The sequence below is a fragment of the Chaetodon trifascialis genome, chromosome 11 (genome assembly GCF_039877785.1).
Source record: "Chaetodon trifascialis isolate fChaTrf1 chromosome 11, fChaTrf1.hap1, whole genome shotgun sequence".
Classification (NCBI taxonomy): domain Eukaryota; kingdom Metazoa; phylum Chordata; class Actinopteri; order Chaetodontiformes; family Chaetodontidae; genus Chaetodon; species Chaetodon trifascialis.
Genome location: NC_092066.1, coordinates 6,053,270 through 6,291,182, shown reverse-complemented (window position 1 = coordinate 6,291,182; position 237,913 = coordinate 6,053,270). Strand labels below are relative to the sequence as shown.

Genomic DNA, 237,913 nt, shown 5'->3' with positions numbered 1-237,913 from the left:
CAATTAGAGCCTCTCCCTGCTGTATAGAAGTAAGTACATAAACAGACGTAGAGACGTATGTAGGTGAGGTCAAAGGACTGAAAACAAACGATTAAAAGCTGCTGAAAACGTTTGACCTGCATGACTGCAGCCTCACTACACACAGGAAGCTGCAGCAGTGGTTTATTTTCTGAGTGGCTTTATTTCACTTAATCTGCATCACTGAGTCTGAGATGTTATCCACAAACATCTAATCACACTTAACATCAAGCTGACTGGATGTGCAGTGCTGAGTGCAGCGACATCTACTGGCTGAGGACAATCCTGCATCAGAAGAACGCTTACTGCAGTTTCTGAAGGTAACAGCTTTCAATCTTTTGTTTTGTCTGAGCTAAAAAAAACTCAGAATATTCTATTTACATAAAACACTTCACATTTGAGAAGCTGAAACCAGTGAATTAGCTGTTGTTGCTTCATAAAAGACAAACTGATTTCAGCTCTAATGTCTTGAGCAGCCTTCAGATGAATGACACCAAAACCAACTTTTAATTTCACAACAAATAAAATTTATTCAATTATATATTACAAATATGTACAAGTCATGTAACAAGTAAATATTAAAATAGACATTTTTTAGAACTATCGTTCAAAAGGCATTATGTTGAAAAAATAGGTTTTGTTGTTGTGATCTCACATTGAAACTTTAAAAGTTGTTGTTTTTTTTTTAGTTTTTTTTTTTTTTTTCCTTGGAAGCCACAACAGACTTTAATGCGCTTGAGACACAATGGACAACACATGAGGAGTGAGGCCGCAAAAAGGACATGACACAATGGCGCAAAAAAAGCTGGAACACTTCAGTAAACCTCACAATTAAGTCCACAGTACAGCTTTTTAGGAAAAAGTACAAACAACGCAACACATGCACAGCATTTAATTGCCAAAGTCAAAAAACACCAGCTGTGGCGTGGAGCTCCAGATGAGGAAGGAAGAGAAACAGTAAAAACGAAAAACACAACAAAAGCCAACACATGCTTAAGAGTTTAAGCCAACAACAACAAGAACATCACGGACGAAGAGGACACTCGATATAAAAACCAACTTTGGTCCATTAAAACATAAGACAGAACGAGTTTACAATCAAAATATCTATTATTTTTTGTTTTTACAGGTTTAAAACAATAATTACATGACTATTTACAAATGCACAATTGTTTATGTATAAAATAAGTTAAAAAATTAAGAGCACAGTCTGTACACAATGTATGAACACGCACTTTGAAAACATTGAAATCTTTCAGTTGTGTGACCCTGCTTGATGAGGAGCAGTAGCAGGTGGTCGTCGTCCACGCTTTGCTTCGTGCTGCAGCTCCCGGCACCGCCCACCCAGCTTTTGGTCTCTGCTCCCTGGGCTTCATCTGTGGCCTGGACCCCCGTGTTTTGTGCCAGGCACCGTCGGTCCCCATCCCCCCTCCTCGTGGTGGGCGTGCCGTTTTTGGACTGTCAGAGCTCAGGAGTAAAATCGTCTCTTTTCTAAGTGCTCTTTTGTGTTACCGCCGCATTCTAAGTGCTACACATTTCCTTTTCCTCGAACGTGCGGGCTGCCTCTCGCGTCCGTAACGTGGCCGCCGCTGTGGCAAAGCGCGTCTGTCCTACAGCTCATATCGGGGTGAGGTCAAAGTCGTCGTTGACCTCCACGAGCGGGATGTAGAACTCGGGGATCTCGAAGATACTGGTGGACTTGTAGGTGGCCGGGTCCAGCTCCTGCAGTTTGAGCTGCCACTCCAGACGCTGCACGGCGTTCAGGGCCGCCGCCTCGTGCTGCTGCCTCATTAGAAGACACGTCTGTGGAGGGAAAAGGCTCCAAATTATCCTCTTATCCAAACAGATGTTCTTATTTAGTACAAGAAAGTCTATTTGTCCCAAAAAAAGCGCAAAGACGAATCCAAAAAAAACATACACAAAATCCACCATAAAGGCCAGGATGGACAAGAGGAGTTATCACAGCGAGCATGATTTATGGTCACCTGACTGCTGTTTAAAGGCAGATTTAGAAAATTAGGTTTTGCCTGCAAAAAAGCAATAACTGAAAACTAGAGTAAAAAGGACCCTCCCAGTCTAAAACAAAGGATGGACACGGTAAAGGAGACATGATGGAGGTCTTCCAGGGACAGTATGGGCATAGAGACAGTCAGTTGTTTTGTAATATACTGTATACAGTGGTGGAACTGGTCACAATTAAAGCTGGGAACCTCTAAAATAGACCACAACACAATCAATTATCAATCGTTCTTTGCTTCCAAGATAACAAAAATCTCCACGTTTCTATTGAACTCTTATGAAACTACAAACTTTAAGAAACAAGCACAGCGTGACGCAAAGACACAGGATAACCTAATAATCTGGATCAAGTGTTCACCGAATGCCACAGACTGCACTGTTTACATTTTCAGCTCTGCCAGAAGCTCAGTTTACTCGCACAGAGAACAACATGCACTGCAGACTGCTGTTTGTTCCACTGATCCTGTTTTCAGTTAATACAGTTGTCAAAACAGGCCACTGAAACCTGTGCTGACTGAGACACACACAGCTAGGATGTCCCTTCATTTAACGAGCTGCTGTGGTTTGTACACGAGCACTGCTGGATGTTAGCGTCTGTAGTCCAAAGCTTCCTCTGAACTGACTTCAGACTTTTTGCCTTTCATGTGTTTCCTGCAGCAGACTTCATGCGCAGGCAGCTGGAGGCTGGCGTTCCTGCCATCTACGAATCCTTTTTGTACGAGGTAAAATAAGTGAAACTTGTAAAATCAAGCCGTCTATCAGCAACACCAAGCTGATTATGGCTGGAGTAAAAGAAAGACAGTGATCAGAAGGATCGTGTTCAGCCTCTTTCCAGAATATCAACGGTATGTAAACAGCATTTCAATAAGAACTTAGCCAGGGCAAAATTAATCAGTGCAAATAAGCAGATTCAGGGACTGGATGAGACGTTTTCTCCCCAGTATGATGTGCCAGTAATGACTGGCCAATATTTCCCATCACCAATCAACATCCAAACATTTAAAGCACCAGTGTTTGGGAGATCACTCGTGGCTCCACGCTGAGTTTAAAGCGTGTCCTTCTTTACGATTGTACCTCGAGTTAAATGGAGGCGGGCGGTGAAAGCAGTCGCAGCGATCTTACCTTCAGTTTGTCAAACTTGTCATCAACATCTTGTAACCAGGACATGAACTGCCTGGCGTTGAATCTGTCCCTCACTGACGTTTTGCCATCATCGTTCTGTGAACCAAAGACAACAACCTGTCAAACACAGAACGTTTCCACACACTGTGTAGAAGCTGCTGAAGACCCTCACAGGTGTGATTTTGGGCCGCTGCTCCGTGACGCTTACCTGGACGTCTTGAGGCATGTTGTACACTTCAGCATCCAGCAGAACTGTACAGGCACTGAAAGGCAGAGTCTGATTGGCCAATGTTCTTGCCGCCCGGTAATGGACTCGTAAGACTTCCTGTTCGTTTGAGACAATCAGCTTTTCCTGATGGAAGGAACAAGACAAGCCATTAATCCTGAGACTCAGACCTTAAATGTAGCGTTAAAACATGCGGTCAGTATCTTGAGCACTGATGCCCCATTAAAGTCTGCAGCACACAGCTTCAAAATGTGGAGAGGGTTTCCAAAAATGTGTTCTGCAGCTACAAGTGGCAATAAAATGTCTGGAGGTGATCAACCGAACCAAAACAAGGAGCTCCCAGAATAAAGCTACGTACCCTTTCAATGCTGTGCTGCAGTCGCAGTTTCATGCGGACCACCTCCTGCTGTTTGAACATCTCCTTCAGCTGCTCAGGTAATGACGGAGGTGGAGTGATCTGTTCAAACAGTGGAGAGGAAGACGGTTCAAAACGCATCATCAACGCTGCAACGTGATGTCTGATGAGTCACCGTGCCGGTATCGGAAGAATATACTTATTAAGTCAGTTCAGTTTACTTTCCCTCCTCTTGGCAATATTTGCTCAACGCTATATAAACTGCTAATGTGGCTGATGTCTGAACAGACTGAAACAAATAAATTAGGGCTCTTTCTCACTGTAGTTCAGTTCATTGTCAGTTGTTTCCTTTACTTTCCAAGAGGAGCAAACATTCAGAAATATAACTGTCATCCTGCATCACCACAACTACGTTTCTGAACCAAGCAGGTTCGGTATGAAATGGACCTGAGGGACAGGAGGATCTCAGATTAGTCTTACAATAACTGTACGAGTTTACCTTTGACACACAACATTAGCCTGAATTAATCAAATTAGAGTCAATAATAGACATCATTGTTATTTTGAACCTGTTGGAGTACGGCGCCAAACTCTCACAAAAATGTGTGCAAAATTAGGTAAAAGAGTCGTTTCCTACAAATAGAACAGGCCAATTTATGGGTTAGAGTTAAAACTAAAACTCTGCCCCAGTTTTACAAAAGAAGAAGAACTCACAGTTGGTATACAGAGCTTGCTGAGTGGGTTCCCATCTAAGAGGTAGGATCCATTGAAGGTCACATATTCATCATAATACTGTGGTGGCTGGGGGGTGACGCTGCACAACACTTTGCGCTTCTCCTCGATCTTCCTCCGGATGTGCAGGAACTCGTAGTAAGGGTTGGCCCTCTCTGTCTGGTAGGGCTGGATCTCCTCCAGCTTTATGGAGTCCACAATAGCAGCCAGAGACTGCTGGCCTCTCTCCCTCTCCTGCTGAGTGGAGGAGCCTGACTGGGAGGTGGACACTTTAGGCATCTTTCTCTTGCGTGGGTGGGGCACGTGGATGTCCACGTCCTCATCAGAGTGAATCTTGACCTTAGCCCCCGAAGAGTCAGAATCCCGGTCTCCAGACTGCGGAGAGGAGCTCCCCGAGGCGCTGCTGCTGAAGTCGGTCTGAGCTGCTGACTGGATGGTGCTTTGACTCTGCTCCTCTCCAGATGAAGAGGACTCGGGTTTCTCATCGGCAGAGGTCACCTCCATAGGCTCTGAGCTGGCCTCTGGTCTAGATTCAGAGGAGCTCTCTGCAGCCAGGCTGCCCTCAACTGATGCGCTCTCTGCTGGAACAAAACCAGTAGCACCTCCGTTGTTCTCCGAGCTCTGCGGGACGTCGGCCACCTCCTCAGCCTTCTGTTCAGGACTCGCGCTGTAGGACGGCGCCGGGGTCAAACCGTCCCTTTTCTCCACCTGAGCATCGAGACACGCACCTGCAGCGTCACTGGAAGCTCTCGGTTTCTTGCAGTCCTGGTTGTTTACATCCATGTCCTCTTGAGTACATTCAGACTCCGAGCTCGATTTGCTAAAACCTGGCAAGGAGTCCCCTGAAGTGGAGCTGGGAATGTGCGAACTGGTGGACGGTACAGGACTTCCTGCACCCTCTGCTCTGAAGCTTTCTGTATCAGTTTGCTGTATCTCTTGTTCTGCTCTATCAGCACTGTCCAGAGGTTTGTCTTTAGGGTCAGAAACATGTGTGGTACCCGATTCCGTCTGCTGTAAGCTCTCCATTCCAGAAACAGCGAGTGGTTCCCTTTGCTGGAAGGCTTTTGTGGTTGTGAGCGCTGACGGCTCTGCAGGTAGACAAGCTGTAGGTATCGATAGCTGATCAGAATCCTTGTTGCTACATTCTGCCTGTGAGTTCTCTGGCAGACACGGGGTGTCCCTCACAACAGGAGGATCAGAAGAGGAAAGAGGTTTCTGCTCTGTTGACCCTGGTTGAGATCCACCACACTCTGGAAGTGTCTGGTTTTTACTTTCAGGGTCTTTGTTTGACATTTGTGGCGTTAAACCACCAGCAGTGGCGCCTTCTCTCTCTGTGACTGAGTCAGAAACTGAATTCATACATTGCTGGCTCGTGAGGCTCTCCTCTGGGTCTGCTGAGGTCTCTCTTGTCTTCGGCTCCTCAGTAGGCTGGCTGGGTTTTGGCAGATTTTCAACAGCTTTACCTTCAGTTGATGAGTTGGCATCCTCGTCCAGAATAGCCCTGAGGTACGGTGATTCATGTCTGCCGGACAGCAGCGTCCGGTTACTTTGCAGCACATCTGGAAGACTGTTGCAATCTTTATCGTGAACAGACGGCGATCTGGTGGCTTGAATGACGAGGGAAGACTGGAGGAATGCGGGTTGAGAGTCTGAGGCTTCCAGGTTCATGTCAGAGTCATATTCAACATGTTTGGGTGTTAATGTCGTCGCCTGACACGAATCCTCCGAGCTAGCGACAGAAACCAAGGACACGGACCTGGACATGAGGCCGCAGCGTTCGCTCTCTGGTCTGGGTGATCTGGTCAGACAGTTTTCAACAGCTGACATGACCTTTGCGCTGATAGAGGGCAGAGTCTTTCCATCAAGCGACACTGTTCTGGAGCTGGTGCCGTCCTTCAGAGGTTTATCTCTGCTGTGGACGTCGGAGGCTTCAGAGCTTTTAGAGCGAATGAGCTCTTTACTCAAACACGCTTCAGTCTTCATTCGGTCCTTCGGCTTGGACTTGCCTGGATCTGCCAGGGGCCTCTGTTTAAGCCTTTCCCGCTCTTTTTGCTTGATTTTCTCCAGGTGTTTGCGATGCCACTGCTCAATCTCCTGGTCCTTCAGACTGAGCATGCGCTCAAAGCTGGTCTGCATTAAGTCATCATTCACAAGCCTTTTCTCTTTGGGCTTGGCGTCTCGTGTTGCCGGCGAGGCTTTTGATTTGGCCTTGTCTGCATCTGTCTCGCTGGATTTGGCCTTGCTGATTTTGGCCTGCTGGGAGCGGTCTTTGTGCCGGTCTTTATCCTTGTCCTTGTGTTTATCTGAGTCTCTGTCCCGGTCTCTCCGGTCACGATCCTTCTCTGGTGTTCTCACAACTTCCTCCTTTGATTTTGTAGATAAGGACTTGCTGCTCTCGGACAGATAGCTCTTCTTCTCCTCTAAAAGTAACTTCAGGTTCGAGGAAGTCCCGTCTTTTATTTTCTCCCTCTTTTTGCGGTCACAGTCCTTTTCTTTTGAACGATCAGATTTACTGTGATCTGCGGTCTTCTCCGCAGGTTTTCCTTTCTTATCAGAGGTTGTGCGTTCCTTCTCCCTGTGATCTCCAGCACCATATTCTCTGTCCTGCCTGTCCCTGTCAGACCGCTTGTCGAACTTATCTTTATTTTTTCTGCTGTCCTCGTGCTTTTTTGTTGTGGATAAAGATTTCAGTTTTTCATTCTCTTTGTAGTTCTTATCGCCAGGCGAGTGGGAAGAAATTGCTCCCGTTCTTTCTTTTTCCTTCCAACGATCGACTGAATTCTGTGGCTCGGCTTTGTCAGAGTGCTCCGCTTTAACCTTTTTTTCCTTGTCAGGATGCCTTTTCTCCATTTTTTCTGAATCCTTCTCCTTTCCTGGGAGCCTCTTGTCAGTTTTCTCGCGTGAGCCCTTCTCAGAGGGCTCCAGCTGTTCTTGATCAGCTGTGATCCCACTTATGGGTTTCTCCTCCGTCTCCTCTTTCATGCTGTTGCTCTGCAGCGTCTCCTCAGGAATCCGCCCTGAGCCGTGGCAGTCCACCTTCTCGTCACGCTCGCTCAGCTTTGAATCCTTTACCTTCTCCTCTTTACCAGCAGCCTCCTTCCGCTCTTTTTTCACCGCCTTGTCTTTTTCTCGCTCCTCTCTCGGCCTCTTTTCCTTGCTGCTGGAGTGTTTCTCCTTCGTGTTTCTCTCATCTTTGACAGGAGAGGCGTCAGAGGTCTTCTGAAGTGAGCTATTGTCTTCACCTTCCTTTTTCACTGGCAGAGATTCATCCGTCTCATCACTTTTGAAAAAATTTTCTTTCCAGAACTCTCTGTCAAACTCCAAATTCCTGTGGCTGTCTTTCCTGGCCTCCTTCTGCCTGTGGCGGCTCCTCTCTGCCTCGTACTCCCTCCTGTGTTTGTCTTTCTCCTTGTGTTTAAGTTTATGCTTCTTGACTACTTTGCCGTCTAAGTCGGTCTTCCGTAAGGCACCTTCAGCGCTGTCTATACTGTTTCCTATGCTGCCGTCTTTGTAAGGACTGTCGTCTCCGTCTACGCTGGGGTCTTTCTGCTGATGTTTGCTCTTTTCCTTGTGCTTACACCCCTTGGTGCTGGAGCCTTCAGTGCAGTAGTCTGTGTCTGTGTAGTGGTTGTATTTGACACCGTCCACCGGACATGAGCTGTCACTGATGGAAATGCACATCTTAGTATTTTCCTGTTTGAGTGGTGTTTGTTTGTCAGTCAGGCTGTGGTTCATTTTTGGAGACTTTATGGATGACAAATGAAAGAGGTGGACGGATGAGTCATCTTTAGGACTGAAAGACATCTTGAAGGAGTCTTCCTCCCGACCCTTTTCTGTGCTGTCAGACACAGTCGCGAGAGAGAGGACCAAGGTTTTGCTGTTCTCTTTCCCGTCTTCTTGGTTTTCCTTGTTTTTATTCTGGCTTTTACTCTTCCTCTTGACTTTGCCTTTCTCCTTTTGCTCAGCATTCTCCTTTTTAGATCTCGTGTCCGCCTTGACGCCCTCCGAGCTCTGAGAGCAGGTGGGGGAGTTCCTTTTCTCTGGAAGGCTCTCCATTTCATCGCTGGAGGTATCGGAGCTGCAGTGGACACGGGACGTCTTCTGCTTTTTGGACTTGGAGGAGGAATCCCCTTTGCCACTCTGCTTTCCGGCCACATGATTCCTATCTTTGTCCTCCTTCTCCCGCTGCCGTAGTTCCCTCCGGAGGATGTGTCTGTCATTAAGGGCTTTGCTGAGGTCCTCCTCCTCTTCTTCGTCCTTGAACTCATACTCATCCAGCCCTGGAACGGACGACGATGCTTTTGTGGGCGCTTTGCCATCTGAGTCCTTTTCAGTATCAGAGTCTTCCATGTTGTCATCCACGCTGGATGGATTGACAGACGGTGGGTCCTCAGACTCTGCAGAGGGGGGATGATCAGTGTTAAAACAACATAGTGAAAGTCAATGAAGCACTTTAATACAAACAGAAGCAGCTGTTGAAGATGACATGGTGTATCCAACGCACGACTTATTTCTCTATGACAAGTTCAATCATGTCATTAATTTTCCCTTGTGGAAAAAGCCCTGGACAGTCAATAAAATGTTTTATAGTGCATGTAAATTTTCAAAATTGTGACTGCATATCAGTCCATAAATATAGGTAAAGACCTGAACACACTGTAGACATTTGATTTTAAAGCCCCATCTGGTCCATTTAAAATAAAAAACACATTGTGCTTTGAGGTGCAGCAGCTACGAACGTTCTGTCATGTCAAAGTTAGCATGTTAATATTTGACTTTAAACAGGAGGTCAGTCAAATGCTACACCATTCTCTGCATACCTGAAGAGCTGTCGTCTTGGTCCGACAGCGGCACTTCTCCCTTCAATAGCTGTTCCAGCTCCTGAGAGTCCGCCACATCCACCGGGCGCTCGCCGCGCTTGTTCGCCTGGAAGGCGTTACCACCGTGTCGAAGTAGCAGTTTCACGATCTGTATAAAACAGAGCAAGAAGTGAGACCGAGAATCTCAAGACGAACATTACGTTTGTAGAGAAACATACAAAAACAAAAAACTTCAAAGTTACCAGTTTCCTTTTCCACTCAATTCAAACAAACGCTTTTAATACAGTCTGACCGTCTGCTGCTAAACACAGCTAAGAATAACTGAGTGAGTTAGGAGATCATCTACTGGGGGCGGAAAACAGTTTATAATTTGATTAATGAAGGGGAATAAATGCACACACAATCACAAATATTAACAGAGATGCACCTTTCTTCCATTATCCATTTTGACCAGTTGTACAGGCAGACATTGTGATTAAGGCAGTTTTGCTGTCAAAATGACATATCACTATCCCTCTAATGTCTACATTACATTCACGTCACTGTGGCAGGACAAACTTCACGTGAAGCTCTCACATCTTTATGCCCGCTGCTTGAGGCATCATGAAGTGGCGTGTCGTCATCCAGACCCTGCGTGTTCACCTCCGCACCCGCTGCTATTAAGACCTTGGCCACATCGTAGTAACCGAGATTACAGGCTTCATGAAGAGGAGTCCAACCTGGTGACAGCAGAAAACAGCAACACCCAAGAGTTTTAAGAATTTTGCATAAAAATGAAATATTTACAGATTTCTGTTGGGAGATGAGAGTAAAAATGAAACCATGTAACAAAAAACATGTGCACACATGATAGTATCAAGCACACAGATGTCTGTCTAACTGTTAGTCAGCTTCATGCTATCAATAGCTTCCATACAGACATGATGAAAGCTGTTAAATGATCACCTCCTGGGAGCATCATACCTGCAAAGTCTTTGACGTTGACATCAGCTCCCATACTAATGAGCTCTTTAACTTGCTTAGCGTCTCCCCGGATGGCAGCCATGTGAAGGGGAGTCTCCCCTCGCTCGTTCCTCTTATTGACCTTGTCTTTCTGTCGAGACGAGGCACTGCTGGGGACTTTCTTCTGCACAGGGGTCGTCTGTGAGGGGTGACTGGGAGTAGAGTCTGGACACAGGCGGGCGCAGAGAAAATGACTTAACTGATGCTTGATGCAAAAGCCTCCCACAGGCTGAGATAACTACCTGCACTAATGTCCAAGGTACTGTAGTGAGTAACCGCAGTGAAACTGGTTTTACTGGGAACTTGAAAGACAGTGCTTATATGTGATTGTGTGTTTTAGTAGGTATTCATTGTTGAACAGTGAGGGAAATGAGCTTATTTGCTTTCTTGCTGAGTTAGATGAGGATCATGCTGATCTCTACGATAAATGTTAAGCTACAGCCAGCAGCTGGCTAGCTTAGTTTAGCATAGATACAGAAAAGCTCTGTCCAAAGGTAACAGTCCCACAACAAAAACCCTCTGTAAAACACACAAATTACCATATTTACACTGTCTAAGCTAAGCTAACTGACTCCAGCTTCATACCGAACAGACAGACATGAAAGTGATATCAACTCATGGCATAAGCGCATAAGCGAAGGAGCTCATCTCCCAAAATGTCAAACTGCTCCTTTAAGCAAGGCATTCAATTGAGCAACACTGACACTGGTTTTACTGGAACCCTGTGCTTACTTGTGTCTGTACTTTCAGCAGGTACGTACTAATTGACATTGTCTTACAACTACTCAGGACCAGTTATGTACTTCATGTCAACAGCACAACATCACTGGGAAAGTACACAGAGCACCTTTCCATCCAGTTGAGCAGCTACATAAATATGAGACATTTCCTTATTCTCAAACAAGCCTGAAATATTATGGAGCATGTTTGTCAAAACGTTTGGAAGCACAACTCATCCAACAGTAAATACACTGTGAGGCATCCTGACGATTGAAAGTGAGAGGGCAGGCACACAAACCTGGGCTGTTGGCAGTCATCTGCATCAGGAGAGCCATCTGTTTGCGCTCTGACAGAGGATACCCAAACAAAAGGTTGGCCTGGGACTTCTTGCCCCCAGCCTCCTTTTTCACCTTCTTCTTGTCCGGTCCATCTTTATCTGCAACAAAAACGAGAAAAATCTTAGTGTACAGTCCAAAAAGGGTCCAATTTCATTTCAAGCAGCAATTTCATTGTCAGAGTGACATCGCTTTCCTCCTTCTCTTGTATCTGCACGTGGAGAAACAGATGACAAGCATGAGGTTTGAAAAAAGGACAAAAAAAGACAGCATTCTCTTAAGCCAGCCAAGTGCAGACAGCACTCCTCGAACCCCCCTCCCCCGGTCTCCGTCGGTCGGTGGTTACTAAACACAGACATGCGTGAGCTGCAAAGGGGCGGATGCAGGGCGAAAACACACACACGTGCATGTGTGTATGTGTGTTTATAGCAGCATAGTGGCGCAAAGTGGGTGACGTGACTCGTAGAGGACACGGGGCTGAGAATCGGGCTGCAGCGATTACCTGCGTATATCCTGCAGGGAGGCACTAATCTCTCTCCCCAGGTCTCACTCGACTGGCCTGGGTCTGAGTCATCTACAGTGCAAAGCAGAGAGGATGGGAAGGGGAGGGGGAGGGGAAAGCAAGGGGAGTGTGGGAGGGGTGGAAGGGTGGGAAAGCACTGCATTAACGCTCACTCTCTCTCACCCTCCTCATCTCACATGTTCTCAAATACAGACAGGCACAAAGGCAGACTCGCACTCCACGCACAGATTATGAGTCATGGCAACACAGGAGACAGGAGAGAAGATCCGATCCGAGGCGGTCAGCGGAGTCATTACTTCCCTTATTCCCACAGCTGCTGCTCAACACAGGAGCTGAGAGGCAGGAGGGAAAGGCTGCTGAAAGGAAAAGCCACCCTCCGTGCTAGTTTAGCTTTATAACCTGTGCAACATAAATTATACTTGGTGAATTCAAAAGTGATGGTTTTCGTCTGTTACAAAGACGCAGGACCACACAATGAAAATCATCACGTTGAACGTTGCTCTACAGAGGAGATGAAAGTCAATCTACCGGACCTCAAGGCTGTATAACTGGCCTATTTTTAGTTCTCAAGTCTAATCCAAACATACAGTTAAACTTGTAAAATGACAGAAGAACAATAGTCTGTTTACACAGGTAAGAGAGGCAAGATTAAGACTTCAGGTTCACAGTGTCTCCAGTGTGAAGCTGAGCAGTTATCTTCAGCATGACAGTTACCAGGAACTCAAACAGAGCAGTTATCACCACACAGCTGCACAGACAGTACTGGGGCTGAAAGGATGAGGATGCTGTTCTATATTTTTGCATTTATGTTTTATATTAATGTCAACAAATTCCATAAAAAGACCAAAGCAAACACATTTGTCAGCTCTCAGGCTCTCAACCCAAAGCCGACTGGTTTCTACTGATGACGTACATCTTTAAGAACAGGTCACAAATGTACAGTGGACAAGAATAATATGTGACCACTAGTTTTGTTTCATAAAGAGTATCTGTAATATCCAAAAAGCATGCATTTGTCAGGTGCATTAATCTACTGTTTTCAGCGGTAGATTAATATGCATTTAGTGCCCGAGATATCTGCAGCAGCAGGACCATGTATGTGCAAACTCCGGTATCAATGTTCAAAGCAATGAAGGAACAAGTGACCCTGTGCAACAGTGGTGCTCACTGATGTGTTTTTAATAGATTTTGGGCAACAATGGAGCTTTGTGACACAGAAAAAATATGCTACGTCAGGCTTTGGCTGCACAGGCTACATTTGTTAGTGGGAGCAGTTCATTGTCGGTTTTGGTCTTTTCAAGGGATTTGAATGTTGCATGCATTCATATCAAGAACGAGAGAGCAATCTACTTTTTACGTGACAAAAGGGTTGGGGGACCCCGAAGTTAGCACTCAAACATAACTACATTTAGAAAGGCTTCATATGTTCCCTTTCGCTTTTTTCCCTCTAGTCTCATCATACAACTCTGTTTATATGCTGTTATTCAACACAACAGTCACAGCTTCCTCAGCACTGTCATATTTGGATCCAGCTCCGGAACAAGCCCGTGAGTCCCTTAAGAAAATGTTCAACAACGGGCCACCAGGGGGCAGTGTGAGGACATGGCAGCCAGCCAACAGCGTGGCTTTTGAAAAGGGGAGCAGGGAGGAGCAGCAACAGTTCTTACCGGTGTCAGAGTCTCGCTCCTCGGTCCGGAGCGGACTGGTAGTGAAGGAGAGCTTGCGCTTCATGGAAGACTTGGCTTTCCCTTCCTTCCCCAGCAATTCACTCCGGTCCAGCTTCGGAGTTTTGGTGAAAGGGGACAACTTGTCTTTGCTCTGTTTGAGGTGAGGAGGAAATAAAAAGCAAAAATCAGGCATGTCAAATGCTGCAAAGGTGTGGCCACATTTGTGAATTATGTGTATATGTAAACAGTCAGGACGGTAAATAAACTGAGGCGAGGCTATTAAAAAAGGTCTGTTTGCTAGCTCGGCTAAAAAAGGGTCAAAATTAGTTTGCAGGTCGTATTTCAGATGAAACCAAAGCTTGCTTAAACATGACACTAACATGAGAAAAGTGCAGATGATTATATTACATGCTGTGTTGTTTCTCTGCAACATATTGTTTGGGTCTTGCAGGCAGCCGGTTTGCCTGCATGACTCACTAAAATCTTACTCCCAAGGCAGGGTCCTCGCCAAGTGAAGGGCTAAAGATCAGGAGCGACTTTTTTGTTTGTTTGTTTTTTTAACACACAGAAATACAGAAGAGTCAGAGGTTTATTCTAATGCCACTCGGCTTGTGGCAGCGTGAGAATTTTCACACTTGTGCAAGTCAAACTAAAATAGCTTTAAATACTAATAATTATTAGATTAATGGCTTCACTTAAGTCAGAGAGGCGTTGCCGGTCTAACTGTTAAGTAACTGAGACAAGACTCTATTGGTATACTTTAATGAAATAGAGGATTCACAATAAACTATAAGTGCTGAACACAAGTACTGGAGGCTCAATGCTAAACAAGTCCTGCCACACTTGGGTTGGTTACATTTTCTTTGGTGTCTAAAGTCTGGGCTATAACAAAGCTAAAAACAACAACAACTCCCACATCACAAGAAAGAAAATGTTAAATCTGATCCATCCCACTTGCAGCTGCTATTTATTTTTATGGATGTAACTTTGCTTTTCACTGCATCAATTAAAATTTTTTTTTGCATGTGCATGGAGAGGATTCTTCAGAAAACAAAAAACTTATGGCAGGGGTGGCGATGAGGAAAAGTGCATCATATGCACCCAGTGATGGCACCCACTGCATCAGGTTACCTCCTGTTACTGGGTTCTTGCACTCATGATGTGCAGACAAAGCTTTTTTAGTACCAGCATTATAGTGAGCTGCACTTTGCTGCAGTAAAATACATTTCTGGCAGGAGGAAAAATGTCTGCAGTGTGGTGCCTCTTTGATCTCAGTGAAGCAATGTGCCAGCTGTGCAAAGCTGAAGTGTCTGGCAGCGTTTAAAGTAGAAGAGCATTAGGATGAGACACACTTCTGCCTTAAATATAAAAGCAGACAATAACTGCCTCTCTCATTTATGGATAAAATGATAAATAAGTGGTGTCGGTATACCAATTCGGAGGATTGGGTTTTAAAAAGCTCACACCCTCATACATGCTACATATTCCATCAAGTACCTTGTACTTAAACACGTTGTTTTATGATCGACACGCACAGGGAGGCATGAATAAACATTCGTGAGTGCTCCTCACAATGTGTCGTGGCATTAGTGAACCTCCCATCAACTCACATGTTAAAGCGTAGTGTTAGCTCACTGGTGAATACCATCTGATAAAGTTACAACGTTAGCATCAATGTCAACGTGTACACGTATGGCTGTCGGAGGGGGTGCATTTGTCTACTGAAAATTTCCGAAAGAATACATTTCAACATTTTAATTGTACTTAATTCGCCACCTTTTTTCAGTGTTTACTCAACAACTAATTTAATCTGCTCCCCCCGCCCTTACTGCACACACAGCAGCTTGCCCCACCCACCTCTATCTCTCTACCTGTGTGTCTGCGTGTCACTGAAGAGTGAAGTTAAGGGGTTTGATGTGTTTCCGGTGTGTTCCAGTGAGTGGGTAACATGTGCGCTTACAACAATGCAGAGAAATTTTTACAAATGTCTGTGAGGAAAATCTTATCATCATGTTGAAACAAGAGCTGACCAGGTGCAAAAATATGCCAAGACATAAAACAGACAAACAGATATTTCAGCTCTGCCTAAACAGACGAATCTCGATAAAAAGTCAATCCACCTGGCATTTGTACATCTCCTTGTCCTCCACGTTAACACGGACTAACCCAAACGTCCAATATTACGACTGCTGTCTCAGGTAAATAATGCAAGATTTACATATTGATATTGCTGACTGACTTAAGTACTCAAACATGACTCGGGACCCTGGACAGCTACTGAATGGACCTGAAGCGAGTTCGTTTTCTCAACTGCTGTTTCCAAAATTATACGTCAACATGGAGAAGATATCCCTTAAGCACTCCAAAAAACGTGAAATTTGAACACCTACAGCTCCATGAGAACTGGGCGAACTCCGTTTGCTGATGAAGATTATGTCCTATGAGCTTCATCTGCTAAATAGACCATGAGGTCAGCTGGTTTCGAGATCTTAATTAGACTTAAAAAGACTTAATTTTGAGCCTCAGCTTTGGATCTGATTTTGTGCTATATATCTCTATAGAGTAGATCAGAATTGCAAATTGCAAAGTGAATAAACACAGATATACAGTTGGTACGCTTCTTTCTCAAGTGTTATCTTCAGGCCTATTTTGTGTCTGTGCTCACATACCTTCTTCCCCGCCTGCTTATCCACCATGGCTCCATCTCTGTCGCTCCCAGGTTTGGCCATGGTGTGGCACCTGACTAGCTTTGACAGCTACAGCACAGTAAGTTCATCATGCACCTGGAGACAAAAGACAGCAGCAATGAGAAGGATTTCAGCATTGCCACATGGCAGTCTGAGTGGATGATTGGCCAAGTGTTGTTGCACCAGACATGGCCAAGAAAAGGCAGGTACAATTAAATGACAATTCTTGACAGAGACTGTTTATAGGCTATGCTTTCAGTCTGCATCACAGAGGAAACAAGAGCTAAGTACAGAAAGGTCACTTAACCCCAGAAAGGAGCGGAGGGCAGCATATGAAACGGGACTGCTACAAAGTGACACTCAGCTGTGTTTCAGGATGTAGGTTGAGTGGATCAGTAATCTGGGATTTTTATTGAAATTTCCATTCCACTACTTGAGACTGACATTAAAAATCAGGCAGGAAACAACTACACAAGGCAGCATGAATCACAGCTACAGGGACTCTTTAAAGTTCTGCAAGGAAAACGTTCCCCCTGCTTGTTGTCACTATGGCCTACTCATCAGTATAACCAAGCTTTTCTCTGATGTGGTTTGTGTCAGTGTAGTAACACACGCAGCAGAGTCAATGGGGGCACTGTGGACGCCTACCGGAACCGAAAAAAGCATAACACTCAGCTGAACATGCGCAACGAAGCTGACATGGCATGTGTCAGTTATCCCGTCACATGAAGATCACCATTTTCAGTCACAAGACCCTTTTCTCGGACAACTTCAGTGAACTCTCCCTTCTTCTTTTATTAGATGCTTTCTCACAAGCAGCACTGCGTCTGATTCCACAGAAATAGCATCTCTCAGCCCTATGAAAGTACCGCAAACAGTATCATCTATATTAGGAAATCTGAGAGCCACTGATAAGTTGTGAAGGTCTCCAAAATGAATGGGACAGCCCCATTACTCAATATGCATCCAATTACAACTCAACTACGATCAATAAAGATTTCATTTACCAAGAAAAGTTTTTTTGTATTGCACTTTCTCACGCAGTAATCAGGACTGGGGGTGACCTACCTTACGAAAAAGTACAGTACACATTTTCACAAAAAGTCTGGGGATTTCTTCCAATCAGAAGCTTGTTTCCTCTATCGGAGGAGTGCCGTTACATTCAAATACAAGTAATCAATTAATCCTTTGCTTGTCTTTTTTTGCTGGTTCCAGCATCATTGTCAAATGAGGATATTTGCTGTTTTCTTAGAGAATAAGTCCAAAGAGGGGCATCTTCATTATGTTTTGTTTTGTTGGACCCCATGTCCACAGTGCAAAGAAAGCAGTAAATTCCCACATTGAAGATGCTGGAACCATCAAAAGGTGAGCATCTTTGCCATAGGTTTTAAAAACACATCAATTTCACAACCCATTTCACCTTGCCAGGTTTCCAGAAACATCCAGTGAACTTGTACATGGACTACTTAGGTACGTAGGCATTTGGGTCTTTGTGCCCATGGGAGGGGCTGCAGAGCAGTTATCCTATGAGGCTAAGCTACACGCCACACTATCCTATATGCAGTACATGTAAGGCTAGCAATTATAACTACGGCCGACAGACTCAAAGGACAAAGGTAATGTTGCAAGCAGCCCCTGGACTAAAAATGTGGAGCTTAATGACTTGAGAACCAAACATGTCAGTCCTACGAACAGCACACGCAACAGTGACACAATAAACTACCATGTGCGTATAATCAATCCATGCCTATGCATGATACAAAAAACACAAACGCAACCACTGAAGCTAAATGGATCAGAACAGACTGCAGACCTTCAATTATCATCAAGATCAGCACGTTCTGGCATTACATACACATCACCTTCACATGGGGCAATTACACGGTGCATCCAGGATTTATGTGAAAGCCACAAGTCTTACAAGTTTAAGCAGCTAAAGCACTTCAAGACAGAGGCATCAACAGCAAGAAAGGAGGAGGAAACGGCCGCTGTTGCAATCTATTTTGCGGTTGACACTTTTAAATGCCCGCGCCGTTAGATATTAGTTTATCTTTCAGAATATGTGATTCTCTGTGATTTTCGTATAGTTTTTTCCACGGGGTGAAGTATGATTTTAGAACTGAAAAGATGTTCATGAATTGACCAGTCGACTTATCTGAATGAAAAAGCTTTGGGTTTTGGACTGTTAGTCAGATAGAATAAGTGATTTGAAGACGTCGCCTCGGTTTCTGGGAAGCTGTGATCACCCTCTCACAATCATGTAATAATTTATTGAACAAACAATCAATGTGCAAGTAATCATTATTAGTTTCTGGGATTGAATATATAAACAGTACAACGTTATTAAAATGGTTTAATCTTTATTAGACAGCAGGGCATGTTCTCAAAGTTACACATGCCATTTGACTTTCCAAACAGCTTTCAGTCAGATTTGTTTTCAGCACTAAATTATCCTGAATCAAAACTCCAGACTTCTCAAAGGATTCCAACATTCTGTGTCTTCAGGTACTTTTGCAACCTTTGCTGATCCTGAGTAATAGCACAGTGTTGACAGGTATCGTTTTCCCAACACGCAGCCCTGCTGCTCAGCCGAGGCCACAGAGAGGTCCATCATTAGTCAGCAGAAGGCAAATATGCAGCAGCACTGTCATTCAGGCAGCATGAAAGGGGGAATTGAGCAGCCCACAGTGAACATGTTGGTGTAAAGAGGCTAGTGTATTGGGGGTATTAAAGCGGTATGGACAGCCTGGGACCAGACCAGAAAACAAACGCTGACAGGACTCCAATCTGGTCCAGAGACGAGGCGAGGAGGGTGTGACTATAATTACAGAGGTATTTGGGCTCTCGCCAGTTTGGCATTCGCATTCACTGCGTTTCATGAGCAGCTCAGGGCTGCATAAGCCCCCGCAAGCTCTGCCATTAACCTTGGGCTGTTTCAAGCCTAGATCAAACCCTGCCTTGATGACTACTACAGTTCACAGAGACTAAAGCTGAGATTAGTTTGACATTGGATCCCGTGCAGTGAAAACAGTGATAACAACAATCACCTTACTCACTTAATTCCAATGAAACGGAGTATCAAACTGCAAAATCATGACTAGAAAAGGGTGAGAGTGCTATCGAGAAAGATGTGACACCAGGGACACTTGGGATGGCTGGTTCCCACAGCCTCAACGTCGGCAATGCCGTAAATAATTCAGCATCCAAGGCGAAGACACTGAAGAGAAAACAAAATATATTTGGGCTGCAACTAACAATTGAACCATTACTGATTCACCTGTATTGTATTGTATAAACTAATAGAAAAAACATTTGATCAATAAAATGTTTTACTCTAGCACCAGTCGAACATTCAGTTTACGATGGGATGGGAAACAGGGAAAGCAGCAAATAATTAATTTGGAGATGTCCTTTGCTATAATACTGACAATTAACAATTCACCCATGATCAAACAATTGCAACTACTTGATCAATAGTGCACCTGAAACAATCAATTACAGTCAATAGGTTGTTTGCAGATGATGTCACGTCACTCTTTTGTTGTGACGTGAACTGCAAATGGAGGGCCAGATGTGACTGGTCATAGGAAGCACTATAACACACTGAAAATGCCTGTTTTGCGTCATTTACGATTGCTCGGATCAATCAAACCAAGAAACCAGAAGGAGCTTTTATTGAGTACCAAATGTTGCCGTTCATAAGGGTGAAAAATGCAAGAAGTTGACCTAAAAGCACCAGAAAAAATGTCTTGTAAACGATCTGTGGTCGGGAGGAGCCAAATCGGATAATAAAGTAATAGCTACTAGCAACACGACCAACACTTGTTAAATCAGCGTTAACGGTTTCACATAAGACAATTGAACGTCAATAACGTACCCTGTCTTGTTACGAGACAATCCACGTCTTTAGTGGCGTTTCACTGGACCTTTGCGAGTGGTTAACCCAGCAAACACTCGTAACATAAACGTCAACATTTAGCACTGCAACGCTTAAGGTTTGCTGCTAGGTTAATCCACAGGACAATAAAAGCTACGCACCCTTGAAAAAAACCAAACGACAGCGATCCCGGAGCGCTTTGGTAATGAGGACGTGGACCCAACCACTAACAAGAAAGTTGTACTAGTTTTAGGGCTGGAGGTCAATGTATTTTTAACATTCTGTGAATTATAAACATAGCAAAGTTTCTAAACTACCCTCTCTAGGCCTGGACATGACAAACCACTAGTAATGAAAAACTGTGGCTCAGAGGTTTTCAGTTTCTAAATATCCACCTGCACTGACTGAACCCTTGGTGAAATCCCAAGTTAAGTGTGCTGGCTGCACCACTGGTCCTTCTGAGGAACAGATGTCTCTGTATTTATTTATAACCTGATGTTCCTGCACTTAGACTCCACTGGTTCCTAACTAACAACAATAACAACCATTTCCCTGTAGTGCTGGAGCATGTTGGCCCTGACAGCAGAGGCGGCTGCTTCAGTGCATGTCATTGCGTGAGTGTAGTGGTTGGGAGGGAGCTGGTGTGGAGATGTATGGTGGGGTGGAGGTGGGGGGTGTGGGGGGCTGTTGAAAAGTGTGGTGTAGCTGGAATAGATGAAGAGCACACACAGTACGGTAACCTGATCCACAGACTGCAGGATGGGACGGGGAGGGAAGAGGGCTAAGAATAGCACTGAGCCTGACACACAGAGCGCAGAGTACGCCGCCGTCGACACCACCACCACCACCACCACGACCAGCAGCAGCAGCAGCAGCAGCAGCAGCAGCAGCAGCAGCAGCAGCAGCAGCAGCAGCAGCAGCAGCAGCAGCAGCATTACTCCTCTACAGCTTCCAGAGTACTGCCTGCTGCGTGCTCTCACACACACCATGTGGAAAATGCATGTGATTTTCCCCTGGTCTCCCATGTGGCTGCACACACAAAGGAACCTACTGGAAAACAAGCTCTGCGTGTCACTGCGTTTAAAATGTTACACAGCGGAAGAAATAAAACCAAGTGGATTATTAGCAAGAATATGTGAAATCTATATTAAAAGCTAGATTAATTTTTTCATACAACAGGAGGCAGGGAAATCTTGTAATGCACTCAAGGAGACGCACTACGCTTGCTGCGACAGTAAACAGCCAGTCACGTGATGTGGCCCTGTATGCCGTCAGGCTAAATGATGGGGGAGGTCTCTCTCAGCTGCGCATCCACTCCCAGCCTTCATCTCCTCCTCCTCCGACTCCCTAATGAGTTGCAGGACAAAGCCAGGCGCAAAGGCCCGATTATGGAGACTATAAGAGAGGCGCAGTAAAGGCAACAATATCCAGCAAAGAGCCAGCCATCCTCAACATGATCACACACAAAGACAAGCAGCATTCACTGTTTTTATTATTGAACAATTTATGTGCCTGTAATATATAAATACCTCACACTTTGTATACCAAATCTCACAAATCTGTCATGTACCCTAGAAATGTCCGGTCCAATTATCTTCCTGTGGACAAAAAAAAAAAGAAAATCCCACTCCCCAGCATGTCAGTAATCCTAATTATTTCTAAAATGATGGAAAATTGACCATTGTATTGAAGATGAATTATTCATTGAACGTATTAATCTCATGTTTTTAACAATGAATTATTCATTCAATTTATTTATAATGTAATAATGTCAATTATCTTCTGGATTCTGGAGTTTATTCTTAATGTTTTTAAAAATAGAGCACTGGATTTGTGGCTATTAGTCAGACAAAGTAAGCAATTTAAAGCATCAAAATGAAATATCTGCTAACTTTTGCTGTTCATATTTAATGGAGCAAGAGATTCACTGAATAAAAGAATACTGGATTAATTGGAAATGAAAATAATAGTATGACTAACAAATACCCTGTATTAATAAGTTCTTGTTGTAGCATTCATCAAAGACACAAGTAAGGAGTAAAAGTCCACAAAATCACAGACATGCTAATTATTTCTAAATATACAATGATAATTATCTATTTGTGACATCCATGCACTCAAATTCAAAAGCAAAAAATTTCCCACAAAACCTAAGTGCGGTTCGTCCCTGTCGCTTGGGTCGTCTGAACTGAAGGCATATTTCAACACAGCCAAACAAACTGCAAGCGACACTGGATGCCTCAAGGCGTCTGTTCACCTCTCACTACCCTAACCCCAGACAGACAAAACACGCCTCCTCCGACCAGAGCGTCTGGCCTTCATTCCAGTCGCTGTTCGGTTGCACAAATGAGCCAGTCATGTTCCTGGGAAGAGGTGGAGAGCTCTGGTTCAGTGTCTCCCACATGGCAAAAGCATGGGCTGCCAGTGCAAGCAGTGGTGAGCAAGCATAAGTCAACCAAGTGGACAAAATGGTTAATTTTCTGCCCAATCTACAGTACATGAAGCACATTCTACAATTTAAGGACAAATTGTGTTGGTTTGGCAAAAATACTTTCAGGACAACAAAATTTTCTGGCTTGATTCATAATAATCCAAGCATTAAGCTGTTGTAAGACCCAGACATAATGTACTTTATGTGTCCTAAATGTGTATTCTTATGTAAGAATGAGTGCTGAACTGTTTCACAGCCTTATCCATCACTTAAAAGCTTCCATAAAAACAGGAATAGCCTTAAATTTACAAGGCAGGGGTTCAGGGCATGGCTCGCACACAAATCAAACGCCTCATAAAATGGCTAATGTTTGTACACGAGAGGCGTCAATAGGGTTAACTTTACTGGCAGGAAAAAAGGCTCAGCCCACTTAAACACGCCCATTAAATTGGTCTGAGGGAGACTCAGAGGGCCGTAAGGAGCCTATCGCCACCGCTCTGAATGTAGGTCAATGATCAGATACCCAAGAAACAGACAAGAACAATGAGGCCTTTACTACTGATTACGGGTTAAACAGGAGGGGGGAGGGAGTGGGGGAGGGATTAGAGCAAAGGTTAGGACCTAGGCGTGGGTCTTGTTCTTATTTCCACCACAGCATCAAGCTCACATGACTGAGCCAAACACTGGAGAACTGTTGCTGTTCAACTTTCAAAGAAACCGCTCAACAGGAGAAATCAAGTTTGAAAACCTAATTCAAAATTGCTAAATAAGCATGAAGAACACCTTAGCATCAATGTCAGGTAAACAAAGCTTAATTATTTTTAAAATACTGGTCAGTTTTCAACTCATGCTGACAAGAACAAGCGCAACAATAAAACATTCAATTTAATATTTTTTACACCAAGCAAATGAATAAAATTGCTTAGTCATCTTTGTCCCTGAAGGCACTTGCATGACTATAAAGGAAACACATCGCCAACAGAGTGTCACAACCACAAGGAATCATCAAGGAAGTTAATATGAGCAACTAGCAGGCCTCAGTCTTACAAATAAACCGGGGGGGAAATGCTGTGTCAGTTTTCATTACGACATTCAAGACATGACTCCATCTACACCTGCCACATCCTATTAGGCTTGATGAGATGCCGATCCGATCACGGGCCTGACACATGTTCGCCTGAGCTGTGCCAAAACCACAGCTTCACAGTGCCAGACTAAGCCTCGGCAAGGCCAGCGTGTAAAGGTTGACACAGCATCTACATCTTCAGACTGGGAGGAATAAACAGCGTACTGAGCAAACAAAGTCTTTCATCGTGCAGCGTGCAAGATAAGTAGTAGTTTCGTTTCAGTGTATTCACTATTGGACTGTTAAGGTGCTGCAGATAAACCAGTCATACAGTTAATAAAACACGTTCAGCAGGTTCACACGGACGACTTTATCGTGCACATTAATCTCAATAATAAAACATACAACGTAAACACACAGATTATTTGCTTTATTAACTGATAGTCGGAAAAATGCCTATCACCATTTGGTTCATCGCAATACTACATCTAGGTGCTAGGATCTGAGTTGTATTTGTACAGTCAACACAACCAGCATATTCATTATCAATATTTCTATACTTATATGGTTTCTCAAGTTAAAGGACATAATCTCAGACAGCGTGAAAGAGATGAGCTTCCGTGCCAAAGATGCAAGTTTAAAACTGAATTGCTGTTTATCTGCTGTATCAGGGGGTCAAGGCTTTACCTTCCTTTCACCATTCCACGTTGCCTGCATTTCAAACATGAGACCTTGGGCATAATTTATTCCAACTGCTGCTGAACTGCTATAAACAGCTGGTGTGACAACCTCACGTTTTGACACTCAAGTGCACTCAGTGTGTGGAGACACAATAAACACCATTTCAGATACAAAAGAAGCCTCGTTCATTGTGATTTCAGATTATGCGTTCTTTTGTGTGCTGCTGAAGTGGCCAATAAAGGCAAAAAATAAATCTATCCCTCCCTCATCTAAATATATCACCAAAAACTTTCAAACTCTTACTAGTTACCAAATACATACATGACGTAGTAGCTACTGGCAGCACTAGAGGGCTTTTACTGTGAAGCAGCTGCAGCCATGAGACATATATCAAATTGTTAAGTAAACAAAGCCACTAAAGGCCAGCTCAGTTCTAACTAAAGGTTGCTCTTAATCTAGATCTGGATATTTTTCCATGCTTTTTTGTCAGGAGGGAGAACAGGGCATGTATGCTCTTATCTGGACATGAGAAACAATTACTCGATGTTACGCAGCAACTACAGGGGCTGATGCACAAAGACACACTCAATGATGATAAATGACGTTTAACCACAGTGCTAATACGAGTATACAAACATAACCTGAGGTGTTGTCATCTTTTTCAGCCACCAACATAAACTTGAAATCTGCCATCATTATCCAAGATGTGGATTCATTTTAACGCTGCTCTCTCTGAATTTGTTTCAGAGACTGTTTGAATTCGTTTGAGTTCGGATTTCATTATACTCAAATTAGCTACCATGTTGTGCAAATTTGAACAAACCAACTGTTTTCAATTCCTATTGCAGTTTAAATGTCTAAAACACTTGAAACAAGCCTTTGCATGAATTGTGCTAAACAGTATACTAAATACTGTTCTAAGTTAGGCTAAAATAGCTGATAAGACATTCAGAAAGCAACCAATTGAAAACCTATTCTTAAAACAACTTTAATTTTGATCAGTGTTGTTAGAGTACAATACATATTGCTTTCTTGATGTACACCTTGATACATGCAGCTGATCTGAAAACTATTCGTAGACCATGGCCATGCTGTTTTAACTTCAGTTTAAATATATGCTAACTGAAACAAGCAGACCTGCATAGTGTTGATGCAGCACCAATAGTAAACCATACCAGTGTCAAAGATTAACCAACTTTGACCACATTTCCAAAATATAGTTCAAGGTCAGAGAAATACTATGCTTAGTCCCACACAGCAGGAAGAGATGCAACAAATCCAATCAAACCATAAGAAATGTACAGAAATTGTCCTGTGAATGAAAAACTCATTAACCTTTTTTGCAGCAGGAGGGTCCTCGACCTTCAGCAAGCATGGTCACTGTGAGCCAGAGTAAACAGGATATGACTGCTTTCTTAGGCATCAGTTCAGTGAACGCAGCCAAGCAATGAAGAAAGCAAGCCACACACCTATCGTCAAATTGTCTTTCCCCCTAAACTGTCAGTGCACTCTTATGTCTCTCACTACTCATTCATAAAAGGAAACTGTAAGAGCTCATTAATAATTAAAAACCAAGAACACTGGAATATTACAACCCAGCCTTTCCTTCTTCCTTTCTGCGCTGTCATGCTGTATTCTTCTGCAGGAAGGTCACAGGCTCTCAAATTGTCAGTCTTTCAAAGCACATGGTGGATTATCACGGCACCATCAGCCGTTACACACCGAGATATGCACTCAACGTACCAAACAAAAACAACACTCTGCACACATTCAGCTGCTGGCAAAGGCTAGCACATGTTGTGTAATCAAGAGGCTCCACCCTCTTCACACAAAGATACACACACACAAACGCACATTTGCAGGGCCTCTCGAAGACGCAGACGCTCAATTGATTGAGCCAACTGCACTCAGGCTAGAGGCACGATAGCATAAACAGCACTAGCGTTTTAGGTCTTGTTTGTACTGCAACACAAATGAGGAGCGTAACTTGAAGAGAAAGTGATGCAGAGCAGAATAAGGCTGTGCGACATGACGACATACATAATTTGACAATGTGGTTTCATATCATGTTCCATCACAAGGGTACTCAAACTTATCACTCAAAGGTCAGCAGCTGATTAATTCAAGGTCAGAGTTCCGGAACGATTGGCGATAACATTAAATTTGATCAATTAATTAACATCACATCTCATGATTGGGTCGGCACGAAATCGAGGAAGACAAGCCTCAGACAGTTACTCCACATTCATTTCTGACTCTGATTTCAGACATATTCTTATGCCTACATTTACATTTGTTGCAGAACTAGAGAAAAGGAGACACATTCAGTATCTGCAATTTAGGAACTAATAGCAAATTCTCCAGTGTAATGTTAACGTGCGAACTCAGCAGCAACAGCACACGACACCGTCTCCAGCAGTTAACGTTGCCATGAGAACAATGTCAAAGATAGGGAAATAAGCCACATTAAAACCACGTTCATGTCGGTACAGGGCCACTGTGAATGATCTCCAGCTATACTGTATATTCAACATTATTAACAATTTATTGATCAATAGAAAATTTCAAAGTAGAAAACATTACATTTCATAACATACTGTAGCCGATTCATAGTACAAAGTACAGGCAGGGGTTCTCAACTACATTTGTGCGGGGTCAGGACTTTGGAATAAAGAAAATGTTGGACTAATTAGGCTATCATTGTTACATTTTTTGAGCTTATATCAGTGTGAAAAATTCATAATGATACCTAGATACACAACTAGAAAAAGCTCTCCATATAGGAGGCAGTCAGTGCCCAATACAAAACCCCCAAAACTACCAATGAATGAGTCCTTATCTCAACAAAAAATTCCTTCTTGGGAAGCCTGAAAGCAAACAAAAATACTCAACTGGAGACTCAATACAACAGTTGGCCAACAAAAATAAATCCAAGTGTGTCACTTCTTGCATGTAACAGACAAGCTTAGTTATTCTCCTTCAACTCTGGTATTACCATCAGTATCCACAGAGCGCTCTGCTGTCAGCTCCAGGGAATGGCGAGCCTGGGAGCTGAGCGGTTTGATGGTGGGTCCATGTGTAGAGAGGATGAGAATAATCTGATTCTGAATAACAGGTGTACGGATTACCTATGGACTTTTCAGTTCGTTGCCAGAGGTTGGTGAGCCAACTGACAAGAACTCTCAGGACAGACTTGGCCCCCCTCCACCAGTGATACCAGTTGATGATGACTGAGTTATGGGCTGCATCTGGACTGACTTGCCATTCAGTCCCAATGTGAACTGAGGTCAGGACTTTGAGAAGTCCTGCACTATCACTTATTTCACTGTGTTGCAAATAACACTCTTTTCAGCGATACTGTGGTGAGCAATGCGGAATGAGAGACAGGAAGCAGCTCTCAGCAATGTCAAACTTTAATGACATTCACCACAGTACAAGTACCCAAAAACATAGCAGTAAAATACTGCTGGGGCCAAGACATTTGACAGCAACCTCACTATTAGTTAAAACTAGGGTTGGGTGATATGACAGTATATGCCATGCAATGGCAGAAATGTGTCCACCAGTGGAGATTTGGCAGTGACTGTTTACCACGTTATCGCCTGACGTGAGCGTTGCAGTTCATGGTGATAATACACCTCTATTGCATCTGTTCTCATTTGAAACCTTAAAACATCCATTTTCCATTTTGTCTTACTGTTTCGAGTCTTTTGGTTTTAACTCAAGTGTTATTTCACGTGAGGCAAATTTTTTTGTACAGAAATCCCAAATAAAAGGAGGAAATAATCAAATGTGATGAAGAATGGCAGAGTATGGTTATCTTAAACCATTTCTTAATTGAATTTACAAATATTACTGTTCAATAACATAAAATTACATACACCATGATAGAAGATTTTGGCCATATCGCCCACCCCTGGTTAAAACTACACATCACCAGCATAAACTATCATGTTCTGAACAGATACGGTTCAAACACTAACAAAAATAATCGTTTGTATTATCAAACATAAATCTGCAACCTTAAACTACTCAGTCCAGCACAAGGGATGATGGGAAACTTGGGCCGTCGCTATAACACTTTGCATTCTTCCCCAAGGCACGCAGGATACGCGCATGAAGGCAACACAAGCAAACATGGAGGAGAGTGAATGTGACACAGAACAGGGAGAGGAGAAGAGGAGAAGGACGACCAGCAAAGAAAACACGAGGTCGTGTACCTCAAAGAGGGGCTGCTTCTGTCACATGGAGTTCGGTTTGTCAGCAGGATTACAGAAAATCGACTGGCCAGATTTTTATGGGCCGTGGTGAAAAGGTGATGCATGGATCAAGGAAGAACCCAATATATGCTGGAACGGATCTGAATCATGAGCCAGATACACAAATTATGTTTCACTTTGGTTAACATTGGGAGAAACAGGCCTTTCCATGTAGTCATTTTAAAGTAATTATTTAATTACAGAAAATGTGCTATAGCGTAAGATGTGTCGTTATCCGAATGTATGATATATATTTTGGCTATATGGCACAGGCCAACAGCACAATTTTAGGTTGCCTGAAATAGAGGAATCAGATCCTTTCTGCCTTTAGCTCTCTGTCTTTGGGGTAGTTTAAAATCTACTCCAACCTTTCTTAAATGTTGCAGTGACTACCAATGTTTAAGGTCAAGGAATTCTTAAAGAAACACCTGAATTATGACCGAAACAGGCCACTATAAGTCAGTGACAGTAATTCGGTAACAATGATGGGGCGCTGGTCTTCACTTTGCTGAGGGGGAAGATGAATAAAAAAACTTTAAAAAACTCTCTGACCGTTTTTGGGGGGTTTCCCTGAAGAAACTGCTCTGGTGTGATCACTCAGAACAAAAAAGAGGAACTGCAGTATACTATAACATACGGTAGTATTATGTAAAAGGTCAATACTTTCATAGCTTTATTATGGCCAAATTCATTTCTCTGTGCTCCAAGATGGCATAAGGATTAGACCTACAAGATAAATCCAAACATCTCATAGCCAGCTAGGATTAAGTTGCCATGAGAAAGGTCTTTAGCACAAAGGGTGGCACCTTCATGAGTCATACTGAGCCCAAACATTCAGCGAGCTGAGGTTCACACTGGAGGCAATTTGTTTGTCCACCATTACAGACCTGTGTAATTTCTTACATTTCATAAGAATTTCTATCTTTTCAGGGAGAATAATGATTGTTAAATTGCTTAACACCTTCTTTTCCATTTCAGTGATTTGCATTTATACCCTGCCACAGCTTTCTCATTGTGAAGGTCACTTTCCTACCCTGCCACCTCTCATTTTGCTTCTCCGATTACGCAATATACCATCCAAAAATGTGCGATGCATAAAAAACTTTTAACATGGACAGATTCATCAGCCTGTTACGGTATGCAACAATCTATAAATGTGTCAAAACTGGTTATGTCGGGCACAAAAGCAAATGAATAATAATAATAAATACTAAGATAGGAAAGCATGTTTGGTCTTATTGACAGCGACAAATCCACTGTAAATCCATCCCTATGAAAAAGTAGCACACTAGGGAATACTGTATGTACTTACATAATTGTTCCTGCTTTACAGCACCTTGGTCAATACCCTATTCTCTAACAAAGAGGCTTAAAGTATGTCCAGAAAGCCTTCAGTAGCCATGGTATCGTTCCCAGTCATACGTACAGTGGGACCTTTATGTGCTAGTGCTTGGTTCAGTTTGACTAGAGTGGATATCAGCTTGTAAAGAATATGTTAATGGTCAAAATTTCAAGTCAAACTGTCCATTCCGTTATTGATGAGGTTGTATTTCTTTACATGCATCTGCATCGCTTTTTCACACTCTCTCCTTTCCTGTGCTTGTATGAACATTTGCCTGGACTGCACGTGTAAAACTGATGTGACTGGATACCCTCCCTCATCTGATTTTCACGATCTGGCAGAAATTAGAGGAAAATCTGATTTTTGTGCATCCAGACCTGTCACTCAACACATCCGGGTGAGATCAGAGGATGAATGTTGGCACTGAATGTTGCCAAGGTAGACAGAAAAAATAATTTTTCAAAAAGACCAAATATACTCCCTGGCTGAATGTCAAGGTTTTTCAGACGAACACCACAGCAGGACTGCAACAAACAATTTTACACTAGTGTTTACATTATTATTCCATGTATCTAGTTAGTCTAGATTAATTGATAAATAGTGTTATTTCAAAGCACAAATAAAATGCTCTAATCTTCGAACTGACAGATACTGACTTTGACAGATTTTTTTGTCAATCAGATAATAATAATTAATAAATTATTCATTTCTGCACTGCACCACAGATGACAACAACTAAAAGTGTGTTTGCATTCGTTCGAGATCCTTCAAATCGAATGATCCCAATTGCTCCCCAACAAATGACAAGACTACGTTACACCATGTGACAAACTGTGCAAAGACGCTGTGGGTACCACTAAAAACAAATGGATAAATAAAAGTGAAAGAAAAGGATTTGGAGGAGCAACAAATACAAGATCAAAATGAGTCAAATAAGGAAACCCTGCCACAAATGATGACAAAATGACAAAGATACTACTCATATTTTATCCACAGTAATCAGTCAAGGTCGCCTGATGTTTGGCCAGTGGCTGTTGTTAAATTTACCCTACACATGTGGTGCGCATGAAGAGTTAATGGTGGCATTAGTCAGCTGGCCATAACAGTCAAATGCACATACTGTGAAAGTAATGTTTTGTAATTGCTGCACCACATGGCACTGCTTGTCGTAGTATCACTTTAAAATACAATGTGATGAAGTTACCAAGGCCATTAAAACTGCCAAACCACTGTCAAGCAGTGGGTCTTACCTGTTGGAGTTAACAGGAGAAAAAAATGGTTTCTATAATGACAGGCACTGGCAGTCTCCCAGATTAACTGGACAAGGCTTCAGTGTTTTGGGTACAGTCTCCATCTGGCTCGAGGTGAACTATTTATCACAAATTATCATTTTCAAGAGTCTGCACTACACTGTAGTAAAGCAACATGTTTTACCACAGTACAATAACATAATGCAGTGACATTGGTCCTGTAATAAATACTACTTCTGTCAGAGAGGTATTGGTTCAGCCTTTAAGTTTAACACAGCTGCATCGCGTCATTTGATATGCAACATCGATGCCCTAGAATTCAGACAGCTGAAGTGATAAACATACGGTAACCAGAATGTGCCAATCCCAAAAGCAAAAGTGATACATTTGCTCCTCGTCTGGAACACCAACATGAGATTTGTAGTAAGTGGATTTTAGAACTAAAGTCATACAGCGGTAGAAAGTAGAAATATTTCCCCACAAATTACAAGAGAAAATTTGCTACAAAGGTATACAGTGTATTACAATATTAGCTAGACTAAAGAGTAACATATACCTTTACAGACACAAGTTTAAATAGAAATTAGTTTGATGGAGGTTTATATAGAAGCTTAGACATTTTCTACACACATAGCTATGTGCTATAAACACGTGTTATCATTTCAATGTCAAACACCTCTACACCAGCAGAAGATTGAACTGTCAGACAGCCTAGCACTTAAGAGTAACTGCAGAAAAGATAGGGATACACCTCTACTTCAATGACACCAAAAAAAGGTACCATGGTACAGATGCCAGAGTACCCACAACACACTGTAAGATCCCGTACGGTTTAGTCCAATTATCCAGGTGTGAGTCAAGTACGCAGAGGAAAGACAGTTTCTCCAGCTGCTCCCAGGTCTTTGAAAGGCTTCTTCCTTTGAAGCGAGTAATTGCAACGTAGTGTGTAATGTAACTTTCTTTTTGTTAAAATGGATTTTATGAAACTGGTGTTGAAAAGGTGTCGTTCAGGAACCAGTATCAAAGTCAAGTCACTGGTACCAACAATTTCATAGCGATATACAGCCCTTCCTAACCTTATTCTCAAACTATAACCTTTTGCAATGCGGAACTTCTTCATTCGCAGCCAAATCACCATCTGATACGTCATCAGTTGCCAAGTATACCTGCAAGATCTTAATGCATTTTTATTTTGGACCAGCAGTTGAGTATTGAAATTAGCATTAACTCATTGTGGACACTAAAGGAATACCTACTAAAAACATGCAACGCGGTGAATGTGAGTTAACCTGATTACACTGGCACATTAACGAAAAGCTTGCTTATCACAGCACAAACAATTAACTAAGACCTGACACTAACGGCAGATATCCTTCTTGTATGATACACATTCACAATAACAAGAGAAGAATGAGATATAGTTTGTTTTTTCCTATAAAAAACAGTCTATGGTCTCTGCACTGCCAGTGCTATGACTTGCATCATTTTTGTTAGAGCTGTGCTGACAGTCTCTACCTCTACTGGTGGTGTCATTTATAGGTGGGCTCTTTCTGTGTTTGGCCGTCTGTATCAGTCTGACACACAGCCACAATGATGAGAATAAAAAACATTCAAATTTACTGTATGTTTGATCCTTAAGTACACTTAAGAGCAAATGCGTCAGCAGAATTTTGAGTGTGAGACTTCTTGAACTGAATAACCATTGATCAATATGTTAAAATAATTTTGGTTCAAATTTTTCTCCATCCTCTTCTTTAGGTTTGTATTCAACTTAATGCCTTATTATCGCAATGAAATGTACTGGAACAAATGTATTTGTGGGACAAAAAGGCAATTTATCATTTTTGCCAGTAAAAAACAATATGCTTGCCCGGTGGATTTTTTCATGTCAAAAAGTTTATTTTAGACATTGACTGAACGTATGCTGGTTGTCATTCAACCCCAACTACATTACCACAATTTCATCAATGAGTTTCTTGTCTCTGGTCTCATCTCTCTTAACGTGCGATAATGAGTGAAATGACTAAATGCAGTTTTTAGTTTTAGCTGAAACTACAAACTCTCCATCTTCCATGCTACTTTGACAACGCTACAGCTTTTTGAAATGACTGTATGTCAAACCCTGTAAGAATATGTGGTGACTAATTAGACAAAAAACACAGAATGCCACCAACCAACTGCCACGCAGAGCACTGTATGAATTTAACTGCAAATGCCCAAATATTGGTTGGCTTTCTTGATTGTGAATTTTCACAATTTCTTTTAAAGATATCTGGAAGATATGTTGTATACAAATACTCCCTGTGGCTGATAATGCCTTCCTGGGCAGTCAAATGTTAATTTTACATGAATTCTAATATTAGGTCCAGAAAGACCATGGGTTAAGGGGTTTTATTGTGGGGGGTGGGATGGGGGGCTTTTGTGGCTATAAACCATATTTTGATGACTCACTAAGACTCCTCTGTGAATAAACTGTTTAGACTGTTTTAATAATGTACCATTTCCTTTCAGTAGTTATATTGTACATGGATTGCATCTATGCCAAAATGTAATATAACTCTTTGGCAAAAAATTTATTTCCCCTTCCAGTTTTAATAGTAGACGACCATATGAGCGTGAGATGACTGGCATTTAAAATACTGGCAATTTTGACACGATCTGGTACTGCTTGTGATGTATTGAAGGGTTTTATGAGCTTCATTAAAGTGTATATAAATGCTGTCTTTACAATAAAGCTATTTAACTTTAGTTATTTTAAATTTAAGGCTGACGTTTTGTTGGTTCAGAGCGGTCGTTGTACGGCCAGCCATCTAAAAACAGGCAGCTTTTGTATCAGGCAACACACCCCCAAGATGTCACAGGCACTGGCTGGGAGGCGCAAGCTCTTGGTTATTCAAGCTATGCTAGTTCCTTGTATGAATTAGCAAGCCATAACTATATTTTACACTAAATTGTATAGCTAGTATGCCTTCACCTAAGCTGGGTATTAATAAACGGTGGCGTTTGCGAGATCGTTGCAGACAACACCACCCACCTCACGGTAATGTCGCTCGTACTTGCCTTCAATGCACAGACAGAAATATGTTGTTGAGCGCTAAAATTCTCAACTTGGCTATGGTTAGTAAACACAACGAGCTAATGTACGTAATGTCCTGTAATACGTTCCACGAGTAAATGCACTGAGTAATGTAACTCTGGACAAAGAATAATCAAGTTCATGCTTAAATGACCAATATTCAAGACGAGAGCACAGCACAGCCCGAGACAAAAGCCCACTGCAGCCCCTTCGCTGCCCTCACAACGTTCCCCCTCCCCAGCGCTTAATCTAGCTAGCTAGCAAGCTCGTTTCCAGCCCGATACAGCCTCGCTGGCTGGCTGACTGGGGCTAACCCAGCTCACTCCGTTTCGCCCCGACATTTTCCTATCGCCTGTCTGTACTCTCGCTTCAAAGGCAGTGAGTTATTAAAAGCAGATACGGGTGAAATTTCAGTTAGCGAAGAGAAAGTATTGAATGCGTGTAACGCACGTGGCACACAACTATACCGAACCCACGCAGACACATAACATTCCATTTTCGCACGCAGTTTACTTCACGTTACATTCACATTAGCCTGCTCGCTACAGAACTTAGCCAGATGGCTAACGTTAACTAGGATTTTTAGCCCTTAAGATCCGAGGCAAGGAAACAACAAACCTTGTTTAGCGCTTACCTTTACACTGGGTAACACGTTCCCACCGACTCATTCGAGTTCAGCTATATGTGAATATTGCGCAATGTAACAGTTATTTCCTAAATATTGGACGTTAACCGTAGCCTACGGCTGTGTGACGTTCATCGCTGGTTTTGAAAACATCCCAGCCGTTCGTCGCCCGTCCTCTCGGAGAAAAGCCGAGCAAAACATGCAAGCGTCGCTCTCATTGGCCGAGAACAGTCACGTGACCCGTTGAGCCCCACCGAGCTTATAAGGTCTACGTCTGCTGGATAGACTGAGAAGGGTATGTGTCAAACGATTTAACTCTATCTTATCGACGCTGTGAGTAAATACGCACCTTTTATGTTGAGAATGTTCTCTGTGCTTTCACATTTCGTCAGCTAGTGGCGTGTAAGACATCTATCGATGGCTATTAGCGTGTGAATCTGGACTGAAGGGAATGGAGAGGGAGAGCAGTAATGGGCACTTGACGTCATCTTTTCCGCTGCTGTGTTGCGGTCAGTGGGAATTTTCTCGAAGATCACGGCTGAGGTTATCAGTGGAATGGCGGCTCCTTCTTTCTTGTGAGCATGGCTACAGAGTTTGGCCCCACTTTCTTTAGGAAACTCATCACGTAAATTTCACTTTTGGCCCGCCAACTCATTGTATCGGCCAGCCCTGACTTGGTTGCGCAGTGACATTTGCATCGCGCTGTGCGTTCCGCGCATGCGCCGTGATGCATCGTGTTGTATGTTGCAGAGCAGGCTTGAAAGTCGCAAGAGGAAGCCGGGGTGGGGGAGGGGCACCGGCTAGACACGAAAACGCCACCCGGGCGTGATGGAGATGACAGGAGCGGCTGTAGGAAGGGGGCTGTGTGTTGAGGGCATATAACAGCCTGACCGGATTACCCTTAAAAACACTGGTGGAAGTCTGTGGAACACGTGTAGGCTTAATTCAAATCTAAGATATCCTTAATTACATTTTGACTTGTTAAAGTGATAATTTAAGATACCAGTAATTACATTTTGGTTGGTAAGTTACTTCTGCCATTAAGTTGTAGCAACTAATTAATGATATCCAGTTTAGTTTATTAATTGTTGTTAATTGTAGACATCTTCATTAATCAAGACCACTTGACACACAAATAATTTAAGGTATCTCCAGTGTACTTCTAACTAGTGATTAATGTCTTTAGAAACAATTAATCAGTTACATCCTGTTACCCTTTCTGGATATTTGATACTGGGATGATCATCAAAAATGGAGTTGGGTAGTCCTAGATGAAAAGCAGAAAGCCCACCTGTGATCTGAGTTTGGTCAAACTAACGTGATAAAATAACATCATCACATTAGAAAATTCTGTCTGAAAACATTTATTTGGATATATTTTGGCTTTTTTGTGACCAAGTTTGTACTAAATGATTTCTGTTTTGGAAGGTGGACCAGTTTTCTAACATTTTATGTGGCACGATAAACGCAGGACTCTTTGAAATGTAGTTGTATGTTTATGCTGTTTGATTGATCGTCACATTGAACCCTTTATAAGCTCGGCAGAGAAGGCTGTCACTTAAGTAGCCTTAACAATGGAAACTGTAAGCTTCTTTTGTTTTAAAGCACAGTATTATGTGGTCAAGATAGGTTATACTTAAAATAAAATAGTATTTTCCTCCAACACTATATATTACAGAATGTTAATTGTAGTCCAGAGCAGAAAATTGCCAAACGTAACTGCATTAAATCTTTGAGACCATGAAAACACACAACAGAATCATTCTAGAAAATACCAGATTGTTAATGACCCCAGAAAATATCTACAAGATACATAGTTTCACGTCTGTGTACTGATACGTCGAGCTCTGTTGTCAAGTGGACCTAATGGATGCTCTAGTTGTCGTCATAGACCAAATTATAAATGTACAACCTGTACCATTAGATCTGCTTTCAGTTATTTTATCTTTCCTGTGTTAGATCCTGTAAGTGACACACTGAGGCCAAGAGCAGAGGTACATGAACAATTTATTTACACAGTATATTTTTAGTTAAACGTAATTATCAGCTTCAGGGACAAACTGATTTTGAAAACGATGGCTGAAAATGTCTACAGGTCCGCTCTTACACCGAAGCCTGGTCCTTTCGGAGGCTCTGTCAGAGAGGTCAATCCACCTGCAGGCTCACATGAAAAACGCCCGCTCCTGTAGAGAAAGGAAACGACAATATGTAATATCAGTGCATATACAATGTTTTGGTAAATATTACAAACAAATGTCATTGGTATGCACCTTGGCCCGGGTGGTGGGACTCTGCCTGCTTTAAGTTCATCAATAATGTCCTCAATGTCTTTAGGTGTGAGGTCCTCCTGGAAACAAGATGAAAGGAGAAATGAGGAGAAAGAATCTGTCTCGTGCTGGATTATTAAGATCTTAACAGTTACATTCACTCAGAGGGAGAGAGCAGGAAAGGGCAGTAGCCAATACTTCAAATCCAACTTTTGCAATACTGCAAGAAGCTTATGATGATTATAATTTATTTTAAGAAAGCAATAATGTTTCAGACATATGAAAGCAGGTTTTAACTCTCAAAATCAAAATGACTAGACTTGCTAAATAATAACCCTTTTAAAATTTCTAAATAACTGTGCTGTCAGGGATAAAATGTCACCTAAAATAATTCAGTCCAAAACTGAATTAGATATACTGTTTGTCAGTATGTTGCCTGATTTTTTTCTTTTATTTTTTAATTAGTTAATTAAGTTTTTTTTGTTCCTGGAAAAATTTATTATCCAGAATCAGTTCAAATCCACATCATTAAATAACTGTATGGTCTTCGTAAAGTCAGTGATGAAGAGGTTAAAACTGGATGACCAAAGCAGGTTTGCTTATGAAAGATTCCACACAACAGAATCACACAAGGTAGTGTTTTAACTCCTGATGAACATGTCATCTTCTCCAACGACACTCGCATTAAATAAGGCTCAGTTACTGCATGATCTTTATCTAAAAACAGCTGTGTTAATGCACATTAAGACTGACACGGACATTTAAATTGTGCCTGCTTTCCACATTTAGAAGCTGTAAACAACCTGTTCACAACCTGTACCATCTTGAAAAAACTAAATGCATGTAATCAATGACTGAATTAATCTAATACCCAGAAAGACTGCTCGGAGAGTGCTTATTACTCACATAAGATGCTAAACTGAGTACCACCTTACGTTTGCTGTTTACACTTTCTACCTTTTCTACCTCTAATGATCACACCTCAGCGATTTGAGGTGTTGTGAGAAATTCGTCCTTTTCTCAGTCCTATTTACTTTAATTGGGTCATTCACTTGTGCTCGGCTTGCAATAACTTAATTCCCCACGGCAGTTCAGTGCAGTATTAGTTGCAGATCATTTTAAACCACAAATCCAAAAATCAAGGATTTCATATTGCATCTGGCTCATAAGGCTGATCTTTTTCCAAACTGAGGTCATGGATGAGACAACACTGTTATTCCTGCCATATTATTATTAATTTAATGATTCTTTTTTTCATTTCCCCTCTGTGTTTTTTTTTCATTAGTTTTGAGCCTTGCAAGTGTCAACTGTACCACACCTGCACTGGCTTCCAAGGGAAAAAAAAGAAGCAGCTCTTGAAATGGGGCTGAGAGATGTATTCTCTGCAGACATGCTCATTTCAGGTTTTAACCTAATTTTGTTAATTTAGTTATGATACTGAAAACCATCCGCACAGAGTTGTCGAGCACTCACGTAATAGTTGTCATTGATCTGGACCATTGGCGCATTCACACAGGCGCCCAGGCATTCCACTTCTATTAGTGTGAACATCTTGTCTGCAGTAGTCTCTCCAACCTTGATGCCTGTGGAAAAACAAATAAAAGCGTGCTGATAAGCTGCAGATGATGTATAACTCAAGATGTGTTCCCTGACACTACACAGCAGTTACAGAATGTGTGCGTTATAGCAAAAAGTTTAACAAATATGGAGGTGGTCTATGAAATGCCACAGACTGAAGTCGGTTAGCAGTCATCTGGCTTGATTTCAATCTTCTATGTCTTCTTGTTTGCTGCTACAGCTCACTGTTGTTTGACTTGCAGAGACAACTGTATATTTACATGTTTGTTCCCAATTTCTGTTTATCTCAAATATACACAATAAAAAAAAGATTGTTTTCATCTGCGTTTTCATCTCTTAATTGGTGTCCCGCCGTAAAATGGAAACTCGCCCTCCTACCCAGTTTGTTTTGGATGGCCTCCAAGATGCTGTCTGAGTTGCACAGCATGCAGGGTGTTGTTGTGCAGATCTGAATGAAGTATTTTCCCACGGGTTGACGCAGGAACATTGTATAGAATGTTGCTACTTCATACACTCTCATTGGAGGGATTTCCAGCACCTCAGCGACCTAAATGAAGACAATTACAGACATTCAGAGAAGTCCCCGAATGTGACACATAAGGCATTGTGGATGTAAAACATTTAGCAGCCAATTTCATAAAAATGTTCAAAGTGGTATCACACAGCTGTAAAACATCACTGTGCCTTGTTCATGGCGGAGATGGGGAGCCATCCGTGTTGCCTCTGGGCTACATCCAACACTGGGATGGTGGCTGCTTGCTTGTGTCCAACAGGGTACATTGAAATGATCGCCTCAATCCTCTACAGGGCAAAAGAAGACATTTCACCACGATTGTGGAGTTGCTCAGGATGAGAATTACTGCATTCCTCTTTTGTACGTCAACAATATGACCAATTAAAACTATCATGTGATGCTCACAAAGCAGCACAAATATTTACAAGAGAAGCAGTTAAACTGGAATATGGATTGACCAGCTTTAAAGAGCAGAAGAAGAAAAGTTGAACCTAACAAAATAATCCTTGTGTTATCTTGGTGACAATGATCAGGTGCTGGTATTTTACAGTCCATTATAGTGGTAAATATCAACACAGACGTCAACCTCACCTTTTTGTTCTCCACAGTAAACTCAAAAGGAGTATCGGGGTTGTTTTCAGGAGTATCTCTGTGCTAGAACAGAAAGACCACAGTGTTAAAGGACTTTAACACCAAAGGTATCATTAGCCCCAGTCATCTTTGAGTAACATTTAGCAGCCAATTTACAGTCATCCTGTTCAGAAGATATTGATGTTGAGGTTGCTGCTTTGTATGAGTTTTTACTCCCAAACTACCACTTTCCTGTAACAGGCTGATGAGCAGTAGTATCTGATAAAACGTGAAGAACCTATCCTGCAAGCCCACAGGGGGAAACAGTTGCTGATATCAGGCTGTACAAAACCCCCAACAAAGATAACAATTATTTCTGCTTCTGCATACACTGCCCCCTTGTGAGCAGCAAACACACTTTGGCAATTAAGAAAAAGAACAGCTTTAAATTTAATGGTGTTTGAAGTTAAAGATGTCAAAAACAGCGTTAATGATTGAAGAGGACTGGTTCAAAGACAAACCAGCCACACTGAATTTTCCCCAATCACAGACCAAAAACATCTTTACCATCAAGGGACACTGAAACCATGGCATGTTTCCATTACATGAAAATATCACCGGTGATGTTTTTGTTGCAAAGCATGGCTCTAATGGGCTCCAAAGGCTGCTCCCATGATAAATTATGAGCTTTTGGAAAACGGAGGCCTTTGGGATTATTTCAGCAAAAATTGAAGCACAAACACTGCTGAGTTTGTATTGATCATATTTACACACCAGCTTTATTGGCTAATTAGTTCTGAAACAAATACAAATGATATGACTTGTAAATAAAAGGTAAATATGATGTATACAACTCAAATGATTTAAGTTTGTGGTTGTGAAAGATTTGTGTTTACTGGTATTATGCATTAATGCTTGAGTAAAACAGGCCTAATGCATAAAGAATAAATCAGATGTACAAATACTCCATCTCCTAAATATGGAATACAGAATGAAGCAAGGAAAGCTGGTTTTGATTCATCCCTGTTGTTTCATCAGGTTTCATGAGATCCCAGCCCCACATCTGTTTTCTGAAGATAAAATGTTGCAGTTGATTTCTGTTCGAACTGGTGGCTCAGTGTCTTCACTGCTTTCCATCACAATAGTCATCCCTGATTTAAAATTCAATTCAATTCAATTCCTTTATTAGTCCTGCGAGGGGAAATTCCAGTTTACAGCAGCACCAATAAAGTGGATAGAGTAGTGTAACAAGTGCATGCAAATTAAAAGCAAGTGTAAGAGTGGGATAAAATGAGAAAGCTTCGTCCTAAGAAATTGTAAATCGTATTTACAGACTGTTTTTACATGTTGGATTGCACAGATTATTGTACAAGATAATTCACAGATTACTTGGAGCAGTTCTTGTTGTGTAGTCTGACAGCTGCAGGAAGGAATGACCTGCGATACTGCTCCTTCACACACTTTGGATGTAGCATCCTGTCACTGATGGAGCTCCTCAGTGCAGTGAGTGTGTGTTGGAGGGGGTGGGAGACATTGACTGTCATGGAGGGGGTTGAAAAGCTTGAATGAAGTCCGAGAGAACTGAAAACCCCTAATGTCTCTGGCCCCAATGATCCATTAACTTAACCATTTATCTCACACATAGGGGGAAGCACACTGACAACATGATAATTAATTCTTACAATAATAAACTTTCTCTGCCGACAACATGATCATCAGCTCTTGAACAACAAACTCCTTGTGCACTGCTCTTAACTTTGGCAAAGAAACTGCAACTCACCACAAAGATGCCACCAGCTCCAGCGCGCACAGCAGACCGATGCAGATTCCTGACCTGCCTGGCCTGCAAACACAGAGAGAAAGAAGACTGCTAAAAAAAACCGTGGTAGTAAATGAAATGAACTTCCCTTGAGAAGGGCTTTAGTGGGTATGTCTTGTTTCATAGCTGAGAAGGACTATTAATGGAGAAACTAAATGGAAAAAGAATAACGGGTAATACTGTCAATGTCTCGACAGGACAATACAATTCTCAGGTCAATAAAGACAAAAATCGAACTGTTTTGGTCATACTATGTCACTCTTTACCTGTAAGAAGCCTTAAACATCACATCATGAGTTACCCGCACATAAACATATCTTGAGCGTGGCCGATTGATATTAGCTTCAAAGGTAGATGTCAATAATCCACACAATGTCAATGATCCAATGGTCGGAGATTAGTAGAAGTTAGATACTGGTGGAGTTGCATCTTTACTCATTACAGTAGTTGAAATACTGGAGTCATGAAATAGTATTAAGCTAAGCATTTGTTAAGCAATTGTATCATTGTCATCTAGTGAGTTTTCAGTAAAGCCAACCTCGCAATCCACAAAGTGTGGGGGAAAAGGCTTTTGGGACTGAGTACTGACACTGATTCAAATACTGCTTTGCCATGTCGTACAACTACAATATCCACTGACACACTCACACAAGCTAACCCGAGTTACGTGTTTTAATCAACTCACAGTTGCTCTGTGTGAAATCAGAGTGATAGTCATAGTCATACAACTTAGGAAATAAACTTAATTCTATTATGTAATTAATCACGTCGAGAGTAAATTTTCCTTTGCAAAGCTAATTTTGTCCAAAGATCACCTTGTTTGTCAGCAGAAAGCTAAAATAGCTAACATGCTAATGTTACCCAACGGTAGTTAGCTTAGCGGCCTGCAATGCTTGCCCTTGTGAAGAGTCATAGCTATTTCTCTCCTGATTATCAAAAATGGCATTGAAATTATTACTCAGAGCCATAAAGAATAGCACAATCTTACCGTCTGCGACACTGCAGAGCGAACAGCAGCAGACAAAAACATCTTGGGGCTTCAACTTTGGTCCCTGTGCGTTAGCAAATGGACGGGACTGCGGCAGCCGACATCAACAGAGGCGCTCACGCTCGATTAAGAGAGTCTTACGTGAGACGCAACGTCTGTCAGTTGCTGTCCAAGTGAATCGATCCCAGATTGAAATGTGAGCTCAAAAACAAACGATACCAGCAGCCATTTGGACATTTCCTCTGAGCTATGTTATGTAACCTGCACAGTAGTTCACGTTGCATGTTTACCAGCGTTTGCCAAGGACAAAACTTATTATGTATTATATTTCTCGTGTGCATTACGACATAGACTACAATAGTAATTTAAATAATAATAGTAATAATAATAATAATAATATTTTTTTTTACATTTTTAAAAGTAATGCCACGAAGTGCTTATCTTACGTACATACATACATATATGTACTTACGTGTACTTACGTACATACATACATATATATCTATATGTATGTACCTATATGTATGTACCTACAAAACACTTCAGGTGCTATTTCAAGAGCATTTAGTGACAAGGTCAAGAGGCTCAGGCATTTGCTTTTTTGTTTTTTTAATACAGTGTTTCTTCTCTCTCTCATCACCCTCCATGTCAAATATAAAACTCCCTGTGCCTGCCTGAATCCCTGGCATTCATCCTGCTGCACACGTCCTTCTCCTCCTCCACCTCCACCTCCTTGCTTGGAAAAATAATGCCACCACCAGGGCAGGGAGGGCTCATCCAATGAAAAAGTGGGAGTGCTGCGCCATGTCTGCTGATTGGCTGCTCTAGCCCTAAGCAGACATGGAGAGAGCCTGCAGCTCAGGGATTAGAGGTGGGTCTTATGCATGCTAAATTGTGTTGCTTCAGTGCAGAGGGCCTTGCTGTGTTCTTACCTTACCCAGGAGGATCCAGACAGATCAGCAGTGACTCCAGATTAACCCATATTCTGACCCTCAGATGATATAGGCCCGTCGACATCTGTCCTTTCACAATGGTTGTACCTGAATCTCAGGACAAAATGTACTACCCTCCTGATGACATGAAGAGAGATGCTCATGTGCCTGATTTCAACTCCTATCTGGCACTGTACAGGAAGTCTCTTGAGAATCCAGAAGGTAGGTCAAACACAACTGTATTTTTAGTGCACTGCTTGCAGTGTTTTCTTGCATTTTCCCTCCATCAGAGCCTTTCTGTATTCAGATTCTCTGTGTTTATCTGCTCTGTTTGCTGCCTGTAACACTGACATGAAGACACTTTGTTTCAGCTTTCTGGAAAGAGATTGCTGATGAGTTCTTTTGGAAGAAGCCAGCAACAGGGCCAATGATGCAGTACAACTTTGACGTGACAAAAGGGAACATTTATGTCAAATGCATGGAAGGGGCCAAAACCAACATGTGCTATAATGTCCTGGACAGGCTTGTGAAGGAGAGGAATCTCGGTGAAAAAGTTGCCTATTACTGGTAAGCAACAACGTCTGACTGGGATAAATGATGGCTTTGATGGGACACACTGCCTGCAGTTATGTCAGGTATTCCAGTCAACAGCAACTGTTGTTCCCCCTGAGCCAACCCATGTGCACCAAAGCAAACCTCAGCTAGCACAAGTGCTTCAGTGTTTCCACCCTCTGAATCAACAGAGAACATTTACTAGGATTTGTTGCCAACTATTCTCACATTTCATCTGGTTTTTGTACAACACTGTTTTACAATCTAACATTACAGCAATTTGTAGGAGTCATCTAAGTCTTGTGAAAACAAGATTTTGGTGTTTTATTACAATACAAAAGCTGACGTCGACTTAGATTTTGCCAGAATCTTCCAATATGAAAAATCCAATAAGATCCTAATGGATTGTTTGCAGAACGTGACTGTTTTCATTGGCTATGCTTTGGATGTAAACCCATAAATCTTCTCACAGAAGGCTTTGAAGCTTCTGACTTCACTTGAAATTACTTTTTAACTTACAGTAACGTGCTGCTTACAGTCGAGTCTCACATCCTCGACTACCCACCATAGATGTTTTATGATGCTTTGAGTTGATATTATGACACATCTTCGCTCTGTCAAATGAAGAGGCTTCGCAAACAAGAAATAGTGGTGCAAGCTCAGCAGCAATAGGGGTTCAATGGAACTGGGTACAGTGGCAACCAGCCATCACCCATACAAGTGTCTGAACACTGTTTGGATTACATAAAGCACTTGTATAATGTATCTGCTCCAGTGTTTGCCATGCCATTTTCTGCACACCATGGGAGGAGGATGTAGTCTGTGTCAGCTGTGTTATGACCATGTTTATATTCAAGTTATCAGTAACCAGATGGTTTGGCGTCATCTGTTAAACATTTACATGACTCACACCTTGACCAAATAGCACTTATAAAATCTAAAATGGTACAACGCTGCAAAAAATAAGACACCAGAAAGTATTTAAAAGTAAAATGTCGGTCATTTTGTTTGACCTTACATCTATTATTTGCAGCTACTATAATCTACTGTCATCTAATGTCAGTGCTCAACAACAAGTGGTTGTTGTGGGTTCTATAGTCCTGATTCCAAAAACGTTGAGATGCCGTGTAAAATACAAACAAAACAACATTTTACAGGTAAACAGGTTCATTGGTAACAGGTGATAGTATCATGACTGGGTATGAAAGGGGTATCTTTGAAGGTTCAGTCCTTCACAAGTGAGGATGGAGCGAGGTTTACCACTTTGTAGACACATGAGTAGATGAGGAATAAAAACGGTTGTCAGAAACACAGTTTGCAAATGATTGCATTCTGTTTTTATTTACATTTCCCACAGTGTCGCAACTTTTTGGAAACTGAAATGAATCAAATGCAGACTAAAAGAAAAATGAAGTTGAGAAAATGGAAGAGCATAATAAACAAAAGACTGAAATTCATGTTGCTTATACAAACACTGCACAAAGTCCAAAGGCAGTGGTAAGCATTCAGTGTATTTGGAGCTTTGATTTATAAGTATTAAGTGTGGACTGGAGTCTGAGATATTCTGGAATTTTTTCAAGATGTCTGCAGCACATCAGCTAAAAGCAGCTTCACCATGTTTGGATTTTATGGATTGGTGGATTGATACTGTACCTGCAGTGTTCTGCCTATAAATCATTGATTTAATATAAATCATTTGGTGATTTATAACTGTTGTATTAGTCAAATATATTTGGTCATTCACTGCAGAGATTTTGAGAACTGGAGTAATGTGCTAAGCTTTCTTGATCTTTGTTAGATCTTAAGCAGCAGCAGACAGCTGTCAAGGAGGATTTTTAGAAAAACCTGAGAAAATCCTATTAGAGCAATCCAGTCTACCAGAGATAAAGACTTGGATTAGTTTTCCTAAATCTTGTTTGTAAATACAATCTCTAATTCATGCTATATTTTAATGTGATAACAGGCTGCTCTGTTTTTGTCCCAGCAGGGCCATTAAAATTAAGGTCTGAATAAGTTTTCTCAGTTACGTTTTAGTATTCAGCAGCAGACAATAACAACTTTCAGTCATCTCTAGCAGCACACATAAAAAAGTAGAAAACCAGTTTTATCCTCAATTAAATGTAGGAGCAACACATCTAATCCTTGCTTTTCTGGATGCACATTCAGAGCTAAAGGAAGCATTTCAAACTGGAGTGAGAGCGTTCCAAGGATTGAACCCTGTGGAACTCCACATTTGATTTGTTTTGCGCTGCTAAAGATTAGCAAATTAACACAAAGCACTAGATAAAATTGTTCATATGTTGACATTGTCTAGAGCAGTACAGAGCTCTTTAGCACTACTGTTGGATCATCAGTGCACTTAATCAATAGCTGTTTCATCACTGTAATGATTCATTTCACCACTGTCAGTCTGGAGATAAAGCTGATGTCAGGTTGTTGTAATGTTTTGGCCTCTATCCCGCACCAGAGGCCTACCATGCTGTCTGTTGGCCTGTAAAACATTGTGAGACATAGTTTTCCAAACAACTGTACTGACAAACATCCAAACCTAATATAGACCCAGCAAAAATGGGAACAGGTTATCTCCCCCGTGAACTCATAGAGCTTACTGAGAAGGTTATTTTGCAGTAAAGAGTCTGGGAGGTTTCTGTGTCTGTAATGAATTTACTGAAAGGCCAAACCCCTCTTACAGACAGAGCTTCACACCATCTCAGACAGATTTTGCATTACAATAACAGATTTGGATTGTGTTTCTCCTCCTGTGTGTCATCTTCTCAGGGAGGGGAACTCACCTGACCACCACCAGGCCATCACCTACCACCAGCTGCTGAGCCAGGTCTGCCGCTGTGCTAATGCTCTCAAGCAAATGGGTGAGAAGTTCAAAATCTTACATGTAAACATTATTGCCTAAATATGAACTGCCTAATGGCAAAAAAATAGAGTTGCATGATCATTAGAAATTATCTGTTGTCAAACTCATTGCATAATTCCAATGTGTTTTAGCTTGTGGATTCATGAGGGGCAAAAAGACAATAAGCACCTCAAAAAGAGTCTGAAACATTAGCATTTTATTTTCATGTAAACTGTAGTCTATATTTCAAGTATACAGCTTCATAGATATAAAAGCATCATCTAAAATCTTTCAAACATTGTGAAATTACAAGAACAAATATTGGCATTGTCATTTGGCTCATAACCAACATGGTGCAACTCACCAGATATGGCTCTATGCCCTGCCTGCCCAGCATGCCCAGTGTACGTGTTACATATCAGACATACAGTACAGTATCTGGTCCACATCCAACATACTTAAACTCACCTTAAAGCTACATTGCTATTGCTAGTTTGAGTTAAGAAGTAACCTAAACCTTGCCCAAATGAAAACCTTAAGTCTGCGTTTTCTTTGTTCAAGGTGTAAAAAAGGGAGACAGGGTGTCCATCTACCTTCCCATGATCCCAGAGCTTGTCTACACTATGTTGGCCTGTGCAAGGATAGGAGCTGTTCACTCCATTGTGGTAAGCAGCATGATGAACAGCCTCTTTCATGATGCAAATGATGTTCAGCCTCTGTTTCACCCATTTTGGGGAAGCAGATGAGCAGGGTTTGCTACAAACGCAGCATTATTTAATGTCTGCACGTTAAAGAATCCAGGATTTCTTGCAGAGACAGTCATCATGCAGGTTAGCGGTATTGCTAGCATTTGCTGCGTTGACCCTATTTCATGCAGAGAACATCAGCTGAACTTAGGCTCCTGCTTCAGTTGGTCCTGACTGCTCTGCTCCTGCAGTTATCAGCTGCTCCCTGTGTGAACACAGCGCTGGCAGCACCTGCACTCAATATATGGGTCAGACATTTACTGGCTGTATCCAGCTTGGGAAGGCATCAGAGTCAGTGCAGTTTTGCAAGCAAGCAAACGCTATTTTAGCTTTTTAACCTTCCACGCCTGTGCAAAGGTTAGCAGCCTTGTTAAAAATATCTCCAGGTTGCTCCAAGGTGGATTTTTTATGGCTTGCAAAGGCCTGTTTCTGGAAGGCTTAAGAATCAGCGACCTTGTCTGTGCTCCCCCAATGCTGCAAATTTTCCATCCATGAGTTTTTATTGTATTTGACATGAACATCGGTTAGCAACATGAGGATCTTTGGGGTAGCGCCAGCTTTTTGGATTCTCATGTGACCATTAATATTAATCGTAAATTAGGTTGGCATGAAATTAAATCATAGATGGAGCCAGGCAGGACAGCCAGTGCCACTCATGCAGTGACATTTTGCTGAGTCCAGAGTCGTCAGTGACCTGATTCATAATGCTGTCATCAACACTGAAACTTTATGCTCTGTGAACCATTAACCTTCAGCAGAACGCAACTGTCTGGCAGGAGATGATCATACACAAGATTAGATATAAATGTCTGGTTCATTATGTAACACTAAACAAGGTGACATTACACGGTAATGAGGAGGAACAGCATGCATTAGACCGTCTGTTTGCTCTTTAAGCTGAGACTGTGTAACGTCTACAGCCACAAGCAACAATTAAGACATAATGGAAGCTAAAACACAACTGGCTTATTATCGACAGTTACACAACAGCACACATAAGCTAAATTTGAGCAAACACTGAGCTAAAGGTTCAGCTTTAATCGAATGTGAAAACCTAAAGCTTCTGAAGTACATTTTGTTGCTACTTGGGGCTTTTTTTGTTGCGTTTTTGGAAATGCAACAACATTGATGACATGGCGTCTGACATGAACAGTCTGATTGCACTCACCTTTGATTTTACCTCCAAATAAAGTGGTTTAAATAATTTGCCTAATCTTTTAGTTTGTTTCTTGGCACATTGCACTTTGCTGTGTGTCACCCATGTTGCCAGGTTCCCAATGTTGGACAAAACTATGTCAATAAGACTCAGTGGTCATGAACCAGAATCACCCTTTAGAGATTAGAAATGCTACGACATCTCATTTTCTGTCTTGTCTTTCTCCTGTTCAGTTTGCAGGTTTCTCCTCTGAGTCGCTGTGTGAGAGGATCATGGACGCCCAGAGCAGCGTCCTCGTGACAGCAGGTGGGTCCAGAAACCAACACAGCAACACCACAATGTGATGTGTTGCAGCACTCAGAGGCTGTAAAGATGGTTTTCAAGTTGTAAAGTGACTCAGTGTTTAAATATCTTCTCCCTGCTGGTTCGTAGACATCATCATCTGTCTCTCCATCCACTCGTCCCTCATTGTCTCTCCCTCCATTTATTTCTAATATACAGATGGTGTTTATAGAGGAGAGAAGCTGATCAACCTGAAACAGATTGCAGATGAAGCTCTGGAGAGGTGCCGGGAAAAGTAGGTCCTGCTCACAAGGCCAACAGTGTCTCGCTTCTCAACAACCGCCCTTGTTTACACTAGCTGCTGGTGATGGGACCCTGTCATATGAGTTACTGAACACACACACACATACAGGCGTGGCAAAGCCCTATCAGCTGTTATCAGGGAGGATGAGGACGCACACTGCCCAGTTTACACATTATGGGGCTGCCGGGCAACAGAGGCCACTCTGATTCATCAGGGAAGCCCAAGCTGCTCGTCCCCCCTGGCAACATGAGCCTGAGAGGGATGTGAGCTGAGAAACACAGCATGCTGGGAATGGTTATCCGGGGTGGGGGGTGGCAGAGTGTCAGGGGTGTGGATATGTTTAGGGTTATCATCTCAAAATAACCTGTACAGTGATATTTACTGTCATACCGAAGCCTCATGTGACAAAACAAAGTTTCCCTGGAAGTACTGAACCCAAACCTCTGTTTACTACAAGCATGCCACTGGTACCTTTTCTGTAGAGTTTTTCCTCATACGAAGGGTCAGGGGACAGAGGGGTTTTACTCCGTGTCACACCTTTTTTCCATTTCTTCACAGAGCATCATCAAGTGTCACGAAATGCCTCGTCGTCAAGCACCACGCACTGAGGACGAAAAGCGGAGCTGCAAGCAACAAACTACAGGTAGATACGACAGCATCTGTGACCAGTGGTCTGATATAATGTTCAGATAAAGGTATAAAAACTCTGCAGTAGCACAGTGCAGAAGTACAGAGCTCTGATTGTCAGCTCCAGCGTCACCTTAGTAGAAAATACAGAGTGAATGCAGTTTTCTGTGGGCTGTTTTTCTTCGCTCGTGAAAAGGGACCTTTTGGAGATAAATAGGTTTCACACAACAACAAGGAAAATATAAAATAAACATGTAAAAACAGTCTTTGTTTAAATGAGTCATTCTTTCTGTCTGTCTGTAGAAATCTATGTATTAAAGAACAGACAAGAGTCGCTGCTGCAAAACTAGAGGTTAAAAATCAGGTTTGGCCCTTTTTTAAGGCTGTTACTGTTTTCCTTAATTTCTCCTAGCATCATGATTAAACTATCACTGTTCAGCGAATAAAGAGTCTGACTGATGTTTTCATGAGCCAATCTTAGAGCCTCTCAGGGCGTCGCACTGAAAGGTGCACATGGTTAAGTCCTCTCCCGCAGTCGGGTGGACAAAAATAGTTTGCCTCCACAGAAAAGACTCCCAAGGCGGCACCACTCTGACACAGATGCTGAAGACTTCAGGTGAACTTTGAAGAAATCATGTCTTTAAAAACGAAAGTAAAATCAAGCTAGAAACGGGGAAAAGAAGGAAAACAATCAGAGGGAAAGCAGCCGATGACCAAGTTCTTCTAAATGCAGATGAACGAGGTCCTTGTTTTTGTGCTACTCCACTTTCCACAGACCATCCAATAAAATTTCTCCTGAGGCTAACACAGGAAAAGAACATCACCAAAAAACACGTCTTCCAATTTAGGATTCAGAATATGCCTCCAGGGGGCACAGTGAATTACAGCGGGTGCAGAATTGACATGGTGTGTTGCTATCTGAGCTTTTGGTGCATGGCGTGCATAGATGTAATGAGGGTTTTTATGTGTTTCATTTGTTCCATGTTGCTCTGGCGCGTTCAGACCCCCTGGGACGCAGAGTGCGATGTGTGGTGGGATGAGGTGATGAGACACTCTCCTGAAGAGTGCGAGCCCGAGTGGCTAGACGCTGAGGACCCTCTGTTTATCCTCTACACCAGCGGCTCCACCGGCAAACCCAAGGTAAGACACAGCCGTAGGCAGAAACCCGTTTTATAGTAGCTGAGCAAAAGAAAACAAAAAAAACGGTCCTATAAATCACAGCGTCTATTTTCTACTCTGATAAGCCTGTAATGGTGTTAACCATGCTGGCTTTTACATAATCTGCTGTCTCTGCTGTGAAATAGTGAGGATTGATGGGTTTCTAATGCTAAGAGGCATAAATGCAACCCTGGAAAGTTAGAAGCGCCGTAATTGCATATGTGTTTTGTATTTTGTGTGTATTATGGGAAATGTTATTATTACATAAAACACAGGGCTCAGAGCATCAGATGGCATGAAATCAGCCCCGTCACACACACACACACACACACACACACACACACACACACACACACACACACACACGCATGCATGTCTCTTCTGCCAGCACCCTTATTTTTGCTGTCTTTGTGTTGACCATTTACTTCCTCGCTCATGTTCCTGTCCTCGTGTGCGGTACAGGGTGTCCTCCACACTGTTGCAGGGTATCTGCTCTACACATCGCTGACCTTCAAATACGTTTTTGATCATCACCATGACGACGTCTACTGGTGCACGGCCGACATCGGCTGGATCACCGGCCACTCCTACATCACCTACGGCCCCCTTGCGAATGGCGCCACAAGTGTCCTGGTGAGTCTGAAAGAGACTTTATTCCTTTTTTTTCATTACAAATCACCACAGTGCCATTGGATGACATGTTTAGCACAGAGGCCCCGCGGCATGACAAACCATGACGGTGTTTTTCACTCTTTTCTCCAGTTTGAAGGTATTCCCGTCCACCCTCATGTCGGCCGGTTCTGGGAGGTTATTGAAAAGTACAAAGTGACCAAGTTTTACACGGCTCCCACGGCCATCCGCCTGCTGATGAAGTACGGACGGGAACCGCTGCAGAAGTAAGAGAAATCCTGATTTTCCAGAAGCTACAGCCGGAGTTTCAAAACACGGCTCGACCTGATAGGTGGTCCGAGTGCGTTTTTAAAACGGTTTCCCAGATTTCATATGGAAATCTCCAGCTTTAATTTCGAAAGCCTCCTCTGGTTTCACTTCTTATGCAACAGAGTCCTCGGTGGTGAGGTGAAGAAATCAAACTGTATGAATAATGATGATGATTCAGTGTGAACATGCCTTGTTTTCCCTTATTCAACACAACCCCCATTGAAACCACAGGTTGTCGTTTTTCCACCTCAGGTCTTCAACAAGTTGTGTTAGTCAATGAGTTTTAGAGGTAGTGCCTGGCACCTCCGGACAGAGCTAACAAAACGCCAAAGGAAGTAAAAGATTGATATCTAAGTTATTCAACCAGTTCGCCTCACTGAGATCAAAATCTCTTTTACATGAGGCCTGAGTACCATAGTCAGAGAGCCACACAACCAGCAAACAAAAACAACACATATATGACAAACAACCAACAATCCAAGCACAAATACAGGAGTCATAGAAAGTTAGAGCATATCTGAAGGTTTCTCTCCTTCCTCTACCAGGCATGACCTCTCCAGCCTGAGGATTCTGGGTACTGTTGGTGAGCCGATCAACCCGGAGGCGTGGCTGTGGTACCACGAGGCCGTCGGTCAGGGCAGATGTCCCGTGGTCGACACTTTCTGGCAGACAGAGACCGTAAGCGCCGGCCATCTGCCTGCAATTAACGCACACCTCAGCTGGTCGTAAGTTAGATTTCAGGAGTCCAGATGTCAGGATGGGACGAGCGTTTCAGTTAGACTCCAGTAAAATCAAAGACGACTGCAGAAGCAACAAGGCCTCATGCTGTTGTTTGTGGTTTGCACAGCGGAGAGTGAACGGATCTCACAGCCTTGAACTGAATATTAGAGACAGCGGAGCAGCTCCATCGAGTTCAGTCCAACAAGAAACCACATTCAGTTGTTTTTAGTGCTTTATCAATACACAAATCCACCCAACAACTCCAAAAATGAAGCTCTGCATTGCTCTGACCTGATAATATGATGTTTTTCATTAACATTAATAATCGTTTTTCTTTTTATCATTGTTCCGCATGCTTATAAATGATGTAAATAGAGTGACTTTGTAGCACCTGTGGCATATTTACGGCAATGTTTAACCTATAATAGGAGTTTGCTGTATTTCTCTACAGGGCGGCCATGTTTTGACTCCTCTTCCTGCTGCCACGCCGCTGAAACCAGGCTCTGCTGTAAGTGACAACACCTCCTTCAACACTGGTTACGTCACACTCTGACATGTTTATGTAAATGTAAAACACGCCCTTATATGAGCTTCATCTATACATGCCCATACGGCAGCGTTTGACCTCTGTGTGTGAAAACAGATCCATCAGTACGTTGAATTAAACCAAAGCAGGAGCCTGTTTTTGTTTTCATTTGGCTTTTCCTCGTGGAGATTATGATCCAGGTTATGATGTGAAAGAGACGCTGTCGCCATGCAGGAGCCGCTTAATGAAAAAACACAGCTATCTGACATTAAATCTCATGTTTCAGACGTTTCCTTTCTTCGGGGTCGAGCCCACGATCCTCAGCGAGCACGGAGAGGAGCTGGAAGGCGAGGCTGAGGGTTATCTCGTAAGTTTCAATTCAGCTCTGCAGAACTTTATTTATCCCTGGAAGACAACTGTATGCAGCAGCTCGCCACCCAGATCTACAGATACTGCACCGTAGACCCGAGAGCAAGAAGAATAATCAGCGTTCAAAGGCTATAAGCTTAAAAAAACTGTATGTGGAACTAGTTATGAACAACTTTAAGTAAGAAGTTCACCTTAACGCCTCAGTTTTATTTTCTGTTTCATTCTTATCCTTCATATCCTTTATTCAGTTTATTGCTAATTATGGATGTGATTGTACTACTACTACTACTACTACTACTACTACCATAAATTCTTATCTGCTTATTCCCCTCTTTTGCATATTTTATGGCATTGTCTGAATCTGTGCTCGCTTGATTTGTTTTAACTGTAGTTCTGAATTGTTTTAATCATGATTTTCCCTTGTAAAGCACTTTGTAGGGCTGATAAATTAAGTTTATTATAAGGTTTATTATTATTAATAGTAGCAGTAATGCTTCTTTTTTTTTTTTTAACACTTTTATTTTTTTGTTTTTACCATAAGACAACACACAAACGAACAAACAAAAGAGGTCTGGGACAATACGTGATAGAATCTATAGGTAAAATAAAAAGGGAAAACAGTCACAGATACATATTATCAAGTTCAAGAAGTGTCCAGGAGATACAGCAGTCACTCATTGTCTATTTGGTAACAACAGTCCCACTTGTTCCACAATATATCTCCCTTCTCTTTTTGTAGTCGGAGGTTAAAAGTCATTTTCTCCATCAGACGGATAGAGTTGATCACACCGGTAAGGGGGCTCTTTTGAAGCCAGCATTTAGTTATTGTTTTCTTACTGGCCACAGTAAATATCTTCAGGAGATATCTGTCGCTTTTACAGAGGTCTTGGGGGATGCGCCCAAGGCACAGCACATTGAAAGAGAGGCCAATGTCCAGGTCCAGGATTTTTAATATCAAGCTACTCACTCCCCTCCAAAAGGGCTGAACCCGCGGGCACAGCCAGAAGATATGCGCATGATCTGCCCTATCAGAACCACATTCCCTCCAGCAAAAGTGTTGTATCCCACTTGATTTTGATTTTTGGTAAGGGGTAATAAAAAAACAAATCAAAACTTTCCAGTAGAAGTCTCTCCAGAAGAATAAACTTGTAGTAGTAGACCGGGTTCCCCAAGCATTGCTCCACATATCCTCAGTTATTGCAATGTTTAATTCCTTTTCCCAGCGTTCCTTTATATAACCTGTTGAAGATTTATTCATCGAAATAAAAGCCTTGTATAGGTTACCCACGATGCCTTTGATGTTCTTTAAGTTATAAGCATCAATAAATACCCCAATTATTTTGGAGTGCTCCAGAGAGTCATTACTCCTGACTTCTCTTAGAGAAAAGTTGCGGATCTGTAGGCACCGAAAGAAATCTCCTTTGTCCAGCTCATAAGTCCGACATATGTCCTCGATGTCATTAAAGTTCCCATTTGTTACTATCCGACACAAAGAGGTTATGCCCTGTCCGGCCATCCTTCTGTATCTATGGTCCAGTAGAGCTGGAATGAAGTGCGGGTTGTATGCGGGCCAGCACAGCAGCTTCATCTCTCTGTGGAGGTTAAATCTCTTGACCACTTGTAGCCACAGATTCACTGAAAAAGCAACCCACTGATTGTGGAGCTGGAGAACTTCACTTATTCTAGTGAGGCATCCCAGTGCCGACTGTATAGGTATGTCCATTAATGACAACTCAATCTCTTTCCATTTTGCTTCATAAGCTGGATTACACCAGCACCATAGGGGCCTCAGTTGAGCTGACAAATAGTAATCCCTAAGACAAGGCAGAGCCATGCCCCCCCCCCCCCCCCCCCCAGGCAGCTGTAATGTTGAGTATTTAACCCTGGGCCTTTTCTTGTTCCAAATAAATCTAGATAAATGCCGATCCCATGCCCTAAACTGTTTCAAAGGTACTTCGACTGGAAGTGCTGTGAACAGGTATAATAATCTTGGGAGGATGTTCATTTTTATAGTCCTTATTCTGCTAGCAGTAATGCTTCTTGTGTTTTCTCTGTGTTTCTCAGGTATTCAAGAGGCCCTGGCCTGGAATAATGCGCACTGTGTACAGAAGCCACGAACGCTTCGAGAACACCTACTTCAAGAAATTTCCTGGTTTCTATGTAACTGGTGATGGTAAGCCACAAAAATAATATCTGCTGTCTGGCCAATCAGGAATGACAGAAAGTCAAGTTCAGATTGTAAATCACTGTGGATTAAGCAAGAGTCTAAATACCAAACACACATGTTGATTTCTCACTAAAATACCGGAGAGCCTCTGGAGGGGAGAGAAAAGATGCTGTAAAAACTCTTTTGGAGGTTATGCAACTTGTTTTCTCCTCTCTCAGGCTGCAGGCGGGATAAAGACGGCTATTACTGGATCACAGGACGAATAGACGACATGCTGAATGTGTCAGGTACTGTACTGCCTCAGCTGCTTCTGTAAAAAGGTTATTACAGTACCAAACTCTTCACTCTGTTATGCAATATTCCAACAATAACTTAATATCACATCATCACTCGCAGCCTCAGCGCATCCTTCCCTCCCCAGAAACCTTCAGTTTATTCATCTCTCACATGATTATGTTTCGTCTGTCATGACTTTGTACCTTCTGGCGTCTCTCAGGCCACCTGATGAGCACAGCGGAGGTGGAGGCGGCTCTGACGGAGCACTCGGCCGTGGCGGAGGCTGCGGTGGTGAGTCGGCCTCACAAGGTGAAGGGCGAGTGTCTTTACTGCTTCGTCAGCCTCAAGAGCAGCAGGGAGTTCAACCACACGCTGGTGGGGGAGCTCAAGACTCTGGGTGAGGCTCCCACAGGCGAGGGTTACATCAATAAAAAAACCTGCTGTAATTACAGGCTTCATGATACACTTTTAAGCTGTATTTATGCTCATAAAAATGTAGGTAATTGATCCTTATTCCTCTTTTCTGTATTCTTCTTCCAGTGAGAGAGAAAATTGGACCAATCGCCACACCGGACTTCATTCAAAATGCTCCTGCGCTCCCGAAAACTCGTTCAGGTAACAGCTCGACACCTGTTTAAGCCGACACCTCCTCCTCTGCTCTCCTCCTCCCTAACCTCTCCTCCTCCTCCTCCTCTTCCTCCGAATCGTATCCCTTCAGGGAAGATCATGAGGCGAATCCTCCGGCAGATCGCCCGCAACGAGAAGGACCTGGGCGACCTTTCAACCCTGGCCGACCCGAAGGTGGTGGAGGTGCTGTTCAGCCAGAGGTGTGAAGCTGCAGCCTGAACAGACACCTCACCCCACACAGATGAAGGCCTTCACACACTGCTGGTCCTGGATCAGTGATTGTGTGCACTCTTTGGGACTGAATGAAGGGGCTGGGATGAGAAAATCACACCACTGACATTGAGATGTTTAAATTTGTTGTTTAATGTGGAGAAATGAAAGTGAAAATCTGTTGTTGCTGTTTGAGCCAAAATGGGCCAAAAAATGTATTTTATATTCTGTTAGAAGTCTCTTAGCTCCATGTCTCACATGGAAAATCTTGGCATTTAAAAGTCGGCTTGTGTTCGAATGACCACTGATGTATATTTTCAATCTGTGCTGCATTTCTATGACCTGAGAATAAAGTGTTTAATCTGTTTTCTGTCCTTTTACCTCCAAGCTCAGCAGCTGATCGTCGCCCTCATGTGGCAGGAATCGTCCTCTGCAGCTGCTATCAGATGCTTTACTGTAAAAGCCTTCTTGCTCTCCTGCTAAGGCTTTCTGCCTTTTGTCTTTTACGCACACAGACACACACACGCCTTTGATGATGTGAAGTGCAGCAGGGAGCAGCGATTATGGGGGACAGGCAGATTGAGAGAAAAGAGAGGGCTGTTTTATCTTTAGTGCACTGGATTCTTTTGAAATGACAAGCATCAGCGGTCTTAAAAAAAGGAAAGACGGAACAATAATCTGTTTTTTAAGAGATTAGAGTTCAGCAGGTTGTTATGAAAGTGGCTCAGAGAGACCGCTCTCATCTCTTTCTGTTAATGTCAGGTCGTTTACAGTGTGTGGACTTTCTCTGGTGTCTCCATGTCACACACAGCGATGTGTGTGTGTGTGTGTGTGTGTGTGTGTGTGTGTGTGTGTGTGTGTGTGTAGGTGGGGTGTACGAGGAGAAAAGAGCCCAGAGACACAGCGATGGGCAACGTGACATCATCACCCCCAGCAGCAGAGGAGTGGTTACCATGGTAACCTCTTCATTCCACCCCCCAACCACCACCACCACCACACCGTCATCGCCCCCTCAACCCTCCTTCTTCCTCTGACCACAACAGCAGTCTGCAGATGTTTTGTAACCCGACAGCACACACACACACACACACACACACACACACACACACACACACACACGTGCACGTGCACGTGCGCGTTGTGTTTTTATCACTTGTGGGCACATTACATAGACTTAGATTAATTTCCTGGAGCCTTACCCTAAGCCTTACCTAACCCTAACCCTAACCCTAACCATAACCACTATTTGCCTATCCCTAACCCTGTACCTACCCTAACCTAACCCGTAACCCTGTCCTCAGTCTGCACCCTAAAATTTAATGGTTTACGTTAAGGGACCTGCATTTTGTCCCCATAAGGGAAGTGAGTCCCCACAATGTGACTGTGTAAACAGATTTTTGTCACACACACACACACACACACACACACACACACACACACACACACACACACAGTCATGTATACATAATTTAGTGGGACATTACATAGACTTGGAGACTTACCCTAACCATGACTTGCCTAAACCTAAGCCCAGTCTTCATCCTAAAATTTAATGCTCTACATTATGGGGACCTGTGTTTTGTCCCCCCAGTGTGACAGATGTATGTCCCCATAATGTAATGAGTAATACATGGGCACACACACACACACACACACACACACACACATGAAGGAACGTGCCAACATTTCCTGCATTTCTTGACCTTCTTTCTGTGAATTAAACCAACCAAACCAACCAACCAAAAAAATAAATAAATAAAAAATCCCAAATTGGGATCAATAAAGAAGCCATCTAAGTCATCTAACACTTTGGTGAATATTGTTTTGTTTTTTTTTCCCCCATTGTTTTTATTGGAGTTTTTGTTTCCATTCAACAAAACAAACAGTGTCTACAAAAACTAGACACACAACAAAACAAACACAGAACAAATACGACAGCTCTTACATGAGAGATGAACATTAAGCGTAATACAAGAGTGACACAAGAGGTGGTGGATCAGTCTCACAGTGGATCAGTCTCACAGTGGATCAGTCTCACAGCACACAAATGTCGCTCACAGCAGTCCTTTCAATAGGATGGAGGAGAGGTCCAGTCTGATATAGTCTGTTGAACTGATCTACACTGTGATGTATGACGTTGGTAGATATTCTAGGGGGATCAGTTCAAAAATTATTTTATGCCAACCACAGACAGAGGGAACCTTGTCACTGACAAAAGAACATTTTTCTAGCTGCAAACATTAGAATATTATACAATCTTTTGTTGACTGCTGCTTTCAAATAGTCACTTGTCAGACCTAGAATCAGGGACATTTCTATGTTAAAAATTCTCTCCATTTCACTTATAATTTCAACCCAGTATCTTTGAAGTTTAAGAAACAATGAGTTAAAGTTCCTACATCAGTTTTACACTTGAGACACGGAGGGGAAAGCGAGCGGTTGAAGGAATGCCTGCGGTGAGGGGGTATATGTAATCTGTGTAAAATCTTAAGTTGTATCGCTCTTGTCCGAGTGCAAATGAAATCTTTTTTTGCCAGAGACCAAATGGTGTCCCACTTTTCTTCATCTGTGGTCACAGACAGCTCCTTCTCCCACACACCTCTAACCATCAGTGGTAGAAAAAACATTAAGTTCACGGTAAAATGAGCTCAAAGACACTGTCAATTGTTGTTGAAACAGAATTTTCTTGACAGCAGATATTTCAGGGTGATCAATAAGGGTTGTGCTGTGAATGATAAAAGCCTTATTTGCAAAAAGCAAAAGAAATCTTGTTTTGCCAATTTGTAACTGTTAGTAAGCTGTTTAAATGACATAAGCTGGTTTAAAAAATGAGTCTGTTTTAGTGAAGTGTGTTCGGCTTTAAGGACATTTTATGGTGCTGCTGAGCTGTAGTGCATTATGAGGAGAGGTGCACTCCTGTGAGCATTTTCTCATTCATCAAGTGATAAGTTCATGACAGTTCATCCTCCAAATACACACAAATCAAAACGTCCATCCCATCCACACAAAACCTAAAATATAATGAAAATAACATCAGCAAAGCCGATGGAGAAAGACAAACATGTATACAAATTTCATACGAAAGTCCTCAATAGCTTGACAACAAAAACGAGCGGATACGCCCAAGAACAAAATCTGCTCGAGCGATTCGATAATCCCTCCAAAACTGGAATCCTCACAACTGAAAATGATGATCCAGATCTGGAAGAAAAGGCAGCCAAAAACCTGCAAGCATCCAGCGCACCGACAGCTCTGCTTCGCCAAAGGTCATTTGACAAATGCCAAGAGCTGTGGTGACTGTTCGGGGAATAACCATGAATGTTTTTCCCTGCACAGTCATCAAATACATGTCTTATCTGCTGCATGGCGTTTAAGAGACAGACAGACAGACAGGCAGGCAGGCAGGCAGGCAGGCAGGCAGGCAGGCAGGCAGGCAGGCAGGCAGGCAGGCAGGCAGGCAGGCAGGCAGGCAGGCAGGCAGGCAGGCAGGCAGGCAGGCAGGCAGGCAGGCAGGCAGGCAGGCAGGCAGGCAGGCAGGCAGGCAGGCAGGCAGGCAGGCAGGCAGGCAGGCAGGCAGGCAGGCAGGCAGGCAGGCAGGCAGGCAGGCAGGCAGGCAGGCAGGCAGGCAGGCAGGCAGGCAGGCAGGCAGGCAGGCAGGCAGGCAGGCAGGCAGGCAGGCAGGCAGGCAGGCAGGCAGGCAGGCAGGCAGGCAGGCAGGCAGGCAGGCAGGCAGGCAGGCAGGCAGGCAGGCAGGCAGGCAGGCAGGCAGGCAGGCAGGCAGGCAGGCAGGCAGGCAGGCAGGCAGGCAGGCAGGCAGGCAGGCAGGCAGGCAGGCAGGCAGGCAGGCAGGCAGGCAGGCAGGCAGGCAGGCAGGCAGGCAGGCAGGCAGGCAGGCAGGCAGGCAGGCAGGCAGGCAGGCAGGCAGGCAGGCAGGCAGGCAGGCAGGCAGGCAGGCAGGCAGGCAGGCAGGCAGGCAGGCAGGCAGGCAGGCAGGCAGGCAGGCAGGCAGGCAGGCAGGCAGGCAGGCAGGCAGGCAGGCAGGCAGGCAGGCAGGCAGGCAGGCAGGCAGGCAGGCAGGCAGGCAGGCAGGCAGGCAGGCAGGCAGGCAGGCAGGCAGGCAGGCAGGCAGGCAGGCAGGCAGGCAGGCAGGCAGGCAGGCAGGCAGGCAGGCAGGCAGGCAGGCAGGCAGGCAGGCAGGCAGGCAGGCAGGCAGGCAGGCAGGCAGGCAGGCAGGCAGGCAGGCAGGCAGGCAGGCAGGCAGGCAGGCAGGCAGGCAGGCAGGCAGGCAGACGATCTTTAGGATGCAGCAGCAGTTTATTAATAATTCACTGTGTGCCATTATGCCATCCTCCTCTTTTGTTTGCAGTCTGATGTGTCGTCTCCTGTCGACATCCAGCTGACTGACACTTCGTCAGTGCTGCTCCGTCAGCACTGACCGGCTCCTCCCTCCAGCCAGCGATGCTTTAAAGTTCGACTTTGTGAAATTCAACCTCCTTAATTCACAAACGACCGATAACTGAGGCGGATAACAGACTGCAGAAAGTGAACAACGGATGCCAAATATGTGTCTCCCCCTTGAACTCAGGGGCAAATCAAAGTATACTGATTGATTGATTTATCAGTATCAGTCTTCAGAAACTCATATCACTGCAATCACAGTGTACTTGTATTACACGCACTGTGGGGACAAACATTTGGTCACAGGTTAGGGGCACTTCCCAAAGGTCCCAAAAGGTTCATTATTAAATATTAGGATTAAAACTTGTGCTGAGTCCCAATTATACACTACAAACTAACTCTATACAGTATGTACTTATCTTAGCAGTGTGCTGTTTATATGGTTTATATGGTTTTTCCAGGACTTTAATTGCCATCTTTTGGCCTTCTGAGATGTTCCTGCAGCTGTTTCATCACCTTCCACTTGTTTTTTTCCAGCTGGGAGCAGCTTCATTGCATTATGGGAGAAAACTACCACATCACACTTAAAAATCAAGTGTTTTTCGGCCTGTGCACAGACTGTTTTTGTCTCTTTTCCAGTGTGAACAAACAACACACTCTAAACCTGCTTAGAATTAATATGCAGATGGATTTGGGACATGGCTTTGTTTTTCTGTGTATGGTTAGAGATGAAGCAGTGAGGGTTAAAGTTCGGTCAATTCTCCAAAGGATGAACGTAAGTCAATGCGTTCATAATACGTATGGAAAACTGGGAATATTGCAAATACAGTTTCATATGTTTCTGTCCTCATCTGAGAGAAAAGCAGAGCATTATTCTCAAACCTTCGTCAACCCTGAGCCGCCGGAGGATTACGGCCCAAAATCCCTCGTCATTGTTTTTGATGTGGCATCACAGAGAGAGAGAGACTCAGCCTCAGATGCTGTGGGACCCGGAGGTTTCACCACTATACATCCCAGCCTGTGCCGAGGCAGAGCCCCACTGTGAGCGACACAAAGATGTGAGCTGTGTGTGTGTGTGTGTGTGTGTGTGTGTGTGTGTGTGTGTGTGTGTGTGTGTGTGTGTGTAAGACTGGGCACATCCAAAGCAAATTACAGAGACAAAAGAGGAATCAAGGAGGCACCAAATGAATGGCGTCTTTTTGTTTTTGCTCTTCAAAAGACAGACAGATGGTCCAACTGAACTTCAGGCCCGCTGGATATTTTGTTATTTTGAAACGGTCTGTATGTTGAAGAGGAGGTGGAGGTCAGTCGCAGGTCAAAGATCAGCCAAAAACTGAAGGCTGCACTGGTTAAAGTGAGCAGGTTTTAATAATAGAGAGCGTTTCGTTTTTCCCATTTGGGAATACTCCATTTTTTGGCTCCTTGTACTTCTTCTCCACCACATTTCAAAAGGAAATATTGGACTTTTTACTCCACTACAGTTATTTGGCAGCTATACTTACCAGTTGCCGTACAGGTTGAGGTTTCATGTTAGAAATATGAGTTCATAAAATATGATCATTTTTAAAGATTAAATCAGTGGTTGCCAACCTTTTTGGCTCACAGTCATAAACTGTATAAAGAGTGGACGCTGCTTCTGGGTTTGAAGAGTGAAGCCAATGTTGGAGTGTCCTAAACCTGCATTCTTTCTAATGGCCAGCAGGGGGTGACTCCACTGGTTGCAAAAACAAGTCCAATTGTGCGTAACCTATGAGAAAATAACCATAAATCTCACTTGATTTATTACCTCAATAAACATTTTGCTAATGAGTTCATGGTCTCACTTGCTAGTTTCAAGTCTTCTTCAAGGCAACATGACGTTAATTGTGTAAATTATGGTCCCATTCAGAATAAAATCGAAGATAAAGGAGGGTATGCTTTAGGGAGTGGCTACATTGCGCTTGAAGGTAGCAACTCAAGGCTATTAGCTGCTACTAGCATAACACATCTGAATCTCTGACTCTCAAATGTCAAGTTGCACTGAGGGTAATGTAGGCGCCATGTTCTGATGAGGAGGATAAATGTATGGAATAAAAAACAAAATTTCTGGTTCTGCTGTATTGATTTGAATACGTGGAGATCTCTTTTAAACCTTTCTGATTGTTTCTGTTTGAGGCCAAAGAGGTGAATGTATCCACAATCTCACAAAAAGTAAAGTTAAAGAATAGTTTGTGCTGCAGAATTACAATTCTTCATCTTTCCTCCCTCATAAATCATCTCACAACCCCTCAGATTTATCTTGTGACCCTTTGAGGGGCCTGATCCCCACATTGGGAAACACTGGACTACCAAACTGTATATAAAGGAAGTTTAAATTAGCTCCATCTCGACCTGCTACAGCTTTAAAATCCAGCTAACACACTGATGTGTCAGTATTAATATTAATCTAATAAAGTCATATATGATAATAATACATCAGTCAGTGTAATCAGATATCTTTTTCATTACACACATTTTTCTTTGTCAAACATTGGCACCTTCATTGCTCACAGTAATGTAGTTTTCAGCCACAAAAGTACATTTTCCTTCACATGTGAAGCACCACCTTTAAGCACATTGACTTCCTTCTGTACTTTCACTCAGGTGGAATCCACTGCTTTCTACTGGTAATGGAGTATTTGTAGATTGTTGTATTGGAACGTCCTCCTCTCCTGATTTCCACGACAAATCACTGCTAAAATATTCTGTCATATTTCTTGTTCAGCCGCCTTCATGTTCTCTGACAGCGCTTTCCTTGCTGAACAGATTGTTTCTGATTCGTCGCCAGCCCAGCGACAGTCCTGCTGGTTCAGTTCAAGGATCAAGCGCTCGTCACACTCCTCAGCACAATGGGGCTGTCTGTTTACTCGTACAATGGTGCATTTTTTGCTGAGCTAAAATCCACCCCAACCAAAAAGAAAAAAGTTGACATCCAGCCTCTGGCGCGCTGTTGTCCCAGCTTGAACACCCTGGTAGCTGCCACCGCTCCGGTCCGCAGGCCTCGACGGGAGCCTGAGGAGGACGATGGGCCTTTTTTCTCACATGAATAATGATGTAACAAAAAGTAAGAAGAAGTGAAGGGCCTCCAGGCAAAGCTCTCACTCAATGTGAATTCTCCTCGCGGTCAAACCTTTAGCTCGCGCCGAGCGTGGGGCTTTTTGTACTGTTGGCATGACAACCTCTCCGTTAATGGCGCAGCCAGGCCCATTGTGCCGCTCATTGTCTAAATGAGGCCTGCGCACAGCTGCAGCCATGTGCAATTTGAGGTCCAATTTTTGACAGATTGGATGCTGAACGAGGCAGCGTGGAGCCTCAGAAAGGTTAATTCTGTCAGCGGGACGCATGAGGAGCGAGAGCAGTTTAGTAAAATTGATTAAAATACGTCTTTATCCAGATCAGATTGTACATGCTGTTATTTAACTGCCTGGACAGCAGGTTACTTTACTTTTAGTACTTCTAAAGAGTGAAAAAAGGCCCTGATTCTTTCACTGCTCAAGAGGATTAATGTGTTCTTGATATTTTAATTTTCTAGCAAGATATACTTTGGTGAAGGTGAAGCCTACAAGTAGTTACTAATGGTGTTAGTAAACATGAACACTTATAACTCAGCAGTAAGCTGTTAATGAGGACAATTTGGGGATGCTAATGGTTGAAAATCCAGTTGGTTGAAACCCTACTCACAAATACTCGCATTAATGAATAATTTATGATTGATTAAGCTGTTACAAGGGACAGTCTGGATAAAAACTTTGGGTTATCTAATGTTCACAAAAACAAAAAGACAAAGCAATGTTAGCAGCTCTCTCTCTCAATGCTAACATCAGCATGCTAACATGCACACAGCAACAATGCTAACATGTGGATTTGTAAAGGCTAAGTTATGCACACTTGAGTTAAAGTTACTTTGCTTGAAACTACGATCAAAAAACGGGCTTAAAGCAGCCATAATGAGTATTTTTACAAAAACAGTGTGTGAATGAATGTCCATCAGCTCATTGTTTAGCTGTCCAACCAGCAAAGTTTGCTGTTTTGGTTCAGTCTCACAGAGCAATTTTCAGCCAGCTTGTTTTCAGTGAAAAAGCTCCAAAACAAAGTACACAACCTGCTCAGGACTGGACAGCAGACAGACGTAGTTGGCGACCAGCTGGTGAGCATAGTGGAGCATTTAGCAGCTAAAGAGCCAGATATTTCCCTCAGGAGTTGGTAAAGACCAAAAACAGAGCTAAAAGCTAGAAGGTGAATATGTCAATGTTGTGGTCTCAACTTGTTTCCGCTGCCACCTAGTGGCCAAAAAATCAGTTAGTGCAGGTTTAAGTTGTGGTCTCATTCATGCAAACATTTGCTCCGTCTCCAATTCACTTGAAATGAAGCTCGTATGACTTTTGAATTGTTTGACAAAGGAGATGTGCGTGGTTTAACAGCGGCAACACGCTGCATCCTGACAGCTGAAAGGTAAAGACTGCAACATCCCCAGTTTGAGTCCAGGCACCTTTGTTACATGGGGGGGTTACCCCTTGCTCTCTATTCCTGTTTCCTGTCTGCGTCCATAATGTCCACTGTCTGAAAAGTAAGGCGAACAAGATCGTCCCTTCAGAGCAACATGTCAAACAAATCCAAAAGGACCAAGACAGGAAGTAGATCACAGGCTCATCAGAAACAGGATGGAGCTGCTGGACCACAAAGGCAGCAAAGTAATACTGACAATCCAGCTGATGACCAGAGTAACCAGGCAGGTCCCTGCACACATAATGCGGGGCTAATGGGGAAATGAGGAGCAGCTGTGCAGGGAGGAACAGGGTCAGGTGAGTGGGGGCAGCTGGTGGACAGGTGTGGAATGAAAGTGCATGAAAATACAGCGAGAAGCGACCATTTTTAAAAGGCTAAAGGTCAAAAAACTTCTTTTTCTGATGTCAGGATGTGATTTTAAAAAATGTTGTTGTTCCTGCCAGATATTTTGATGTCAGGAAGCAGAGTCCTAATGAGACCTGATGGGAGACTCTGCTCAGCTGCAGTCTGACTTTGTGATTCATTTAATAAGATTGTATATTTCTGCTGCTTATAAGTAAGCTATCTGCAAAAGAAACACATCTGTCTGCCCTCACGGAGGCCGAGGTTGCTGTGATACCCACCGAGCTGCACATCGATCCCCCAGCGTTCAGATTTAACCGTCAGCTGACTCCTCAGACAGCAGCTGCAAACTCCACAAAACAAGGAACCCGAGGCTCGTCTCATCTGTTTAAGCAAACACACAAAGATTTGGGAACACGAGGGGAAACTGCTCTAAACAATGTGACAGCGACGCCCAGACAGCCGCCGCTGCATTATTCATCACAGCCGGAGAGGGAAACGCCGCTCTCTCTCTTTTTTTTTATCTCTTTCAATCACAGTCAAATGTCGGAGCACATATTCAAAAGCAGCTTCATTTATAGAGGTGGTTTAATGCTGAGGAAGGTTAGACACACACGGTTTAACTCCGCATACTTCAAAAGCCCATCTGAACTATTTGTCACCCCTGCCTGGCGAGAGGGAAAACAAATTCATATTGGTTATTCTGTCAGAGTTTTTCCTACCAGTGAAATTAGATTTAGTTTGCAACAAGCGTCCTGCAGCTTTGATTTATTCATGGATCAGCATTTTCTGGTTCCAAACTGTCGTCTCCACATGATCAAAGCGGTGAAGACAAAGCAGTGACCCATTAGAAAGTTTTCACACGTCTGAAACTTTCTCATAAGACTAAGTCACTTTCTAGATAACTGGAGCGTCCTGTCAAAGACGCAGTAATCGCTTTGGATCAGCAGATATTTGTCACCGAATGTCCTGACGGTCCTCCAGTAGCCGTTCTGATGCCTCATTTATTTTTCTTATCATTTAATTGGATCAGTTTCAGGTGACTTTGTAAAGTAGTGTGTGATTTCAGACATGCAATAACCTGAGAAGTATATGCTATTGCTAAGCCACTGTGCAACACTCAATGACGCTCTTAAAGAGGAGGTGACGGCATTAAACTGAACATCAGTTCAGCAAAGATGGCCGTGGGATGTCTTTTGTATTTAGCCTTTGTTGCACCGGCACTTATTGTTAGATATGACTTTTTAACTTTGAGAAAGCAGCTGAAGCTTGTAGCATGTGATCAGATTTGGAGGCACACAAAGAAGACATTCAGACATTCATCACTTTCCCATTTTTGATTCTGGCACTAACTACCGTGGATTTTTATCTTAACAGTGATTCAACGCCTCTGCAACTCCTTTACAGCGTCTGAGGGAGCTCAACCCACTGCTTCACTGAAGGAAAGGACAAGCGAATGAAGAGATCGTCACCGGTTTGATAATGAATGCACAACAAATACAGAACGTATGAGTTAGTGCTGCTGGTTCTGCAGACCAAAGTGGACTTAAGACACAGAGGAGCTTTCCAGGAGACACTGAAAATGTATTTTGTTTATGTTTGCAGTGTTTCAGGCCACTGTGCAGTTAATATTTGTGGTTCCAAACAATCAGTGTCTGATTAATCTTTTCTACAAAAACCTCGTCAAAACCTCTCTGTCATATGAAACTCTAATAAGGAACCAAAGTCGAAGTAGCGTAACATAAAAAAAAAAAAACTAGCCTGGAAGGTGGAAGCTGAGATGTCACAACAGATAATCTGGAACTAAAGCTAAAGAGGTGGTATATATACTGGAGGGCTGATGAATTGGGTTCAGGTGTGCAGGCGGGTGTGGAGGACTGGAGGTAATGACCAGCAGAGGGACAACAGAGCAAAAGAAGACTGTGGCCATGACGTGTCAGTGCAGCTGGGAAGTGAAGCTCAAAGTGCGTTACAGAAATATACGTCCAAACTCCAAAGAACTTTACTGTTCGACCCACAGCAGAAACAACGGGAGACTAAAGCAACAGAAAGATAAAACACACAAAGGTTTAAGCAGAAGTCAGCCTCAAGTCTTGGCAAAGTCAAGTTGTGAACTGAGTCTCAAGCGTGTGTTCGGTCCAGATCCGGCTGTTCTCACTGGGAGGCTGCTGAGCCCGATTCTGTCGACCACTGCGTAAACACCAACGCGGCCCTGGCTATTAGGCCATTAGCGCCACTAGCTGCACGGCTAACAGCAGCTAGTAGCTACAGCAGAGGGTATAGTGAGCAGCAGTTAGCGGTCACTCTGGTGTCATGCTGCCCCCTGTTTGTTTGGAGCGGCCAGTTCTTTCACCCCGTGCCTTTAACAATTTATGTCTTCAGTCAGAACAAGAAGAATTACAGATGGACTGGTTCAGTGCTGGTGTTGGATTCTTTGCAGGATTCAGAAAAAATATTGAATAATGTTAACCTTATTTTTAAAAGTAAGAGAAGCAACAAAAGACAAATATCCAAAAACAGGAGTTTAATCTTGAAGATATAAACACTTTCAGCCGCCGTCGGTCGTCCAGCAGGAGGAAAGCTAAACGCTGCCACACATAAACAGCAGCAGAGCTGATCATTCAGCGTGAGCGCCACCTACTTTACTGCCTGAGAAAGTCACACATTCAATTTACAGCAGCCTCGTCCCTCTCCATGCACTTCAGGACGTCGACTGTATTTGGGTGCGTCTTCTTTCACAGAGGTCACCCCCTTCTCGCTGCAGCTGACATTAAAGCAGAGTCCAGTGTTTAGAGAGTAGCAGTGTGTGTGTGTGTGTGTGTGTGTGTGTGTGTGTGCCAGGACTTCAGGGCTGCTCTAAATTATTCAGCAGTGGTGGGTTTCTCTCAGGGTGGATGGAAGTAAAAAGCAGAGCATCTTCTTCTTCCCTTCGCTGACCCGCTCAGTGCCATCAGCAGCGTGCAGCTGGGTCGCATTAATTATTCATGGTAATAACTCTGTGAAAGGTATACGGAGGCCTTCAGCTCTGTGTCTCTCCCTCTTTATCCCCCCCCCCCCCCCCCCCCCCCAGCAGCCAGCCTCGCTCCCTCAGAGCCAATAAAAGCTCGGGGTTCTTCAGTAACGGTAGAAACGTTTGAGCTCACACGTTTAATTCTTGAGCTGTATTTTCTGCTCAGACGTGAAAAGCTGAAAATGAGCAGAATAAAGAAAGAAATCGGTGTTATTTGTCTCGATTAGCTGGCGGCTGCACCTCACACATTTTAGACTTTTTCTGTCCATTAGAGGATCAGTTCTGCTGAATTACAAAAAGACATATTCTCTCATTTACCTCTCGTCAGCGGTGGAGTGTAAATACTCAAGTACTGTACTCAAGTACAAGCGTGAGCCAGCTTCACCGGAGTCTTTTCATGCTGCTTTATACTTCTGCATTTCAGAGGGAAATCATGATAATCTAATGATACTGCATATAATAACATAGCAGTCACAGGGGACATTTTTCTGCATTGAATAGTTTGACTTTAGTTTGTTTTTTGTGTTATTTGTCCAGTTTTGAAGACGTGTGTCTCTGAGATTTGATGCCTGCTGTCCTCGGCATCACCAGAAAAACTACAGCACTGGTGGTTTTTTAATATTTAAAAGAAAAAAAATTGTTTACAGTTTCCTTACAAGTCACCTCTTGAGGTTGTGGAAATAGTAACTGTTGCTTCTGAGGAGGAAGGACAGAAGTAGGCTGACATCATAACTCCATAAAAACCTCTTACAACCAATACAATAACAAGCGTTCCTGAGTCCATCCAGTCACATCCTTTATCCAATCATGTGTTCACAAAGTGGTGAACCTCGCTCCATCCTCGCTTGTGAATGACTGAGCCTTTCCAGGACGCCCCTTTCATACCCAGTCATGATGCTATCACCTGTTACCAATCAACCTGTTTACCCGTGGAATGATCCAAACTGCTGCATCAGATTCAGAATAAGCAGATATTTACAAAAATCAATAAAGCTGATGATGGAAAACACTAAATGTATTGTCTTCGTTCTTTTTTCTACCACATTTCTACCTCTTCTGATTCACACCACACCGTTTCTGGAATCAGAGCTGTAGGAAAGAGGCTGTAAAAGGCGCTCTGACTTTGAGACTGGAGGTCTGCTACCAGCAGTCAAACCACGATCATCATCTTTTTCCCAACTTTAACCAGCAGTTTCACCCACCTAAACATAACCACACCTTAACCCTTGAGGTGACAGACTGGAAAACACTCACTGACCTTATTTTTGTCATTCAGGAAGGCTTTAACAAATAGTTTTTGGGGACGGAGCCGTCGTTAATGTTATTAGTAACAGCTGTGTGACAAGTCAAAATGTCTGCAGGTGTGGAGGAGAAGGCAAATTCCTCAAACTGTTGCACAGAAAAGCAGAAATATTACATAAAATAGCATTATATATAGATAAGAGGCTCTTTAAATGAGCTAGTCTGGGTTGTTATTACTGGCCTGTAACTTGCGTGACAAGCTGAGTAACATGAGTAAGGTGGCACATGTATGACCGTGATGCAAGAGGATTTGACTTCTGGGAGGACACAATCTTCTTATTCACATTCTGTGTGTGTGTCTGTCCCCCCTGACCCACTGTAATCCTGTGGTCTGCAACTGTAATCCACACACACACACACACACACACACACACACACACACACACACACACACACACACACACACACACACACACACACACACACACACACACACACACACACACACACACACACACACACACACGCAGTCAGGATCAGTCTCTGCCAAGAGCACAAACTCAGGTCTAATGAAAGAGCATGTAATCTATCATGAGCTGTATCTAACCTTTATTATGGAGAGATAAATATACAACATGACTGACACACACACACACACACACACACACACACACACACACACACACACACACACACACACACACACACACAGAGAGATAGGAGGAGGTCTTGTAAATACACATTCATGTTTATTACCATTTACTATTTACATAAGACTATAGATCATTAGACTTTTTGACATAGACTTTTCATTTAAAACATTCAGATTTTTTTCCCCACAATCCCTTTTTCCTGTCAAAAGAAAAAAGTTATTCATATCCAATAGTAACAACTGTACAAAGACAGCCCGGTAGGTACAATAATTTACTTAAAAATTCTTATTTCAGTCAATGCAAATCATGTGACAACAAAAACAACAGCTCAAGAGTTCCCATCACGACGTTTTTTATCTTTTTCCCCACAGCGGAGCCGAGTGATCACAAATGACTAGAGCTCATATGTACATGCACTAAAGTGCTAGTGTTCAAAAGGCATGCAAATATTTGACTGATATTTGTACAACTGCCTTCCAGTTATGCATAAGGTTATTCAGTTTGTCGTCGGCCGTCTTCTACACGTTCACGGAGCCAAACCTTCATCCCAACGTGAAAACAATCGACATTAGCATCAGAAATGACATCATGTGTCTCTGCTTCAGACCCGATGAAGCAGAGGTTGGTTGGTTTTTGTTTGTTTGCCTGTGTTGTCTTTCCTCTCCTTCAAGCTAAACAGAAAAGTCGAGGCTGGCAACGCAGAGATGGAGCTACGCTCCTCTCTGACCGACACGGGACGACGTAAAAGATGTTTTATGTAGAAAAAGAAAAGTGTAAACAGATGAGAAAAGAAGGTGTAAACTTCATACAAATGCAACAGCTGACCGACAGTTTTCACCTGAACAAAGGTTCAGAATGGAGACAAAAATCAACATATATGTATTAAATACATGTATACACACATGTGGGGCGATGAGTAACTCAAGCGTGTGCAGGCACCTCTTATGGAAATGTAGTTTATGTCTTTTCTTGATATTACAGTACATTCCAGGCTCTTCTGAAGAGAAGCTCTGGTTCCTCGATGGTCAGCTGGTGCTACTGGGTGGATCACGCCCCCCCCTTTAGGCTCCGTCTTTTGGGAGTCTCTAGATGTGGAGGGGGTTTCTGAGGTACTGGGTCTTTTAGGCTGAGGTGGAGGAGGGTGAGAGGAGGTAGAGGACGGCCTCACGCTGGCTCCTCGCCCTCCAGGATGGTCTTCCGGTGTCCCGGCGGCGGGAAGGTGAACCTCCTCTTCGAGCCCTCGCTCCACTTAGGGGAGGAGGAGGGGGAGCGGGCGGCCCAGCGTGAGGGGGGTCGGCGGTTGGCCGGGCGGGCCGGTCTCAGGAAGCAGGAGTCCAGGGGTGGAGCCACCGGAGAGCGAGGCAGGTCCTGCCAATGACAAGCAGGTGTCAGAGAGGGGGCGGGCTGGTCGGCCAGCAAAGAAACAGGAAGTGAACAGATTTAAAGTGAGAAACAGAAAGAAAGTGAGAGAAGAATGAGCAGGGCGAGATGTAGAAATGATGCAACCAAAAAAAACAGGGACTGATCTCCCACTTCAACCAAAAAAGAGCTGAGAAATGCATGAAAAAAGGACAAGAAAGACATTTTCTCATCTTTCTACAAGCATCACTTTGAACTGGAGGAGAACCTGTTTATGTGGTACACCTGCCCAATCTAAAGCTGCAGTAGATCCTGATGAGGAAGTGTCAACTGCTGTTTCCGAGGTCAAGAAGGAAGTGCCTGTCTACATCAACACTTTTGGTTGACAGGCTTTTTAGACATCTAGATCACATATATGAGCATTGTTTTAATGGAGTTTCACTGATGACGGCCTGCTGCACAACAGAAATTCAATATAAATCTACAAATTTTTCAAACAAATTTGATCATAATCACATTTACACCTTTCAACCAAATCAGTACTTCAGGGTGACTTAACATTTGAGGCTGCAGGGCCTGATTCCAGACGTCTAACGTTCTGTTCCCCTCATGTATGAAAGAGAGGGCCAGAAGATTAGAGACAGCTTTAAACAGATGCAGCGCCGGCAGCCCGCACGAAGGGGTGAAGAGCGATGGAGCGGCCGTGGGTGAAACTGAAGAAACAAACCTCAGAAAGTTCAGCAAACCAACTAAAAGCGGCGGGAAAATGAAGCAGTGAAGCCTCGCAGCGAGCGGTGTTTTAATTTCTCAGCCTCACCTAACTGGAACTTACCATCTGCTCAGGTAAGCATGGGGTCAGCTAAACAGGTGCAGGCGTGCAAATAATACACAAATAAAACAGTCATTTAGGGTTCCCTAGTTACTGCTGACACTGACATTTACCTGTGGACGCGCACGCACGCACCCACACACACACACACACACACACACACACACACACACACACACACACACACACACACACACACACACACACACACACACACACACACACACACACACACAAGCTTTCTCCATCTGTACTGCAGGACAGTTGCACCTGTCCCTCCACACCTTGACGGTGCTCAGTCACTCGCTGATTAGAGGAGCTAAGGATCTACTATTTGTGTAGCTGCTTAACTGGCGAAGCAGTGGAGTAAAAGAAATGATTTAACACAAGAATAATGTCGGGGAACAAGGCTGATGTTCATTTCATATCGTTTATTTCACCTCATTGAAGTTGGAATTACTCAGACTGTTCAGATAGCGGTGATATATTCCACTTGGCACCTATTAATGGAGAAATATCTGGAAACCAACAAGGTTGCCTCAAATCAGCCAAAATCCCTCGTTCAAAGTATTTAAAGCCACATTTTAATGGATATAAAGTTACACTGTCAATGCACACAACCTGCTCTGCAGCCACGACATGATGACATGTGGCATTTTGTGACATCTGAAGGAAGCAGCCTTTTCAAAATAAAGTTCAGAGAAACACCAGCACACAAACTGCAGCCTCAAAAATGACTGAATCAGCACTTTTCTGTCTGGTTCATACAGGTGTGCAAGAACACGCAAGCTGCTTCGGTGCCGTTTGCCCTGCTGGAGTCCCGGGTTACGTCCGAACATGGATGCAGTGTGTTCACATCCATTTATGTACGAGGCAAACACAGAGGTATGAGGCGTAAAGTCACACTGGCAGAGATGTATCACAGAGAATAATGCAAACACAGTGCTTATCAATCTGGTTCAAGGCTGCGTTTGCATATTCCTGCTGTGGTTTATACACAGATTAATGCTGAAATTACTTTTATGCATCTGTCCCCTGCATGAAAAAAGAAAAAGCGAGGAAAAGAGGACGATAAGACGAGAGGAAGGAGTCTGTGGGCGAGTCTCTTTCCCCCTCAGAACGATGTCGGAGTGTGACTGAGTGAACGATCACACCAGGACATCACACCACTGTCCTGGTTTATAAATAGCTCATCTCCAGGCGTTAGATTTCGGCTGAAGGATGGTGGGACACCGAGCTCGCAAAGCAACAATCTAGTTCTGCTAAAAATACACGGCATTGAGGCTGCGGTGGCGTGAGAGAGGATGAACTGAAGGAAAAAGGAGTCAGATGGATGAAAAGATGGATCCACCAGAGAGCGATGCGTTACACAAAGTCACAGAGACGGATGGGCGGCGTCTCCATCAATAAATAATTTGTTTGTGAACGTAAGCGATGGATTGTGTTCACACCGGAAACACACACAAGTGGTTGTTTAATGGGCGGCTTGTGGGTTAATACAAGATCCCCTCTGTGATGCTAATACATCAGATCACACCACGCCACGGATCATGCACCAGTAATGCGTACAGGAAGTCAGTGTGCAGGAGTGGCTACTGAGGACAGCAACGCACACAACTTCACATCAACCCTGACTTCTCAGTAGCTTCTACCTTAAAGGAGAAATCCACCTTAAAACACTCTGACACCGTTCAAACAGATCATGAGATCGCACCTGAGGGCACATTTTGTTTCTCACTGATAAATCAACATTGGAGTTATGCAAACAAATACAAAGACAAAATAAATGGAAATCATTATCAGGTCTGGTGAGTCTAGACTGACCATGAAGACAGGAAGAGCTCCGTTTCCTCACTGGCAGCACTAACACAGTAGGCCTGCTTTAAGATCGCCACAGTCGGGGCTGTACAGTACATCAGGGTGTGAAGTAAAAGCAGCAGCAGACTCTGTACAAATATCAGCAACGGCGACAGAAAGTTCAGATCTGCTGCGGCTTTTCTGCTTTCGTTGTGCAGAATTTAAAGTAGAGATACTGAATTGTATTCCATCCATCTGCAGGTTCATGGATATACTTTTTGTCACTTCAGGTACGCACGAATTATGCAGGGAAATGGTGAACAAGCAAGCGAATATGTGGCAAGACTTCAGTTTCAGAAAGAGCCCGCAGCATTTTACATCAAATTCACATCATCTTTCTCACAATAGCCATGTTTTCATTTTGTCTGTAAGTTTGACTTTTGCTTAAACAAATTCAAATAATGCTTTTTAGCTGCCGACTCTCAAATCTCAAAAGTTCTCCAAAGCCCTTGAGCTGATCAGCGAGGGGAGATCAAAATGAGACTCCTCGCTCCAGCCACCTCCCACATCTAAACACCAAAAGTTTTGATGCTTTTTTCTGCATATTTTGTGTCTAAATTTTGTGTAATGTCAGAAATCGCTAACTGAATAACAAGCAGGCGAGGGAGGTTGAGGAAAAGCAGAAAACTAAATACCTGCTCTCTTCATAAACAATCGCTGACAGGCTGTAATGTGTTGTATAACAGTGTTAAAGTATCCGATGGTGGATTTTTCCTTCAAGCATGCAAAATGAACCAGAGTGACCAGTTAATATCCACCGGGCCTCAAACACAACCCCGACAGGTAACAGAGTATAGAAAGTGATGAGTGTTAGCAGCTGTCTTCTTCAGTTAGTCTTTGGAGGACTTGTTAGTGTGAGAGGACATGGCTAAGGGGAACTGTAAGAGGGAAAAGGAAAGAAAACACTGTGTGGACAAAAGAGTGAAAAAAGTAAAACATCACAAGAAAACGCCACAGTCCATCCAGTCGCACACATGGTGACACAAAGAGAAGGACCTGGTAGAAACACAGTGTTAGCATAATCCAGATAAAGCCATACAGGTCCCAAAAGACAACAAACAACCTGCGCCGAGGAATGAGCCGTCCAAGAGTCGTCTTTCTCTGAGTCGTGTTTACTGGTTCATAGCTTTTATGATCAGTAATCAAGACACAATCTGGTGACTCTGTGAGTCACGTGAGCTGAGTTTGTTTTAAAGGACCATACCGGCGGTTTTGCAGGATCTATTGCATTAATTGCAAATTAAAACAGGTTTCATTTCTTTTCTGTGTGGTATGACAATCAACTTGCTGAAACTCGAAAGCTGCTTTAGATTCACGCTCTAGAACAGTTAAGGTTTCAGGTTTTTGTCAAAGTAACGTTGCTAAAATGTTAATTTAGTGCACTGAGGTGGAATTATACTGAAAATTCAACCTTTTAATGACTTTAAGTGCTCACTGGAAAATCCCACATCACAGTTTTGATCACAAGAAACTCAGATTCACATTGATGTTAGCTTATTGTTTGTCTTTTGGGTTTGTCTCTAAGAACTAGCCACCTTGCGCTAGCTAGCAATGAACATTTACACGTCAGCTCAGGTAACACTAGCTGGCTAATGTCAACGTTAGCTATGTTTCTTTTTTAAATCAACTTTCTGTCCACAGTTATTTAGTTACCCTGAGTTTTAGCTTAATCTAAGCAAGAAGCCTGAAAAAGCATTTGACAATAACTTGCGCTAAAGCTAATGTTACCTCACATTTTTCCAACTATTCTTTTTAAAATTGTGTGCGACTTTCTGGTGCTAGGCTAACATTAGCTAACTACATGATGTCAAATCAGAAATATTTTTTACAAACAGATGATAGCTGTGCTTGAAATATAGTCAACTGTAGCATGTTTGCTATTCAGTAGTGTTGTTTAGCTTGTTCGCCAGCATTTAGCTTACATCGCACATTGTAAAAACAAAAATAATTAGATGCATAAAGATTAGTGTCCAAAATTGACTGTCACATATTATTGTCTTCCAGGTTTGCCTGTAGGGACTAGACATGGCTAATGTAAGCAGTCTATGTTTGCTAGTCGTCAGCTAAGCTAGTGCATGTGGGCTATTGCTAGCTGTGCTTTTTGACTCTATAAAGTAATGAACTGTGAGTGAGTTGATGGTTTCAGATGCTGCTGTCGACATAGTTTATGAAGCTGTCCTGTCAACATTTCTCACATTTCTGGCTCTCACTGAAACCCGACTTCATAAATGTTTGCTGTAATTGATTACTCATCTCACGCTAGTGTCCCAAAGTTGATTTTCATACCAATATTACTGGTGGGATATTTGATTTAAATCATTATTCTACAAATGTATGGTATGGCATTGGAAAACAGTAGATGTGATTTATGGTTAATGGACTAAAACATGCAAAAACACTATTATGGTCCTTTAAAAAAACAGATGATCTATACTAAAACTGAGCATGCGTGCATTAACACGAAGAAACAGATGGATGGCCGTCGCACAACTTTTGACACCACTCCGATGGCTTCACACACTGTCACTCTGCTGTCCTGTGAAGCATGCATTAATGAAGAGAGTGAAGAAGGGGGGAGGTCTGCGGGGCGTGAGGTGAGAGGTCCGTGTGGCTTGTGAACCCACCGCCAAAGGTCGTAGAGGAAGAGGAGGAGGAAGAGGAACTTACATCACGGAGACAAGCAGAGTTAGAGTCCCCAAGGAGTTGTTAGTATGACAGTGTGGTTCTGGATCGGAGCACAGCGGACAGGGAGGAGGAGGAGGAGGAGGAGGAGGAGGAGGAGGGAGAGATAAAGCCCAGAGGGGAGGAGAGAGGGGGGAGGAGGAGGAGGAGGAGGAGGAGGGAAGATAGAGCGGGAAATGTTAATCGGTAAAATCGGGCAAAGAGGAAAATAAGTCTGGCATATCAAAGGCAGAGAGGTTGACCAGGAGTAATAAGGTGGCTGATATCAGCCTGCAGACCACAAACAGACAGCAGTAAACACACACCCATTCGCTTTAGACCTGGAAAAAACACGAGGGGAACTGGGACGCTGACCCTGACGCAGATGCAGGCAGGCCAGTCACACAGCGCTGGAGATAACCAGATATTCTATGTGAACGGCTGAATAGAGCTGAGTTGGGTGATGTGACGCAGGCGGCTAGCTGCAGCTAACAGAAGTACCTTGATTTTACAGGTATTTCAGTGCTGCTCGTCCTCACACTGATGTTTCAGTTTGGTACATTTCAAAAGTTTTCCTTTCCTTATGAGATCCATATCCAGGTCTGCGTTACAATATTCACACTTTGCTTCCTGAAGGACAGTCCCAATCCATTACTTTGGTCAGTTCAAGCTGTGACCATCATCCACTGAAGTCACAGCATCATTTAACGAATGACTGGAGGAGACACACACTCCGCTATCTTCCATAAAATCCCATATCGGACTGTAATCTCTCCCTGTTCTGCAGATCAGCGAACAGCAGCTGGTGAAACCCTGATGTTAGTGGCCATACTAATCACCATATGTGGGATTATGTTGCTTACTGTTCATGTTATCATTTCACATATACAGTACGTGTTTGGTACATTGTTTTAATGTACAGCTTTAGCACTGCGTGACCTACTTTTTGGAAATTTTAATCTGTGTCTGCAAATAAGAGGCGTGCCAGCACATACAGTAAAGTGGATGCATTTCTCTGTCTGTTTCATCTTTTAGACATGAGCAGAAAGATGGTTTCCTGTCTGCCATTTATTGTTGCCACAGGTCAGCTGAATGGGTGGTGACACGTGTCCGACCGACGTGTCCGTGCGCTGATTTCACAAGTAAAAGTTTCGCTTTTCTTGGTTTGTTTTGCTACAGGGAAGATCAAATCGCTCCAAAAACAGGAGCTATTTAAATTGCGGTTGAGGATTTAATTGGAGAGTGCTGATAATGACGAATTATGTAACTACGATCCCACTTAGATCATTACTGTGAGATCATTCATTTCATTTCTTGTTATCAGGCACATAGATCAGGTTTCGGTCGGGCCTCAGTGAAAGTGAAAGCAAAGAAATAAAAGCCACATTACAAGAAAGTCACTACAGTGAAGAAGAAAGTACAGATGATGAAGAAACCTTAAAGAGTGTCTATATACAGAAATGAAGGAAAGCTCAGTATTATTGAAGAGGGTCAAATATTTTGACATTACCATTGCATCAGTCAGTGCTTTCGATCTGAGAAAAGAGCATTAACATTTTAGTGATATTGTAACGTGACTGATAGGCTTTTTAAAGTTTGTCTTCAACCATTACAAGGAACAATCCCAGGCAAAGTCATAAATATCTCTGTGTCATAAAACACGGGCCCCAGATCAAATGAATGATGAAGCGGTGAATCCAGTGCGCCTGTATATTTACCTCCATACATCCAGACTGTCCTCTGTCTGAGTCGGCCTGCCTGCTGCTGTCTCTGCTGTGGCTGCTCTGTCCTCCAGCCTGCAGCCTCCTCTCCTCTCTAAAGCCCTGCTCCTGCAGCTTCTTATTAAGGATGCGGGCTGCGTTTTCAGCCAGCGTGTAGCCCGGCGGGGCCGACAGGTCCTGCCGTATGCTCACCACCTCTGGGTTTTTGTCCCCCTGCGTCTCCACTATCAGCTGCACGGGGCTGGGCGAGCGCCCGCGAGCCGTCCGCAAGCACTCCTGCACGTTCCTGGGGTCGGTGGCGAGGGCCCCTTGAGCGGGGCTGGGCTCTGCGGTGGAGGGAGGGGTGGGGCGGGAGCGACTGGGGGACTTGTTGAACTTCTGCATGGACTCGTAGGCCACTGGGGTGTGGTCGATGATGTTGAAGAGGCTGGAGAGGCCGTCGTTGATGGTAGTGTGGACGGGGCTGTCGCGTGTGGTGGTGGAGCGGGCCCACGCCGACTCGCTGTTGCCCTTCTGCGGTGTGGTGGGGGTGGGAGCACGGCTGGTGTTGGGTAGATCAGCCTTGTTGGACGTGGACAGTTTGCGTTGGAGCTTGGGCGAGCCGTACTTTGGCGAGCAGCAGGGTCGCTCAAACTTGCTCTGGACGACGGGAGAGTACTGAACCTTCCTCACGCTGCGTGACGGGGAAGATATAGGCGTGCCGCCGCCTTTCGGGGTGAGGCAGCGGTGGGGGCTGCTGGTCAGGTTCCTCAGCAGGTCCGTTTGCAGGCCCACACTGATAGTCTGGGTGGTCTGAGTGCCTCGCGTGGTGAATCCGTTGGTCTGGCAGGCAGTGTCCCTCACGGCGGGCCCTGGCGGAGAGCGGATGGCGTTCCTCACAGAGATTGCCACCTCCTTCATGTCGTCACTCATGTTTCTGGAGAGCTGAAGCTCCAGAGAGGAGGTGTAGCCCACTGTGGGACAGATAGGAGACTGGTTGGGTGAAGTCCTCAATCCCCCACCGTCCAGAAGCCCACATGCCCACCGCCCACTGCTGAACACCTCTTCTGCCCCGCTGGCTCCCACCCCAGCCTCTCCTCTGCCCCTGGCTTTGGTCCCTTTGGCGTACAGGAAGTCCGGGTCTTGGGCAGTAGGATGCTCAGCTGCCCCAGATCTGGTGGGGCTATGGAGGATGTGAACCCCACAATGCTCCACTCCCACCCCTGCTGCCCCTGCTCCATTGCCCCTCAGCGGGGACTTGTGGCAGTGCTCAGGGCTGCTCAGGGTGCTGGTGGTCAGGGTGGCGCTGGTGGTGAGGAACCAGGAAGCTGGCTGGAATGGATCAAGAACGGGCTCCCCTCCCCGGGCCTCTGGGTTTTTTTCTGTCCACGCTTCCCGGGCGGGACCCGGGCCAGAGGTGGATGATGGGAAGTCCCAGCCCTTATTGTTGAACTCCTCAATGTACTTGAGGTCGTCCGGGGACAGAGGCGGGGTGACGTCGTCTTGGCCTTGGTCACCATGGCGAGTCTTGTCAGGCAGGAACGGCGAGCTGTCCATCAACCTCTGGAAGTCACTCATGGAGCACACTGACTTGGCTCTGCACAGGACACACACACACACACACACACACACACACACACACACACACACACACACACACACACACACACACACACACACACACACACACACACACACGCACAGTTAATTTCAGAGTTCATTAATATCAACCTCTGCTGCCACACTGAAACCAAACATCACCAGTCATGATATCACCTCCTTTATGTTCCTGCTGCACAAAAAGTTTCTCGTGTATTGTCTGTCGTATTTCGTGTGTATGTCTTTTAAAAATCAACTTACTGCCTTTAAATGTTTTAACTCTGAATTATTTAACGACACAGTGCTCTGGATCACTTCCTAAGAGAAACTTTCAAAGAAAAGTCACCGGGGGGAAACTCACTGTCACTTCAAGTAACAGTTCATAGAATCAACAGCCGATCTCTGCGGGGATCAATGTGTATGTATGAGCAACAAAAATGCAGCAGGAAGCTGAATAATCCACCACCAGTCAGACCACTTGGTGGCGATGCATTTACTATTGACATCTATGAAAATGCATCAGCTTTTAAAGAATAATTTGACTGTTAAAACTCTCTTTGAACTCAGTCTGACTCGGAGCCTCGTCATGAGGTTACCTGAGCAGACTCCCGCCGCCCATCTCCTCCTCTGGGTACTCGGTATCACCTTCTCTCTCCGAAATCTCATTTAGAGCCTGAAACGCAACAGACAGAACAATCGTATCATGAGGCAGTAAAAGAATGGCAGCAGCATATTTTGAAAAGAGTGAATATCTACCACTGAAGAACAGGGAAATCTATAAGAAAACAACATTAAGATCAGTTGTGCTCGCTCTTTGGATCATTTTAGCACCACAGTTTAAAGAGGATTTAATGTGAGAGACAGATTTTCATCCACCTCCAATTGTAATATACTTTTAATTTACTCCTTAAAGTCTTACTTGAAGTTAATAGCTTCTCAAGATCTCAAGATACTTCAACTTACTTTGGTAAAGCAGGCAATGAAAATCAAATGAAGAGATGAACCAGTTACTTGTATGCTACACACACAATCAGTAATGAGGATACTTCTCTCAGTGTGAAGGCTCTGTTCCAAAGGGTCTATTTTAAATTAGACTTTGCGTTTAGATAGATTTCTATGAAAGAGGAGAATCTTCCACCTGAGCTCCTAAGACCTGGTTTTCTCCACAGGGGAACATTTTATGTTTACTCTGGGCTGTGAAGTCCTTCAAGGACAGTAAATTCAGTTGGAGTGTTGAGATGGAGAGACATAAAATGTTTATTTTCTATTGTCTATTAGCTTTTGTCTTTATGTGACCTTTTTATTTTTCTAACTTTTTTTTTAGGTCTGGCCAGCAGCTCTACAGCTCAGTTTGTTTCTCAGTCCACAGAAATTTACCTGCGTATTTGCAGCCACGTCTGTCGCCCTCTGAGGCTGAAACTTGGCGTGAAGGTCAAGTGTGTGTGTGCGTATGTATGTGTGTGTATGTGAGTGAGTGTGAAGGTGTGTGTTTGTGTTCATACAAACTGGCTAAAAGGGGTGTGGCACTTAGAGCGGCCAATCACAAAAAAGGCGTGTAACTTCCAATTGGATTCACGGACATTTTGTTGAAAAGTTGGTCATGAGCCAAATGACAGCTGATTATCAGGTAACACCATGTGAGTGTGTGTGTGTGTGTGTGTGTGTGTGTGTGTGTGAATGCACGGATGCGTGCACATATGTGGTCGCAGCTACTGCGAATCTGCACTTGCTGTTCATTTTATTGAGCTGTTTGAGGGCTTCAGCTGATGAAACTGTCAATAGTTATCAACTAATCCACCAATTATTGTCATGACTAATGATTTTGTCTATGAAATGTCACAGAAACTGCCTTTACCTTCATTACATAATGGCAATGTGCAATACATTACAGTCTAAAACCCAAAGATGATAACTTTACTTTCACGTCTGACTAAGAAAAGACGAAGACGAAGAGTCGACAGACTGCTTCGTGCTCGCAGCTCTCCGAGGCTCTGCAGCACAGCTTTGAGCTAAATGCTAACAGCAGCCTGCTAACATTCTGACAATGATGTTTAGCAGGTGTAATGTTTGCCATGTTTGCCACCTTAAATTACAGTGTTAGCATGCTAACACTTGCCAATTAGCACTAAACACAAAATACAGCTGGTGCTAATGGTAATGTCATTAGTTTTACAGTATTTGGCCTTAAACCCATGAAAGTTTTGACCTGACGAACAGATCACAAAAATGACTGCAGTTCATCCTGAAGGAGAACATGGAACATTTATGTGCTAAAGCACGACATGCTTATCTGGTGCTTGTGTTACCTCCTTCATGCAGGGGAACCTCTTCTCGCTCTCCAGCCTGGACGGTGATGGGACCTCCAGGCCACTGAGGGGGTCCAGAGACAGCGCGTCCAGGAACAGGTTCTCCGTGGGGCCTTTCAGCCTCATCGCGGCCCCCTGCTCCTCCAGCATGGCCTCAGAGTCAGAGTGGGAGCGCATGGGGGGGACGGGGACAGGGGTGGACATACAGGGGGAGCGTGGGGAGCGAGGTGACCGGGGGGCGTTGCGGGGACTGTCCTGAGGGGAAAACACACCCCTGTGGCCCGAGCCGCCATCTTTGGCGTCTATGCTCTCGCCTCGCCGGGTGTTCAGCTCTCTCTGCATCTGCACAAAGAGTGACATACGAGTATGAGGAGCCCATCGTGGTGACTGGGGTTAAGTGGCTTGCGTGAGGCTCAGGGTTAAAGGAGAACAGCCGCATCTCTCGGTCCGAGCAGTTGTCGACTTGTGCTTTATCGTTTGCTGCAACATCGCTGAATAATGCATCTCTGCTTCCTGCTCTGTCTCTATTCAACGGTGCATCAGCATTTTTTTAACTGTAAAACTGATCCAGAGTGTGTTCCCGTTATTATTCCAGCCCCTGCTTTATATGTTAATACTCTGACGCTCATCTCATATTAAACCAGTGCTTGTTCCTGCCTCCTGCCCCGAACATCACACACTAGCGAGGTGAGACGCTGCAGTTCGTCTAATTAAATCTCACAAAGGACATCAATTATTCAGTAATCCTCTGTATTTTTTTTATCGCCTTGGGTGCTTTGTCACTGCTTCTCGTATCTGCTCGAGCACAAACAGCCCCATGCATCGCTTAACAAGGAAAGGCATCAGATTTTTAGCTGTGCAGTATTTTTCTGTGAAGTTTGTGAGTGTTTCATATACTGCAGCTACAGACGGCTTTTATTATCCATTGTTCTGTTGATTACGTTTGTTAATCGTCTGCAAATAAAATGTGAACATAGTCAAAAACTGTGATTAAAAAAAACCCATCAGCAAGTGAAATTTTAGATGGTGCCTTTAAATGACTTGTTTTGGCTCATTTCCAGTGATATCAATACTCCACCCTCTCACTCCTTCTTCTCTTTATCCTTTCCCCTCCTCTCATCCCTGCCTGACCCCGACCTTCCTCTTCTTGTTTCTACTTAAACTCTCCTTCCTCCTCTCTCCTTCCACCTCCTCCCTTCCCTCACCCTCTCCATCTTGCGGTGGAGCTCCCTCATGCTGCCGTCCCACTCCTGCCGCTCCCGGTCGAAGCGCTCCAGCAGTTCGGCCCTCTCGCGGCCCCACCTCTTCTCTCCGTGCTGCAGCTTCCAGCGGAGGTCCAGGGAGGTGCTGTGGCTCTCGGCCAGCAGACGCCGGTGCTCCTTGCGCTCCTGGTTCAAGGCCCACTCGGGGTCTCTGGCGAGTTCCCCTTCGCCTCCCTGCGCTTCGCCTCGCACCATGCCATGCGCCTCCTCCTCCAGCTGGTCGAAGAGCAAAGACACAGCAGTGGTTGGGTTAATTAGTCATTATTCAATAGTTATTATTCTGTACAGTACATATACGGAGAAATAATGACGATTAAGGCAAAGAAAAACAGCAGGTGCGTGAAAAAGATTCAACTTAAAGGATCAGTTCACCAAAAATACAACACAATTTTTATTGGAACTACTTTTTCCTGAAGAAATAGTCCCTAGAAAACAGCAACAAGGACACTAGTGAGATGTTAAAGATGCTGCTGTTGAATTACTAACTGCAGTTTTGAAATTCTGTGCAATTCTTAAGATCAAATAAAACCAAAACTCCTGTATCTGCATAAGGCTGAAGGTACGCAAGAACATCTGAGCCTCTGCTAAAAAGAGCCTCGACAAACTTGTTCTGGTCTGTTTTTGTTGCCGTCCACCCTGAAATCAATACAGCTGTGTCTGAGATACTGCACATGACCTGCAGACAACAACCTTTGGCTCTTCTGATCTTTACCTTTTGATCTATTATCTGTCTTTTGGTTTAATTAAGTTATGTTGAATGTTCACAGCACTACAGAAAAATAAACTAGTGTCAAAGCAGATTAGATCAGGAACGAAGAAAGTGCTGCTTATTGTGAACAAATTAATTAAAAGCAAATCACTGAGAGACAAACAGCTGAAACAAACAGGACAACAAATGAAAAAGTCTGTGAAGATCAGTTCCTGACGTCCTGGATCGTATTTCAGCGTCAACACCAGAAGTGGAAGACGTATTCAGATCCTTCACTGGAGTAAAAGCACTCATACCACAAATGAGTATTCAAGAATAAAAGTATTATCAGCAAATAAGGTTAAAGAATTAAAAGTGACAGTACTCATTGTGCAGTAAAATGTCAGTGTTTTCTATCATATCTCTTGTTTTTGTATTGATATTACTGCTGTTTTAATGCGTGTGTTGAATTTTCCTGGTGGAAATGTTGAAGGTTGAGCTCATTTTAACTCCTTCACAAACTGTTAAGGAGTAGACGGCTAGTTTAAGCTACAGCGATTCATCATCTTCTATAAGATGCTGGATAATAAAGTCAACTTTTCATGAGAAAACGCCTGTTTTCAGCTTTGTGATGACGCATTTCGCAGCTGATCCGAGAGGCTTAGAGTTAGAGTTTATTTATTTTCAGAAACAGGAGAAGTTTTCTGGATCTGAACAGTAACTAGTATCTGAATCTGTCAGACAAATGTAGGGGAGTAAAAAGTACAACGTGTTCCTCAGATGCAGAGTATAAAGTAAGTATAAAGTTGCACAAAATGGAAATCTTCATGTAAAGTACAAATACATCAGATTCGTACTTTATGCACTGCACTTGAGTAAATGTACTTAGTTACAATCCTTCACCGGCCAGCACACGCACGCACGCACGCACGCACGCACGCACGCACGCACGCACGCACGCACGCACGCACGCACGCACGCACAGAGCTGCTCTCAGTCTAAATTTCTCAGTGTTTGTTTTGTAGCCGACAAGGACGCACGGTTCAGACGTGAGCGAGAGCTGCAATCCTAATTTCATATTTCACACCACTCGCTGGTGAGGGGACGTGAACCGAGGATTCGGATGCACTGCGGAAATCTTCAAAGTTGCAGGGCGACAGAGCGAAGCCACTCTGGAAGCTTCTCTTCTCCGGGCAGAACGCAGCTTTGTAATCTTCTGACGGGCTTTGATCCCTCCACATAATGGTCCAGACCAGCGTCTGTGGTACTGGAGCTGTGTGAAGAGCGAGTCAAGGCTGTCTTTAAACGTCAGCTTACATAACTCCATTCATAAATGTTTGTCTTGTAGACTTTTATATGGGGGTTTTAAACTGATTACACACTGCAGAGGATAACGTGCAGTAATAGCTGCTGACTGAATGGCGAGAGCCGAGATGTAAGACATTATAAATATAGACAGTTATTTAGGAGACTTCACACTGGGACCAAACCAGAGAACGAAACATGAGCCAGCCGGAGCAGCGACGCTAATATCTGGCGACAAAAATACTCACTACTCATATCCACATATAAATACACAGGTGAGGGTAATCTCCAGTTCTGCTCTGCTCTGCTGGACTGTGTAATAATCACGGATAAAAAAGCCGGCGGCTCGGAGGAATACTCCCGACGTCTTAATCAGGATGAAGCACGGTGAAGAATTCAACATTATCAGAGGAAACTAAGCACATTAGTTCTCCTTGAGGCCCTCGGCGACCTCTGCTCTGAGGAAGGATATGAACCATGCGCTCGCCGTAAAGAGCAGGAGCCTCCTGTAACTCCAACTGCCTAATTGGCTCCAAAAGCTGAAGCTCATCAGATAAAGCTGAGAAAAGACGCTGATCTCTGGTCTCAAATTTTATCTTCCGACGCTGTGGTCAAGAAACAACATGTTCAATATCCTCAAATTGATTCTAAGCTTTGTTTTCTTCTTCCCCACACTGCTGGCTTCCAGTCCCCGCCGTGCTCTGCCTCTCAGAGGGGAAAGAAAATCTGGAGCTTAAATCAGACACGGCAGACGACGAGGCCTCCGACGGCGATGCCAATCTGTACCGCAAAACAACGCGCATTCGATATCCCTCTGAGCACACCGGCAGATAGATTCACTTCCTCTCGCGGCAAACGAAAGCAGCAGACATACAGTCTGATGTCCACTGCCAATATAACAACGGCACAGCAGCAGTCTATACATGGAAAGGTGTGTAACTCTGACATCACTCTGTGTAGAATTTCCTATTTTCCCACAGTGCTGACGCCCCATGAACGTGACCTGGGGACACTGAGACGAGTGGGCTGAAAGCAACGCATGCGACTGCACCAAATGGTCTCAGACTGCTGTTAACAGGTGGTAACGTGAGCAGGGTTATTCAACAATTAAACAAGTATCACTGCACAAACTTTGCAGAGCTGCAACATCCTGTCTCACTATATTATAAACTTAAAACTCCTTGTGTGTTTTCATGGTGTGTTTCTGCTCTTTTGGCCTGAGTGTGAGTTTTAGCGTCCCACTGTAAATGTTGTTTTACACAAACAGCATCAGAGACAAAGAACGCTTCACTGTAATTTCAAATTTAAATATTTTTGATATTGACATAAACTCATCTCTCGGACGCCTCCGCATGAAGTGACTGGTACCAGCTTTCATGTGCTCCTATCAGTGGAGATGAACACAGCCTGCTCTTAATCTACAAAGTATTTACACTCCCATTAGGAATATAAAAGAGTGCTTTCGCAGCTGTTTTGAGGTCGGTAAGAAACGCTTAGAGGCATATCAAACAATTAGGCACAGTGCTGAATTAATTAGTTTGCACAATGACAGAATATACCCATTACATAGCGCCAAGGAAGTGATTCATCATTTTTTGTCTTATCAGAAGCTGTCCTTCCGCTTTTAATTTAATTATTGAGGGCTGTGTGATATGGACTAATACACAACTGCTGCTCTTTCAAAATGACACTGATTGGCCCAGGAGGGGAGGCTGAAACGACGGGTCGGAAAACACAAAGATTTGTTGTTTTCGACTTGTTGGCGGTTTGACCTGAGTGGGAATTCACCCGTGGAGAAGGCAACATGTTCACTGTCGCCTTGCTGCTTCCTGAATGCACCACTAGTTCGCTACGCCAGACTGTGTCCTGTCCCTTTAAGGTGGGCGCTGAGACGCCATCTGTACCTGGGCGACCTGGCACTTCATCTCTGCCCACTTGACCTCCCAGGCGGCTTTGTCATTGGCGTAGGACTGCTGCAGTTGGCACCGCCGCGTCTCCTCCTCTTGCAGCTCCTCCCGAAACTCCTCCAGCAGCGTCCGCAGGGCCTGCAGCACCTGCCGGTTCTCCCCAAACTGCGCACAGGGAATTGAGAGGAAAAACATCAGTGTGAACACAGTTAAGGAAGGTTAAACCAGCACACACTCAGACACACCTAAACATGGCACGTTCAGCCGGTTCTGTCCTTATCTCGATGTCTCGTGTTTTTATCTGCTCTGTTGTCCTTTGTTTCTCTTTAAAGGCCTTCAGGACAAACCTGCTTTCTAAGTGCTCTATAAATCAATTTGACTTGAACTTCTCCATCATGTTTCATATCTCTCGTCTTGTTTTTTTAAACCCTCGTCCTTTCCCACCTGCCCTTGCATGACTCCCACCATTAAAGAATTAAAACGTGCGTATGGAGGGGTGTAGAAAGAAAGATGCTCTCAAAAATCCGAACTGAAATGAAGTGAAATCCCTTGAGAACCTTGCAGCAATTAAAGCTGCAACAAAAACCTGTTGATGACGACTTATTTCAGTCCAACTGTGATGCAGGGGGTTTGAGGAAGCTTCGACATTGAAGATCCACATTTGGGTTTCTAACGGCTTCGGGCAGTATGAGTAAACGACATGGGCTGGGTCACAGAGAAGAGAACAGCGTGTTATTCCTGGGGTGTCTGCTCAGAGAGCTGTTTGCCTCTGGTGGTCCTGCTGTAGACAGTCTTCAGGTCTTGGCAGGAGGCAGTGAAGCACAAAGGAGTCTGGAGTAAAACTTCACCTCGAGGTATCACTACAGCGCCGCCGGCTCTGCCAGCCGAGGCTGAGAACACGATATAAGCTCAGGTGCGAAAAGGCCAGTGTGCTTCAAAACAGTCTAAATATAACAGGAAATACATGTAAGTGGAGCTCACTTGGGTTTTCTTTTATGAGGGCAGATACAACCACACCATTATTCTGAGCGTTCTACTGTTGTGTATCTAAATACACATCCTACGAGTGGCTATAAATCTTTATATCGAGGCCTTTTACTATATTTATCATTTCAGGTCCTGTGTAATATCCATGTTTGCACTGAATTACCCACTGAAGCAGCTCAATCTTTGCACTACAGGAGAAAGCAAGACTCTCATTGGCTATTGTTGGCAATATAAATGAAATGAAAGATCTTAATTGGTCAAGCCAGGGGTCAATCATAAGGTCAGATTGAGGCGGCCATCTTGAGACCAACATGTGGCCTATGTTTGCAGGCTTACTGAGGAGGATTAGCACACTGCTAATTTGCAGAGCTAATTTGAAAAGATAAAACAGATTTTTGAGTTTTGGACTAAATATTTTACTGAACTGCCAACGACCCGCTTACCACCTGTAGTATGGCTCAGCAGCTAACTAGCTCCACTGACTCCACCAATGTTTGTTAGGTAGCAGCAGCAAAGACATTCAGGCTTTGTTTGACACGTGGAACAGAAAGGTGACTGAAAATGAAGAACTGGACTGGTTTACATTAATAAGAGTCTTAAACACCTGGACCACCAGAATCAGCCTTCTTCTTCTTTGGTGTTTTATGGAGGTTAGCATCGATACGTCTTAAACTATCGCCACCTACTGGACTGTAGTAGCTTGCCCATTCACAGCGTCCATCCAAAGTGATCCCACTCACGACACTGTCCATCCTACACCCTGATCCAATCGTCTGAGTTGGTGTAAATCCTCCCCTCAGTGTGGTGTCAAGAGCTTTTTCAGATCCGTCCACTACATCCAGGAATCTCCTGGCGGCATAAAGCACCACCATAATTCTTCCTGACCTCCTCTGTAATTCACAGTTTATCACCATGCCAATAAATGCCAAAAATCACCTTCTTGTCCATACAGATGTTCTCCTCAGACCCATTTCTCTCTCAGACAGCCTCACCCTGCAGCACACACAGTGAAGATACACTCACTCTGGCAGTTCCCCTTCCAGCGAGCCGTCTTCTGTGAGCGTTGTATTAAAGCTCAAAATACTCGTCAAAATAGTTCATTAGCACCAAATGGTCGAAAGGTCCACAGCGTCCCTTTCATCTAAAATTTCCAACTTGGGCACCAAGTGGTTACATCGAAAAAAGACACCGTGCAGACAACATCAGGCAGATTCCACCCAATGATTGGGCTGAAGGCAGCACAGACAAAAACTGAGAAAATTCATCTACTGCAACTATTAAGGAGCAGCAGTCAGCATCCGCGAGCTTTGGCAAGATGCAGTGAGTATGCTTAATAATTCACATGCATGTCTGTTGATATGGGAGGAAACTCGTGTGCCACCCGGCTAAAAACATCTCTGATGAATTCAAATTTCCATTCTAAGTGTTGTTCTAGATATTTCAAGCTGATCTGAGAACTGTGATGCCACTGTGAAGACGTCGCTGAGCCGTTTGGAGTCACTGAGCAGAGTGAGCTGCACTGAATGAGATGAAAGTTCACAACCACTGTGGGAAAAGTCTCATCATCTCATCCACAGTGTTCACAGTATTTATATATACTTCAGCAGTGTCACACATTGGCAGTACCAGAGCGGATGAATCAGGATTTTTCCCTCACTGTTGCCAGACAGAATCATGTCCAAGTCTTGACTGAAAACTTTCAATGACCTCTTTATGGCCGAACATATCATTATCTCACCGTGGCTGCAGGAATCATCAGCTGTGCTCTGCTCTGCTGTAGTAGCCATGTGTGCTTACTAAAGCAAGACCGCATTTCTGCTCTCATGCATAAAGCTTAATATAGTCTACTGGGCACGCTTGTTAAGACTGCTCGCAGAGTAAAGCCACGACGTCAGATCGCTGTACGAACCATTTTCAAGATGTCGTGGAAAAATCAAAACATTAGACAAAGTAGAGCACTTAGGGCTGTTTAATAATGCATCCAAGCCAAAACGCTTACATACTTTCTTTAGTTTTATAGAGGGACAAAGTGGCTGTCAGACGTGCCGAAAGCAGATCTGAACACACGCTATGTGTGAGTGAAACATCGTCCTCTGAAACGCTGGACAGAAGCAGGAACACAGCTCCTTTTGTCTCCTTTGCATGTGACTGAGAGTCCATGTTTTTGTTTGAACAATGAGCCTAAAACCGGGTGTACTCAAAATAATTAGTGCCTCAAACTGGTTATCTAGGCCAGAATTCTCATCTGCATAGCATGCCAAACAGCTCCAACGAGCGGCTGCCAAACGTTCATTTGAACACAATTAAAATGAATGAGGAAAATAATGAAAGGCTACGACTAATGTCCAAACTCTCAATACAACAATTTACAATTTAACAGAACTTCATACTAGTTCAGTTTATTTATATACATGTATGTCGCTGTATAACAGTCTTCTCTTGTAAATAGTGTTTTTTTAATTGTATTTTAGTATTTTTTCCCTATTTTAATATATTTTTTGTCTTATACATTTTCGATGTGTCTAGTATGAAGTGTTAAATCCTGTATTTTGAAATGACAACATGGCTTAATAATAATAAGAGTAATCTCTGAGCGCTGTAACATTGCTGTTAGAGAAAAGGAGGGAGTAGTGGACTGGGCAGATTTTTAAAAATACTGTAAATTTAATGGGAGGTTTGTACGACGTTTTGAGGGAATGCCATCAGTCGCTACTGTAATGCAAACCTGTGAGCGTCCCTGCAGCTGTGCCACATTTTAAACTTCAAGATCAATTTATCTAAAAACCGGCAGCCAGGAAATGAAGCGTCTGCTCCACAAAATATCTTACAAATGTGAAGAACTCTGGAGGGATGACCTGCACATGCCGGCCGCTTTCTCAACATGCCATAGGTTCAGGTTCAGGTGAGTTTATCTGCATGAAGGCTTCTAGATCACAACACCGCTGATCACCTTAGACTTGCAAGTACCTGTCTTTGATGCTGCAGGTGTCGATCAGGTGACGGCAGAGGGATGATGGGCCCGGTGTCGGGGACGTCCCCCGGGGTTTGTGGCAAACACAGTCTGTCGTCTCGATCCGACTCTCCCTCCGCCTGCTCCATAATCACTCCCAACTCTGGGATGCCCTCCAACTTCTCGAACTGGAACAGATGATGCAGCCATGAAAAGCCTGTGTTTTCATTCATGAGCTCGTTTTTTTCCTGTTCCAACATGGTCTGCTTCAGGCTCACAGTGGCTGAGCCCTTCCCAGCATGCATTGGGCAGAAGGCAGAGAAGCACCCTGGATGCGTCTCCAGTCTTTTACCAGCATGGGGCCAATACACACCAACAACCTGTCACATTCATTCAGACCTGTGGGCCAGTACAGTCACACAGCAGGATTTTATTCATCTGTACACTAACTGGATGCTCCCTGTAAGACTCTGCTAAGCTGCTCCTCGTTTGTCTAAATGTTACATGTGAGGTAAAAGTCTGTAGAGAAGGGAATTATGGGAAAAATCTGCAGGAGGAGCAGAGTGAAATCACTCTTTCCTAAAGCTGAAGCGCTGAACTGTAACATGATCTAACCGAACTATGATGGTGTCTTCATGTGATGAAGAGCTAGACGTACTGTAACGCCTGCGACTGTGTGCTTTAGAGGTTTTGGATCATCTGAGACATCAGGCGACGGCTTTAGGACTCGCTCGTAGGCTGGCCTTCTCACTCATTAGAGCAGATTTATGAAGCCTTTCTTGGAAAACAGCCAGAACTCTTCCACAGTAGACAAACTGACTGATTTACTACGAAGAGTGTCTCATCCTGGAGGTTCCCAAAGCAGAGCTCTGAGTGAATAAACTGCAGCAGAAAATAATGAACCTTAACTTGTTCTTGTGTGTGTGCGATTTTATGATTTCAGATTTCGTCTGCAATTAACATCAGAGCGCTATGGCTCCGTAATGACTCCATGAAAGTCTGCAGTATGGCAGACTTACAAGTTTCAAAACATCGACAAGTAGACTTCTAGAGGCACTGAACCCTTGCAGACAAATCAGGAACGAGCATCAATTTGTCAGAGTCGTTCTTTCTTGTTTCCACCGGGTTCGTAGAACTGAGAGGCCCTTTGAAACTGTAACCGTGATTAAAAATAAACCCGACTTGAGAAAATGTTCTGTTGGGATTCAATGTCAAGTCAAGGATGTGCGGTAAATATCCAGCAAGGTACACGTGGGCTCCTCACTGCTGCACCATCTGTAGGCGCAAATTAGGTTTCACGACGACGTACTGCATGATTAAACTGATGAGTCAGCACAGCATCAAGAGACATGAAATTCATTTCAATCTAAGCAATATAGAATTGCATGAAAAGCGCCCTGAAGAACAAAATTACACAGCAAACCACGAAAGCAGTTTGCTGGGTATAAACTGGAGGAACTGGGTTGACAGTGTGAGCAGTGATACTCAGCACAGGTGAGAAAAGAGCAGCAATTACAGGAATTCAGAGGAAAACACTTCATCGTGCCGGCCAAAGTGCTCCGTGCTCTCTGGGGAGGTGCTGTGCAGAGACACGAACGCTCATCGTGCGAATATTCCCCCAAAAGCAAAACCAGCAAAACACGAATCCCACAGATTACGAGTTTAATCAACCAGGAGCTCGAGAGTGAAGCATCGAACGCGAATGAACAAGATGAGCACCAAACGGAGTCGCTCGATCAACCAGACTATCACTCAGTCCTGCAGACGTTCCTGCATCCTGGTGGGAGTGATTCAGGATGAGTCACTGCATGCTGCCATTTTCGCCATCTTGTTCCGGATGATTGACTCAAAGAACAACCTGATGTGGTGTGTGGGTGACCCCACCTATCGAACCCAGGACTCACCTCGGGGTGCACGGGTTCCTCTCCGGAGCCGTCCTTGCGGCCAAGCCTCCAGTGCATAAGGATCCACCTGAGCTTCATGTAGAAGATGATGGTGTTGCGTCTGAAGAGTCGGACCTCTTGTTGCAGCATGGCTCTCTCCTGAGACCAGGGCACCTCGTGAGTCTGGAGTCCCTGCAGCTCCAGAGCTCCGCGCTGGGCCTCCAGACGCAAACGCTCGTCTTCCTGCTGTTGGACAGATTGAAGAAAAGACTGATTCACACAGTCAGTAGCAGATATGTGAGCATCTTGTTCCTCTTGATATGTGGCCTCACACAGTTTTTGGTCATTCTGATGGTTTGAAAGGGGCTTTACCAGGAATTTATCTGTCAATGTTCAAAATATTAACATAGTTTTTAATATTTTAGCCCAAAAGGATGTTAAAGCTGAAAACTTTCCCCTCTCTCTGCTGACGACACTTAATTAAAATTATGTTCAAGCGTCAGCAAAGACTGCAGAGCAGGCGAGGTGAGGCGCGATTCCTCTGTTCCTTCGTCATAAAGTCTTCAAACATGGCGTGACTGACTGCATTACTGTACCTGAGGCAGAGACACGACAGCCTCCCGCTCCTCCGTCGCCGCTCGCAGCCTTCGTTCGTGATCCAGACGAAACTGGATGTCGGACGCAGGCGTGTCCCGGAGCTGAACCCACAACAGCACAGAGCACAGTTACTTCACCGACACTTTGGACAAATTCCACCACATGTTGATAATTCGATATCGCTCTGTTTGTCTCTCTGTAAAGCTTTATTTGGTCATCACACAAAATCACAAGGATTTGTGTGTGAGACGCTTGATTATATTTGTTCTCCTTAATTTCCACTGAAAAACAAAAATTCACTGAGCGGGGCTGAAAAACCTCAAACGAGATCTGACTTTCACACAAGCGGAGACCCATTCTGCTCCTCTCCTGTAACGTCTCAGGAGATGATTAAAATTTAACGCCGCACATTTTGAGCTTGATTACATATTTCTTCATCGGGCAACATCAAAGCTTTTTGATCAAACCTCAAACAAAGTTTATCAGCCTTGAAGTTATGGCCCAACTTTGTGGGAAATATGATTGATTGATTGCGTGTCTGTCCGTTAAATATGAGGCTGGAGCCAGCAGCCAGTTAGCTTAGCTTAGCATAGAGAGTGGAAACAGAGGGAAACAGCTAGCCTGATTCTGTCCAACCAACACATCTAAAAACTGAGGTGTGAAGACAACTTCCTGGAGTCTTAATACCACTGTGAGGTTGCTTTGCAACCAGTTTAGACCTGTTTCCAGTCTTTGTGCTAAGCTAAGCTAATTGCCTGTTGACTGCAGCTTCATAATTAATGTAGAAATATGAGAGCGGTATCGATCATTTCATCTAACTCTAAAGCGAATAAGCGTATTTCTCCGAATGTCAAACTCCTACCTTTTATTGAATTATCAAAAGATAACTGTTAACCTGTAGTGAATGAATGAGCTGCACAACACTGACGAGTTCACTGCAGTTCAAAAACAGGGTTTCTATCTCCAAAATATTAACATTACTAACATGTTACTGGTAAATAATCAATCTTCGGTGTCAAATACAGCAGCCACATTAGGAAGTGAATGCGTGTGAGGTTTGATTTGATTACTGCGGGTGGAAAAATGCTCATAGGGAAATGAGATGCTTATGTTTATGGTTTTGGATGTAATGATTCTTCTTCAGCTCGTTGACAAGACATTGCTGTCTGTCCTTATGAAAAAACTCAAAGTGCAGCCTCTGACAATTTGGAAATTGCGGCGGCTTATAATGCGATTTCCTTAGTCTATCCTGCGTGCTGGCGTTCTGCAGCCTCCAACAGTAAGTTGAGCTGTTCAGTGTGTACTGACCCTGGATCACCTCCCTGTCAGCCCAATGTCAAATGCAAATCACACAGGCCGACAGTGCAGTGCTAATCCTGCCATATCCAAGCTGCTTTCCCATTCATTCATTTCACCTCGCAGATTACACTGCGGCAGAGAGCACCGGGACACAAAGAAATCCACACGAAAGTGCTATAACTGTAACTGTAAGAGCAATGTGTCACATCACCGCTGCCAGTACTCTGCGTTACATAACAGCCAGCAATTTCTCTATGAACACAAAGCATGAGGCAGCGATTATGAATCAGCGTCCTGCTTTTACACAGCCGGTTTATTGAACAGCCGAGTCACCGAAGGGTTTAACAGATCTGAGCTGATGTGTGCGGCACACTCGCCTCTTTGATTGCGCTCTTTGATTTTCTCAGTGTGCTGTTTAAAGCGTGCTGTGACACTTCTGTGTAAGCTGCACTTTTACATACGTTTAATTTGCTGAGTCGAGTCATGACAGCGCACTCGGCGGTGATGAGCCGGTGCCAGAGGGCTTCGCTACCGAGTGTGCTGTGTGCAGACTCAGCCGTGATCCACTGAGTGCATGCATACGTCTAAAGATCAATATGCTGTAGCTGTGCATGGCTGCTGTCTCACACTGTTTAAGAGGGCAACAGACTGTCGACCAGCAGATGTATTTTTCACATAAACGAGCTAAACTTTCAGAACTTTGGAAGACTTTGCAACCTACTTCCTGCTGGTTTCTTCAAAGGAAGTAACTCAATCACAAAATGTCCAGGGGCACATGGTACGAATTTAAAAAGCAATAAAATGATGTTAAACCAAAAGAGTAAATAAAATAAAGATCAGTGGCCGTAGGAGTGGATATTTAGTGTGAAAGTAGAGTGACTGAATGAAGTGAGAAGTGTTCAGCATCAAAAAGTGACCGTGGCTGGAGTGTCACTAGACATGCTGGACTGAGCGGCCTTCTGAAAATTTGATCCCCTGTACTTCAAAATCAGCCAAATTTACAGTGCATTGTGCTCGGAAACACTTCATATGTTGTGGCTGAGATGTGAGAAGGCTCATAGTTATATATTTGGAAGTACATTAGATAAATGCTTCCATCTTTTTTCATTTTTTCTTCAGCAAATAAACTGTAAAGCTCAGTATTTCTTGCCGTGGTGCACTGATTCCCAGGCCAACAGACACTCCAAAAACAAAACCCAGAAGCTCCAAATCCTTTTATTTTTCAGTCCAGAGACTCTCATTCTGTGCCCACATTTACTCCATTTCATTTTAGGTCTGACCATGATGCAAAATGGAAATATGAAAACCCATAAAATTAAAAATGAGACACTTTGGGTAGTTTTGGAGCGACCACCGGCTCACCACAGGAAAGAAAGGACTAGTCGCTCACCAGATTTATCTTTGAATCAGTTTAAATGATTAGAAAATCAAGTCCGGGTCGGCAGAAGGCCCGTGTACGGGGCTCATGGTGGAGTCAGTGTCAACTCAGTCCCACAGGTGGAAGGGAGATGGAGGAGGGAGGAGGCACTGACCTCTGCTCTTAAAGCCAGGGGCCTGTGGTACCTAGTGAGTCCCGTGGCTCCCCTGCTCTGGGCCTGGCCCCCACCCTGGCTCTGGCTCTGGGGCTCCACGCCTCGCTCCTGTCCTAGACGCCACTCCAGCTCATCCCTCTGACCGGACTGTGAGTGACGTGGGGTGGGGGAGGGAGGGGAGGGAAGGGGGTCGAGGACGGTGTGAGTGTAAGGGGTTAGGGGGATGGGTGACGGGTGCAGGATACAGGGGTGCAGGTATTGGTGGTGGTGGAATCGGGGGAGATGTGTGAGGTGGATCGTGGACAAAACAGACAGAAGACAACAAACGGGGTGAGGGGACGAGGAAAGAAAGCGGGCGGGGAAAACAAACGAAAATAAAACAGAAAATGGGTAAAGAATATAAGCAGAGGGGGGAAATTAACTAACAGACTACACGGTGTGGAGAAGAACAAACGGACTAGAGTACGAAGAAAAGCGCAAAGAGAAAGACCAACTTAAAGATGACGGCGTATGAGAGAGATGAGAAGAGAACGAGAATGAGGATGAACAAAATCATGGGCTGAAACATCTGGCGGGAACACAAAGAGGAACAAAGAGAGGGAGTTGGGGGGGAAAAGAATGCAAAACACTTGTTATGAAGCGCATGCAATGAGGGATACATGAGTCCAAACCAACAGCTGAGAGATACCACGGCAAACTGCAGAGCGAGAGCTAGCACGCTAAAGGTTTCAACACATGCCGGTGCACAGCCGTGTGTGTTGGAGAAGCAGTCAACTAAAGAGAGTTGAGCCTTTGTGATGCACACTGTTTTCAGACATTACAGCATTGAAAGTACACTGGAGGCATTTGAGGCTTCAGTCGAGCTTTAAGACAGCGCCATGCTAGTAGCCGTGCCCACATTTTATTTCCTCATGTGAGGATTTTTCCTAGCTAGCTGGAACTTTATGCTATCATGCCAAATAGGTACCCACAGAGGCGCATGACATTCACCAGAGTTAAAAAAAGGAGGCATATTCTCATTATTATGACTTAGCACCTTGAAATTATTGAAGCTATTGTCTCACATTTCCGATGTTTATCTCACAATTACAAGCCTTTGAATTTTATCTGACATATATCAATATAATAATGAAATAATAAGAATAAAGTGAGGCTGACGAGTCCAGTTTTGTCATAATTAGGAGATGCTAATTCATGCTAATGCTAATTCATATTTTAACAGAGAGGAGCCAAATTGAAAGACGAGATAAGACAAGACAAATATATCTTATAACATTATGCACTTATGAAAAAGTAATATTTCATATTTATACTTTTAGCTCAAATTATCTTGTGAGATTAGAAGATCTGAGTTGTCTTCATGTTCTGATGGTCTGGGCACTGAAATGTGATCGACGCTGTGCAGGATACTTTGGTAATCTCATGATCTGCATCTTCTGGCTCAGACACAGAATCTGGTGCACCTGAATGCACCACGCCACTGAAAGCTAAGGCTGACTTACTCTGAGTTGGGCGTTTCTGGCTAATCCATTTTCAACATGGCTGCCAGGTCACCAGCTTTCTCATATTACAGCTAAACAGTAAACTATGTTTGTGAAACAGGAAATGCAGGAACAGAATCCTGACTCATACTTTCTTAGCACTGCCTAGTCTGATGCTTTGATCTGATTTTGCGAGCCTGGTACGTCGTGGACTCATCTGCATGAAACAAAGGTCAAGTTGTGATTGTGCAAATTCAGACACGGTTCGTTAACTCGCCGCGCCGAATCCATCATGCGGATCGCCTGCTCTCCATAGACCCCGACCTGACGTCCGTCTACAGATCCAGCGTGTCTGCACCATCGTTATTATTATTATTATTACAAGATAGTAAATTCACACTAACAAGGAAACATTTTCACATTTTCCGAAATAATTTGGGACTCTGAAGTAATAATTGCAAGAACACATCTCAACTTTTCCTCTGGTGAATGCACTTCTGTACATATCTTCATTTTCTTTATGTATTTATGTACCTTCACCTTCACCCGACTCTCTGCTGCTGCAGCGACAGTTTTTGCTTTGTAGTCTGTTACATTTAAAACTCCGCTATTCTACAACTTTGATCATCTTCAACAACTCTGAACGGACGAAGGCCTTATTGCTTTGAGCAGGTGTGAGTTGTTAGTACAGTGGTTAGCGTCGACTAAACCACCCAGCTTCACCCAGACTAACCAGCGATCCTACAGGCAGAGGAGCAAAGCAGAAACAAGTCATTGGATAGAATGAGTATGGAGGCAGCTTCACTCTATTATCTCTACAAAGCACATCGGGTTCGTGAAGAGAGAAATGTTTGAAGAGCTGTTTGCTTTATTCCACACGACAGTCTGGCCGATTAGAAATGACATCCAAGATGTCTGCCTGATCATGCAGCGCAGAGATAATGAACCTGCTTTGGAGGAGTGTACACAGTATGTTGACAAGTTGACTGAGCTGCAGTAAAACAAGGACAGAAAGCAGGATGCCAGCCAGAGAGGTTCTTCCACAGGCAGCTCACACAGCTCCATGCAACTCTGGTTCAGACTCTTTTTTTATTGAACCAAGGTTATTTTAGACAGTGTGCACATTTTTATGGTTCGTCTCCCTGGCAACACCATGGAGGAGCCAACCCCACGTGTGTCTGTGTGTGTGCATGATGATATGTTGAGCAAACATAATAGCTACACCGTTTATGTGTCATAATGAGTCATACAAATGATAGCATGGTGTAGCAAAGCTGTCAAGAGAAAAATATTTACTGAACTTCACCATGCAACATTTCATCATGTCAGGAAAAGCTTTGAATTGAGCCAAATGGAAGAAGCTGCCATAACTCCTTTGGTACTTACTCCATTCACACCAAGCACCCTTTCAAGCACCCTCCGAAGCACCCTGGCTGACTGGAAGCAGGGCAGCTGCAGACAGTGAGTGCAGGGAGAAGGAGGCGGGCAGGGCTGCTGGCTATGAGGATGTGCATGGAGATGCAGATGTGAATGTGGCGGCAGCGGGAAGCAATGTTGGTGGCGGTGGGTCAGAGGAGGGGCGGTGGTGGCGATGGTGCCAGTGCGGTAGAGCTGGGTGGCTCATGTTGGAGCAGGGGCCCTGTTATGTCACCCTGTGCTGACGCTGAATGTCTCCTTGAGGCTTTGAATGATGGGTTCGGATTCTTTCAAGTCTATCTAACCCGTCTCATGATGGTCTTATCCCTCACTTTGCCTGCAGGTGGGCGACCAATCCAATGCTTGGTGAACTCACAAAAGCCGACAGTGAAGCATTACATTACAGTCGATTACAGTGTGGATTCATACTGAAAATCAAGATCGAGCAAGCTTTTGCCCTTCTGCTCCACGGGAGGTGTCTGTCCTCCCTGAGCTCGCCTTAGGACATCTGTGTTACCATCTGACCAGTGACAACTCCCCACCTGTTGTAGCATGACATAATCCACAGTCCTCGCTCCATGCAAACATGCATGCTTAATTTTAGACAAAGTTAATACAAAGCCTCAGCAGCCGAATTAAGATAGTAATTTAGTCCTTGTAAGACATATCCCTCCACCTCATCTCAGAGAGGAAACACTGTCCAGGGAAACAAATGGGGAAGATATCCACTCAATTTGGCTAACACAACACTAGAGCCTTGTATTAGCCTGGGTGACTTTAAACGAGCACTCGGCTGATTTAGCACAGCAGTCATGTAACATTAAAAACTAGGACAGTTTTTAAAAGAAGAATTAAGACTGATGCAGCAGAACCAGAGACATCATCTTTTCTATGCACATATTCTTCTTCCTTCTCAACCTCATTTCCAGCAGATGTTCGGGTGTGTTATGCTAGTAGCGGCTAATGTAGCCACAACTGCTAACGTCAAACAGAGATGAGGAGCGGCTGCAGAGGACTGTGGACTTCCATCACATTTCTCTTTCAACCTACATACGAGACGCCAATACTGTATTAAGATAGACTTGAAAAAATCCGAACTTATCCTTAATGTTTGGCTGCATCTTATTGAGATTCCCATTGACAAGGCGAGGCTGTGGATAGTTTGTGCTCTGCTGAAGATGTGCGGCGCTGCCACTGTCTTTAATTAGAGCTGATTTTTTGCACACAGTGCTGACTTTGGATCTCATTTAGTTTATTTTGGCTTTAAATGGTCTACTAACGACTGCACACTCGGGGCCCTTTAAATCAAACTTAAATGGATTCTCACTTTTACAAATACACCAGTGGGTTTCATGGCCATCCATCTAAACGTATAGCTGCCTGATACTTTAGCATATTTTTGCGTACTGCTGTTTTAAAGCAACGAAAACATCCATCTTTTCTTTCCTGTGACATGATATCTGGACAACCAGGTGGGATGCTTTTGAGGATGAATACTAATCAATGTTCTTATGCAAGATTTAAAAAGAACACAGTTTGCAACGGTCTTAAGAAAATCTAAAGCATTGATTTTTCTCCCCACCATGGCTGACAGGCCTTCTCCATGATTATTGATATTTCTCTCTTGTGCAAAAGAACAAAGCAGCCACAGAAAGAGAACATCCAAATGTACAGAGTGGTCACCTTAAGAACAACAGAAAGGTCACAGGAAGTCTGTCCATTGAACTCACCTGGAAGTCCGTCACCAGGTCTCTTCCAAAGGTGCCAATGGGAGAGTCACGGGACATGGAGGTGACTGTGGACAGGAAGCTGCTGGACTCTGTGAGGTTTGGCATGGGTGACAGGTCATCTGTCCTTTCTCTCAGCCCCTCCCCTATGTGGTCTAGCTTCTCTACGAAGATGTGCAGCTCGGTGCGGAAAGCCTTCATGCGAGTGTTGATGGTGTCCAGGACTTGGGTGTCTGGTTTGTTTCCAGACGGCGCCCCTCCTTCCAGGCTCTCTCCTGTCGTCACCAGCAGCCTGCCCTCAAAGATCAGACTGTCGGTGTCAGTGATCAGCCGGTCCACCGTCTTCCCGAGCCTTTCCGCCTCACGTTTCACGTTGGTGAATGACTCCCGCTCTTCCCTCCTGCGGTTGGCCAGTTCAGTGGCGCTGAGCTCGCTGCCATCTGAGGGTTTGATGCTTCCGAACCCTGAGGTGGTTGTTGTTTTCTCAAACAGGTCTTCAGAGTCACTCTCGCCCCCAATAGGGCCCTCCCTCTTGGGGTGGAGGAGAAGAAGTCGCCCTGCCTCTTCTTCCTCTGCCGCTTCTCTCCGGCCCGCATCGCTCTCTGCGTCGCTGTCTCGAGGGCTGCCGGTGCGCAGGCCCAGGTGTGCTGCCAGGTCGCAGCGCTGGACGTTGGACATGAGGACTCGGTTCTCGTACTGCAGCTTCATCACTTTTCCGCTCAGCTCGTTTATCTGCATCCTGGCTGATTTAAGCTCCTCCATCATCATCCCGCTGCCGGAGCCATTACCGTTCCCTCCATTACCAGGTTTGAATAATCCTCCCTCGCCGCCCTCCTCGCCAACGAGGCCAGAGCTGCTGCTGGGGCCGAACTTGAAGCGATTGAGTTCAGATGTCAGCTGCCTGTTGTGGTCCTCAATCTCTGAGATGGAGCGGCGCAGCAGCTCAGCCTCCTCTTCCACGAATTGGAGATGGCGACGTAGCTCACTAGCCGACTCCAGCGCATCGCCTCCGTACGGCGACGAGGGCATGCTGGAGAAGGGTTCCCGCCCAAAGCAGTCTCTCTCATACTGACAGCGGATGTCTTCGTTCTCCGCCCGCAGGCTGCGGTTCTCCACTTCCAGCTCCACGATCTTTCTGCCCAGGATGTTGGCCTCCTCCTCCACCAGCTTGAGCCGTAATCGCAGCTCAGCCTCTCGAGTGGTGTGAGGACCTCCACCAGAGCACTCGGCCAGGGGGAGGGGACTGTCCACGTCCCCGTAAACTGACTTGTACTTCTGCAGCTCCTGCTCCAGCTCATCCTTCTCCCGGCCCAGCTTGGCCATCTTTTTTCTCATCAGGCTGGACTCCTCCTTGGCAAACTGGAGCTGGCACCTGAGGTCTGCACTGTCCTCCTAGCGGGGCGAGAGGGATGAGGAAGCCTCCATTAAACACTTGGTGATATTTTATACTTTTGTTATTGTCTACAAATCCCTGGAAAAACCAAAACAAACAATGTGGCACCTCCAAGCCCATTTATCTTACTGACAATGTAGATCTTAAAAAACAGGTCACGACTTTCTAGTTTAATTTCTAAAAAAAAAGGTGAAATAATTGGAATTGACTCTAAATAAATTACTCTGTGTGTGTGTGTGTGTGTGTGTGTGTGTGTGTGTGTGTGTGTGTGTGTATGTGTGTTGGCATTAACTGATGTACATCTCATCCATTCTAACAGTGCGATGTGTTTGCGGGCTAAAATTACGCTTTATGGTTTGTGGCTTTTGCTACACAGCCAATACTTTTCAGTAGGATAAAACCAGTGTTGGTTTTGGTCTTTTCGCAGGATTTGTTGACAATAATAAAAAGAGGGAAGGGACAGAAAAATATTTTTAGAATTGTGTTTACCTGACTCATGGACTTCTTGTCTTTAAATGTCTCCCTGCTTCCTCGTCTCCTCAGTGCAGTCTGTAAAAAAGAAAAAACATACATTTTACCGACATTAAAATATTCCTCCAACATTCAGTGGAGCCGCAGCAGCGAAACATATAGAAACCAACAGACGGCACACTGATGAAAACAATAAAAGGGGCTTTGTGAATTCAATAGTGAGGACCTCTGCAGTTTTAAGATGCTATTGATATTTCTATAGATCACATTGCCAGAGTTTATACAGGCATGCGCAATAACTGTCAATCTCAGTAATGACGGTGCAGCAATGCAGAGGAACAAATGTGTTGGCCAACATGTTTGTTAACGTGAAGCAGACCCTGCAAAGGACATTAATCTATGTGGACGTCTTACATAACATTTCCATCATCAGGTCAAAGCTACTGGAAGTCTAATAAGGAAGTATTTACTCTGATGCATATCACATGACATAATTACTGCCTGATTTATGCACACAGTGATGGTAATAGCCAGTATCAAAGGCTAACATCTGGTCGCCATGTCAGTGTTGAGGGGCAGAGCGAATGCACTCTCACACGTGTGATTTACATGTTGTAAAGTTAATCGTCCCTTCAGGCAATTCTGGAAAACCCCAGAGTGCCGATGATGAGGATGCTCGCTCGTGTCTTCTGATGAAAGATGCACCGGGGTGCTTTAGATCCCATTCAGAGCTCAGTGCGACAGACGTCTTATCCCGGCTCAGATTCAGTGACACATGGCGCTTCTACATCGCTCTGGGGGGGAAGCATCTGTCTGTCCAGCGGTGAAATCTGTCCTGTGGCTAATACTAGGCATCGCACGCAAAGCCGGGATAAAACAGGGACTTCTGCATGCAGCTTAGTCTTACCGACTAATAAAATCGTTCATTTTTATCAAGTCTGTGCACTTTCTTTCAGCATCAGCTGCAGCAGGGAAACGACTGACGAGCACTGAGTGAAAGGACGGAGAGAGGAAATGAAGACAGGATGAGAGAGGGGAGAGGAAGAAATCCCCCTCTATAAATGCAGAGTGCAGAGCTTTCAAGTGTGAACCTTTTTTCCAGGAACAGATTGCTGCCCCGGCAGAGTTATTTAAAGGGGCTGATGATCAGTTGAGCCGGGCTCCTTTCTAGGAAGCATGACTCCATATTAATATTTCGATCTCCAAGTCACAATCATATTTCAAGGGTCTTCCTCAGACGCCAAACAGGACAACCGCAAATCATTTGTGGTAATTTTACCGAAGCTGCAACAAGTGATTAGCTTTCATATCATTTCTTCTATTAATTGTTTCGTCTTCTGTAAGTGGAAAATGACCGTTGACTTCCTGAAATGGTCACATCTGAGGGGCCAGAATCAGTGAATGTTTGTATTTTTGGTTGATAAATGACTAAAGAAATTGCTGTTGGTAAATTGTCCACTGTTTTATATCTCTTTTATTTGAAGTATTTGAACTTTTAGCATTTCCAGATGATGACACATGATTATCATAATGGTTTATACATGGAAACATCTGTTAATATATCATCAGATTACTGTAAAGGAACGAGCATGTATGAAAGGGAAAGTTTGGTTTTACTCCAGCAGACAAGAGAGGGTCTGTTTACTGGTGTATGATGGATAAATGCACTTATACTTTTGACATTATTTGCCTTTGTGATTCAGGATACTGTTGGCCAAATATGGACATTAACCCTGGTGTTTTTCTTGTTTTTCCGGGACCATATTTTCTACGTTAAGATTTGATTTTGCCTGCTTTTCTGCAGTGAATGAAATGTTTTTGTTTTTGTGTTTGCAAACCCACTTTCCTCAAATTGCCACTTGAGGGATGAATTAAGTATTTTAAACAGAATTAAAAGTTAAATGTGAAGAGAAAATTATCCATCAGCGTTTCCACCGCTGCTGTTTGAGGCTACAACGGTCTTCTTTTCTCTCATTTCTGTTTCGTATAAATCAAACTCTTCCCTGCTGCCAGCCAAAATAGACCAGTAGGACAGTGTGAATCATTCATGGCCAGATGGATGGAAAGTGTGAGGGGGAACCTGTTTTGCCCGGAGCAGGGACGGACCTTGACTCAGTCGCTGGCTCTGCGACAGGAAAGGAGCGCCCACTTAGAAACAGCACCAAAACATGGACACAACCGTCCTGTGGGCAGTCACAGCTCCACAGAGACGAGATGAGTGCCTCCTGCCTTGTGTCTGCTTTGTGAACTGAACACTGTGCCCAGTTCTTTACCTTGGACTCTGTGATGACAAACTCCTTGAAGCACTCAAACATACAGCACACATGAAATTGAATTCAGATGGCTGAAAACAGCTTTCTCTGGCTGACCTTCACTACATACTTCTCTGCTAAAGTCTTGTTCATGAGAAATATTTTCGAATTTGTCTCTCATCAACGTGTTATTGGAGAAAATACTGAATTTCTGAGCGTTTTTCCGTCTGCCCTCTTGTTGCCTTCACAGTCTCCTTTGAAGTTTCTGTGTCTGATCCAAACTCGCCCTCTGTGCTGCACTCAAAGGCAGCGGGCGACTACACGCTGAATGCTGATGGGTCGATAGTACATGGAGGTTTTTGCCCGGCATCAATAACACCACATGTTTGACATGTTTGATCTGGTCTGCTTTTCCCTTCAAAGGAAGGTAAACAGATTTGTTTATTCTCATATTCAACTCGTCAAATTCAGTTTTTTAGTTGCATCACATAATGACAGAGTGATGACGCGCCGTCATCGTTTACCCCGCGGCAACCTGCGCCGCTGCAGGCTGGTTCATACAACCCACGTCATCCCCAGGAATCCTCTCCAAGACTATAACTGTTTTTATTTGACGATGACAGACTGGTTTGCTCCACCTGTTTATCCACATCAGACGTGTGAATCCACACCCGTCCCAGCTCGCTCCCCACCCCTCCCCCCTGGTCCAGTCTCAGCTTTGTGTCTGTGTCAGTATCTCCAGCACCAGTCGTGGTTTAATTCCCAGCCCGGGTGACAGTGCTAATCTCTCCGGGGAGACAGCGGCTTAGACGGCATCCTTTGCAAAGCTCCTCAGAACCCCAGATCGCCACGAGCAGGGATCCCTGTTTACTGTGTACAGAAGTCAATTAGCAAGACTCTAGGCTGAACTGATTCATGACTTCATGAGTCCAAATGTTCTTAAAGCGACAATTTTATGGGCTGATGATAGAGCACATCAGTGACCTTCCTAATGTTTTTATTTTAATTTTTGTTGTCATTTTTGCTGTTTTTAGAAACACACTGATATTCCTCAAACACATAAAATCCTTGGATATAGCAGAAATTAGAACAAGGCAACGTCCATTTTAATTGTCAGTCACTAGCAAAAGTATTATCACGACTAAAACCGCCCCAAAACTCCAAGTATATCGCCTTCTCTGCCAGGCAGCTACACCTAAAAACGTTACTGCTAGATGCATACAAGAGAAAGTAATAGTTGATTTTTAGTCAGAGGGGTCATAACTGCAGGGTTACGGGGTCGATCCTGTGACAGATGGTGTGTCTCTCCACACCTTAAAGCTAAACAGCAAACCTCTCCCTGAGTCATCACTGCTCCCTCTGCACTCTGACACCTGCTGTCCATTTTTATTATTTCCTTTTATTGTCCTTTAAAGGGTTACTCCACTGATGATGGACAGTTTCAAATCGATGCCGCAGGACCAGAGAGATCGTCTTTTAAACGCTGTGAATTTGTCTTCTTGTCAAAGCCTCAGCCTGAGTAGATGGCACACACTCCACCAGGTGAGCTGTTGGAGCAGGTCTTTTATGCCAGTAGAGGAGAATGAAGCCTCGAGCTAAAGAGGTCTGCTCAGATCACTTCCTGCTAACCTCTACAGATGTTTTTTCTTCAGCCCCAACCGACACCGACTCAACTGACACAAAAGGCTTTACAAAAGCTTTTTTCAGATTTTTCCAGTGGAGCTCCCTTTGAAGGTTTGCCAAATATTCGGAATCAATAAAACAATATTAATAATAACAGACACGTATCACAATATTAATGCTGGATAAATATAAAATAAAATAAAATAAAATTTGAGTCTACCAATAAGATTACATTTGCCTCCTGAGCAGCTCTGCCTCTGAGTGACTGATGCAAAGCTAAAACCCCCTTCTGCAACACACACACACACACACACACACACACACACACACACACACACACACACACACGTCCCTGCTCTTTGTGTGGATGTATTTCTTCCACTTTAACACACAATTGCACTCATGCACAGCAAAAAAAGCTCGCAGGCACAAACACACAGACATCTCTCTTCATCATCATCTGAATGCAGCCCTCTCGCGAGCCTGTTAGCATGGGTTAGTGGCAGTCAGTCATGCAGTCATGCAGGCTGGCAGGCAGCTCCAGCTGGTGTGGGAGCTGGCTGTGGCACTGGTGCGGCTGGTTTTACTCCCCTGGGCCTCTGCCAGCCTGCAGGATTAGCAGATTGTAGTTACACAGTCGTTACCCTGCAGGGACTGAATGAACCAGCCGCTGTGGGCCCTGACTGACTGACTGACTGACTGACTGACTGTGTGTGTGTGTGTGTGTGTGTGTGTGTGTGTGTGTGTGTGTGTGTGTGTGTGTGTGTGTGTGTGTGTGTGTGTGTGTACGCTCGCTGGTGTGATGTTCTGTCCCTCTGAGAGACAGTTTCAACCATGAGAATCAAACTGAAGTAACTGCAGTCACCAAACATCTTCAAAGACCTCGGTTATGGAATAGATTATGGTTGAGGGTTAAGATTTGATTTGGCTTAAAGTTGAGGCTGAGGTAGAGTTAAGCTATGGCTTTAATCTGAAGGTGAAGGTTAGAATTAAGACAGGAGTTTAAGGGTCAGACCTAAAATAGCACTGCATTGAAAAAACATGTGAAGGGGTCACACTGGTGGGGGTTTAATCGTGAGTCCAGCTGGGGAGCTTTGCTGTTAAGTGTGTGCTTTCCTTCTCAATCTGAATGCAAAGAACTACATTTCCGGGTAAACGTTCCCGCCCTCGCTGATCTGTGGCGGGAAACTGCGACTTTTGTATCATTTTTGTGACAAACCAACCGCAACAACTAAGAATAACAAGAAGACTCAAGCAAAATGAAGAGGTATTTTTCTGTAGTTTCTACCTCGGTAGGTCACGACAACGAGGATGAAAGACGCCGTTTGGAGGAAAATAGTACTACTACAGCATTTACAGAGTCTGACGCTGAATCTTCGTCACTTGTCGCTTCTTCGTCAGACCAGCCTGTCTCCTCAAATACAAAAATTAATTGATTCAACCCTCAGTGGTTAAAAGATTTCACCTGGCTTGTATACGAGCAGACCAAAAAGGCAATGTTTTGTAAGTATTGTATGGCGGCAGGCGAACGGATGACCAGCACAGACAGTTCACTGATGCGCATTGAAAATATAACACTGTTGATTTTTCATGTTTAAAAATGTTAAATTCATCCTGTTGTGTTCAGGTGGAGGAAAAATTAAGGTTAAAGAATCAGTTTAATTGTTGTTCAACACTGTTAGAATTTCTTATCAGTATCAAATAAATTTAGCCAATAAACACGTTAACTAACCGTCCAACTGTGTGTGCTACTAAATTTTTCTTTGTGCAACTAAAACTTTTAGCTTGCTAGCACCAGTGCTACCACCTAAGAAAGTAAGCATACAGCCCTGGTGTGTGACAGTGCATTTATGTTCAGCAATTACTTCCAGCATTGCTCTACTCAGCACTACAATTAGTAGAGTGTCACAAGTCACAATTACGGTGCGTGTGTTTATGGGCGTGAGACTGATTCTGTCGTCCATTAGTGTCACTCCAGCTCTCGGGGGAATATATTCAACAGATGAGTAAAAGCACGCCGTTCATGTGCTCGCTGAAGCTCCGCTAGTGAAGGAGAAACACGCCGCTGCAACAATCTCACCACATAATCTTAGAAGCCGAGTTCACAAGGGAAAAGGAGAATATTGTGTTCTCTGACACGCCTGTTTGTGTAAGACACTGAGGCGTTTTTTTGGAATGAGCGCCGGATGACATCGTGCAGTGACATCACCACAAAAATCCCAAAGTGGGGAGGAAAAAAATATTTAGGGGGTGGAGGATGAGTAAGAACGGGAACACAGAGTGAGTGTATTTTCAGCAGCATCTGTACTCAACAGCTTGGCCTATTTGTGATTTTGCTCAAAGACTGTAGCACAGCGCAGAGAGCGGCGTCTGGCTCTGGTAATGGGATTTAACAGGAAGTGTGGTGTGACCAGCGAAACGGGGCGGGATGGAGGGCTGGCGGGGGGGAGCGGGGGAGCGGAGCACAAAAGGAGCTGCCGTGGCCGCTGGATGCAGATAAACCCCTTCTCAGCCCTGACAGAGGAGCCTAAGACTCCAACACAACAGAATAAATATCGCTCACCCGGCGGGAGAGCTCAGAGAGATAAGTCGCTATGAAATGTTTAGAGGCAGATTATATTAGTGAGATCTGGATGAATGAGCGCTCAATCTGGACTGTAATCCGTTTCAATAAATTAATTAATGCGGCACACACACTTGAATGAATGCATATAAGTGTCACATGCTCTCGCTTTATCGTTTAAATTAATTTTTCTCCATCCAAGGACACATCTGATTTTCTTTTAAAGCTCCTGCTACACCGTGATTTAAGGGGCCGTGTTATTTTTATAAGACGATCAATCTTTGGCTTGCAGCACCTGCAGCAGGCCTATATACAGTCTAAATATACTGCTTCTGGATACGCTCCATCAGCCGAATATGAGCCATGCAGCTGACTGGAATTCAGTTTGCTGTTGAAAATGGTGCTTAAACCGCTGTACGGCTACAGAGAGGCTACTGCAAATAGCTGTGGCAGTGATATTTGAAAAAGCCCTAAACCAATCAAAGCTAACTGAATTAAAGTAATCCAGTAGAGTGCGCTGCTCAGCTGACGTGCACACGTGTGTCTGCGTGTACACGCGTGTTTATCTGCAGTCATCAGTCTCCCACATGTGTCTAAGAACGTGTGGGCGGGTGCATGTTTTTGTGCTTCTGTCAGTGTGTGCGCGCCTGCTTCATCGTCCTGCCGTATGTGTGTGCAAGGCCGAGCGGGTCCGTGCGTTTATGTACATCTGCCAGTGTGTGCATACGTTTGGCAGTGAGACAGGCTGAATGCAGCACTCTCTGAGGTCATTCCAATGTCAGGCCATCCCCAGCGGACGTGAGCATCTTGTAAACAGACTCTGGCCTCTCCATCGCTTCTGCATCTTGACATCAATAGCTGTCAAGATTGTGCTCAACCTGTGCAGTGAATGTGAAATCCTTAATGTTAGAACCGAGAGAATTATGCTTTTGAATGCAGGAGCAGAGCCTCAGAGAGGATGCCAGGCTGGGGACTGCACATCCAACTTCCCACGCATCAAATTTAAGGATGGAAATATTTAGTCAGTGGAAAAGAAAACGGGCATGCTTTGGCATAAAGCAGAATTCAACATCATATGGACCTTTAAACACGATTGTAAAGCTGCACTAACAAATATTTTTGCATTAACAAGTGATCAAATTATGATACTGTATTTAAAAGCTAAAAGGGGTTGTTCGTTGTGACAAACTCACCAAGAATTGTCTTGGTTTTCTGGGCCAAAATTTTATTGTTTTGGTTGACTCTCACAGCTCTCATCAGCATCAGCTCTGATCAACCTACTGTACATTACCTGGCCAGCATCCAAAGTGGAGGATGTAGTGGCTTAAAAGCCAGATATTTCCCTCAGGATTTGGTGGAGACCAAAACAGAGCAAAGAGGAGACTATTCCTGGACTTACATTTGTCAGGTGGACACAAAAACACGGCTCCAAACAACTGCTAGTGTTGCTGTGTGTCTACTGGTTGTATAAATAAGAAACTTTTTGTTGGTGATAATATGTGAGTTTTATGACAAATGTCCATCACAGCTCACCTTCCACTATCTGAAGTGCTCTTCTCAGGAGAGAAACAGCAGAAAAGTGAAGCTTATTGGTGACTTTGGTTGTCAGGTATATTGTGATTTTATTCTATTTTCAAGGCCATGTTTTTTCAACAACCTTCATGGTGTTTTTCTCAAATCACAAGAACTTTAAAGGGCTTTCGAGTCAAGAGGGACCAGTGAAAAACATCTCAGCAGGCAGACCATGAAACTAACTCCACCTGCATTTATATCAATGTGTGATATATGTGTGCTGATTTGTCTGTTTTTAAATACTCCAACACACAGAATTTGACACATTTAGAAACTTTGATTTATGCTTCATGCACCATCAGTAGAGCCCAAACCTGCAAAGCTGCAGCCAATCCTTTCACCAAAGAGGGGTGAAGACAAATCTGCCTAACCTTGCTAACGGACACTAAAAGAGTAGAAATAGACCTACAGTAAGAGGCTCATTTGCATCCTGACATAAAATACAGGTCATTTCTGCTTGTACAACAAACCTGTGGCAATAAAGGGTGTGAATTAACAGGTGTGTTACATGAAGTGTCAACAGTGCTGTTATTCTTGGTGTCCCATTAGAGACTTGGTCCTATAGCAGATTGAGAAAACATTCATCCTCTTAGGCATCGATGCTGGTAGCTATAGCTACCTATGCCGACATGCATGGGTCATATATCACCCTGTGCTGCACCAGGAGCACAATATGTCTGCCTGTGTGTGTGTGTTAGTGTGTATAATTGAATGTTTTGTATGTGTGTGGGTCTGCAGGAGGTCGCCTGTGAGTCGTGGAGGGTCACTCCCATACTGTTCCTCTTCGCTAAGCTGGCTCTGACCTCAGTCTGGGACCCGACATGCATTAAAGAGCAGCACAATAGAGCTTTTATGGGGCGTGTCACTCCAGTTTCACTCACGCTTTACAAATCTCCCTCAACAACCCGACGGGCTGGCATGCTGCTCGCGGAAAACACGATGCCAACTGGCGCGAAGCAAAGACACAAGGTTGAGACAACTTTTAGGTGAAATAAGTAGTGAGAAATCCCCCTGGAGTTCTTCTGCTAATCCCTTGCACAGAGCAGAGCAGTGTTGTTGTTTCATGCTGATTCGAAATAAGACAACAGGATACGCTAATGAGCTGCTAATAATAATTAGCCATTTTCTTGATTGGAGGATAAGGACTAAGGAGTCCAGCAAACACAAATAGCTACAAAGTGTTGTCATCCACAGTGAATCAGGTTTAACAACGTAACACAAGATCACCCTTGTGTTTAGTCACCGTGTGTGTGTGTTGCATGCATGATACATTAACTTGCTGGCAGACTGGTTCTCGAATACCTCGAGTGTGTAGTGCTGAATCGGCAGATCCCTCAGTAAGGAGGGGGCCGGAGAGAGGAGAGCCTACACTTCAGTGAGCGCTCCCATTAGCAGGTTAGCTCCTCTGAAATGTAGAATTACTATCGGCTCCATCTCAAGGTCCTTTCATGCTAAAGACAGGCAGGACTCATTTATATTCTGCCATCTTAGCTAAAACTCTGCCCGGCGTGTGCTGCAGTAAAGTATTCTGCATATAATCAAACGTATTTGAGACGCCTGGGAAATAAAGTGGGATTAAAATGAGGATTCTGTGTTATCTTTGTCAAGATAACAGCATATTGTACCAGGTGGAGGCAGATAAGAGGGAGGGCATGTAGGGCCCTTTTGGAGTGAGTGTGGTTTAACCAGCATACACCAATAAGGAAGAGGGATGACCACTCCTTAAAAGGAAACAACATCTTCTTGCAACCTGTTGTCACATGTTGAATATGTCAATGATCCTGATTATTCCTCCTCAGAGTGGTTCACCTGAGTATTCTTTAGAGGCCTGAAGAGGTCAAGGTAAAAAACAAAGTATTCTGTGTATCAGAAGCTGTTTTCCTATCCTGCAAACCATACTGAGACCCCTCTGATTTATCTTGTGACCTCTTGGAGGGCCCCTGACCACAGCTGACATGTGCACCTCTCACTATTGTTTACATGCTTCTTTATTTGTGCTCCTTCTGCTACAACACAAATTTTTAGACATGTATTAATTAAATACAAATGCTTTTGAACTCTTTGAACTCTAACAATTAAGGGTAAAGATACCTCCGCTAGCTCACAGTCAGACACTACACTGGCTGGTTGCCTTGTGAACAGCCAGGACATCCTCTCACAGTACTTAATGACCCATCGCCTTGCTGGCCTGTCCATCACTGGCTGCCATGGTAATGGATGGTCTGAAAGAGGCAAATCGAAAAATCTGACCTGGAAATAGACTCAGTGATTCAGTATAACAGACACAGTTAAAGTTTAAGGATTTCAGTGACAAGACCATTTGCTGCTGTTGATACTGCAGAGACCCAATGAGAGGCAGGTATTTTAAGGGAAAATTCCTTGTTGGTTGCTGAAACCGTTCTGTTTTCATGTTTGCGGCTGCAAAATTAACGTGTCTGCAATGGACAGGGGGGCCAGTTGTGGCACATCGGACAAATAACTAAAACTTAATTTGGAGAAAATCCAAAGGAAAGGGTACTGCTGTACTGCTCTGGTACTGTTTCATTCACAGATGTTGTCTGTTAAGTAGGTCACAGTTCACCACTTGATAGATCACAATTTACCGTTCGCTACACTTTTAGCTTCAGATTTAGTGTCAAAATTGTCTATAATTTTTTATCTCAGAGGTTGACAAAAAAACGCCTTCTCATTTGTATTTGGCCGGCTGAAATGACAATTTGTTAACTTATTAACTGTCGCTAGCTAGCTAATTAAACGGTCATTTGACTTGTTTTGAAAGGAGACTCCTCAAAGTGACCTTTTTTACGCTCTTTATCTCTACATACATGAAGTATAATAATAAAAACTGTAAGATCAGATATGTTTTGTTTTAGCCCTGTTTGGCTATTTAGCTTACATACTGCCTATCTTCAAACAGTATATTTTCGCTTTTAAAATGACAAAAAGGCATCCAGGATGAGGGCTAACCGACGTGTTTTACAAATAAAACTCTATCTTGAGTGACGTGTGCTGGGGCTGCTGGAGCGTAAACGTCCCCAGATGCAATAAAGAGCAGTACAGGCTGCTAACGTTAGCTTAAACTATGATAGCGTTAACACAGCGGGGAAATGCTAGACGGGAAATGTGCTCTGAGCAACATGTTTTTTAAAAAAAACCTAACCTCACAAATTAATGTAGGATATCTGATGACTGGCCTTGGTCATTGGGCTTGGATGGAATTCTTGGTTACTACTAGATGTAGTAAGCTAATTAGTTGCACATGCTAATGATTGCACTTTAAAGGGCTAAAAAGCTATTGGTCAATTGTGAGCTACATCAACTAATGTGCTCTAATACAACAGTAGTTTTTAATCCATGGCCCTCTGTCTTCAGAAATCAGATCTCACGCATGACTACAGGCAAGTACCCAGAAAATGTAATTAGAAACCACTCTAATCAATCCCTGCTTGCATATTTTTTGTTTAAATCTCTGTTAATTAAGACAACCGAGCCTCAGATCTAAACATGTGTCTGTCACTTATTTAACTGCCTTCTGTTATTAATCATTTTTCTGTGATATATTATCCCATATTATCCCATAAAAGTAGAGCTTAAGACTGTGGGATGCCTTGAAATGTATATCAAATGTGGCTTTAAAGAATAAACTGATGGACCAGATGCAGCCATGATAAACAGTGAGTGCTGTGGTCCTGATTTACCCCTTTCACTGTGGTGGAGGTTTGACAAGTGCAGAACTGGCACCCTCCCCCCGAGGCTCCATGAGAGAGCGGGTGGTGGAGTCTTAACAGGGAGACAGGTCCCCAACTGCTAGAGGTCAGAAGGGGGAAGTGGTGATTGATATTTTTGTTATAAAAGGGACATGAGGGGACGGTCAGGCGGGATGAACCGAGACACGAAGTATATCCAAACAGCTCTTATTTTCTTTGTTATTAAGTGTTTTTTACATTGCATGGTGAGGTTTCTTGTATTGTGACAGCATAAGATCAGTCACATAAAATCTTCAAAAAGCAGCTGAATAATCTGATTTCTATGGGAAATTAAAGAGTGAAAAACATCTCTTTTAAAACTAATTTTAAATATTTGCATTCAATTATTTCCAAGGCCAAAAATTCAAAAACATACTAATGAATCAGTGCCTCCCCTACAATTTTGTTATTTACCAGAGGGAAAAGCATCTGTGACAGCATCTAGAGCACCACTCAAAACCAAAGCCGACAACAATCTTCAAGGTTGATTTTAGAGGCTGAAGCAGGTTTAATGAACTTGGATCTATTTGTACGAAATCAACAGGTTCAACATCTTGGCAGTGGACGACGGTGCCTGGTTGATTTATTTTTTAGCCTATTTAAAGGACAAGTTAAACATACACTCACTTGATCTCTTAAAAGATGGAAATCGCTTTTATGTCTACACAGCAGAGAAACTGAACCAGAAGGCTCAAATGGATTACCTGTAGTTCATCAGGAAATAGATATACTTGATGTTTGGCTAGCTGTTAGCCCATTTCCAGTCTTTATGCTAAGCTAAGCTAATCGTCTCCTGACTGTAAGCATTTTGGTCACTCAATTAACAGTTAAAATATCACTAACTCTCTTCTTACTGTTTATTCCAGTCGGAAAATCCTGTATGTTTGGTCCTCAAGTGAGGTAAAAAACTAGAACTAGAAGATTCACCCCATTAAACAAAAGTGTGGTATTGATTTTACTACAAGGCTACAAACTGATAAAACAAAGCAAAGTGTAGGCGTCAACAAAAGCCTACAGGTAAGAAAGGGATAAAATAAATGTGAAAGCAAGAAAAATGAATGAGTAGTTCAATTCCCCTTCGACAGTTATCGCACAGCCCTCGGTGAAGCCAGGGGGCTGCAGTGGGCAGCTCCCAGGTGGGAAAGTGTGTGGCTGTGAATGAGCTGCAGGAGGTGCTTTAAAAGAGCATGCAGACTCAGCAAAACCCTTCCCGAGGGAGACACGGGTGACAAAAAGAGACCGATACTGCATATCTGAAAGACATCCAGTCCACCGCTCTGTCTGGAGGTCAGCTAACGCACACCGAATCTAAAACGCCTTCACTCTGACCGACAGTTCACACCGTGACTTTAAGTGGAGGCTGTAAAAAATAACATTCGACGTGTCACAGGAGCCATCCCGTTTGTGGAGCAACACTAACAGCTATAAATGACACCGAGGCTCAGACGGGGCCAGGAGGCGGGAAGAGCTGCCGTGTCATCTGCCTGCAAACTCCTCAGCAGGTCCGCCGAGTATTCTGGGATGGCAGGCTGGCGGCGTGCCAGTGGCGTGTAATGTGCAGAGATAGAGACAGCCATGTGGCGAGGGCAGGAGAGCGGGATGTCGCTCTGCTCTCATCATGATGTACAGAGGAGACGGAGCCGATCGGAGAGTTGCACTTGACCGGAGCCCCCGGGCAAAATAATGCTGACGAATCACAAGCGGAAAGGGAAACCACATTTCCCATGCTGTTCCTGCCACAGCAAATATCACTGACTCAGACACATGAAGAACTCTTTTTTTAACGTAACCTGTCGTGAACCAGCTGAGATTAAGGATCCCGTTTTCAAAGCAGATTTTAAGGATGACATCGGTGTTATTCTGTCATCAAATGTGTTCATTTGGCAGATGCTTTTCTCCAAAGCCACATCTCTTTATCCTTTTGTCACTATCAACAAATCCCAAGAAAGACCAACCATTAATCTGCGTTCGAGCTGCCGTATTATATTTGAAATTCAAACCATCCCTCGAACAGGCAAAATAAATATTGGATCACTGTGACAGAATCCGAGTGATTGCTGGCAGCTCGGCGGCCTCCTGCAGTTCTCATCTGATCCACTTGATCGCCGATTGTAGCAGATTGATTATCAACCTTTCCTCAACTTTGCCATGTGACTCTGCCTTCAGATTGGCTGAAGGATGACAGTCTTCCTGGCCCAAGAAATAGGTGTGTTGACACAGTTAGCAAGCGAGCTAACGTAAGCATCGTTAGCAGAAGTAGCATGTTCATTTGGTTATCAGTTACCTTCACTGACCTGGACCAGCTTTCAGCCCCGACACAAGCTCAGCAAAGAGGAGGTTAATTTGATAAAACATTTGATAAAACTGCAACCGATATTTGATTTATCCAGTACTGATCACTGAAAGGTCTGCATCTGATTTCATTCAAGGTCAGAGGTCCACAATGATTGTCGATAACAAGACAACACTTAATCAATTGAAAATTGAAACTGAGGGAGACGAGGCTCGGACAGTTAGTCCATATCTATTTCCGACTCAGACGCCGTATGACTACGTTTACACGAGCTGTAAAAACTGTGCACTAGAGACAAGGAGACGCATCCTGTATCTGCATTTTAGGAGCTGTTACCATGACGAGAATGTCAACAATAGGAAAATTAGGCACCACATTCATCTGACAGCAGGATCACTGTGCATATTCAGCGTTATTAACTAATTTATTGATGACGAGCAAATTCATTTCAAAAAAGGGGTCCAGACTTTGGGAAGTCCTGATCTCTGAATCATGTCTGATTCTGCAGGGGGGTAAAAAATAAAATAAAATGCCCTATCCCTCTGATCTCCTGCATGATCTGTATCAGTAAACCAGGTTATTCTTCTTCCTTAAAGGCCATAAAAGCTTCTTTTCGACGACGAGCTCCTTCATGAACCCACAGTCTTCTGCCAAACTTAGAGCTGCTGTGGTTGTTTTACATGAGAGGTTTCTTTTTCCTTTAAGCTCTTCTCACTGGTTTGAAGTGGGTGGGGCATAATTTGGAAAAAGGTGATGTCACATACTTGCGTACACCATTCAGAATTTAACAACACACATCAGCGCTTGCTGGCTGTTGGGCTGACGGTGGCCGGCTGGGAAATTTGACCATCGCTCAGTCCGGCTTAATAGAATCACAAAGGTCAGACAATTGAATTCACTGGATCAAATCTTATTCCAGCATAACAGTGAGCAACAAAACAAGCCTCTTGAGTCCGTGCTATATCCGATTGTTTCCATAAACAGCCTCCTCAAGATGGCTGCCGGGCTTTAATTAAGCCTTTATCAGCAGCTTATCATCTTTCAGCCCATGATTATCATCTAACTGGGAACTGCAGCCTTTCCTAAGATCATCTACTAGTCCTAATTAGTGTGAGCCAAGTTGTTTTTCAGGAGTCCTCATTCTGTGATCATTAAGTGTGCGTCTGTGATAATAAGGCACAGATGAGTAAAACCTTACAAGCATGTAATCATAAACTTCTTGCAGTGTTTGTGGGACTCGGCAGAGGTAGCCTGGATCTCTCTCCCTCTGGGCTCCAGCCATGTTTCTTCTAATGGAAAGCAGACAACAGGGCGTTCCTCTCATCTGTGAAGGGTGAGAGGAGGTTTGGAGGAGGGCGCGGGATGAGGGTGAAAAAGGGGGGTATGAGTGGACGGCTGGGCTGTCCAGCTGGCTGATAATGAGGTCGTCCTCACCCCCCCGCCACTTTCCGCCACCCAGCACTTCACTGTCCCCTTGTGTGTGTCAAACGGTTCACAAAAGGTTGGTAATAAGAGGGAGGGGCCTTCAGCTCCGCACACATGCCGTCTTTGTGGAGCCAATAAAGGACAAAAGTTAGATTTGAAATACTATGTTATGACCAAAGCCCAGCAGACTACCGAGCCACCATAAAGACTGCAGGAGATAAGGAACTGAGGGGACAGCAGAGGCCCACAGTAATCTGGAGGGTTGTTATCAGCCCAGATTGAGGTTCATATCAGAGGGTTTGTGCCCAGAGGCCTGAGAGCTACCAGCCACAGCGCAGTTTGCACATCTTTCTGAAGCTGTGGAGGTTTTCCTCCCTCAGCTGAGCTGGATCTCGATTCCTGAGAGGAATCACAGGCATAAAGGAGAGTTCAGCCTTCACAGTCAATCACAGGCTGTCTCAGTTCAGAAGAAGAAGAAGAAGAAGAAGAAGAAGAAGAAGAAGAAGAAGAAGATTCCTTTCAGAATAATCAGACTGAAATGTTTGCCTAACTTAATATTTGAACTAAAGCTGTGTCTGAGTTCCTTTATTCTGCCCTTTGAATTTAAATCAGTTCTCTCTTTTAGGATCTGTTATCTGTGAGTGAGTTTTAGGTTTAATCATCAAGTGATTTTTTTGTTTTCAGTTTTATATTTTATCAACATAAAAAATAACACCTTTTTATTTTAGGTTTGCAAATGTTTCTGTTCTGGTAATTTTCTTTTGTTCTTTTCAATAAAACTTGTTTTAAAAGAAAATAAAATTATGGATCAATGTCAGGCTTTGATTCTGTGTGGGTCACACTTATAGTGCTTTAGATTAATTTGGATTACATCATCCACCAAATGCCATTCACTAAACTTAAAAGGTTAAATCTGAAATTAAAGAAAACCATTTAGGATTTTAATTCGCTGCAGTAATCAGTAACATTGTCACCAAAAATTCAGTTTCGCTTCTCAGTTGTTGTTTTTTTTTTTTACTATTTTAGATGATAAACAGTTCAGGGGATTTTCTGAAACTATATGTATGTAAAGTTCGAAGGTGCTGACGGCTTAAGGAGGGATTTAAAAAGCACTCTAACATTTTTATCAATGTCTGTGTTAATGCAGTTAAACATTTAAACCCAACGCCTGTAATTCTGTATCATGATTTATCTGTATTTTACAGCATTCTGACGGTTTTTATTAGTCATGGGAGGGATTACGCAAATCCTGCTGGAAGTAGGAAGTGGTATGAATTCTTTATTATTGAAAAACCAGGACATGACTCATGTCTGCAAAAAATAAAACAATAAAGCCTAAATGTTCATTTCAGGCTGTTAACGCAGCAGCGTTTACGTTTTGTTTTTAATCTTTGCACTTCAGGTGAATGTTCTTCTCTTTAGCGCCGTGATCAGTTACAGAAGGCGAGTCCGGGAGGAAATGAAGCTCCTGTGTGACCCATGAATGATCACTTAAGTGAGAAGTGTAAAACTGTATAATGCTATAGGAGACACAACAAAGACAGGCCTGAGGGACTCTTTTTCAAAAGTAAAGCTACTGAGAGCAATTAGAAGAGAAAGATGGATAAGACTCACTAAGATGCCACAGCTTTTGATGAAGCCTCGCCTTGGAGTGTGTCAAGCTGTGGAGGCAGGTCTGCGTCGTTACTGCTGAAGCCATCATTTAATCACCGCTGCATGCAACACACAACCCCAGAGAGCTGCGAGTGCCTGCCTCCGTCTGCCTCCCCGCTCCTTCTCATCTTCTATAAACGCAGCACACTTCACTTCAAATGAAAGTCTATAGGCTTCCAGAGCGCGCAAATACGCGCTGCTGCGTCTATTTCTATGGAGAAGAAGCTCTGGGGACTTTCCCCATGCAGCCTCTGAGACGAGCGTATTGCCCAAAATAGAGCACTTCGAATGCGATCGAGGACTCAAAGGGATGCTGCAAGCTTGACCGAGCAGCGCTCTGTAGTTTTTATGCTCTTGGATTGTCAAAGAGTTAAAAGTTTGGTGAGTTGCCAGATGTTTGCATAGTCAGATGTGCATCAACTATTTATTTTTTTTAAATTACTGCACATAGAGCTGGGTATAGCTCTACGGTTTCAATGCTAGAGCCAATAACAGTGCCCGAGTCTTTTTCGACACCTTATTACTGCAAACACTCATTAAAACATTTTCCTTTAAAGCTTTGCTAATCAATACTTTACAATTAAACAATTAAAATATGACTGTTTTATGTGAAAGGTGTCGCTCGTATTGACGTGGGCAGATAATGATCACAAGCTCTACAGAGCATACAACTCTTTAGGTTCACTCTCGCTGCTCTCACTGTCCTCATTTCCTGCTTGCAGCTAATTTCAGCTAAAAAGCATCTGAGCACCTACTGTGTGCTACCTGTCCAACACCAAATGACAAAGGCAGAAACAGGCTGGTGAACATAGAGGATCATTCAGCAGATAAAGAGCCTGATATTTCCGTCGGGAGTTGGTGCAGACCAAAACAGAGCAAAAGGAGAATATTCACCAGGTGAGCAGAACGAATGCTAATGCTGCATTAGCATAATACATCAGTGTTGTGTTTACAGCATGTTGTGTTGCCACTGAGCAATTAATGGAGGTTTAACAAGAAAACAATCATTCTCAAATGTTAAGTGCTGCTCACAGTCTGAAAGTGGCTACATTCAAACCCCAAACTGTCAAACTATGACTAAGAGTTAAATATACGGAAGTGTAGCAGCTTTCAGAAGTTACTGGAAGTGAAAAAGCAGTGTGTGGGGATCTTTTAAGTCTTTTTGTGCAGATAATTTCTTAACCAGAACCTACAAAGGCTGCATGAATGTGATGATGATTGGCAGCTTTCAGCACAGCTTTTAATACTTGGTGGTACAGACGCTTTTCATTCGGTTCCAAAAAAGTTTGGAGGTTTGATACCCAGCCTAACTCTGCGTCTGATGTACTTTTTCCATGTCTGACAGGATGTGATGCTCCTCTGAACTCGACAGCCTGCACAATGCTCCTCTGGTCACATCTCTGTTGACGCGGCCTCGTGTCACCCCGCCGCTGCTCGCCAAAACCCTCAGTGACTCAGACAGACTCCGACCCCTGCCACATCAAATGAACTCTGCTGGGCCACCAGAGTACCGCGGACCTCACTGAGTCCACACACCCTGCAGTCTCATCTGGAATCGGGGGTACACACAGTTTTTGACAGGGGGGGCCGTCGGCAGGCGCTGAACATGTGACACGTCATCATCGTGTCGATGTAAAGGAGTGATGCTCTTAGTTCTGAGACCTCCAGAAGAGATGAAACACTCGGTCGCCAACGCATCTAATACTTAGAAAAGAGATGATTGATCGGCAACAATTTTGATAATCAGTCAATCATAAGCTTTCAAGTAGGAAAACAGCTGTTTCAGTCTATCAGTGGAAATAGTCCCTGCTTTAGTTTGTCTTATATTTTGGTCAATTAAATTGGTTTTTGAACAGCTGTTTAGACAGAACAAGCTGTTTAAAGGAGTTAGATTTGGCTTTCTGATGACTTTTTAAATAATAACCAATTCCTTGATTAATCACCAACTATTTGCAGATTATTTGATAATGAAAGTACCGACTTAGTGATTAATTAATCTAAATAAAGGAAACATGAAGCTGCATTTGTTGATTTTTTTGGTCATTAGCGGCAGAAGAACAGCCTCGACATATTATCACCTTATGAAGCAGCTACAAACACGTTTGTTAGCAAATAAATGTGACCGTTTGGAGTCAGGTTTGTGTGCACTTGATGAATGTGAGTCCAGTATTCTCTCCACCATCTGGCTCTTTAGCTGCTACGTTGCTAACTTGGTCTGTTGAGAGCTCATTCTCTGAGGGTTTGTCTTCAACTGAGCCATTTCACATCACACACAGTCATTTGATCCATGGCAAAAATAGAAATATCAATAATAGTACTTCCTCTTTCCTCCCCACTGGTAGAAATAACCCCCAAGTGATTCCAGGATATTTCCTCATACAGTAAATAACTCTGCCGCGTAACTCAGATCAAAACCAACACCTTCCCACTCCCTGCAACCTTTGGCAAATCCAAAAACCTGCTCTGCTGAGGACTGTATCTCACTGAAGGCTACGAATCCATATTTCTGATGGCCTGTCTGTTCCTCGTGTTTGGACGCGAGGTGAGAAACACAATGACTCAGTCTGACTTACAGCCTGCCAAGCTGCTGTCAACCCCCCTAAATATAGCTGCTAATGCCATTTGTTACAGTGGAGAAGGAGGCAGCCGTGGACGGGCACGGTGTATGTTCTGCTGTTTTCAGATCCACGGTAAGCTGAGCGGCGTATTGTGGAGTGATGAGATAATGCTTTTCAGCCATGCTAGCGCCTCGCTAACTACTGCAGGGATTGCCACGACTTCAGTGATCCTCTGACTTTTCCAGTAGCACCACCATGAGGTTTATTTTGGCGGTATCTCGTATGTTAGCATTGCTAATAGCATAGCATCACCCTCTGAACTGAACACTCTGCATTTGTACAGTAACTCTGAGTGTATGTGTGTATCTATATGTGCGTATGCGTGGATTTTTTTGTTTATCAGCACATTTTTGCTGTTTCATTTGTTTATATATATATATATATATATATTGTTTTATTTTACCACTCTGAACTGCTTTTGTATTCTATGGTGCTATACAAATAAAGTTTCAACTGAATTATCATTTTTAGCTTGTTAGCACATAGCATTTTCATAAACACGTTTGATCTTCCTGCAGCAGATTAAACAGGTTTATACTAAAATATATCGATCAAGCCAGGGTTCATTAATCACCTCAGAGCAAAGGTCAAAGTCAAAATTTGCCGACAGAAAAAAACTAATTTAGCGCGTTGTCATATTTTCACCACTTAAAGATAAACATCCTAACTTCTTGTCTAAAAAAGTCAAATGGATGTTTTTCCGGATATGATACTTAAACTGGTGCTTTAAATCAAAAATACTGTTTAAATGAAATACGATAGATTTCTGGAGATTTTATTGAAGGTGATTAAAATGTGCCTTGATGCGTCTGAAGACATTTAAAGAGAGTTTGATTGCTGCGACATGCGGCGCTTCAGGATGTTTCATGATTATAAGGCGGCAGCTTTGCCACTTGTGTAAATTAAAACATGTGTGAAGAAGGTTCAGACGGAGGAGGAATTTCATATTTCAAGGGTTTTGAACTTCAAAGGACAGAATTATAACATCACTCCAGGGTTTCATGCAGAATTGATGATTTCCCCGTTTGCTTTGTGTGGCTGATAGTTGGCCTTCAGGGTATCGACGTCGCTGCCTCTGCGATGCTTTGCGACACACCGTAAAAGGTTTAGCCTATTTCAAGCGTCACTAAGTTGAGATAAACACACAAATTACTGTCATCAAGTTAAAACACAGGTCTGACCTTTTAAACTTTAATTTTCCTGATCTCTCCCTGAGCAGCAGCCATATTTTAGAAAGAAACCTTCTCCTGTAAATGATGCAAATGGAGACGCTGAGCAAACTGCACCGCCGCCGCGTGACGATAAGCTTCATATGGACGCGTGTCACTGCAGCAGATTTCCACTAACAGCAGAGTCCCTACGCTGCTGCTCTCCTTCCCATTGGTGGAGTCAGACACAAGTTATTAACTAGGTCAATGAGATTCCTTCACACTCCTCCAACAGGGAACCACAGCAGAGGAGAGGGGGAAGACACGACGCAGGAGTGAGGATGAGGAGAATCAGGAGATTCTTCAAAGCCGACATTTCTTTGGCTGAGATCTTGCGAGGAGAAAGCGAGAGGAGCGCGAGGTGGCGTCTCTGACATGAAACAAACGCTGTCTGCAGCGATTCTCACTCAGACGTTGTTGACAGGACTTATTAAGGATGCAGGCATTCCCCTCTCGTACCTTTGTAGTAGCGAAACACACCAATGAAAGCCTCGAGGTTGGAGATACCCTCGATTCCTGTTTTTACATGCACGAAAAATAAAATGCAAATACCGCCAATGCTCTGATTCTCTGAGTAAGGCAACAAGGCCGGCTGATGTTTCACCTACAAATGTACAACTCGAGAGGCTGGAAGGCCAAACTGTGTCCACTCCTTATGCTAAGCTAAGCTAACCAGCTGCTATGTGTGGCTTCATATTTGCTGTACGGATGTGAGGATGATATCGATCAGAGCTGCAGTGATTACAGTGGTTGATTCATCAATAAGTCAATCAGCAGAATATTAATCAGCAACTATTTTGATAATCCATTAATCATATTAGTAATTTTTCAAGCAAAAATGCCAAACCGATTCTCTGATTCAAGCTTCTGAAACATGATGATTCGATGCTTTTCTCTTAAGGCAGCAGCGAACTATTGTGGTCATCATTAATTAATCTGTTGATTATTTTTTCCGCGAATCGATGAATCATTTAGTCTTAAAAATGTCACTGCCCAAATAAAGCACTGTTTGGAAATTGCTCATTTTATCCGATTAACCCAATGATGTCTAATTTACAACAATTTTTCTCATCTGAGAAGGTGGATTAAGAAGATATTCTGCATTTTTTCACTTTTTTTTTTTAAACTACTGAAATGATGAATTGCTGCAAAAGTTGCTGATAATTTTTCTGCTGATTGAGTAATCAGTTAATTAACTTACCCTGTCAGCTCCACTCTGGTTAATAACACTCTTCAACATCAAGTGTTTTGAGCTGCTGGTTGGATGAAATGAGCAACTTAAAAAAAACTGTTTTAAAATCAATTTTTAAAAATTCTCCATAAAAGGTATCAATAATGAAGTAATCATTAGTTGCAGACCTACGAAGTATGCATGACAGTTTTGGTTTAAGGTTTAAGGTTTTCTCATGTAATTTCTGATTTCTGCCTCCACTCCTAAACAGTGACACAGACTTCGTTTGTGGTATCTACTCAGAAAATGACATTTTAAAAGTTCAATAGTAATAATGTGGGTTTCCAGAAACAAAGTCTGAGTTGCTTGCAGTTTCATTAAAACTACTATTTGCCTCAGAAATCACTTCTATGAACACTGTCTGCAGGGTTAGACCCCACAAACCATGACCACACACTCCAAACACTCCACACTCAAAAATGTGTTAGAAAATGTGCAAACTTTGACTTTTTATCGTGTTCTGTCCTCATGAACTCTGATGTCAACGCATGTCAACAAATCTGTCATAAGACATAGCTGCTCCTCCCTGAGGAGGAAGAGGACGGCACGAAGGGTTATCGCTTTGTTGGAATGGAAGATGGACTTATCACGGGGGACAGAGAGCACCTGATAAATCACCTGACGCTGCTGTTATGTTCTTTGACATTTCATTAGTTCCATTTCATTACACGAATCACTGGGCATTATCATTGCATGTATCATTATCAGTCGGCTTCTCGTCAACCAACCGCTGCTCGCCTCTGTGCTGACCACATAAAGGCCGCAGCAGCAATTTGCTCCCTGGGCCAGCGCTGTAACAACAGAGGGTCCCGTCCACCCGCCCTCACAAACTGTTTAATATCAGGTCTGCAAGCTGCAGAGCTGAGGTCGTATCGCAGGCAGACGGGGCCTGCAGCCATCTGATTACAGCCATTCTCTGCCACTCTGCCTCTTTGTCTTTCCTGCTCTCCCCTCCCATCAGAGTGGTACAGAAACACGCCAGGCTGTTTTATAACAGGACTTCTTGTTGGATTAATCCATGCAGGAGTGCCAATCTCTGGGCCAGAGTCAGACTGTGCAGCCTCTGATAGCACAGAGAATGGGCACAGGGACAGGAGGAGATGGGCTTTAAAGGCCAGAGACGCCTAAACTATCTGGGGTCAGCTGCCCATTTAACCACCGTGGCGAGAAAGTTTGACGGGAAAAGTAACTGCTGAAGCTTGTTTGTATTCGGAAAGTACGTTGCCACTTAACTTTAGCGACAAAGGGACGACAGAAGATCATTTAGAAAGCAAAATGGAAGAAGACACATGTGCCTCGGCTGGAATTCAAAAAGGACTAAAAACAAAGGAGTGTGGAGGATCTTCTGCTTTTCAGTGTGTTACATTACACCTGGGTCACAGTTTACAAGGTCTAATTAAAGCAGGAAGGGAAAGGAACAACCTTTCAGTCCAGCTGGACCACATTCTTATCAGCGCAGCACCCCTCCTCTCTCAGAGATTTATCTCTGAGCGAGAGCAAAGGGCAAGCTCTGATTCATTCATTCAAATTCATCCTCAACTAAGCGTTTGTAAACACTCTTATCATCTCTTGCTATCTACAATAAAAAGAATAAATGGGTCACCCACTGTGCTGCATGAGTTTCACAGGGATCAAAGACTTTCAAATGAGTACATGGTGATTAACTGCTGGACAAAGAAACTGGATTTCCTGCAACAAAGGTGAAAATATTGGAGTGCTGCATTATAAATGCACACCTCTGCTAAAGTGTGTGCATGCGTGTAGGGGGGGCACGGCGTCATGTGATGTCGAAGTGCAGAACCAGAGACGGTTTGTGTTTTTCTGGGACAAACCTCGGGGGAACACACACAAAAAAAATCTGCAATCATTCGGAGCAGCCTCTGTTTGAGCCTCCCTCGTCTATGTCATCCTGTGTTTCTGTGTATCGTAATACTGCTCAGAGTTAAGGGTCCGGAGCCACTGCAATACTATCAATGCAAATTGAAAAGTCCTTGGGTGGAGCATCCTCTCGCCTCAGTCTTACTGCATGCCGTCATTTTCTTACAAAAGGTTACCACACTCAAGCGGCAACAACAAAAACAGCTTGCATTTGCAGCATTAGCACATATACTCGATGTGGATTTCCAGTCTCGGTCCAAGCGCATGCAGATAAACTGATTCACAATATAGACTTTCACCCAGTGGACAGCCTGCAGAGGCATCCAGCAGAGGTCATGCGGAGTCACCGAGGCACGAGCTGGAATCAAACCAGCAGCCACACATGAAGACAGCAAAACAGAAAGCGTGTCAGCTGCCAGAAGACAGACACGTCTCCACACTGACTAGGCTGGTATTAGCCTACTTTCTCTTTGTTACCAGACGGCATGTTACCTGCTGTTGTCAAAATCGATTAGTCTAAGCAGCACTGAGAATAGCCTCTGCTCATCTTATTACCTGTAAGAGGAACCTCACTGCACTGTTATGAAAGCAATTACTCTCCCCGCCGAGCAACGTGAGAGTGACGCCGGTACGAAAGTCCACAGACGAAAGGCAGAAGTCGACAGCTACATTCGGAAATGAGGGGTGCAAGTACCATCCGTGTATCCCGCAGCTAACTTTAAGACTTTATGGTATTATACTTTCTGTGAGCATGGATGGGAACTGTAGTCCCAACACATATGATATAAACTGGAAATAAAAAACAATGCAAGAGACAAAATCCATGAGGATACAGTTATTTAACTTACAGTATCAGTACCATCATGTTTGATATTACTAAGCAGCGCTGTACCCTTACTTTTTTAGGTGGTAGCACTGGTGCTAGCAAGCTAAAAATGAATGAAAAATCAACAGTGTTATATTTTCAATGCGCATCAGTGAACTGTCTGTGCTGGTCTGAATTAGATACGGCCATCCGTTCACTTGCCGCCATACAATACTTACAAAACATTGCCTTTTTAGTCTGCTTGTATACAAGTCAGGTGAAATCTTTTAACCACTGAGGGTTGAATCAATTAATTTTTGTATTTGAGGAGACAGGCTGGTCTGACGAAGAAGCGACAAGTGACGAAGATTCAGCGTCAGACTCTGTAAATGCTGTAGTAGTACTATTTTCCTCCAAACGGCGTCTTTTATCCTCGTTGTCGTGACCTACCGAGGTAGAAACTACAGAAAAACACCTCTTCATTTTGTTTGAGTCTTCTTGTTATTCTTAGTTGTTGCGGTTGGTTTGTCACAAAAATGATACAAAAGTCGCGGTTTCCCGCCACAGATCAGCGAGGGCGGGAACGTTTACCCGGAATTGTAGTTCTTTTGTATTCAGATTGTGAAGGCCAGTACACACTTAGAACTACAATTGTACATTGTTCCAACAACTGACGAATAGGACAAGAGACAGTAATATAGGCTAGTTTTCCCCATTATTATTTTAGACATGATATCAGCGCAACACCGTCGCACTTGTGCTAGTGGATGCATATTTCTCTTCGCACAGAATGATTTTTAGTAGCAAATGCGACGGAAATTGTCGCTCTGTACAGCCCTGCTAAGGCTGGAAATATTTCTGATACAAAGCAGCTGCGCACGGTAGCTAAGACTGTACTGCTGATGCATGAGACTGCAAATAAAGGAACAGACAACCAAACAAAACCAGCCTACCAACAGATCACTGTGCACACTGCTAAAAAAAATACAGCACCAGACCTGCTTTTGACTGGCTGCAAGCACAAACCCTCAAGGCAAGTAGGAGTTGTTGAACTTCTTTGCAGGTAGGTGTTTGTTTATAGGAGCTGGCTTGGATTTCCTCTTTGAGCTGGAGGTTAAACACACCTCAGCTGGGAGGGAGAGCGGTGGTTGCAAGTTCAGGTAGTACTGAGAAGTACTGTGGCTGGATACCAGCAGTATGGTTGAAGCACTTCAGCTTCAGAGTGTGGCTGCATCTGAACCACCATTTCTTCCATAACTACCAGAGCGAAGGTCAGTATGATCATATCATTGTAGAAAAACCAATGTGCTGTTGCTCAGATGTTTTGAAAGGGCTGTCGAGGAGCAGTTAAGTGATTGATGAAATGAATTCACTGCAGCGACCCTGCTGATCAGCCCATTGATCTGACATCACGTTAGCTGCGCTTTCCCCTCGTTGATATGCACACAGTGAAGACGCCACAGGAGATTCATCCTGTGTGAACAGCACGGCCATGTTTCTTATAATCACATCCACCACGGTTGTCATTTCAGCGCTTTTCTGATGACTGCTGCGACACATGCTCAAAACCCTGTAATGATCTCATCATTCATTCACCAAAAGGCCCAAACAGACTCTAAACGATGTTATTTCTCTGTATGTCTGAGCTGCTTTGTTTCTGCAGGCGGAATAGAAAATTAGTGAAAAAAGTGTTTCCCAGCCTCGCATCAAAAAGCCATCACCTCCATCACCGTCCTCTCACCTCTTTGGTCCTCTCCAGCTCATTGTGCAGCGCCTGTTTGGAAATCTCCACCTCGATGATCTTCTGTCTGAGCAGCTCGTTCTCGTCCTCGGCTCTGCTGCGTTTGTCCTCCACGCTCTCCAGCTCGTTGTGCAAACGCACCGACACATCTTTGGCCACCTGAGGTCAGACAGATGCGTTCAAGAGCAAACACCAGCAGTTCCAAACAGATACTAAAACACGGGCACGTGAATATTTTCCAAAATGTGCCTTTAAGACAAATAATGCACCATTTGTATAATCAAATATGGGCACAGTCAGCTCCATGAGCATTTACCAGGCAACACAGTTTTTGTTCTTTTGCCTCTGTTCACCACCACAATGGATATGAAACAAAACAATTAGTATGAGCCTTTAGTGTCGACTTACAGCTTTAATTTGAAGGTTCATTTGTCCTTTGGTACCATGAAATGTGGAGTCCATGTATAAAAATGGTTGTAATTCCCACACAGGTCACCCTATAGTGCTGTCAATACCCTTAAATTAAAGCTGAAGGTCTGCACTGTCCAAACACCAACCAACTTTAGGTTAGACCAACAAATCAAGCAGATATCTGTGTTCAAAATCACTAATCAATCCAAAATCCTGCCATCTGCAGCTGATCTGACTGCTTCATTAAAACAGTCTGGTGCTGAAATGAATAGCCAATAATTATGAGCTGAATATTTTTTTTCCCATTTTGGACTGATGATCGGGAAAAACAAGCAATTTTTTAAGGCTTCTAATGGACAATTTTTGGCTATTTTTGACGTTTTACAGACTTATTAATTGGAGTGGGGCAGAAAAGCATCTCTGTGTTTTAATGAATTTGAATTCCAGTCGGATTTATTGCAAATTCACTTTGAGTCATACTGTTTCTCACGGTTTTCCCAACACTGAGAAAGTGCTGTGGGTCACTACTTTAAGAAACTTCTAATCCAGTTAAGATATATATTTCAGTGGGTTCAGTGGAGACCTTGACTGTCTTTAAGATTCTGTTTTAAAGCTGTTTCGAGTCGCACTGATGAAATTCTGGGGAAACACACAAAGTAAGAAGCATCTGCGACTGATTAAACCTCAGCAGGAGGACACCAGCGTGCATACGGACACCGACCTTCAGGTCCTGCTCCAGACTGCGGAGCAGCTCTCCGTCCACGTGGCCGGTCTGTGCGACCCGCAGGCTCTTCTGCTCGGCCTTTCGCAGGCGGTACTGCAGGATGCGGCAGTTCTTGTTGGAGCGGTCCAGCTCCCTGCGCAGCTCCTGCAGCTGGTAGACCTCCTCCTCCAGGTAGCTGTCCCGCATCTCCTCCATCTCGGCCCGCAGCTCGTCCACTTCATCCTGAGAGACACACACGGGAAAGCAGAGCCTGAAACTTGGGTTCAATTAAACCTCCTGATACCCAACATCAGTGCCAGATAATGTTTACTGTAATGCAAATAGTGCTGACTCTCATGTTTATGCTGCATTGATGTTTCATTTGCTTTGCAAGTACTTCCAAGTTTTCTGTGTGTAAAGGTCAAAGGTAATGACTTGGGCTTATTTTGAAGGCTATTACTGTGGACGATCAGTTCTGTAGCAACAATACTGTTGGTACACAGGAGAAATACTGGCTAGCAGCTCCAACATCTGTACATGTCTTTGTACTGTTTTCCATTGAGTGTGTGGATTGGTTTAACACAGCGTCCCAACTTTTTTTAAAATTGGCTGAAATGGGTTTTTCCTCCGGGTGGTGTTAGAGAAAAGGCCACAAGATGATCAGCATCAAAGGGGATGAAAGGACAGAAAGTTATCTGCATCCCTGGAAGCCGAGAACGCCGTGCTTGCAATAATCTTATTTTAATAATGTCATCTCAAGATAACAGGTTCATTATCCCTCCCGTCATCTCGAGAAAACAAAAGGCCGACTTCGCAAGACGGCGAGTTCATTTGTCACAAGAATACGACGTCTGTCTTCTCGAGATCACAGGATTACGGAGAACTCCAAAATGAGTGTCTGGTTCATTTCATCACACCTGATTTCAGCCCCCCAGATCCCCGTCCCGACTGCCGGGGAGAACTCATACCTGAACAGCACAGTTACAGGCATTTATCAGCAGAATCAGTCAAGTGCACTCGGCTGTGAAGCTGCAGCCCGGCTAGTCTTCTCCTTAAATGACGAGAGCTGATCTGAATGTTATCTCTAACACAAAGACACAATGCACCTTGGCTGAAGCACAGATGTGTTGATCAATAACGGGGACTCCCAGATCTGACATTTTCATCTGAAATCAGTTGCTACACCTGTCGAGACGCCATCCACACATGCCGGCGTGGCGCTCCTGATCTCTGATTAACATTATGACTAACAAGAAGAAACGACCTTGTGTGTACTGGCATGAAAAAACAGTAACAGCGCAGCCGTTCTCGGCTTCTGTGGCATCCACGGCTGGTTTTCCAGGTATGCCTGTGCGTTACGTAATGTGTATTTAACATGCTTTAAAGAAGATACACCTGAGGTTGGCGCCAGAGGAAAGCTAACAGGTTGTCTAAAGTGTTCAGCTTCTGGGGAGTATGACTGTGCTCATTGTGTTTCCTGACAGACTGCCCATTAGATTTGAACATCTCCTCAGAAATTCTGATTTGGGGTTTGTCTTCAGAGGAGAATGTCACCAAAAATCCTCTCGAGTAATTTCAGGGAAATGTAGCTGCTTGTTTTTAGGCAGTCACAGCAAAGGTGTTAGTTAAGAGGAAAGTCTGACCTGACAGGGAAGCGAGACAAAAACTCAGGGGGGTTAAACTGACTGATGTACTGAGCGCTGGGGCTTCAGAGGGGCCTTGGGTATGTCCAAAATACTGATCTAACCTATTTCTTCTGCTTTTTTCTGCCATTTTAAGCCTTCATTGTCAGTGAGTGAGACACACCTTTTCAATAACAGCACAAGGACTGTCAGCTGTTTCAATTACTCCAATGCAATGACATGACTTCACAGACCTCTTAGGTGTTTCGGGCATAAAGCTATTATAAAGGAGCTGCAGTATAATATACCTTTGTAGATTACGCTAATACTTTCATATGATTACAGTCTGAGTTCCAGTAATGCAGTACTCTTAGTGCTGATGATGTAACATCACTAGCTGGCTCTAAGCATCTTATCTCTTGGATTGGATGTATTCATATTCCCCATCTCTCATCAACATGAGCCAGCCCAGCCTTGAACTGAGGTTGAAAGAGATAGATTTATCTGTAGTACTACGATAGTTTGTTTGGTAACCTCCGGGGTGTAAGTTTGCCTCCGTCCTGAGGAATCAGTTTGCTCTCTAGATTTCCCCTGGGATGGATATTCACAGGGTTTGACGGGCACCTGATGAAAAGACGACGGGCTGCTGAAGGGAAGACTGTGTCAATTAATGAAAACTAAATCTATCCTCATTTGGAAAAGCACAGAGCCCATTGTTATCGGAGGAGGGCCCTGGAGGAAGGAGCTAATGACCTCGCGCAGGGTCGGCCCAATCGATGGCCGGGTTAAAAGCAGGGCCAGAGGCAGAACGGCATCCTGGGAGCACGCACATTTAGACAATACCACTGATGATTGTGGAGAGTGCGAACAGCGAGGCATCACCAGGCCTGAGTCATCTCTGTGAGGGTGTTAACTGTGGATACTTTCACTGAGCAGCTGCTGTAATTAATTAGAAAAATTTCGCTCCTGAACTCCGACTTCACTCACAGCACGACATAAGTAGGACTGCCACTAATGATCGTTCTCATTACTGATTTGTCTACTGATTACTTCCTCGATTAAAAGAACCGTCTTTTAATCTAGGAAGGGTCAAAAAACTGAAAAAATGGGAATCATCACAGTTTCTCCCGTCCCAGGATGACATGTCCGCAGCAGCTGTATTTCACCACCCAAACGTGGCAAAGCAGCAAATCCTCACATTTAACAAGCTGCACTCAGCAGATCTTCATGCACTTTTGCATGAAAAATGCCAAAAATCTATGCAAATAGAATTTCTGTCAATAATGAACCAAACTGTAGACAAAGGCTGTAAATAATCATTAGAAATGAAAGAGCATGCAATCAATCAAGCAGCGACAATTCTGATAATCCATTAATCATTCAAGTCAATTTTAAAGGAAAAATGCCAAAAACGTGACGTTTTGCTGCTTTTCTTTCTTTTATATGACAGTAAAATAAATATTGTTTGACTTCAGGACTATTTTTCAGAAAAACTGTGAGTTTGTTAATCATTCAGCAGATTGATTGATGATGAAAATAACTTGGGCTGCAACTAATGATTGGTTTCATTATTGATTAATCTATAATTTGCTCTATTCGTTGATTAATTGTTTCATCAGTAAAATGTTAAAAATGCCTGTGGCAAGCTTCCAGATCTGAGAGTGACATATTGAAACGTTTCACTGTGTCCGACCAACAGCCCAAAATCCAAAGATATTCAATTTAAGCAGCAAATATTTAGATTTGAGAAGCTGGCAGAAAGTGTTTCGCATTGTTGCTTGATCGATGACTCAATGTGACTGATCAATTTTCAGAACGGTTGCTGATAACAGCCTCAAAAATCAGTTTCTTGGTGCAGTTACAGACACAAAAACAGAGACTGAAATCCCCTTCATTCATAACCTTTGTTGTCTTTCGCTCTTCTCTTCATGCAACCAAAAAAAGCAAAAATAAACCTGAAATATAATCTAGATCAAAACTCAGAGGTGCCAAAATAAAACAAACATGCTAAACATATTTGCACATAAGCAGCTGAGGAGACAGCGGCGGGGACTCCCAGACATTATGGGGCATGGGACGGGGGGTGGGGGAGGTGGAGGAGTTCACCTCAGAGTCCCAGCTGGCAGACTGACAGCCAGGCAGGAGGGCGTTTGAACCCAACACACATGGGACATCTGACTGTTATCAAGTCCTGTGGGATAAAGCCATTACAGCCAGAGCCAGTAAAGCTGATTAACTCTCTTGTGTTTCCACCGAGCCCGAGAGAGAGGCACAGACATGCGTGATCAAGTTTGAAATAACACTCAGAGTAACATGCAAATAACCCTGAAAAAAAGGGAAAAACTGCAAGATTGTTTGCCGCATTATCTGTTTGCCTCCCCTCCCCAACTTATGGGGGATAGCCTAGTTAGAGAAGGGGGGAGGGGGATCCTGCATGAGATCTTCAAGCAGGATCTTCGTGCAAAAGGTAAAATACAACAAAAACACTGATTAAAACACTGCTGTGCATCTCTGAAGGCGATCTGTGCACATCAGTACAGGGAGACGATGTGATGTGTGTCCCACATGCAACAGAGAAGGGGACAAAATGATGAGTCCCTCTGTCAAAATAGACGTTGATGACCTGACAGTGACAATATAAAAAACTGAAAGTGTAAGGACACACCAGGGCCAAGGCACTATCAATTAAAGTCCCATCAATAAAGGTCAAATCCACGGGGAAGCCCGCGAAGGTTAAAAAGACGACATGATGGATGGAGAGCCGACAGAGGGACTTCACGGGGACGACAGCTGGACATGAGAGGAGACGCGCTGACATTATAATTTATACATTTAGGTTATGCTTTAATTGGTGAGCAGGTGGAAGTTGCTCAAGGACACTGAAAACAGGTGATGGCCGGGGCTGAACCCGGGACTGTCCTGTAATGGGACAGTTTAGGGTCCTCTTTGGGACAGCTGCTGCAGGACGGACGTTGAGTGAACTGGCAAAACAAAAGTGGTGTCTTTCTAAATGTACATTTTGAATAAGACGCTCATAGAAATCTTATGCCTCAGATAAACACAGCAGCCACGTCTGTCTGGCCGTAACTTGTTGAGATAGCATCGCCATACCTTGAGGTAGTCGTTTTCAGATCTCAGATCCTCAACCTCCCGCTGCAGGTCCTCCTCAGCTCCATCCTTGGTACCCGGGAGTCTGAATTGTGCGCTTGAGGACGGTTTCTCGTGCTTGTGTTTCTCTCCGTGCGCCCCCGGAGCGGGCTGAGCCTGAGACATGCTTCCCTTGGCGGCGGAAGCCTCGGTTGTGCGCAACGGAGCATCAGCAGCCGCTCCGGTCGCTTCTGCCCGCAGCGGATTATCGGCTCCCAGCTGATCCCGGTCACTGGAGCCGGTACCGGACTCGGCGTCGCTACTAGCGGCCGGGGCCAGCCTCTGCTCGTCCGACAGCGGCTCGGACGGGCAGTCGGACAGGTCTGAGCTGCTGTCGGTCTGGCTGACACGGCCGAGAGGCGCTCCGGTCGGTACCCGGATCGGGGATCCATGGCTGAGAGGCCCGGGGGACCCCGAGGCTAGTTTCCCCTTCTTGCTTTTGACGAGGATCGGACTGCTGGTGCTGTCCGGTTTGATGCCGGCGGCTTTGGGCTCGGAGGCTGCATGCTGGGGCACCTTTGTGGGCTTCTTCGCCACGGAAGACTTGGCGTTACTTTTTGCCGTGGCTAGTTTCTCTTTCGACCCGGTTGTGTTGCGTCTGGAGCTGCGGCTCGGATGGGCCAAGGGCAGTGTGGCAGACTGCTGCTGCTTGTTGAGTTTGGGGGATTTGGGTACGATGGCAGGTGGTTTGGTGGCGCGGGAGTGCACATCCTTGAGGAAGGGTCTGGCCGGGGAAGGCGCTCGGTTCAGTCTCTTCTTCTCCAACTGGTGGTTCTGCGGTTTGTTGTCGCTGCCAGAGCCATTGGAGCTCTCCATTATACACCGACACCGGCAGCAGGAGGGCGATGAAGGAAACGATCAATCCACAACACCGCGGAAAATCTCTGACATGCGACACCAGAAAAGCAGCCAGGTTTCTCTACCTTCTTCCTTGTCGGGTCGGGGATGCGCATCCTGCGTTGTGCTGGATGTTTTACTCCATCGCGTCTGCATTCACCAGGTTGTCATTGTAGTCCCCTCTGACTGTAGCCCCCTTGGAGGAAACGCTGCAATAAAAAAGGGATTACTGGGACGGATGGGATGACAGACAGGTTGCATCTGCAGACAGGGCTTGTAATGCTCAAGTTGGAAAGAAAAGAGTCAGTCGGAGTCGCATCAGCCCTCTTCTTCCCCCGCAGATCGGGTCTCCATCCCTCTGTTACGCCGGGCTGTGAGCGGTGGGCCCCCGTGCCTCGTACCCCTTCCCACTCCCTCCTATCTGACATGTAAGATCTGCAATCGCTGCGGTGTGAGGCTCGACGCCCGTGATTTTCTGCGGGGCGCATGCGCTGATGTCTCACGAGCGCCCAAGCACACCCCTTGTTTTCTCTGGGACCAGGTCTGACACGCTTTGGTGCGCATGCCCTAATGACACGCACCCCATTGGCTGCTGAACACCTTCACATGAGGTGCAGAGATGGGTTCAGGAGATACCAATACTCACCTCCCTCTGTGGGAAACCCGGAGTCAGAGCCTCTAAACCAGATCCTCAAATCAATGGTTTTATTCCCAAGACCCTAAAATAATTTCTTATCTGTGCTCTGAAGTAAAAACAACACAATCTGTCAATAAGTGCAACCTTTGTAGTTCTTCCTCAGAGGCCCCAGAGACGCCACAGATCCTCCTTCTGAGACACACACCATCACAGAGCAGAGTCAAAACCACAATCTGGTAATAAATATAGATATCTTTAATTGCATTTCATTAGTTCAAGAATGCCACAAGTTATAAATACCACAAATCTGCTTTAAACATGCCAAAACTTTTCAAAGACTTATTACAGGTTTACTACAAAGTACAGTCTTCCCTCTTGAAGGATGCACATTTCAAATAAAAGCATTTTTGTAAAATGTATATTTAAAACACTGAGTAGTATAAGGCTTGGCTATTAAAACACAGACCACGGGGGTTAGTGCCAAATGCTAAAAGTCAAGGGGGACAAATGAGAGGTTTGATTCCAAAAAACAATATCAAAAGAAGTGTTATTTCAAAATACAAGCGAGAAAGTTGCACGCACGTCGCTGGCTGATCATTTTATTGCAAGGTGTGCTTGGATGTCAGTCGGTTTTTGTTAGCAAAGGTCAACGTGTTTGTTCCGGTGTGAAACCACTCATTCGTTAGGATATATGTATAATGTGCCATTTTAAGTCCACAAAAAGCTTGACGGTAACATAAAACCTCCAATGAATAGGGCGTCAGTTTAAAATCAGGTCCTTCGAACGGGCTCGTCCTCGCTCACCCTCCGACTTTTACTTCAACGGTTAGAAACAAAACAGAAACACTCACAGTGCTACATTGCTAATATTGCATTAACTGAACAAAAAAAGAAGGAAGAGTTAGATGATTATTAATGCCTATGAGCACAGGAGGGCTTAACATGCACAGCCTAATTGTTTAGAAATGTGCGAGTGAAGGGACATCTCCATACTGGTCTGTAACAAACTGTCAGATGATGAATCCAGAACAGCTGCCCTCCTCTGAAAAGACAAACATCCCCTTCAAGCAGGATTTTTTATGATGTTTATTTGTTATGAACATCTAAACGAATCAACTCTGCAGTAAAAGCCCGTCAAAATTAGCAGATATGAGCCGATTAAAGTTTCCTGAGTCATTCAAATACGAAACAGACCTTCCTGCGCGTTTCCCTCGAGGGAGGGAGACCAAACGCTCTTCTCTCATCTGTATCTGAATCCAGAGGAAAAACATCAGAAACGAAACACTTCGCAATATTAGTAACAAAACCAAAACAAAGGCTGAAACCGTGCATGCGTGTCTACTCGCTACTTCATGTCTGTATGTCCTCTAAAAAGCCAGCAGCACACCTGGAGAATGCCCCCTGCGAAAACACCAATCCCTCAAAGACTACATTACCCATCTCTCCTTGCACCGCCATCCCACTTCAACAGGGTGTGGAAGAGCTCAGAGCGGCAACACTACCGAGGCAACGTCGATCTTCACTAGAGCTAAAAACTATGAGTCGTGCACTTCTTTTTTCCTGCACGTCAGCTTAACTAGGCGAGATGGATTGTAGTGCAAAACATTACAATTTATACAAATGTGAAATGAGGCGTTCCAGCCACTTTAATACCTTAAGGCGAAGGAAAACGGACTGATATGATCACCACGCAACCACCTCGCGCTCGCAGCTAAAATCTGCACCTTGTCCAGTCATTACAGCAACACACTTCATTTACATCATGTGCTTTTGTTTACCTCAAGTCAACCCGCCACTTGGTAATAATACCTATTAATGAGAATATAAAACTACTGTACCTAGGCCCAGAATTTAAACTAAGCTGAAGAGACGTGAGATATTGTTATCCCTTTTTCTGTAAGACAGATGATGCAGAGATACCAGACCATCGGGGAGACTCAGACAAAGTCAAGCTTAGTGTACAGTAAGTGTGAGGACTTGTTTTTTTCTTTTTTACAGAAAACAGGAAGAGAACAAGCTGTAGAGTCCTCAACAGTCGCCCTCCTTGTAAATGTGCAACTGCTTCCAGAGGGCTCTCTACCTCGAAGGCACCGGCGGGGCACAGCTAGCCTAACGGTCCAAGAAATGAGGTAGTCTGGGGTGAAGTGTAGACAGACGGGTGGTAGGAAGTGGGTGATTCACCAGGCCTAAGTGTTAGTGTAGTACATGTCATAGTGTACAGTTACAAAACAGGAGAAGACACGGGGGGGGGGGGGGGGGGGGGACGACAATACTGGTTGTTAAGAAGGTCCATGCATCTTACATCAGCAGTCAGCAACTCCAAACTGCTGCTGTTTGCTGCCCCCTGGTGGCCACATTGGTACTCTGCATGTGTGAGCTGAATGTGTGTGTGTGTGTGTGTGTGTGTGTGTGTGTGTGTGTGTGTGTGTGTGTGTGTGTGTGTGTGTGTGTGTGATGGGGGACCACTCTGACTCTCAGCAACAGCGCATGCGGGGAGGCGGCAACTCCGGAGGCACTTCCGGTTCAGGCTGCAGAGACAGGACGCTGTTGGAAAGCTCCTTGTTGGGAACTTCCAGAGGCATCTGTTGTATCAGGAACAAAGGACGAGTCAGTGAAGACACGGTTAACGCACTGAATTTTAGACAGCGTGCTGAAGACGGTGACTTATCGAGTGCAACGGCTGAATAAGAAAGGGCTGAATTTAGTCGGGTTAAGACAGAGCTGTATGAACTTGACATTTGGATATTATTAGACTAGTGCACTATAGAGAGTGGGCGAAAGGTGAAACGCATTCACTTCTGTTCCTGTCCTGCCTCATTCTGACCACACCAGGTGGAATTCAGTCTGACTGCACCTCCACAGGCAAATTACATGACAAGCACTGATGACAAAGCCCGATCAATTAACCGGCACAGATGTCGGCCAATATGTAGCACAAACATGGCAAAGATATGTTTGCAGTAATCTAGAAACATTACCTCCATAACACAGCAGGAAGCAGTTAAACGTGTATTTTTCTGTACTATGAACTAGAAAATGTCCCTTCTGTGCATATTTTGGTCACAGTTCTTTAACACTCAAATCTGAGGGATCCTGACGAGAAATGCTGGTTCATGTAATGACTTTATGTCAAAAACTGTGCGCTGTCTAAGACATCGTTAAAAGATTCTTTTAACTTTCATTTATCAATATTGCTCAAAAAGATCAAATAAAATGTTGTCAGGCTCTACTGACAACTCACCAACCTTGCTAAGGATGTCATCCACAAGCTTCAGGAAGATCTCATCGACATTGAAGTTATCCTTGGCACTAGATTCGCAGAAGCGCATTCCACTTATTCGAGAGGCAAACTGTGACAGAAAGTCAGAGGAAAATAAGCTCAGTGTCAGCGGAGAAAATCTGAATCACACTGAGAGCAGAAATTCAGCTGGACGTCACAGAAGAAACTTCCTCAACAACTAGACACTTCATGAAAAGTCCCCACTCTAGATTTAATGGAATATTTGGGTTAGCATGCTGCTATGCTAATGCTACTTACAACATGTAGTGTCAGTGTCTGGAGGAGGGCTACGGTGCTATCAGTGTGTCTTTATAGTACATAAAGTGCATGTTCTAACACGATCCACTGGCATACTGGAAACATCTATCCGCCCTACGGGTGGGCAGTAGACCGGCTTCATCGCCCTCACCGGGGTCACACACGACTTGTATTCTGCAATACCGTTAAAATTACGTGCTAGAATGTGGCTGCGATGTCAACAGTAAGCCTCGTCTGAAGCCATTTAAATAACCCGAGCAGTCGACTGGATGCGGGAAACTGTTTTCACGGGCTGCCTTTTGTGACATCTCGCACAGCCAGAGGCGACGTTATCTCCACGCTTCACACTGCAGCACGAGCTCAGCTGGTTCTGTCGTTACAGTGAAGCTCCCTCTGCTGCGTGCCCGGCCTGTATGTGTGTCTGTACTTATATAATATACTCTGGGCTTCCTGCCAGATATGCTGTTGAGATGCCTAATCCCACCGCTCGTCTGACTCTGAGAATGAATCATAGTACTGTTAATAATTTTCCTACATTATGGGGCAGGTGACTCCTTCCAAAGCACATGAAGGCCAAGACCTCATTTTCATTCCTCTTTAGAGCCAATAAACAATCTGTTTCTTTATCATTTCTTCCTTCTTAAGGTGTGTTCCCTTACATTACCAACAGAGTGAATACAGATACTGAACGTGTGTGTTAGTGACGCGGTGGTGTATGGGAGCTGGTGTGTGTTGAACCTACCCTCTCTCCCTGCTGTTTGGAGATGATGCGATCAGTCTCACAGTCCAGCTTGTTCCCGACCAGGAGAAGCTCTGCTTCCTCTGAGGCGTACTGACACAAAACAGCAAGTGGAGAGGAGACATGTCAGGAGTCATTGGCCTCCCATTCCAGAGAAGTCAAGCCAGATTACTGCGACCAAATCTGTTCAGTGCACCGTCACCGGCACAGCAATTAAACGTCACGAACATGACTCATTGAGGTTTTAAGCAGCGTGATTTGGCAACATTACAACTCATGTTTTGGGAACTTGGATCTTGGACCTCTCAGACTATGAGAGGACTACGGGGACAGAATTTGCTTCACTATTTGATCCATTTCTGTGTGATGCCATCAGGCAATATATCATTATCAGAGTTTAAAATCCTCAAAAATCCAGTATCTGTTCAGCTGTGACTGAAACAGTGTTTCTGCAACATGACACCTCAGAAAACACCTCTAGCTCCAGTAACTGCTGCCAGAGCTGGACAGATAAAGGACAGAGCTACAGGTGGAGCTATAAGGGGACGTGTGGCGAAATGTTCTGTCACTGTACATGAGAAAAAGATGGAGTTTGGACACTTTCCAACATGTCTGCCACATAATAACAGCAGGGAGACAATGCAGAAAAGTCACATTCCTCTGATGAGATCTTTAAGAAACACAGCTCTGCTGCAGTCTGCCAGTTTGTTTACCTTGTCTATCATTTTCATCCACTTGGGCAGGTCGTCAAAGGTCTCCTGCTTTGTGATGTCGTACACTAGCACTATTCCCTTGGCGCTTCTGTAGTAGGCTGATGTGATGCTGTTGAACCTCTCCTGGCCAGCGGTGTCCCTGGATGAAACGAGTGAAACCCAGTCTAATTAAAAGTCTGCGCAGTCAGTGCAGGGTCACAGAGATCTCTGGGAATATTAAACAGCTGATTGGGTGATTTGACCCAAGCATTGTTCAACCATTAAAGATGACTACGACGAGTAAGTGCTTAAAAATGAAAACATCAGATCAAACAACAAACGGGAGGAAGAATCAGTTTTCTGATCAGTGTCATTAATGACTAATGCTAACAATATAATCAAGGAATGCCAGTCTTTTTTGTTCGTGTGTACATCATTCATTTCAAAGCACTAATTACTCTTAATGTGGGCCAAATCAAGCATCCACATTATCATCCGGTGTCTAGCTAAAACAAAAGATCTGAAGAGTTTTGTTCCAAAATGAGACATTTAAAAAAAAAAAATCTGACGTGATCAGTAATTTTACTTTAACCTCCCACAATTAGCATTGATAAGCTACATTTAAACATGTCAGCGATGGTTTATAACACACTAAAATTGTAAGCAGATATAAATGAACTGAGAAGTGACAGTAAAAGACAACATGTTAAAACAAGGTAAAATCTGTCTACAGAGAAGTGTTAATGCACAATAATCTAACCTTGTCTTAAATGTCCTCACATAAGCTTACAACAACATTATAGCTCTATAAACCATTTATTAAATGCTAACATCATGTTTTAAAGGGCCAAATTAAAGTGTTACCACTCCAAACCAAGTACAGACATTTGAAATTAGAGTAAATATCCTGCATTTTGGAAATGAACTCTTCGTTTTAAAAATCCAAACTTGCAAACACGTTTTTAAATGCATGAGTGGATTCACTTCAGCTGATGCTATGATGGTTAGCAGCGTGATGAGCAGGTGGAGCTCCACTCACAGAGCTGTGTTACTGTACCTTCAGCATGCTAGTCTCTCCCTGTTCCCCGTGTGAGTCACAGTCAGGCTTATGAGCAGCAGAGTAGACAGACACAGCAGCAGCGCAGTGGCGGGGTTAGGGAAGGCCAGTGATGGAGCTCGATGTGAGCAGTTCAACGTGAGAGATGAGACACACTGAGGACGGCCATCCCGAACGGACAGGTCAAGGGCGGGCGGAGGAGCGGGGGTAAAATGGGACGTGGTGATGGGTAGATGTGGCGTGGATGGGGTGTTAGTGAACAGGACAGATGCGTTAGTGAAATAAGCCATGGAGTTCCCACATTTTAGCCCAGCACGGTCATATCCTCAAAACAAGCTTTCCTGACTGTAATTTGTGGCACGTTACTCACTTTTTCAACCGCTGGACTCAAACACTAGATGTTTTCAGAAAGTCATTAAGGCCTAGTTAAAGTCACAAGACACAAGTAGAGGCCGAACAGAATCAAATCAGTGAAATCACATCCTCCCTGACGCCGACGGGCTATCTGAGTAATAACAGTGGTGGTTCAAGAGCCCTGACTCACTGCCCACATCTCTGACAGTATATTAGATGATGAAGTGAAACAAAAGGCAGTCCAGTCTGATTATCAAGCTACAATAACACTCCATGTCTCCAGAAGCCAGTTGTGAGACATATTGACTTACCGCAGACATTTTAAAGATGGATATTTTTCTTAGTGTATCGTCTTATTATAGCAAGACCATTTTCAGAGAAACACTGTATGCACGGTATGTCAGATTAACGCAGAAGAACAGTCACTTCAAAAACTGGGTTGGCTTTAGCACACAGTGTAGTTTCCAGTAAAAATTCACATTTTTCTTATAACTGCCAGCAAGGAGCCTCAGATACAGGGCATATCGCATCTCCTCCAGACCAACCAGCATGATATGATCCTTACTGACTTAACAATGGTTGAGGTGTAAGCCGCACGTCGCCACTGCCTGGGTTTTAAATATTTAACTGTATTAGAATCAAAGTGCAGTTAAGTCTTGAAATGAGAGGGATCAAGTTAGGCATTTCATGAAAATGAAATGCAAATGTATTTACTTTTAATTATCATGTGTGTTTTCGACAGCCACAACAATGAATAGGTTAGCTTTCAACTGCATATATAGACATATATATATGTCTGTGTTCTTTAGTACTTCTGTATGTAATTTTAATGCCTGTCCATATATATATGTATATACCATCAACCTGCCAGGGACTGCAGATGAAAATTAGCCTGTATGGCTAAATCTGGCACATTTACATGACTTAAGAGATCATGTTAATTAATGTGCATTCTTAAATAAAATAAATATAAACTGCTGCATTAATCGCCAACTTTTTGATAGTTCATTAAATGGTTTGAGTACATTTTTAGATAAACAAAGTCTAAATTCTGATTCTATCTTCCTAAATACAAATATTTTCTGATTTCTTTACTCCTCTTGACAGTAAACTGAATATCTTTGGATTGTGGATAAAACGGGACATTTTAAGACTTCATCTTGGGCTTTGGGAAACACTGATCTACACTTTTCACCGTTTTCTTCCATTTTCAAACCAAGCAACAAATGGATTGATCAAAAAAACAATAAACATGGTTGACAAAACATGTTTTGGTGCTCCAAAACATGCAATGACGTCATTTTTAGGAAATGATTTCTTATCTGCACATGCATTACCTACCCAGCACCCAGTGAGCCACCTGCAGTGTTTGTTAGAGCAGCCTGCAGGACGACAGGACGGACACAGAAAGTGCACCATGCAGGGGGAAAAAGGAAGTGGAGACTCCTGCCAGTTACTCACCAGATCTGTAGTCTGATCTTCTTCCCTCTCAGCTCCACTGTCTTGATTTTGAAGTCGACTCCTGTGAGGGGAGTCAGAAACACACATGTGGACACGGACAAGAACCAGCATTTCCTGTGTTGTTTTGGCTTTATATAAATATCTCTTCAGTCAGATTATTGGTCCCGTCTTTGTAAGACAGAGTTATGGATGGTTAAACATGTTTATTTAACGGCAGGTTTCCTTGGAGTTACACTTGCAGTTAAATCTGCGTCATAGATTTCAAATCACAATCACAGTGATCTTCTACGATGTGGAAATTGTGGGATTAGAAACCATTTTCAGGCAGACTTGAGTGACAAGCTCTTCCCTCCATCGTCTCTGTGATCAAACAAACACAACATCAGTGAAGCGCTGTGTCACAGGGCACTAAATGGAGCTCTGCCACAGCAGCTGCTTCTGTGACTATTTTGGGATTGGACACTATGGCTGACTGTTGTGCTGGTCACAGGACTGTTTATCCAATTATATTTATGGTTTTGTGTATTTCAGGATGGCAGCATGTATAACCATGGCACGGTAATTTATCACACGCTACTCTTGTTTTCAATAAAACACCAGTGATCACACAGTTAAAGCAATTGTGTTTTGGGGAAGAAAACACATGAAGAAATATGAAAAATGGCTGTTCAGAAATTGAGATGTCACTCGATGGGATAAGACTATAGTCTCATTTCAACAAACAGGGTCACCTGTAAGTTAATTAATTACTGGTTTGCTGCAGATCCATGCTATGAAGGTAATAAGTTAACAAGTCTCTTCCCTGCATTGCTGGGCTCTAAAATCCCTGACAGGTCTCCTTTGAACACCTTAAAAATACAACAACCACCCTTAAACACGATTCCAAGCCTCACACGTGTGTTTGTTTAGTTTGGTACTTCATAGCAGTGCGGTGTGATAGCTAACGTTAAGACATTTTGTTAGCTAGAAGTGTTGTTGCTGCCGTTAGCTTCAGTTAGCTTCAGTTAGCTAGCTACAGCCGGTATTTAATCCGCTGTTGAGTCTTGTTGGACAGCAAATGGGGTGAAAAAACGTTTGTAACGTCCAGCCTTTGGTAGTTCAAGTGCCTTCCCTCCAGTAAGTAGACAGAGCCCTGCTAAATGCTGTCAATAAAAAGTTGACAAAAACAAGTGCCGTAAACGCCTCCTGTCCTCACCTACGGTCGACTTGCAAGCTTCGCAGAAAGTGTCGTCGGTAAATCTCTCCATGAGGCTGGTTTTACCCACACCGCGGGAGCCAATGATGATGATTTGAAGTTTAAAATCAGCGGGCCTAGGAGGCATCTTCCTGCGGCGCGACTGAGCCCCCAGAGCGGGGGACGAGTTCGCGGAGCCCCCGCCGCCACCGGCGGCCCTCCGCGGAATGTCATATCTCGGATCCATCAGTAACTCCACATTTGTAATTGCTAGAGAAACCAGGCAAACGCGCGCAAAGTGTCACACAAGCGGACAAATTAGCTATTTCCAACTTTCTTTCGTCGGTGTAGAAGTTTGGGAAAGTTTGTCGCTCGCCGACAGTTGTTGTTGTTCAGCCATGAGAGACCGGGGCCGTCATGACGTCAGTAACCGCACTGTAACACGTTTCCGCTTCCGGTCCGCTCCTCTGTAATTCTCTAAATTATAATTTCTTCTAAAACAAAGAGTCGTGGTTCGTAGTTATTTAAGACCAAGTGACAAACTGTCATCACAGTACCAATAATTTAGACTGTGTGTGTTGTTTGAAAGGAGTGTATCAGTCCTGGAGGTGGTCACTCAGTGTTTTCACTGAACAATAAAATCAGTTTGGCGGATCTTTCTTTGACTCTTAAATAAAGTCATAGTAAACCCACCCACCAACATTTGGCCTTAAGTGCAGAGGCCATAGTCATCTGAAGTCCCCTGACCCCAACATAATAAAAATGCCTCTATTTAACGATCGCTTATTTATTCAGACTTTATTTTGGTACCTTTCTATTGAGCACACACTACTTCATGTTCAAAACCCACTTACAATTAATGTAGAATTGGCACGCAGCTACAGCTTTACTTTAAGAGGTTACTTTAAGAAGTTGACAACCAAAGTGCCATCAGGGCAAAAAATTAGCTGCTGGGCCTCCATCTCCCCCCTCTGTGCAATGTGTGCAGTTTTTCTGTGCTGGAATATCTGGAATCAGGTTTGCTGTGTGGTAATTTATAGTAATTTATTAAGAATATGCAAAATTTGATTTTGACACAGGGACCCTCCTCAAGACAGGGCCTCAAGATCAGCAGGACCAATATGACTTAAGTGTCAGTTGTTATTGTGTGATCTAGTGCTGCATATTCCCACACATATTATAAATAAGATAAATTAGCTAATATAGCTTCATACTTTAAGACCAGAGATTTCTGGTTATTTGGCAATCGCCTCCTTTAATCTTGAAACTGTGTCATAGTCCTGCCACATAGTAAAGAAATAAACTGAGTCAAGTAAGATTTAATTCATGTAGCCTAAAATCACAGTCACTGTTATTTAAAAGGCTCACAAAATCAACTGCAATCACGTCAGCCAGTGTACGGCAGCGCAGGAGCATTTTTGTCCTCGGCGGCACCCGTAGTCTGCGACATTGGAAGACGACGTTTCGCTGGAGGATGAGTTCCTGCTAATCCAAAATCGACGAAAACAACGTCCATAACAGTTTATCCACAACAAATCCGTCACACCTCATCGACTTAATTAACAGCATGGCCGCTCAGAAGATAAACGAAGCTCACGAGCACATAGCTAAAGCTGAAAAATGGTGAGTTATGGTTGAAAATGTCTCATTCCTGCGCAGGAAGCAGCAGCTTGTTTTACTGTGATGTTAGCTGAGCTAGCTTTAGCGGCCAGTGTTGCTTTTTCATGAGGGGCTTTGCGACGTAAATTGACAACATGTCTGCATCGTCAGTTTATTACAGGTGGATTAAACAGATAGTAAATGAGCCACGCTGTGTTGTTCTGTAACTGTCAGTAAGTTGATCATTTAGCTGAACCTGCTAGCTTCAGCCATTCATAATGTGCTCGCCGTCATGTTTCTGCAGCTTAAAGACAAGTCTGACAAAGTGGAAGCCTGATTATGACAGCGCTGCATCAGAATACGCCAAAGCAGGTAACCTAAAATCAATTTTATCCCTAAATGTGAAGTAACCCTGTAACAGATTACCATCATCCTCCTGCAAACCAACCTGCCTGTGCCCTGTTTTCAGCCGTGTGCTTCAAGAACGCGAAGCAGTACGATCAAGCGAAGGATGCTTATTTGAAGGAGGCTGAATATCACACAGAAAACAAAACGTATCCTCTCTGTGCTCTGTCCTGGCTGTAAGACATGACCCTGCTGTCTCTTGTCTTGTACTTTCCTTAACGTGTCCTGCAGGCTTTTTCATGCTGCAAAGTAAGTATCCGCGTTATAACCCCAGTTATCAGCGATAAGAAAAACACTGTGTTACTCAGACTCTCCTCCTCTTCCTCAGGGCTATCGAACAGGCGGGTATGATGATGAAGGTGAGTGCACCCACAGCTGAGCTCATTGATGGGTGGATGTTGGGAAAATGCCGCAGCAGAACTGTGACTTTGCTGTGTTTGCAACAGGAACAAAAGAAGATGCCAGAGGCCATCCAGTACATAGAGAAAGCCTGTATGATGTACATGGAGAATGGGACTCCTGACACCGCTGCCATGGCTCTGGACCGGGCTGGAAAGTAAAAAACAGCACCTTTATTCTGGATACTGCCTCTAAGCAAGTTGATTAAACTGATTTCCTCAGCGCTTTTCTGGTGGAGGTCGCTTTGTGTTTGCATTTTCAGCTCTGCATTGCTTATTAATGTGTTTGTTAGCTTTGAGAAGGCACTGTACCCTGAAGACTTTCCTCCATCTGAAACCTTTTTCTTGTATCACTCCCAGACTGATAGAGCCGATAAACTTAGAGAAAGCCGTGGACCTCTATCAGAAGGCAGCTGGCGTGTTTGAGGTGAAGCCGAGCTTTTAAAAAACTGAATGAACCAGTGACCTGATGGTGGTTGTTGATTCGATCTCTTTTCACTTCTACGTGTTTGTGTTTCCTCTCCGCAGAACGAGGACCGCCTGCGTCAGGCCGTGGAACTGCTGGGAAAAGCCTCCAGACTTCTGGTCAGGTTAAAAAGGTACAGGGGAGCAGATAAAGGTGGAGAGGGCGTCAACACGTATCATCTGTGCTGCCAAATTAGAGGTGGTGGTTTGGAATAAAACCCAGAAAGCTTTAGTTCGTTGACTTATCTGGATCGACGTGACACCGGGACAAGTGGACACAGGAAGTTTGTTTGTGTCCACAGGTAACGTTAAACTACAGAACCTGCTGGTCATCGTTTCTCACTGTGCTCTGCTTTTTCTAACCAGGCTGGATGAAGCAGCAGTCGCTCTGCAGAAGGAGAAGAACATGTACAAAGAGATTGAGAACTTCCCCATGTGCTTCAAGGTGGGTCACTTTGTCTGTGCACATATTAACTAGCTGCACATTAGCATGCATATTAGTAGCACATTGGCTCATTATTGGTCATTTAAAGCACTTATTAATCCCTTATTGTGCATGAATTTGTTGGTATATATTCCAAAATGCAAACTATGGCACTTTGCTGGTGGAACAGTGAACTGATGCTCTTCACTCTTCAGAAAACGACCGCTCAAGTGCTGATTCACCTCCACAGAGGGGACTACGTAGCAGCCGATAAATGCGTCAGAGAAAGTTACAGGTATGTCTCACGGCCATCTGTCATTTCTGTCATCTGTGGCCGACCGTGACATCACGGTGGCCGCGCGACACGCTTGCCACTTTAACCTGAGGATGGTTACATGAAGCTGCTTGGTCTCCACCAGTCTGCCCGGCTACAGCGGAAGCGAGGATTGTGTTGCCATGGAGACACTACTGCAGGGCTACGACGAGCAGGATGAGGACCAGGTCTACCGCGTGTGCAACTCACCTCTGCTGAAGTACATGGACAATGATGTGAGTGCTGCTGACGTTAATTATTATTGATATGTTAGCTGACGTCCAGCTGCATTAAACGCCTGTAGTATTTTATTTGGTCTGCTGGATCAGACCTCTGTGAGCGAGTATAACATTTTGTACTTTTATGGAGCTCAAAAACAACAGCAAACAATGCCAGTAACAATATTTTATTAGTTTATTATCTTGTGCATTTCTTTTCTAAAGAGAGCATTAAAGTCAGGAAAGTTTTTCTCTTTCACATTAAATTGTAGTTTTACAGGATGTGGTCTGGAATGATGAGCTTTTACAGGGTTTTTTCTTCTCCTGATGGCTCTTATTTTTTCTGAATAGGCCGAACATTAGAGTGAACACATTTCCATTAGGTCTGAGCAATTAATCCAAATATTATCAAAATCGGAAGAGCTGAGATTTTTTGATGAAGCCAAAATGTGTCCAAAGATGGCACATCAGATTCTCCAAACTCAGGGGACATGCTTAGATTGATTTCAGTGGAAATCATATTAGAAAAAAATCACCATTCCCATTTTGTTCAGCCCTCGTTACATCGATCACGTTTTCACCCAAAAGTTAAATTTCATGCTCAGCTTTTAAGAAATAAGCAGAAAGAAAAGCTGCTCTTCCTGTAGAAAAAAACCCCTCAGATTCACAACAGTTTGTTTGTCCAGACAGGTTGAAATGACAGCTGTAATGATGGCTGGGATGGGGTGAAAAATGGCTGAAAAATGAAAATGACTGATGAGGGAACGTTGCAGAGACAGATCCAGTCTGAGCTGTTCATATTATACATTAACAGTTTAACAGTAATCTGCCTCATCAGCGCTGAGGGTGCGGCCCGGCGTCATAAACAAACAACTGTCATCACAGTCTGATGCAAACGCTCCTTAACTGCTGACGTGATTGGTGCGCACACATATGACATCATCTTTTTTCTGACAGAGCCCCGCCTATTTCAGCCACCGTCACAGCCCCAGACAAAAACAGAGACACATGCAGTCAGTGTCACATGAAAGCATAAAACTGGTCCAGCTTCTGCACAGAAGTGTTCATGCAGGATCCCACCGAGGTCTCTAAAATCTGAGCTCTGATGTTACGTTTTGTTCCCCGGTGCCTCACAGTACGCCAAGCTGGCCATTTCCCTGAGGGTACCCGGAGGAGGAGGGAAGAAGAAGAAGGCCGCTGCTGCTCCACAAGGCGGCGCCAGTGGGGCGCCGGCTGCCGCCGACGAGGAGGATGATTACGAGGGAGGGCTGTGTTAGCCTCCAGCCTCCGGAGCGCCGACTCTACCCATCTGCTGCTGCACCACGACACCCTCTGTGTACGAGTTAAAAACCTTGAGAAACCCTTTCAGCTCTGAGGCCCAGATGTGTGGCTGTGTGATCGTTATCGTGCAACAAATAAGGAAAAAAAAAAAGCTCATTTCAAACCCGCAACAGCTGGTGTCGCAGAAGAGTCGAACCGAGTTTAAGCAGCCTTTTAATTTGTGTTTCTTTGAGGTGGATCCTCAGCGTAATGGAAAATCTTCAATGTTCAATAATGTATGAAAGCCTGTTGTATGTAAACGCTTGATTATTTCTCGTCTCTGTGAAGCTGTAAATTCTGCTGTCATTGTTTGTGAGTAGAGTCTTAAGATTGTCGTAGGTATATTAAAATCACAAACACTCTAAATATACTCTAATGGGTTGGTCAGTGTATAGGTGTTTATTTGTACAGAGTTAATTTATTCAGTATTGACGGCTGCGGCCCGTTGAAAACGTTACTGGAACAATATATGCAATCAGTTTGTTCATGCATGTTTGGACTGGTGGTCCATCAAAATCAAAAGCCTGAATTTGTGACCATTCACGCTTCGAAACGATCGACACTGTTGTCTTCAGCATTGGCGCTTATTCGAGAAAATGAAAGCACGGCTCCCGATGGCGCAGCTTGTAGCTCACCGTAGACTGTTTCTGTCTGTCTACCTCGAGGTGCGTGTCATCTTCCACCTCTTAAAGAAAAAAAAAAAGCCATGGCTGTGTCTTTATTTCCAGTTTCCACAGAACTATCCTCGAATCTGAGCATCTCAAACAGGAGAAAGGGACCATGCAGTGATGCGTTCAGTGCATTTCCCCCATAGATTTCCCTCCTAATGCTGAATTTGTGATTTAGCTCGTTGCTCATGCTGTAAATGTGAGAAGCCCACGATTAAGATTTACCTGCCAATTAAAACTAAAGGTGATAAAGGGATTGTTTACATTTTTTTTTTATTTGTGCCGTTGCCCACTTCTTGAATATTCCTCAAAAGCATATCTCCAAACTGCACATGCATCAATAAACATTTCCATTGTGTGGCATTTCATGGTCTCTGTACATTTCCTTGAACGGGTCAGACTCTGCTCTGCTCGGCAGCGAGACGAGCACTACACGGCCTTTAAGGAAGGGAAAAATCAATTTGTCACGTTTCCTGCAAGTGGCCTCTATTAATTGCATCGTAATGAAGTGGCTGAACGTCTTTCGTACAACACGTGGACTCCAGGACTATGGGAACTTTGTGAGATGGAGCAAAAACACATGCACAAAGGCTCCAAAAGCCTAATTTCCTTGCAATGCAATGCAACCCACTCTACACGTAACCCACTTATATGACACACACATCTAATAACGTTTCTCTTCATCACACATTTACATCCACATTTTTTTTTTTTTTTGCAGCCCCAATGCTGCATGTGACTCTATGAGTGTAAATATGGCCGACACACACTCCATGTGATTAGTCTGCTGCGGTTTTCATTACTTGTTTCTCCTTTTTATTATACAGTATCTCACAAAAGTGAGTACACCCCTCACATTTGTGTTAATATCTTAATATATCTTTTCATGGGACAACACTGAAGATATGCCACTTTGATACAATGTAAAGTATCAGCTTGTATAACAGTGTAAATTTGCTGGGCCCTCAAAATAACTCAACACACAGACATTAATGTCTAAACCGCCGGCAACAAAAGTGAGTACACCTCTAAGTGAAAATGGCCAAATTGTGCCCAAAGTGTCAATATTTAATGTGGCCACCATTATTTTTCAGAACTTGACTCTCTTGGGCGTAGAGTTCACTATAGCGTCACAGGTTGCCACTGGGACCCTCCTCCACTCCTCCCTGACGACATCACAGAGCTGGTGGATGTTCGAGACCTTGCGCTCCTTCACCTTCCGTTTGAGGATGCTCCACAGATGCTCAGTAGGGTTTAGGTCTGGAGACATGTTTGGCCAGTCCATCACCTTTACCTTCAGTTTCTTTAGCGAGGCAGTGGTCATCTTGGAGGTGTGTTTGGGGTCGTACTGCCCTGCGGCCCAGTTTCCAAAGGGAGGGGATCATGCTCTGCTTCAGTATGTCACAGTACATGTTGGCATTCATGGTTCCCTCACTGAACTGTAGCTCCGCACAGCCGGCAGCACTCCACTCTGAACCAAATAAGTTCATCTTGGTCTCATCAGACCACAGGACATGGTTCCAGTAATCCATGTCCTTAGTCTGCTTGTCTTCAGCAAACTGTTGGCGGGCTTTCTTGTGCATCATCTTTAGAAGAGGCTTCTTTCTGGGACGACAGCCATACAGACCAGTTTAATACAGTGTATGGTCTGAGCACTGACAGGCTGACCCCCCCACCCCTTTAACCTCTGCAGCAGAGCCATGTTGAACTTCCAGTGACCGGTATGAGCCTACATTTACACTTAAAGAAAACGCACATGTTTTCATGCGGTTTGGCCTCTCGTTTACACGCAAACAGAGTTTTTTTTTTCATGGAAAACGATCATTTTTAAAAACTCCGGCCAAAGTGGAGATTTCTGAAAACGCCTGTTATGTGTTGGCGTGTAAACTGGGTTAAACTGCGTTTTAGGTTCCGAAACGTCACAACATACAACTGAAAATACTTAACGTCATGTGAGCGACCTTGTTTACCTCCCCGCCCATAGGTTTGGCATAGTTATGATGCGCTTGACGGCGGATTTATGCGGGTTCATGTAAACGACAACATTTTTGAAAGCCATGTTGTGTGCGCGATGTTATTTTTGAAAACGGAGGGGCCAAAATATCCGTTTTCCAAAATACCCTGCTACGTGTAAACGTGCATGCACTTTGTCTTTTAATATTCTATTCTGTTATTGATGCTGCTGTGAAATTCGGAATTTCCCCTCGAGGGACGAATAAAGGAATATTGAATTGAATTGAATTGAATTGAATTGAATTGAATTGAATTGAATTGAATTGAATTGGCTGAGAGAGTGTGAGAGCGAGAACACCAAATTTAACACACCTGCTCCCCATTCACACCTGAGACCTTGTGACACTAACGAGTCACATGACACCAGGGAGGAAAATGGCTAATTGGGCACAATTTGGCCATTTTCACTTAGAGGTGTACTCACTTTTGTTGCCGGCGGTTTAGACATTAATGTCTGTGTGTTGAGTTACTTTGAGGGCCCAGCAAATTTACACAGTTATACAAGCTGATACTTTACATTGTATCAAAGTGGCATATCTTCAGTGTTGTCCCATGAAAAGATACAATAAAGCTTTTACAAAAATGTGGGGGTGTACTCACTTTTGTGAGATACTGTATATTGTTTCTATTCTTTGCACTTGGTTTTCCTTCTGCTCTCCTTTAGCCTTTATGTATTAAAGCACTGCAACTTTGCATTATTATTATTATTATTATTATTATTATTATTATTATTATTATTATTAATGAAATGCAATAAAAAACTAAACATAGATAACATTAAAATTGTTCTACATTTTGTAAGCCAATCAAAATCTGACTTTGAAGGAGCAGAGCCGATGCAGCAGGTTAGTGGTTAGCGGTGGAGGCCGTCTTTGGAGCAGAGGGTCCGGGTTCAGTCCACCGCAGCTGTTTTCCATCAGAATCCACTTAACGAACACACAGATCCTCCACCTGCTCCCTCGCCGTCCTTTTCCACAAGCAAACAGCAGCTGAATGCAAAACTCCACACCTTCCCAGATGCTTTATTTGCACATCTCTGGACCTCTGTCATACCGCATGGCAGTAACGTACAGGCACAGATTCACATTTCATTCCACCCTGACCTCTCCCCTTAAACTTGTATGTACACGTAATGAAAATTAGTCATGACAATAATGAAGTTTTTCTCTCATGCTACAATGTTCTCTGATGCATAGTTTGGACCAAAGGGCTTCGTGTTTCAGCCCTTTGTGTGAGGAATCTTCTTCTTCTGCTCGTTTCTGCCGCAGCGCTCACGAGCGTGAACGTTAAAAACAGCGAGAGGTTCACAAGTGATGTGTGAGCGTCGACCACCTGATGCGCGTTACCCTGATTCAGAAACAGCCCTCTGCTGGTCTGGACTCCAGCCAACCTGTAGATGATCCACAACATGGATGATTGGCAATTAATCTCTTTGTCTGTGAGGAAAACAGTCCACAGCCATACATTTACTCTCTAATACAGTCTTGCAACTTTTCCCCTGTGCAGTAAACATACTCGGCATCAGTCCATCCGCATTAAATTTTCATGCCATTTAAATAGTTTTCATCTTTTCTCCAGTCTCTCTTAGATCCATCAAAGCCTACATGTGACATATAACTCATAACGACGAATATCTGTGAAAACAGCTCTTCCTGAGAAAGATATGTAGTTGTTAAGAGTTTCAGTTCTTCTCATACAAACAAAATAAGGCAAGTAAAGATTGTCTGATCATGTTTTCTGCGTCTCTGGAGAGGCTCCCATGTGGCCTCTGACGTTAAAAAAAAAAAAAAAAAAAGGTGGTCTGCACGTGTCTGTCAGAACCGGCCTCGTCCCTCCGTCCACATCCTTCGAGAGCCTGAAGGAACGACAGCTCAATATTGCACAGTCCCACGATCGGAGCGTTCCAGTTGGAGGAGATACGAGGTTGTGCTCATGTGGTTGTTGTTGTTGTGCACTTTTCTGTTGGTGTGAAGCCCTTAAAGGTGAATGTTTCATTCAGGTCGAGCTGCTCCTCGTTGTTGGAGGCAGGCGTGCAGAGCAGGGAGGCTGCTGAGCATTTGTGTTTAAAAACCTACCTTTACGTTAGAGATAGCACTTTTTATAACTTCAGAAAATCTCCCTACAGGATTCCTCCAGCTGAACACCAGCTGCTTGTTTTATCCACTGGATGCCAAACTGAGCCAAGATAAATACAGCACCGGCAAGTTTGTCCTCATCTATTAGTAATATGACTGCAATTGTTGTTTTTTTGTCTGTAAATAGTATAAAATGCCAGTTTCTAACTTAAACAAGTGTTTTATTGTGGAGCTAATGCTGTATCGCTGCTGTCAGAGCTCAGCCGAGGAGGAGCTGCTTTGTGCTCCCTCAGCAGGCGAACGGGCTGAAACAGGGCGACCGACCCGAGCGGCTCCTGTCCGAGAAGCTCCGGCTCGCCCTCGTTGGTTAACGTCCCCTCGCTGAGCTTCACTGAGTTTTCTCTCTGGTCCACTTGATCATAGTCTCTGGCGAGCGGTAGAGGAAGATGAGTTTGGCGTACATGTCCTCCTCCAGGTCCAGCTCCCCCGTCTCTCGGACCAGGAAGATGTCGGTGCACAGCTTGAGGATGCGGTCCACGTTGGGCAGCTCCTCAAACATGATGGTGTGGGAGATGCCGCTGAAAAACTCGCGCACGAACTTGCCGATGACCAGAACCACAGACGCGTACAGGCCCATGATCCTAGACAGGGAAGAGAGGAAGTTACACAACGTATACAAAGTGGATTTCTGAGCTCTCTTGCTGGCAGACGACATGCAAAGGCTGCTGCAGGTTCAGGGTTCATCTCTCAGAGTGCTGCTCCAGCAGGAGGCCCCTGCAGGCTGTTGTTTGCAGTGTTGATGTGCAGAGGGGGACGCCACAGCGTGTGCCGTTATCGCCTTTATTTACACGAGGGGACACGGCCAGGATAGCGCTAATGGTGCTACCCTTTCTGACACGATTTTTTGCATGTTTACACACCACCGCCTGATTGGCCAACGTGACTTTCTGGTCATATCGCCAGCTGTTGGTTTGGCGTGCTTTGACATGGCTTCAGCTTGTGTGGACGGTGAGCGTGTTGATTTTCTGGGCTTCCTAATTTCCATAAATCTGCCTTTCCTGCATTCGGTTAATTTCACCCTGTATACACTCAACTATCCACGTCATTAACTGGTCTTTTATGTTTTTCTTGTCTGCACTGACATGAACAGGAGACATGAGACATTTGCTGTCCACGTATGAGCGAGCAACACAGATTCTCTCTCACGTTACAAGTAGAAAACTACTCTACAGGATGAGGATTAAGGTTCATTACTGACCCGTGAAACTGCTTTTCATAAACGGACCAGTTACTTGAAATATCTGGCTGCTTCTTGCATCATCTAATGAAAACAGGACCACAAGACCTTATTGAAGATTTGCAGTAAGAGAAGCTGGGCTCAGGGCTTTTTGTTCTGTGGCTCTGTGGGATGAATCCTGATCTGAGCCACACCCCGGTTTTAAATGTGGATTAAAAGCGTCTGGAAATGTTGCACAGGTCGCCGTTTCTCATCAAACATTATGCAAAATTGTCCTCTAACAAAGATGAGTCAAAAATATATGTACGTGTGTGTAAAAACATCATTTTCTTTTGCAGCGTTCTTTGTCTGTAAATCAGTTCGCCACCCCAAAGATTCATCTTGTGACCTCTTGGCAGGAAATCACCGTTTTATTATTTCCCATAATTTAAACTTCAAATCACCACGGTAATAAGCACCAAGCCTAACAGATGCAGACAATAACCAAACTGTTAAACATGACGCGTCACTGCAAAAACCAAAGCAGGACCAGTCACCACGTACCCATATCCGGCCAGGAAGCCCAAACTGGGGGGGCTGACTTGGTCGCTGAATACGTAGAGCTCCAGCCCCGTGTCGTCCCTGTACTTCTGCTGCTTCTTTGTGATCGGGCCGTCCTCTGTCTGCTTGACGATCCACCACTCCTGAGTCTGATCCCCAGTGTTGTTAGTCCGCTTCAAGGTCAAGGATATGTTAAACATCTTGTTATCTGCAGACAGAAGAATGAAATGAAAGACATTCACAAGGGCCCGAACAGGGAAACTCAATACATGACTCATACAATCAAATAGAAATAAGAAATTTCAGTAATTTCAATATATAAACTAAAAAAAAGTAAAGTTTCTTCTTTAAAGCTACTGTATGTAGAATTTTATTGTGATTTTAGCATCTTTCAGATCACTGATACGTGCAGCAAAGTCAGAAATATTAAAATTGTAATCATCATGGCTTTAAATAAAGACACAAAGACGACTCAAAGTTTTATTTATCGACAAGCACTTTGAGGACAGGTGTCAATTTATTGAAAAGAGGAACTTTAAAAGAGGCTCCTACATCAGTCTAATCTGTACAGTGATAAAGATGTTCACCTTTATAAAGCTGGTCCACAGGCTTGGCATCGGAGTCACTGGGGGCGCGAATATAACGAGGGAAGATGTCCGCCAGGATCCTGCAGAGGACGAGAAGCTGTTAGTTAGCAAGAGGACAGACTCAGGGTTTCATTCTGGTTTCCTCCAGTTCTCATATTAACTGCTGTCGTGTTTAAGGGTGTAAAAGTCAAAAAGTCGTTTCTCCTGTCCTGAGGGATGAAAGATGACGGGTGAGAGCAATGTCACCACTCATGTCCTGTCAAGTATGGAGCTAAAGCCGGGAGGTGGTTAGCTTAGCTTAGCTCAGGAGGAAACCGCTAAGTTCAAAGCTCAAAACATACCTCTAAAGCTAACAAGCTAACACACTGCAACTCCCTCTGCAAAGTCATAGTTTTGCTACCTGTAGAGGAGGAAGGTATCTCATCTGTGACTGACTGATGAGATTTTAGCTCCTCGCAGTGGAAACGTGCAAAGAAGATGGAAAGCAGCTGATAAACTCACACTTTGTTGTCTCCTGTTGCATTGAGGAGCCTGGCGAGGTTCTTCTTGGTGTTTTGGTCGAGGACTGACACTCGTTTCCCAGATGCTGTTTCAGCTTTGGCGCCGAGACTTTGGTTTCTGAGATCACAACAAGAGGGAAAACATGTTGCAGCTGTACGTGTTTTATTTGGCTCCCAGTTACGCCTCGATTGAACTGAGGTACCATTGCATTGAGTGGAAGAGTTCAAAACAAATGATGATCACTAACTGTCGCATAGTTACATACAAGTGAAAGACGTGAATGACAACAAGAAGGAAGGATGTTCGAGAACATTTCGCCGTACCTTTGCACGGACCAGGACACAGTGATGAGGAATTCCTCCTCGGAGCCTAACATCTCGATCAGGTTGTTTCTGCTGGGCGGGCTGATGGTCCACAGGGAGTTGGAGCTGCCTTTCAGCTGTGCGATGTACAGGTCCTGAGACATGTAGCTCTCCAGCCACTGCAAGGCCTCCTAACCGTGGAACCAAACCACATGTCAGGAACACAATTTTGTATTAATTACTCATTAAAACATGTTTAAATTTTGTAAAGATGTCTGGGTAAAGCCCCCGTGTGGTGTGGCTCTACAGAGGTCAGTGCTGGTTGATCCCCCAATTTGGTTCAGAGTGAAATTTCTCAATAAGGATTGCATGGATTGCCATAAAATTTGAATCAATGAGTTAATTAATCGACCACATTGAATTAGATGAGCAGCTATTTGCATTCCCTTGTTTTAGCTTCTCAACTGTGAAGATTTCCTTCATCCTACATGATCATAAACAGAAAAACAGGAAAGTGTGAAAGGTCTTTTTCAACACAACATTTTATGCACTAAAATAACTGAGTCATTGAGAAAATAACAGTTTACGTTGGCTGCTAATTAGCAGATCGGCAAATGTTAGCATGCTAACGTGCTAAACTTTGCATGGCAAACTTGAGTGAGCATAGCTGCAGAGCAGACTGAGCATGTTAGTATGCTAATGTTAGCATTTAGCCCAAAGTGCTGCCACAGTGTCTGTTCTGACACCACAACCAGAGAGGAAACCTTTAGATCGACGTTAAAACCTGGTTTACAGCAGTGCAGTGAATTATATGACATAAAGACAACAGCTGACATCTTGTATTTATGAGGTATGTCTTGTGCTTACATCATCATTATTGTATTTCTTCAGAAATGCGTCAAATTCCTCTTGTGTAACAGGCTGCAGCTGATTTTGCTGAGCGCTCATGGTGAAGATGGGCTGTGAAAAAAAGGACATTTTTATGGAAAATTAGCAAAAGTCTGAAAACACTTGAAAAGTTTTTGAATCAGGTACTTTGCAGCCAGAATACTCACACATCACAGACCAGCAGTAATCACACAAACAGATCAAAAAGCGCCACTTTAAGACGCTCAAATAAAGATCTGGCTTCAGCCTAGAAACAATCCCAGATTTATTTACTTCATCCAGACCTACTTCGACTCAGAAGAGCAGGATTTCATTTCATTTCGAAAAGATCTGGCTTTGGGCACAGCATCTCTTTGGTCTTTTCTTATTTCTGTCTGGCAAATTGTTTGAGCTCAAATGATCTGATCAAACAAACTGTGTCCACACCTGAAAGCCAGCCAGGGTGATTTCAAAGGAGACATCCAGCGGTGGGTTGACGACTCCGGCTACAGATTTAACGAGGGACATGAAGAGCAGCGGGAACCAGACGATACAGATCAGCAGCACTACAATCATGCCTCCCATCCCGTACTTCACCACCTTCTTCTTCTTCTGGCCTCGCGGTTGTGGATACCTCTGCAGGAGCACGAGACGAAAGACAGTGAGATGTATCATGTGACCTGCACGCAGCGCCAATCGGCTGCTGTTTTGACATGACAGTGCAGCTTATTCAGGGGAAGTCCTCATGAAACTTTGTTCCATCTTTCCTCCTGATGCAGTGGTGATAGCTACATGTCTTCTATGGGCTGGAGGTTTCAGGACTTTCAGGACAGGAAGTACTTGCACACTGATGCAGACAAAACAGCAGGAGTGCATTATTTACTGTTGTGAGACCGAGAATAAAGATATTTTTAATGCACTTTTGGGAACATCGCGCACCACAGATACAAACATGTTATCTAACATACAGCTCACTGCAGAGAGTGAGAGTCCAGCCGTCACCCAGCCGATCCAGACCAGACTTTAATCTTATTTCTAAAACAGATCTCCTTCAACAACTCACTAACGTAAATTTCAGCATGAATTCCAACATGACAGACTTTGGCTCTGAAAGCGATTCCTCTCTGATGCCACAGAGATAAACACCTTCTCAGACTCTCTCCAGCACTTGAGGATAAAGATGTGAGCGTAGATGTCCTCCACACAGATCCAGCTGGACAGAGACAGCGAGGTGTCGGTCCAAACCCAGTCCATCACGGCTCGCAGCTCCGTCAGGAACGGCACCAGGCGGAAACTAGAAACAACACACCAGTCTTAGTTATTCTGGCAAAACAGGAGCCTGAAAGAAAATCAGGTTTAATGTCCTTATTCAGAAAATCGTTCTCATGAATTTCTGCATTTTGTCCAAGAGAAGCGCAGGCATAATAAGCTTTGACATGATGATTTAACATTTCTAATGAAACACCAAAACAGAGATAAAAACGATCTCGATTAAAATCACTAAGAGTGATAAAACTGAACAACACCGACTAGTATACTACTAGTAGTATTAGCAGTATACTAGTAAATATATCTGCTCAATGATTTTAATCATTCTAAATGCTAAATTATCGTCTCTTACTGGCTTCTGTTTTTAATTTTCCTTTAAATGTATTTTATTTTCTTTTTATCTTTCTATTCTCTTCTAATTTCTTTCTTTCTTTTTCTCTTTCTTTGAAATGTATGATTTTAATGTATTTTTATGCTTCTGTAAAGCATTTTGAATTGCCTGGTGTATGAAATGTGCTATACAAATAAATTTGCCTTTGCCTTTAGTATTGGCGACCATTATAAGCTATTACATTAATACCACTTAACAGCCCGTATATCATCTCTTATAGGCAGACTTCAGGTAAAAATAATATATATGATATATGCTGGAGACAACTCATGCATTAATGAAATGCTAAGTTCAAATAATGTCAAAAAAAATCAGAAAAATGCTCTTCAAAAGCACACAGAGTCCACGGGGAAGTCTTTAAAACAGACCAAAACCCAAAGATTTACAATCAACAATGACAGAAAAGAGAGGAGAGTAGCACATCCTCTCATTTCAGACAGCTAATCTGCGTAAGCGTTTAACCGACTAATCATTCCAGCCCACAGACGAGCCGAAAACTGACGATTATAAACGTCAGCGCCCCCTTCAACAAATATCTCATTTACACATTTCTGTGTGATAAATGACTCCAGGTGTAATTTGCTCCGTCTCTTTCCATTCTTGCAGCAGCAGCTGGTTGTCAACCGCGACATGACCGGAGCCTTGGACCTGTTTGCCCAGCTGGAAGAAATGATACTTTCCCAGCGTAACTCACCCTTGAAACAGGAAGAGGTTGACATAATTGTAGCTCTTGGTGAGGAAGTTTCCCAAAACACGGGTGGGGTAACCGCAGCGGATCTGATAGGCTGACAGCCCGAAGTAGATGCACTTGACAAAATACCACATCTGAGCGACGATGTTCTCGCTGAAACGCCTACGAGGGGAAGAGAAGCGACAGATTGTAAAAGTGAAGGATGAGGCAGTTTGATTCTTTTGTCATTTACAGGCAACACAAAGAATCTCAAATATTCGGATTATTTTAAGCTTTGAAAACAAAATGACTTGATTGCAGAGCAAAAAAGGGCTAAACACGTTCCTTTTGGATGTGAAACTCTCTGAATGTAAAAACGTTCACACATGGCAGAGAGATGGAGGGCATGAACCGAAGATCTCAAAGCCTGAATGAACTGAAGTCAAATCAATAAAGACACCAATGATTTTGATTGAATCTAAACCTTGAAAGATCGAGTTCTTACTTCTCTGTGACTCCTGGCAGGATGAAGAACATCCAGAAGTGGATGCCAAAGAGCAGGATGACCTGGAAGATGACCTTGCCCATGACGGACTTTCTGAGGTACAGGGCCCGGTCCACCACCATGGTCCCAAACTGGATCAAGACCATGACCAGGAAAGGTCCCGGCACCTGATCCTCCGACAGAGACGACGTGATGTCTGCCGCCGAGTGTTTCTGGAGGGGACATGTGTACATGTTAGGGGCTGTCAGAAGTGATTGTGTTTATGGTTTCGGGTGAAAAGAATCACTTGAACCTACACCAAACGCCCAGAATCCAAACACAATGATGATGAAGTCGACCGTGTCGGCGAGGAACATCAGCACGTAGACGTCTGTGACCGCGCTGTACTCTGGATGGATCAAGTTATGGAAGAACTGCCTCATGGGAAGGTAGATCTCCATGAACCTACAAAGAAATGACGTCACTTTGAGCAAAGAGACAGGTGATCCTCATTCTCAGGAGACCCTGAAGTCAGCTCTGAAGAGCTTTTACGCTCAGCAGCTCAGCTTTAATTGAAAAATCAGGATGATGGTTAAATAAAGGTTATACTCATGTTTTATTGTGAGAGGACGTAACTGATTAAAAAATCCTCTCCGCGTGTCTGAATTACTGCTCTTGATGTAATATCTCAGAAACCACTCGTCCCGCTGTGATTAAATTTAGTACAATAACAATAACAGCACTTACAAAAATCACTCTGACTGGCCTAACGGGAATGCAGTAATTAAAGGTCTAAATTTAGGCCTCTGAAAGGATTTAGCTGCTCCATCCCTCACATCACAGTGCATCCTCCATTATTCGTCCCGTTGCTTCCTCGACGGATCACAGAGTTACACACTTTCTTGTATTGTCAGTAAGCCGCCGCGGGCGGAGATAAACACAGCTGCCTCAGCTTTTATGACCCTGCCATGTTTCACCGTACCGCTTTATGATGAAAGCTTTCCCTTTGAAGAGCTGCTCCTTCAGCTTCTCCATGATCATCTGCTTGCGGGTCTTCTGATGGACGCTGGCCTCGCTGCCATCCTTGCGGCTGCTGTTTTTGGAAGCGGTGCTTCCTGTGGAAAACAATTTACATTTCGAGCTGTAAATGAACCGTGGCGCGACACTGAGTCACGGATGCAGCCTGAGATCCACAAACCCAGAGATAAAATCCAAGGGTCAAGGCTAGAGACGACAGGAAATGAAGTTTTTTTGTGATGATTCCTTCTACTTATCATCGCTGTTAGAGAAAATAACACATTACTCTCAGGTCTTTGCCTTAATGGAAGTGTGCTTATTGTTGACTTTGCCCATTCAGTCTCATGTTTTTGAACCAGCTGTCGAGATCGCAGTAGGAAACACACAACACACAAAGATCTTCACCTCTCTTGGACCTCGCAGAGGAGTGGAGGGAGCGGTGAGAAATGTGCGAGCCTCCGCTGGAGCTCTTGCGTCGCTGGTAGGTCTGCTGCTGCGGGTAGTGCACCTGGACTTGTCCTGAATCAATGGAGGTCCCAAAGTTTAGGGATCTCAAGGTGTGAGTGGAGCCTCGCCTCTCACTGATCAGCGAGGAGGTGGGCTCAGACTCCCGATCCTGCTCCTCTTCGTCTTTCCCCTCGTCCTCTGACTCACTCTGACGAGGCGCCTCTTTCTTTTCTTTGGGGTCGTCCTCGTCCCACAGACCGTGACACTGGAGGTGGAAAAAGGAGGAAAAATGTCAAATCATATTTTTATCTAAATCTGATGAATATTCACCTTTTGTACACCCTGTGCTGCTAAGAGCGGATGTAACAGGTGTTCCCCCCCGACCACAGGCGCATAATCAATCACAGAAATTTCATTTTCTCTGCTCGTATTTTCTTTTTGCTTTTCGGTTGTCTGGAAATTCATTAATAATTATACCTTAGGGAAGCAATGCGCTGTGAAATTTCCCTTCAATTAAATGAAGAGATAACATAGCTGGTGTTTCAGAGGAGCTTCAAACAGAGAATTGTTGTAATTTTGTGGCCTGATTACAGATGAGACATTTCAGGACAGTGAACATCAGCACAGGCTAGGGTTTAAAAACACTGGCATCAGGTTCACCACCATCAAATGATAGTCAGGTGCCATCAGGACACTGAAGACATGTCTTTCTTGCTGTGATCGTCCTGTTCATACTGATGATTAAATGATCCCCTCCTATTGCATTTCCAGTGTAAGCGATGGGGGACAAAATCCGCAGTTCTTGAGGCTTAAGACAAATCAACTTCCAGCTGTTTTAGTACGAAATCCCCTCTTTTGTCTCCCCATTTTTTGTTTCCATGCTGAGCTGAGTGTGGAGGGAAAGTAACACAGAGAGGAAATTTTGCACAGAAAAAGCCGGTGGATTTTGTGCCCCATCACTTAAAGGGACTCGGGGCAAATATACCGGCCACCTCGTATCTATGGGATGAGCTATCAGCCTGATGGTGTTTAATGGACAAAGCTGGCTATTTTCGAGATTTCTCAGACAGAAAAACACATGAAAATGGTAATAAAGGATAGGAACAATCAATTTTTGGTTTTGTTCTTTTCATGGAATTTGTTGACAATAGAAAAAAGTGTAGAATAACACCATACAATCCTTTAATATGATGCACATATTCAGGTTAACGTCGTCCTAATATGCTGCGTTTGCAGGTACCTTCAGGATGGATCTGTGGAAGAAGAGAGCCAGTAACTGGATCAGGTCGTAGTGGACGTAACCGTCCTTCTTCTCCACACCGATGATGTTGGGAGGGTGATATGGTTTGTTCTTATCTATTTTGTTGTTGTTGAAGGGGAAGAAGCCAAACTGGAAGAAGTACTTGATGACGATGGTGACCTGCGGGGAAAACAAAATGTTGTCAGGACGATGCCAAACATTTCAGTGAGACAGTGTTACTGTCAAAAGGTACCAGAGCTTTATTTCTGTCATCAACGCTTAGAAAATGAAAATTGTGAATGTTTTGAAAAGCTGACGTCTTGGAAAAGACATCTTGGTGTCTGTCTGTACCTCAGTGTAGATGATGGCGGTCATCCAGTAGCGCTTGCTGGGCCGGGGCACTGACAGCATGGCCCAGAGGAAGATGGTGATGGGAAGGACCAGGGTGGCGCAGGAGGCCGACACCATGTGGTTGATGATGATGACCAGGTAGCACACCATCTCTGAGTGGGCCACCAGCATGTTGTAGAGGGCGTAGCAGAGCTGGAGGATCAGAGGCTGCCTTTGGTAGAATCTATCGGACTGCTCCAGCTCCTCATCGTAAAACATCCTGGACAGACACAGAGAGATGGACCCATTCTGATTCTAATACACGAATAAATGGGTTTAGAATTTCCTTTACCTAAAAATCACGCATGGAGGGAGTACTGATCGGGCCTACTGGGCGAGGGGCTTCAGAGCAAAAGTAAAACGACCGCAAAGAGACGTAAAACAACCACATGACTACAAAGAGAAGTGTTTCTTTCAGTCTGGGTGTCTTGCTCTTGCTGAGGGGTCTTTCACCTGTCTGTGCCCAGAGGCCCACCGTCTCCTAATGACTTTGACTAGTGCACCTCAATCACAGACAGCCTCAGGGACGAGGAAAGTCTGGGTCCCACTGCAGGTATTTCTGTTGTTGTTGTTGTTGTTGTTGTTGTTGTTGTTGTTGTTGTTGTTGTTGTTGTTGTTGTGGGATGTGCAGCAGTTTATCATTTGAAATTTGAAGGACACCAGGATTCTGGCGACGATATCTGAACCATACTTGCTTTAATACTTTAAGGATGTTTTACAATGAAAACATTTTTTTGTTCATTTAGTAAAATATGCAAAACTTCTCAACTGCAGTTGCCAAAATTCAATAGTCTAAAGTGTAGCATCATTTAACAAGTTATGACTAAAGTCGGGTAACATCTGATGAAAAAATTAAGCATTCAGTAGCAGCTTCATGCCCGACAGGCTTCAGCTGTTTTTACTTACTTGTTGAGCAGCAGTTCGCTGGCCGTCAGCTCAGTGGTCATTGAAGGCAGCATGATGTCCGACCTGCTGTCTGAGCGGCTGTCGGAGGTCATAATCATACGCCTCTTCCTGTCCATGTCACTCTCGTCATCGCTAACTTCCAGACGGTCGAAGCTGACCGCTTTGCTGTAGCTGGGAGGCACGTCAGCGTCAGACGTTTTCGAAGCGTCTGTATCAGGGGTGTAGAGGAGCCCCGCTCTCCCCTCTGTCTGCATGAAGTCCTGCTGCCCTCCCCCCTCCTCACTCTCAGTCATGAACTCCTTCTCCTGGGCAGAAGAAGCAGACTCGGCCTCCTCCGGCCTGAGGGAGGGGCCCTCATCTGGGCCAAAGGACTCCCAGGGAACCTGCTGTCTCTCTTGGCTCTCCTGGTCCTTTGGTTCATCATCTTCCTCCTCATCCTCCAGCCCCTCCTGGCCCTCACCCTCCTCCTCCTCCTCTCTCTCCCTGGGTTCTCCGTCGCTCCACAGACAGCCCTCGGCCCCCTCACTCTCGTCTTGCTGTTGGGATCTCAGGGGAACCTGCTGCTTGTCTTCGCCTTGGTCCTGCTCATCCTCCACTTCCTCTATGGTGTCTGTGGTGCCCTGTCTGGAGTAGAGAGTGATGCACTGGGTCGCTTCACTGCGGAGGACAAAAACAGCAGGGGAGTCTGTTCACGTGGTTCTTAAAATTAAAAAACTAAAAACTGAAATAAAATCTGCACACTTGCCTTCCTCTGAACATGTGCAGGCCCATATCAAAAATTTACAAACCCATATTTATTAAAGCCTTTTTGTCTTTAATACACCTGATTGACTGGAATTTGATTTTTTTGCCATACTAGGGACTGACATAGATGAATATTTTTGCTTTAAAAAAAGAAAAGCGTTTATAAAAACTACATAAAATAAACATTTAAGAAATGGTCTTTTCTATTCACTACACTATAATGTAGTTATAAGTAGACATAAGGACATTTTGACAGTGTTTACTAATGTACAGTATTTGTCCACATGTATAACCGCTCTTATGAGGACATTTTATATCATTACTGTGTTTATTAGTACCATACTGTCATTAATGATCTGTGCTACAGGTGCTGACAAGCACATTAACAAACACATCTGCTTACAGCTGCATTACAGTGTGATATAAACCATTATGAAATGTTTATATATTGTTTATAAATGCTAAATAAGGTGGTTAAAGTGAAGTGTAACTATAAAATTCACCGTTATTGGGTGAAAACCTTGCAGTGATTAAATGGAAACAGGACATGCATTTCTTTTTTATTCTGTAAATCTTTGGCTTTTTGACACGATGTGTTAATGGTTATAGAAACGTCATGCAGCGATTCAGCTGAAAATCAACCAAAAAAACGGATCTGGAGGCAACTTTTGATAAACCGACGGGAGTCAATCATCTTTCCTCATAACAGTGACATGACAGTTAACACAGATGTGATGCAGAGGCCAGGCACCTGGACATGAAGCTGCTGCCACTGTCCATTGATGAATTGGACACGTCCAGGCCGTACATCTTACGCAGTTTGGGCCTGGCGCGCTCGCTGGTTTTGGGAATGCACTCTGGCATGCCATCCAGGTCTTCCAGGGTGGATTGGCGAGAAAACAGAGTGGTTGCCTCCGTGAAGGCACTGAGAGGTGGTGAGAGTGACAGATGCAATGATCAGTGATGAGAAGGATGAGATGGCGTCTACGTTAGGTTACACAGACAGGAGGTTCCCCATGTTCTGTGTAATAAAAGCATTTAACCATAACGTTTAAAATGAGCAGGAAAGTTCATGTTTACCTCATAAAATGACAAGATGCAGTAAAGAATGAGGATGAAATGTGATGATAACCATGAGATGATATTAATTCCTCCATGAAAAATCAATCAATCTGAGGAATCACGATTCCAGACCGGGTACAAACATGAAGACGTCATGAAGCGAGGATCTATTGTTGTCTCCCTCAGCTCTGGTAAACACTCTCCAAAACATTTCGCTGCTGATTCGACCACCATCGGGCTGTGCATACCTGGATATGGTGTCTCTGGAGGCTGTGGAGTCCTGGCTCTCCATGCGGTAGCCTCCTCGCCTTCTTCGGACCCTGGTGGAGCCTGAGGCCGACTCGTCCTCGCTTAGCCGATCCATACTGGCCTGCCTGGACATGTTGAGCCTCATGGCCTTCTGGTAGTAGACGTGGATGCTCTCTCTGGACGGCACGTTACCCTGGCAGGAGGAGAGGAGTTAATAATTTACTACTTCTCTTGATCACACTAATGTCCATCAGTTGGCTCATATATGAGCTAAGGTGACTTCTTCTACATGATAAAACGTGCAGGTTCTCGGTACCTTCTTGACCTCTCTGGTCAGCATGCAGCGCTCTATGCGCAGCACGGTGGAGATGTCGATGTACTCTCTGCACATGTCGTTCATCCACTTGGTGAAGCTGTCCACCGTCGTCTGGAAGAGCACCCAGGTGAACTTTATGATGTTGAACACTCGCTTGATGATGTTGTCTGAGGGAGGACGCACGACGCAGAACGCGTTACAGCATATCACAATTTCAAAACCACAGAATTAAAACTTTCTAGGTGAACTAAAGAACTTGCAAACTGGCTGCTAGGGGCAGTGAGAAACAGCAGATTTTCATGTTAATATGAAGAATTTATGCTGACAAGCTGACATTACTGAACTTCACAGAGCGTACTGAAGGAACATGGACCAACAAGGGTCACTGAGAGGGGACAAACAGGCAAAAGCTTGAATGCTGATGAGTCCTATTTTCTTTGTTTGTGGAATTTCACCAAAGCACTTCCTGTAAACCAACCTGGACCACCAGACTTCTTGTTCTCCTCTCCCTTTTCTTGCCCATCTGAGAGCTCACCAACCTCTATGGCCACATGACCTGCTGAAGTACAGGAAGTACACAGGAAACTTTCAGACACTAACGTTAAAGTTTGTTTCATGTGAGTTTTTTTTTTTGTCCTTAGGACTTGCTTACCGTCTTTCTTGCTTTTTCTGTGTCTCACTCCCTTGGTGTATTTTTTCCAAAATTTGCGTTTCTCCTTGCCTCGTGCCCTCAGGGCAGCTTTGGGGTCTGTGATCCAGGCGTGATAAAGAAACTGGAGAGAAGAGGGAAGGAGTTTAGTATCAATGTGAAGAAAGGAGGTAAATAATGGAAGAACAACAAAAGCAAACAGGAAATTTAAACGACAGTTTAAGGTGGCTTTGCACATTTTAGCCAATCAATCAATTACAAATCATGGACACAAAAAACCCAATACCTTAACTTTTATAAAAAGGATTTCAACATAACATCTGAACATTGCTCATGAATGAAATGCTTCTCAGGAGGGACTCTCACATAGCTTCCTTGAATGCACCAACACAGACCAACAACACATTCAATAGTCCAAAAATCACTTTAATAAAACAAGCATGATCTGTTATTCTTAAAACATACGGTATACCAAAGAAAATAGCCGGCGGTCTTGTTAAGAATTAACATTTTTTCAGATAATGCACTGAAACATGCAAAACCTCCAGTGTGACACTGAGAGACGAGGCCCAAATGCTAACTGCTAATACTGCTGTTGCTTCACTGATCATGACAACTCACAAACGCTCGAAGCTCAAAGCAGACGGCACGAAAAGATCAAACCAGACAGGAAACACAACCAGCACCTTGTCAGAATAAAGCTCCGCTTCATGCAGCCCACTTCAAGCCAATCAGGCAGACAACAACATGCAAAAGCATCTCCAGTTCACGTTGGATGATTTATTCCAAATCAGCATCCGTTCGTGAAGCGGATCAAAGCACCAGACATGAGCTGGAAAGGCAGCTTGCTGTGGCGTCAGTCGCTACTTGAAAGTGTCAGATGTTCGTACAGAGAGCAAGCTGTGTTAGTTCTGATGGTGAGTACCTTTCCTGCCTTGACCACATACTGTAGTATAGTTCTAGGCAGCTTAATGATTGACTTGGGCAAAGCCAGAACAGCAGAGACAAACTTCCCAATAGCTCGCTACAGAGAAACAACAGAGTGGGAGAGGATTAGTAGATTAGTAGCAATATCATCAAAAACAACAGGGGTTAAATGTGTTACGAGGCAGTGAAGAGAGGATTTTGTAGTCCAGGATACGGTGCAGGTGAATATGCACACACTCCTGAATGCAAGCATTCAAAGCCGTGTGTCCTTCATAACAATAAAATCTGAATTCTGCGCACACAATGACTACGTGTCCATGCACGCTGATACTCCACGGTTATTCCAAATATAAAAACATTCAGAATTTCACAAAAGGTCATGTAAACAGCACATTCTGGTTAGGCCTAATATCGATATTATTCAGCTGTCAGAAACATGTATACCAGGCGTTCAGACTATGCATCTCAGCTCTGTGCACTGCAAAGCCAACAGCCTGCGAGGCCGAGGCACAGCCGAATGCACTGAAGACCACTTTTCTGGTGGGAGAGAGGAACACTCTGAAAGACCTGCATATCAGCAGGTTTACGCAAAAATATTAAAAAAGTTTTGTTAATCAGAGCATGAACAGCTGCGTCTCAATGGGAATATCAGTGGAGTATCAACTGTCATTAGCCACGTAAACAGCTTAGAAGAAGGGCCAAAACAGAACATTTTGTGCATGTAAACGCAGTCACTGATGGATTAACGATTTAACATAACAATACTGTCATACATGATAATATATCATGCACAGGTGACATTTTACTAGAGTCAGGCTTTATTATTTTTTCCACCACTGGACACAGTAAATGTAAATATTCAAATAATGTGCCAGTACTGTACAGTGCTGAGTAAATAGAACGTTCTTCTTCACCTTTGTTTAATGACAGATTCTCATCAATAACAAAAACATGTCATCGCGTGATTAAATAACCAAGCTGATGGAAAAGTGAGGCACCACTTGAAGTCACCTGAAACGCCGACTTCTTCGGCGGTTCATCGTCTTTTTTCTCCTCCTCCTCCTCCTCTTCCTCGCTGTCAGTTTCAAACAAGTAATAGTCTCCACTCCTAACCACTGAGGGGGCAGAGGGTAAAGCGCTGTTACATTCAGTCACACAGAGGCTGGAGTCATTCATCGTTTTCACAACATCAAAATGAGGCTCAGAGGAGGTTCACTTGCTGAAAGGAAGATCTGCCGAGAGGGAAATCGAAGCGTTTACCTGTAAATTCTACGCAGTTCACTACAAATCAAACACTTAATTGTCTCTACTGTAAGTCGTGGTGCAGACACACTTTTAAAAACATCAGAGACACGAGAGGATGAAACAGAAAATGCAGAAAACACACAACGCGTCATTAATGTTAGTATGACTGACATAACTCTGAGCACAAAGCACAGTGGAGAGTGTCTATTCAAGACTGTTATGCCTTTCAGCTGTTTGACAGAGCATTAATATCTGCACTGATTAAGTGTCAGAAGCAATGGGATAGACAAGGCTGACTTATGTCCTTGAACAGAACCACAGTGGGCGGGAGGTGAGGGAGGATGCTGGGATGTGGAGACGAAACATCAAATGACAAAGAGATAAAATGGAGAAATAATTTGAAAATGTCATGTGGGGGTGGAATACCATATGAGACATGAGGTCAAACCAAACAGGCAACCGCTGTATCGACTCAGAAAGACGTTTTTTTTTTCACCATTAAGAGACCACAGAGGTCGTCTTTTAAATATCCGATCGGTGGTCCAGTCTGCTGTTTCATTTTCTCCAACCTTGCACCTGTTTGGTGATCATGTCCGCAGGCAAAGAATGAACAAACCCTTCATCCTTTATTCCAGTACTGAGAATAAAGGCGAGTTTCATATCTTTGCGTGGAAACGTTCTACGATGGAGCGATTCTCTACTGTGGGCCCTTCAGGAGAGACTGGTGATGCTGTTTATGTTTTAAACAACGTCAAGCACAAACCTCCAGCCGTTAGTCATTTTCTCTTTCTTCATTGTCTCATCGTGTCTATTTAAGGCAACCCCGCTTCGCACCAACACTGTTTTGTAAATGATCTTGAAGTGCTTCTACACAGACTGTGCACAGGTGGGCGAGAGCTACAGGTTACAAGGGCCCTTAAATAGAGACAGAAAAGGACTAAAGTCTGGATGGAGCAAGGCTACTGTGTGCTGGTGCCTTCAGAGCCCAGGGACAGTATGGGAATCCTCAGCGTTCTGGTCAAGGACACAAGGGCCAATCAGAGTGGAGGAAGAGAAAAAAGGGGGGTTGGGGGTCAACCTACTGGAAGCATGGTCAACCCACGGCCTCCACCACTGCTTTTTTTTGGTCTTGGCTTTCGTTCGCTGTGCTCCTAAAATTTCACAAATACAGCAATGCAACATTTGATAAGAAAATGATTTTTTTCTGCAAACTTCAAGGCATATTTTCACTCGATTAAGCTGCTTTTTTGGATCAAACACTAATGAAAATGCATCATTACACAACATATGCTGATGAATTAGGTTGATTAATACACTCTCACCCATCTTCCTTCAGAGCTACAAGTAATCAAATGACCTAAACACCAAGTTTTCTAACATTGACCGCACACAGAGATGCCCCCGGCAGCCTTCATCATACCATCATCATCATCCTCCTCCTCAGGCTGAATGAAGGTCTGTCCTTCCCCAGACTCCTGCGCAATGCTCAGCATCTTCTCCTTGCCCCTCTTAAATTTTTGCTGCCTCACCTTAATGCGCTCCATCCTGATTAGATCAGAGAGACAGCGAAGAGACACGAGGTATCGACACAGAGGAACATCAGCGACGGCCTTCAACACACCGACATAAACATCCAGCCTTCGTATGGAAATCAGTGTACGTTATGTAACAGCGGAGTGCTCATTAGAGCGGGTGAGTGGATGTTATCAGAGCTGATGAGTAACTCCTGAGGTAACTGTAAGTGGTGGAAATACATTGACTTTATGTAGTATGATATACTGAGAGACGGCTTCCTGGAAACAGCAAAGATGGAGCCAGGAGCTGCTTTTAATCCAGATTTCAAGTGGCTTTCTGAATCATGTTTACTTACTTATGAATTAAATTAGGCCTAATGTACATTAAACCACCGCTGAAAATAGTCCCCAGCAAACACACTGCTTACACTGAGCAACATTTGCTTTAAACTACAGCAGCTAGCTGTTTGGGAAACGACTGAGCCTCCTTTATAAAAATGAAACTATACACTATTTTTTATTTTTGTCTCCAGTGGAAGTCAAAGGGTTTGGGACGGAGCGCTGAAGACGAACAAATTGTCGGTTGGTTTTGGCCAATTTTGGTCTTTTCAAGGGCAACACGACAACAGCCATCTTTCAAATGACAGGAAAATAACCAATCACAGTAAGAATCAGGCAGCATAGAAAAAAGCTTTTTTAAAGTCCCACAGTACAAAATGCTGAAAATGTTGTCTTCCAAAGAATGTATTTGCTTCTTGCGCTCTTTTGCCTCTTTCAGACACAACCCTTGTACCCGAACTGGTCCTGGAGTAGCTCCAAATACATCTGCTGTATCAACTCTAACCCAGAGGAAGACAACTGCCAAGGACGAAGTCTTGGCCAACACTTTATCAAATTCAAATTTTAAAACATCCCCTAGTGTTACACAAAAACCCAAACCACAGCATTGCACAACATGGAGAGAGTCAAATATCTCACTGTCTCTTCAGCTGCTCCACAGATTTGCGCTCCTCCTCCAGTCTGGCTCTCACCGCCTTCACTATGGTGGCCTGGAAAAGCTCCGCCCCTCTGAAACACACACACACGGGGGGCCAATCAAATGTCGGCGTGTGAAGGTTCGATCCAATCTTACTGTTTAACGGCAAAACAATAACAACAATTAAATAAAACACGGTAATTAAAATCTGTCATGCCAGGGTAAATTGATTCCATATTTATATCGCTGTGATTTAACTACACTGGGGAAGACAATCAAAAAAGGAGCCAGGCTGAAGTTTACAGAAATACCACCGACTTGAACTGCACATTTCTCCTCGTGCATGTTTCTCATTAGTTTCTGTTACGCAAACAGAAAATTCGAGTTAAGCTTTTATCAAACTTCCAGAGTTCTTACACAGAAGAGACACAAATCGTTCCCATTATTGAAGGATTTTGGATTCTTTGGCTGATGTGTTCGATTGATCACCAGTCACTGGTTTGTCTTCCCAGTTGAAAGTCTATCTTGTACTTTACTGGTTGCTTTCTTTCCAAAACTGAATCTAGAAGTCACAACAGACTTTTCATCCTGTCATGGCAGGAAGAGCCCGGCCGCCCCGCCTCAGCTGTTGGAGCAGCACCTCGGGGCCTCGGCTCAGCCTTGCTCTCAGCTGCGTACCTGGACGCGAGGATCTGCGATGCCCTGATATCAGCCACCACGTGGAGGAAGTAGTAGCTCATGAAGACTCGTCTCTGCAGCAGCAGGAAGGCGAAGCAGATGCTGTCCCAGATGATGCCGGCCTCGTTGTTGGGCACCTCACAGTTATCCTGATCAGCTGGGTTAAACAGTCACACACGATCTCGTTTCACCAATTTCATTTTACAAACTTTTACAAACTTTACGACTTGTTCGCACCGAAGTAATTCATTAGTGGAATTAAAATCGTTAATCTGAAACGAGTTCTTCTCTTTGAATGCGAGCAGCTGTGCAGTTGATGTTAGAATATCACCATTACTGTCAGCCTGATTGTGATTGGCTCTAATAGCGGGTGAAAGCGAGGACGTTTATGAGTGTAAGCTCCACAGACGCTCAAGGATGTTGATGCAGACTGTTATTGCTCGTTTCTGACAAATGTATGTGAAATTCATGCTCTTACTAGATAATTATTCTCTAATGTTTTATGACTGTGCGCTGCCTTACATTATGCTGTCTTCTGGCTCAGTGCACAGTGTGGTCTCATCTATTTTCTAAAGCTGGAACTGCTGCAGCTACGAAACATTATCAGAGGCAAAGCCGTGTCAGACGTCCCCTTCAGCTGGTTCTCACCAGATAGATGCAGAGAAAGAAACTCAGGAGCAACAGAGACATGATTAAAGGACGTGTTAGTCTCTGGGATGACCACACGCTCTGTGACATACGAGACTGTGTGTAGAGTTACGGCTGCTGGACTTCACTCCAGTCATCTCTCTGCCTGAGAAACTGGGGATCCATTTGCAAATCATTTGCAAATACTGCAATAACTTTACTTTATTAAAGAAATTTCCATAAGAATAAATCACTGAGTTTCACTGAATGAGGCTTTAATCTCAGCGTCTTGGGAAACACACTCCTGGACACTCAATCTGGCACCGACACGACATGTATGACTAATGACTGTAGCTGAGTGAGGATCTGCACTCGTTCTATTACTGAAGGGGTTATCCACCTCCTCGTTAAAGTGAAGTGTTGAATGTACTCACACTTGGTGTTGATGTTGTAGTCCTTGATGGTGCAGCCCAGACTGAACAACTGGATCAACCAGCAGTGGTTCTTCATCAGAGAGTTGATGTACCCACAAGCCAGGATCTAAGAACAAGGATTATTATAGACTTATAGACACAGTATGCAGTCATGCAGACAGACGTTTCAACATCGAAACAGTCTGGACTCGATATACAAGACAAGACAGACGACTCACAGACAAAATGTTCTTCATGGTGATTACAAAGATGTTGTAGGCGATCAGGAAGTCCCAGTAGTGGAGGATCTTTTTGATTGGTTTGAGCAACAGCTCACCGCCAAAGAGCAGGAAGTAGAAGCAGGCCACCAGGTAGCCCATGCAGAAGACGCTGATGCGGGTGGTCCCAGTGATGAAGATGATGGTGAGGACAAACCAGAACAGGTAGCTGAACATGATGACCTTCAGCATGTCCAGGTAGGACCTGGAGGACAGTGGTGAAACCAATGCGTCAGCGATAATTTGACAAAAGGATTGCACGTTTTTCCAGAAGCCTTGGCGGCTCCTAATGTCAGAGACAGATCCATGTTCACCAAATCTGAACTTCAGTGCAGAGAGTTGATGTATGTGACATCAATAAATGCAACATACAGAGAATCCTTTGCTCTTTTTTCAATGTTATTTCCTGTAGGTAGAGAGGCGTCTGTGTCCAACAGCAGAGTCTAATTCTAATCCAACAGCACCTCCATTAGCTTGAGAGAACAGTCTTAACTCAAGGGCCACTGAACAGGTTTTTTCCAGGGCTTTCATTCATCTCTCTCCACACAGATGAAGACCATGTTGACCACATGTTATCACATGACCAGAGCTCTGTATGTACTTCAGTCATTTGATGACAACAGAGCCAACTCCCTGACGCCTGAGCAAACTCCATTTGCGGATGAGAAGTGTGAGATGTGGTTGAAAGCTGCAGAAAAGGTTAGAAAGGAGACCTTCAGTTACAGTAAGAAACTATTTTCCACTGTTTAGTGCATTAGTGCAGACAGACAGACAGACAGACAGACAGACAGACGTATATAAACGTTTTGCCAAATGTGGCTTTATTTGTAAAGTTTATCCTGCATTCACTCCTCTCAAGCTCACTCACTCATGATTTCCTTGCAGTCACTGTCTGCGCTGTCACTGAGATATCAGCTGTTCCCATCAACTGGTCACATCTATCCAATAGCACGGCGACACACCTTCATTGTTATATCATCTTGCTGCTGTCTTTTAAATATGATCTGCTCTCTCTGGATGTGCACTGCTCCACCTCCCCATCGCTGCCCAGTCTTTGTAGAGTCATCAGCCACCACCATCACCAGCGTCTGGACTCCATCTAGAGTCTAACCACCAAAAACTTTCTACAAGACTTAATTATCACATATCATCTGTCACAACAGAGAATCATCTTTACTTGATTCACTTGTCTCTCTTGACTGAAATGAAGGTGAAAGCAAACAGCATGGACCCCGGTCACCTGAGCTAAGTTGCTAACAAGGATGCATGTTTACCACAGAATGAACGTCAAAACAACATTTCAGTTCATTCTGCTGCTGTGTGCATAATCCACTCATCAATCACACTTAGTGTATCACTTAGTGTCAGGACACCGGTAAGAGTCTGATCAATGAATGCGAACCAGAGCTGAAACCGGACTCCCGTCGCTGAGCTCCTGCGTGCGCTGCGTGTGTCCAACATGCTAAAAGCATGCGTGTGGATCCTGCGTTATCATGTCAGAGCGTGCTGATATGATGAGTGGAGTGCAAACATAGGAAGCAACGTGCGTTAATTTGACGGAAAACATGGGACCACAACAACGGCTGCAGCAGCTCTGATGAAGTGGGTTTGGATGGGGCGATGCGTTGATGGGCCGGAATAGCTGAGTGAGTGTCCGTCTTCATCAGGGGGAGAAAATACCTTTTCCATACTTAAAAGCTATTTATTGAGTTAGAGTACAGGGCAAAAGCGTCTGCGTCGCGGAGTGACGGACAGAGTGTTTTTGTGGATTATGGATTTCTCCCCCACCCCGTATCCGTAATTTGATCCTGGAGGGAAACGATGGAATAAGTGCAGAGCTGCTGTGGCGTGGACAGACGGGCTGTACAGCTCTCTTTCTCTCTACCAGGGCTTGTTGATGGACACAGAGTGCGTTAATAAAAGACGTGTCCACTTTGCGCATAAAAACAGTGGAATGTGAAGAGCACATAATCAATGACTGTGGACAGGTCAGGATGCTCTCGCTGTCTTTCTGACTCGCTCTCTGTTTCCCTGCCTCTCAAAACCCCGTCTTCACTCTCTTTTATGTGCCATGTCAGTATCTAGCTGGAGATTCAAACATCGGACCGCAGCCAAAATTCTGAATTATGCATACAGCGGGTGTTCAATAACCGCTCTCACTAAGCTACTGACATGAGCTACTGTCATCTGTCAGTTTTTTCTTACCTTTATTTATCTGGGATAAGAGATCTGCTGAGCGGGTATGTTCTTATTCAGCACCACTCCACTTAAGATTTCTACAGTTACACAGTTAGCAGCCAAGTACAACAGCAGTTTTCTTTCTACTGAGTCCTCTCTGAGCAGCTCGACGGAGAGGCTGGGGAGCACAGTAAGCATCTGACTCGACCGCACCTCTGCGCCTGTCTGTGATTCCTGGTGCACGTTTTGTTTTGAAGCTGCATTAACCGACTGTGTGAACCGCCTGTGGACTTAAAACACTGACGTATCATCACGTGAATAGAGCTTTTAAAGAAATGAATAGTGTTGATATGGTTAAAGTTAAATAGGTCTAATGTTAAAATCCTTATTTTCAGAATTTCTGAGACCATTATAAATAGCATTATACAATTTAAATTAGCATTAGCATCTATGAGGTCTTCAACATTTACCAAATGTAGTCTGAGGGAAAAATGTCATGATAAAATAATTTCACAAATATAGGCATGTCTGCATTGGTAGAACTGAATTAAAACAATGGTAAAACTTGATTTATTTAGATGAAAATATGATCTAAAAAAAAAAAGATCCTTTTTTTATAGTGTTTCTTGTTTTGCTGTAATTGTAAGACTCTAAAATCATTAAACATCAATTAAGCCAGCTCCTTGGCTTCCTTTCCATTTCAGTGTTTTGTTGTCCTCCATGTTAATGTCGGCTCAGTCAGGCTCCAATTGCACCAAAATTATGACAACTGTTTCAAGTGAATCTAATGTAAAATCTAATTTAAGTATTGAAATACAAGATCTGGGATCCATGGCCATATACTGTATCCATGGAGCCCTAATAGGGATACTTGGGCCACTTCCTGCTGCAGTGTGATGTCAGTGTAGGCTGCTGTACCTGCAGTGGATGAAGTCGGGGACGGGGTTGTGGACGCTGAAAGAGGCTGCGTCCAGGTCTCTGCAGATCTCCACGTTGTCTCCGGCCATGAGGCGGACTGCCGCCTTGTTCTCATCATCGAAGACCTGCCTCTGCATAGAGGCACACAGCAGCAACATGAAGTCATCTAGAAAAGAGGAGAGGAGACATCTCATATGACAGCCATCAGCACCAGAAACACCACGTAATCAGAAAAATGTGGTTCGACTCAGCTCCGAAGCTGCACAGATACACATACAGATGAGGAACGATGAATTGGGTCTGGTGTGGAAGTCTGGAACGTAGAGCCACTTGACCACATTGGAGTCTGTCGTAGAGTTGGGAAACCTCCAGGGATAGTCTGAAAGGAAAGCAAACAAGTCAAGGCCTCAGTGTTCTTCTGGAATAAGTTTTACACAGATACGCATGTTGTGAATAAACAAAATTTGATCCTACAAGCTAACGGACATGTAATAAATAGCTAATTTTGAGACTTAGCGCTATCACCTTGACACAGCACAGACAGTTTGAGCTAAGATGTCAATCATAAGAGGGTAAAATGAATAGTTAAAGGAAAAAAAATTAACTGGCAACAATTTGGATTAATCTTTAAATTCCAAACGTTTGTTGTTGTCAAATGTAGAGACAGTAGCTTTTCTGTTATTTACATGACTATAAATTCAACACTGTGACTTTGAGACGTTTGTTCAGACAGAACAAGGAGTTCAAAGACGGCAGCTTGACCTTTGGGAACTTGTACTGAGCAACTATTTTTGGACATTTTAAAATAAAAATTCCCTGTGACTGTCTGTTGATTAGCACAGGCTGGCCGAGTGGATCAGACAAACCTTTGCAGGCTGCAGGCGGGATCCCGATGCACACAAAGTACTGCAAAGTCAGCATGCAGGCCAGGAAGCAGCAGTACTTAGGCCAGATCTCAGCGATGGCTTTCCTCCTGCGTTTATACATGACCGCTATCAAAGCGAAGGCGTGGAGCATGGCGTAGAAGTCCATACGCTGCCCGATGACATTGACCACCAACAGCAGGCACGTCTGAGGGACACACAGGAGGAACACAAACGACCTGATTGAGAACAGCTTTCGGGTAAAACGTTGATCTTTTAGCTCTTTTTACTTTTCTCCACCTCTAGTCCGAACTTGTAGAAGAAGTAATTGATGAAGTATTTGACGAAGTTGATGATGCCGATGTCCAGATGCTGCCGTGTGATGTCGTGGAAGATGATCCTGGCAGCGGGAGGCGACAGCTTGTTCCTCAGTCTGAAGTATTTCTGGTGGCGGTAGATGGTCACCTCGAACGCTAGCAGAGCGAGCATCAAGAGGTTGTTCTGCGCAGAGAGAGCATCTTTAAATGTGACATTTGACACAAACTTTTCAGGTTTTTGAATAAAAATATAGAGCCTGGTTAAAGTTTGGCCACTGACTGGTCTTAGTGGCTCTGAAGTTGTAGATTTTAACCGATTACTTCAATTTCTGGCAACCTCTGAGGGACGTTTGACTTATTTTCTAACACGGAAAACCCAAAAGCTCAGTTTAAGATTACTGTCATTAAAGTTTATCTGCTATTACAACATTTTCACTATATTAACACAATATCAAAGCCCTTCTGGTGAAGAAAATACTCTTTTTATTACTGTTAAAGGAATACTTTGACAGTGTGCACTGCAGGACTTTGTGGTTTTCTGGGGGGGTTACGTGAGGGACTGTATGTTGGCCAGATGCTGCAACCATATCCCCCTATAAACCAACAAATTCATGTTTTTACACGTAGTTTTTTGTGTGCATTAAATAAACAAGCTACAACATGTTGATAAATGAGCTTCAGAGATGCTGGCGGGTAGAGTTTGTTACCTTTGAACAGAGCCAGGCGAGCTGTTTGTTCCTGTTTCCAGTCTATGTGCCAAGCTAAGCTAACTGGCTGCTGGCCTCAGCTTCACATTTAACAAACAGGTGTATTTCCCAAAACTTCAAACTATTCCTTTCAGTTCAGTTTCCACTCCTCACCCTGAGGTAGTCCAGCAGGTCATCAGACTTCTTCAGGCCCACCCAGTGTGCTGGTTCCACGGGTTCCTTGTACAGCAGAGACTCCTTCATCTCAATCATCTGGTCCTTTGAGTAACTTTGTGGCTGTGAGCAGAAAATATGTGTTATTGGCTCTGACGAAATGCAGACTTGCTGTGAAGGTATTTACTGTGTCATCCTCTCCCTGCTGTGATATTTACCATGAAACAAAATCCTCTTAATCTGGATTTAGTCAGGTGTGTGTTGCTTTATGTTTGTTTAGATAGGACTTCGTTAATTAAGGATAGTAAGGATAACGTTAAGCAGCAGAGCTCAAAAAGCACGTTCTCATTGTATTCACCATAGAGCAGTTCTTGGAATAAGACGGTGGGTTTATAGACTTGAGCTGGTACAACATTTTGCATACGATGATGACACACGTCCACACAGTGCAAACGCTGGAGGCCAGGGGTCGATAGTGGCTGTAAGGCAGTGCAAAGGCCCAGGACACCAGGAACACATAGTTGAACAAAGACACCTGCACAGAAGAACATGTTGGCACATCACTCTGAATAACAAACAGGTGAAACAAAATCAAATAAAACCACACATAAGTAAAAGATCATTTTATTATACAAATCTAAGCCCATAAACTGAGTTTTAATAAGAATCTAACAGACTAAGCCTGAGGAGCTTATCCGGGCTAAACCTCTGAGTCACTGAAACTGCCCTGATGGCAGGAAAACTCAGATCAAGACGTTTTTCCCCTCCACAAACTGTAACAGCTGCTGCACTCAGACGGTCATCTGGCTGCCTCGTCGTCCTGCCCGGACCTGCTTCATTTCAAACTGGTTCAAGTAGGCTAAAGCATTGCAAGAGATCGACTCATTTCAAACAGCATCTGAGCACCAAAATCAAGAAAATGTGAGCAGAGCCAAATGTAACTGAAGGTAAAATAACAGCTCTTCACCTCAGAGTCATTCGTGCACAGACTAATAAACGGCCTCAGGATGCTGCCGTCCTTTATTTTACATGATGAGTTCAACCACAAGCTGCTAAAGACTTTGAAACCCACGTCTGGTTTATGTTGTGCCAGTGGAGCACGCGGCACAACAATGTGAAAACACTCAAGAGCTTGATTTTTTGGATAAAATCCACTTTGCAGAGTCGGGGCGTCTGGCACGACTCCCCCTCCTCGGAGAGGGAAAAGCTCTCTTAAGCTCTCTTTTACTTTAGGAAGAACTTTATTTTTCAGAACAAATTAAAATCTGCTGTGATCTCTGAAACATGAAAAATACCTTTCATTTACGCTCTTAATATCTGCCACTGCATCTACCCTGTGCCAAGTTAAAGTGGCATGCAGACAAAATAAGCAACTACTAATATACAAAGTGCAAATTCAGCACCATGCAGTAATTATATTTATCTGGTTTTGTTGCACAAAAGAGGAAAAAACAAACGTGGACTCCCAAAGTCGATTTAACAATGACATTACACTCATTTAGAGAGTAAAGCATTTTGAATGTGAACAGCCTCCTCCATGATTTTGAATGCAAAACCTCTTTAAATGTTTGTTCCACCTGTGAAGACGGTCTGCTGTAAAGCCAACCAGTCACATGACTCAATCAAGCTCAGATACAGTCCAGTCAGCAGACATGACCACCTGTTGTTGCAGATGCTGACTTCAGTCACACGTCGGCCTTTAATTGTGCCTCATACCTCTTTGACAGAGACCAGGACAATGTAGCAGGACACGATCTTGATGATGTGGATCTCCAGCAGCCACCAGATGAACAGCTGCAGTTTGTGGAAGTACTCCAGGAACTTGAGGAAGAGCACGGTGAGGCGGTCGACCACCAGGTGCCATTTATTCTTCAGGTCTGAAGAGATGAAAACCAGATGCACTTAGATGGAAAAGCAAGACCAAGAGGTACAAATGGGAAGTGTTTCCCGGTTTCACCTCTTAATTACAGCAGCGTGTCCTCTGTTTAAACTCATCATCCCTCTTCTAGCACTTTGCTTTCGTGTCGTCTAATGGACCAACTCAAGCTGGAGCAGACCGATCAGGAATAAGTCAGCTGATGTTTTTCTTACCGTAGGAGCTCGGTCTGATACTAAGCTACCGAGGTGTTTTGACTCCCAGGAGTGACCTGGCTGACACGCTACCGGTACCTTACCGTCTGCTGTGTTGTTTTAATGAAGAGTCTACGGCTCATCTCATCTGTGCCGCATAATACAATTCCTTTATTTTCCTAGTGTGCAGTGAATACATATTCTGAACATTTCATATGAATAAACAGCAATCATACGGTTCCTCTGCCCCGCTTGGTCAAAAACCATATGCCCTCCCGGGGTCAAACACACCCAACAAGGTGAGGTGACCTACCTAAATACCTGTGCTCTCGGTGACAGGACAGCGACACACAACCTATATTCTACTGTTTATTGTGCACACTGTTTATTTCACATACTGTTTATTTATACACTGTATATACAAAATTATTCTGCTGTTTATTTTACATTCTTTATGAAATTGTAAATATTTTCACCACATACGCTTCACTTATACATATACTGTACATATATATATATATATATATATATTTTTTTTTTTTTTTTTAACTACTTTCTACCCTGTGCTGAGCCTGCTGCAGTTGAAATTTCGTTCACCTGCTGTTTACTGAATGACAATTAAGTTTTTCTAAAGTCCAAAGTCAATGGCACAGAACAGAAAATACACCAGGTGAGCATAATAATTTTTGACCCTGAATGTGGCTCTTACATCTACGGTCAACAAATCACGTGAAAAATCATGAGATCAAACATCCATCCACCCATTGTCTATACCCGACTATCCCCGGCTAGGCTGGAGCCTATCCCAGCTGTCAACGGGCGAGAGGTGAGACACCCTGAACCGGTCACCAGCCAATCGCAGGGCAACATATACAGACAGACAACCATTCACGCTCACTCACACCTAAGAGTCACCAATTAACCTAATGAGCATGTTTTTGGTCTGTGGGAGAAAAGCTGGAGTGCCCAGATGTGAAGCACGCGCACTACCTGCTGCGCCACCGTGCCGCCCATGAGATCAAACAATAATTTCAATTATTGTTTAGTGCATCAAAAGAAAATAAGTCATTTTTGAAAGAAAAGTGGCCAAAATTCACTAATTCCAGCTTCTCACATCTCATTTTTTTCTGTCTTTTATTGTGCTGAACTGAATATCGTTTGAAATTAGGTGTGTTAAAGGATTCAAATGGAAATGATGTGTACGACAATCTGCATTTTAATGAGGGAAAGAAACATCAGAGTTTCTACCGTTTCAATCCCAGGTGTCACCGAGGTCAATGTAAGTGAGGCTGAACGTGTTTTACATGTATTCTGAAACTATGAAGTGCTTGTTTATGTAAACTCTTCCCATGTGCAGTGTGTCAGGATGTATGAAACGACCCCTGAGGTCTGCATTAAAAACGCTTGCTGATAATGAAGACTTAATCTTTGGTTTTATATTCTCACAAAGGATATAAAACTAACTGCAGTGACAGTGTGGTGGTGGGTGTGTGATTTAAAAAAAAAACATATTATCTTAGTTTTAATAGAGGCCTCATTGTTTGGATTAGAAACTCTGAGAGAGCATGTAACTCGTATAGCTCGCAGGTCATCATAAACTGAGAGGCCCTGCAGCGTCACCTATTTTATTTTCTGTATATAAACAACATTTTAATTTAAGACCAGTGTAAGCATGCTAATGGTGCAGTGGTAGCTGACCATAGCAGCATGATGGAACGGGTGAAAGTGAGCACTTGAGCTGTCAGAACAGAAAACTGGAGGTAAATCTCACTGAACCCAAAAATCTGCAATACAACAGATTCTTAGAGCTTTGCTCGGGATGATTAATGAGCGGCCGGTGGGAGTGCAGGCAGGCAGCAGATACTTGGGCTGCAGACTGAGCTCTGGCCTTTAAAGGCTGCATGCAACATATGTCTCCTGAGCTGCGAGAGATGCGAGAGAAAAGGTCTGAAAGCGCTCTGCGGATGCTACGCAGCAGCACAGGAGTCTCAGCTGTAAACACAGTGAGAAGGGTAAACATGGCCAGCGGTGTGGGAAGCTTTAAGAGTCTCTGGAGGAAAACAACAGTTCCAGCATCACGCATGGAAGCTCACGAGATGTTTAAATAAAGTGTGCTCAGCCGCACAGCCTCGAGACGAGCGGCTCAGCGCTAACTTTGCTCTGAAATTTGTTTTTCCTCAGGCACTTTAAACACAATTTAGAAAAACCGAAAGAGAGTAACGACATGCAACCCCTGCAAACCCACATTCTGGCACGATGACGTGATGTACATGCCAAGTAAACCGTCAGGATGCCTCATTACTGCAGACTGGCTGCATTTGCCATCTGCTTGTTCGTCAAACAGTGACTGAGGAGGTGTTGGACTCAACTAATGTAGCTCTAATGTAGTTAAATACTGTAGCTTTCAATCCCTCTATTTGACGTGAATAAAAGCTTTACATTACCATCAGACTCAAAGTGATTTGTTGTCTACAAATCGTCTGCTTCCTAGAATTAGACTGCTGATCTGTCGCATGGAAGCAGACTTTAATGGATGGTCTGACTGGTGGACAGAACTGTAATAGTTACTGAGTTGTCTTGTACGTGTTTTGCCAGACCAAAATCTCTAAAAGGAAAAATTGAAATCGGGATAGTGACGCCTCTGGAAACCCTGCAGCAGCGTTTGACCGGCTGTGAGTTAGAAAATAGCGGCTTGTGGGAACAGCACCTCTCGCTTTAGTGTTTCGATGCCAGTTCTCTAAATCTTTTCACTCTAGTTCGGCTTGAATCATTCCAGACCTCCATGTGCTTGAGAGGGAGGCTTGGCCGCTGAAATTAAATAATGTGCTGAAATGATTTGATGATGCATTAATTAGTTGACTGGCAGACAATTAATCAGCAACAATTTTGATAAGTGACTGATCACTTGAGTCATTGATCAAAGAGAAACACCATTTAGGGGCGGCACGGTGGGGCAGCAGGTAGTTAGCGTGCCTCACAGCAGGAAGGTCACAGGTTCGATCTCCGGGTCAGGCGGGGCCTTTCTGTGTGAAGTTTGCATGTTCTTCCCGTGCATGCGTGGGTTCTCTCCGGGCGCTCCGGCTTCCTCCCACAGACCAAAAACATGCTCATTAGGTTAATTGGTGACTCTTAAATTGTCCTTAGGTGTGAGGGTGAGTGTGAATGGTTGTGTGTCTGTATATGTTGCCCTGCGATCGACTGGTGACCGGTCCAGGGCGTACCCCGCCTCTCGCCCGTTGACAGCTGGGATAGGCTCCAGCCCCCCCCCGAAAAGGGATAGTCGGGTATAGACAATGGATGGAAACACCATTTACTGTTTTTACACGATCTTTTCAAACATGAAGTTTGCTGCTTTCCTGTTTTAGATCACACTAAATGACTGATTAAATCAACTCAGCACATTGTCTCTTAATGAGTAGTCAGGCGCAGCCCTCATATCATGTACTGTGTGCCCGTGTAGCTCAGTACCTGAGCTCTGCTCGGTGCTCGGCTCCGGCTCCGGCTCCGTCCCCGCACTGCAGTGGTGGCTCTCCTCTGTGCTGGACTGCAGCGGGTCGGAGACGCTCCTGGGCTTCTCGCCACTCCCGTCAGTGTCATCCATCACCACCACCAGGGCCTGCTCCTTCTCCTCCGTCCGCCACTCCTCCTGCTCCCCCCGCGGCTCCTGCTCCTCTATGGGCAGCGCCGCCTCCACCGAGCTGGCGCTGAGCATGGTGAGGTCTGCCAGGCTGCCGTCCTGGTGCACCAGTCTGAGGGCAGGTGAGAAGTTACTACATGCAAAGACACTGGCACGCTCACACACACATCTGTATTTCTATACTCATGAGGACCTTCAATGACTTTTTTCTGCTTCATGTTAAAGTGAGGATGTGCATGCTAAAGACTCCTGTGAATAGATGTAACACGTTTGCATATCGGCTGGAGGGATTTTTGATTCTTGGCTGACACCAGTCGCATATCAAGGCTATTCCCAAAAAAACATGTTTTCATCTTTTCATCTTTAGCAATTTTGCTAAAAACTTTCTCACTGTGTGATGCTGAAACCATAACACATCCCTTTTCTTTGGTCTTCCTACGCATGCACCTACAAGTCTTCAGTGTGAGCACTGGAGCTATAATCTTGACAAAAACTACAAGATTTGATCAAATAACACTCGTTCTGCGCTCTCGTCACTGGTTAGCAGTGCAGGGAAGTAAGTAAATAAAGCTTTATCTATACAGTACCTAAAACACAAAGTGCTTCACATGCGAAAAGAGAACAACTGACAAACAAATAATGTAAAAATACAATAAAAAACAGCGAAATGAGAGTCAGACTAACAACAAGAACATAAAACAAAGCCCAGAGTGGAGCTCTATAAAAAGGCTTGCCGATAAAGATTTCAGAGGCTGCTTGAAACAGACTAAAGATTCAGCAAATCTGACAGATGGAAGATGATTCAAGAGGGCTGGAGCTAAAACAGCAAAAGGCACAATCGTCTTTTGTTTTGCAGGGGGGTGGAGCAGGGGACGGATAAAAGGCCGAGATTAGAGGCTCGGAGTGGTCGAGAGGTGGAATACGGAACGAGGAGATCAGAAACGTGACTGGGGGCAAAGTCGTGCAGTAAGAACGGAGGTAACGTGGGACCGTGGAATCTCTTTTTCTGCAGTATGTCTTAGCTGAAGAAAGCAGGGCTGAACAAGCTGAACATGTTGGTCAAAAGACTCAGCGATTTTGGTATTTTGACTGTACTAACATCATGTGTTTTTAAGGGGAAAATAGTACAGCTATAAATGGTGTAAATGGTCAGTTCCTCGACCAAAGCGACTGAAATATATTGGCAGATAGTGTTTTGAACCACTTTAACCCCTTTTCTACACCATGTTGGTTTGCTGATGCAGTAGTTTGCATGTCTCACTGCCTGCATTCATTTTTTTTTCACTCCCTTGAAACAGTTCCCGCTCAGAGACTCCCATACATCAACCACAGCGGCCCACGTGGGACTGAGCCCAGGACTGAATGAAATTAAATTAGAAGTGGTGAAATGGCTGCTGTTCTCTAGTTTCTTACTTCAGGATTATATCATAAACTTTAAAGGGCTCTTTAAAGCATCTATAGACGTCTGACTCTGCCATCGTTTTTTAAGGATTCAAATTACGTTTTGGGCTTTTTAATCCTTTATTAGAGACGGTGCAGAGATGATGTACAGCAAAGGTCCGCGGACAGGCTTAAAGCTGGGATGCTGAGATTCGTGGTCGTCCTCTTAAAGCTATTCTTTTGTCATTCTGACCCGTCCTGTCACTGAACTTTAACCTTACTAGAAAGTCTTAATGCTAAACCTGCAAACATCACAGATTTTCCTCACAGTCTTTCCGCATCCTGTCCTCATAAGTACATAAATACAGCACACACACACACACACACACACACACACACACACACACAGTCCAGGTGACTCTCAAAAGGCTCCGATGCAAATGTTTGGATGGGAATCATCAGCTCTGCGTGGGCTAACTGAGGCGCAGAGCTGCGTCTCATCGTCAGGCATTGTGATTGATAAGCAGTGCACATTCCTTCTGCATTCTTTAAAACAATCTGCGTTGTTGTGTTTGTTTTCTTTAGTGTCTGAGGATTTTCTTCTTGCAGTAGACTAACGGTAGCAGCTGCCATTAACCCTTCAAATTCTTCTCAGGCAATGGGGCGAGGTCAAGGGTCGGGTTTGTGTTGCATGAACCGGCCGCATATCAAGGCAAGCATTTTGTTATCCAGGTCACACTTACTTGCTCTGTTGGGTGGGTATTTTTTGCTTGATGCTGGTCAGAACAATAAAGTTACACAGAAGTCAAAAAGAACAGTGAGGAGAGAAACCGACAAAGGCAAGCTGAAACTGACACTTGAAATAATTTAAAAGTATCCACATAGTTTTATTAAAATGCATGAAATCTGGCCAAAAGGCTCCTGTGGTTTCGGGTAGGCGAAGTTTTTCAGGAAGGGGGGGATTTTCTGAGGTTCAGTGCAGAAAAGGGGGTGTAGATCATTGGCAAGATACTGGAAGTGAAGAACAGTTGTTTCAGATTCAAACATGCTTGTTTGACAGTTTCTGAAACCATTGGAGAGAAGTAGAAGGGTTTTACTGGGGAAAGAGCTGGGCTGGGTTTGAAGGGGGGGTAACAGATCCTTAAAGGTAACAGAGCATCAAAAAGAGAAGGCGACAGGCAAAATGATAAATTACAAAACCTGAAAACAAACAAGTCATGTCAGTAAAATACCTCCAGGAGTAAGATATTTCAGAAGATCGTCAATGTGTACAATCATTGGGGAAAGAAGTAACGGGGACAAGTCAGCGTGGGGGGGGGGGACGTCTTGCAACAGGAGGAAGATGAGAGTCAGAGGTGAAACGGGATGGCGGCGGATGCCACAGAAAGCGAGCAGATACCCACCTATTCATGATCAGATATACACGCCCACTGACTTTAGCGTGGCTGTGCGAAAAGGGTGGCAGAGGAGAGATGGCAGCAGGTCACAGAGAGAAGCAGAGACCAGCTAAGCAAACAGCAACGAAACAGTGGAAAAGCCACCGCGGCGCAGACTGTGAACGTTAACGTGACGTTCAACACACGACGCACACAACCACAGATGCTCAACATGTTCATGGTTCTGGCGAGCTTTCAGTGGAATCACGTGCTGATGAAGCCCCAGTTTGTGCCTCTCAGTCACAGAAAAATGAGAGATTGCAAACTGTCGAAAAACCTTGAAGGTTGTTAAACAAGGACATAAAAAACATGGCAGCAAGATGAGTTAAAATCAGACAGAATATTCATCACTCAGACAGACAGAAGAGTCTTCAATGATCCTGTAAATAACTTTAAAACAGCAGCAACCTTCTGGGTTTTTCAGAGTTCAAAAAATGAAACTCTCAAAGATCGCCAGGAATTCATCTCTCAGGAAAACTAACGTTCAGCCCTTTGACCGAAGTGTGATTATTCAGGATCGTCAGGGCGTTGACTCAAATGTTAAAACACGAGAGGCACAACCTGAGGCTAATTCTGATTAACCGTGACTAAGTTCTGATGTCCAAATCAATGATTACAAGCAAGCTGTAATTAAAAACTTGAGTTCGGTCTGATGTGTTGCATAACAGCGAATCAGAGTTAATGCCATTAAACATCAGCTCGATGACTTGCATGCAATTTTCACATTGTGAAATATATTGACCAGAAAATGTTCTTATTAATATTCTGCTCACGACTTCACTTTGTCCTTGGTGCAGTTTTTGTAGAAATTCTTAACAGCGATTAGAGGAAATAAAAACACAGAAAATCTGTGTTTTACAAGCGTAAGGACTTAAAATGACACCTGTTAGCCAGCAGCATTTTGCATTGTTCAGCTTTATGTTCTCAAAGATGCTACGAAAGGACATTTCTCTTTTCTCAGTGTGATGTATTTTATACTGAAACAGGATTTAGAGGTTTGACATTACAGTGCAAACTACTGGCCTGCGAGTTAGGGAGAGAAAAAGGGGGAAAGAAATTTGCTAAAAATATCAGAAGTGTTAAAAATTGAATGGGTTTATTGACTGGACCTCTTAGACAGACACACCTGTGCAGCACAGTCACCACTGAGGGTCCTCCCACAAGTTCAAAAGCTCATTTCTCAGGACGTCTAACACTAAAGATTGTAGATAAATCTTGCAAAGTAAAAAATAAAGCAGCCAGAATTGGATCTGGCAGGCTGTCTATGAACAGTTTGTTTGTAAATCAGCTGTGTGAACTTAAACAAACCAAATAAAAAAGAACACATCTCAACGATGGTTTGGACAAACGCAGACACACAGAACGTGTCTCACCTGTAGATTGTGCTCTCCTCTTTGGCCACCACCGCCTGGAGGTCGGTGAGCTCCAGGAAGCGGTCGTGGAAGTAGTGCATGTGGAGAATGCACACCAACAGGAAGGAGGTGGGAATGAAAATCCTGGTGAAGAGCATGGAGACAGTAAACCTCTCCAGGCCCAGGTCCTTCAAGCTGCACAGATGGGAAAATGAGAGGGAACAGAAGAACATGAGATGGCAGCTCACATCTTTTTTAAGGTACCCCTGAGTGAGACTGATGACAAAAAGTGAACAAAAGCTCCATAAAAAGTCAAAATTCTCTGAATAATTAAAGGTTAAAAGGGGGATTAAATGCTAGTCTGTCGTAGCCGGACGGTCGACGCTGCTCTCTTAACAACATAAGACTGATGCAAAACCTTGAAAGCAATCTGCTTATTGCTTCACCAAAACTTTGCACAGACACTTACATATTTATGTATTCTTTTTTTTAAATTATATTTAAATGTAAAACATTTTGTCTGATCTGTTTTTTTTCTTCATTTTTATGTAGAGCTGTATTTCCTGTTCTCAGTCTAATGATAGTGTTTAAAACTATCAACTTTTCTTCAGGCCAAACATCTAACATTTACATTTCAGGACAGAGGAGAGGCCTGAAACACAACAACTCCCCGACAATTCATCAGCATATAAAAGTACACTTTCTATTGCCTTCAAATATCAGCTTTCCTGAGCAACATGCTGCTTCTTTGGGCCGTGTTAGAAGAATCCTGGATGAAGTTATCTTGAATAACAGTGTGCTCTTATTCTAAGAAAACAGCAGTATCAGCGGAGTTGCTATTGGCTGGTGCTGATCATGTGACTTGTGGTAGCTGTGTGGGGAACCCAGCATCCAAGTCTACAAGTTAAACAAAGAGGAAAAACAGATGGTTTGATGAGTCAGCGTCCACTGTTGCCAGTCAGGGAAGTGAGACCAGCGGTGAGTCAGTAACCTGCTTCTCAGACGTGCTCACCTCTCCACGTCCATGCTGGTCATTTGGGACCAGCGGCCCGGCGAGTTTTCAAACTGGTAGGTGTAGACCAGGGTGAGGACCAGCATGGTGTACATCACCACCGACATCCAGAAGTACTTCAGGAGCTTTCGCCACCACTCATAGTGCACCTAGAGAAGAATGACTGTGATCATTGTGCTTCAGGGGTAATGAATTCTCTGACATGAACAGCTGTAATGCATTAAATTAAACACGGTGCGCAGAGGACATCTGGATTTAAGGTGACTGCTCTCTTTTATTGTGGAAGGAGTTATAAAACAGTCGAGAAAACACTGTGGACTATAAGTCTGCTGTACACAAACTTTATGACATAATAAAATTGTCAGCACCTTCTGTCTTGGGGAAATTGAATTTGGAAACTTTACAGCATCCTACCCATACACTAAGTTTGGAATACGGACAGTAACGCTTAGTAAACAGCCTCGTTTTACTGACGACATGTTCACTTTTCAACGCGTACAATTTGGTTTGAAGCGGCTTTTTAAGCACAAGAGGACTTTCTTGGTCCACAAATTTGTGCAAATTAAAGAGAAATCAAATTTTTTTTTTGAAGTCAACATCCAAAATATTCCATGGATATTAAATATGTCCGTCTGAATAACATATAATATTCTCCGTATCTGGAAATGTGCATACATGAGAGCAGAATGTGGAAAAATGTTAAACGCTGAAGAAAAATGAGGAGAAATCTGAGAGAAACATTAAACATCTGTGTGTGTGTGTGTGTGTGTGTGTGTGTGTGTGTGTGTGTGTGTGTGTGTGTGTGTGTGTGTGTGTGTGTGTGTGTGTGTGTGTGTGCGTGCTGACATACATCTAACATGAGAATGAAATAATACACCGGTGTGTTTTGGCACCTGATAGAGCACCACACAGGAGAGGAACATCATCATGTAGATGATCTTGTACATGACGATGGTTCCCTCGAAGCTGACGAAGAAGAACATGCCGCCACAGATGTAGATCCAGTATTTGACCAGCATAGCCATGACCATGTTTCCCAGAACCTGCATGATGTCCTGCTCCCCTCCCTCCTCAGAGTCCTCTTCCTCTATAAAACACAGCAGCCAATCAGAAAACTCTGCATCAACTAAGACGCGTACAGTAGAAACACTTCATAATAAACCTGTGCAGGAAAACATAATTTAAAAGACTTTTTGAAGGCTGTAGCGAGGACATTTTAATTGTTTATTAATGTATAGTATTTATAAACAGTTAACAAACTTCTCCTGTGAGGACATATTTAATCTTGTCACAACTACGCTTTCCAATGTTGTCAATTATTATCCGTTTACATACCAGCCTCCACTAACGGGAGCCCACAGGAGGCGTTACTCTGTAGTTGTCGCCAAATCCATTCATAAACATTTATAACTGCATATAAAACTGCATTATATAGGGTTATAAACCGTATTAAATATTCATATAATGCTTGTAATTGATGAAGAAAAGCATTACCAACACAAGTTTGTCTTATACAGTTTTCATTCTGTGGAATACACTGGAGGATTCGACGGCCTGGTAGAGTGCATATGAATAACTGAATTTGTAGGAAAGAAATTCTGAAGTCTTATCTGATGTTGGAATTTATCAGCGGAGTGGCACTCAGACCTTTTGGCCTCGTGAACAGAGGGCAGAAATCTGGATGACCTGCAGAACAGCCCCAGCGTTCTTCCCTCATTGTGAAAATAAACTAAGAGCATAACGTGTGAAGTGCAAACACACTCCGATGCTCAGACAGTCAGCTTTCCACGGCTTCGGTATGTGTGGCATACTCACTCGTGCTCTGCAGTATTAATAACATTTATCCAGATCAGCACTCTGTCACTGTGTCTGCAGAATGCTTATTTTGTCGCTGTCTTTACTGCGACTTGATGTCATCTGTCTGTAAATTTTAACCGTCACCTCACTGGTTTCAAAACATCTCGCCAAGGAACTGCAGCTGAAAATGAGCCAGCTGGCTAACACTGGCACATTGACAGAAATGTTGATTATTGTGTCCTCATAAATAAGTAAATGAAATGAAACAAAGCTGAAGGCTTCCAAACAAAGGCAAGAAACCTCAATATTTTACATCCACCGTGTACAAATAGTGAAAAAAGCCTCTGATACCTGCAAATGATAGTTAGCATCTCCTGGGTTACGGGTGGTGCTAACAGCTGGAGGAAATTTCCTTCCTCTATCTTAATTAATACAGTATTCATGCTACAGTCTAAATAAAGTACGAGTCCAGGGCTTACCCTTCTTCTTCTGATCCTCCACATGAACATCTGAGAGACTGGCGCTGTCCTCCTTTTGTTTTTCCCATCTCTCTGTGAGCGTCTGTCTCAGCAGCAGCCAGAAGCTCAGCAGACACAGGGCCTGCGCACAATAAATACAACGTTCAGACACGCAAATGACCGGCAAGAAAAGAAAAGATTCACTGATGAATGATTTGCATTTACTTAACCTAGCTGAGAGCATACTATAACACAGAGAGAGATATATAAATCAGAATTTAGTTTCCAAAGTTCAGCTGGATCGTCTAAACTTTCAAGCATGTGCTGCATTCATCCGCCTCTTAAAATAAACTTTAAAAATACAGTTTGACTCAGGTGTGAAATATAATTGCATCTCCGCTCTCTGGAGGGATGAACGTATGCACTGTTTAACAAAACAGTAGCATGGGTGATAAAGAACACATTAAGGCTGCAAGTCTGCGGCGGCCTACTGACGTAGAAAATCTCATTCTAGACACAATTAGGTCAGGCTGAGCAGCTGCCAACATGAAAGTCTTTGAGCTCTTCCAAAACATGTCAAAACACTGCAAAGCTGACCTTCTCCTTCAGGAGCACATTGTATGACTGCCCTCTCTCATTTAAGTAATTGACTATTGGGGAGACACAGTTTGACAATGTTCAGCTCCAGAAAAGAAAGAGTATCTTCCATCAGCTGCGTGCATCTGCTGCATTAGAAATCCTCGCACGTATTAAATTGCGTTTTCGGATCACAGGTTGTAACTCGATCTAAAGGTCAGTTTTAATGATTGTGTGGATTTACAACAGACAGACACACACAGCAGTGTCAAAATCAAGAAAATTCGGTTCATTTTAAGTCCCAAACCTTGGATGAAAGTGAGTGGAAATGGTTGTTTTTCTTGAGAAAGAACCCTGCGACCCCCTCCAAGTTCTCAAAACTCCAAATGTACTGCAGGACTATCAGCAGGTTGCCGTAGGCCACCATGAAGGGAGAAGACAGCATGGCGTAACGCCTCCGGTCCCTCACCATCCAGAGCATGCAAGACCAGATGAGGAAGACAAACGTCAGCCAGCTGACGTAGGTGATGCTCCACGCCTGACGAGAACAAATCACAGAAGATTATTCAGGAATAAAACAGAGCTTCATACAGTTGTCTGGGCTTCTTGCCTGTATCTCCACAAGCTGGCAATGCAGAGAAGATATCTGTATCTGAATGGAAAGAGGAGAACGTGTTGTCTAAAACAAAACTGAATTTCATGGATTTCTTCAGTCCGACTGTCCTTCAGGATGTATTCGTGAGAAACTGATGCGTATTGTTGCCATTTAGTCAGTTAGCCGTTAGATGACTACGCCCTGAGTTACTTCTGCTACAGAAGAAAAATTCAGGATTTCGATTCTTCTGAAAATCATCTGCTTGCAAGCACAACTAACTAAACTCTAATTAAATTAACAACTTTAGAAGTTCGCCAGCATTTTCCCAGAATTACTCCCACATTTTTAGTTCTTTCCAGGAAGCCTCCTTTGGAAATTATCAGGAAATTAGGGCTATCTGTGAAACAAAGCATGACCATTATATTCCTCAAAATGAAGGTTTAAACATCTAAATCCGGTCCACGCTGCAGGGAAGAAAATTCAGTTGTGGAAATCCTGAACCCTGGTGGAAAAACATGGGGCCAGAAAATACTGGAATCAGCCTAAAAAGTTGCTTAAACTCTTTTCCAGAAAAAAATACCACAATAATGACCTCAGTGTCGTCAGCAGTGGCTTTTGTTTACTCTTTTCTTCCTCTTCTTTCATCCTTGAAAATAAAGGGTGCAGTATTTCAGTATTTAAGGTAAAATGAGTCATTTAGGGCCAAAGGGATAATTTGGTTTTATCCCAGATTTAGATTTTCGTCGCGTACGATACAGTTTAACACAGCGTTATCATCACCACCGTTAAGTGTCACGCGTGTTCCTTTGCTGCACTGAAAGAAAAATCTACTGTCCATAGGCCTTTTAATAAATAACAGTGTTTGTATGTAACCAAGTCATAATCAAAGTCAAACTAAGTAACCGTTACTCAGATGTGTTTAACTATGATTCATCCAGGAATTTTCAAACTAAGAACAGATGCTCTTTTTTAGAAATATCCTGCCACACATTCAGCTGCAGAAGCTGCCCAGTACAACCACAGTTTCCTTCTGTTGGCCAGCCAGCGGTTCCACTGGAGCAGAGAGGGGCGGGGGTCAGTGCCTTGCTCAAGGGTAAATCGAATTTGATCAAGGAGGCAGGAGTGTTTGGCATTTACTAACCACGCCAGCATGTTTCCAGCAGGTCTGTGGGTTTAAAGTTGTGATTTTCTGGTTATAATGCTGCATATTCATGTCATGTCAAATTAAAGTGTAAATATAGGCTGCAGGCTGGAAAACAACAGTCACATCTTGGTTTTGAGAAGAAAGATTTCTTTTGTTTTGTTTTGTTTTGTTTTTTACTTAAGGAGTAAAACTTTACTTAAGGAGAGGCATTTTTATGGTTTACAGTCAATTTTGAGTTTACAAATGAAAGTGCTTTTGGATGCTTTCCTTCCAAACATTCAAATACACGACACAAATGCAGCTTAACCCAGCTTCTGTAACTCTGTAACACCATCTGTGGGCTGTATTACTCACCATCATTGCTATGAGAGCACAGATGTAGCTCTGTTTCATTATGAAGTGGAAGATTTTGACCATCGCACCGACTCCTCTTTTCTTTATCCCATCCTCTCCTTCCTCAGACTTCTCCTCTCCTCCCTCCAACGGCGAATCCTCCGGGGGCAGACACACTTCATACACACACTCATCCTTCTTCTCTGGTTGGACACAGAAACACAAATCACTGTTACTCACAGTTACGGCACTCTGTGGTATTATTGAGTTAAGTAAGGTACAGTACTCTAGTGATTTAGTGTTGAGCTTCCATAAAGCTAAGACGCAAAGTTAAAAAAGAATCTTTGTTAGATCCTCTTCTGACACCCACATCCCTCAAAATCCACAGCCCACTTTGTAACACAGGCTTTTTGTGTACCGAGACAAGAAAGAGTCTACAGCCAAGCTAGCAGCTCTGTGAGGCTGCACCTCGGCACAGCTTTGAGCTAAATGCTAACATGGGTATGTTAACATGCTGATGTAGAGTGTTAGCATGCTATCGCCTGTTAACTAGCACACGAACCCTGTTAGAAAAACCAGCATAGACCAGCATCATTTCCATGCTGGTCTATGCTGGATTGATGCTGGTTTAGCTGGTGAGTCAACATATGCTGGTACACCAGCCTGGTGTTGCTAATAACGCTGGTGGACCAGCATACCACATGCTGGTTTTGCTGGTGGCTAGCAGCTAGCAGTGGCTAGGTGTGGCTGGTGTACCAGCTTAGCTATGTTGACTCCCCAGCTAAACCAGCATCAATCCAGCATAAACCAGAATAGACCAGCATGGAAATGATGCTGGTCTATGCTGGTTTTTCTAACAGGGAAGTACAGGCTTGAATGTAAATAATAACGTGGTGGCGCAAGAGGAAAAGTCAGAGGATCACCAAAGTCAGTAGGAATCAGCCTCAGGATACCATGAATGTCTTTACAAAATTTCATGGAAATTCATGTAATATTTGTTGAGATATTTCAGTCCAAAGTGGTGGACCAACAGCCTGCTAGCCACCTGCTAGCATGGCTAAAAGTAAAGTCTCAAAAACAAAAGTGCTGAAGTGGGTTATTTTCTTAGACTTTACGAAGTTCCTTCAGAGTCACAGAGGACATTAAACAGCTGTATTCGCAGGCTGTGACGTGCCCCCCATGACTCGTAAACTGACTGTGACTTGTAAAATCAGTGAAGTGCCCCTTTAAGGCAATTCTGTGAATTCAGTGGCGACAAACTGCAAAGTTAAAGTACAAAGAGAGAGTCAAAACAAAGTGTTGTGCAATCAGTATAAAGGAACTGTGTCTATGGCAGACAAATCCAGTGATTTCTGAAGGAGTGCAAATGCATAAAAGACATTTTATAAATGCCCAAAATGCCTGTTTTCATATTTTACTCTAAAAAGCTGTGTAAAACCAAAAAAATCTAAGTTAGCCTTACCACACAACTCTCCGAGGAAAGCTTAAAAAGGAAAATAACCATAATATTACAACATTTCCACATGGCAGCTAGTTTATGTTTTCGGTTTATGCTGATTTATATATATATATTTGGATTTGAGGATGAACTGCAGTCAAGGACTTCTTTCTCATGTCCAAATATACGATACAAAATCAGCATAAACCTGCTTTGTTAACTTCTACGTTACACCATCTATAACCTGAGACTGAATAACTTAACAGTACATCATTGACTTGGATCTCTGAAGGATACGACAGAGGGGAAGCAGCTCACCTGTGCCGTCGCTGGGCTGGTCCATTTTATAATGGGGGGTGGAGTACAAGTCCAGACAGACCGGTCCATTCTCAGTTGTGACAAAGTCAAAGGACGTCCCGTTTGAGGTGGGCACCGCCTGTAGATCATCATCACACAATACAAAGAGATTTCTGTAACTGAGGCAAACAGGAGCAACAACTCATCAGCTTTCCACCAGACACTGATGTGGCTTTTTGTTAGTTTTTAATTAGCACACTTTAGCTCTGTAGGGCAGCAGAGGGAGTTTTTCTACTTTTCACATTCTTTGATTTAACCCAGCACAACCCACCTGATAACCCTGAGCTGAGAGGCATTTCATAAAATAAATATACAAAGGGAGTTACTTTGACATTTTCTCTACAAAACCTGTGGTCAATTTAAGCCCAATTTCATATGTTTCAGCACTCACTGGACATGTTTCCTTCAGCTTTACTGTAGTGCAAAACATTTATAGGTAAGAGCATTTCCCAAACTAAAGCACAAGCTTTTTTATCTTCCTGACATCTTCCATGTTTCCAACTCAGAGGCACTCACAGCAGCAACTTTAGGATGACAGCTTGACATCTGAACAGGTATAATGCAGTACATGCAGTGTGTGCAGGACAGCAGGGACAGTGGGGGAAAGGAGTTTCACTTTTACACACAGGCTGCTGTTAACTCGTTCTATGAGGGTGCAGGGCGACAAGCACTTTGCAGTGATTTCTTTTCTTGCAGCACGTCTAAGGGGTGAAGGATGGGAAGGTAAGATGCACAGATTAAATCCCCACCTCAGTTGTACTGATGCCATCCTGGGTGGAGAGGAGCTAGGAGGAGAAAAGAGCATACAAGGCAAGGTGTGTTATCGATGAGCTGCTGAAGTCAAAGGCCTCCTCGTTCTTTATAGTCGCTGATAAGCAGGAACAAAGTCGAGCAGCACTACTCTGTAAATCGAGCCCATCACTCATCTGTGTCTGCACACCCTAAAAGCTTTTAAACCTCAGGAGGTGGCCGGTGGAGACAGACTACAGACCTTGATATGGGAACAAGGTCAGAGCGTGTGTGTGTGTGTGTGTGTGTGTGTGTGTGTGTGTGTGTGTGTGTGCATGTGCATTTGCAGCTGAGATCCACCCAGGGAGGGATGAGTGTATTATGAAGGTGAAAGCTCGGGTAAAACAAGATGTAAGCTCGTGAAAACAATTAACGACAGCTCGAGTTTACACAATAACAAAGAGTCGGTTTCCTGTTTACTTTCACCATTATTGCTCTAAAATACTTCAGCAATTTGTCATTATCATTCTTTAAAAGCCAAACTGATGATAACAGTTCCAGGCCGACACGAGTTATCAGTTGTAAGAAGGGAACAAGGAAATGTGTTATTTGGGTTTTTAGCAGCCAAGCTGGTTGAAAGAAGTTACTTCATGTTATTTTCCAGGCATGTTTTCATGCTTTTAACCAAAGGGTTCCTGGATGTGTATTGTACGACAGCATGCTAACCAAAGGATGATCACTTCATGGCTAATAATCAATGCTTTGTTAGTCGTGTGTGTGTTCACGCTGACGTACGTTCTTCTCGTCTGTTCCTTGGCGTGATTCCCACCACAGCTGCCTCTTCCTGTTGGCTGAGTTATTTGTTCTGTTTCCGACCAGATCTTCCTCCTCGCACATATCACCGTCCTTCTCGTCCTGAAAAAACATAGATGGGTATTTTGGATGATATATATATCTCCACCAGTGGACTTTGAAGTCAGTGCGCTGGTGTGCAGCAGAGAAGACGCTCTAAAGAAACACAGTTTTACTCAGCTGCTACTGAGCAGTGTTTTACAGTGTAGGAGTACAATGTCTGAGGAGGCGCTGGTGACCTTTTAAAAGAGGAAATGATGCAGCTTTACTGTAAATGATCAGCATTTCTTACCATTGATTTTCTGCATTTTGTTCACAACAAACAAAGTAGTTTGTCCTGGCAGTGGCTCAAATACCACAAAATACTGAAAAAACTGAACAAAAAGTATTTTACTTGCAGATTCTCTGACGTTCAAGACACATTTTCTTCTTCAGTTCACAGTGGAAAGACAGTTTCTTTGAACAAGACAGAATAATGCTGTACTAGAACACAAGATTCAATCCAAAAAACTACTGCGTGAGGTTAAATTGCGCAATATTGGGGCTAAATAACTAAATGCATGTGCTAAGTCTGTGATTTTCTGCATTAAAAATCTAAATTTGATCGTCATGCATTACAAGTTTAGCAAAGGCAGCAATGCCTGAAGAAGAATTCCTGTTTTCATTACTGGTTTGTAGCTCGGTTCGGGTTTTGTTTCCAGTGTTGGTCATGGTGTTAAATGTGTTTTCCTTAGAAATAAAAGCAACGTCAATCACGCGCTCTTTTGGATTCAGCACAATAATTTGTTAACAAAACCAACATGAAGCCCAGACGGCACAATCAAAACATTTGCTCTATGACTGAATTATTACACCCACATCACTGTGTGACTGCCATTTCTGCATTTCTTTGTCTGATATTTTTACTAAAATTGGATTGAATTATTCTGTTTTCACAGTTTTTGCTGCATTGGAGAATTGCTGCTGAATAAACACAGACCACAAACTACAAATCAAGCGTTAAATCAGTTGAGGAATGGTAACAGTGCATCCAGATTTTCTCGTCATTTTGGCAGAGATGAGGCCCATCGTCATCTGGCATCTCCGCCATGGAACAAACCTGTCAGCTGCTGATTTATCTCTTAATCAAGTTTTATTATTAGCGTCGTCTAAAGAGTAAGAGTAGGTGAAAACGCACACACACACACACTGTGGAGGGATCAATAATGCATACAGTCCCGCAGGTTTACAGGGAAGTATTGACCCCTCTATAAAAACACTAATCTATAACTCCATTACAGAGGAGCTGAGCGTCGAGCAGCGAGGAGAAAGAAGACAGGAGCGGGGGTCTTCATGGCATTAAAGTCCACCTCTTTCCACATCGCGTGACGTGTTATTGAGACCCGCAGTCGTTCCATGATGAGATACAACTTTTAAAGGGTCAGTTCACCCAAAAGACAAAACACATGTTGACACTGTGGTTTTCAGTCCTGCATATAGTTTTGGCTTTATTTAGTCTGGTTTTGAGAATTCTGTCTCTGAGATTTTTGCCGCCACCGCAACATAATGGAGGTGAATTTTGTCAGTACAGCATTAAAAATGTGGGTTTTTTTTTTTTTTACAGTAAATTGTCTTTTCAGAAACAATGTCCCAATTACTCCACATAATCCACAAAACTCTCTGTGAACTGTTTTCATTGGACCTGTTTTCCATCGTTCTAAGACTTGCTATGACTTTTGATGGTGTGTTTTGTCATTTGGGTGAACTGACCCTTTTAAGTCTGATCACAATCAAGTGACGCTGCAGTTCTGGTCATTCAGAGGTTTAAATATTGGACTTTTCATTAAAACTCCCTCATATATTAAATCCCAGTTTTGTTTTGTTTTGATTATTTTTTTGGGATGTTTTAGCCTTTAGGAACAGGGGCAGGGAGAGGGGATGACATGCAGCAAATGAACCGCAGGCGGGAGTCAAACCTGTGACCACTGCAGAGGACTGGCAGCCTCGATACATGGGGTGCACACCCTACCAGCTGAGCTATAGGGGCACCCCTTAAATCCCAGTTTTAACCTTCAGACTCTTGTGATACAAAGCTAGCCAGGATGGGCCAGGCTAGCTGGTTAGTTAGCTGGTTAGCATGCTAACTTCAGCAGATATCTCTGCAACACAATACACAGAAGTTTCAGGGCATTCAATCGATCGCAACTGGACTTTGTCAGATTGTCTTGGAAGACGTTTCGCCTCTCATCCGAGCAGGCTTCATCTTTACTTTTGTTGTGCTGGGCAAGTTGGGCTTTCAATGTGAATTCTATGACTTTCTTACAGATATCTTCAGGTAGCGATGACATAAGTTTGTGCTGTAGGTTGTCAAATTTCACAATGAAGCCTGCTCGGATGAGAGGCGAAACGTCTTCCAAGACAATCTGACAAAGTCCAGTTGCAATCGATTGAATGCCCTGAAGCTTACAATGACCTGGATGAATGAGAATATTCACAGGCAATACACAGAAGTCTGTTTATTCTTTGAATTCTGTTGATAATTTAAGTTAATTTCAGTTCACTAAATTTCTTACACATTGTACCTTTAATGTTTAGGTCCTCTGGGTGAAATTCAGACTGTTTAAAGCCTGAGGGTCAAAAAATTGACAGTGTGTTTTTCATTGACGTTCTACTTTGTTGCACCTGTCAACAAAACTTTCTCGTGTAAATCTTTCTAGCGACTCAGATTGCAGTTAAAGCTAGAAATATGATGCATCATCACTTGATCATGAAGTCATCAAATTTGGATCTGTGGTGTCTGAGTTGTTATGTAACGCTGACATTTTTTTACCTTACAGACCACTGTAAGTCAGCCTCAGATGACACCTGCGCTACGGCAGACAGATGCAGCCAGCAATCGATCGTCCTGGAATCTTCCATCCATACAGTTTCTCTGATCACGAGGCCACCTGGCTGCCCGTTTAATTCAATCTGTTTTCTATTTCAGTTACTGTCTGGAATTTACTGAGGAGCCGTGTTGCAGGTGTTGCGTGCCAGATTCAACTAAACATCTCTGACACCCACTGACTTCTCGCTCCACCCAGTTTTACTCTAAACAAGAGCTCTTTCACATTTAGCAGCATAAACACTAAGTTAAATTACACACTGCTTGTGGGGAGAAGGGGAGGTTTTTCTGCCTGGAGGTGATAATGCAGGTCTATTATATACATTTCACATTTCTGTTTCCCTTCAGGGCTGTAATTAAAGAAAAAGGAAAAGGAAAGAAGGCGGCTGCTGCCACGTGCTAAACCCTGAAGCAACAAATCCAGCCTCAGATGCTCCGTTAATTTTCCTTTAAGCTGCGATTTTGTGATTAAAAGATTGTCTTTGCTCTTTCTTGTCTCATATTTTGTTGACTGCTCAATTAATTGTTTTGCTGCATCTCTCAAATTCCCTGTGTGCAATGCCCAGACAGCAGGTGTGATTTAGCTTAGAGTTCAATAAAGAAAAATGAATAAGAAAATGTAGAAGATATCATTGCACGATACCGCTATAGTCCCCTGCCTCATTCTGCCTCTGCTCAATGATTTTAAAAGTCAGAAAAAAACTGTTTTTTACAGCTGAAACATCTCCAATTCCTACAATATATAAAAAAACAAGTATTTCCAAAAATGTAAGTCAGAGAATCATCAAGTTTCCGGGCTGTTTCTCCCTTCACCTTTACAAAAGTCAAAAGAATCGATTGTGATTGTTTTTCGGTCAGATTCACCTAATATAATGAACCTGGAGGGTCAAATTATCGACATATTCTACAGTAAATGTCACAGCGCTGTCGACTACAAAGGTCCACTCTTAAGTGTTTTCATTGTATTTCTGTCTGCTGTCCTCACCGTCAGCTGGTCGATGGGTTCCTGCAGCCACAGGCGGATCAGCGTGGCCAGGGTGTAGTAGAGGATCAGCAGCATGATGGGGTTGACAAAGTGGTACCACTTACGCTCCGGGTGCACAATGAGCTTCCACGTGTAGGAGCAGTTAGTCTGAACAATGGGGGAGATGCCAAATACACTGTAGAGACAGACAGACAGACAGACAGACAGACAGACAGACAGACAGACAGACAGACAGACAGACAGGTAACTGATACTGACCACAAACAAAGCCTGAACTTTTGATAACGTAGACGTCAACATACTGTAAGCATTGATGGTGGCATGAGGGTTTGATTTCTAACAAAGACCATTCAACTTCATGATTGTTCCTTGATACTTGGTGGCACGGTGGGACGGTGGTAACACTGTCGCCTCACAGCTAGAAGGTTTGATTCCCGCTGTGGACGCTGGGGGCGTGTCCTCCACCATGCCTTCAGTGCCTGCTGCTGGAGGAAAAAAGGGGCCTTTCTGTGTGGAGTTCACCTGGGGTATCCTACATAAAAATACCCCCACTAAAAACATGCAAGAAGATCACCACCGGACCAAAGGTGACGACAAAGGAAACTGGTCCCCGGGTGCTGCTGTCAGCTGGCAGCCCACCGCTCCTGGTCTGCCGCGGAGGAAGGACGTGCCGGGATGGATTAAAAGCGGAGAAACAAATTTCACAAATGCATGGCGTGTGCAGTTTCCCTCTCTGTGACTGTGTGTGTGACTGTGACTGATAAAGGGATTTCTTTCTTTCTTACTGAGAGTCTGAGGTCTTGCGAGTTTGGATAGTTCATCCAAACCAAATACTTTCTCCTCTTCAGGCCTACAAAGAGCCTTCAAATCATCAGCCTACACTGAGGCCGGGAGTTGTGGTGAGTGGTCACAAGTAGATACTTCTTCATTCAAAGGGGTCAATAGCTGAAAAGTCTGGAAACAAGTGCTGAGTGCTGTCAGATCAGGGTCAAGCTGTTTGCTTCAGTGCCGTTCTTTCAATGACGAAATGCTCCAGTTCTGACAGAACTGACGCTGTAGCAGCATCTACGCTAACCTCTTTAGGAGCCGCCATTGCTGTTTTTGACGTCGTCACAACTGTACCTCTACCAACTCTATGCTCATTAGGAAGCCGAGACGGCTGTGGTCTGGCCACGAGCCCATAACTTGAAGCCTGGCGAGATGGATTGTTTGCGTGATCTCGCGAATCCAGCTGCCTCGCATGGTAAACTCTTTAAAGCATTCTTAACTTTAATTCCTACAAGCTTGATAAATACTTGCTCTGACGCTCTTAACAGATGGTGATCAAACCACATTCAGGACGCTGGAACTATCAGTATATAGAACTCAAGTTACGTCAACACCGATGCTGAAGTGTGGGACAGCTGACTTGGCCTCATGCAAACAGCTTCAGAAATTAAGTGCGCTTTCTGACTTTCTGCTAGATGACATTCCTGTGAAGAAAGTCTCCCTCTACGCCCTAACCTTGGAATCTGAAAAATGCAATGAGGCTAAAAGTCTGTTTGTATCACAAAGGATGCCACATGATTCACTCCTTTTCCTCTGCGCAGAATAAAGGTCATCTACTCCACAGGAACTGCGCTGACGTATTCCAGTGACAACCACACAGATTTAGATCCCTCCTGAGTCTATTCTTTCGGTGCCATGTGGAGGAGCGAACACCCCCCTCTGACCCCATCACACTTCCTGAAGGGTTTCTTGTTGCAGCTGGGGAAGGCCCAGCGGTCACATGACTGGGGACTTCCATTGTAAGGAGGGGAGGCAGGAAGTGGAGTGGAAGCCAGGCCTCTCAACGGTCTCACTCAACAGCCGGCCGACAGCAAGGCCGAGTCACTGTCAACAAGCACAATTAGGGCAGGCACTAAGGTGGCCTATTGTCCAATGGGTGCTGCACATATTTACCGCCGTAGGAGTTTCCCTCTGACCGCCTGAGGGGGTGCAGAGAGGAAACAGGACAGATCAGAGGAGGACACGTTACTTTTATCATCACATCGGGCCTCAGTTTGCGTGCAGACAGAAATACCTCAGCGCCGTGGAAAGTCAACATGAACGCAGCGCGGGGACGGCACACGATGAAATAGGTGGCCTGTTCATGTGAAGAGCGATCAAAGGAGAATCCGTGCCACCGTAAATTTCCAAATTTAGGACTTCGAATACACAAATAAAGAGCTGCCGCTTTAAAAAAAATGACACCCGCTCTCCCATATTCACTACTGGAAACTAAATGAAGCAAATCTAATAGATTGTAGTGAAGTTATGAGACCTCTCTGGTGATCATTGAGCTTTTTAAAGCATCTAGTTTACTAGCTTTAAGGATTTGTAGAGTCCTCATATTTCATTATAAAAAAAAGCAAAATTAATCTGTCAAAACAAACAAACACTTGTTTTAGCCTTTTAATCATCTTCCCTGAGGTTGGAAACCGTTAATTTAAACGGTGCTGTACAGTCACCAGAGCATTCACAGTTTAAATAGACTTATCGACTGCAATGAGTTTGTTTTCTAACGAGAAGCCCGTCAATGCAGCGCTGTGATCACACCTTATCTGCCGTCTGAGCCAGGAGAAGGATGGCGAGGACACGAGGTTTATTCAAGGCAGTTTCAGCTATGTATAGCTGTAAATAGCCTCGGTCCTGACACGCAGCAGCACAGCTTTCAAATGAGAACACGTGAGATCAATGAAATACTGCAACACCAAGGACACTGAGGCATCAGCTGTGGTGAGGCTACAGAGCTGCTGGTCAGGTTTAAAGCACATCGTTATTTAAGGATTCAGACAATATTAATGGATCAACAGAAACATGACGTTTCTATCACTTTTTGAAACTGCTGCCTATTTATGTGTTTTAGCGTTGCTTTTAGCTTTACTTGTCATGCAGGTAGAGTATGTGCTGTGAATTTTACACACTGTATTTGCGGTTGAGTGGCTAAAGGTGAAAACCATGTAAACCACTGAATTCACACCAGGAACCGAGTCGAATGTCTTTTTGCATGTGACCCTGTACTATCTTGTCAGAATAATGGCATTAATAAAAAGTGTAATAATCATGTGAGATAGGAAACTTACATTTTTGCACATTACATTTTACATTATTACAATTTCCTCATGGCCATACTGTACATGTATCCCATTATTGTTTATCACGTGTATTTTTACTCAAATGGAGATTTCTTAACATTGTCTGCTATTAAAATCTGACAAAATTTAGAGGATTGATATGTAACAGGGTCATTTATAGAGCAGTAATATGTGTAAGAAGCCAGATGTACAGTTGTAATATTAAGTAGTCACACAAAATCTGTTTCTGTTGTTATTACCTGACACACTCAGGCCTCCATAGTCAATATGAGGAACATTTAATACTCAGTTTCTGCACCCCTGCATTCACCTCTGGGGGTACCCCTCCTATAAAGGGGTGTCTCCCACCTCGTGTTGTACTTAATGGGAGAGTTAAGCGTCATTGCTCTCGCTGTAACGCTGGTGTTTTAGCAGATATGTTTATAAATTCATTTTTCAGCCTAAACTTGTATAATATTCTAACAAATTCCTGTCACTTCATTTGTGAAGGGGCTCAAGTTTTATGACTACAACTGATGGAGGATTTCGTTTTTTTACCTCTTGCTTTCAGGTATGATTTCTGTGTTTGAACGTAGCATGGCAGCGCCTCTTTTTGCTGTTGTACGCCGTGGGAGAGGGGCTCGAGTTTGATGACCACGATTGATGGAGGATTTAGTTTTTTACCTCTTGCTGTCAGCTCCAAAAATAAATGGAGACTGCCTCCAAAGGTTTGTGCCTCTTAATCACAACACATCGCAAAGTACGCCAGAGTCCACTGGGTGCAGATATTCTCTAAAATTATACATTTTGTAGTTGTTTCAGTGAGACTTTCAAAGTAAACTGCATGTAAAAATATATATACATTAATCCATATCAATAGAGAATTTATTACTAAACGACTGTATCTCTGCAGCACTTCTAATGGTTTAAATGTTCTTTTCCTGCTCCGGCAGAAAATCACCTTTTTGTCAAACATCTCGGTGGGTAAGCTCCATGTGTATTTCTTGTAACGAGTAAACAAACAGCATTCTTTGCATTCCAGGTCGTCAGTCAAACAGAAGCAGCTTAGTGACTTAAGGCACTTTCTGCTACAGAGTCTGTATTCATTACAACTGCGACTAACGTATGTTGGCAAGATGTGCAACAATGTGGCTTTGCTCCAACCGCGACGCTTCACCGCCGCAGCCACAGACAGCTGATTGTCTCCTTTCTCATGCATAATAAAACAACACTGGTTGTAGTGAAGAGCCTAAAAGCTCTGCTTCGGATATTGATGCGCTGTGAGTAGGAGTTGGGCATATCTCCCCTCCAGCTGGGTTTGTCTTTTGCTTTGCCTTCTTGTTTGTAACAATAGTAAATATTTATCAGCGTTTAAACAAACTTGCCTTGGGCCCAATAAATATCATCGAGCCAAAGGAGTTGTGGCTGCTGAGCTCTGTCATCACATCATGTATTTTCACATTATTAAGGAGGCAGACAGCGTAAGTAAGGGTGTGTGCTGTTTTAACAAGAGAAATAGCATTTGAACAATTTGTCAAAGAGACATTTAATGATGGTGAGTTTAACTTTCACTAGATTGAGCCATCGCTCACTGCTGTGAGGGAGACAGTTTGTTTTTTCCTGTTAATGTTTCTTCACCTCCCGTCTGTAGGTAGAACTGCAGTCATGCGCACAACAAAGTTTAATGCGAGAAAATAATCCCGATCGATTGCATCCTAATAACCAGACGAGGTATTTCAAATTAAAACACTTTTTGATTTGGACTCATTTGCACCTGCACTAAGTAATAAAAGGCAGATGTTAATAGGTGAACTGCAGGATGTCGACAGCTTCAGACGATGGATTCTGTGTCTGTTTGGCTGCACGTTAACTCTGCACGTGTCTGACCTGATGTAGCCGTCGCCCGGTGGGATGGACTCCTGGAAGAACTGGAACTGGTAGAGGTAGAGGACGATGAGGTGTCCAGCGCTGAAGATGGCCATCAGGACACACATGCAGCTGAAGATGAGCGTGTCGAAGGTCCGGCAGAGGGACCACCAGGTGCACAGGAACAGAAAGATGAAGAAGTAAACAGCCGAGGTCAACGAGGGCAGCATGATGCCTGCGAACACAAACGCAGCACGATACAAAGTCAGAAGACTGATCTGCTCATCTGATCAGCATATACAAGATAAAGATCAGTGTTTGTTTTGACCCCAACAGAGCACTTCATCAGACGTCAGGCACTTTAACTGAGTAATGTTTTCCCATCTCCAGATTTGGCACTCAGTTTTGCTGAAAGGGGCAAACCTCACATAACGAGCTCAAACAACGGTTAAGAATTATCTGCAGGCTACTGTTTGATTTGTTTGTTATGCAGTGAGCTGCCTTAAAGGTTTTAGCCCTTTAAGACAGAGATTCCTCTACTATTAAAAACTAAAAATTAAAAGATGTTTTTATCATCATTATTTCATGGCAGTGCTGATGGGAGCCTGATCTGTTCAAGTTTGTGACAAACTGGGTGAAAAACTGCGTGTTAATCAAGTCCAGTTCACAGCAAAGAAGAATAAGGTGTGACTTTCATTTCGTTTGCAGCATATTTCAAATGAACGCTTTTTTAAAGAAAACTTTCTGCTCTGAGGACATTACGACAGAATAAAACAGCACACTAACAGAAAAAAGGTGCCTAAATATCAACTTTAACAGACTTTCAAGCTGGAAGAATCTTTATAGTCTGATATAAGATGAGACTTTATTGATCCCACGCTGCGGAAATTCACTTGTTACAACAGCAAGAGAAAAAAGACAGAAAGACAGAAAAAAGAGCAAATAGACAATAAAAAAGCTACAAAATAAAATTAACTGTGGAGGCTACGTACATGATGTACAAAAGAGTGTAAAAATATTGCTATTGGATTGTGAATTGCACGTGAGTAAAACATGAATAAAAAAATATAATGTATTTGTATTTTTGCACAGTAAAAATATATCGTAGGGTAAAAAATCTGTAATATTGCAGAAGATAAGTTGCACAGATGTGATGGGTATTAGGGTATGTTGACATAAATAATGGAGGAGTGTGGAAAGTCGGTTTGTGATGCTGCGATGGGAAACAACACGCACACAGAGCTGCATTAAATGATGCTGGAGTTAAAGAGTCTGACAGCCGCTGGAATGACGCTCCTTCTTACACGGTGGATGCAGCAGATCGTTGCTAAAGGAGCTGCTTAAGGCCCCCACTGTCTAATGCAGGGGGTGAGAGGGGTTCACCAGGATGTCATTCATCATATCAATTTAAATCTGTAGCTGTCTGGTTGTTCGAGAATCAATGAATCACCTGAACATTCAGACGGTATAAGATCTATAAGATTGAAATTAACTTAGAGCAATCAAAGCTGCTCACCTGTCAAGCCCAACAAGATGGTGACCACCACCTTCCCAGCAGTGGTGATCAAGTTCCCGATAATCTCCTTCACTTTGGACGCAACCTCCGCCACGAGCCGTAGGATTTTCATCTTGGTGCTCTCCTTCACCTCCTCCTCTTCCTCCTCGTCCTCGCCCAGCTCCTCGTCCTCGTCCAGCTCCTCGTCCTCCTCGGCCTCATACCCCGCTTCGAAGTCCTCCTCCAGCAGGATGTTGTCGTCCAGGCTCAGCTTCTCCTCTTCCTCCTTGGAGGCAGATTGCAGTGACACGTTTCAGTATTGAATGATGAATGTTGCAGTTTGGAGGTCAGCGCTCTCCATGGTGCTGAAAACAGCTTCCTACAGGTAGCGCTTGCGTAACAATCCCTCTGTAAAGTCCCGCTGAGAGTGTGTTTGAGCGTGTTCAGCGCGTAGCACAGCGTATTTAAACATATATGTGGTGTGTGTGGCTGCTTGAGACATTAGCGACACTTGGCAGATGTTTTCCTCTGGAACCACATGTTGGCTTCAGATCTAATCCAGTGAGCTCCTCACTGGCTCTAAGCAAATATGTCCCCCTTTTAATGCAGTCTCAATAAAATAGAGACATAATAACAAGTGAGCCATTCGCTGTGATTTATACAGAGCGCATAAGGCACCAGACAAAGAAAGCAGCAGGTGGTGCGAACCCTGTTTTGAATCAAACAGCAGTTGCAGCTCAGATGGCTCACTGACGGAAATAAAAGGCCGAGCACAACGCAGGCTATATAGACGAATTCCTGGTGTTTCTCAGTAATGGGGAGCGATGCCATCTGTGCCAGCGTGAGCAGCACAGTCGAAGTGAAAGTGAATGTGGATTTAATTAACACTGAGTCATAAAGAGAGGGGAGGGCTTGCCAGGGGATGGGGGCTGTAGTCCAAGTCATCAGCGCTCAGGGGAACTCGCTATTCGAGCTCCTGCTCCCAGCTTATGAAGCTCAATGTGGACATTATGTACAGAGCAGGAGAAACAACCGTCAGCTCCACCTGACACTTCAGCTTGCAGGAACTTTTTTTTTTAACCGATGTGGAGCAAACATTTATTCTGATCAGTTGTGACTCCCAGGAGGTGGTGTTTTATTTTTGCTTACATTCAACGCCAGCGAACACACACAGATGTCATCCGTGACAGATGAACTGTGAAAGACCTGAACTGCGGTCTGGAAATCAGTTTGTCTCAGTGTCGTCTGAGACATTGAGACATTTCCTCTTTATATTTATGAGATCATTCTCATCAAGACACGTTTTACTTCGTCTGCTAGTGCACAGCTTCCAGATGTTTATCTCTTCAAATTCATTTATCTGCTTCAAATCAAGGATGAAACAACTAATCAATTAATGCATTAGTCCAACAGTTCTCACAGGATTTTTCATACATGGCGTCACCCGTTTTGGCTTCTTTCCATTTTTTTCTCTAACAATCATTATTTCTGACTGCTGTGCACCTGAAAAACTCACATGCTGGAAACTGTGTTACGTTTCCGCCAAACACCAGCTGTGAGCTCTCGTCATTCATCTTAGCTTAACAGCATATTTAACAGAGGTTTTAATTAGTTTCAATGTAATTGCTTATTCCTGTTTTAAAATGTGGTGAAACACTATTAAAATGTGTTTTACTCTTCTTTCTTTAAACTGTTTCATCTTAGTTTACTATTTTGTTAATCAATAAATCATTTTACTAAGAAAAAAAAGCACATTTGCAGTTTCCTGGCTTCGGTTTTGCTGCGTTTCTCAGATTTATGTCAATGTGAATGAAATATCTTTGCATCAGGGATCATTGCTTGGAAGAAACGAGTCAAGTCACCTTGAGCTACAAGAAACTGCAATGGGCAATTTTCATTAATTCAATGTAAAATCAGTGAACAGATTAATTAATAATAAAAGAAAAAAGGCATTCCAGCCCTACTTTAAGCACAGCTTCATGACCATTATAGACAGATAGATCATGAATAGACAGACAGATAGACAGATAAAAGTCAAAGTCAGACACTGTTGTCGGGACGTTGTGTGTCAGTGCAAATAAAACCCACTTGTTCTTCTGCTTCAAAGTCGGCGTTGTATTGGGCCATGTCCTCAGGCGGCCTCTTCTGGACCAGGCTGCGACACAGCAGCCAGATGGCCAAGCCGGCCATGAACATGCCGATGTCAGGAATGAACACTCGGATGCCGTTGCCTGCGTCTGCGCCAATCACACTGGGGACAAACAGAAAACAGAGGATACGCGCTGAAAGAAAGCAGATGCTTGTTTCCTGAAAATAAGGATGAATCCCAATATCTCCCAGAAACCGTGATTTGGAGCATTCTTGCAGGCTGGGATCACCACCAAATGATGGAAAATGGGACAGAGTACAATAAACTTAACTGTGCATGGACGATCACTTCTAATATGAAACAGTTCTTCTAAGAAATCCAGGGACTTGCGGTCGCTCGTTTAGTTCGGTTGGATAAGGCCCACAAATAGCTGTGCTGCCGTATGTTATGAATCTGGCCTGGGATACTTGTCACATGTCACCTCCCTCTGTCTCCCCAAATCTTTCATGTCTGTTTCAACAATCCTTAAAAAATACGTGCGTTACATAAGCCCACTGAGCATTATTTCCATGCAATCTGCGTTCACGCAGACTGGAGCTGCACTTACGTGAGGGGATATTATTGCAGCAATTATATCTCTCAGAAAACACTACCTGTTCACATGAACGCATGGGAATGTGGATTTTTCCATGACTCAACTGTTCTTTTAATATGTGTTGTGTTGAATGCTTCAGCTTTTATATGGAGTACCACCCACTTTAATGAAATCTGGCTTGCCGGTTTTTAAATGTATTGCTGTTAACAAGTGAGCGAAATTCCATTCAAACACAAAAAGGCCATGAGAGAGTGGGGTATTTGTCTTTAACCGAACTGTGAGAAACATGTTTACTCCCTTGAAAATTGCATCCTTTGTTCATAATAATGTAGTGTGAACAACCAGCACTCTTTTTCCTCATTAAACAGATTGAATGTGTTATTTAAGGCATGACGATGACACTCTGACTTATCTTTACATAAAACACTGTACAGATAATAATAATTTTTACACAAATACCACATATCCTGGTTTGCACAGTGTGTGTTTTCAATAATCCACAAAATACGATGTTGATTGAAGTGCTGTGGTTATATCGCCATAAGCAAACGAAGCTTTTGTAATATTTGCTATTTGAAAAGTCTGCTCACCTCTAATTTAATATCCAAAGAGCTGCTCCAACAGGAAGCTAAACAGCGGCGAGCGAGTGTTGCCATGACAGCTACAGTAATGTCAGGCTTGAAATGACCCAGTGAGATGTATTTGTGCAGCCTGAGGACAAGCTTTACGAGGTGTCATGATTGCATATACAATTAAAGCAAATAAAAATTGTCCTTGAAATGGCTAACAGGTTTCAAAACCTTTAAAACTCACTTTAATCATCCCAACCAATTTCTATTTCAGTTTTACGACAATCACTCTGCATCCTGTGCTTGGCCACCAAAGTGTTGTCTTTACATTTCACGCTGCGCTCCAAGCGTAATTAATCTGTTTACAATTAACCAAACATACTGGTGATTCAGCGGCGCGGGCTGCGGGGAAAGAGCTGACCAAATGTTTTGATCGAGTTATAAAGCAACTGGTCACATCAAACAGAACCAATCTCCTTCTGGCCTTGACTGGATATAAAGCTTATAAAAGTTAACAAGTTGAAAACGGAGTGCTAATCAACACGATGGAAAACGCACACTCGGATAAATAGTTGAAGCTCTGGCTGCTGTTGGCGAGTTTAATCTAATCAAGGACGTCTGTTTCCATGCGCTTTATTGTTGTGAAGCTTTGTGCATCCTCACATGGATGAAAGAGATGGAAACCGTCAGAGCCAGACGAGGCTGAGCCAGCGACTGTAATGACTCCTACTTTCCCCTGCTTATCATGTGAGAGAATTACAATAACATTAGCAGCGCTAAGACCTGTCTTCACCGCCGCAGGCCGCAGGGGTAATTACTCATGAGACTTCGAGTGAAAAACTACAAATACGGAGAGACCACAAAATCTGGTCTAAGCCATATAAATATTTGGTATTTATAAGGTCTGAAAAGGTCAAACTTGCGGAAACTTGTAGGATTTTTCTGAGTAAAAAGACACACAAGCATTTTCATCCAGACGGGCAGCAAAGTGCGAAAGCATCTGCCTGTGCAGCAAACGCAGCTGGAAGCATTGTAAACACTGTATATGATGCTCAACACAAACAGGTAAATGCAGGCGGGATAAAATGTTTACGGCTCTACATCCGCCACTTACAGCATACTATCCAGTGAGGGCTGTTGAGTACTGGAAAAAGGATGTGGCTGAGTTTGGACATTCCCGTACTTAGGAAACCACATCTAACACGATCATGAGGGTGTGAGGAGACAGACGCAGCGGCAAAAGCTTTGAAAGATTGGCCTGTCAGCTGATTGTCAGATGTAACTGGGTTTAGCGTTCATCAAGAATCCACACGGGGACAGGTTAGGAGCATTTCTAAACCTTGTCCAAAGACGAGCCAGCGTGGCTAAATGCAAAAAGTGGTGTTTAATGTTATTGTGGGGTTGCTATATTTAGGCCACTCTGCACAGACAATGCAGCCTTCGGCTTGCAAATCCAGCGGAGGAGAACCACAGGTCTGATTTTTGATAGGTGAGTTAAAAAGGTTAATTTTAAGGCTTTAAGAAATAAGCATGATATTTTGTTGCAGCATGCAATATCATTTAAAAGTTGCCATAATGTTGACCCTCCCTTTCAGTCACTGAGCTGAGTCCTGTCACTTCCTGAAAAAGCCTCTGGGTTGCTCAACTGGAAGAAAAACTCATGGTCAGTTCAACAAAATCCACAGTCGCACACTGGATTTCATGCTGCTGCATGATCGTCAGGAGAAAAGTGATTTGAAAGAGTTGCTTTTTGACAGATTCCTTCAGGGATTTATATTCTGGATCTCAGCAAGCTTTCGATATGAATCATAAAATAAACTAAACATGCTGTTAAAACGTAGATCAGCAGCATTATTAGGTGAAAGTGTTCGTTCATCTTCGTCTTACCTCTCAAAGCCAATTTGTCTTATGGATTTCTCCCACGTGGAACCTGCACGATAAAATAAAACCAGTTAGTGAATACTGACATGATTTGGCAAAGAAATGCACCTTAACACCTTTAAAAACACCTTTATATCATAGTCAAAACAAATGGTGTTACAGGTGGTCAAGCAGCTGTTGAGGGGATGATTTCCATGACTGTATCCAGACTATCTACAGCCAATAACTGCTGATTATTAATCACTATTACCATAATAAAAAGAATGAGGATCTAGTCCAAAGCCTCTGACAGATTCATTAATAAACCCTTAAAAAAACTACTTTCGTGAGAGCCAGCTGATATTTCATTTCATTTTCAAGTGAATTAAAATAATTCATCTTCCTCTGCTCACTGTTGAGATAACCTACATGTAAAAACAAGAGAACATTTCATGTGAGCTTTGTTTCCACAGCTTGGACTGGTTGAAGAGTTCCTGAACGTCACTCCAGTGCTCGGAGAGAGATTTCCAGGTATTCAACTGGCAGAGAAGAACTGCCAAAGTTTGACTGGCCTTTGTTCTACTGCCAGAGAAAGCATCAGCTTGTGACTTGAGGATCTCGACTCAATGACATATCAATATATCCGGCTGCTTCGTCGGCGTATTAGGAGACTAATTAGGTGCCGAACTTGCTGCAGTGCTGAAATATCTGATTTATGGAGGGCTGTGAGGAGAGTGACGATGTTAAACACAGGTCGGTGACAGCGCTCGACTCAGACGAGCGTAACTCAAAACAGACAGCAGACGAAGCACTTGTGTGCAGACTGCTCGTACTGTGTGAGAGCTTAAAAAGTGCTTTTTGCTGAAATTCTTGTTAAAAAAAAACATTGAATGAAATCTTCAATTCCAAAGTGGCTTCTAAAAGAAAGAAAGACAACTAAAAGCGATTCAATTTCTCTAAACTATAGCAGAATCAGAGCGTAAGAAATATTTTTCATAACCTGCTATCGAAGCGTTAAAAAGCACCATTGATCTTTTTGAAAAGCTTCATTTGCAAATGGAGGTTAATAGATAGACTGTAAAGTAGAAAATAAGTGTCAAACAAACAGACAATCTTAAGGGATTTCTCATAAATGAAACACACACCAAGTATTCAGTCAAGGAATGAGTCACACTAACAGGCACTTTGTCAGGAACAGGAAACTGAATCCCACTCAAGGTGAATAAAAAGGTAATGGACTGTGGCTGCAAAGCCTGGTCGTCCTTTATTACTCATCAGTGACAAACATAGCTGCAAAAATAGATTTATCATCACAGATGTGATGTGCGTTATGTGGCTGGTGTAGAGGAGAAGAGTGTGGAGGTCATCATCTGTGATGGGAGGAGCCCACATGATTAACCCCTGACATGACCTCTGACCTCCAACGCTTCAACCACAGTCCCCCTCCAACGGAGCTGTGTGAAAACATTAGAGGAGTCCGTCCACCTCCACATGTCCACTCCCATTTTAAGAGTCAAAGAGGACAGACGGTGCGATAACTGACCAAACTGTGCTGTAACGTATCACATGTGAAGGCTAAACAGTCAAAACAACACAGTGTACAGCACGGTGGAGCTAGGTGACTTCCAATTTTTACTGCATACTGAGCTCACTGCGAATCAACACCCAACTCAGCATCGATAACAGCATTGATCTGCGTTAAGCAGACCCCACTACATGGTTGGGTCACACTAATAAATCAAACCACAGGCACTGAACAATATCAGATAAACAAATAAACACGACCTGATGGCGGCTGGTAAGGAAAGTTGGACATTTAGCTAGCAACGTAAAGATGCTACATGGACTCATTTCTGAGTCTGCTGGACGTTTCAGTTAACTGTGAATATGTTAGGTATTGTTTAAGCCAATGCCATACCACGGTGCGTTTCTCAGAGTTTGCTTTGTTAATTTTCTGCCCCCTGGTGGCCGAAAACAACATAATGCAGCTTTAATTTGGAGGACATTTGATTTTAGGGGCATAAGCAAAAAGTAAAACTGAACACAGAGCATCACTGTCAGTAAATGTAACACCAACCAACCGGCGGTAGATTATATTAACACTTAAAGCCAAAGAAGCGTAAGTGACACAGTGACGGACATGCCAGAGACTGGCAGAGGAGGAGATAAGGTCCACTGATGTTGCTGTAATCCTGAATAATCACCCACAGAGGTTGCTGAAGGTCATAGATTACTTAATGGCCCATTTAATTCTTCAAATAGAAACTCTTCACTGTGAAATGTCAGCCCAGTGACTACAGGCAAAACAAAACCTGCTTCAGTCTTTCCCAAGTCCAAACATCTGCAACACCTAACTGCACCCAGCCCAAACTGAGCTTACAGGTGTGAGAGGAAACCCATCCTGTGCGTGATATCAGACATGAGGAATGCCAGAGGTAAAGTCGGGCCAGTCTGATCCATAGGATGAGGAGAGGAATAACATTAACTCTGTCTCAGCTCAGCATGGAGACTTCTGGAATAGAGTATGAGAGTTTCTGCCCGTCGAGGCGAGGCCGCTTTCCACCCCAGCTGAGCACCAAAAATACCTGTCCTCAGACTTTATGTGAACATCATAAAACACCCTTTGTACTTGCTGGGCTGTTAACCTCCCAGCACAGCATTTCTTTGCACTCTCTCTCTTCTATCTCGGGGGCCTAATGCCAGTTACCCTTTTCCTCAGAGAGCGGCGATACGCAGCGTCAACATTTCAGCACGTCATAACTATAATCGGACGATCGGTAAGCGGAGGGAGAATTCAGTAAATGTCTCACATTTGGAGAACCGAGGGCAGTGAAGGTCAACAATGCTGTCTTAATGGAGACTATCCCGGAGGAAATGGTCACAAAACAGCCATTCAACAGGCCGTTTGCTCCTTATGAGCTGGTGAAATGTCCACTGCCGTCAAATCAAACTTGCAAATCCTTCTTTTATGGTTTGTTTTAATCTACTTAGCTGCCAGATGGGTGGGTGCTGCCACTAAATACAATAAGTGCCAAAAAGTTCACACAATCACAGGAAAGTATTCTGAAAGTCAGCGTTGTGTATTTATTTGTCACTATTAAGTTGACATTATCTGAGGAGAAGGGAGCTCCACCCATCTGGTTAATGATGGTTAATCCAAACACTTCGGACTGTTTGTGATGTAAATGCAGTTCCCACCACGTCCAGTCAGCACACAGGAATGGCAGATGACTCCTAAGGAAGCCGGCTCATCTGGTGACCAGTCACTGACCTGCTCTAACAGCTGGAGGTGTTAGCTTTTTTGGAAGGTTTCCTCATTCATACTCAACTCAGTTTACTGCTCTAATGGTGTATTTGGCCACGGCGAACAGAGGAAATAATACGAAGCTATGTGAAGGGAGGATAACCGCCTGCCTCACCACAGCGGAGGACTCTTTGTTTATACTTGGCTGCAAAAAGGAAAAGGGTGTCATGGGGCTAAATGCCAAATGCAGAGACCTGAGATAAGGCATTTACTCGGCATGTAGGCGGCGGATCGAGAGGACAGAAAGTAATGTCTGACTTCCTGTTGCAAATATAGCCCAAAAATAAACAAAGGAATAGGATGACAATAATTCTGGAAGTGGAAGTCCAAACAATATATATGTAAATCCTCGTAGTGAGGCAAAATCTGAAGTTTTCCACTACATGTCTTTAAAATAGTATGCAGTATCTTAATGTGCTGTAGAAATAAATTATTTTGCAATGCAGTACTAATATTTTGTGATTTCTCAATATCATTCTTTTGTGTCTCTTAAGCTCCGTAAGTTTTTCATCATGAGTGTTATAATTCTCCACCCTGTGCCTCATTAATTGTGAAAATGACAGCCAGGATCCACCAGCTGTTCACTATGAAGTAATTCCTGAGTGGCCCAGTGCTCGTACAGGGGCTGTGCGGGTAAATGTTGCAGATAATGACTCAAGATGGTATTCATTCAAGTGTCAGTGGAGCTTTATAATATCTAGTCTGAAGCAAAACCCTGAACAGTTTGACTTAGAGATAAACACAGTCCACACTCAGCATGTCTACAACACCAGGCCAATGGTGACGGTATGTTTAACGTGGTTATACTGCATCGCCACAATAATTACAGTTCATCCTGAGGGGTGCACAAACGTTTGCATGCCAGTCCGTCCAATATTAGTTGAAATATTGCAGTCTGAACCAAAAATGTCAACCTCATGGTGGAGCCACAGGAGGAGCCAGGCGATCGTCAAAGTCAGTAGGTTTCATCCTCGGGGGACCATGAATGTCTGCGCAAACTGTGACTGGACTGACTGACCAGCATTGGCTTCCCTGGAGCCGCACTGCTAGTATGAGAATGTGACATTTTTAGGGCTGTCAGTTTAACGCGTTAATTAGATTAATTAATTACGCTGCAAATTAACGAGCTATAAAAATTAACGCAATTAATCATGAGTGGCAAGTCAATGCGCAAGCATTTTAAATTTGGCCCTTTGAGTGACCCGTAGGCTGCAGTGAGGTCGCATCCTACCTGCGCCACTAGTCAAAAGCAGGGCGACAACAGACATGGATGCGACACCGGAGAGCGAAGCAAGCGTACTTGGACCTTTGAACGGCAAGTTTACTTATAAAAAGAACAAAGACGGGACTATTAACAAGGACGCAGTGATTTGTACCTTGTGTAAAAAAGAATTTTCCTATCACCGTAGCAGCTCCAGCCTGAATTATCATTTAAACGCTAAACATGTAGTTGCTGCTAGTGCCACTAGTGCTACCGTGAGCTCACTCCGCCAACCCACACTTGCTGAGTTAGGAAAACGAATGAGCAAAGCCACGACAGAAAAACTGACAAACTCAATCGCAAAGTGGGTTGCTGCTGATTGCAGGCCGATTTCAATCGTGGAAGACGAGGGCCTAAAAGAGGCGTTTCAGATAGCGTCATCTGACTCTAATTTCCAGCTACCGTCGAGAACTACAGTGATGAAAAGAATTCACCAGCTGTAATGTGAATGTCAGTGAATTGTAATGTCCTAGAATTCAAATTCTTTATTTGGGGACCTTTAGCAGATATGAGATTAAAATGCGATTAATTAGATTAATTAATTACAAATCCTGTAATTAATTAGATTAATTTTTTTAATCGCCTGACAGCACTAGATATTTTGTGAAGAGTAAACAGTGTATTTGGGGGGGGACTACTTTTAGCGACAGAATAATACGCATTGGTAAAGCACATCTATAGAGAGTCTCTACAGCAGTAGGATGGTGTATGTGGGTTGACTCAAAATAACTCACAGTGTGTGTTCATGGTAATGAAGGAAGATGTCATCCAGGGTAAAAGCGCGACTCAATGATGTGTTTTTTAATAGTATTTGGACAACAATGGAGCTCCATGGCACAGAGGAGGAAAATATATTTAGAGTTTGGTAGCAGACGTTACGTATTGGCAGGATCAGTTCATTCTGGGTTTCGGTCTTTTCATGACTTGTTAATAAAAGGAAAAACACAAAATATCACCAGACTTGTCCATTAAAGCTTTTCTAATGAAATTCTACATGTTATGTGTTCTTATCTATCATGGTTTCGTTATCTTTTAACCACTCTGACCTCATCAGCTTCATTATCTTTGTAAATATCTGCTTATTCTGGATTTGATGCAGCAACATGTTTCAAACATGTTAAGACAGGAGCAACTAAAGACTGGGAAACATGTGGAATGCTCCAAAAACACCTGTTTGGATCATCGCACAGGTAAACAGGCTCATTGGTGACAGGTGATAGCATCATGATTGGGTATGAACGGGGCATCCTGGAAAGGCTCAGTTGTTCAAAAGAGAGGATGGAGCGAGGGTCATCATGTATTCTTTGTACAGATTATGTTACAAAGATTCACAAAAAATGTTATTTTTTTCACAATGTACAAGACTGTTGCAGTTAACTATTGCTTAATTAACCAGATCAATAGAGAGGTGAATAACACGAACAGAAATGCAGTAGCTGGATAAAGTTTATGGTCTCATCACATAAGGGTTTGATCTGCCAAAAACTGCAGCGCTCGAGACCTCGGTAATAAAGATCTCCTTGAGCGAATATTTAGTCTACCCTCTGTGAACGGCTCTGTGTTTCAGCCTGAGGCGATAAGGTCCGTTCTGCCTCCTGAGCAAAGTTGGCTGTGCTCTGACTTTGGAAAGTGACTTACCTCCATTAGAAAGAACAAGTCATTAGAACACAAGGTCAGGGTCTGTCCCGTCTAGACACATTCAAATTTTACAGTTTGATACAGAGTTTCATGAGAAGTCCAAGGCCAACGATTAACACCTTCCAACACTGACTCAGGAGCTGACAGTGTTTGCTTTACTGGCAACAAGAGCTTTTTTCTGTCGCCATATGGCATAAGGAAGCTAATTACATTGAGGAATGTGTGAGATTCATAAATCTTCACGATGTGACAGAACGCAATAAGAGTGAGGATATTTCTAGAAATTGTGAATCATTATTAGAGAGCATATTTCACCGAATCCTGCAAATGGAGCATGTCTTCACTTCGGTTTTCTGGATGGAAACTTTGCCTCAGGCTGTGAAAAAAAGAAACTACACCTTCTGCAGTGATATACAACTCTGCGACACTGCATCAATAGCTCAGGTCAGAGTTTGAGCACAAAACGGCCTGTGTGATGGATGGGACACACGTGTGCACACAGTCTGTCGTGAACATGAAGCCTGACCAATAGAGATCTCCCCGTTCTGGTTTCGCATGAGTGCTCGCAGTGAGTAAATTGTTCTAGAAAAACAGTCTTTGAGAAAGCCACTGAGTACTGTGTGGACCACCTGAAGATGTATGTACTCATGGCTCTTTGCAGGCCCAACCCACCCATTTTTCCCAGATTCTCCCATATTTTATCTTCTCTTCCGCTGCCCTCCTGTTAAAATGGTTTTGAACCTTTCTTTAAAAAAAGATTGTAACATTGACGGGAGGCATAATTCGATGTGTTGTCCCTCCAGTACAGCAGGTGGCACTATGCACAACATTAGCTTTACATCTACTGACGAGGAGCCATTCACTCAAACGTCACTCACCAATAAAACAAGAAGAAAGTCTGACTCAAAGTCACTGCAAGCATCTGACCAAATGGAAGGAGGCTTAACTGTACTCTTATTGATAAGTCCTCGTGTGCTTTCATTTATGCACAGTCATTTATGTCGTCATGTAATGTAGGAGCCAGTTTTAGCTGTAGTCACTTAACTTAGGCACTAATTAATCCACTCCATGTTGCTCTGATAGTGGTTGCCTCGTGGTGATTTTAGGACTCACTGTGTGTAAAGGTAGTGGCCAGGTATGACTTTGTGTTGTCTAATTTGCAAAAGAAAATATGTTTGAAAGAAAAGCTGAAACCGAACTGGCGTGAGAGGAGAGTGTTTGCACTCTTGATGGAGAGAGCTACAGCAGACGCTACTCAGAACAGTTTGTCAGGTAGTTAAGCTGCTGATGAGGTTTGTGCGTTTGATGAGCAGACTCAAAGCTGCAGGCGAGCGGCGGGGCGGAGGGGTGGGTGGAGATGAAGGCGCACTTTGATCCACGCGTGATGGCAAAGGTGAAGAAATACATCGAAGGCAAGTTTTTTCTTCCTGGAAAAAAACTCTAAATATGTCATTTTGATGAACAGAGGTGAGTTTCTAGGGGGTTAATCAATGCTTGGGGAAGATGCAAACCCCATCCAGTGTCAAAGTCTTTGCCCACCCACCATCCATCCCACCTACCTTTGTATGCATCTAACACTACTAGACTGGAACGTTGTTCCCAGTAAATAAAATCCAGGACACAGCTTTCCATTTCCTCTATATAAACCTAAGTGGCAGAACCATTCTGTAGTATATAAACATTTGTAGAGACAGAGTTGCAACTGACACAATTGAACCAATATTAAAACTGACTTTAAAGGGTTGACCATGGCATTATTAGCCTGTTAACATCAACATCTTGTACATCTCTCAAAGCTTTGCAGGCAGTCGGATTCTTGACCCGTGAGTCGCTTTGATTTTAAAGCTTGACCTTAAAGGCCGCAGTGTACTCACAGTTGAAGTCGGAGGAGATGGAATTGCCTGCCAGGAGGCTGTTGACGGTAATCTGATAGATGATGTGGAGCAGCAGGAAGGACATGCTGGTGAAGCAGAGGGACTTCAGCAGACGCCCTGTGTGGCCTGGAGGAGGAGAACAGCTACAGTGAGTTCACCAGCACCACTCAGTTTAAGGATTTCCATATGTTATTACTGCCGTTCACGCGCTGAAACACAGAAAAAGACTCTTCGCTGCTTATTTTTCCTAGACACAGAGAACTTTGTCTTACACAAGGGTGAAATTTTAATCCCTTTTGAGTTGTGCAACATTGAGAGGTGTCTGTGACGTCTCAATTCTCATTCACGTCTGAGGGCAGAGCAAAGAGAACGACAACTCATGTTCACGTGATCGGCTGTGAAGTCTGGAGCTGCTTTGAATGAATTAGTAAAAAAGGTGGAGGTGAGCAGGAGAGCACGCAAAGGGGATTTTTTTTGTGGATCACGACACACATCCTGGTTAAGAACTGGCAACGCTACCGTAGAGCAAAGCTTATTTCTGCTAGAAAGTCAAATAAACATGCTGGTGGACCACAAGACCTCTAATTCTGTCTAAGTCTCTGATTCATCGTGGAAGGAGCAAAACCAGCCTTTATACCCGATTTGATACTTTGGTTTCTGGCTTCGGTGGCTGTTCATGTTCTCAAGAAATGGCTTGGCTCTTTAATGTAGGTAAAGAATACAGCTGTCAGTGGACATTACTGATCCTGGCAGGGAAGGATGAGAGCAGTCTGAGGAGCTGCCACAGCTGTTCCACACATGGCTATTTTATAGTGCACCTACAGGTATTTGGGATAATTTCAGGAGTTGTTATGGTGATAATTCTCTACAGTAGGATTTCTCGGACCTCTCTTATTGTGAAAATGAAAATGTTCACGCTCAGGGAAGAACAAGCTTGTTGGGACTCTTCTTGGAGAAGGAAGCGACAGGAGCTCTCTGGATGATTGAACTGTCCCACATATCTGCAGTTTGGTCCACTGGTTGCGCACAGGGCAACATCTCCATCTCATTATATTTACTGCATCCTAGTGGGGGAACACATAACGGTTTTATTACAGCGTATGGCACAATATCCTGGCGAAGGTGAAATGCTACTGCTGGGCCTCAGGCGATCGAGGGCTAACCTTATCGAATGTGTGCAACAACAGACCACAGCAGGCAAATTAAATGTTGAAGTGAAAACAATTTGTGTTAATTTCCCATTGCGATTCCCTGGGCTTTCACAAAGAGGGAAAAGAATGCTTGTAAATATGAGGTATGAGGACTGTTAGCGAGCTTCTGCGTCCAAATTGGTCCTAAGACTCGGGACAACTCAACCGCTTTGGCGCTGCCCCCCTTTTTCCTATTTGTAACAGAGCATTTTTGCTGTGTGACGGCCATCTGTCTTGGTTTCCTGACGCTCATCTTGATTTAGTATTTCACTGTGCTTCATTATTCAGTCTCAAAAGCCATCCCATGAGGACTTTTTAAAAGCTTCCAAGACAGAAGGCATTGTTCAGTTTTAACAGTTGCTGCTGTTTCGCTAATCAATCAGAGAATCGTATCCATTTGACAACATTAAGACCTGATTTAACCGCATGGTCTTGCCAAATCATTGCGTCCGAGAGGGCCAATGAAATATTTTCTACCTTAATGCAGTGATTTGTTTTTGTTTTGTTGTTTTGGGATTTAAAAAAAAAAGCCAACGTGGGATATGTGTTAAAGGACCAGTGTGTCAGAAAATACAATTCTTCATTTCAGGTGATCATACACTGATGACAATATACTTATGAGTATTATTCTCAATATCTGCCATATTCTGCCAATAGAGCCCCCTAAGACTTACGCACTGGTCCTTTAAAGGCAGACACCCTCTGTTACACCCTACAGCTGAAACATAAACCTGATAAATCATCCGTGACATCAAATATTTACACAAATTCATGCAACAGTATTAAAAGAGTCCCAAAGGGAAATTGTCATGTCGGTGCCCATTCAGCAAGGCGTACAGTACAGCATCCACTGTAAAGGCTGCTACCCATACGAGAGCAGCAGTTTCTATTTTGTTCACCTCCTCTGAGACTTGAATGCCTTCGAGGGGACGTGGAGCCAAATACTGCGATTACAGCATTAGACAGTAAATCACAAACAACAACAACAAGTTGCATAAGATATTGTTTGTCTCTATTTAGGATTAGGCTTTTGTATACTGACATATCCTCGGGCACACCGCACTGTGGCTTTTTAAAGCAAATTACACCTAATGAATTATTCATGTGTAACATTTGGTTGAAATTAACTTTGCCCATTTAACTGCAGCATGTTCTTTAACATTCAACAGACAAAATGAAACGGACCATCAAAACAAAGCAGTGAAGTTCGCTCAATCCCTCTCCTAATTCCCTCCAAAACAATTCAAAATGCGTCTTTTCTGCACAATCTGATGTGAGTTTTTTGCGTTTGGTGTGTATTCAAGTTGCCCACAGGATGTTTTCATACATTAACTCAGTGAACAATTTAAATGTCACATAGCACAGCCAGGAGATGCCCGTCAAGCTGATATATATACATCATGATTATCTGCTTAACTCTATAATCACTGCATAGTTCATGTAGATATTACTTAAGTGCAGTAAGTGTAGTGCTTTTAATGCCAAATACATACAGTCTGAAATTAAATGGACAACCCATCATTTCCAGTCTGAATTCATTTCAGTAATGCTATCACAATCATCCTCAACCGCAATCAGCTGGCACCCAAAACTACATACTTTAGCCTTCAATAGTCAGTCAAATATATACCTAAAATATCCTGCAGTTATTAGAGAATCCAATGATTTCATAATCAGTCAGAAATAATCCTGTTACTGCTCACTGAAACCTCCTCATGCTGCGGCTCTTCCAGCCTGCAGCTCCCCTCCCTGATGACAGACAGGTGAGGCAGACAGATGGGACACGTTTACCGCGGCAGGTGTTACACAAGAGGAATATCTCATGCTATATGCGCCTGTGGCAATTTACACGCGCGATATTTCGTTCTTTTGTGTTCTGGCTTCTGTACATGATCACTATTATGTCTGCTTAAAGGCTACGTAAACATGAGCTGGTCAAAAATGTATCATGCCAACAGGTGACAAGCAGAGCTTCCTGGAAAAAAAAGAAAAGCACTAAAGCTTCCATAAAATCTTGTTTATTCATTTTCTAAAAGAAGGAGAATAAACAAGCTTAAGATTTGGAGCTTTTAAGAGGCTGCTCTGTCGTGAGTCGTTACTATTAGATCGCCAATTACTGCTTCAAATATTCTGACATTTCGAGGTTTTTTATTTCGAATTCTACTGCCAAAAAATAAACATGACCTAGCTCATGTATGCTAATAACTGCAAATTATTTTAATTCACACCACAGAATGTGAGAATGTAAGCTTAGTGAATAATGGGAGGAAACGTTGTTTACTGTAAACTGTTTATCGACGTTTAAGTTAATTTTGTTACCGCGTGCCTCCCTTCGCCTGCTGCCAGATCAGCCAAAGGTTATGTAGAGCAGGTGCTTTGTAGTAGTTTTATTTATTTATTTTTTTAATTTAAACTCCTGCTGGATCATTGTCTGTGCTGTGTTGTCTATGTGTTTTGTTCGTACTCCTTAAGTTAATAAAATCTCAATCTTAGAGGTAACAGAAAACGTTTTCATGGTGAAATCGCCTTCCAATGGGAAAATTACTGAGTTTATACTGTATTTGGAACAAAATCACTTTGCGGGTGATTTAACTGTTATGTGGAAAACAAAGTCTTGAATCACTTGAATTTGTCATTTCTTGTTGGTGTTAATGTGTCGTATCATATATTTGAGCACCACTACATAATGTCAATGAGGGGAACAAGGCTGCAGTCACAGATAAAACAGCAAAGCTTTCAAATTCCTAAAAAAAACAAACATGGAAATTGTGACCTAGCTGCCATATGTCGCGCCATGCTTGAAGTCAACAGCTATCAGACACGTGAACACTGAGCTTTACTCGATGATGTCTCTCTTTAACTATTGATGAGGGTGTAAGTGGTCCACTTTCTCCTCTCCTCTCCCTCCTTTACTTCCTGATTGTTATTTCAGCTGCAGACGAGCAGAGACAGCTCTCGGCCTGGATGGTGTTCGCGCCACCAATATGGGCGTATGTATTATTAAAGGCTGCATGTGGTCTCCGACAGAAACCCATATTATGTAAAGGCACGGCTGACGTTGGTGAGCGCAGTCCCACATTCATCGGCCGTAAGGAGAAGAGTCACCTCAGTCACTTCCCATAAACCTCGGCTGTGATTTATATTTCTCTGCTGCGTAGATGTCCATGTGGAAGCTACTTCACCATCCTTAGGGGTGGCTTTAATTTACCGAACTCTCTTTCGGAAATGAAACCATCTAAACACTCAGTGGAGCCTCAGGAGCAACTTTTTTACCCCCCTTCGTCATTATCAAAAACAGCCCTCATCCCGGTTTTCCTTCTTTCTTTGACTCTTTTGGGTTTCTTTTCTCAGCTGTACAGCTTGCGTGTTCAGTTTTCTTCTGTTTTAAGTTTTTTTTTTAAATCTTTCATATGAAAATTATCTGTGCAGATCTCAGCCTAAAATGCTAGTTTTCTTCAATTGGACATCAGATCTGGCCCCGATGGATCACGTCTTTCAATCTCAGATCTGGCCGGCCCTGGATCGTTTTTATTATTACAGATGGACGCGTGCCCGCGCTAACCGATATTACCTTTCATGGACTGAACTATGCGCCAAATCCATCCACATCTCAAGGAAATTCAAGTCCCCTGGAGAAGGGCTGGTTTGTATTACGGAGAACAATATTGCAATTCAAACTGGAGCCTTTTGGGAAACTGTCAAGATTCTCAAAGCCAAAGCCATCGAACGAGTGACGCTGATAGAGAGTTACGCAATAGATCTTACCCTGCATTGTTGTGCTCGTGGGCTCGGCGAAGAGCGGAATAAGCAGGAGGTAGATGAGGTAGACGAAGGACAGGGCATTGTACCTGAACAGGCAAGCTGCGGAGACAAAGACACAAACACAAATTGAACAGCAAATCCACCTTTTGATCATAATAAACAACAACAAAACTCCATTTAAACACCCACTCATTCATGAGTGCTTTTATTGCTTTTTGTGCATTACATAATGTTTAAGAGTAAATAAAGTGCAGAGGCTGGCAGTGGTAACAAGCTGCCCGGTCAGGAGTCGTCACTGAGATAAACTACACGCAGATTGGAGGGAAACATGTGGTGAAACTCGTTAAAATGTTCCTGGTGTAGAGAAACTGCTCGCGGTAATAAAAAGCCAGAACATTCCTGTAACCAAACTTTACACTCACAAGCCTCATTATCTGTTCATCTGGCCTGCATCACAAAACGAGCCGGAGCCTGATTCAGTCATTCAAGAAACTGATGTTTGTTTTGAAGAACAGTGATCATCTGATAGCGCCTGGGCGTTAAGACAAACGATGAACTGGCTGAGCAGCCGCAGATCAGCTCTGCCTCTCTGTGCTGTGTGGTGCCTCGGAGGTTTGTATCAGAAGTGAGCGCTTCATTCTGCGTGAATCCCATGGCATGGCATGGACTGTGAGCATTACTGAAACTGGATCATTTTTATGGTTACAACTATACAAAACCGAATCTCTGCAGCGTCAAGCTCCAGATGCCCCTAAAATCCACGGCGCACCTCCGAGTTTTGAAAACAGGAAAACAGGTTTCGGTTGCCAAAACTATAAATGAAACACAGCCACGTGGAGTGCGAGGAGTGTGACATGTCGTGAAAAACATTCAATGTTTGGTTTTCTTAAATTTCATTTCAGTGTAAAAGATATAAAGGAAATCGAGTTAAACACACATGCTGATTCTTGTCTAAGTGAAATAAAAAAAACTCTTTTCTTTCCTTTGAGCTATGATTAGCTGATTAGCCAAATAATCTATTAGCAACTATTTTGATAATTGACATTTTCCAGAGGGAACATTTAACATATTAACCAAGGAAATAATGATCAGATTGATCGCTAATGAAAATAATCATTAGCTAACTCTACTTGACATTCAGTCAAGCTTGAATTCAATAAATTGTTTCAGTATTTAGTATTTATTTTGTGTCACACATGACTGGATTATGTAACTCCACACACTCACCTTTTCCCGAACACTCCTGCTATACACACACAGACACACACACACACAAACACACCCCATCAAGGCACGTGAAGGAAGTCTTTCGAGCTCATGATGAAAGTTAAAATGCTTAAGTGCAAACATGACTTCCAAAAACCATCAATTGATGTATTGATCCTTAACGCTCCTCATTTCCCTGAGTGAGACTGACCATCTGCCCCGATCAGGGCTTTTACCAGTTAAACAGCTCACATCACCTGCTGACTGAACATCAGTTAACGCATCCAAAATGAACCACTGTGGCGAACACTTAGCCATCTCACCACTGGAGCCTGTGCATGAAGCACAGTTTGAGTTTTTCTTTTTTCCTGTGCTTTTTATATCTGTAAAATCAGCTCAAACACTATTTCACATAACATTTACAGGTCACAGGTTTTCAGGTTTTCCTTGAGTGTGCACAATTTATTCCCACCGTTCATTTCTCTTAGGTCAAGAGGAAGTACACAGTAACCCTGCACAAAATGTGGACACACAGTCTGACCTCCCAAATTTCTCTCTGTGGTTAAATCAACAAGCACACAGTTTATAACCTGGTCAGCTGCGTGAGTTACCGTCTCAGTCGCAGAGATCGGCCCGTCTGGGCAGCTACTGGTCTTGAACTACTGAAAAATTACACTTAACTGCTGAAAATGGTGCTTTTATTTATCTTTGCACACTCAATGGACCTATTCATTGACATTTGACTTGGCTCTGGCTTCTCCCTTGCTGGAGCCCTACAGTAAGTGAACCTCCTTGTTTTCTCTGTGCTCAGATGCAGGCCGATGAAAACCGACAAAAGTTAATAAATGTCACAGGGGCTCTGCAACCACCAACATCTGTAGATTATCTGTGCGATTAAGTTTCAAATACGCCCAAACGCTTGACACGGCAGACAGTCCAGATACCGAGAGAGCGACGTAAAAAAAGCACCTTATCATTATTGATCATTATTTTTGTTTCCTTCTCAGATTTTTAAACAAGCAGGTCCAGCTTAAGCCTCAGAGGCGAATGAGACAGAAGTGACTCACAATCTTGAATTTTCGATCTCACATTCAACACCATTTCTCTCCCTACCCACTAAAGTTTATCTTCATGTGGCATTAAATTAGATCTAACTTGCCTATTTTGCCCAAGTCGACAGCGTGGAGCCTGCTGTCCCCATTATGCATCTGCTCGGAATTACAAATCTAAAGAAGTCATTGTGCATCTACACTGTGAGGAGATACAGATAATCTATCTGTATCTGCATGGCTCTGCTCCCGCTGCTAGCTTGCAGACACTTGACCGCAGTCTTCCTGACCATTTGCCTTCATTGTATGACTCACCATCTGAGGATTTTTACAAAGGGAATGAAAATAAACTGCCGCTGTTTTCAGACTTCAGATTACTGCAAAAATCCCCATTCACATCTGAATCAGGCTTTTGTCTCTCCCAGTACAAGATACTATTACAGCCGCACAAAGCAGAAACACAAGAGAAGCAAACCAGTCTCGAATGTGAAATCAAGGCCAAACTGACTTCAGAGTTTAAGCCCAAAAACATAAATGTCATGACTGAAGATAAGGCGGTGCGGTGCCTGGCCAGACCGAGCACCGGTAGATAACAGAGGAATCCCTCTGAAGAAAATAATAAAGAGCATACCACATGAAGTGTTTACCACCCTGTGCAGAGGTTTATTGTTTTCACTGGAGCATGAAACTTGAAACTAAGTGGTGATCAGATCCAGAATGACACCCAGGATGTAAGGTGTTTAAACCAAATACTGATTTTTATCATAAAAATGCTGCTTAATGGGTAAAAATAAGCCTTTTAGGTCACATAACACTTCTTATCAGAGCAGCTTGTTTCATTCAGGGCTCCAAATGAGGACTATTTTCATTATTGATCTAATGATTATTTACTTGTCTAATTGTTTGCTCTATAAAATATCCTAAAATATCTGATTGTTAGCTAGCTAACCATCACTGGCTTACTGGTTAGCTAATGACTGACTAGCTATCTATCAGCTAACAAATGCCACTTAATAGTTTAACAAAACTATGTAACCTTTGCTTTACAGCGACCACTGTGGCCACAAATGACAGTTAGAGTATAATGGTAAAAATATATATATATACTATCACCACAGTAATAGTAGCACAACAGAAACACAAGTGGGGAACAGTCATTAAGTGAACTGAAATTTGCTAACATTAACTGCGCTAGCTAACATTAGCAAAGCTACTAGTCATAGCAGAACAAATGAGGCTGTTTTGGCAATAAAACTGTGTTGAAATGAGCAAGAGGTTTTTTTGTTTTTGTTTTTTCTGCTGTTTATTAATTTAATTTTTCATTTGTAAGAGGAAGATTTTAGAAGTAAACATTAGCTAACAACATTTGACGTCAGTAGCTTCGATACATTAGCTTGCTAGCTTGTTGCCTAGCTAAGAAACATAGCCAAAAACAAAGACTCTGCTAGATACAGGGATTCATTTTAATGTTTTAGACATGGCTTAGCGCCACATACTTAGGCCATTTGTGTCACAGTAACCTCAAATTTGGAAAGAGTTTTTCTTTGTCAGACGTTTACTCGCAGCTGAGTTTTCTACAGCTCTCCTCTTCATGTAGCATCTCTCTTCTTCTACCCTGAATCTAACGCTGCTGTTGCTCTCCACTGAATGTGTTTTTGTTTACAGCCTTGCTTCACAGACTGAAGCAATGGAGCATTTTCTGATTCCTTTTTAGTCTAAAATTAAATTAAATTCAATATTCAATATGCCTTTATTCTGTGTATATCTGCAATATTGTGTGCCCAACATTTAACAGCATTTTTCTGTCAGTGGTAGAAATTCTGATTAAAATGGTTGTTTTTCTTTACACAACCTTTGTCTTTAACTAAACTAACTGCAACAGAACCAAATTTCTACCACATTTCCAGACGTAACTGTTCTGTTTCTGCTTAATGTGGTTTTGATTGAACGCTTTTTTCTCCCTGTGCGTGCAGGTATTAGAATAGGCAATACAAGTACAATTTCAGTGGGTGAGAAGCATTATTTTTACACAGCCATCTCTCTTCTGGAGCCTCATGGTGCCAACTGAGTCTGCCTACCCGCACCTCTGCTTGTTTCAGTGTTGTGCTTTATTCTGCTGCAACCTGCCCGACTAAACACAGCTGATCTGCTGCACCGTCTGTGCATTCACACCACAGGTTTGATATCAGATCAGACATTTGTTGCAAGTGCATGCTAATAATCATGTTCACACTCCAAACTCTGCCAGTAAACACATAAACAGCAACCTGTTTGATCAGCCAAACTGTAGCTGTGTGCAACTGTGTGTGTGTGTGTGTGTGTGTGTGTGTGTGTGTGTGTGTGTGTGTGTGTGTGTGTGTGTGTGTGTGTGTGTGTGTGTGTGTGTGTGAGGCTGTGTACACATGGGCCCGGCACCTCTGTGCTTTTCAATAGAGGTGCTGTCAGATGGCCAACAGGAAACAGAGAGTATGTAACGTCAGCAGACAAGTCTTTCAGGAGGACACGAGAAAAGCGACAGGGTGCACACATATTACACCACTGAACATACACAAACAGGGTAATGTAGGTGCTCGGAGTCAGATAACACGTGCTGTGCTGCAGTGTGTTTTCCTCTGTTCATTCAGCCCAGAGAGGCCGAAAATATTTATTTTCTTGTTCTATTTTGCCCCCAAAAATGCAGCAAAAATCTGAAGATGTGGAAAGAAAAGAAACCTAAAATGATCTTCCACTAGTGTTACAAATAATAAAGAAAAGCGAGCTGATGGGTTGATGGTTATTGGTTTTCATTCAGTTTTAATTACGATGAGATCTTTGACTGGCAAACAGAAATAACCGAGGAAAGTCAGCCGCCGCTCAGGTGAGGCTGATGACAGAAATACCTTCTCTCATCCCTAACGCCGTCTGGTCCTGTATACCTTCTCCTCTTTCCACTTTACATTTCCTTCATCCTGTTACTGTGTACAGCTGCACTGAATGACAAGTGCTCATTTGCACTTTGAAAAAACATAAAATATTAAAGGTATGTTTACGATAAAAGGGAAGGCAATTCTTCTCTCCCTCACAACCGCATTATTAATTCATACTGTTAAAACGACTTTCCACGAATTAATGGAGACAATGCGCGGCCTCACAATTGCTTTTGGAAATAAAGGGGGCGTCGGACTGTCAAGTGATGCATTATGGTGGTACTGAGTGGGTCTTATCTATATGAAGCGTGCTGTTAGCTTTAAAAGTACCTCTGCCCCATAAGTCTTACGCAGACACCACAGTGGAACCACAGTGGTAGTTAGACGCTAATCATTTTCACTTGTGGCCTACCACAGAATTAAAACACAAAGTAAACTGCCTTTAATAGAGTCTGCAGTGCATCCGAGGTGCGATCATACCTCGAGCTCCATAAAGCCTTAATCAGCATTTAAGTATGTAAAACTAGTCATATCTCAGCTCCAGAGATGAGACTTTTCCAGTCTGTTAAAAGCTGCTAAAAGTCCAAATAAGCTGCCAAGTTTGACGATGAGTCATCTTCTAAATCTGCATAGCAAAAGAGTGAATCAAACATTCACACAGCAACAGTAACTGCGACTGTGTGGAGCACTTTTCTGAACAAAGTTACAAATGCTGTAAACAAACCAAAAAACTTGATCGCTTACTATAATGTCCAACAACACAAGACGTGTAGCTCTGACACTGTCGAGGCAATATAAATGTTAATTAGCTGCATTGACACAACAGACATGTACTGAATGTCCATTCAGCAGCTACACAATCAATAGCACTGATGATTCATTGAGAAGCAATAAGCAACGCTCAGAAACCACACAAGAAACCACGGAAATTAATTTCTAATGACACACAGTTTAACAGCAATATATCAGTCAACCTGAGTAATGAGTAGTTGAGTGGAATAAATTAAAACAGCAAACTGGTTTGTGGTTTGACTATTTGTGCATTTCAAACATTGAAAAGAGGAACACATGCTCCTCATATTTGTCTGTTTTGTAACATTTCTGGACACAAAAACTGAGATATAAGATTGCTTTTAATGCACCCTGCTGTCGGCCTTTACTAAATCCAATAAAAGGTGGCAGCCAGGTGAAGAGTGCTGGTACACCACACTTCTGGTTTGTAATAATCTCTCTTATATCTGGTGTGCGACTCTGTGCAGGCTATTGCTTTTGTTTGGGCTCAGTTTTAGAGCGCAGAACTCAGCGGTGATGAGGACTGAACTGTGACCTCCAGCATCATGAGCTCAATCACAAATGATCACAAAAATCCACCACATTCTGACACAATCAGAAATTTGATTTCTGCTCATGAGATTCTGCTTAGTCGCATACTTCAAGCTTGTACCTCAGATTTTGAATTAATGTCACAGTGGAAAAAGTTGCTCATTTAGCCAAATAAAAACAGACTGTGTCACAATCTTTAATATAAGCTACAGCCCTCCTCAAACATTACATTTGAGTAATGAACTGATTTACAGGATAATGTTAATTAAACTATTAGTTAAGCTATCATCTGAACAATCACCAACCCCACCTGGCGCATACTGAAGTATAAACCAATTACGATGCGTAAAAAGTGGGGATTAAAGCAAAAACTCACCAGCTGCGAGACACAGAGGCAGCAGTAACCTGAAGACCAGCCCGCACACCACCTCAGAGGCCATGGCTCCGGCTAGCCCGTGTTGAATCCAGGTACAAGTAGCTGATGACTGTCTGTCTAAGGTTTCTCTTGCATCCCAAACTCCTGCGCTCTGTCAAATCCCAGCTGACATCAAACTGGTGCGCTCCTGCAAACGGCCACATCAGCTCTCCCCGATGACACCTGGTCTCCGGCGGATACTCCACAGTGAAAGACTGCGCACATACCAAGTTTCACCACAGCGGGCATGTCACCGGTAAGTAATGTCACCAAGAGAGTTTAGTTGCTCAGACGCATTAAAGTCATGTTGACGCTGCACGAGCTGAGTAACGGACTCAGGTGCGCGAGCAGCTGCGCTGGCACAGCGCGTTCAAATGCCGGAGAAAGGAGCCAACAAGTCTTCAAGTTCAATTAAACTCTTTCTTTTTACTTCAAAGCGACATTAAAGAGAAACGTTGAAAATATAAGAAGGT

The 237,913-nt window shown here is 43.5% G+C and overlaps 7 protein-coding genes across 15 annotated transcripts; 2 read left to right on the top strand and 5 right to left on the bottom strand.

The window, feature by feature from the left end:
- Positions 1-525: 525 nt before the first annotated feature.
- Positions 526-35,047, bottom strand: ankrd12 (ankyrin repeat domain 12). Of its 2 annotated transcripts, XM_070974729.1 has the most exons (13): positions 34,843-35,047; positions 16,209-16,322; positions 13,540-13,690; positions 11,852-11,923; positions 11,313-11,450; positions 10,256-10,459; positions 9,869-10,011; positions 9,293-9,440; positions 4,455-8,869; positions 3,744-3,842; positions 3,368-3,511; positions 3,160-3,255; positions 526-1,821 (listed from the first exon to the last, which is right to left on the bottom strand). In XM_070974729.1, the coding sequence occupies exons 2-13, from the start codon at positions 16,266-16,268 to the stop codon at positions 1,636-1,638; spliced, it is 5,856 nt and encodes a 1,951-aa protein (XP_070830830.1). In that variant the 5' UTR covers positions 16,269-16,322; positions 34,843-35,047; the 3' UTR covers positions 526-1,635. The 2 variants fall into 2 exon arrangements, with proteins under 2 accessions (XP_070830830.1, XP_070830831.1); XM_070974730.1 differs by lacking the exon at positions 11,852-11,923 and having other exon boundaries at positions 34,843-35,023.
- A 16-nt stretch (positions 35,048-35,063) lies between these two features.
- On the top strand, positions 35,064-57,378 carry acss2l (acyl-CoA synthetase short chain family member 2 like). Of its 2 annotated transcripts, XM_070974752.1 has the most exons (20): positions 35,064-35,128; positions 43,331-43,440; positions 43,566-43,723; positions 43,873-44,068; positions 46,832-46,923; positions 47,466-47,569; positions 49,040-49,112; positions 49,308-49,383; positions 49,951-50,035; positions 51,022-51,159; positions 51,640-51,810; positions 51,940-52,073; positions 52,662-52,794; positions 53,288-53,344; positions 53,649-53,729; positions 55,796-55,904; positions 56,117-56,185; positions 56,395-56,571; positions 56,715-56,789; positions 56,893-57,378. In XM_070974752.1, exons 3-20 carry the CDS (start codon positions 43,600-43,602, stop codon positions 57,018-57,020), a joined length of 2,022 nt encoding a protein of 673 aa, XP_070830853.1. In that variant the 5' UTR covers positions 35,064-35,128; positions 43,331-43,440; positions 43,566-43,599; the 3' UTR covers positions 57,021-57,378. The 2 variants fall into 2 exon arrangements, with proteins under 2 accessions (XP_070830853.1, XP_070830851.1); XM_070974750.1 differs by lacking the exons at positions 35,064-35,128; positions 43,331-43,440 and having other exon boundaries at positions 43,454-43,723.
- On the bottom strand, positions 36,823-42,860 carry ndufv2 (NADH:ubiquinone oxidoreductase core subunit V2). Its single transcript, XM_070974758.1, has 8 exons — positions 42,570-42,860; positions 41,543-41,605; positions 39,784-39,846; positions 39,363-39,479; positions 39,057-39,225; positions 38,574-38,683; positions 37,104-37,180; positions 36,823-37,016 (listed from the first exon to the last, which is right to left on the bottom strand). Exons 1-8 carry the CDS (start codon positions 42,609-42,611, stop codon positions 36,923-36,925), a joined length of 735 nt encoding a protein of 244 aa, XP_070830859.1. The 5' UTR covers positions 42,612-42,860; the 3' UTR covers positions 36,823-36,922.
- A 13,876-nt stretch (positions 57,379-71,254) lies between the features above and the next one.
- On the bottom strand, positions 71,255-138,188 carry LOC139338404 (microtubule cross-linking factor 1). Of its 7 annotated transcripts, XM_070973369.1 has the most exons (17): positions 136,845-138,188; positions 132,130-132,354; positions 130,998-131,156; positions 104,408-104,467; positions 102,529-103,917; positions 97,902-98,048; positions 95,070-95,171; positions 94,495-94,719; positions 92,608-92,778; positions 88,651-88,818; positions 84,697-84,969; positions 83,492-83,833; positions 81,782-81,858; positions 79,605-81,183; positions 77,893-77,950; positions 73,372-73,398; positions 72,445-72,548 (listed from the first exon to the last, which is right to left on the bottom strand). In XM_070973369.1, exons 1-15 carry the CDS (start codon positions 137,694-137,696, stop codon positions 77,912-77,914), a joined length of 5,808 nt encoding a protein of 1,935 aa, XP_070829470.1. In that variant the 5' UTR covers positions 137,697-138,188; the 3' UTR covers positions 72,445-72,548; positions 73,372-73,398; positions 77,893-77,911. The 7 variants fall into 7 exon arrangements, with proteins under 7 accessions (XP_070829469.1, XP_070829466.1, XP_070829467.1 ...); XM_070973368.1 differs by lacking the exon at positions 73,372-73,398 and having other exon boundaries at positions 71,255-72,548; XM_070973365.1 differs by lacking the exons at positions 73,372-73,398; positions 77,893-77,950 and having other exon boundaries at positions 71,255-72,548.
- A 2,142-nt stretch (positions 138,189-140,330) lies between these two features.
- On the bottom strand, positions 140,331-147,806 carry rab12 (RAB12, member RAS oncogene family). The gene is made up of 6 exons (XM_070975045.1): positions 147,391-147,806; positions 146,196-146,256; positions 143,345-143,483; positions 142,635-142,724; positions 141,600-141,704; positions 140,331-140,936 (listed from the first exon to the last, which is right to left on the bottom strand). The coding sequence occupies exons 1-6, from the start codon at positions 147,614-147,616 to the stop codon at positions 140,829-140,831; spliced, it is 729 nt and encodes a 242-aa protein (XP_070831146.1). The 5' UTR covers positions 147,617-147,806; the 3' UTR covers positions 140,331-140,828.
- A 992-nt stretch (positions 147,807-148,798) lies between these two features.
- On the top strand, positions 148,799-152,541 carry napgb (N-ethylmaleimide-sensitive factor attachment protein, gamma b). Its single transcript, XM_070974525.1, has 12 exons — positions 148,799-148,992; positions 149,273-149,340; positions 149,438-149,522; positions 149,605-149,622; positions 149,702-149,732; positions 149,820-149,929; positions 150,132-150,198; positions 150,300-150,370; positions 150,603-150,681; positions 150,876-150,955; positions 151,080-151,209; positions 152,328-152,541. The coding sequence occupies exons 1-12, from the start codon at positions 148,937-148,939 to the stop codon at positions 152,466-152,468; spliced, it is 936 nt and encodes a 311-aa protein (XP_070830626.1). The 5' UTR covers positions 148,799-148,936; the 3' UTR covers positions 152,469-152,541.
- A 3,506-nt stretch (positions 152,542-156,047) lies between these two features.
- LOC139339088 (piezo-type mechanosensitive ion channel component 2) lies at positions 156,048-237,536 on the bottom strand. The gene is made up of 54 exons (XM_070974543.1): positions 237,402-237,536; positions 230,545-230,640; positions 225,590-225,715; positions 217,540-217,582; positions 214,488-214,650; positions 212,421-212,685; positions 210,926-211,139; positions 205,944-206,118; positions 202,039-202,158; positions 201,264-201,299; positions 200,476-200,593; positions 198,741-198,922; positions 196,955-197,185; positions 196,093-196,213; positions 194,710-194,903; positions 193,817-193,965; positions 192,826-192,999; positions 188,468-188,748; positions 184,646-184,806; positions 183,288-183,464; positions 182,930-183,052; positions 182,053-182,253; positions 181,756-181,960; positions 181,167-181,268; positions 180,890-181,055; positions 177,755-177,998; positions 177,537-177,642; positions 176,476-176,632; positions 175,800-175,889; positions 174,728-174,852; positions 174,390-174,458; positions 173,074-173,177; positions 172,061-172,159; positions 171,139-171,259; positions 170,965-171,045; positions 170,487-170,653; positions 170,170-170,363; positions 169,611-169,784; positions 168,116-168,772; positions 167,171-167,429; positions 166,820-166,999; positions 165,538-165,844; positions 165,098-165,230; positions 164,433-164,580; positions 164,137-164,348; positions 163,656-163,814; positions 162,448-162,595; positions 161,749-161,937; positions 161,302-161,394; positions 160,456-160,625; positions 160,133-160,249; positions 159,632-159,711; positions 159,048-159,252; positions 156,048-157,908 (listed from the first exon to the last, which is right to left on the bottom strand). The coding sequence occupies exons 1-54, from the start codon at positions 237,463-237,465 to the stop codon at positions 157,656-157,658; spliced, it is 8,928 nt and encodes a 2,975-aa protein (XP_070830644.1). The 5' UTR covers positions 237,466-237,536; the 3' UTR covers positions 156,048-157,655.
- Between the last annotated feature and the right edge of the window lie 377 nt (positions 237,537-237,913).

Excerpts from the sequence above, each read along its gene's own strand:
- napgb (XM_070974525.1), top strand. The coding sequence starts at position 148,937 with ATGGCCGCTCAGAAGATAAACGAAGCTCACGAGCACATAGCTAAAGCT. Across the intron at positions 149,930-150,131 it reads GCTCTGGACCGGGCTGGAAA|ACTGATAGAGCCGATAAACT; the intron begins GTAAAAAACAGC and ends TATCACTCCCAG. Across the intron at positions 150,199-150,299 it reads AGGCAGCTGGCGTGTTTGAG|AACGAGGACCGCCTGCGTCA; the intron begins GTGAAGCCGAGC and ends TCCTCTCCGCAG.
- acss2l (XM_070974752.1), top strand. The coding sequence starts at position 43,600 with ATGGTTGTACCTGAATCTCAGGACAAAATGTACTACCCTCCTGATGAC. Across the intron at positions 46,924-47,465 it reads TAATGCTCTCAAGCAAATGG|GTGTAAAAAAGGGAGACAGG; the intron begins GTGAGAAGTTCA and ends TCTTTGTTCAAG. Across the intron at positions 55,905-56,116 it reads TTTCTATGTAACTGGTGATG|GCTGCAGGCGGGATAAAGAC; the intron begins GTAAGCCACAAA and ends CTCCTCTCTCAG.
- LOC139338404 (XM_070973365.1), bottom strand. The coding sequence starts at position 137,696 with ATGGAGAGCTCCAATGGCTCTGGCAGCGACAACAAACCGCAGAACCAC. Across the intron at positions 132,355-136,844 it reads CTGAAAACGACTACCTCAAG|GATGAAGTGGACGAGCTGCG; the intron begins GTATGGCGATGC and ends TGTGTCTCTCAG. Across the intron at positions 88,819-92,607 it reads ACCTGCAGCATCAAAGACAG|TTTGGGGAGAACCGGCAGGT; the intron begins GTACTTGCAAGT and ends CCCTGTGCGCAG.
- ankrd12 (XM_070974729.1), bottom strand. The coding sequence starts at position 16,268 with ATGGCCAAACCTGGGAGCGACAGAGATGGAGCCATGGTGGATAAGCAG. Across the intron at positions 10,012-10,255 it reads CAACGTCAAAGACTTTGCAG|GTTGGACTCCTCTTCATGAA; the intron begins GTATGATGCTCC and ends TGCTGTCACCAG. Across the intron at positions 1,822-3,159 it reads ACAAGTTTGACAAACTGAAG|ACGTGTCTTCTAATGAGGCA; the intron begins GTAAGATCGCTG and ends TTCCCTCCACAG.
- ndufv2 (XM_070974758.1), bottom strand. The coding sequence starts at position 42,611 with ATGTTTTTGTCTGCTGCTGTTCGCTCTGCAGTGTCGCAGACG. Across the intron at positions 41,606-42,569 it reads GCTCTGCAGTGTCGCAGACG|GCCAGGCAGGTCAGGAATCT; the intron begins GTAAGATTGTGC and ends CTGTGTTTGCAG. Across the intron at positions 38,684-39,056 it reads GGCCATCCAAAACAAACTGG|GCATCAAGGTTGGAGAGACT; the intron begins GTAGGAGGGCGA and ends GTTTTTCCACAG.
- LOC139339088 (XM_070974543.1), bottom strand. The coding sequence starts at position 237,465 with ATGGCCTCTGAGGTGGTGTGCGGGCTGGTCTTCAGGTTACTGCTGCCT. Across the intron at positions 211,140-212,420 it reads CATCTTGTTGGGCTTGACAG|GCATCATGCTGCCCTCGTTG; the intron begins GTGAGCAGCTTT and ends TTGTGTTCGCAG. Across the intron at positions 194,904-196,092 it reads GGAGGATCAGAAGAAGAAGG|AGGAAGAGGACTCTGAGGAG; the intron begins GTAAGCCCTGGA and ends TGTGTTTTATAG.
- rab12 (XM_070975045.1), bottom strand. The coding sequence starts at position 147,616 with ATGGATCCGAGATATGACATTCCGCGGAGGGCCGCCGGTGGCGGCGGG. Across the intron at positions 143,484-146,195 it reads AAGATCAGACTACAGATCTG|GGACACCGCTGGCCAGGAGA; the intron begins GTGAGTAACTGG and ends CGTTTCATCCAG. Across the intron at positions 141,705-142,634 it reads CCAAACAGCAGGGAGAGAGG|TTTGCCTCTCGAATAAGTGG; the intron begins GTAGGTTCAACA and ends TTTCTGTCACAG.